At 43.6% G+C, this 288,358-nt stretch overlaps 4 protein-coding genes and 2 pseudogenes across 9 annotated transcripts; 3 read left to right on the top strand and 3 right to left on the bottom strand.

Moving 5' to 3' along the window:
- Positions 1-68,278: 68,278 nt before the first annotated feature.
- On the bottom strand, positions 68,279-77,317 carry Dynll2 (dynein light chain LC8-type 2). The gene is made up of 3 exons (XM_047546691.1): positions 77,039-77,317; positions 73,258-73,396; positions 68,279-70,326 (listed from the first exon to the last, which is right to left on the bottom strand). Exons 2-3 carry the CDS (start codon positions 73,387-73,389, stop codon positions 70,189-70,191), a joined length of 270 nt encoding a protein of 89 aa, XP_047402647.1. The 5' UTR covers positions 73,390-73,396; positions 77,039-77,317; the 3' UTR covers positions 68,279-70,188.
- Positions 77,318-134,961: 57,644 nt separating this feature from the next.
- Positions 134,962-135,698, bottom strand: LOC124980943 (60S ribosomal protein L7-like; annotated as a pseudogene).
- Positions 135,699-151,465: 15,767 nt separating this feature from the next.
- Positions 151,466-153,809, bottom strand: LOC124980430 (calcyclin-binding protein-like; annotated as a pseudogene).
- Positions 153,810-153,935: 126 nt separating this feature from the next.
- Positions 153,936-157,743, top strand: Srsf1 (serine and arginine rich splicing factor 1). 2 transcript variants are annotated; one of them, XR_007107801.1, is made up of 5 exons: positions 153,936-154,265; positions 154,681-154,865; positions 155,233-155,405; positions 155,606-156,288; positions 157,232-157,743. XR_007107801.1 is itself a non-coding variant. In XM_047545968.1 (4 exons), exons 1-4 carry the CDS (start codon positions 154,072-154,074, stop codon positions 155,798-155,800), a joined length of 747 nt encoding a protein of 248 aa, XP_047401924.1. In that variant the 5' UTR covers positions 153,936-154,071; the 3' UTR covers positions 155,801-157,743. The 2 variants fall into 2 exon arrangements, 1 of the variants encoding a protein (XP_047401924.1); XM_047545968.1 differs by having other exon boundaries at positions 155,606-157,743.
- A 16,868-nt stretch (positions 157,744-174,611) lies between these two features.
- On the top strand, positions 174,612-190,461 carry Vezf1 (vascular endothelial zinc finger 1). 3 transcript variants are annotated; one of them, XM_047544614.1, is made up of 6 exons: positions 174,612-174,975; positions 179,646-180,340; positions 181,125-181,188; positions 182,503-182,704; positions 184,059-184,214; positions 187,057-190,461. In XM_047544614.1, exons 1-6 carry the CDS (start codon positions 174,943-174,945, stop codon positions 187,482-187,484), a joined length of 1,578 nt encoding a protein of 525 aa, XP_047400570.1. In that variant the 5' UTR covers positions 174,612-174,942; the 3' UTR covers positions 187,485-190,461. The 3 variants fall into 3 exon arrangements, with proteins under 3 accessions (XP_047400570.1, XP_047400571.1, XP_047400569.1); XM_047544615.1 differs by having other exon boundaries at positions 174,616-174,975; positions 182,521-182,704; positions 187,057-190,460; XM_047544613.1 differs by lacking the exon at positions 174,612-174,975 and adding an exon at positions 175,845-176,393.
- A 12,251-nt stretch (positions 190,462-202,712) lies between these two features.
- On the top strand, positions 202,713-281,685 carry Cuedc1 (CUE domain containing 1). 3 transcript variants are annotated; one of them, XM_047545823.1, is made up of 11 exons: positions 202,713-202,835; positions 262,409-263,069; positions 267,598-267,725; positions 271,849-271,975; positions 272,618-272,804; positions 273,914-273,997; positions 275,857-275,928; positions 276,803-276,896; positions 277,752-277,810; positions 278,556-278,626; positions 279,938-281,685. In XM_047545823.1, exons 2-10 carry the CDS (start codon positions 262,725-262,727, stop codon positions 278,621-278,623), a joined length of 1,164 nt encoding a protein of 387 aa, XP_047401779.1. In that variant the 5' UTR covers positions 202,713-202,835; positions 262,409-262,724; the 3' UTR covers positions 278,624-278,626; positions 279,938-281,685. The 3 variants fall into 3 exon arrangements, with proteins under 3 accessions (XP_047401779.1, XP_047401780.1, XP_047401781.1); XM_047545824.1 differs by lacking the exon at positions 202,713-202,835 and adding an exon at positions 203,958-203,976; XM_047545825.1 differs by lacking the exon at positions 202,713-202,835 and adding an exon at positions 246,283-246,388.
- Positions 281,686-288,358: the final 6,673 nt, after the last annotated feature.

Here is a 288,358-nt window from a genome sequence, read left to right as displayed (position 1 = left end):
CTGAGCTCAGACTGCTGAAAGCAAAGGAGCAATGGGAGTTATTAAAAAGTCTGTGAACTGTTGCGTCAGATGCATATAATCATTAAGACTGTCTTGGGGCCAACACTTCAGGAGTACAGGTCACAGGACCAAGACGAAGACTAAGCCCTGAAGGGATGTGAATTGCCAGGGAGGGTTACTAGAACCAAAGCCCTTGAGGTCAGCACCACGGACAGCGCAATATGTCCACCTATTGCCCTTGTAGTAGGAAAAGTGATCTATGTCCTAGGACAGACAGTCCAGGTCACCCCATCCAGAGAAGCTCTGAAGCCTTTCTCACGTATGTTTCTCATCCCAACTTTTGAAATGCTCTCCTCACAGCCAGAGTGACCTTTTCAATATAAACTAAGTTCACTTATTCACATACCATAAAAACTATTATTTAAAGTCAGGCATGGTGTCATGTGCCTGTAATTCCATTGACTCAGGATGCTGAGGATCAGAAGTTCAAAGTCAGCCCCAGCAATGTAGTGAGACCCTAAGCAATTTAGTGAGACCCTGTCTCAAAATGAAAATATGAACTGTGATGTAACTCAGTGGCAAAGTGCCCCTGATTGCAATACCCAGTGCCAAAAAAATTCCTTAAAATGTACAATTCAATGAGTTTCAGTATTTTCACAAGTTTGCATAATCACCACTACTATTTAATTCCAGAATACTTTCATCACTCCTAAAAGAAACCTTGTATCCTTTAACAGTCACTTTACATTCTGCTCTCTCCCCAGTTCCTGGCAACCAGTAATCTGTTTTTGTGTCTCTATGAATTCACCTTTTTGGACATTTCATATAAGTGGAAATGGGTGTTTATGCATGTCTTATTTCTTTCACTTGTGTTTTCAAGTTTCATCTGTGTTGTAGCATGTGGCAATACTTCATTCCTTTTTTTCCACATTTTTATTGATGCATTATAGTTGTACATGATGGAATTCATTGTTACATATTCATACATACATACACCCAATATAACAATATAATTTGACCAATGTCATTCCCCAGAATTTCCCCTGGTCCCTTTCCTCTCCTCTACCGATTTCTCTCTCATTTTTATGGGGTTGCTCCTCCCCCTCACACATACCTTTCTTTCTTCTCTAGCTTCTATGTATGAGAGAAAACATATGACTCTGACTTTCTGAGTTTGGTTTAATTTACTTAACCTAATGGTTGGATCTTGAGACCATTATGTTAAGCAAATTAACATTTTCCTAATGTCATTCATCCTTAAGGCTGAATAAAATTCCATTGTGTATATACTTCATTTTCTTTACCCATTCATCTATTGACAGATACCTAGGCTGGTTCCGTAGTTTGACTATTATGAATCGTGCTGCTATAAACATGGATGTATGCATTTATCACTGTAATATGCTGACTTTGGATCATGTGGTGTTTCCATTCCTAGTCTTTTGAGGAACCTTCATATTTATTTCCAAAGTAGTTGGTACTAACTTAAAATCCCATCAACAGGGTAGAAGGGTTCCTTTTTCTCCACATCCTTTCCAGCATTTATTATTGTTTGTATTCTTTTAAGATTTTTTGTAGTTGTAGATGGACAGAATACCTTTATTTTGTTTGTTTATTTTTGTGTGGTGCTAAGGATCAAGTCCAGTGCCTCACACATGCTAAGCAAGCACTACCATTGATCTACAGCCCCAGGCTCATTGTTTGTGTTCTTGGCAGCTGCCATTCTTACTGGAGTGAGATGAAATCTCAGTGTAGTTTTGATTTGGATTTTCCTAATTGCTAATGATGTTGAACATTTTTTCAATATTTTTTGGTCATTTGTATTTTCTTCTTTTGATAACTGTCTGCTCAGTTTATTTTCCCACTTATTAATTGGGTTATTTGGGGAGCGGGGGTTGGTGTTATGTTTATTTTAGTTCTTTATATATTTATATATTCTATCTTTATACATTCCAGATAGTGTCTACTTGATGCAATCAGTGCACCAAAGTTTGGGGCATAAATATTTGCTATCATTATATCTTATTGGTGGATTTTTTCCTTTATCAATATAAAGTGACCATCTTTATCTCCTCTGATGAATTTTGACTTGAAGTCTGCTTTGTCATATATGAAAGTAGTACTCCTGCTTGTTTGGGGGCTCCATTTGCATGGTATATCAATTTCCATATATTCACTTTCAGCCTGTGGCTGTCTTTGCCTTACGTGTAGTCTCTTGAAAGCAACATATAGTTGGATCTTGTTTTCTAATCTATTCTGCCAGTCTATGTTTTTTAATTGGAGAGTTGAGACCTTTGCAGTGTTATTTTAGAGAGATGTTTATTAATTACTGCCATTTTAATTTACTTATAATGTCTAATTTTGTCCTTTTTATCATTTTCTTAGTTACTCTTCAAATGAGATTTGTTAATTTAGGAGTTCTGGGATTTGTTTTTAATTTCTTTTATGTGAATTATTTCTTTAAGTATTTTCAGTAGTGCTGGCTTAGTAGTCATGAATTCTTCCAGTTTCTGCTTATCTTGGAAGATTTTTTATTTCCCTCTGATTCTGAAGGATAGCTTTGATGGATATAGCAATCTTGGTTGACAGTTATTTTCTTTCAGGACTTGATACACATCATTCCAAGACCTCCTGGATATTGGAATTTAAACTGAGAAATCAGAAATAATTCTGATTGACTTGCCTCCAAATATGATCTGACATTGTTCTTTTGAGACTGTTAAATTTCTGTCCTTGTTCTGTATGTTATGTATTTTAATAACAATGTATCATGGGGAGGTTCTTTTTTGATCTTTTGTCTATTTGATGTTCTGAAGTGTCCTATATTCTCAAGTTTTAGAAATTTTTCTTTTATTATTTCCCTGAAGAGATTATCCATTCCATTAGGCTGCATCTCATAACCCTATTTAATTCCAAATGATTCTTAAATTTGGTCTCTTAATATTGTTCCAGAGTTCTTGTATATTCTGGTCATAATTACTTCTTTTTTTAAATTTAATACTGTCTTAATATTCAAGACTGGGCACTTTGTCTTCCAGCTTTGAGATTCTATCTTCAGTATGGTCTATTCTATTAGAGAGACTTTCAACTGAACAATTTATTTGATTTATTGTGTCTTTCACTTTCAAGATTTGTTTGATTCAATATTTCTAGCTTCTTATTGAATTTCTCATTCATATCCTGTACTGACTTCTTTAATTCATTCAGTAGTTTTTCTATGTTTTCTTGGAATTCATTGATAATTTTTTATAATCATTATTTTGATTCCTTATCTGATATTTCATTCACTTTAATATCTTTGGAGTCAGTTGCTGGTGAATTATGAACTTGTTACCTTATTTATTCATATCTCTTGCATCTCTGTTGGGTTTTATGCATCTGTTGGGATGGATTTCTCTTATACTCTTAGGTGTGGGCCTTTTAGGGCACAGTCTTCTCTTGCAAGGACATGCTTGCATTCTAGAGTGATCTAGACTGAGATTCCTCATAGTTGTGGTATCCACAGTCTTTTTGTTTTTCTCTCTGTTTTTGCTGTGGGAGTAGATATTCATGAGTGGGGTCTGAGGGCCCCTCCTAACCATTCCTACTTAGGGCCTGGTCATTAGTTTGGGATTTTTAAATCTTCTATTATTGGTATTAAAGCATACCTGAAGTTTTAGTGTGACTAATTTCTGTCTGGAGAGGTTGGGCTATCTTTTGGCTAAGTTTAGTTTAGCAGCACAGTCCCTCTATTCTGTGAACTTGTAGTGGTCATGTAAATTCCCAGCACCTCATAAAAAAATAGAGAAACAAATAATAGCAACAACAGAAGCAAACAATTTAACACATTAAAATCAATACATGGTTCCTTACTCTGACATCTTCAACATTAATTACCACAAAAACAGGCAGGGTGAGGTCAGCAACTGCCAATAGCAAAAACAGTAAATATTCATGAACTTGAGCTGAAATTACACAGCAGGTGTCACTATGTTATCCACAGTACTAGTCTGCAACAACTTGAATGGTGGGACCAGGAACTATATAAACCAAATATTTCTAAAATATGATAAAAATGCAATTCATTAAGTTAAAGGAAAATGTGATAAGAAGGTGGAAGAAAGTTTAGAATATTCAAAATGTGAACAGAGAGAATGCAGAAGAGATATAACTAGTAATGTTTTTAAAGAAGGAGAAGGAAAAATATTAAAAAAAAAAAACAAAGTAAAAGAAGAGAGAAAAAGAGAACAAGATATTTTTCCCTGTTAATAAGAGAAGAAAGGAGAGAAAGAGAAACAAAAATAAATAAATAAATAAATAAAAATGAAACCAAAATAAACCAAAGTCCTAACCCTCAAAAGACAATGAAAAACAACTATTGCAAAAAATTCTAAAAATGAGGAAAAAAAAGGAGCATATATATTCCCAACAGGGATGCAAGAGATATGAATAAACAAGGTAACAAGTTCATAATTCACACCAAGAGCAACAACAACAACAACAACAACAACAACAAAGAAAGAACAAAAAAGGAAAACAATTCTTAATGAAAAATGAAAGAATTTCTCCACTGAGGTGATCAAAACAGTTGAAAAGAATGGATGATCACTGCCTATGCCCAACTGTCCTCTCCATTTTTCTCTTGGGCTTGCTGCTTAAATCCCAAGTCACACTGCAACTGGAAATGCAGCCTTCTTCTAATCAGCCATCTTGAATCTCCTCTTCATTACTTCTATGACTAAATAATATTCCATTGAATGGATATACCACTTTTGTTTATCCACTAATTCTTAGGTCATTTGGGTTGTTTCCATTTTTTTAAACTATTATGGATAAATCTGTTAGAAACATCATGTACAAGATTCTGCATGGATATAAACTTTCATTTCTTTTCAGTATATGCCTACATATGGAATTACTGATTTTATGAGACCTCTGCTAACACTAAGAAGTGGCCATACTGTTTTCCAGCATAGACACAACATTTTACATTCATACCAGAATGTAAGGGTTATAATTTCTCTATATCATCACCAATTCTTCTTATTAGCTATCTTTTATTATAACCATTCCAGTGAGAATTAAGTGATAGCTAATGATTTTGATTTTCTTTTCCTTAATGATCAAATATGTTGGCTATCTTTTTTATACACTCATCAGTCATTTGTTTATCTTCTTTGGAGAAATTTCTCTTTTAATCCTTTTTCCACTTTTACATTATGTTCCTTGCCTTTTTCTTGTTGAGTTGCAAGTGTTCTTTGTATATTTTGAATATTAGGCTATTAGAAGATATATACTTTACAAATATGATCTTCCATTCTATAGATTATCATTTCACACTCTTAATAATATAATTTGATGCATTGAAGATCTTAATTTTTATAAATCCAATATATTTATTCTGTTATTCTTACGTATGCTTTTGATGTCAAATTTAAGATATTGCTATATTTGAGGTCATGAAGATTTACTTGTATGTTTTCTTCTAAGAGTTCCATAGATTTAGCTCTTGTATTTATTTTTTGATTGATTTTGAGTTACTTTTTTATATAAAGAGTGAGGTAGGAGTCAAACTTCATTGCTTTGCATGTGGTTGTCCACTTGGCCCAGAACCATTTTCAAAGAGACTATTCTTTCTCTTTGGCATGGTGGCCAAAAATCAATTTGCCATAGATGCTTTGGTTCATTTCTAGACATCAACTCAATTCTGTTGGTCCAAATATCTATCCGTATGCCTGTACCACTTTGATTTACTTACTGTAGCTTTGTAGTAAGTTTTGAAATTGGGAAATGTAAGTCCTCCTATTTCATTCTTCTTTGCCAATGTTGTTTTTGCTATTTGGCGCTCCTTGCAGGTGAACATAAATGTGAAGTTAAGCTTTTCCATTTTAAGAAAAAAAAGAAAAGGTCACCAGAATTTTAATAAAGATTCCTATTGAATCTATAGATCACTTTGGGAGTGTTGTCATCTTTACAATATTAATATTTCCAATCCACTAGCATGTTATATCTTTTAATTTATTTAGATTTTCATTAATTTCACTCAGCATGTTTTTAGTTTTGCATGTACAAATCTTTTGATTTCTTTAGCTAATTTTTTTCTAGGTATTCTTTTCAATATTATTAGTAGTACAATTGTTTATTTTCTGAATATTTTTCAAGTGTATAAAAACATAACTGACTTTTTGTGTATTAATCATGGACCCAGAAGTTTTGCTTAATTTACTTATTAGCACTAATAATTTTTGTGGATTCTACGGGGTTTTCTCTATATAAAATCATGTCATTTGCAAATAGAGATAGTTTTACTTCTTCCATTTCTAATGTGGATACTTTTTCTTTTTCTTTTTCTTTCTTTCTTTTTTTTTTTTTGGTACTGTGAATTGTTCCCAGGGCTCTGTGCATACTAGGCAAGTACTCTACTGCTGAGCTAAACTCCCAGTCATCTAAAGTGGATGCTTGTTATTTGTTTTTCTTGCTTAATTGATCTGACTAAGACTTCTAGTATAATGGTAAAAACAGTGGTTAAAGTGAGTATCCTTGTCTTGTTCCTAATCTTAGAGAGGAAGGAGAAAATTTTTAATCTTTTACCGTTGAGTATAGTGTCAGCTGTGGGTTTTTCATAAAAGCCTCTCTTCTTCTAATATATTCCAAGTGTTTTTAATCACTAAAGATTGTTGAATTTTTTATTCTTCTACTCCTGTTGAGATGATTATATGCTTTTTCCTTTATTTTATTAATGTAATATATAACACTGATTGGTTTTTGTTTGTTGAATCACTGTATAATTTCTGGGATAAATACCACTGATCATGGAGTAATAATTTTTTTAACATGCAGTTGGATTTGGTTTGCCAGTACTTTGTAGAGAACTTTTGCTTTTCTATTTGTAAGAAATATAGTCTATAGTTCTTTTCTTGTGGTATCTTTGTTTGATTTTAGTGCCAGGGTAATATTGGTCTCATAGAAATAGAAAGTATTTTCTTTAATTCTCTTTTGTAGAAGAGTTTGAGTAGTTTTGATGTTAATTTTCTTTTAAATGTTTGATAGAATTCACCAATGAAGCCTTTTGGTCCTGTCTTTTCTAGATTGAGAGGTTTTAGAAGACTGATTTAATATTTACTTTTGGTAAATCTGTTAAGATTTCTTTTTCTTCTTAATCAGTTTTGGCAGTTTATTTCTTTTATTTTTTTGATGGGAAGTAGATTTTATTTTCATTTAATATTTTATACAGGACATATTCCTACATCATTAAATGATTCTTTCACATTTTTTATTGGTACATTATAGTTGCACATAATGGTAGAATTTGTTGTTACACATTAGTACATGCACATAATGTAACAATATAATTTGGTCAATGTCCCTCTTAGCACTTTCCCCAATTCGTTTATTTCTAAGAATTTCTCCACTTAATTATCTAATCTGTTAGCATATAATTGCTCATACTTTCTTACAATCTTTTCAATTTTTCTAATGTTGATAGTATTGTCTCTGCTTTCATTTATGATTTTATTTACTGACTCTTTTCCCTTTTTCTTCTTAGTGTATCTAATGGTTTGTAAATGTTGTTGATTATTTCAAAGAATCAAAGTTTGTTTACATGATAATTTCTATTGTTTTTTTATTCTTTATTTCATTTAATTCTGCTCTAATTTTTGTTCTTTTTTTCTGGCTTTAATTTTAGTTTGTGCTTCTTTTTTCAGGCTCTTAACATACAACTGTAGATAGTTGGTTTCAGGGTTTTTGTTTGTTACTTTGTTTGTTTGTTGTGGTACTGGACTTTGAAGTCAGTGGTGCTCTACCACTGAGCTATAACCCTTTCTCCATGTTTTATTTTGAGACAGGGTCTCTCTGCATTGCCCAGGCTGGCCTTAAACTTGTGATTCTCCTGCTTTCACATTGTTGGGATTTCAGATGTGTACCACCATGCCTGGCTTCTTTCTTTTTTTTTATTTTTAATTTTTTAAAAATTTTATTTCTTAAGTCATAAGATGTATGTAGGTCACTTAATCACTGAATATCTGTGCCTACAGGCCTTTCACGAATACATTAGCCATTGGTAATCTGCCAGTCCCTATATGTGTCTCTATATGTGGCACCTGATTGAGCTCTCATGCTTTGAACACTTGCTTCTTCTCCCAGAAGACAGCATTGGAAGTACCCCATTTCACCGTTGTGTGACCTCTGCTAATAAAACTCTGAAATTGTTTAAGTCTCAGATACATAAAATGTATTATTACCATGGATCCAGTTGTGTCAGGTTTTGTTATCAATTTTGAAGAAATACATTTTGAGGAGGTATAAGAAAAGAATGCATCTTATAAAATATTATAATGAATCCTACTGTTATGGTTTGGATGTGAGGTGTCCCCTAAAAGCTCATGTGTGAGACGGTGTAAGAAGGTTCAGAGGAGAAATGATAGGGTTGTGAGAGTCTTAATCCAATCAGTCATTTAATCCCCCGATAGGGACTGACTGAGTGGTAACTGAAGTGATAGGGTAGGAGATTGGAATTGAAGCATGGCTTTGGGGTATATATTTCGTATCAGGAGAGTGGAGACATTTGCTCTCCACTTCCTACTGATGTGAGCCGCTTCCCTCTCCCACACTCTTCTGCCATGATGTTCTGCCTCACCTTGAGCCCCAAGGAAATGGAGCCAGCCTTCTATGGACTGAGACCTCTGAAACTGTGGGTCCTCAAATAAACCCTTCCTCCTCTGTGGTTGTGCTGGTCGGGTCATTTAGTCACAGCAGCAAAAAAGTTGACTAAAACATCTAGTTGACCTTTGACTATTAGGAGTTTTAAGTGTGTTAAAATCTGTAATGGACAGGTAGGGAATTAACCAGAGAGTTGTGAACTCACCAAACAGATTTTAGTATAGATTTTGTCTTCATCAGATGAACTTAAAGAACAAGTTACAGTTACAGTGTGAGTGGAAGAGCCTGCCGTTGTTGCTCCACATCTGGTCATTGCTCTTTACATTCCTTTGTTGAGCCTACGCCTTCATGTTAGCAGGTAAACGCTGAACACTTCTGCTTCACAGTCAAGACAGAATCAGAGGCTGTTGATAAGGGCAATTTGACTGTTTTCTTTTTCCTACTTATATCTACTGCTTTGTCCTGACTTATATGCAAAACCTGGAAAAATAAATGTTTTGTGGTTTATCTAGAAATAATACAGAAAATATTGCTGTTATTTTTGGTAAGTCAATTTTATATAGTTTATTTCAATCTAAATAAAATGTGAATTTTGTTTAAAAAATTTATTTCTTCTTCTTTTTAAAGTATGTTTTCACCACTATAAATTACACTCTAAGTACTGTTTTCACTGCTTCCTATAAATATTGATGTGTGGGTATGGGTGTGTGTGTGTTTGTTTGCATTCATATCAAACTATTTTCTAATTTCATTAATGAATTCTTCTTTGGTGCATTTTTTGTGGAAGAGTGTTTAATTTCTGCACATTTGTGAAATTTCCAGTTTCCCATTTTATTATTAAATTCTAGATTCATTTCATTGTGGTCAGAGGAAACACTTTCTCTGATTTCAGTTTCCTAATATTTGTTAAACTGGGTTCAGGTACTGGGGAGGCTGAGGCAGGAGGAACTCAAGTTCAAGGTCAACCTGGGCAACATAGTGAGACTGTGTCACAAATTTCAAAAAGATGGGGAGGTTCCCGCTGGGAATGAAGCTCAGTGACAGACACCTGGGTTCAACCTCCAGTACTGCAAATTTTTTTTAAAAAAGGTTTTTGGTCTACCATATGGTCTGGAGATGGTTCTACGTGCAGTTGAGAAGAACACATTTTCTACTGTTCTTACATGTTCTGTATTATCTCTTTTTTTGTCCAATTTTGTAATATTGTTCAAGTTCTCCATTTTCATATTGATTCCATTCTATCTCTCCTTTGATTACTCTTTTCATGGAATACCTTTTTCCAACCTTTCACATTAAACCTGTTTTTGAATTTAGACTTCAAGTGACTTTCTTATAAGCATCACATAGTTGCATTACAGTATTTTAATCCATTCCTCTAACCTCTTCATTGATAAGTAGAACTCACTTGTATTTAAAGTGATTATTGATAATGAAGAATTTACTTCTGCCATTGTGCTATTTTTGTTTTCTGTATCTTACCTTGTTTCTACCAATTCCTCTAACACTGCCTTCTAAGTGGTTGTGATACTTGCTTGTTTGGTTTTTTCCCCAATGTACTACTTTGATCTCCTCTTTATTTTTTTCTATATATATTTATTTCATAATGGTTACCATTGAGATTATGGTTAACATCCTAAATTTATAACTACCTAGTTTGAATTTAGTCCAAATCTACGTTGATACCAACTTAACTTCAATAACATAAATACAGCTTATAGCCCATCCTGTTCCTTATTTTTATGCAATTTCCACAAGTTACTTCTTTATACATGTGCACCTGTTGCATAGATTTATGATTATTTTATGCATTTGTCTTTTAAACCATTTAGGAAACAAAAAGAGGACTTTCAAACCAAAATACAGTAATACTAGATTTTATACTTACCTACGTATTTACCTTTATCAGTGATCATCATTTTGTGTGTATGATTTTGAGTCTCCATTGTGATGTTGTGTGTGGGTGGTCAAAAAGGAGTCAGACCATAAGAGGCTGAACAAAGCTTTATAGGGACTGGCTCTCAGCAAGGTTCATGAGGTTCACCAATCCGCTAGAGTAAAGGACCAGGAAGTCGCGCGGGGCTCCTGCTGGGCTGTGCTTTTGTAGTCTGGGACAGGCAGGGAAGGTTTGAGGGTTTAATGCCCTCCTAGGGTTGGCTGGAGACCCGGCTGAGAGCTGTGTCCCTCTGGGATTGGCTGGGGTTCTTGATGAACACAGCCGTGTGTGAGTCACCTTTGGGGTCTACCTGCCAGTGTCCCAGTGGTTATGCTTTGGTCTGGCCGGCTTCCTGATGCCCTGCATCCCGCAGCCTTGGACCACCCTAACATCCATCTATTCTTTTACAGCATCCAGAAAGACTCCATTTAGCATTTCTTATAGAGCAGGCCTAGCTCTGAGTTCCCTTAGCCTTTGTATATCTGGGAACTACTTCATTTTTTAAAAATTTTTATTTATTTATTTTTATTTTTTTCTCTTATTTTTATTGTAAACAAATGGAATACATGTTGTTTCTGTTTGTACATGGAGTAACAGCATACCATTTGCGTAATCATACATTTACATAGGGTAATGATGTTTGATTCATTCTGTTATTTTTTCCTTCCCCCCACCTCTCCCATCCCTCTTTTCCCTCTATACAGTCCCTCCTTCCTCCATTCTTGCCTCCCCTCCCACCTCCCATTAGGTGTCATCATCTGCTTATCAGTGAGATCATTTGCTTTTTGGATTTTTGAGATTGGCTTATCTCACTTAGCATGATATTCTCCAATTTCATCCATTTGCCTGCAAATGCCATAATTTTATTATTTTTTATGGCTGAGTAATATTCCATTGTATATATATACCACAGTTTCTTTATCCATTCATCAATTGAAGGACATCTAGTTTGGTTCCACAGTCTGGCTATTGTGAATAGAGCAGCTATGAACATTGATGTGACTGTATTTCTGTAGTATGCTGATTTTAAGTCCTTTGGGTATAGGCCAAGGAGTGGGATAACTGAGTCAAATGGTGGGTCCATTCCAAGTTTTCTAAGGAATCTCCACACTGCTTTCCAGAGTGGCTGCACTAATTTGCAGCCCCACCAGCAATGTATGAGTGTACCTTTTCCCCCACATCCTCTCCAACACCTGTTGTTGCTTGTATTCTTGATAATCGCCATTCTAATTGGGGTGAGATGAAATCTTAGTGTAGTTTTGATTTGCATTTCCCTTATTACTAAAGATAGTGAACATTTTTTCATATGTTTGTTGATTGCTTGTAGATCTTCTGTGAAGTGTCTGTTCATATCCTTAGCCCATTTGTTGATTGGGTTATTTGCATTCTTCATGTAGAGTTTTTTGAGTTCTTTATATATTCTGGAAATTAGTTCTCTATCTGAAGTATGAGTGGCAAAGATTTTCTCCCACTCTGTAGGCTCTTTCTTCACATTGCTGATAGTTTCCTTTGCTGAGAGAAAGCTTTTTAGTTTGAATCTATCCCAGTTATTGATTCTTGCTTTTATTTCTTTTTTTTTTTTTATTGTAAACAAATGGGATACATGTTGTTTCTCTGCCTGTACATGGCATAAAGTCATACCATTTGTGTAATCATAAATTTACATAGGGTAATGTTGTTTGATTCATTCTGCCATTTTTTCCCTTCTCCCCCACCCCTCCCACCCCTCCCCTCCCTCTATACAGTCCTTCCTTCCTCCATTCCTGCCCCCCTCCCTAAACCCAACTCCAACCCCAACACTAACCCCTCCCACCCCCCATTATGTGTCATCATCCACTTATTAGCAATATCATTCTTCCTTTGGTTTTTTGAGATTGGATTATCTCACTTAGCATGATATTCTCCAGTTTCATCCATTTGCCTGCAAATGCCATAATTTTATCATTTTTTATGGCTGAGTAATATTCCATTGTATATATATATACCACATTTTCTTTATCCATTCATCGACTGAAGGACATCTAGGTTGGTTCCACAATCTGGCTATTGTGAACTGAGCAGCTATGAACATTGATGTGGCTGTATCTCTGTAATATGCTGATTTTAAGTCCTTTGGGTATAGGCCAAGGAGTGGGATAGCTGGGTCAAATGGTGGTTCCATTCCAAGTTTTCTAAGGAGTCTCCATACTGCTTTCCAGAGTGGCTGCACTAATTTGCAGCCCCACCAGCAATGTATGAGTGTACCTTTTCCCCCACATCCTCGCCAACACCTGTTGTTGCTTGTATTCTTGATAATCGCCATTCTAATTGGGATGAGATGGAATCTTAGGGTGGTTTTGATTTGCATTTCTCTTATTACTAGAGATGTTGAACACTTTTCCATATGTTTGTTGATTGCTTGTAGATCTTCTTCTGTGAAGTGTCTATTCATTTCCTTAGCCCATTTGTCGATTGGATTATTTGCATTCTTGGTGTAGAGTTTTTTGAGTTCTTTATAGATTCTGGAGATTAGTGCTCTATCTGAAGTATGATTGGCAAAGATTTTCTCCCACTCTGTAGGCTCTTTCTTTGCATTGCTGATAGTTTCCTTTGCTGAGAGAAAACTTTTAGTTTGAATCTATCCCAGTTATTAATTCTTGCTTTTATTTCTTGTGCTATTGGAGTCCTGTTGAGGAAGTCTGGTCCTAAGCCAACATGTTGAAGATCTGGACCTACGTTTTCTTCTATAAGTTGCGAGGTCTCTGGTCTGATTCCGAGATCCTTAATCCATTTTGAGTTTAGTCTCGTGCATGGTGAGAGATATGGGTTTAGTTTCACTCTGTTGCATATGGATTTCCAATTCTCCCAGCACCATTTGTTGAAGAGGCTATCTTTTCTCCATTGCATATTTTTGACACCTTTGTCTAGTATGAGAAAATTGTATTTATTTGGGTTTGTGTCCGTGTCCTCTATTCTGTACCATTGATCCACCTTTCTATTTTGGTACCAATACCATGCCGTTTTTGTTACTATTGCTTTGTAGTAGAGTTGAAGATCTGGTATTGCGATACCCCCTGCTTCACTCTTTCTGCCAAGGATTGCTTTAGCTATTCTGGGTTTTTTATTCTTCCAGATGAATTTCATAATTTCTTGCTCTATTTCTGTAAGGTACATCATTGGGATTTTAATTGGAATTGCATTGAATCTGTATAGCACTTTTGGTAGTATGGCCATTTTGACAATATTAATTCTTCCTATCCAAGAACATGGGAGATCTTTCCATCTTCTAAGGTTTTCTTTAATTTCTTTCTTTAGTGTTCTGTAGTTCTCATTGTAGAGGTCTTTCACCTCTTTTGTGAGATTGATTCCCAAGTATTTTATTTTTTTCAAAGCTATTGTGAATGGGGTAGTTTTCCTAACTTCTCTTTCTGAAGATTCATCTCTTATGTATAAAAATGCCTTAGATTTATGTGCATTGATCTTATATCCTGCTACTTTACTGAATTCACTTATGAGATCTAAAAGTTTTCTGGTGGAATTTCCTGGTTCCTCTAAGTATACAATCATATCATCAGCAAATAGGGATAGTTTGAGTTCTTCTTTTCCTATTCGTATCCCTTTAATTTCTTTGGTCTGTCTAATTGCTCTGGCTAGAGTTTCAAGGACGATATTGAATAGAAGTGGTGAAAGAGGGCATCCCTGCCTTGTTCCAGTTTTTAGAGGGGAATGCTTTCAGTTTTTCACCATTTAGAATGATATTAGCCATGGGCTTAGCGTAGATGGCCTTTACAATGTTAAGGAATGTTCCCACTATCCCTATTTTTTCTAGTGTTTTGAGCATGAAGGGATGCTGTATTTTATCAAATGCTTTTTCTGCATCTATCGAAATAATCATGTGATTCTTGACTTTCAGTCTATTGATATGGTGAATTACATTTATTGATTTCCTGATGTTGAACCAACCTTGCATCCCTGGGATGAAACCCACTTGATCATGGTGCACTATCTTTTTAATATGTTTTTGTATGCGATTTGCTAAAATTTTGTTGAGAATTTTTGCGTCGATGTTCATTAAGGATATTGGTCTGAAATTTTCTTTCCTCGATGTGTCTCTGTCTGGTTTAGGTATCAGGGTGATATTGGCTTCATAGAATGAGTTTGGGAGGGTTCCCTCCTCTTCTATTTTATGGAATACTTTGAGAAGTATTGGAATGAGCTCTTCTTTAAAGGTTTTGTAGAACTCGGCTGAGAACCCATCTGGTCCTGGACTTTTCTTTGTTGGTAGGCTTTTGATGACTTCTTCTATTTCATTACTTGAAATTGGTCTATTTAAATTGTGTATGTCCTCCTCGTTCAGTTTAGGCAATTCATATGTCTCTAGAAACCTGTTGATGTCTTCGAAATTTTCTATTTTGTTGGAGTATAGGTTTTCAAAATAGCTTCTAATTATGTTTTGTATTTCAGTCGTGTCTGTTGTGATATTTCCTTGTTCATTCCGAATTTTAGTAATTTGGGTTTTCTCTCGTCTTCTCTTTGTTAGTGTGGCTAAAGGTTTATCAATTTTGTTTATTTTTTTGAAGAACCAACTATTTATTGTGTCAATTTTTTGTATTGTTTCTTTTGTTTCAATTTCGTTGATTTCAGCTCTCAGTTTAACTATTTCCTGTCTTCTACTACTTTTGGTGTTGGTCTGTTCTTCTTTTTCTAGGACTTTTAGCTGTAGTGTTAGGTCATTTATTTTTTGAGTTTTACTTCTTTTATTAAATGCGCTCCATGAAATAAATCTTCCTCTAAGTACTGCTTTCATAGTGTCCCATAGATTTTGATATGATGTTTCTTTGTTCTCGTTTACCTCTAAGAATTTTTTAATTTCCTTCCTAATATCTTCTATTATCCATTCATCATATAATAGCATATTGTTTAATCTCCAGGTGTTGGAGTAGTTTCTGTTTTTTACTCTTTCATTTATTTCTAACTTCAATCCATTATGATCTGATAGAATACAAGGTAGTGTCTCTATCTTCTTGTATTTGCTGACATTAGCTTTGTGGCATAATATATGGTCTATTTTAGAGAAGGATCCATGTGCTGCTGAGAAGAAAGTGTATTCGCTCTTGGTTGGATGGTATATTCTATAAATGTCTGTTAAGTCTAAATTATTGATTGTGTTATTGAGATCTATGATTTCTTTGTTCAATTTTTGTTTGGAAGATCTGTCCAGTGGTGAGAGAGGTGTGTTAAAATCACCTAGTATTATTGTGTTATGGTCTATTTGGTTTCTAAAATTGAGAAGGATTTGTTTCACATACATGGATGAGCCACTGTTTGGGGCATAGATGTTTATGATTGTTATATCTTGCTGATTTATGCTTCCCTTAAGCAGTATGAAATGTCCTTCTTTATCCCTTCTGACTAACTTTGGCTTGAAGTCCACATTATCTGAAATGAGGATGGATACTCCAGCTTTTTTGCTGAGTCCATGTGCATGGTATGTTTTTCCCCATCCTTTCACCTTTAGTCTATGGGTATCTCTTTCTATGAGGTGAGTCTCTTGCAGGCAACATATTGTTGGATCTTTCTTTTTAATCCAATCTGCCAGTCTATGTCTTTTGATTGATGAATTCAGGCCATTAACATTCAGGGTTATTATTGAGATATGATTTGTATTCCCGGTCATTTGGTTCATATTTAAAATTTTTGACACATCTTGGTTCCTCCTTATTTGACAGTTCCTTTAGGATAATTCCTCCCTTTGCTGATTTGCTTCTTTGTTTTTTATCTCTTCCTCATGAAATATTTTGCTGAGAATGTTCTGTAATGCTGGCTTTCTTTTTGTAAATTCTTTTAGCTTTTGTTTATCATGGAATGATTTTATTTCATCGTCAAATTTGAAGGTAAGTTTTGCTGGGTGTAGGATTCTTGGTTGCGTTCCATTTTCTTTCAGAGCTTGAAAAATGTTGTTCCAGGCCCTTCTAGCTTTTAGGGTCTGGATTGAAAAATCTGCTGATATCTGTATTGGTTTCCCCCTGAATGTAATTTGGTTCTTTTCTCTCACAGCCTTTAAAATTCTGTCTTTATTTTGTATGTTAGGTATTTTCATTATAATGTGCCTTGGTGTGGGTCTGTTGTAATTTTGTGTATTTGGAGTCCTATAAGCCTCTTGGACTTGATTTTCCATTTCATTCTTCAGATTTTGGAAATTTTCTGATATTATTTCATTGAATAGATTGTTCATTCCTTTGGTTTGTTTCTCTAAGCCTTCCTCAATCCCAATAATTCTCAAATTTGGCCTTTTCATGATATCCCATAGTTCTTGGAGATTCTGTTCATGATTTCTTACCATCTTCTCTGTTTGTTCAACTTTGTTTTCGAGGTTAAATATTTTGTCTTCAATATCTGAAGTTCTGTCTTCCAGGTGTTCTATCCTATTGGTTATGCTTTCTATGGAGTTCTTAATTTGGTTTATTGTTTCCTTCATTTCAAGGATTTCTGTTTGGTTTTTTTTCAATATCTCTAACTCTTTATTGAAATGATCTTTTGCTTCCTGAATTTGCTCTGTTAACTGTTGATTGGTGCTATCATTCAATGCCTGCATTTGCTCTTTCATCTCATCATTCAATGCCTGCATTTGCTCTTTCATCTCATCGTTTGCTTCCCTAATCATTTTAATTATGTACATTCTGAACTCCCTTTCTGTCATTTCTTCTGTCATGCTGTCGTTGGATTTTATTGATGTAACATCTAGATTTGTTTGGGGCATTTTCTTCCCTTGTTTTCTCATATTGTTCAGGAATCAGTGGGTCATTAAGATATTGCAGATTTCCCCTATTGACTTATAATGTCCCTGAAGATTGCTAGTATATCCCCTCTTATCCTTCAGTAGCCTGAAGTCTTGGAGGAAGTTGATAATGCGGAGCTCCACGAAGAAGTTGCCTCTCTAGGGGTGGTGACCCTCAGGTGGGGTATATTCCCTGCTAGTGGGCAGAGGTGCCTCCACTTGTTGACCAATGGTCATCCAATGGGGAACTAGGCTGCGGGCTGAGGCAAGTCCTGTTTGTGCCTGTGTCTCTGGTTTTACAGTCCCTGTGGGAAAACCTCCCCCGGCAGGGAAGATTCACTCGGTAGGGACGTCTTGATGGTCAGTTGCCCTCCTAGAGGTTCCCCTCAATCTACAACTACCGCCTGGGCTGGGCTGTCTTCCTCTGCAACGTTCCCAGGGGCCCGGACCTACCTCCTGGGCCTGGGAGCCTCACCCTTCGCAGGCGAGTCTCCTTAGGCTGCCTCTCCTCAGAGAATCTGCCCGCAGTCCTGGAAACTTCGCTCCACCCCTAGGTGTGTCTCTGTGCGGCTCTTCCAGCAAGAAGCCACCTAGCTCCTGGGACCCTGCTCTGCACCTAATTGCCTGGCTATGCGGCCCCTCCTCTGAGCCGCCACCTGGAGCCCAGTACAATAGCTCCGAGACCCAGAGACCCGCCACACACCTCCTCCTCCGGACAGCGGCCCGGTTTCTGACACAGTCACTAGGAGTCCAAGCAACTCACTTCGCGTCTCCTCCTCCCGCCAACCGCCCGTAGCCCTAGGCAGTCACTCCGAGTCCAAGTGACCCGCCCTGTTCCTCCTCCTCCTCCTCGGGGTAGCCCCCCGGGTGTTCAGGAGCGGTGGCTCTGAGACCAAGTGACCCACCGTGCTCCTCCTCCAGGCAGGCCACCGGTGTTCAGGAGCGGTCGCTTTTAGTCCAATCAACTCACCACTCGCCTCCTCCTCTGGCAACCGCCTGTGGCTCTGATGCAGTCACTCCTAGACCAAGTGACCCACCGCGCTCCTCCTCCAGGCAGGCCACCGGTGTTCAGGAGCGGTCGCTTTTAGTCCAATCAACTCACCACTCGCCTCCTCCTCTGGCAACCGCCTGTGGCTCTGATGCAGTCACTCCTAGACCAAGCGACCCACCACGCTCCTCCTCCAGGCAAGCCACCGGTGTTCAGGAGCGGTCGTTCTGAGTTCAAACAGCTCGCCACGCAGCTCTTCCTCAGGCAGCCGCCCGGAGCCCCAGTGGTTGCTCCAAGTCCAAGCGCTGTGCTGAGTCGCCTCCTCTACGATGATCCCAGTTGTCCATGTTTACCGCTCCAGCGGGGGGAGAGGCGTCTGGCCGAGCAACTCTACTTCACAAAGTTCCCTGCGTTCCGGGGCTACCGCCCCATCCGGGACACCTCCCCAATGGGAGAGACTCCCCCGGCAGCTTTGAGTTGGTCCCAAGTCTCTCACTATCTCCTCTTTTGAATCTTGCGTCCTGGAGCAACGTGAAATGCAGCCGCCCTCTAGTCCGCCATCTTGAAAACCTCCTCTCTTGCTTTTATTTCTTGTGTTATGGGAGTCCTGTTGAGGAAGTCTGGTCCTAAGCCGACATGTTGAGGATTTGGACCTACTTTTTCTTCTATAATCTGCAGGATCTCTGGTCTGATTCCAAGGTCCTTAATCCATTTTGAGTTTAGTTTCATGCATGGTGAGAGATATGGGTTTAGTTTCATTCTATTGCATATGGATTTCCAGTTTTCCCAGCACCATTTGTTGAAGAGGCTATCCTTTCTCCATTGCATATTTTTGGCCCCTTTGTCTAGTATGAGAAAATTGTATTTATTTGGGTTTGTGTCTGTGTCCTCTATTCGGTACCATTGATCTACCTGTCTATTTTGGTGCCAATACCATGCCGTTTTTGTTACTATTGCTTTGTAGTAGAGTTGAAGATCTGGTATTGCGATACCCCCCTGCTTCATTCTTCCTGCTAAGGATTGCTTTAGCTATTCTGGGCTTCTTATTCTTCCAGATGAATTTCATGATTGCTTGCTCTATTTCTATAAGGTACGTCATTGGGATTTTAATTACTACTTCATTTTTTAAAGGAAATGTAGAATTCTTCGTTGATAGGGACTTTCCACTACACTTAAAACACATCATCCTGCCACACTCCAGAATTTTATCTCCATTATTTCTAAGACACTGGGTCTTAGTTCTATTGAGAAGTCCTGGAATTCTTTCTTGCTGCCTGTAAGATTTTCTTTGGGCTGGGTATGGTGGCATATGCCTGTTATCCCAGTGGCTAGGGAGGCTGAGGTAGGAGGATCACAAGTTCCAAAGCCAGCCTTAGCAATTTAGCAAAGCCCTAAGCAACTCCGTGAGACCCCCATCTCTAAATAAAATATACAAAAAGGACTGGGGATGTGGTTCAGTGGTTAAGTGCCCCCAGGTTCAATCCCTGGTACCAAAAAATAAATAAATAAATATTCTCTTTGTCTTTTGAGAGTTTGATTATAATAAGTATCAGTATGACTCTCTTTAAATTTATCCTGTCTGGAGTTCATCAGTCTTTTGGAATGTGTAGATTCACATCTTTCATTAAATTGGGAAAAGGTTTTTTTTAAACCATTATTTCTTCAAATATTTTTTTCTTCTTCCTTTTCTCTCTTCTTCCTTATGAAACTTCCACAATGTGTATGTTAGACTTCTTAGAGGTTTTGATGGGACTCTGTTTATTTTTCTTCATTCTTTTTTTCTTCTCATCAGTCTGGGTGGTTTCATTTGCCCTATCTTTAGGTTCACTTATTTTTTTCTTCTAATCAAATTTCCTGTTGAACCCTCTAGTAAATTTTTATTTCAAATATTATACCTTTCAGCTCCAGAGTTTCTATTTGTTTTCTTTTTAATTTCTTTTTAACTGATTTTCCCTATTTGTTCATATCATTTCCCTGATTTCGTGTAATTCTCTTTCTCTCCCTTCTTTCTTTCTTTTTTCTTTCTTTCTTTCTTTCTTTCTTTCTTTCTTTCTTTCTTTCTTTCTTTCTTTCTTTCTTTCTCTTAATAAGGATTGAACCCAGGGGTGCTTTACCACTGAGCTACATTGCAGTGCTTTTTTATTTTTTATTCTGAGACACTAAGTTTCTTAGGGCCTTACTAAATTGCTGAGGTTGGCCTTGAACTTATGATCCTCCTGCCTCAGTCTCCTGAGCTGCTGGAATTACAGACACGTGCATCACACCCAATTCATATAACCTGTTGTTTATGGTTTCCTTGTTTATTTGAGCATGTTTCGGACAATTAATGTCTTTAACTAGTAAGTTCAATGTCTGGGATTCCTCAAGGATACTTTCTGTGTCAGTTTTTCTTTTCCCTATAAATGGATGACATTTTCCAGTTTCTTTGTATGCTCTCTAATGTTTTTGTTGAGAACTGGACATATTAAATATTGTATGTGGTAACTCTGTAAATTCATTTCCAGAAGTTGCCATTGTTGCTCAGTGAGGGCTATAATCATCCATTTATTTGGTGACTTTTCCCAACCATTTTTGCAGAGACTTTATTTCCTGTCATGTTGGCCACCTAAGTCTCTGTGCCATTATTTCCATAGTCAACCAGTGATCTGACAGATTCCTTAAATATCTCAAACCAATAAAATAAGAAAAGGGGAGATATGAGAAAAGAAGGTGACTGAACAGCACTAGGCAGTAACTCCCGATCTCCCCACAACACAGAAAGGAGGCAGTGAAGGAACAGCTGACCTGAGAGGTGGATGACAGAATTAATGCTCTAAGACCCAGTATTACACAGTCCAAGACTTGGAGAGACTTGAAGTTCTGTTACTGGAGTAGAAAATAAGGGCAGAGTTCCCTGACCCCAAATCCCAACCAGGGTGAGGGAAGCAGGAGGGGCAACAGAGAGGGAAAGAGGGAGAGGAAAGGCACATAAGTTCACTTTCTTTATAACCACTGGAAAGAAAAGCAGACCAATATAAAATGTGACAGGGGCAGCAGGGTCACTGAAGCAGACCAAGCAAGTTAAAACCAAGTCATGGCCAGCAATCCATGCCTGGTTGTGCAGCCATTTTGTGGACCCCACAGCTGACCATTGGCCCTTTAAATCAATGTGACATCTTCCCACCTCCAGGTAGCATCCAGTTAACCCAGAAGGAGTACCCCTGCAGTGGAATCTCTTAAGAAACCATCTAGAGGGGCTGGGGTTGTACTCCGTGGTAGAGCACTGGCCTAGCATGTGAGGCACTGGGTTTAATCCTCAGCACCACCTTTAAAAGTTAGTTAATTAATTAAAGGTATTATGTCCATCTGCAACTAAAAAAAGTTTTTTTAAAAAGAGAATCCATCTAGAAAGAACTTCTAGAAGGATCACTGTGGGAAGTCATTCTTATTTGGCAGAATTAGACTAGGTTAAACCATGTGACACAGAGACCTGGCTTCTAGGAACTGCTGGGAGGCATGTGGCGCCGTGTGGGAGTGGTTCCCTGTCTCCTTCTGGAATTTTCCCCCAAAGAGAATGGCTTTCCTAACTCCACCCTATCCTGTCCATCACAGAAGCAGCTCCTCCAAGTCCTTGTCCCTTTTACCTCTATATTATAAATAAAGGAGAGTTGGGCGACTCCATGTTGTTGTTGTAAGAGGCCAGAGTTGGTATGGCTGGACCTGTCTTGCCCCCTCTCATTAAAAGAGTATTGGCTCTTGTGTGTTCATTGAGTAAATACGTTTTTTGGGTAATAGATTAAAAAAACAACAGCAATGACAACAATCTCCTCTGGCAGTTAACCCTCTTCTCCTCCACACGGGATGTGACAGAGAGGACCCCCACATTTGGTGCCTGAACAGGAACTGTTCAAGAGGATTTAAAAAAAAAAAAGTAAGGATGCTTGGCCCCTTTCCAGTAAAAAGCATACACATGTAAATAAGTTTAGTAATAAAAAAGGAAAGGAAATTTAATCGTGTGGTATTAAGCCTGGGGAATTCGCTCTCTACAGAGAGAAAAATAAAAATAAATCTATTCAGCTATGTTTAATACTTAGAGTAAAAATCCAAAGGAAAGGACACAACTCCTACAGTCCTTAAAATGTAAATGGAGACCTGGTTGCTTTAAATACTACAGACTCAGTGAGACAGGTTTGCCTGCATCTCTGTGACTGTATGAGACTGAGGACTAACCTGGCTTAGATAGGTACAAAAGTTTAAAATCCTGGGGCGGGGGAAAGATCCTAATCGGAAATTCAGAGAAATTTCTAATTTAAAAGGGGAAATTCCTTGGGGAGTTTCCTAGTTTAAATATGTGTGTTCCCACCAGGACTTCCAGACCTCCAGAAATAGCATGGTTTCTACTCCCTGGTGGGGAGGATGGAAGCCTATAAAACATGGCTACTCCCTGCTCAGACAGAGCCCCTCAAGGCCAAGCCTCTTGTTGAGAGGAAAAATAACATGGAAATTGAAAACACAATGGCAGGCTATGAAAATTTAGTTTGGACTGTTATAGAAACTTTCTTTTATTTGGACCAAGATGTTGATTTGTGGTTTTTGGAAGATGTAAGCACAAGTCTTAAAAATGCTGTTAAGAGTTTTAAATTTAAGAGTCAGAAATATTCATCCTCCAGGACCTCTTTGTCTTCTGGGAATATATTTAAAATTTTTTTAGTAATTAGCCTTGAGCAGTTCCCCATGCACAAGGAGATGCTAAAGGTGGAGGCAAAGTTTCTATTCAATGGACTAAAGACATTCAGATGTACAGAAAATGACCTAACATGGGACTTCTGTAGTTTACATTTAAAAGGTCCAATCAATGCCCCAACTTACTCCTGGGGGAAAAAAGTCATGCTATCAAAAATTCCAATTCCAGTTAATACTAAAAAAAAACAAAAACAAAACAAAAAAAAAAAAAACAAAAAAAAAACCCTATTCGTAAATAAAATGATTCTCAAAGTTCTGAAGGACCAAAACAAACAAACAAACAAACAAAAAAAGAAAACTCATGTGTCTATTCCTTTTACATTAAGGGAGTTAAAATCTACCTGCTATATGTATAAAGTAAAGAGGTCATTCACATTAAGTTCTTACAATCCATATGTAATGAAGCTTTGCCACCCAAGGATTGGCTCTTACTAGCTAGCACCTGCCTTTCTAAAGACAAATATTTAACACAAAAATACAATTGGATAAAAACATTGTTCAAATCAGACAAAAATTAATAAATTAAATAAAGTACAATTTATGATTTGGGACAACAATTGACTTGTGACTTACAAACTTATGCTCAATTAAGTACATATACACAAAGAGCATGGAAAAAACTAAAGCCCAGCCAAATTTGGCAGGGGTCAGAGGAAAATTTTTCAGACTTTGTAACAGCTAACCTGGACAGTGCTGCCTCAAGAATTTAAAGACAGCCGTCACCTGTTTGGACAAATCCTCACTAAAAACTTAACAAAATTCAAAGATAAAACATTTGTAATTGTTTTCCAATATAAAAATGACATCCTTTATGTGCCTTCACACAAGAGAAATAGCAAAAGGCCGTTATAGAACTCCTAAACTTCTTAGCTAATAGGGATTATAAGATCTCGAAAAAGAAAGTTCAATTATACCATCAACAGGTTCAATATTTAGGATTACAACTGTCTCAAGAAAAGGTTTTTAAAATATCAAAAAGGGGCCTTACTTCAAGCTCCTGTTCTCAGCTTACCTAAAAAACAAGATATAACCTGTTTGTCACTGAGAGAAAAACAACTCTAAAAATATTCACCCAAAACTGCTGGATAGACAGCCATAGACAAATTAGGTCAATAGCCAGTGACATATCTCAGTAAGGAGCTTAATGTAGTAGCTTCATTCTCAAAAGTATTAAAAAATAAGGTCTCATAATTTTCTTTGATATCCAAACCTGTCCTAAAAATAAAAAATGGTTAAAATGTCCTCCACATCAAGTTTTTACTGGGACCGCTAATCTTTCTTTTAGTTCCTTACAGGTCTCAATAAAGGTAATTTAAAATATAAATGGAAAAGCCTACAGACTAACTAGGAAACCATTTATACCCCCCCCAAAAAGATTTTTTCCCTAAAGTTAATAAAAGATGTTCTAATTGTGCTTTTTACTGCATTAATATTTTGCCTTTTAGAGATGATTTTAAAGGTAAATAATCATCAGGACAAAGGCTGACAACCCAAATTATTCTAAAGTTTTTCTTTTTATATCTTAAATTCTTAGACAAATTAAATCAATGTTTAATACATGTTTGTTCATTGCTATGTATCTTCACTTACAATAAATTATAAAAATTTCCTTTTTTTGACTGATCTATAAATGTGTACATAATGACTATTTACATGGTTCCAAATTTACATAGTTCAATAAACACACTCACATTTTAAATTAAATTAAAATAGTCATATAATTTTAATTCATATAAATTAATGACTTTTAATATATACTGGGTAAACAACTAAAAATAAAAAAGACTTTTTTATACTTATTAACTCACATTTTTCTGGGCAAAAAGACTTCTTAATTAATTCACATTTTTCTAGGTGGTCAAATAAATAATAAAATGACTTCCATAATATTTAAGATCTGTGTCCCTTACTTCTAATGTTTTTTTAAAACAAAAGAGAAATTATTAATATTATTATTTACCTTTGTTTGATATTGTGACTTTTACAATTAAAAATAAATAAATTTAATTTGAGGTAATTAAATTCATTATCTAGACTTTTATTACAGGATATACTTAATTGATTTACAAGAATGAGATGCTAAAAGATCATCGATTGGAACATCGTCTACTAAATATAGAAACATCAGATACTCAACTAAAATATATTTAAACATCAGACATATTTGTAATTTGGTTAATATAAAAAGGTATAAAATTCATTTATTCTCTATGTTCTCATTGAGAACTAAGATACTAGCATTTTAACTATCAGGTGTGATAAGTAAGTGCCTAAAAATTTTTTTTCACCTGATAAAATAAAAGACAATAACATGTTAAATAAATTTAAACAAAATTTGTACAAAATAATTTTCAAAAGTTTTACATGCAATTAAATTGACTATATATAATTGGTTATATGTATTTAACACAATCAGCTAAGGTTATTAAAATTTTTTTATTCTCTAAATTCTAAGTTTCTATCATAAAGGGTAGTTACAGATATAAATAAGATCTTTTCACAAACCCCTATTAATTAGACCTTCTAACTAAAAAACAAACAAAAAAAAATTTAAAACATTAATTTCTCATTCTAATAAAATAATTTCTTATGCCTGTTAAATTTCTATTATTAAAAAATGGCTAATTTCAAAGACATTATGGTTTATACAATTTGGTTTCACAATAACTTATTTTAAAATAACCACCTTACATTCCAAATTTGAATTTTCTCTTTAAAAGTCAAATTTGATTAACATAAAAACATCAGTGGTAGACTCTCTGGCTGTCTAGATGTAATCTTTAAGAAAAAGACAGCATAAGGAATACCTAAGCCAGCCAATTATACTGGCCCTTGGAACTTAGGATTGTATATTCAAATGGTTATTAGAATATAATTTTAATTAACCATGGTAATTACTACTTATTGTATTAAATATCCTTGTTTTCCAGGTAAAATAGTCTTTAAAATATTAGATTTATAGGGACATGTTATTAAGCTGATACTCCCCAAACTAAAGCTTTTTCAATAATGGTCTCTTACAATAACAAATCCTTAATAAATTAATTATATCATTTAATTTTTTAAAATTAAATAAATATAAATTAAACTTTTTATATTACTCTGTACACTAAGAAGTAAACAGCTGTAATTTTAGAGGACATTCAGGAAATATTGACTTATTTAAAGTCTAATAATATGGGATATAAAAGTATTTTGACACCCTTCCCCAAGAGGGGATGGAAGCTCTTGGCTTGTCTGTTTCATGTTTCAGATGTAATATTAGATTATGATACTTAATTTATTTTAATCCAAAAAATTATATATAAACATTTTATAAAATAATATTCAAATAAAGAGGCTAAAGATGGTTTCAAGATTAAGGTACCTTCTCTAGATTTTGTCAAGAGACCCACTTAAAAAAAATTAAACATACATAAAAAATTGTTTTTAAAGTTCTGACAACTATTATTAACATTTATTAAATCTTCTAAACTGCTTTCCATACATAAGCTCAGAGATATACATACTTTGTACATACACAATTACATTGTTAATTTAAAAGCTTCTAACATTGTTTTAGATCACACATAATTAGTATTCTTTTACAACATTACTTTTAATGCCAGATTTTCGTCATATTGTTCATTTATCCAAAACCCTGTGTTGGACATTTGGATTATTTATATTACTTTAAAAACAAGGTAATTGGGGTTGGAGTTGTGGCTCAGTGGTAGAGCACTTGCCTTGCATGCATGAGGGTTCAATTCTCAGCACTGAATACAAATAAATAAGTAAAGATTCATCAACAACTAACAAATATATTTTTTAAAAACATAAGATTATTAAAGATATTCATACAACTATATCTTTATATATAGAGCTTGTCTTTCCATAGATCCCTTAAAATACAATTGTTAAATCAATGACATAAACTCTAATGTAAACTTACTTAATTTCAAAAAATATTGTCTAAAAATTATGGTATTAGGAGTTTCACCACTGCCGAGTGACACATGGAGCAATAGAATGCACCAGATTTTACAATAAGGAGATCTTAAATCTCCAGCCACAATATTTGTATGCTAGCTCTTTGAGCTCTCAGGTAAGTAAAATATATGAGAAATCTGTTGGGCCCATTTCCCAGATCCACCTTTAATATATCCAATGATGTGGACTGGAGAATCAATCCCAATATTTACTGATGATATTCATATGATGGGAGGTTTTGCAGATATTCACATTATATTCATTCATGTGACTGGATTTGACTATACTGACTGCAATGGAAATTTATCTATATGCTGGTCCCATGATAGACTCTCTGGCTGTCTAGATGTAATCTTTAAGAAAAAGCATAAGGAATACCTAGGTCAGCCAATTATACTGGTCCTTGGAATTTAGGATTGTATATTTCAAACAGTTATTGGGGCGACATCTTCAGGAAGAGGGTTCCTTTCCTTCTAACCACCCTAGCGCTCCCACGTTCCCTCCGTTCTGTGGTTTCCATGGGGCCGGTTTCCTATTTTCTTGCCATCTCCTTGGTACTGGGCGTGCTCCCTAATGTGGATTTACTAGAAGAACAGGGGTGCTGTTCGCGGTCATTCTAAAGTCCTACAGTATCCAGATGAGAGACAACAAGAGAAGCATAAACTCTGGAGTCCAAAGATCAAGATTGTAATGTCAGCATGTTGCATCTTGACTATATAATCTCAAAACAGTTTCTGAAGCTTCCACAGCATACAAAAATAAATGTAGGTCCTTTTCGTTGGACATAGCCTGTCTACTCCCGGATACTTTGCCCTAAATCCCAGTACTGCCATGGGCAATGTTGATACGCTGAAACCTTCCATCCCAAACAGTGTTCCTGGACCCTGTGATGATCCAAGCCAGATTGCAGTCTGCACAGAAACAGAGAACACCTCCCTTTTGTGGTGGTGTGGGCCATATGAGCATTGAGATAGTATCATCTTGCATTCTAAGTTCTTACAGACATTTTAGTCAGCACGATGCTTTTAGGTTTTGCTCACAATCCCTTTTTCTCCTAAGGTAGTTGTGTATTTACAGAAAACTGGAGAACAAAATCTAGATAAAAAGAACAACGCAGAACCATTGCTCTAGTTGATGACTGAAACATTGTTAAGAGCATTGCTGCTGTGTCTGACCCTTTCTCCCCTGGAGATGAGTTTATTTTCAACTGGCATTTCTATCTTGAATCCTATATTCTAATAGACACTATATAGTCCCACCAGTAGGCCAGACCTGCCTAGCCAGGTCTGATCCCACACCGATAATGGTCAACTACTGAGAAACAAGCATCCTCCCAGAAGCTTCTAGAGTTACAAGCAGTTTCACTGATGTGTAACTGATCACAATTCAATACTTGCTTTCTGAATCAAAGTTATCATTATGAATAAAATTCCATATTGTTTAATGGTTACTCTCTAAAGCTATTTAAATGTGAATAGAAAATAGAATTATAGAGTTGATTCAGAACAACTTTCTCATTGAGAAACCCTTGTAATTATCTCTGTGGAATTCCAGATTCTTGTCAAATAGTTTAACAATGGGTATCTCAATAATATATTACATTCAGCTGTCATCTCAATTTTCCAGACTTTCTAACTTTTTCCCATGGAGGACTTTGCTTCTAGATTGGTGAAATTTATTAGAATATTATATTCCTAACTTTTAACAAAGAATTTTTATATCAGAATGTTATTTTTTCTTACAACATCTTGCTTATACTACCCTTGAGTATGTTAATAAGATAGAATTCTTTGAAATATTCTTTGTGAACTTGTTATTTTTTATTGTTAGTTTCTTTAAAGTTTGCTTGTATTGTAAGGTACAGTAAGCTATATACTGTATGTTACCTTTTGGCAAAACTATACATAGTTTTAGAGGAGATTCCCCTCCGCAGTTTTTCTCCCTCTGGTTTCAGTTATCTGTGGTCATCCATGGTCTGAAAATAGCTAATGGAAATTTACAGAAATAAACAATTTGTAAATTTTAAATTGCATGCCACTGAGTGAAGTGATGAAATCATGCACCATCTGACTCCATCCCACTGGGATGTGAATCATCTCTTTTCCCAACCTATCCACGCCGTATATGCTGCCTGCCTGTTAGTCACTTAGTAGCTGTTGCAGTTATCAGATTAACTATCATAGTATTGCAGTGCTAGTGCTCTAGTAACCCATATTTTACTTAATAATGCCCCTAAAGCACAAGAATAGTAAGGAAGGCAAATTAATTTCAGTGTATTGTTATAATCATTCTATTTTATTATTAGTTTTATTAATCTGCTACGCCTAATTTGTATATTAAACTTTATCACTGGTATGTATATTAAGGAAAAAAATAGAATAAAATTTGTTACTATCCACACACACAAAAAAAAACAGTTATTGGAATGGGACTTTCTCATATAAAGCCAGTCATTTCTATGAAATATCCACCAATATCATACTGCCTTAATTGTTTTGTGATAGAGTTTGACACTTTTTCAAAATGGAAAAAAATGTCTTGCCAATGTTACATATTATTTCTAAAGGTGGTGGATATGTTTTTGGATTGACCTTAAAAAATTGATGTAAGACAGTTATATCAAAATATTTTCCTCTAGAAGACTCAAAGCCAGAAAGGCCTAACATGGCAACATTGCCACTGTTTTATTTTTACATCTTGAAAAAAATTTACAAGCAACACGTTTAATCTAAATCTTTAATACTAAGAAAGATCTAAGGAGCTAGGTAAATAATTGAGTTGTTTAAAACTATTTTCAGAATATAAAAATAAGATCAGATATAAACAGTTATTTCTTTGATGATAACTTGGTTCCTATATACTTTAGTGTATTCATCTAGGTTTCTATTTGTTCCCCCATTCATTATATCTACTTTCTGTTTCTTTCTGTTAAGATGCTATAGCCCCTGAAAGTTAAGTATTAACAGAATAATTGAGATTAAATTAAATGCTTTTACAGCTATTATTACAAATATTAGTGACGAGCCTTTGCTCTCAAATTTAAACAAAGGCTTAAATGCCATAAAGATTGTAAGCATGTATGTTGTTACAACTAAATATCATACTTCCCAATGGGACTAGGAGATAATTAAAACTAATTTAATAGACATTTGACATAGCAGTAATAATAGTATGCATTTTGTAAAATCACATCACCACATCCAGGATACTCAAAAGATAAAATTTATCTCATAAACTCTACATTCCTGGTTGATCAGATATTTCCTAAATTGAATGGTATCAAAATAATATGTTTGCTACTAATTCTTTTTGTACCATGATAATAGGTTACCATACCCTCAAAACCAAGAGCCGGAACTTTGGAGCAGCCCTCCAAACCAAGAGCTGGGACCTCAGAGCAGCTCTCGAAACCAAGATCTGGAGCCTCAACATAACTGCCCATTATTTACATTTTAAAATATTAAAAAGGGGGAGATGTGGGAAGCCATTCTTATTTAGCAGAATTAGACTAGGTTGAGCCATGTGATGCAGAGGCCTGGCTTCTAGGAACTGCCGGGAGCATGTGGTGCCGTGTGGGAGTGGTTCCCTGTCTCCTTCTGGAATTTTCCCCCAAAGAGAATGGCTCCCCTGACTCCACCCTATCCTGTCCATCTCAGAAGCAGCGCCTCCCAGTCCTTGTCCCCTTTACCTGTATATTATAAATAAAGGGGAGTTGGGCGACTCAATGTTGTTGTTGTAAGAGGCCAGAGCTGGTATGGCTGGACCTATCTTGCCCCCTTTCATTAAAAGAGTATTGGCTCTTGTGTGTTCATTGAGTAAATAAGTTTTTTGGGTAATAGATTAAAAAAAAAAAAACCCGCCAACATCCTCCTCTGGCAGTTAACCCTCTCCTCCTCCACACGGGATGTGGCAAAGAGGGTCCCCACACATCACTACTAGCTGAAAACTGCTGGAACTCCCTCCTCCTTACTGCAGACAAGGGGAGTGGGGGAAACACATCTGTCCCAGGCAGTGCTAGCTTACCCCAGTGCTCCACACAGCCTCCACCAAAGCCCAAGCAGAGACGGAGCAGATGCCCACAATTCATGGCAGTGGGGAGGGACAGCTCAGATCCAAGTGAGAAGGCAGCTTGGGTCCTTGGCAGAGGAAAGGGAAGGTTTCGGGATCACTGCTGCACCGTCAGGAAGCACACCACAGCAGGAAGCTGCCTGAGCCCAGGGTAGCCTAGAGATCACCAACACCCTCCCTGTAGCCTCCACCTGTGTGGGGCCTGTCGTGGCAGGAAGCTGCCTGGATTCCCAGCAGCATAAAGGGACAGTCCCTGGATTGTGGCAGCAGCCAGTGGAAAGTTGTTCTTGGGGGAGAGCTGCCTGAGTCCCAAAAGACTAAAGGGAAGATGCTAAGATTGTGACCACGGCTGGAAGGAGGTTGGGACTGTGGAAGCTAGACCCCAGGCAAACCCGCTGAGTCTCTACTCAGCAGTAGGGGTGTACCTGGTGAGCTGTGTACGCCATGTTGGAAAACTGCACCACAGAGCACCCACAACCACAGGACCTGAGCTTGCACCCAGGCACTACACCACTTTGAGAGGATCCTGTAGAGGGGAGAAGTTCCACAGTGACCCATGGCACTCATAGCAAACAGCCCAGAACCCTGAATCCTGAACTCCTGCACATGGTAGAAACAACCAATCAACCTCAGGGCCCTGAGCTGACCAATGAGAACCAGCTGGTGGGAGTTCCATAGCAACTGAGGGAGTGGCTCCTGTGCCCCAGCAACTCTGGAGAGATCCAACCAAAGGATGGTGGACACTATCTAAATGTCCCAAATCCTAATGAAATCCAAAGCAAGATTCAATAAGAATTCTTCACCTTGGAACAGTTTACTGTAAATAACTCTAATGTAAACTTTGATCAAATATATATCACTCTTTATCTTGATATGGTAGTTGTTACCCTAATAACCAATACTGTGCCTTCAACCCATTGGTTGTATTTCTTCTAATGATTTAAAGCAATAATGGGAGCTATTCTATCTGTTTTCCTAGCTCTGATTTATCCTTGCTCCTCTTACCCCCTCTTTTCTCTCTTACATTACCTGATACTACCTCAAATCCCTCCCTGCCCCATCTTTTTCTTCTTTTTAACTTGATGTGTATTATTCTTTTCTGTATTTTCTTCTTCTCACTCTTTTGCCCAGTTTTTCTTTCTTCCCACTTTCAGTCCCTATATAATATTATAGCAATTTTACGTTAAATAACTAATTTTTTTTTACCTCTTCCAGAACTTTTACTACAAGTTTATAACTGGATTAGAGGAACTGTGGAGAACAGTATCAATAAGCTTTTTCACTCTCTTGTTTTTTTGTTTTGTTTTGTTTTGTTTTTTGGAACTGGGGATTAAACCCAGAGGCACTTTACCCCTGAGCTACATCCCCAGATCATTGTATTTTTAAATTTTAAAACAGGGTATTATTAAGATGCTCCGGGCCTCGCTAAGTTGCTAAGGTTGGCTTTGAACTTAATATGGATCAGACAATACCTATATGCCCCACCAATTCAAAAATTGCGTCTGAAACTGAGAATAGTTCTTCCAAATTCAGTGGAGGATAAACACAAGAAGTCAGGGCTTAAACGTGAAGGGACTGGAGCAGTCTAAGTCATAGGAACTCTCAAAACTGATAAGCCAGCATCTTATTCCAGCACAAACCCTACACTGAAGAGAAACTGCTGGGAGGGAATAAAACAGATCCAAAAGGAGATAGCTGAGAGAAAGGCAATAGAAAGTACAGATAGCCAGGCATGGTGCTGCATATCTGTAATCCCAGTGCCTTGGGAGGCCAAGGCAGGAGGATCGAGAGTTCAAAGCCAGCCTCAGTAAAAGCGAGGCACTAAGTAACTCAGTGAGACCCTGTCTCTAAATAAAATATAAAATAGGGCTGGGGATGTGGCTCAGTGATTGAGTGCCCCTGAGTTCAATCTCTGGTACCCCAAAATAAAGAAAGCACAGATGAACTGGTAAGGAGGACAGAGCTAGTCAGTCTCAGAGAGCAGGCTGTCAGACTTTTGAATACTACATAAAAACAACATAAGATGGATGAACCATAGCCCCTTCTAAAAGTTCAATAAAACTACTTTCACATAAAAATGAGCCACCAATCAATATCAAGGGGAAATCCCATACAGAGTTGTTACAAGGAATAAAAGACTAAAGAGCAGAATAATATCCCAAGGTATAAAGGTCTAAATGTTTGTGCTCCCAAAATTCATATGCTGAAGACTAATCACCAAGGTCACAGAGTATTAGAATGAGGAACTTTGGAAGGCCATCGGGCCCTGAGGGGCCTGAGTGGGATAAATGCTGTGTTAGTCTATTTTGTGCTGCTATAATAGAATACCTGAGACTGGGTAATTTATGGAGAATGGAAACTTATTTTTTATAGTTTTGGAGTTTGGGAAGTCCAAGATCAAGGCACCATCAACTGTGAGGGTCTTCTTACTGTGCCCTTACATGAGAGAAGGCAGATGGGCCAGAGAGACACCAACTCCCTTCATCGAGCGTCTTTATCCCATTCTCAAGGGAGAAGACTTCACAGCCTAGTCACCTCTTAACGGTCCCAGCTTTTAATATTGTCACATTGACAAGACCTGAATTTTGGAGGAGACACATTCAAACCTCAGCAATGCCCTTATAAAAGAGGATCCTGAAAAATAATTTAAAAAAAAAAAATGAAAGAGGACTCTGAGGGCTGCTTTGTCCTGCTGCCACGTGAGGACACATAGAAGGCACCATCTGTGACACACAGAGCCCTTACCAGGCACCAAACTTTGCTGGTACCTTGATCGTGAACTTCCCAGCCTCCAGAACTATGGAAAATAGATTTAGGTTGTTTATAAATTATCCAGTCTAAGATATTTTGTCATTGTCAAATGAACTAAGACACAAAGACAATGACATAAAATATGCAGACACTGGAAAGTATACAGTGGCAGACAGTCTAGGGAGGGAAGTCAAAATTTGAAAATAACCAATATGGTTAGTTTGATTTTGAGTCTAAGCTACTGGTTTAGATTTAGGGGAGGGAAAATGGACCCTCATGATATTTATTTTTCTCTCTCTTTACTTTTACCCCTTGGTTCCAAGACAGAGCAGGTATGGTAAGTTTGCAGCAGCACAGGGAAGCTTAAGCCTCAGCTCTGTGCCTAGAGCACCAGGAAAGGGGTTACTTGGGGAAGCCAGATTACTTGGGGAAAAATTACAGAAAGGAAGGAGCTGGGGAAAGGGATTCTTGAGCCTGTGCATGGGTAGGATTGACTTGAAGCAACATAGCAAAGGCACTGAAAATAGGAAGTAAGATAGACACTGCCCAGGCCCCAATCTGGCCCCCATGTGACACTCACATGGACTTCACCTAAGGGGCACTGCAAAAGCTTTGAAAAATAGTCTGGCATTGGAACTACATCTCACACAAGGCAGGCAGGACTTAGAAGAGTTGACTGGCAGCCAAAACGAACAAAAGCAACTTTCTGCAGAAGATACTAACAGGACTCAAAGTCTCATGATATAATATTCCCAATATAATATTCCCAGGATAAAATCCAAAATTATTTAACATTTTAAAAAAATACAGGAAAACTTTGACAACTTGCAAGCAAAAAACCAACCAACAAACACTAACCCTGACATGATGCTGGTATTGAAATTATCACAGAAGTAACAGTAGTTATAACCATGCTCTCTAAGGTAAAAGCAAACACCCTTGAAATGTTTGCAAAGCTATCAATTCTCAGGAAAGAAACAAAAGTCATAAAAAAAGAACCCAATGGGAATTTAGAACTGAAAAATACAATAATGGAAATAAATTCACTGAAGGGGTTCAATATCAGAATGCAGATGATAAAGGGAAGAATCAATAAATCTGAAGGTAGATCAGTAGAAATTATCCAGTCTAAAACAAAGAGGAAGAAAGATCCCAATCAAGGCCGAGTGCACGTGGTCAGAGTTCACCTGGAAGATGTTGCACATAGACCTCCTGATGATCCTGAGGTAGGATAGAAGAAATAAGGCTAGGTAGAAAGATGAACAGGGTAGGAAAGAGGAATTGTAGCTTTAAATCTAAAATCTCTATAAACATCTTCCCCTTTACCACCCCCAGGCCTGTTTTCCTCCTGGTCTAAATTTTTTAAAGGTCCAATAAATCTTAAGAGTACTTTAAGTGCAGTTAGTTGTGCCTATATGCCTTGTTAGCTTACAGAATGTATTTTTATACTGATTAAAATAAGCCCTGAGAGAATGTTAGAAACTCATGGTACGAGAACAGTCCAAGTGCTATCTATTAATTAGACAATGTCAACCTGAGGATTCTCAGAAGAACCAGACCACTATGACCTGCTCCATGCATGCCAATTCAAAGAATTGAGCTCTGTTAAGCAGATGACACCCCCATATTTCTCATGTTCACCATTTACAAAGTTTCCTTTAAAAGAAGCCTGAGAAAGTTGCCCTAAGCATTCTTTAAAAGGAAAGAGAGAGAGAGAGAGAGAGAGAGAGAGAAAGGGAGGGAGGGAGGGAGGAAGGAAGGAAGGAAGGAAAGAAGGAAGGAAGGAAGGAAGGAAGGAAGGAAGGAAGGAAGGAAGGAAGGAAGGAAGGAAGGAAAGAAAGAAAGAAAGAAAGAAAGAAAGAAAGAAAGAAAAGAAAAAAAAAAAGAAAGAAAGAAAGAAAGAAAAGAAAGAAAGAAAAGAAAGAAAGAAAGAAAGAAAGAAAGAAAGAAAGAAAGAAAGAAAGAAAGAAAGAAAAAAATGAAAGAAAGAAAGAAAGAAAGAAGGAAAGAAAGACTAAAACGCCAACACCACATGGTCACTCAGGAGCATCCAGAATCCCTCTCCCTTTGTGGGTGTACCCTGCTCTATTGTTTGCTTTCCTGAATAAATTTTTGTTTGTGCCTCTTTTGATGCATCCTGAAATTCATTTCTGCAATGTAAGTCAAGGACCTTATATTGGCTGACTTGAGATTCCCTTTTCCCTTCTTGGGATCTTCTTGGACCTCACCTGGTGACAGCCTGAACTCACACCTGGGAAGACTCTCCAGAACCCCTTCCGTGTATGTGCTGTTTGTTTTCCTTTACCTGCCGAAGGTGTCACCTCCTTGCTGTAGGGAGTGAGAGTTCTGTGCGGTCTCTCATCTTCCCTGGCCAATTGGCCCAGATTATTTTTCCTTATCCAAATACTCATCTTGTTCCCACTTTAACCCTGAGACAGTCTGACAGATTCACAAAGCTCTCACAACATCCGACATCCGTGGTTAGGTGCCTTTCCTGCCTTGCCATACAGTACCTCCCAGAACTTGGCATTCTGTTTATGGAATCAGACTTGCTTTTTTTTTTTTTGATTCAGCAGTATGGAAATTCCTTAGAAAACTTGGAATGGAACCACCATTTGACCCAGCCATCCCACTCCTTGGCCTATACCCAAAGGACTTAAAATCAGACTTACTTTTATCTTACACTTTTAAGAGCTGCCATAGTCCAGGTTGAGGATCAAAAATCACGTTTCATTCTCTCCTTGCTAAAAATGCTCCAAAGAGTATCTTGACCATTTTCCCACTTATAACCTAAATCATTCTTCTGTATAGCCCAGAGTTAAGTGCGAAATGTTTCGCCATGTTTCTTTGTTTTCCTCCACCCTCCCATCCCACCCAGCCTCCAGTCTGTTCTTTTTCTCTGGCCAAGTCTTTCTATCCCAACATTGGACAAGGGAGAAAGAAGTAGAAGCCACATCATCCACTCGATCTGTAAGAAAGAGTTCTCTTAGAAGATCTCATGAATTATTTGTGGTGTGATGGGATAAGCTTTGGGTCAGAGACCCAAAATCCTGACTCCCTGCTGTGGTTCTGCCACAAATAAGCCATGAAACTTTGAGCAAGACATAAAATCATAGAGTTTTGAGTCTCTGTGGAGGCTTAAGAGGTCATCTAATCCATCTTTCTTCTTTTACATATCCTGGAACTGAGGCCCAAAGATAGGACATAACTTGCTCCAACTCCTGGGACTGGTTAACGGATTTTACGTGCAAGACTATGCTACCAATGCCCTCTCCATTACCTCATGCCAAGGACCTCCGTTTCCTCGTCTGCACAAGCACAGCAAGGATTATAGATAAATGTACTAATAATGGTGATGAAGGAATTTGAAAAATAGAAAATATTATTCAAATGAGAAGTTATTAACTTCACTGGCAATCCCCACCGGGAACTGACTCACTGCTGTGCCCCAGTGGAAGGTCAGAGCCTAAGGGAGTTCTAAGCTGGCTCATCCACCGCTCCTGGGGCCTGAAAACTTTTAATGGAAGTTCTGAACAGAGAGACATGGCTGTGCAAGCTAATAAGGCTCACTGGAACCACTTTAAAAGTTGTTCTGCTCCAAAATGCTGGCAGTAAATACCAGATCTGAACAACAATTGTGTTAAGGGATGTGGAGTGATAGATTGTTTCTCTTCTTTCTCTATTTCATAAATGATTACAAAGTCATATATTGTTTTGGCAATATCATATCTGGTCTATTGTGAACATTTAGCAAATTTTTGTTAAGGATGGAATTAATAATTTAAGATTACATTTCTTAAGCAGGAGAGCAGGAGAGGCAGGTCTCGGTATACCTCTATGCTTAATGCTGACTATTTTTTAAGAAATACACTCTGTTCTCAGGAGTTCAGTTTGGTTAGAGAGAGAGGCCCAGAAACGCATATGTGCACTGAACAGAGAAGGCAACTCCACCAGAGAAGTGGTCAAAGGTTAAAGGACTGGCCATTGCCCATGCCTGGGAGGGAGGAGAAGCTGGTATTAAGGAGGGAGAAGTGTGTTTCTGGCGGGAAGAACAGGAACCCAGAGTGAAATGGCATAGCATAATTCCAGAAACCCCATGTACTTCAGCAAAGCTGGAGCCCAGGGGAGATGGTGGGAGATGAGGATGGGAGAAGATTTTAAAGAGCTTTGAGGGACCAGCTTAATGAATTTAGATTTTATCCTTAGGACATAAGAAACCAATGGAGGATTTTATGCAGGCAAATGACCCACAGAGGAAGGTCACCATGGCAACAAGGAGGAGGAGATGGGAGAGTTGAGACTGGACATATGGAGAGCAGCTTGTTTGTTTATTCATAGCCCGTCTTGTTTCAAAAAAGACTTAATGAAGGCAGTGAAGGGCCTGTAACTTTACCTGTGTCCCTGATTCATCCTGTTCCACTTCAGTCTCTTTACAGAAAGAAAGGAACAAGGGGAGAAAAGTGGTGACAAAGAAAAGGAGATGGGATTTTTTTTAAAGGAGGACATAAAGTTAAGTAAGAAAAATCAGGGGATCAAAGTTAACGAGTCAGCTGTAACTCAGTGGCTCGATGCTATAAAGATACTGACTGGTTCACTGAATTTGTGATGCTCTGGGCCTCTCCTCTTGGGCCAAGGTGGTTTCCATGGCTTCCATTGTCATGTATATCCTCACACAATCCTATTCAAAGGCTGGGAGTGAGGAAAGTGGTGGGGCAGTTTCTCTCTCCTCTTGCATCTTGTGCAGAGGAAATCCCCAGATCATGCAGAAAAATCCCCCAAAACTCCCCAGTGACACCCCTCTGTCTTATTGGTCATTACTGGATTTATCACATAACTACTCCTAGCTATTACATTATCTAAGAACATGAATACCTGAATTTTCCAGGTACTTTGGTAGAAATCAGACAAAGGAGTCACTGCTGGATAGACAACTTGTTGTGTCTAGCATGTTGTCATAAAGTACCAGACAAGAGAATTGAACATTACTAGCCAAAAGCAAGAGAATCTTGAAAATGATGCAAAGCTTGCCTTTCACAGGAAAGTTCCTGTAATGTTAGGGGTCACAGACTCAAATGCAGGTAATATAAATGGTAGGAACTTCCCTGACTAAAAGAGGACTGAATGTCATTCTCCTCCTTCACCCAGTGCAATACTCTAGCAGATAACTTAAAGGGAAGAAAACAAGATTTCTTTCCTTTGGAGAAATAAGAAATAAACCCCCGAGTGAAATAGGCCTCCATATATTGGAACTTAGTCCTCTAGTGAATTAGTGATTTCCCATCTGATACCCTAAAGTAAAATCCATCAGTATAAAAGCCCTTCCTACATCTGAGGGTTCTAAGCAACCTCCTAAATGGATACAGACAACCAGGGATCACAGGCATTTGAGGAAGGCCGCCAACATGAAAAAGAAAAACAAAATGAATGCACAAATGAATGAGAAGAAAATAAAAATGATGAAAGAAACATAAGGAGCCTTTTATAAAAAATAAGTTCACATAATTAGTATCTTTAGAGGAAAGTAAGAAGATGCAATATCTATAAAATAAGTATATGATTGTATATATTTTTTAAAAACCTAGAAAATCAAAAAAAGAACTCTGTTTTCTTTTGGAAATTAAAATACATTTCTAGAAGTTTTAACTTCCACCAAACTATTGGAAGATCAAGTTGAGGAAATACCCTCTGACCATAGAATGAAAATGTCTTAAATGGTTAAGAACAGGAGATAATATGTGGGAGGCTTAGAAATTATTTCAGTAAGAATTCTCAAAGGAAAGCAACCACAATGTGAAAAAACTACCAAAGGGCTTATACAAAGAAATTTCCCAGATTGAAAGAGCAAGCAAAACACTAGCAGAAGAAATAAAACGCACACTAAACACTTTTGCATGAAATTACAAAACACCAAAGATTAAAAAAAAAAAAGGGAGTCCTAAAAACCTTCTGAGATGAGGAACAGGCCACCCCCAAAAGAACAAAAAGCAGCAGAACAACTTCAGATTTCTCAAAAGCTAATTGACTGTTAGAAGAAAAATCAAGAAATACCTTCAACATTCTGGGGAAAAAAATCGTTTTCAATATACAATTCTAATCTCAGCCAAAATACCAATTAAATGTGAGGGAATGGTGAAAAGACTTCCAATTGTCTTTCTTTCCTCATATTTCTAAACAGAAATTCATGTATAAGATTATCTGTGAGAACTGAAAGAAGCAAAGATGACCACTGTCACCATTCCTATTTAGCACTGTACCAAGATGCCCAGCCAGTGAATTAAGGCAATTAAAAAAAAGGGAGGGATTTAGCCAGTATCACTAGCCTCAGAAAATATAATTGCCTATAGCAAAATTTCTAAGGAATTTACAGAAATACTGCTAAAATGAACGTGTGTTTATCAAGATGGCAGGAGGCCAGCAATGGACAATTAAAAATAAAACTACGAAGAAAACCTTTAAATATCACTTTTTAAATGAAGAGCATAGGTATATAGCTAATAAAATGTGCACAGGGTGTATGTGCTGAAAACTACAAAATGTTGATCAAAGAAATGAAAGAAGACCTAAAGGAATGAGAAGGCATACCATGTTCTTGGACAGAAGATTCATATTGTTAAGATGTGATTTATCCCCCCGTTAATGTAGGTATAGATACAATACACTGCCAGTCAAAATCACAGCAAGGTTTTTTGGTAAATACTGACAAGGTTATTTTAAAATGTATGTGAAAAGGCAAAAGAACTAGAACAGCCAAAACAATTTTGAAAAGAGCGAAATTGGAGGAACTTGATCTGATTTTACATCTCAATGATAAAGTCAAGGTAAACAGGACAGTGGGGTACTGGTGAAGGGACAGACGCATAGAGCAATGGGATAGAGTAGAAAGTCAAGAAATAGGTCCACGTATATAACAAATTGGCTCCTTTTTTAAGTTTTAAGGAAAATAGGTTTATTTTGGTTTATGGTTCAAGTCTAAGGTTGGGAGTGCCACGTGATGATGGCCTTCTTGCGGGCAGAATCCTCAGGTGGCATAGGGAGGGCCCCAAGTGACTCTTGACAAAGGAGTGACAGCGATTTGGTGCAGAGGGGTAGGTTTTAGAACCAAAAAGGATGAAACAATTGGACAACTATATACAGATAGAAGGGTTCCAAGGGTTAGGGATGTAGCTCAAGGACTGGGGATGTAGCTCAGTTGGTAGAGTGCTTGGCTCACAAGCACAAGGCCCTGGGTTCAATCCCCAGCACCCCAAAAAAAGGGCTCCAACCTAAAACTCACAGCTTATTCAAAAGCTTGTTCAAAATTAATTACAGTTCTAAGTACAATACTTTTAGAAGAAAATTAAGGAAAAGAATCTTTGTGATCTGAGGTTATGCAAAGAGTTTTTAGATATAACACCAAACTACATAATCCATAAAAGATCAGAGTGGGAAAAATACCTGTAAATCACATCCAACACAGGATTCGTATGCAGAATATAGAAATAACTTTCAAAGCTCAACAGTATTAAGCAAAAAAGAAACCAATTTTAAATGGGCCAAAGATAGACATTTCACCAAAGAGGATATACAAATAAACACATGAACAATAAATACATAAAAAGATGCTCGCCACCATTAGGCATTAGGGAAATGTGAATTAAATCACAATGAGATACTACTACACACCCATCAAAAAGGCTAAAATTAGAATAAAACAAAGCAAAACACTGACAATACCAAGTGCTATGGAGCAACTGGAACTCTCAGACATTACAGGTGGAATACAAAATGATATTGCCACTCTGGAAAAGGGGGTAGCAGCCTTATAAAGTTAATCGTATGCTTACTATGTGTCTTAGCAATTCCTTGATATTAACCCTAGAAGAGTAAAAACACACTTTCACAAAACTACCTATACATAAATACTTATAATAACTTTATAATTTAAAAACAACTTGGGTGAATGGGTAAATGCTCTGTGGGACATCTGTTAAATACGATCCTACTCAGTGCTCTGAGTGATGAACTGTTCTCACCTGCAGCCACTTGAATGAATCTCAAAGGTATCTGTTGAACAAAAGAAGCAAGTTTCAAAAAGTTACATACTGACCTCAAAAAGACAAACCTGTAGTGATACATAACTAATTAGTGGTTGCTAGGGGTAGGGATGGGGAGGAGACTGTAGCCACAAAGGAGTAAAATGAGGGAATTTTTTTGAGGTGGTGAAACTGTTCAGTATTCTATGGAGAGTACATGAGTTGACATATGTTGAAATTCACAACACTGCAGATTGAAGGAGTCAACTTTAGGGCTGAAGACATGATTCAGTGGAAGAGCACTTGCCTAGTATGTGCAAGGCCCTGGGTTCAATCCCTAGAACTAGAAAAAGAAAAAAGAAAAAGTCAACCTTACTGTATTAAGGCCAATTTTTTACTATATTAATTTAAAATTAAAAATTTAAAAACTGGGACAATAAATATATTTTCAGTTATGCCATGTTTAGACGTTTACCTCCTACACACTGTTTCTCCAAAAGATACTGAAAGATATGTTTTCATGATGTCAGGATGAAGGGAATAAATAAGAGGAAAACATGGATTCCTAAATAAGAATCAGCACAAGAGAAAAATAGGGACATTCCAAAGACAGGATGTGACAGCAGTCAGTTAAGTGCAGGCAAGAAGGTACATTACTGCAGATGGTTTAAAAACAATAAGAAAACTTACTGGGGGCTGGGGATATAGCTCAGTTGGTAGAGTGCTTGCCTGTCAAGCACAAGGCCTTGGGTTCAATCCCCAGAACCGCAAAAAAAAAAAAAAAAAAAAAAGAAAAAAGAAAAGAAAACTTACTAAAAGTCAGCCTAGTTTTCATTATCACTATACACTAGCAATTCTAAGCAATGTCAATGATAAAATATTCCTTCCTAAAAAACAAATGTTCCTTCCTCCCCTAAATCCTTTGTCCATTTTAAAAACAACTTCTGAAGTAGCCAGGTACGGTGGCACACACCTGTAATCCCAACAATTTAGGAGGCTGAGGCAGGAGGCTCACAAGTTCAAGGCCAATCTCAGCAATTGAGCAAGGCCCTCAGCAACTTAGCAAGACCCTGTCTCAAAATAAAAAATAAAAAGGGCTGGGGATGTGGCTCAGTGGTTAAGTGCCCCTGCGTTCAATCCTGGTACCAAGAAAAAAAAAAAAAAAAAAAGATATCTTGAGACAAACAAAAATGGAATCACAGCATACCAAAACTACAACCAAAGCAGTTCTAAGAGGGAAAATTATAGGAAGAAATGCTATATCAACAAAGAAGAAAGATCTCAAATCTCAAATAAATAACTTATTGTCACTCCTCAAGGAACTAGAAAAAGAAGACCAAACTAAGCCAAAAGTTAGCTGAAGGAAGGAAATAACAAAGATAAGAGCAGAAATAAATTACATAGAAACTATAAATGCAACTGAAGAGATCCATGAAACTAAGAGTTCTTTTTTTTAGAAAGATAAACAAAAATTGCTAGAACAATAAAAAATAAGACTAAAACGTAAAATCAGAAATGAAATACATTTTAACTACTACCATAGCAATACAAAGGATCTTAAGAGACTACTATGAATAATTACATGACAACAAGAAAATAAGCTCTTGTCCGGGTCAGGCCCTTCTCCCACCTCCCTAGGCCTCTACCATGGCAGAGCAGCAGCTCCCAGGCATCTTCCATGTGGTAGTGACTCTAAATGCAGTGAGGGTGACCGTGGATGGGGTTATCCACATCAGCCTCCAACTCTCACAGTTCTGGAGGATAAAAAGTCCAGGGCTGAGGGGCTGCCTCTGTCAAGGGCCTTCTTGCTACATCATTTCGTGGTGGAAGATCAAAGAACAAGAGCATACCGCACAAGAAAGTTCTGCTTGAGATTTCAAGGATCTTGAATAGTGGGTTAGATTTGGAAAATGTCTATTTGTGTGCAGTTTTGTGAAGAAGGAATTAACCCAGAAACTTTATCATCAGTTAATAAGGAACTACTTATTGTCCTTATTAGCTTGTCATGACAAGCTAACTTTCTGGAGAAATCCTGATGAGATATGTCAAGCTCCTCAAGAGGATTTGAAGATTTCTTTATAGTCAAGAATATACAGTGAAATTACCGCATGCAGCAATGCAGAAAATTTTTGCTTTTTATTTTTAATTTTTTGGACTTCCAGATTGAATCCAGAGGAGCTTAAACACTAAGCCACATCCCCAGTCCTTTTTATTTTTTATTTTGAGACAGGATCTTGGTAAGTTGCTTAGGGACTCACAAAGTTGCCCAGGCTGGCTTTGAACTTGTGATTCTCCTGCCTCAGCCTCCTGAGCCACTGGGATTACAGGCGTGCATCACCATTCTGACCTGAAGTGGTTTTAATAAGTATTAGTGATACTTAAATGGCCACATTCAACGCTTTTTTTTTTTTTATCTCAACTTTTGACCATTTTGATTTTTTTAATGTATGGCATCTTCACCAAGTAAACTGAAAGGTCTATAATTAGCAGAACAAGTTGGGAGATAATAAGAATTTGTGATAAACCTTTGAATGATACTAAACACTGCAAATTTCATCTGTTATTTATAAGATCAAAGAGAATATTTTATCAAACTCCAAAGTTTGTGTGTACTTTTAGACCATAAGAGTTGATACTTTTATTTATGGTTTTATAGATTAAATTGTTTATATATGAAACAATGTAGGAAAGTATATTGAGAAAGGATTATGTTTATAGAGGACTTCTCAAAATGTCATATTTCTTCAATTTTTTAGCAGTATTGGGGATTGAAACCCTAGGTGCTCCTCTGAGTCTCAGCCCTATTTGTTTGTTTGTTTACTTATTTATTTTGAGACCAGGTCTGGCTAGACTGCTAGCCTTGGTTTCTTTCTTTCTTTCTTTCTTTTTTTTTTGGTATCTGGAATTGAACCCAGGAGTGCTTAACCACTGATCCTCATCCCTAGCCCTTCTTATATTTTGAGACAGCATCTCACTGAGTTGCTTAGGGCCTCACTAAGTTGCTGAGGCTGGCTTTGAATTCTCCATCCTTCTGGCTCAACCTCCCAAGCCTCTGGGATTGCTGGCGTACACCACCACGCCCAGTTGCTTAGAGTGGTTTTGAACTGGTGTTTCTCCTTCCTCAACCTCCAGGTGGCTGGGATTACAGAGATGTGCCACTGACCCTGGTTTTAAATATACATTTTTAATACATACTTAAGTAATATTTAGGAAACCAAACAAAATAATGCAATTTCAGTATTGTACATGTCCACAATTACAAAAATAAAACCATTTTGGTGATTTTAAAAAATGAAGAAAAAGTCTACTGATAATGAGTGGAGAGATAAGCATTTGCAAATCATATATCAGCTAAGGTGCTAATATCCCAAATACACTTAATAACAAGGACACAAGCAGGGCATGGTGGTGCACACCACTAATCCCAGCTACTCCAAAGTATGAGGCAGGAGGATTGCAAATTTGAGACCAGCCTGAGCAACTTAGCAAGAAGAAATAAATAGAAGGAATAAATAAATAGCAAGAACATGGACTGGGGCTGTAGCTCAGTGGTAGAGCACTTGCCTCACATGTCTGAGGTACTAAGTTAGATCCTTAGCACCACATAAAAAAATAAAAATAAAGGCATTGTGTCCATTTACAACTAAAAATGTTTTTTAAAAAATAGCAAGAACACAAACATTCCCATTACAATGGGCAAAGGACTTGAATAGTTATTTCTCACAAGAAAACATGAATGAAAAAAAAAAAGAAAACATGAATGGCCAATAGATAAATGGGAAAAAAAAGTTCAATATCTCCAATCATAGAGCAATGTGAATTAAAACCATAAGATCTCACCTTATACCTGTCAGATTGGCTATCATTTTAAAAAATGAAATGTAAGTGTTGGAGAGGATGTGGCAAAAAGGGAACCTTTATACCTTATTAGTGGTATTGCAAATTAGTAAGCCATTTTGAAAAACTACATGGACGTTCCTAAAAAACAGAAACTGAAAATAAAATTACCATATGACTCAACGATCCCACTACTGGGTATGTCTCCAAAGCAATCAAAGTCAGCATGTCAAAGAGACATCTGGACGCTCACATTCAATGCAGCATTGTCCACAATAGCCAAGACATGGAAGCAACCTCAGTGCCCATCAACAAATGAACAGATTATTTTATTTATTTATTTATCTATCTATTTATTTAGGTCCTGGGGATTGAAACTAGGGGCACTTTACCATTGAGCTTCTCAGTCATTTTTTTTTTTATTTATTTATTTTTTTTAGTTGTAGATGAACACAAGACCTTTATTTTATTTTTTATGTGGTGCTGAGGAGCGAACCCAACGCTTCACACAGGCTAGGCAAGCACTCTACCACTGCTACAACCACAGCCCCTCTTACTTTTTATTTTGAAACAGGATCTTGCCAAGTTGCTGAGGTTAGCCTCAAACTTTTTTCTTTTTTTGGTTGTCAGTGGATCTTTATTTTATTTATTTATACACAGTGTTGAGAATTGAACCCAGCGCCTCACATGCCAGGCAAGCACCCTACCACTGAGCCACAACCCCCGCCTCAAACTTTTGATTCTCCTGAGTAACTGGGGTTATAGGCACACACCATCACACCCAGCAGAATAGATTTTTTAAACATGCTATGTATATACAGTGGAATAGTAGTCAGCCTTTTTTAAAAAACAAAAAATGGGAAAGTCTGTCATTTGTGAAAACATGGATAAACCTAGAGAACATTATATTATTATTATCTCACATATGTGGACTCATAAGTCAAACTCAAGAAAGAATATAAACTTTCAGTTCAATAGGAAAAATAAATTCTGGTTCTCTATTGCACGGTATGGTGACTATAGTTAATGTATATTTCCAAATAACTAAAAAAGGGGATTTTAAATGTTCTCACCGCAATGAAATGATAAATATTTGAGGTGATGGATATGCTAATTAGCCTGATTTGATTATTACACAATGTATTCATATATTAAAACATCACATTGGGATGGAGGTATAGCTCAATAGTAGAGCATTTACCTACCATGTGCAAGGCCCTGGGTTCAATTCCCAGCTCTGTAAAAGCAACAAATAAAAATAAAATCATGTGGTATCCCATAAATACATATAATTGTTATTTGTCAATTATAACAAAATTTAAAGAAAATGTTTAAATGAGAGGCAAAGGTCTAGTGACAGAGTGAAGATTCAGTCTGTTGCCAGAAGATAAGAGGCAGGAAAACAGCCAAAGCATAAAAGAGATAGATGTTTGAGAATATTCTACATCATGATAATGGAGATGGGTACATCACTGAAAACATTTGTCAATATTCGGCAAACTGTGCGCAGATTTACATCAGTAAAACTGGTTTATAAAAATACTGTCTGAAATTAAAACCTGAGTTTTGAAAAATCAATGACTCTAACCTCTGTATGGTTTTATGGTTTTCATAATTGTTTTTCTTAACCTTGTGGGGATCTTTTGGTAATTAATGGGGTGGAAAAATTATTTCAAGTACAATAGTTCCTTCAGATCTACTTCATTCTCTTTCTTTTGAAGAATTTGATTTAAAATTAAGTTTAATTTGCATTTTCATAAAACATATAGAGTAGGAATTAATTTTTACAAAATCATTTCTGTCTAAACTTATCTAAAACTTTCTAGAAATCCTTTCTAGCAATTCTTTTTATATATAAGCACAGAGAGATATGTTTGAAATGATGTTTACCAAATTTACAGTTTTCATCCATTCTAAAACTGCAGATTTCTTTCTTTTACATGTCATTGCTGACACCTTCTGGTAAGATAAAGAAAGTGCCAACAACAAAACTCGGTTTCATTATCAGTGCCTTGGAAGATAAATCGATAAACTGAATATTCTTTTAAGAAATGCTGTATCATCAATACTCTTGATGTACAAAAAATAATATTGTATTCACACACACACACACACACACACACACACAGATGACTGAGTCAAAAACTGATTCAGAAGAGTTGAACTCTAAATGTGAAGATATTTTAGAAATATATTGACCCATTTCTTTTTTATGTTCATGTATGAGAAATAAGTTTGAAAATATATATTTAAATAAATCTAAAAGAGATATTTCAATAAAGATTCTCAGTGATAAAAAGCCTTGCAACATGGTCTAATTGGAAGTATTTTTTTCGTGATGCAAAAAATTATTTGGATTCAAGCACAGTGGCATATGCCTGTAATCCCCCATCTACTTGGGAGGCTGAAGCAGGAGGATCACAACTTTGAGGCCAGTCTCAGTAATTTAGCAAGGCCCTGCCTCCAAATAAAGGTTTTGAAAAGGTCTGGGGATGTAGCTCAGTTGTAGAGCACTTGCTTAGCATGCGCTAGGCCCTGGATTTGACTCCCAGTACTGAAAAAAAATTTAAAAAGATGTGGGGGCAGGGAGGTGTGACTCAGTGGTAGAGAACCTGCTTAGCATGCAGGAGGCCATGGGTTCAATGCCCAGCACCAAGAAAAAACAAAAGATTTGAATTATAATCCAAATCTAGAATTGATGAAATACTGTTATATATTTGTTGCTTTCTTCATTAAACTTTTCCACAAAGCTTACTTTTACAATGAATATGTTAAAAGGAATATTATATTGAATATTATATATTATAATTATATGTAATCTATTACATTATCTATTATGTATGAAATAAAATATATAATTTATATAAAATAGAAATATATTATATAGTGAATATGTAATTATATATAATAAATTATAAATATGCATATTATTTAATGAGTAAAAACTTTTCTAGATTGTTTAAGTTTATTATAAACTATTTGGTATTTTAATTGATATCTTTACTTGAATCATCTCCTTTGCTTAGCTTGGTGCATAAATTTCTCCATATTCTTCATCTTTTCAGTATTTGGGTCATGGTCCAGCTCTAGAGTGGTTTCTTTCTTTATGGAAATGAATTCTCTTGGGCTGTGTTTTTCTAAGAGCCTCTATTCCTATCTCTCCTTTCTTTCTTTCTCTCTCTTCTCCCTTGTCTCTAACTTTCCTCCACCATCTTCTTCCTTACCTATTTTGCAATTCCTGATAGACTTCAGACATAAGCCACCAGTGTTTCTGGGTTAGAATTAAGTCAAGTCCTAAAGAGGAACAACGGTGGTTCAGGACCATGGACAGTGGTCAGGGCTGTCCAAGCAAGTTCTACCCTTAGCCTTTGGATCCCTCCAGGAGAGCCAGACTGGCAGAGGGCACCATGCAGAGCAAATTCAAGGTCATCCTCCAAGTCAGGCTTAGGAAATTATCCCCGACACGGTATCATATAATAGGTACTCAATAACTTTGTTGAATGAATGAATTAAATAAACATGGCAGCAAACAAAGGGTTATACCTATGTGCTCACTAGTTGAAATATATTGTACACTGTTTTTATGCTGTGTCCCTTTCTCTCAGCATATCCCAGAAATCTTCCTAAATACTCTGTTTACATTTGTAGATGTTGTGAGGATGTCCTATAACTTGTTAAAGCAGTCTCCTGCTGGTGGACATTCATATTTTCAATCTTTTACTGTAATGACAAACCTACCACAAGCCTTTAGACATAGGACCAAAGCTGTGGAATATGATCGACAAGGACCCAGACTCTGGTGTTTACTTACAAGCTAAGTGACTTTGGGTCAAGTCTTTGGTTCTCTATGCCTGTTTCCTCTTGCAGAATGAGGTTAATAACAGCATTGTGACAACCTTTTGGGGAGGATGAAATGTGAAAATACATGTACCTGGCCTAAGAGCGTAATAACACTGACAGTGTTCGCCATGTTTTCGGTATTTGCATTTACTGGGCTCTGTGGTGAAAATTCACAAGTTATCTCATTTCAGCTGCACAACACTAAAAGGCAGAGACTATTTCCACACTTACCAAAGAGTGACTGAGAAGTTAACCAATATGTCCTCAACTCAGAAAGAAGCAGAAGGGATTCAAATCCAGGGTTTCTCAACTTCAAAGACCTGATCTGAACCATTGCATCCCCCACTGGTGCTCAGTGATTGTAATTTTCATCATCACCAACATCTTGATCGTCATCACCACCTGCTTTGGACTCATTGGTCTCTGGAATGACCTATATCCACCTATGTCTTCAGGTTTCCACTGAGTTGGTACCAGTTTTTCCAGAAACCATTTTTTTCTGACCTTAGGCCATTGTTTCCTCTGACTTCAGCTACCTGTACATGCATGTGTGTACACACGTAACCATACACACTCAGGGAGACCACACAGTTTTTGGGTAGCACACAGCATCTGTTTGGGGTGGTCCTTGTTTCATGGTTGTTTTAGCCAACAAAAACAGCAAAGGCAGCTGAGCCAGGTGTAGTGGGATCATGAGGGGCAGTGGGAGGATTGTCTGAGAGAGCTGTCCACCTGCTCTTCCACCCCAACCACTACTAGGGCTAGTAGATGGAGGAAAAGAAAAAGAACAAAACTCAGAAGCCCACTCATATATTGCTAGTGAAGTTGCAAATTAGTGCAGCCACTCTGGAAAGCAGTACAGAGATTCCTCAGAAAGCTTGGAATGGACCCACCATTTGACCCAGCTATCCCACACCTTGGTTTATACCCAAAGGACTTAAAATCAGCATACTACAGTGATGCAGCCACATCAATTGTTCATAGCAGCTCAATTCACAATAGCTAGATTGTGAAAGCAACCTAGATGTCCTTCAATTGATGATTGGATAAAGAAACTGTGGTATATATATACAATGGAATATTACTTAGCCATAAAGAACAATAAAGTTATGGCATTTGCTGGTAAATGAATGAAGTTGGAAAATATCATGCTTAGTGAGATAAGCCAAACACAAAAAACCAAAGGCCAAATGTTTTCTCTGATAAGTGCATGACAATATATAACAATGTGGGGTAGCTGGGGGAAGAGAAGAATGAAGGAACTTTGGAGGATGTTGAGGAAAAGGGAGTGGGAGGGGGTGGGGATGGAAAAACGGTAGAATGAAACAGGTAGTATTATCCTATATATAAGTATGATTACATGAATGGTGTGAATATACATTGTGTGCAACCATAGAAAAGAAAAGTTGTACCCCATTTGTGTACAATGAATCAAAATTTGTCTGTAAAAATAAAAAATATTAAAAAAAAAACCTCAGAAGCCAATTAGTGAGTGCCTACCACAGAAAAGACAATAAAATACAATAAAATAAAAGGATAGGCACTCTTAGGGTAAGGGAAATGATTTCACAGAGTGAAAGCGAGTTGCCCCAAACCAAGGCTAGAGAGTGGCTGAGCTGAGGTTCAAAGCCAGGTCTGCGGAGGTGGAGCATTTTTTTTTTATTGTAAACAAATGGGATACATGTTGTTTCTCTGTTTGTACATGGAGTAAAGGCGTACCATTTGTGTAATCATAAATTTACATAGGATAATGTTGTTTGATTCATTCTGTTATTTTTTTCCTCCCCCCCACCCTTCCCACCCCTCTTTTCCCTCTATACAGTCCCTCCTTCCTCCATTCTTGCCACCCTCCTTAACCCTAACCCTAACCCTAACCCTAACGCTAATCCCTCCCACCCCCCATTATATGTCATCATCCACTTATCAGCGAGATCATTCATCCTTTAGTTTTTTGACATTGGCTTATCTCACTTAGCATGATATTCTCCAATTTCATCCATTTGCCTGCAAATGCCATAATTTTATCATTCTTTATGGTGGAGTAATATTCCATTGTGTATATATGCCACAGTTTCTTTATCCACTCATCAATTGAAGGACATCTAGGTTGGTTCCACAATCTGGCTATGGTGAATTGAGCAGCAATGAACATTGATGTGGCTGTATCTCTGTAGCATGTTGATTTTAAGTCCTTTGGGTATAGGCCAAGGAGTGGGATAGCTGGGTCAAATGGTGGTTCCATTCCAAGTTTTCTAAGGAGTCTCCATACTGCTTTCCAGAGTGGCTGCACTAATTTGCAGCCCCACCAGCAGTGTATGAGTGTACCTTTCTCCCCACATCCTCGCCAACACCTGTTGTTGCTTGTATTCTTGATAATCGCCATTCTAATTGGGGTGAGATGGAATCTTAGGGTGGTTTTGATTTGCATTTCTCTTATTACTAGAGATGTTGAACATTTTTTCATATGTTTGTTGATTGCTTGTAGTGTAGAGTTTTTTGAGTTCTTTATATTTTTTGGATATTAGCGCTCTATCTGAAGTATGAGTGGCAAAGATTTTCTCAGGTGGAGCATTTTTATTCAGTGTGTCACCATTCCCAAATCCTGAGAACAAGGGTCAGCCAGAGAGAGGCAAAGCCCCTAAAAGTAATTTGTCGCCCTTAGCCCCTTCCTCCCTCCTGGCCTCCTCTAAGTCGGCACATGTGCCAGAAAACCAGCAAGCCTATCTTCCCACCTGCCTTAGAAATCTGATGTCCTGCCCCCGACACTGGGGGTGTCTTTAGGATAGGTTAGTTATGTGACAAAAAAGCTCCAGATCTCACGTTAAGCGTGGATGGGCTCCCCATCGTCACTCAAGAATTCAGTTGTAATCTTCACCACAGCTAGAGGGCAAGGGACATCACAACTCAGGGCTGGATCTAAAAGCTCTCACCTGGAAGTGACATGCCATGCTCACTCACATCTCATTTAGACAAAGCAAGTGGCATGTTCACCTGACTCAGTGTGTGCCTGGAGGAGAAGGGAAACGTTTGGTGACCAGCACTGGTGACACCCTATCCAGAGGCACTGCCCCCCACTGACTCCTGGCCGGACCCTCCTCACTTCCTGGCCTGCCTCCACCTCTCTGCCTCCCCTCTGGCACATTTACACTGCCATTCTTCCTTCTTTTCCCCTCCTCCAAGGTCATGAGCATCTCTGGATATAGCTGCCATGTCCATGGGATTTTATTGAACCACTGGAACACACCTGCTTTTGGGGGCATCAGTCTTGGGCTGGATTTGCAGGAGGGTTCTAGAAAAGCTTCCCGTGTCCACTCTGGGGTGAAAGCACCACAGGAAGATAGAGTGTCCTCCCAATCCCCTCCCAGGGCCTGGCTCCTCTTCTTTGGCGTCAGTTGTCATTGGCACAATGAGGCAAGACCTAGGTCCAAATTGGAAACCAAGGCTGTGGAAAAATGGCCTTAGGGGCAAGCCCCTCACGGTATAACTGAAGGAAGAACCAGAAATCTGCCAAGTCGGGAGGTGGCTGGTGGCTGCCTGAGGTCTCGGTCTCTACTCCCCTCCTCCTGGTGGTCCCTCCCTCCCCAGAACCAGCCATTCACACCATCAGGGGAGTTACCCCTGAGGACTGGGATCCAAGGAGCAGCCTAAGGACACTCTTATCCCCAGATAGCTTCTCTTCTTCTCTGCCTCAAATCCCTGAAGATTCTACCATTAAAAATTATTCTTTTGGGTGCAGTCGTGCATGCCATTCCCAGCTACTCTGAAGGCTAAGGTAGGACGATTGCAAGTTCAAGGTCAGCCTGGGCAACTTTGCAAGACCCTGTCTTGAAATTTAAAAAATAGAACTAGAAAAGACTGGGAGTGTAGCTCAGCAGAACAGCGCTTGAGAGCATGTGCAAGGCCTGGGTTCAATCCCAGTACTGGGGGTGAGCGGGGAGCTCATTCTTGTGCTAAGGGCGCAAAGATCTGTGACTCAACCACTCAAACTGCAGAGCGAAAGCACCACCCATTTCTCCTTCCAAAACAAGACACCCTAGATTTCCAGGAACGGAACTCCTTTACACCGTCTTGGGCGGGGTGTTTGCCTGGAGGCATAGGTGCTCCCCATGGTAGTCAGCAGCAGCAGGTGCCACGGGCCATAGGGGCGCGGAGTAAGGGCAGTCTCCCACATTTTCACTTTCTGGGGCACCCCCCTGAACACCAGTTGTGTAACACCATGGCAAGCTCTGTAATTGGTCAAACGCAAATGAGACGAGATCTATTCTCTCTGGAAGATCTGACCTGCGAGGAAGACAGGCATCACCCACAAACTAGAGCAGGAGGGGGAGGGCGGGAGGGGGAGGATTTCACCTGGGGAGATGGAAGAGTCCAGGGCCAGACCCAGAAAGGGCAAAGCCACGGTGCCCTTGACTAACTTACGGAGGCAGTGGGCATGGGTGGTGAGAAATAAGGTGGAAAAGGTGGTTAGGTGAAATTGTGGAGAGTTTGGGTGCCAGGAAAATGAGTTTAGCTTTTATCGGGGGTGGGGGGGAAGAAAATCAGAAGTCACTGAAGGACGGGGACTGATGACAGGAGGGTGGTGCAACTGGCTTCCAGCTGAGGGAGGCATGAGGAAGGGAGGCCGTGGAGCCAGGGAAGCTTTTGGAGCAGCCCAGGCACAGAGAGGAAGGGGCTGACTGACCAACTGAGGAACAGGCTGGGGGCAGGACCGCAGGACTTTCGAGCTCCCTACATGCAGATGACTCCCTCGGAGTGTCCACAAATCCCACAGGCCCTGAGAAGAGGGGCCCCTGGGCAGGGCCTTCTCTGTTTGGGCAAGGGGTGGTAGAAAAGTGTTGGTAAAGGTCCAGAGCACAGGCAGCTTCAGCGAGGGACCAGGGTGGAGCCAACAGTCGATGGTGTTGAGCATGTGTGTGCCACACACGCATGGGCACACCACCACTACCATTCCAAGCACACCCTGCAGTGACTAGTTCAAATCCTGATTCCGCCTCCTACAGGCTGTGAGGTCTTATGCAAGTCTCTCAACCTCTCTGAGTCTCAGTTTTTTCATCTGTAAATTATTGATAATAAGATCTACCTCCCAGCTTGTGAGGATGAAAAGAAATAACAATAGCCACGATAGACATCACAAACAAGCCCACATACTCCTGCCCTCCTATATCTATATCCTTGCAATGTGACCCTGGAGCCCCTCCCATCAAGGGGTGGAATCTAATTCTTAGGACCTAGAATCAGGGTTCAGCATTTGGTTTGGCTGAAGGGACAGTAGTGACACCATAATAGCCTCAAAAACTGCTCAACATAGTGACTTGCTGGCTTGTGTGCTTGGAACCCAGATGCCTGGTTAACAAGCTCAGGTTTGATGGGGGACACTGGGATCTTTTGATTCAATGACAATGGAAACAAACATGAGTCAGGTGACCGAACACATCGGCATTGCTTTTATTCGGGCTTCCGTCTAAGAAGGGAGGCACAGTTCTGAAAAGAAGACATTGGGACGGCTCCCTGAATGAGAGAAGGAAGCCCATTCTACTGGTGACTAGCCGGGTCGGGAGCGGTCACTGGCTCTAGGTGTACTCACTCAAGTATGTCCCCTGTGCTAAAGATTAGTAATCGCAGCTGTTCAAGAGAGCACAACAGGGCACCCTGACCTCAACCATGCAAAGCTGATGCTGGGGGACGGTGACACACACAAGGCCTTCTAGGGTCTGCTGGCAGGCCTTCAGCCAAGGCCAGGAAGTGCATTTGTCTTTTGCCTCCATGGTGGTCCCTGTCTCAGGCTGGTCTGCTTGATGACAGACATGTGGCCAAGTTGCCCCAGCAACTGGACATATGACTCCAATCAACAACCAGCAATGCACAAGAAACAGCCACCTTGCTGACCCGTGACTGACTGAAGACCTGTGTATTAGGTTGGCTATGGCCAGCAAAACTGCCCCCCACAAATTGCCGGCATGCCAAGTCATGAGAAAATAATGGTGGTTGTTTAAAACTGCTTCTTTAGAATGATTTATTAGGCTGCAAAATCTAATTGGTAGGATTAGACTCTGCCCAAGATGAAGTAACAGGAAGCAGATTTATCATCCCACCTGAAATAACAACCAAAATAACCAGGTAAGAATCTGGACATTGGTTGGGTAACAAAGCACAGCAGTTCCTAACAGAGAGGAAACCAGCCAATGTGAACTCTATGATTGCCCCAGGATAAGGTTCCAGACTGTAGTACAGATGGGGAAACCGGCATGGAACAGGGAAACTCCTGAGCTGGAACATAACAGTTTCCAGATCAAGGTGGCTGAAGCTCTCAGGACAGAGTACCGGAGAGGAGAGGACTGTACAGAAGGAACCCCAGAGATGTGTATTCAACAGAGTACTGATCAGCACATGTGTGTGAGGAAACCACCTGACGTCTAGGAAGGAACCTTCTCACAGGATGAGGGAACAGTGTCCAGCTCTTTCTTGCACAGAGACAGAAAAAATGCCTGCTGCCACCAGCCAGACTGGAAACACTCATAGTTCATTGGCATTGAGGAGGATATTCAAGAAGGTCATACCTTACTACTGGGGAATAATTCATCCTAGAGAGAACATTCCTCCAGTCCTACCTAATAAAAGCAAGGTCTGAAAAAAAAAAAATCAGACTCTTTCCAAATTACTTAACTGCATCCCAGAAAAATCTAATTGATGCAATACTAAGAAAGTGCTCACCATATTCTAGTACCTTTACATAAAGGCACATATTTTACATATATCACTATGTTCATATTACTTGATTTAAGAATACCCTTCTTTCAAAGAGCTGCTGTTAATATCTTCATCGAACACATGATGAAGTCCAAGATAATAATCTACCCGGTGCATAGTATTTTCAAGATATGCTATTTCTTCTTTGCTACATGCCTGCACCAACAGCCATGTGACTTTTCCCAAGTTGCACCTCTACTGCAAAGATATCATAGCTTTAAAAAGCCCCAAACTTCAGCATTCAGGAGGAAATCATTCTTTGGGATCAGGGAAAAGTCCTGAATGAAGAGTCAAGAGTGCTGATTCCAGCTTGGTTCTGCCACTACCTTACAGGTGACCTTGAGTCACCTTCCCCTGATGCATTCATCTGCTATGTGGTGGTGGTTGGGAGCAGGGACAGGGGACTGGCATCAGATTTCTTCAAAGTTACCCCTCACTTTGGAGTCCAGGACCTCAACCCTCATATTATTCTCATATTGTGGGACAAGGAAAAGTTGGAAAAGTGAACGCATTTAACAGTTTAAATGCACCTGTGATACGTATACAAACACACACACACACACACACACACACACACACACACACACTCACACACACCCTGTTTGAGGAGCCTCTTCAATCCCTTGACGCATTACCCATTTATGCCAGAAGATGGCGCTGTGTCTCCGTGCGCATTCAACTAGACTCCTTCAAAACTTAAATGGTTTGAGCCACCCCGGTGCCCAAAACGGGTGCCAGACCCAGAGAAAGCACAAAGTGGAACACAGTTTTTCAGAGCCTTACAGTGTAGTCTCAAGTGATACTATCAAATTAGAATGGAATTGGGACTTTGCTGGGAAGAAACTAGATATTACCGAAAGTGCCCAGCACTGGGCTCGCTGCTTTACAGCCCTACTTTTCAAAGCAGGGACTCCTTTCCACAATGTATACACATATCAGAACATCAGGCTGCACACAACAAATATGCACGATTTTTATTTGTCAAGTAAAGATAAATACATACAAAAATAAATAAACCAAGGACTCTAATACTGAGAGACAATAAAAATACAAAGTTGGCTCTATGTCGATTTCCACAACTTGAAGCCTTCCCAGCACAGGGTGCTTGGTTGATCAAAAAATTTGTATTGATATATTGATTGAATTTTAACTTTAGACCTGGTGTGGAGGCTCGTGCCTGTAATCGAAGTAACTCAGGAAGTTGAGGCAGGAGGATCTCAAGTTCAAGGCCAACCTCAGCAACTTAGTGAAACTCTGTCTCAAAATAAAAAATAAAAAGGGCTGGGACTGTGGCTCAGCGGTTAAGTGCCCCTGGATTCAATCCCTGGTACAAAAAAAAAAAAAAAAAATTGTAACTTCAGATAGAGAACTAAATGATAAGCCAGAATGGCAGGACCAAAGAGAATACTTAGTTCAAACACTGCAGTTCTTAGATGAAAAATGAGGCCAAGAGAAAAATGGGAAGAAAAACTATGTGCCTGGCACAAGGGAGGTGTGCTCCAAACATCTGCTAAAGTAATAAAGTGCTTTTGTCTAAATCCTCATTCCTTGAAGTAGTCATTTGTATCCCCACTTTACAGATGAGAAAACTGAGGCTGTCACAAAGTACCTGGCCAAGACTCCATGGTGCAAAAGCAACACACATTCATTCTGTAGCCGCATGTTCAAAGCACATCGTAACCTGCCTTCTCAGAGTAGTTGTTTGCATTTCTCTTACTCTTGATGGTTTGTCAGGTGCTTTCATAAACATTCATCCATTCCTTCAATCCTAACCACCAAGAGACACAGGAGAAAGTAAGAGCTGCAGCCTCAGAATCTCTGCTCTTCTTCTACGCCAGTTTATTTTTAACTCAGACGTTCTTGGGTGTACAAGAATTCCTAAAATAATTTTTAAAATGTTTTTAGATGTTGATAGACCTTTATTTTATTCATTTACTTATATGTGGGCTGAGAATCAAACCCAGTGCCTCACGCATGCTAGGCAAGTGCTCTACCACTGAGCCACAACCTGAGTCCCTAAAATAATTTTTTACTTTGTTTTCATTTTGTAAACTTTTTCAAATGGCTCTGAATGGTCACCTCATAACTAAGAGCTGCCTTCTGATTTCAGTGTCCCCATTTCGGTTACTGGTAGCTTTGGCTACTTTAATTATTCAGAGGTAAGGAGGGGAAAAAAAGAGATAGACCTGATACCGAAATGATGTACGAACACTGCATGTAAGCCAAACAGCCCTGTGATGCTTTATAAGAAGGGACAATTTGGAGGGGTTCAAATCACAGGCACTTGTTCCTCACAGCAGTGTGAGTTTGATACAGAAAGAACAACAACAACAAAAAAGCATTAGTTGTTTATTTGTTTGAATTTTATAGTCTTTGCAATTCTCTTTGTACTTAATTTGTAAATTTGCTTCTAGTTTGATAGTCACATAAGAGCGATATGCTTGTATTTATAACTGGTTTATGGGTATACAGAGGTAAGTAACATTATAACAAAATCAACATTGGGAGTCCCTGGGAATTTTTTCCTTCTAAAAGGATTGCACATAGTCAGATTGGAGCCACGGTGATCCTATTGCCTTTCTCCAAGGAAGGGGCAGAAACCAAGAACACTTTTTCTTCTGAATGGAAAGGGCTCTCACCCTAAAGAACACTTTAGAGAAAGGGGTCATTCCTGGGCCAGATGCAGGGCAGGAGAAAGGTGATCCCTTCTCTCTTACCCAGGCTTCCCTGCAGGCAGGGGGCTGTTTGCTTTGAGTCTAGGAGGGGGTTCCCTGAAGAAGAGGAGCAATTCTCACCTGCGTAAATCGGGAAGGCAAGAGGATGGTGGATCTCAGGACTGAGGGTAAAGGGTCCACCTTCCTTTCACCTGACTCACTGGCAACTGGAGGTGGCAACATTAGATACAAGGTTTCACCACCAGTTTCCTTTAGAATTTTACTAAACTCTTCAAAACGTGATGAAAGTAACTTATGTTCTTTGCATCCAATGAGACAATCATATGCAAAGAGGTGATTAGTCTCCCCTGCCTTCCACATAAGCAGCTTGGATGCCCTGGGCTAGCAGTATAGACACTGCTGGGTCTACACACTCTTCTGTATTTACAGGGTGATTTGGTCTTAGTTTGACAGCATGAGATCACACCACACGCAGGTCTCAGCCACTTGCTATCTCAACTAAAATCATTTTAACCTTTCAGGTCGATGGATCTAGACCCTCATGTCATTCTTTTTGTGTAATATTTCAGAGGATGGGTGTTGCTTGATTTACTCACTCCCCTATTGATAGCAGTCAGGTTGTTTTCAAGTTTTCTTTCCTGGTCATGATGTTGAAATAACCTCCTCAGACATGTGGTTTTTTTTCTCTCACTCCTCTTTTTGGATGGCTTTCTAGAAATGAGGTAGGTCAACATATGTGGCTATTTTTTTAAGTTTCATAGTTGTTTCATAGCTGTTTAAGTTTCATAGCTGTTATTATTCATCTGTTCTCTTCATAGATGTGCATTGAGCACCTGCTGTATGCAGGGCACTGTGTTAGATGTGCAGGAATAAATAAGACAAGGCTTTGCCCTCAGGGTATACATGTATTAAGAAGTATGTCTATAACTCATATTTAGTTATATAAAGTTATTAGTTTCATATTATATAAGAAGTATTTATGTAACTCTATGCTGCGCACAGAGAAACAGCACCCTAAGGGAGTTAAGTGTGGAAGAAGAGGACAAGAAAGTGTGTATTTGTGTCTGTGTCCTCTTCTTCCAGGATGGGCAGAGAGGGACTTGAGGGGGCTCTTTGTTGGGATCATGTTCTGTGTCCCCCTTCTCTTCATCTTTGGTCTCCACAGAGATAATCTCTGGACCTGGGACACATTGTTGCTGCTTATATTTGCTACCATTATTATAGGGTCCTACTATGTGCTAGACACTTAAAGTACATTCCCTTATTCACACAAATCCTTACAAACACTATGTATTATTATCTATTGCTATATAACAAAGTACTCCAAAATGTGGTGACTTAAAACACAAAAGTTTATTGCCTCACAGGTTTTATGTAGCCTTTCAAATGTCTCATTCACTTGAAGAGTCAGTGCTGACTGATGGCAGGTCTGTTTCTTTCCAATTAAAGTTGTCACAAAATATAAATAAAAATACAGAATTCCTAGTTAAACTTGCATTCCGGATAAACAACAATTTTAGTCTAAGTATATCCCAAATATTGCATGGGACATACTTATTCTAAAAAATTACTCATTGTTCTTCTGAAATGCAAATGTAGCTAGATGTGCTGACAAATCTATCCCAATCTAGACTTCTCAATGGGGCTGCTTATTATACTCACAATGTGGTAGTTGGCTTCTATCAGCAAAAGAAAGCACAGTAGTGACTGGAATTGTGGCTCAGTGGTAGAGGGCTTGCCTAGCCCATGTGAAGCACTGGGTTCAATCCTCAGCAGCACAAAATAAAATAAAATAAAATAAAGGTATTGTGTCCATCTACAATGAAAAAAAAAAAAAAAAAAAAAAAAAGCAAGCACAGTAGAAACCAAAATGTCTTTTGTGACCTAGAGTCACATGCCTTCAGGTCTGCAATGTTCTTTTGGTTACACAGGTCAGCTCTAATCAAGATGAGAGGGAACTAGCCAGGAGCAGTAGCACATGATTATAATCCCAGCTACTCAGGAGGCTAAGGCAGGATCACAAGTTTGAGGCCAGCCTCAGCAATTTAGCAAGACCCTGTCTGAAAAAGAAAGAGAGAAGACAGAGAGAGAGAGCGCGCGCGCGTGCGCGCATGCGAGAGAGAGAGAGAGAGAGAGAGAGAGAGAGAGAGAGAGAGAGCGCTGAGGATGTAATTCAGTGGTAGAGTACCCCTGGGTTTAATCCCCAGAACCACAGAGAGAGAGAGAGAGAGAGAGAGAGAGAGAGAGAAGAGAGAGAGAGAGAGAAATGGCAGATGGTTTCCAACTCATGATAGATAGTTCCACCCACAATTTTTCAACTTTACATGGTGCAAAAGGAGCACACATTCGGTATAAGTCATATTTCAAATTTTGAATTTTGATGTTTTCTTGGGCTAGGAATATGTGCTCTGATACCCTTTTTTGATGCTGGACTATAATAGCAAGTCCCAGCTCCCAGTCAGCTATATAATCACAAGGGTAAACAACTGCCCTGGAAAAATTAGGGAAAGAAACAGATGAGCTTGGGGCTTCAGATTTCCAGCCTAAATTCTGCATGAACAACCTGAAAGCTTCTAGATCTGCCCTGAAAGAAGTCCTTAGTAACATATTCCCTGGTAACTACAATATGGTTTTGATCTGGCAAATACTTTTTCTCAATAACTGCTTGTGAAGACACTAGAAGTGGTTTGCTTCCAGCTGTCAAGAGCAGCCACACACCCTCCCAGCCCTGCCCCAGGGAACATCAGCTCTCCAGTTCTATGTCATCATTTAGTTCTCAGGGCTCTTGATCACCTCTGCCTTCCACAAAACTGTACGCTGGTCCTTCCCATTGATGATGTTATGCTGATTGGACCTGGTGAGTATGAAGTAACATAGACATATTGGTAAGTCATTTGCATTTCATAGGGCAGGATTAAATTTGAAAAAACGAATTCAGATCATTCCACTTCCGTGAAAATTTTTGAGATCTAGCAGTATTGGGGCATGTCAAGATTTCCTTTCTATTTGGTACCAGGGATTGAACCCGGTGGCACTTCACCACTGAGGCACATCCCCAGTCCTTTTTATTTCAAGACAGGGTTCTCACTAAATTGCTTAGGGCCTCACCAAGTTGCTGAGGCTGACTTTGAACTTGCAATCCTGCTGCCTCAGTCTCCTGAGTCCCTGGGATTATAGGCATGTGCCACTGTGCTCAGCTGTTATGATCTTTATTAGGAGATTAGGTAGAGTTTGAGGTGTGTGGGTGCCAAGGTGACGAAACGTAGACTGTGATGGTCAGTTTTATATGTCAAGTTGGTTAGGTTCTAGTACCCAGTTATTCAAAACCTAATCTAGGTGTTTCTGTAAAGGTATTTTGTAGCTGTAGTTGACTTTATATAAGGACATAATATGGGTAGGCCTGATCTGACTAGTTGAAAGTTCTGAAGTGTCCCTGAAAAAGAAATTCCAGCTGTGGAGTGCAATGTCAGCTCCCCACCTGAGAGTTGCCACCTTCTCTTCCTCATAGCCTATCTTATGAATTTTGGACTTGCCTAGTCAGCCCCATGATTCCTTGCAATAAAACTAGATAGATGGGGCTATAGCTCAGTGGCGGAGTCCTTACCTGGCATGCATGAGGCCCTAGGTTCGATCCCCAGCACCACATTTTAAAAAAATGAAAAATTTAATAGTTGTTTAAATATGTTTTTAAAAAAACTAGATAGATATAGACAGACAAGACAAATATCCTCCTATAATCCCAGTGACTCAGGAGGCTGAGGCAGAAGGATCACAAGTTGGAGGCGAGTCTCAGCAACTTAGCAAGACTCTGTCTCAAACTTTAAAACAGAGTGTAGGGAGAGCTTGGGTTCAACACCTAGTAGCAAAAAAAGAGAGAGAGAGAGAGAGATCCTATTGAACTCTGACTGATACTCAAATCAACAAATCATCAGAGAAAACCTTGTATCCTTTAAGAGTCAGAGTGTGCTTTTGAGCCGAAAGGGATTATCAGACATTTTCATGGCCTCAGAACTATTGGGCAAATCACAGGAGTTCCAAAGATATTTCTGACAGAAGAGCAAAATGGCAAAATGGGCAGGTCAGAGTCACACACTCCTCAAATACTGTTTTATCTTTCAGATTTGGTCCTTTCATGTTAAACTATCTGTAACGCACTGGGATATTAGAGTGACTTTAAAGTATGCTCATTATCAACTGTCTAAAAGGAGACATAACATCTCCTAACATCAATTGTTTCTAAAAAGGAGAACCCAGTGGCTGAGGGATACAGGTAGGAGGGAGAATTCACTTTCCATGCATTCAAAGTATTGGACCATGTGACCGTATCAACCTAGAGTAGAGTTAGCACACTATGCTCCACAGTCAAACCTGAAAAAGTTTTATCAGAACACAGCCAGCATATTTGTTTACATATCTCTATAACTGCTTTCCTGCTATAATAGCAGAGTTCAGCCAAGAACTACATACATGGCATATGACCCACAAGGCCTAAAATATTCACTATCTGATCAAAAATTTTTGCCAACCTCAGTGTAGATTTTAAAAAAGCAAATTGATATTTAAAAGATGCCCCAGGAGGCTTAGATAGTTATTTGGATGTGAGTATTGATCAAAATCTGCACTTAAGCATGCTTTGAGAAAGTGTGGGAAAATAAAAAAGAGATGCCCCAAGAGACATGAAAACATATGTCCACACAAAAATGTGCACGTGCATGTTCATAGCAGCATTATTCATGATAGCCACAAATGTCGTTCAACTGATGAAAAAAACAAATGTAATTGTAGCCACATAATGGAATATTAGTTAGCCAGAAAAAAAGGAACAGAGTACTGATAGGTGCTACAACAAATGAATCTTGGAAATATTATGCTAAGTGGAACAAGCCAGACACCAAAGGTCACATGATTCTATTTATGTGAAATGTCAGAATAGGCAAATTCAGAGACAAAAAGTAAGTTAGTGGTTTCCAGAGGTTGAGTGGGGAGGGAAGAATAAGGAATGACTGCAAATAGGCACAGGGTTATTTGTCTGTTTGGGAGGGGGTGTAATAGAAATGTCTGGAACTAGATAGTGGGTATGTTGCACAAGTTTGTGTATATGCTAAAACTTACTCAACTGTACTACATCAGCAAGGACAGGGTCCTCCAGAGTTCAACAGGGAGTGCAGAGGCTACTGATTAGGATCAAACCTGACACGGGAGTCAGAAGACCGAGTTCTACATCCCAGTTGTTCCAAACATTCATACAAACAAAATTAAGTTCATTTCCATGTCTGGTCTTTAATTTCCTTTCCTATAACATGCACAATTAGGCAGAAAGGGAGAAGGCTGGAGTAATGGGGTTTGAGGGGAGATTTAGGGAACTTAACTTCCCATAATCCTTTACTCTTTCCCCAAACTTTATTAAAAATCCTCATAACCAATATCTTTATTTTTTTTTGGTACTGAGGATTGAACCCAGGGTTGCTTTACCACTGAGCTACATCCTGTTACGGTTTAGTTATGAGGTATCCCCTGAAAGCTCATTAATGCAAGAGGGTTTTGAGGTACAATGATAGGGTATGAGAGCTTTAACCTAATCAGTGCATTAATCCTCTGATAGGGATTAACTGAATGGTAACTGTTGGAAGGTAAGGTGTGGCTAGAGGAGGTGGGTCATTGGGGGTATGCCTTTGGGATATGTTTTTTGTCCCCAGAGAGTGGAGCTCTCTGCTTCCTGGTGCCAGCTTCCTGGCTGCTCTCTTCTGCCACACACTTCCACCATGGGATCTGCCTCAACCCAGGCCCTGAGGAATGGAACCAGCTGTCTATGGACTGAGACCTCTGAAACTATGAGCCCCCAAACAAACTCTTCCTCCTTAAAATTGTTCTTGGTCAGATCTTTAGGTCACAGCAGCAAAAAAAGCTGACTAAAACAATCCCTAGCCCATTTTATTATTTTAAGACAGGGTCTTGCTAAGGTGCTGAGGTTGGCCTCATACTTCAATTCTCCTGCTTCAGCCTCTCGAGTTGCTGGGATTACAGGCATGTGCTACCAATCCTGGCTCACTATCTTCATTTTAGTTATCCTTGTCCCTTTCCAGTTTCAAAGCACTTCATATACATGACATCATTTAATTCTCATAACCATGCCCTGGGAAAGATGTGTTATCTCCATTTTACAGATGATGGAATTGAAGCTCAGAGAAGTCAAGCTATTTGTTCATGTTCATATAACAGGGAAGTGTTGGAACTGGAACTCAACTCCAGGTGCTCAGGCCCTAGGGCCTATATTCTGCCCATAAAACTAGTTTTTTGTTAGGCCTCTCTCTAGGAAGCCCAAGATAGCAACGTCCAGCAGCCTCACCACAAATGCTACACACCTTTGAAAAAAGTAAGGGAAGAGAGGCAGCAGGAACCTAGGGTTCTCCTGGTTTTTTATATTTTCTTATGAACCTCTTTATATTGGCACAGTAGCAGAGTGGATATAAGTATTCATGCACATTGGTGTGCCCACCAAGCCCATATATATCACAAAGATCATATATTATATATATATGTGTGTGTGTGTGTATATTCTGATATTAATATCAGAATTCAGGGAGTCTGCTAAAACCACCCCTTCTCATGAAGCCTGAGGGTTTGGGATGAGATAGAGGTAGAAGGTGCCTTGCTGCATTACCCAGATTCTGAAGCCTGAGGAGGGGCAGCTCCTTGATTCTTGGTAGAGGAAAGAAGTAATGAGGGAGAGAGAGATTTTCCTCTTCAACCATGCTAAAGCAGAGCCCCAGAAGAGGGAACATCAGTGGAACCAGGATTCAGAATTCGACTCAGACCTAAGCCTAAATCTTAAGGAGTGTCAATAAGATCCTTGGCATCCAACATCAACTAATCCTCCTGAGTCACAACAGTGCTGAGCTCTGGAAACAGGCCCAGCTATATGCACTTTGGCAAGTCGCTCGCAACTCTTTGCCCATTTGCTTATCTTGAAATGTGGCTAATGACTGCAGGATCAAGTTCACAGGTGTTCTTGAGGGTTCAGTGACAAACTGAAAGGCATTTTATGAACACACTCTTTCATTCTTCCATAGCTGGCAAACAAGAGGGGTTGATGCTTGATCACTCTTGGGGAGTGAACCTCTGTTTTCCAGGCAGCAGAAAACACCCAGGGCTTCAGCAACCAGACCAAGTCGAGGGCAGAAGTCTCTTCAGAAAATGCTGAGACCCCCAGGGCAAAGGGCATGCCCTGGCTTGCTCACACTTTTCTTTTTCATTTGATCAATCAATACGTATCAAGTATTTCTTACAGGACAGGTGCTGTGGTTTAAGATAAAGCAGGTAAGAAAATTGATCTCATGGAGCTTTATTCCAGTTGTAGATGACAAAGTAAATAACATATGTGGAGAATGGTCAGCAGGTGCTATGAGGAATTTAAGTGGATAATGTTAACCAGGCACAGTGGTGCACAACTATAATCTCAAGCTACTTGGGAGGCTAAGGCAGGAGGATCAAACTTGAGGCCAGTTTAGGCAGCTTAGACCCTATTTATAAATAAAATAAAACTATTTATAAATAAATGGGAATGAAGCTCAGTGGTACAGTTTTTCTAGCATGTGCAAGGCCCTGTGTTAAATTCTCAGCGCGGTGAAATAAAACAGGTAAGATTAATGGTGATGGGGGAAAGGTGCTGTTTCATACAGGATGTCAGAAGGCACCTCAGAATAGAGCATGTTTGAGCAAAGACCTCAAGAAGTGAAGGGTTAAAGGGACAGCCACACCTCGCTTCTAGGGTAGAGGCCACTAGGGTTCAGGGGGCAGAGACTGAGAGCACCATGGCAGCATAGGTAACCCAACTCCTCCCCTCCTGCTTAGACTCCATTTGCCCTACTCTTAAGATTCATTCTCTGTCCTTTTCCCTCCTGTTCCCAGCAGCAGGGAGGCTGATCCTTAGACTTCATCTCTGCATCAGTCTTGTCACCTGCCTTTTGGCTGGGTTTAACCAAATGGAGGCCTGAAGACTGGAGAATGAGTAGAAATATTGATGCTCCCACACTCTCTCTCTCTCTCTGCAGGGCCACAATTCTGAGGCTGTGTTCTTCAAGAATTCCAATTCCCTTCTGCCTTCCACAGCCCCTTCAGTGACCGCATCCCTCCCCTGCAGGATTAGCCTTCCAGATAAGCACCATGAACCTAAACGTGCAAAAATCTGTCCACAGGTGGCACGGGTTTGCTTGCTTCTTTGATTAGGGCAGGAAGTGGATGAGTTTTGGCCCTAGAGACACCAGTTATCACAGATGAAATGTGAATTGTGTCCTCGCACTCCTCTAGAAAGTTCCAGCTGTCAAATGACTCATACCAGCAAAGGGAATAACAAAAGTTGGGGTTCTATAATCCCTTAGGACCTCACTGCCTCAGAGATAAAGCATTCTCCCCAAGATTCAGTCAAGCAACTTCCTATCTTAGGCAATCTACCTACTTCCAATGTTCAAAAGTTCATTGTCCAGTGCATTTCGTTGATAACACATCACTAACAGAAAAGCTTTATCTGCATGTATGTCTGTTCTACTCATTAGAATGCACATTGCAAAGAAGCATGGAATTTTTGGGCCTCATTTTTGTGTGTTTCTAGGCCCAAGTGTTCAAGAACTCAGTAAATGCTTTGAGTGAACAAATAACAGTACAAAACACATCAGTTTCACACTTCCACAAAGATTGTGGCCAGTAAGCTTGGACAGTGATGGCTTAGGATCAGGGGTGGGTACGTAGGCACTACCCACTTCTCCCACGTATTGAGGTGAGCTGAGGCAGGAAACCCACAGTGGAACAACTCTCAGGAGTCAGAGAATCACTTTGGTTCCATTAAAGAGACTTATCTTTTTGAAGATTCCTAGCTTTCCCATTTGAAGTGGAGAGCCTAACTTGGCTGTTTCCAGGCTCAGGGAACCTAAGATTTGGAGAAGTGAGCTTAGACCATGCTCAGGCAGACCCAGCTGCTAGGAAGACATCAACTATTTTATCAAGGATGAACAATGTGGCTTCCCTGGCCATCCCACACCAAGGCAGGTAGGACCGGGGAAGCTTTATGGGTGAGTGCTGCTGGCTTGTTCTCCCCACTCAACAAATAAGTCCTGCTTCAGGCCGATCAGTATTTCTTGCTTGGTGTTCTCTTCAATTCCCATTCCACCACTCTAAGTACTCTACTGTGCCCCACTGCATGTGGGACCACTGCCTCCAGGCCAACACTTTTCCCCTAAAGAAACCCCAAAAAGGGCTGGAGACGCAGCTCAGTGGTAGAGTGCTTCCCTAGAGTATGCAAGGTCCTGGGCTGGAAACCCAGCATAAAAAAGAAACCCAAACAGCTCAGAGGTGCATCAATCGACCTTTAATGTCCAAAAGAGGCGTGGATGCAGAGCATAGGAGATGTGGCAGGGGCTTATACCCTGCTCCAGAAATGAGGGAGAGATGAACACAAACCAGACACTTCCAACTGGCCACACAAAGTCTGGGAGGGCAGGGGGTAACACAGATTTGGACATTCATGAAAAAAAAAATAAAATAAAAACAAAAAAAAAACAAACAATTTTATACCCACTGAAGAGACTGATACAGGGAACTCAGTCACCACCCCAGTTCCCACCCTCCCTTGCCAACATTAAAGAAAGCTCGGCACACTAGGACTTAGGAAGGAAGTAGTCTGCCTCCTCGCCAGCCCCAAGAATTGACTGGAAACAAAAATAATGAGCTCGATCCCCCACCCCCCACAGTGTCAACCCTACATATGAGAGTTTTGAATGATTCACGAGAATCAGCAGCTTGATCAGCAATGACCACCCCACCCCTATGTCATTCCTATGTCATCAACACAAGATTTGCCCTACATCCTCCCTGGAATCTCTTCCCACTCACAGGACCTAGTTCACCTCCTGATATCTGGGGCTTCATGACTCAAACTGACCTCTAAGTTCCAATGAAGCCCTCTCGGCCTTTATTACTTCCATCCCCACCTCCCACAAGAAGCTGCAACCATCCACAAAGTCAATTTTCCCCTCCACTGAGACCCAGCTCCAGGACAGGTGGCAGTATAGCTCTCTTACCCTGGGTGATCCTCCCAAAGCCTTCTCAAGGAGCAGACAGCCATAAGGCAAGCAGCGTCTGGGCTAGATGACACCTGTCTTCAACCCCACAACAGATACCCCCAGAGGTTTTTAACATAAAGGCCCACTTAGAACTGTGCCTCCTACCTACCTATACATACTAGAGATTCCATCTGTCCTGCCCCCTCCCTCCCTCTACCCCAATTCCACACATATGAGACAGACAGACAGACACACACACACTCACACACCCACACAAAGGAGAATCAAGGGAGACATTGATTTGGTTTGATTGCTAAGACCTAACTAAGGAACTACAGTCACCAGAAATTCCCTTACCAGCCAACTAACAGGGGCTGCTCAGAGAGAACTCCAGAGGAATGAGTAAACTGAAGGCTAAGCAGGGAGCAGACAGGAAAGAACATAAAGAAAAAAAAATTCAAGCTAATCCTACCCACAACATCCTTCTAGTATGATCTCTGGCAGGAAGAATAAAATAAGGTAATCCACAAAGACACAGCCCTTACTTAGAAATCCTGACAAAGACAGCAAGACAAGTAAGTCTGCTCCCCACTCCCACACACCACAGACACATCACAGGGCCCCTTAAAGAACCCATCCCCACCCCACCCTCTGCCCCAAGCCGGAAAAAAAAATCACAGTTCGTGGAATATTCTCCCTGGTACTAGATCAATCCCCCCACCCTCCTTCCTATCCCTCTCCTCTCTCCTTGCCAATCTTAAAGCTGTCCCCTGCTGCCTCCCTGGTCCTCTCAAAGAAGCACCCACCACCAGGAAGAGGCAGCTGCACAGTTTTAGTTCCACCTCCAGAGACCTATTTCTTTCCTCAGCCCTCTTCATCTTTTGGGCTTTGTATTCTGTATAGGTAGAGAAAGAGAAAAAGGAGGGGTGGGAGAGATTTCCTAGTGCAATACAACCAAATTTTTTTTAAAGTCTTGAAAAATAAACATAAAGCAGCCTTCTTCCCCAGGCAACTAAACAGAAAGAAGTTTGGTTTTGTTTACTGCGACATACACATGAAATCGAGTATACAGTCCATGCAGTAGCACAGCCGTTGGAGAGGACATCCTGATGCTGGCCCCAGTGCAAAACAGTCCCAGCAACGCTGCCTGCTTGCCATCGCTGCCGCCGCCACTGACACCTTCACCACGGCCACCTAGCCTGACTTGAAGAGGAGGATTGCAACTTGACCCAAGTAAAAATAGATGAAGTGCTTTGTCTCATGTGTGACGTAGCTGCCAAAATTTCGGCCCACAATACAATGCCAGGTAGGATTATATTTCTTGTCAAATTCCTAAAAAAAGAATAAAAAGGGGAGAAGAAAGGTGATTAAGGTAGCTAGAGGATGGGAAATCAGAATGGGAGCCTCTTCCTGCAACTCTAGTACCCATATATTTAGTTATTACCACCTCCCCACCCCCAGTCCACAGCCTCAGCTCTTGAACCTCAGGAGCTCAGGTTCTAAAGTTGGCCAGGACACTTCTCCTCTCATCAATAATGGAACATCACAAAGGCTCCACTATTCCTCCCTGCAGAATCTTCTAGCACTCTAAAACCTGTTCATCTCTCCTCCTAGTAGTTATCCCACACATTCACACCACCCTGAGCCCATCCATGATTCAACGAGATGACCAGAGGCCAGTGGAATGATGGACCATTCCAGTGTTACACAGCATGGAAAATGGAGACTGGCTGCCCACTACCTCACACATTACCAAACCAGCATTTCCAAATGCATAAACTAAGATATTAGAGCAAATGGGGACTGAAGGTCAGGAGTACCAGGAAGCAGTTTAATATAAATCAACATTAAAGGCAATCCTGTGTACCAAGCAACCATGCAGACTATATACACCAAAACAAAGACCTCAGCCATGAGACCAAGGTTGATCTCCTCACTTCTGTCAAGAACAAAATGATCCAGGAAATCCCTGAGCTAATCAAAGAGGCAGCTCTCTACTCTGGCTCAGTGTGCCTAGATGTATCCTGCCATGGCTATGAAAGGAAAGTAGCCTTTTACCACCAAATAATCAATGCTGCTAACCTTGGGGATCTTTCTCCCACAGGGTGCTCAACATATAAGCTGTTTGGCTTCCTCACAGCCCCCATACCATACAGGAAGCACTCAGTGCATAGAGAACCTGCCGATATGGAGGGTTGACTGTAATTTTTTTAAATGGATGATCAGCACTGGGGTGATAGGTTTGGTACTTTCCAAGAAGTATTAATAAAAAGAGGAAATCAAACCCAGCTTCAATCCTAGACTGTAAAATATGGGAAGTCATAGTCACATCTCTGGGTCTCATTTTTATTATCAGCAAAACAAGAAAGCTGATCAGGTAACCTAAGGATTATTCTGGATCCAAAGTTCTAGGATTCTGTATTTTCTCCCTGGCAAGGCCATTACTCAGCAAGAAGCCAGCACCCCCAGCTGGTTTTGCACCCCCGAACACACACATACACATAGTCCAGAGTTTCCTCTTCTCATCCCACCCTTATCAGTAGGAAAAACCATCGATTCTGTAAAATTCAAGGAGACCCTACCAACCATACCCCTACTGCTAGGTACCAGATTGCTACCAGTCATTCTCTGGAATGCCGGAGCTGAGATTATCAAAGATTAGGACCATGCCTTCACTGGACACATGCTCTGACTGGGAATCAGGACTCAGTCACTTCTTAAATCTAATTCAGGTACCTCCGTAACAGTGTTAATCATATCCATTTGCCAATTCATTTAGGAAATTTTCAGGGACCAAACCTATGGCCCCAATACTGATCATCCATTTTAAAAAAATTTTACAGTCTTCCCTCCATATCTATGGCTTCTGCATCCATGGACTCAACCAACCACAGATGGAAAATATTCAGGGAAAAAAAATTACATCTGCACTGAACTTGTACAGGTTTTTTTTCTTGTCATTATCCCCTAAATAAAGTAAAAACAACTACTTACATAGCATTTACTTGTATTAGCTATTAAAGTAGTCTTGAGATAATTTAAAATATGTGTATACTATGCACAAATACTATGCCATTTTATATGAGGTGTGGATTTTGATATTTGAGGGGGATCCTGTATCTGAGGTCTTGAATCCAATTCCCAAAACTAAGGAATGACTACATATTCAAGCCCATTCTTTTCTTAAGAGGATAATGCAATACCTGAGTCCTTTTTTTAGAGAAATAAAACTCCCTACATTATAAGGTACTTTTTTTGTATTGGGACTGAACTCAGGGGTGTTTAACCACTGAGCCACATTCCCAGTCCTTTTTATTTTTCATTTTAAATCAGGGTTTCTGCTAAGTTGCTGAGGCTGGGCCTCAAACGTGCAATGCTCCTGCCTCAACTTCCCGAGTCACTGGGATTACAGGTGTGTGCCATCATGTCTGGCTTTATAATATCACTTTAAGTGATGCAGATCTCTGAAAATTTGAACATGATTATTCATTCTAATATCCTTGAATTTAATTTTGAATAGTTCTAAACTGAGCCAGTAATACTTAATTTTGACACTTCTCTGTATAGTTTTATCCTTCCTCAATGTCTTATAGTCACCTAATTATCTGTAAATGTAAATATACATACCCAGTGGAGCTTCTGTTAAGAACTCCTAGAGTAAGCTGGGTATGGTGGCTCCTGCCAATAATCCCTGCTACTTGGGAAGCTGAGGCAGGAGGATTTCAAGTTCAAGGCCAGGCTGGGTAATGTAGCAAGATCTGATCTCAAAAATAAACTAGAGCCAGACACAGTGGTGCATGCCTATAATCCCAGAGACTAGAGGTTAAGGCAAGAGAATCCCAAGCTCAAGGCCAGTCTGGGAAACTTAGAACTTAGTGAGACCCTGTCTCAAAATAAAAATTAAAAAAAAAAAAAAAAAGGAAGGCAGGGGTTGGCAATGTGGCTCAGCAGTAAAGAACCCCTAGGTTCACTCCTCAGTATCAAAAAATAAAATAATGAGGGTTGGGGTATAGCTCAGGGTTAGAGTACTTGCCTAGCATGTGCAAGGCCCTGGGCCCTGGGTTCAATACCTAGTATTGCACACAAAACAAAATTCCTAAGGTGAATGCTTCGGCAATTCAATTCCCTCCCTAATTTGTAAGCTTTATGAGTACCTAGGGTTTTGTTTGCATGGAATATCCTTATTTTCTTATGTGCTCAACTCTAGCCGTCTGTAGAGCCCAGCTCAGTTGCCAATCCCCACCCTTGGCTCTCCTAGCATACCTTCTTGATATAGGCAGCAATGTCCTTCTCTATGTTGTACTTCTCCATGGCCTGTGTGGCGCAGTCAACGGCATCTTGTTGCATGTCCTCAGACATGTCTGCGTTCTTGATCACTGCCTTCCGGTCAGACATTGTGACACTGTAGAAGGAGCAGAAGTGAGGTTGTCAATTCCATGCTGTGAGCAATGAACATGTGCTTCTAGTTATAGGTCCTCAGTGGGAAAGGAAGTATAGAAGGTGAGAATATAGGAAACATGAATATGAGACATCAGGACAGGGAGGTCCTGAACTCTAAGTGAATACAGTCCCCACCCCTTGGAAATAAGGGGCAAAGGGAAAAAAACCACAGCGGCCATCAATTTTCATCATGTGTAAATTGAGGTTTTTCTAACTCTAACAGCCATCTATTTCTGATATTTTGTACAGTATTGACAGCCAAATTGATTTTACAGTCTATCACTTAATTGTCTTTGGGTTAGCTAATTTGTTTTTTCTTTTCTGTAAAATGGGAACTTGTAGGATTATCCTGAGGATAAGTCAAAAGGCATAACACTGGAACAGAATAAGATCTTGATTTAATGACCATTATTACATCATTGGTATCATAGCAGAAAGAATATGGACTAGGGCTGGGGATATGAGTCAGTGGTACAGCCTTTGCCTAGCATGCATGAGGCCCTGAGTTCCATCCCTAGCACTGGAGGGACGGGGAGCACAGTAAGAAAGAAGATGGGGACAGGGGTTGTAGCTCAGTGGTAAAGTGCTTGCCTAGCACATGTGAGGCACTGGGTTTGATCCTCAGCACCATATAAAATAAATAAAAATAAAATGAAGGTATTGTGTTCATCTACAACTAAAAAAAAAAAGGAAGAAAGAAAGAAAGAAGATGAACTAGAAATCAATAGCCCTGACTTCTGGTTCTGACTTTGAACTCTTGCAGTCTTGAACAAGTTATTTAGTCTTTCTGCATCAATTACTTCTATTTCAACAATGAAGTTAGTTCTCTACTGGGAACTGTTATAATTATAAGAGCATCTGAAAACAAGTCTATACAGGGGGCTATCCATTCAGGTACCACCTGTTTTTGTACAAAAGAGTGTTACAGGAACACAAAATGGAGTCGAGTAGTTGTGACTATCTATATGGTCTACAAGACCTAAAATTTACTATCTGGCCCTTCATAGTTTACCAACCCCTGTTCTAAACAAATGGAAAGAAGTAGAGTACGTTCTGGGCCACCAATGCCCAGTGGGGCAAAGACAACAATAACCTTTTAAGTACCCAGGACTGACATGCCCCTAAGAGGTAGAGAAGTTGGGTGACAGTCTCAGACTTGGCCAGTCACATGTACCACCACATTCCATCCTTCTCTCTGCTTCTCCCCTACAATGTTCAATTTTTAAAGCTCAATTTTTGAAAGGCATAGATTTCAGAACCAGCTCCAAAATGATTCATCATTTTTACTTGCTCATGTAAAATTTACTTGTTTACTCAAAAACAAGTAAATTGTTAGGTGAAGTAAAAGGTATTTTGTTAGGGGAGACTATCTTGTCTTCCTTACAGGAATACTGAGACCTTTTCCCTAAATTAAAACAGGATTGGGAAAAACCTGCAGATAAAGAGTGTAGTGGTGGGGTGGGGGGCAGTACCCAAGAAAGGTGAAGACGTTTTATTTTAACAGCCATGTTCCATATCCCTGCTAACTGGGCCATGGCATTCATCATACAGAAACCAGAGTTCAGAGGGAGACATTGCATAGACATTTCACAGAATGACAGGAATCCCAAGAGGACTGGCCAGGACCTTTGTGGCAGTCTACAGCATGTCAGGTACTTTGCAGAAACAGGGTGGATGAGCTGCAAATTTCTGTCCTCTGTCCTTGACCACAGTCCCATCACACAAAGCAGAAAGGATTTCCCTCATTCCATGCTGAAAAGTGCCAGTTTGTGGCCCAGTCCAATGGACAAAAATGTTATCAGTCTGGGCTTCTATGATACAAGGTTACAAAGCAGCCTGCCTGCCTGCTCAATAAGAGATCCCTGGTACCATTTCAGGCCACCATGATCTGAGTCCACACTAGTCTGTGGGTTGGATGGGCTGAACGGCAAAACAGAAATCTCAACCATATTCAGCCTACACCAGATGCACAGGATGCATGCATGTATGCCAGTTGCCAGTCAGGAAGCCCTTGACCTCATCCAAGGCACATTTGTCTGGCACTGTCAAACTTAACCAGGGCTGGCTCCACCTCAGTAGACAATGGCAGAGCAAAGAGTTAGCAGATCACCACCTTCTACCCCCACACCCCAAAGAGAAAAGTCAGAGTCTTAAGAAGTCTGTGAGCACCACAGACTGAGGAAAAGGTCAGGAGAACCCTGTTCAAGTCCTGACTAGCAAAGTGACCTTGGGCAAAACAAATATTTTCAATTCAAAAGCCACTGACTGAGATAAATGTGGTAACCTCAATGGGTTTTGAGCAAAAGTATGAAAGCAGCACTGGGAGAAGCTTCTGATATTATAAGACTTTTCTCAGAGGAAATATAGTGTCACCTGGTGGCCTCTTCCAGGTTACCACTCAGAAGGGGGCACTGTTTACAAATCCAGAGGTGGGGGTGGGGCCTGCTAAAAGACGTGAAAGATCAAGTATGAAATTGGCACCATTTTGCCAACAAGCTCACCCGCTCCACTGCCTCATCCCCAAAGTCCAAAGGAACTACTCTGTCAGTAATTAAAAGCCACTTACTCTCCAGGAGAGAGCCTGCGGTTACATAATGTCAATCTTGTGACTACAATGCCACAATTCTTCGCCCCTGGCCCCTCAGGCAACTGAGAGGTAAGGCCCAACCCCAACAATCCCTGTCCAAGGTGCCAGTAAGAAAAAAGATAGCCCAGCCTACCCTCTCCCCTCCTAAGAAAAAAGAAAGGGACCTGGGCCTCCACATAAAGTGATGGCCAGAGACCACAGGCCAAGCAGCCTCAAGTCACGAGCCAAGGGCGCCTCCGAAAAGGGAGAGGGGCACTCCTGGACAGATCTCATCCTCTACCCCAAGTCTGGCGACCAAAAAAAAAAAAACAAAAACAAAAAAACACCACCAACAAAAAAAAGCCTGTCTCCGAATGACCTGGACGGCCTTCCCCTTCCCCACTCTCCAACACACACACAAAAGCTATTTCCTCCCTTCAGATCTCCAAGGGGGCTGTACCCTCCACCATCCGGCCCTCCAGAGAGCGGCGGCCCCGAGGGACAGCACCTAAGCATGAGAAGGAACCGGTCTTTTCCACCTCTGGCCCTCGCCGCCGAGCCAGGTCCGCAGGCCTCGGCGGGTCAGCCGCCCTCCCCCGCCCGGCCTGGAGCAGCGCCGGAGTGACTGGGCGTCCTCGCTGCAGGAAGGACGCCCCAGAGGGTGGCGGCGGCAGGAGGAGCCGCGTCACGCCGAAGCCCTCTCCACCCCCTCTCCCTGGCCCCAGACACCAGAGGACTCCACGCAGCACGGGGAGACTCCCCGGGGGTGCGGGAGAGGCAGCGCCGCAGCCTGGGCCCTCCAGTGGCGCCACGAGGGTCGCCAGGACACAGGGCCAATGCTGTGCAGACTGGAAAGGGCGCTGGGGGTGAGCGGAGCTGCCCGGCCGTACGCCGAAGGCGACTGGGCCACCCGGCTCCAGGCCCTGGGGCCAGGCGTGGGGCGAGGAGGCCGCAGGGCCGCGGCGGCCAAGGCTGGCGCGTTCAGAGACGCACGCGATGGGCGCCGGCGCGGAGCCCGGGGTCCCACCCACCCCTCACCTTCACCGAGGCGAGTCCGTACGGGCCCCGGGGGAGCAGCGATGGGCTGAGGCAGAGCGCGGGCAGGGGCGGTGTCCCCTGGGCTCCTCCTGCAGCAGCCGCCGCCGCCGCGGTGTCCGACTCCGCAGCCCGGGGCCGAGCGCTCGCGCCGCCGTCCGCCCTTAGAGCTTCCCCGGACGCCCGCGCTCCGCCTCGCGCCGCCGGCCCGCCCGCCTGCTCCGCGCTGGCGCCTCGCCGCTCCGCTCCGCTCTGCTCTGCCGCTGAGCGAGGCCGACGCGCGGCCCCCGCTGAAATAGCGCCCCGCCCCCGCCCCCCCGCCGCGCGCGCTGCTGTCCGCGTTCCCTATTGGCTGCGCCCGCCCGGCCCCGCACTGCGGGCTTCTCCCCGCGCCGCTCTCGCCCCACATCTTGTTTCCTCCCACAATGCCTCGGGGCGGAGGGAGGGGGTAGGGAAGGGGAGCTGGGGAGGGTGGGGGCAGGGAACTGTGGCCTTTGGAAGAGGGAAAAAAAGAATGCAGATCCCTTTGCCCAGGCTGGAGAGGCCAGACCCGAAAAGGGATGAAGAGACCAGGCACAGGAAAGGAGGGAAGGGAGGGGTGTGGAGACCCCAATCCCAAGGGAAGAAAAAGGCAGAGGGGGATGGAGATTTCAGACCCAGAGAGCAGATGGGAAGAAGCACAGATTTCAACCTTAGGGAGAGACAGGAGAGGAGATGAAGTCACCAGCCTCAAAGAAAAAGACAGGACCCCCCCCAAACCCCCCAAACCTGTGGGAAAGAGAGGAACAGCCAGCCCCGTGGAAAGTAAAGGCATAAACAGCCAGGGGGCTTCCCTCTCTTCACATTCTGAAAAGGCCTCTTCCCCCTCCAGCTCAGTCTTTGTTCTTGAGTCTGAAGGCCTTTAGACCTAACTCCCAGCTGGGGCCCCAGCCGGTATTTATCTTTGAGAGCAATGGAGGCAGACCCTAAGAAAAATTGTGAATGGGGGGCTTTGTCTTGGTACACAGGCCTCTGCTGTCCTTGAAGGTTTATGGTCTTGGGGTTCTTTGGGGAGAGAGGTAAGAGTAAGCTATGTCCTGTAAGCTTGTCCCCACCTGTCCAGTTAGACAGGACTGGAGGGGAATTGAACAGAGCCCCCTAGAGGTGTAAACCAAAGCCTGTCAGTTGAGTCTCAAAAATCAGCCTATCGATATCCCTCACTTTTTAGAGAAGGTTCAGAAAGGGTAGAGCCCTTGCCATATCCGTGCAAGTTAGGTTAAGTTTGGTTAGTAGACTGAAAAGTGGTGCGTCTAGGCAGGAGCCCCTCTGGAGGCTGGCAAACTCCTGTGTTTGTGCTGTTCATGCATATTGGGAGTGTATCTGCCCTTCACTGTACCCCTGAAAAGACTCCCAGGAAATGTCTGCTTTTTTCCTTTCCAGACCACTTCATACAGGAAAACTAAAGGGATGATAAGGGTCTTTATTGAGAGTCAGGCGTTTTGGCTAGACAGTGGAAATTAGGAAGCTCTCAAGGATAGCTCCCAAACCCATCTTTTTCTCTTTCCTGTGCCAAGCCACTGTCAGGAAGTGAGACTTGCTCTGCCCCTGGCCTGCTCTGATTGGGAGTATTAAATCAGGGGTTCATTGTGGGCCAGGGAAAACCTGCAAAATCAACCCCTCCTGCCTCTGTTTTCTACAGTTCTGTCTTCTCCTATTTCCAATCAGGGATTCCAGGAAAACAGGCCAAGTCAGTGGTCTCCCCTCACAGGGAGGGTATTCTGATGTCAGCTTCTGTGTTAATGAATGGGGGGCGGGGCATATGCGGGAATGGAGAAGAAGAAGGATGATTTATATACTTAGGGCTTTCGCAGAACAAATCTTGTGGGCTGCTTAGAGAAAGAGCTAGTACCCTCTTTCCCCAAAAGTCATTAGCCTCCAGCCCTTTCCATGTCTTGAAGGTCATAACTGCTGTGTATGGTTCTGCAGGTTGTTCACTGCACAAGGGCATCCAACCAAGGAAGCAAGTGAGGACCAAGATACAGCCTACGTTCCACATGCTAAACTCTATGCCCTGGTACAGGTCATTGTTCAACCAGAAGATGACTTTTTTCAAGTGTTCACAAAGGTGATTATGAGCCAGCAACGGCCCTTCAGAGGCCAGGCTGCCAAGGTATAAATCCTCTTCTTCCCCGCTCCCCTTCTCTGGAGTAGAGTAGGGAAAGACCTCAATCATGCCCAATAGGGCTTGTAGTGGGATAGAAGTATGGGAACAAAGAAATTCAGCTAACAGGAGTCAAAGCCAAGACTTGACTTTTCAGAAATGTGACTCTCAATGTGTGCATGTACAGAATTATACACAGAATTATCAGGGAGACTTGTTAATAGTAGTATGATTTATAGATAATAACAATTAACCCTTAAGGAGGCCTCACTGTTGTAAGGCTCTGTTCTAAGTGTTTCAAAATCAGTGCACTCTATTGAACTCCAGAAACTATTTTTTGAAGTGAAGCTAACATCAGTTAGAGACATTCAATAACTTCCCAGGATTACCCAGGGGAGGATTCATGCCCAGGATATCTGTTTCCAGTGCCAGCCACCTTAGTCATTATACTATACTGCCTCGAACAAAGAGAAAAGTGAAAACCAGGGATTTGGTTCTTTATCTAAATCATTCCTGCACTTCCTAAACTTATCTGATTCCAAAACCATGTTTTATCCAAACATTTATTAACACCTCCAGGCACTACTACCCCCAGGATACAATTTGGGAAACTCGGGCTATAGTAATTATTGCTATTCATGTCTGCAGTTAATTACCATGCAACATAGTAACTGTTATAATCGATATGTCAGTTTGCCGTGGACATTTCTATTTGACGTGGCTCTTTGTGATTGCCTAGTTTTCTGTTGCCCAGATGGCAGTCACATCTTGGTTTTAAAAACCGGAGAGGCTTGTTTTGGTCTCATCTGTGCCCTCTGTCTTCTTCAGTTTCAGAGTTCCCCATGCACTGCACTTTGGTCACTGCTCACAAGTTTCATTCACATTTCTGATTTTTACCATGATTTGAAACCCAGGGATGCTCTTGTGCCCAGACTGCTGCACTGCAGGTGCTACCAGGCTCTGCACACTCTTCCCATACACACACATATTTGGTGCTTAATGGCATTGTTTGTGGGACCAAGCTGCCTTGATTCTGAAGGTTTCCCACTACTCACCAGTTGTGTGGATTTGGCCAAGTTAATTCAACATCGCAAAGTTTTCATTTTTCCTCCTCTGTAAATTGAGAAGAATAATATCTACTTCGTAGAGTTAAGAGAAAGTGCATGAAAACTCTTGACACAGTGCCTGGGCCATGTAAGTGATTCTTAAGTGTTAGCCATTATCAACAGCGCTCTCCCTTTCCTGCATTTCTTACCTGAGTTCATGGTGCCATGAGCCACCCATGTCCAAGCCAGAAACCTGAGAGCCTCCCTGGAATTGTGTCTCTCTCTTACCCACCCAGTCTCTGTCAGCACCCACCTCTTGGCTATTTTTCCCACCCTTGTCTTTCAGTGTCATTATGAATACCTCGCCTCAGGCACCCATTACCTCTTCCAGTTTGTTCCCTGCCTCCATGCTTGGCTCCTAAACCCCAAGTTGAAACTGCAGAAATCTGTTGAAAATATGGACCTCCTTGGGAAGTTTCCTTTTTGCTCGTCAGAATCAAGGCTGCTCTTTCCCATAACTTACTCCCCTACCCCCACAGGCACCTACCTCTCTGCCTTATCTCCTTACACTTCCTATCTCACTCTTCCTACTTAGTAACACCACAGTCGCCTGTGTTTCCAACATCCAGATTCCACACCTTTGTTCAAGCGGTTCTCTTCCCTGTGAGGCCTGTGACTTTCTTTCCTGGCCTACTTCTTTGTTTGGGTGTCTATGAAATCTTCCCTGAACCCCAGGAGAATGCACATCCCTCTTCTGTACTCTCTAACTTCCAGGACTTATCGCTGCCCACTTTCTATTAAACTCATCAGTCTGATGTCTGTCTATAGTTCTTTGCAAACAGGGATCACATCTTATTTATGTGTGGGCTGTAGGACCTTGAACAGTTCCTGAAATTTGGGAAGTTCTCTAAGCAGGGACTAAACTGGTCATGCCCAGCAATAGCTGAAAAACACAATTCAAAGGATATTCCTTCTCTTCCTCAAAGAGTGGTACCCAGGCTCTTCTGCCTCTGTCTCCAGAAACAGCAAGGCATGCTATTTATGCTGGGCTCTCCCTGCCCAGAACAAATTCCCAGCTAAGATAAATCATTATCATCCCTGGGGAAAGTCCAGCCCTGATTTCTGAACTGACCTCCTCCTCACACGCTCCACTGGGATTTGACTGAAATCCTTCTAGGTAAATACAATCCAATTCCAGATGACTGGGTCATCCAGAGGAAAGAGACCATGGTGGTGACAGAAATGTTTTTACCAACCCTTTTAAGTCATTGACCTGCGTCAAGGGCTCTGAGATATTGAAGAAGGGTGGGAAATGCTTACACTAACACTGCCAATGCAAGGCAAACCCTTGAGCCAGTTCCCACACCTAGGTAGTAAGCAGCAGGACTACAGCCGCTGGAAATTGCCACAATTCTTTGCTGACTTCTTGCGAGCCTTGCAAGTTTCCATAGGCAACTATTTTCCAAATCCAAAATATTGTCTCTCTTCCTCACTAAACTCTAAAACCTGGAGGAGCCAGTAAGTTCAACCATGCGGCTACAAACATGAGAAATAAGCCCTGGGACTGGGATTCAGAGAAAACCCAAGCCTAGTTTGGGGCTAGTCATTTCACCTCCCAGAATCTGAATTCTTTTGTCTAGAAAATGTAGGACTAGATATATCTGACATCCCTCTCAGCCCCAAAGTCTTTGATTATCTGCTTTCGACACCCACCACAAATGATACTTTTCTTAGGGGTCAGAGAAATATCTCAGGCTGGGAGCTTCTGCCCCTAACCAAGTTTAAATGCCCTCTTTTTCTGATCCTTCTCTCTTATCCACTCAGTCAGAATCCACACCAAATGAATTTCCTGGGAGTCGGGATATCATTTTGTTCATCTTTGTGTTGGCCCAAGAGACAACCTTACCTTGATCCAGTTGAAAGTCAATGAATTGTCTAGAGCTTCAATTAAACATTAAACACCTGAACAGGTATTCAAATCATGACTACTAATAATTTCAGAATTCTTCTCCTTCATTGTCCAGGTACCCCTGACGAATTCTGTCCCTGCCATGGGAGAATCAAGACAACGATAGGGAATTTGTTAGCCCTTGAGTATCTGAAGTGACCAAGTTAGGGTTCTTGGATTAAAGTTGCATCTGAAGAAAAAGGAAAACAAAAATAAAAATTAAAAAAACAGAACCAGAATAGTTCTCCCAACCAGCTGGAATCCCTTAAGGAATCACTCCCAACTCAAAATCCCAGGGAAAAAGCATCCGATTGAACAAATTGGATCACATATCCACCTTGGAGCCATGGAAGGGAAGGGTAGGTAGTCCGACTGACAGATCTTCTGAGATGAGAGAGGAATGATGACAGAAGGAAAACCCACATGTGCTTAGAAGTAAGAGATGAAAGCCTTCGAGGTGGTACACACCTGTCTTCCCAGCAATTCGGGAGGCTGAGGCAGGAGGATCACAAGTTCTAGGCTGGGAAACTATAAGCAACTTAGGAAGATCCTGTCTCCAATTTTTAAAAAAAGAAGAAAAAGAGGAAGCAGAAGAAGGAGAAATACAGGCAGAAGCCACAGATATCTACTCTTTTAGAGCCTCAAAAGAGGAGGCAATATCATGTAGGAGGGAGATCCTTGGCTCCACTATCATAAAAATGTACACTATGTCCATTCTCTTAGAATATGATAGGAATGGTGGGAAGAGGAGTCCTAAAAAATGAGATCCATGAAACTTTGTCTTCCTTTTTGAGGATGTGTGTATGTGTGTGTGTGTGTGTGTGTGTGTGTGTGTGTGCAGGGATTGAACCAGGGTCGCTTTTCCACGGAACTACATCCCCAGGTTCTTTTTAATTGTTTTATTTTTTACTTTGAGACAGGGTCTCACTAAGTTGCTGAGGCTGACTTTGAACTTGCTATCTCCTCCTGCCTCAGTCTCCCAAGTTCCTGGGATTACTGGTGTGTACCACTGTACCAGCTATTTTTTGGAGAATAATTTTCAAAGAAGAAAAAAGGAAAGAAAAAAAAAAACTTTGCCTTGTAGGGCATATTGTAGTTTATTCAAGTCAAGGAAAAAAAACTTTTTTGGGGATCTCACTAGGAGAATGGAGGTTCACTTTATGATTTGATGTGGTAAGTTAATTCTATTTTTTATGTGTAACAGCTTTATTGAGATATAATTAACTCATTATAAAATTTGCCTTCTTAAATTATACAATTCAGTGATTTCTTGTATATGCATAGAACTGTGTAACCATCACCAAACTTTTAAAACATTTCATCACCTCAACAAGAAACCCCATACCCATTAGTAGTCAGCCTCCCATTTCCTACCAATCCCCACTAATCCACTTTCTCTATGAGTTTGCCTATTCTGGACATTCATATAAGTGGAATCATGCAATATGTGGTCTTTGATGACTGACTCATTTCACTAACATGTTTTCAAAGCTTATACCTGTTACAGTATGAATCAATACTTCATTTTTTATGTTCAACTCATACTCCATTGTATGGATATGCCACATTTTGTTTTTTCATCAGTTGATGGACATTTGTGTTGTTTCCACTTTTTAGCTATTACAGCTAATGTGACTGGTAACACTTTTTTGTGTGAAGGTATATATCTTTTGAGTGTATATCTAAGGTGGGTAATTGCTGGGTTTTGTGGTAACCCTGTGCTAAACCTTTTGAGAAGTGGTCACTGGTTTTCAAAGCATCTGTATCATTTTACATTCCTCCAAAAGTGTGTGAGGGTTCCAGTTTCTTCCTAATCTTATCAACACTTATGGTCTGACTTTTCGAGTATAGATATTCTAGTGACTGTGAAGTGGTATCTCTTGTGATTTTCACTTGTATTTCTTTGATAGCTAGTGACAGTGAACATCTTTCTCAAGTGCTTATTTCCCCTTTGTAGATCTTCTTTGGAAAAATGAATCATCGAATTCTTTGCCCAGCCAGGCATGATAGTGCATGCCTATAATCCCAGTGACTCCAGAGGCTGAGGCAGGAGGATGGCAAATTTGAGACCAGCCTCAGCAACTTATCAAGTCTCTGTCTCAAAACAAAAAACAAAAAACAAACAAACAAAAAAAAAAACAAAACAAAACTGGAGATGTTGCTCAATGGTAGAGTACCCCTAGGTTCAATCCCCAAGTACCACAAAACAAAAAGCAAATCCTTTGTCCATATTCAAGATACAAGACCCTCATCACAGACATGGTTTCCAAATATTTTCTCCCATTCTGTGGGTTGTATTTTCATTTTCTTCATGGTGTTCTCTGAAGCACAAAGGTTTTTAATTTTGATGAAGTTCAATTTGTCTATTTTCTCTTTTGTGACTTGTGCTTTTGGTGTCTGTGTTAGTCAGCTTTTGGGGGGAGGAAGGGAATAAACCTGTGGCACCTAGCCACTGAGCCACATTCCCAGCTCTAAGTAAGACCCAGAAACTTAGCTGGGTCTCCATAAGTTGCTGAGGGCCTTGCTAAGTTGCTGAGGCAGGCTTCGAACTTGTGGTTCTCCTACCCCAGCCTCCTGAGTCACTGAGGTCATAGGTGTGTTGATCAGCTTTTTATTACTGTGATCAAAATACCTGACAAGAACAACTGAAAGGAGGAAAGATTTGTTTTGGCTTATGGCTTCAGAGGATTTAGTCCATGGTCAGCCAGCTTCATTGCTCTGGGCCGGAAGTGGGGCAGAACATCATGGCGGAAGGGTGCAGTGAAGGAAAGCTGCTCAGCTAATGGCAACCAGGAACAGAGAGAGAGCAAGGAACCAGGGACAAAATATAGTTCAAGGTCATGCCCCCAGTAATCTACTTCCTCCAGTCATACCTCACCTACCTACACTTAACACCCAGGACAAAAGTCCATTCAAATTATTAATCCAGCAAGGCATAGGTGGTACATGCCTATAATCTCAGCAACTCAGGATGTTGATGAAAAGGTTAAGGCCAACTTCAGCAACTTCGCAAGACTCTGTCTCAAAATAAAAATTAAAAAGGACTTGAGAGTTACTCAGTGGTAGAGCACCCCTGGATTCAATTCCAAGTACTTTCCCAATGCATTCATCAAATCTAGCTGGGGTTTGAATAGGTATTGGGTTTTTGGGGGGAGGGGTACCGGGCATTGAACTCAGGGGCACTCAACCACAGAGCCATATGCCCATTTTGTATTTCATTTCGAGACAGGGTCTCACTGAGTTGCTTAGCACCTCACTTTTGCTGAGGCTGGCTTTGAACTCATCATCCTCCTGTCTCAGCCTCCTGAGCTGCTGAGAATAAAGGCAAGTGCCACCGCACCCAGCTTGAATAGGTATTGTTTGGAATCTGTAGATCAGTTTGGGGACTACTGCCACCTTAACAATATTAAATTTTCCAATCCATGAACATGGATGCCTTTCCATTTATTTAGGTGTTCTTTCTTTCAGTAATGTGTTATAATTTTCAGTGTACATGTTTTTTACATTTTTGGTAAATAGATTCCTCAGTAATTAATTCTTTTTGGTGCTATTGTAAATTGAATTTTTAAAATTTCATGATCAGGCCACATAAAAATGGAGCTGAGTTTTGCATATTGTATTATCATCTGTATCCTGCAACCTTGCTAAAATCATTCATCAGTTTCTAACAGTGTATGTGTGTGTATTTCTTGGAATTTTTATATACAAGATCATTTACAAATAAAGATAATTTTACTTCTTCCTTTTCAACCCAGGTTTCTTTTATTTCTTTTTCCTCTATAAATGTGCTGACTAGAACCTTAGGTTTAGTGTTGAATAGCACTGATGAGAAGCAGTCATCCTTGTCTTGTTTCTGATCTTAGGGGGAAAGTTTTTAGTCTTTCATCATTAATTACAATGTTAAATGGGGGAGGGGTTTGTAAGTGCTATTTTTAAGTTGAGGAAGTTCACCTCTATTCTTAGTTTGAGTGTTTTTGTCATGAAAGGGTGTTGGGTTTTGTTCTGCATCTATTGATGATCATGTAGATGTTGTCTTTTATTCCTTTAATATGGTGTATAATCTTTTTTGTGTGCTCCTGTGTTTGTTTTCTTGGATTTTGTTGAGAATTTGTGCATGTATATTCATGAGCAATATTGATGTCTAATTTTCTCATGATGTATCTAGGTAATACTGGACTCATGAAATGAATTGGAAAGCGTACCTTTCTATTCTTTTGTGTGTATCTGTGTATGTTTGTGAAGGATTAGTTCCAATTCTTTAAATATTAAGTAAAATTCAGTTGTGAAGGCAGAAAATATCAATGTAGTCTCTTTATCTGTTATAAATATATTCATATTTGTTTTTTCAGTGCTGAGGATCAAACCCATGGCCTTGCTAGGCAAGGGATCTCCCACTGAGTCACATCCCCAGTCCCAGTTCGTGTCTTCCTAAGAATTTGCCCATTTTATGTTGGTTATCTAATTTGTTGGCATAGTATTCCTTTAAAATTCCTTTAATTTCTTTAGAGTTGGTATTAATGTCCCCTTTTTTATTCCCCAATTTAGTAACTTGAGACTTTTTTCTTTGTTCTTGATCAAGACAGCTAAAGATTTGCCATGTTGAAAGGATTCTTGGCTACTGAGCACGCTAGTAGAGTGTGCCCAGTTCAAACTAGGATGTGCCCCAAGTGTGAAATGCAACCTGGATTTCAAAGACTTTGTATGAAAAAAAGAATGTGAAAGGTGTAAGTAATAATTTTTTGTATTGATCACATTTGAAATGATTACATTTTTTGGATCTAATGAGTTAAATAAACTTTATTATTAAAAATTAAAAAAAAAGATTTGTCATGTTGATTCATCTCTACAAAGAACTGACTTGTTTTCATTGATTTTTTTCTATGCTTTTCTATTAATAAGGTGACCCTTGAGTGTTCAAACGATACAGTCTGCTTGGGTCAGGAGACACTCAGACTGGGACTATTTCTTTGGGCAACTAGATTCCAGCTCAACACCTTGTCTATTTTCCTCCAAAACAGAGACCTCACTATTATTTGTTACAGAGGGACACAGTTTCCATTAAATCCACAAACATGTCTTGAACACCTGTAACAAGTCCTGTGGAAGGTAGCGAGGGAAGCAGGGAAGCCAGCTTGGACCTCTGCAAGATGATATTGTAGTTAGAAAGACACACCTGCACACAACCAACTTTAACACAGGTCAGACTGCAACAGGGTTGGAACTAAGAATGAGAAAAATGCTCTAGGATCACAAGGTGGGTGGCAATCAGTCTGCCTGGAAGTTTTGGGGAACAGAAGAGCTGACATGTAAGATAAGTCTTGAAGAGTGAATAGTATTTTGAGAAAACAAGGATAAAGGAGGGTAGAGAGAGCCAGGCATGGAGGCACACACCTGTAATCCCAGCAGCTCAGGAGGCTGAGACAGGAGGATTGCAAGTTCAAAGCCAGCCTCAGCAACTTAGTGAGGCCCTAAGCAACTCAGCAAGACCCTGTCTCTAAATAAAATATTAAAAAGGACTGGGGATGTGGCTCAGTGGTTAAGCAGTTCTGGGTTCAATCCCTGGTACCCAAAAAAGAGGGTAGAGAGGAGCACATGAGCCCAAGAAGGGAATGGTAGGAAGCCAGGTCAGGCAGAAACACAGCATGCTGTGAAAAGGAGCAGGTATGACAGAAAAGCTGTGGCCAGTCTTTAGAGGGACCCATGCTCAAAATCCACTGAAGAGCTCTGAGTGGGAAAATGACGATGGGCCTTCGCTAGGTGCTGTTTGGGATCTTGAATGTCCCTCAAAGGTCCAGGTATTAAGCTCGTGGCACTATTAGGAGGTAGCAGAAACTTTAGGAGATGGCACCACGGGGAAGGAAATGAGGTCATTGGGGATGTGCTCTTGAAGAGGATGATGGAACCCCCGCCCAACTGCTTCCTCTTTCTCTTTGCTTCCTGGTGGCCTTTGGGTGTACAGGCCTCCTGCACCAACGTGTTCCTGCTCATAATGTACTGTGTTGCCACAGGCCCAAAGCAATAGGGACAAGTGATCTAGACTGAAACCCATGAGCCAAGATAAACTTTTCCTCCTTATAAATTGATTATGGGTAGCTGGTCGTAGTGATAGAGAGCTGTTTAATGCAATGGGATTGGGGATAATAGCAGAACCCTAAATTGAATTTTTCAGGTTCCAGGGTGCCTTCCACTCCTGTAGAAGCCAGCAGAAATGGCTGCCTTCTCCATCATGATTACTGCCTGCTTGGGATTCTCCTTGCTGTATGTCTATGGCACAGCACCTCCATGACTTCCTTCCTACCTCTCTTGCTACTCCTTCCAGTCGCCTCTGCTGACTTCTCTTTCTCTGCCCATCCATTAAATGTTGGTGCTCAGTGCTCCTCAGGGTTCTGTTCTAGATCCTTTTCTCTTCTTCCTTGGTGATCTCAGGTGTTGCCAGGGCAACACCTGAACTGGTTACTCCCAAATGTACACACAGCCTGCCCTGACTACTCAAAAGATCTAACTGCCCATTGGACATCTCCATACTCATTAGAATTAGGTCTAGCTGTGAGTAAAGGAAAATCCCACATACAATTGTTCAAATAAGGAAGACATTTAATTCTTTTTCTTCTTCTCCTTCTTTTTTTTTTTTTTGGTGGGGAAGGGGGTTCAAGGGAGGATACTAGAGATTGAACCCAGTGGCACTTTACCAATGAGCTACATCCCCAGTCCTTTTTTTATTTTTTTATTCTGAGACAGGGTCTCACTAAGCCATTGAGAGTCTTGCTTAGTTGCTGAGGCTGGCCTTGAACCTGCGATCCTCCTACCTCAGCCTCCCAAGTCAATAGCATTATAGATAACCACCACCAGGCCCATCAGGAAGATGCTTGTTTCTGTTGCAGATCAAAGGAGATCAGAGAAATTTATTCCAGGCTTGGTATGATGATGCTATAGGGTCAGGGTCTCAGGATCTTTCTGTTATTCTGCCACTCTCAACCCCCAGTCTTCACCTCATGATCTAGGATGGCTGCTCAGACCTCGGCAGGAGCGAGGAGGTAGTGAGAGCAAGCCTTGCCTTCAGATACACATCCCAGAAGTCACTCCATGTGTGCCTAAATCCCACTGGCCAGAACTTAGTCAGATGGTGCACATGGCCATAAGGGGGACTGACAGTATGGTCTGTACTCTGAGTGGTCATGGGTCCAGACAAACAATTGGAGAAGAGAACAAATAGAGAACAATTCTTCCATGGATGCCCCCTGAGCAACTCAAAGGCAAGGCACACAAAACAAAACTCATCATTTCCAGCCCTTCTGCACCCACTTACCCCACCCTCTTCTTTTTGAGACGTCTCCATTTCATAATGGTCCAAGCAATTGACTAGTTGCCCAGGACAGAAACGTGGGAATCATATCTCTGAAATCTGTGCCTTTGTCTCTTTCTTCAGTCCACCGTCATCCTCCAGATCAACTAGGACAGCCTCACCTCTGGTCCCTCTACCTCCATTTTTGCTCTCTCAAATGCATTCTTTACATCCACAGTGTCCAGTATGGTAGCTCCTAGCCACTGAGCTGCTGAGCTCTCGAAAGGTAGGTTGTTCAAGTAGAAGAGTGCTATAAGTGTAAAATACATACCAGAATTCAAAGGGCTAATATGAAAAAGTAAAATAATTTCTTAATATTCCCATGCTGATTATATGCTAAAATAATATTTTGCATTGTGTTAAATAAAATAATTGTTTTAAGTCATTTTCACATTTCTTTTTTAGCCAGTTACTAGAAAATTTTAAATGCATATATGACTCCCATTTGTGGTTCTCATGTTTCTATTGAACAGTACCACTCCACACCAAAGCAAAACGTATTTTTCTTTCTTTCTTTTTTTTGGTACTGGGGATTTAACTCAGGGCCACCAGATCACCGAGCCACATCCCCAACCCTATTTTGAATTTTATTTAGAGACAGGGTCTCACTGAGTTGTTTAGTGCCTCGCTTTTGCTGAGGCTGGCTTTGAACTCACGATTCTCCTGCCTCAGTCTCCCTAGTTGCTGGGATTATAGGTGTGGGCCATAGCACCCAGCTCAACACGTGTTTTTCTATAACACAAATCTGATCATGTCACACATCTTCTTTTGTTTGTTTGTTTGTTTGTTTTGCAGTGCTGAGGATTAGAACCCAGGGTCTCGTTCTTGCAAGGCAAGCACTGTACCAACTGAGCTATATCCCCAGCCCCCACACATCTTCTTAAAACCCTTCCGTGGCTTATCGTGTCTTTAAGTTCATTCTGCTCAGTGTGGCTTCCGTGCCCTCCATGAACCAGACCAGCCTCATCTCTGACCCACTCCTCTCTCCTTCGGCACCTGCATTCTACACTAGAGCCCTGTACACTTCTTTCAGGCCCTACAATGTACCTGATGCTGTTCCCTACGCCTGGAATAGTCTTTTGCCTTTGGCCTGCTTAATGCTTCGCTCATCTTTCCAGCCTCAGCTTAGGTGTGTCTCTTCCCCAGGAGACCTTCTCAGCTACTCCACTTCTCTAAGCTCCCATTACTTCTCTCCCCTACCCCTACTCACCTCGCCCCCAACTAACTCTCCCTATTCTGGACTGATGAGGCTCTTGCCTATTGTGTTCACTGTGGTAACCCCGCACCAGTAGCAAAGCCTGGTTCATAGTCACCCATAGCTTTTGCTGAATAAATGAATAAATCAAGAATGATACAAATCAAATCAAGTTTCAGATAGAAAATAGGACCAGTTGGGGGTGATGGTGCACACCTGTAATCCCATGGCTCTGGAGGCTGAGGCAGGAGGATCACAAGTTCAAAAGCAGCCTCAGCAACTAAGTGAGTCCTAAGCAACTCAGAGAGACCCTGTCTCTAAATAAAATCTAAAATAGGGCTGGGGATGTAGTTCAGTGTTTAAGCACCCCTGGATTCAATCCCCTGTTCAAAAAAATAAATAAATAAATAAAAAAGAACAGAAAAGAAATCTGAGTCTTGAACAGAGCCTAGGAGAAAGTGAGGAGCACAGTCCTATTTTGTGCCCAGCTCCACTGCTTCTTAGTGCCATCCCACACCATACACGCACACACACACACCCTTTGTAGATGAGGTCTAACACTTTAGGTCCTCTGCCTGATACCTTGCACTTTAGAACTTGGAGCACCCACAACCCCTTCTCAACTTGAAAGGGCTCCCATTGAATGGACAGTCTTTGGCTCAGGAGGCTGAGGCAGGAGGACTGCAAGTTTGAGGCTGTAAGGAATCCCATGGAAACCATGCTGGACATGGGAAATCACATAAGACAGAGTGTCTCCCTGCAGGGTAAGAGAGAAAATGAGAGGAAAAGAAAGGGAAAGAAAAAGGGTGCACGCTAGAGAGAGTGGAAAAGCAAGGAGGAGAGAGAAAGCAAGTCAGGGGGAGAGAAAAGCAAGAGAAAAGATGGTAGGGAAGCTATCCTTAAGCAGTTGAATCCCGCAGGGCTAACAGGACCAATAACAGAGAAGGATACTTGCAAGCTGACTGATGAACCAATAGCTAGCTAGGATGTTCACAGACTGACAGTAGTTGGGAGGCAGGGAAATGGCTGAAAGGAAAGGGTGGGGAGAGCAGCTTTGTACATTACAGAGGCCAGCCTCAGGAGCTCACCAAGATCTTAAGCAACTTATCAAGACCCTGTTTCAAAATAAAAAATAATACAAAACAAAACAAAACAAAACAAAAAACCAGGGCTGAGGATGTAGCTAAGTGGTAAAGCACCCCTGAGTTTGATCTCTACTACCAAAAACAAGACACTGTCTTCAGCCCAGCCAGAGACCACCCTGACATGGGCTGCTCCATAGTGGGTTCTCTGACCTCAAAAGGGTTCAGCATAGACAAGGTAGTGAATTCCCCTGTTCTACCAAAAGTGGGTTTGTGCATGTGCACGTGTGTGTGTGCGCGCGCGCCCACGATACTAGGGATTATGCTAATCACATACTCTACCACCAAGCAAAATCTCCAGTCCCAAAAGTGGGTCTCAGGAGTGAGATGCACACTGGAGTCCCATGTTCTTGGGTCAGGCCCTGCACTGCTCAGAGTTTCATCACCCTCTTCTTTTCTCCTTTCACAGCCACCTCAGCTCAAACACAGCAATCAGTGGTCCCTGCAGTAGCCAGCCCGAGAACAGCAAACTCTGTCCTCAGGATGCTGCCAGCAGAAGAGGCTCTGCCCTTGCACACAGGCAGGCTTTGCATTCCTGTTCTCACTCATCTGTCAACTGCTTCCCTACCCTTCCCTTCCTTTCCCAGGGTGCCTTTGAAAAGGGAATATGAGACTGGGGTTCTTCAGAAAAGCCAGTTCTAACTCCCGGTTCCACTGTAGACAGACTTCAGACCTCGCTATGATTCAGATCCGTTGGGTCATGTGTTCATTCTTTCATTCAAAACATTTAAGGGACCCCTGCCTGTGCTGGCCTCAGCCTCTTGCTGGGGACATACTGAATGTGACTTCACTTCTACTTTTGAAGAAAGGAAATTAAGGATGTGATTTAAGTAGTTACAGTAAAAATCAAAATGTGACGTGCGATAAGGAAAGTACCTATCAAATCCTAGGGAAGAGACAATGTTTACAGGGCAGTTGTTTCTTGAGAGTACAATAACTAAGACTGAAACTGAGTCCAGGCCCTAGAGATCGAAGTTCAAATCCTGACTTTGCGATTCACTAGCTGTGTAACCCTAAGGAGAAATGGGGAGAATTTTGAGATTATTGTGAAATTGAAGTGTAGACTGGCACATAGTAGATGTGCAATAAATGTCAACTGCTATAATAAGGGAAGATAGCATATGACATAAATTTTTCTGTGGTATGGAGCAGGAAGTTAGGATATTGTAATAATTTGGGCATAGGAAGAAAATGCAGTGCTCATATGGAATTCCCTTTGGCTACTTCAGAACCTGTGAGAAGGGAAGAAAGAAGAGATAAGGTCAGTAAATTGGGTTAGGGTTAAACTTTGGGTCACTGAATGCCAAAATTAACTTGAGAAGAGGTACAATGATACAGACAACCTTAATAGGGCAGACTGCCCACCTAACCCATGCAATGATCCTTATCTTTAGAGCCACATTCACTAGACCAAATTTCGGAGTCTCCAAAGTAGGAGAGCTGGCCCTTGGGGCTTATGTTGTAGATTTTACCCATCTGGAAAGACCTCAGGAGACGATGAGAGTAGAGAGTGAGGCCAGGCCAGGCTGATCAGGCTTATTTTGGTTATTGTCACTACCCTCTGTTTACCTCTGGGTTTAGACAGAACCTCCTCGATCCTATTTGGGAGTGGGGCAGGCAAAGAGCAAAGACTTCATTAAACACAAAACACATTGTGGAGGGGCTCTGCAGGGAGAATGCAGAAGACACCAAGAGTCCCAGGGGAGTGATTTGTGGCTCAGGGACCTCCCGACCCTGGGGTTGAGGAAAAAGAGTGGCATTAAGGATCTGGAGGTTACTTCAAGGAAAAGGATATGAATTGGAAAGGGTCCTCACCTTGGGGAATGGAAGGCCCCAGTTCTTGCCTAGGTACACCTCTCAACTTTGTGCAACTCTGAGCAATCACTTCCCCTGGACCTTTTTCCTTCTTAGTAAGATGAAAGGGGTTTGCTGGGAGGGACTTAGAGCCTTTCTACTGCTTAGAGTCCTGACATCCAGACTCAAGCACTGCCTGGGATCAAGATTGGGGTGTTAGAATGTGCTCTAAATGTTGGAAGAAACCCATAACAGCCAGATCTGAGAGAGGGGGGATTATAGAGAAGTTATCCACAGCCCCTGGCCCCCAGGATGCACAGAAGGGCTGCAGAAGAGATCAGGAGAGGAGAGAGAATGGGGAGGCAGGGGATCTATCTGTGTCAGACACCTCCAAGGCAAGGTTGTAAACTTCCTTTCTTCTCCCAACTCAAGCTACCTCAGGATCCTGTGGAAAAGCTGCATTATAATCGATAGCCTCATAAATAAGTGAAGAGTCAATGCATCCTGTATCCAGCTTAGGACTTCTTCAGGAAAATTGAACCTCGACCCACTTCCGTCGGCCCATTCTGGCTTCTTCAGAGGCCTCCAGAGAAAAGAAACCCTTAACAGGTCATCTGGGGCATCCCCCTGCCTCTGAGTTGACCTCCATGTGCCCTATCCAAGGAGATCAAGGGCTGGGGAGTGCCCTCTTTCACCATCCCACCCAGGCTGACCCCCTCTCCTGGCAGCCTCCCTTCTCCCAGGCCCCCGGGTGCTCCCTCAGACAGGCAGTATTGGTCATTCCCTCCCTTTCTTCTCTTGCTCCTGGTATACCCTGCTCTTTTCTTTCAGCTTCCACCTTTGCTTCTCTCCTCTTCAAATTTTATGCCTTTCTTCTGACTACTGCACCAAACACTAGTATCTACAGCAGGAGGAAGGTAGTTGCTCCCCACTCCTCTGAAGTGTCCCCACGATGCCTCCCCAAGATACCTTGTCATTGATTATAAATGAGCTCCTCAAGGTCTGACAGAGAAAATGCATTTCTGGGTATAAAAGACAAAGACCCATGTGATTTACACAACAGCAAGTTGTGTGCCAACAAGTTGTCTGGAAGGCAATTTCTTCCTCTCCTGGTTTCCATTATAAAACAAGAGTGAACTTCCAACAAACCCAGTTGAATATTTTGAACCCCAATGATCAAGATGGCAGTCAATCCTGTGTGGTGATGGACAGCTGCCATCACGATGTGCCCTGAAACACCTCAGGACCTCTCTTCTTCTTTGGTGCCTCAGTAGAGATGATAGGCAAGGGAGTACTCTCTGCCTGGACCAGAGTCTCAAGTGCTGCTTTGGCAGTTAGCTTGGAGAAAGGAGTTGCTTTGCTCATAATTGTTGATTGTCATGTTTCATCTGGTCTCTGGGGACCGAACATTCCTTTAATTAAAAGTTTCTGACTAGAAGATACTATATCCCTGATTTCTCTGATCTCTAAGTAAAATATTTTGAACACTTCTTTCTGAGTTAGCCATGGCAGGGCTTCTATCCAAGTGTCCCAATTCCAGCTGACCTCCTGTCATCAGCCCCATCATCTGAAGGAAATGATCAGGAGGGTGAATTTGTTAGCCAGCACGTCTGAAATACTTCCCACTGCACATAAACACAACCATGTTGTTTTGAGATGCCTGTGCTGCAATTCCTTTCCCCCTCCCCTAATCGAGGTTTAATTATCCCAGGGAGGAGCTCAGCCTAGGAGGCAGTCAGTAATCCAGGCACCTGGCTCAGATTTGGCCAGTTCCCAGATGACAGAATGTATCTCTGGCACCCCAGAAAGTGGCATAGGATTCTCTGCCTGGTACCTGGTAAGATGCAAGAGTGGCCAGTAGCACAGTTCACTGGGCTTATAAAACTGGTTACTAATTTGCACGGACCCTTCCTTTGTCCCCCTCCCACCACCAAATATGGAAACATGGATTTCCTACCCTAGAAATTGGAGGTACACTTGGAGAAATGTGCCACAGGAATCTTCAGTTACAGCTCCAACAGCCCAAAGGGTCTTCAAGCAATTATTTAGGCCAGGCTGTTCAAAAGGGAGAGGCCCAGGCTTGAAGTACCAGCCCACGCTTTCCTGCAGGGCACTGAGGTCCAGCCCCAGGTTCCTGGCTCTGACTGCAGCACAGGCTAGGGCTGGCGCTGAGCAAATGGGTTGTGGCTGTCACCAGAGAGGAACTGGCAGCAGACATAGCAGACTATGTTTTCTTTGCAGGCTGAGGGTAACTAGAGGAAGCTGAGAATTCCTCTGTTCTGTCTAAGGGAGGAGGGGACGAGAGAAGGAACAAGCAGGGAAGGCCACTGGCTCTCCCTCCAGAGGGGGAATTTCTTGGGCTCCTAGAATGAGCAAGGTAGTACAGACCAAAGATGAAAGGGGGTCAACCTAGGGTCCCACAGAGTCCCTGGGATGAATGTCAGGAGCCTGGATCCCCTGTCTAGAACTCTTCAGGGGCCATCATGGTGGAGCTAGAATTTATTACTGTTCCTTCTGTGTCAGGCACTGTGCTCAGAGTTCAGACGATGAAGGAAGTTTAAGCAGGGACTGGGAACATTGGCCTAAACAACACCCAAATATGTTCAAGTCCCCAACTTTGCTACTCACCAACTCTGTGACCTTGAATGAGTTATTTAACCTCTCTATGTCTCCCTGACTTCATTAATGAAATGGAAATGCTAATAGTACCCGTTTGATAATTTGAAGATCAAGTGCATTCACATACATAAAGCTTTTAGCAGTGTATCCTTGCAGCAAGCAGTAGATAAGTTCTTGCTATTAATATTTTCTGGAATTCTCCACAAAGCTCCAAAGGAAGCTGAATGACTTGCCCAAGTTTCCTGGGTCCTTTGATTGTCCACCTAAATGCCCCTTAGGGTCTCTTTCTTTAGGAGGAAGCTGCTTCTGCATGGATAGCTCCCCAACCCAGGGCCACTGCAGTTTGGAAACTCCACAGCCTCTTCATCTACAGCAGAAACAAAGGTGGATCTCTATCCGGCCTCGGAGGCCTGACTTGCCCCTTGGGGCCAGGCTGGCTGGTGGCTCCAGGCCCAGCCAGAAGGTCCCTCCCACTGACTTCAGCAACACACAGAACTGGGAGCCTCCCAGGTGCCTCACCCCACAGCACGAGCTCTGGGCATCCCCCCACGCAGCAGTCATCCACCTCATGCAGCACGCTGGCTGCTGGGGCCAGAGGGACCCTGTCATTTTCAGGATAAACAATCTGACATTCTGGCCCAGCCCTCTGCCAGCTTGCTGCTCCCCACCCCCCTCAATCCGCAGTGCACAGCCGCTCCGCTCTGTTCTCCTGCCAACTTGGCAGCTCGTCGCTGCTGTTACTATCAACACCTCTGAGGGAAAAGGGAGAGGAGTCAGCTCTGATCGCCTGACGGGCTGAGCAGCAAATTCATGTCACAGCCAGCCCTGGAATGTCTCCCAGGCTCCCAAGGCTCCTGGTGGGGAGGGAAAGGTGGGACCCGCATCGCAGGGGTCTGATGGGGCTGGGGAGTGTCCCTAGGTCTGGTCAGAGCAACCCTGGTCCTGTAGCCTCCCAGCAGAGCCACTGGGTCACCCTCAAGCTCAAGCCCCCAGGAGAAGGCACACCTCTGATAGAATTACACGCTGCAGGAGGCTGCTTCTGGGGCCTTGGAGGCATGCAGGACGGGAGTGGGGGGTCTTGGTCTCACCCCAACTCTATCTACAGCCCAGAGAGGCTGGGCGGCTTCAATTTCCAGGATGGTTGATCAGGGTTCTGTGGCCAGGATAGAAAAAACAGTTTTTTCCCTATCTAGACTGTGAGCTCCAGAATGAATGAACTTTGCCTTTTCTTTCATCTTTCTTGAACTCCTTGTATGCAAAGCCTTCGTCTCCCCTACCCATGTTGGATATGGAACCCCTAAGGGATGAGTTTCCCCACCAAGTGGAAATTTCCCACAAAATCCTTATTCTTTTCTGACCCCCACCCCCAGTCGCTCAGACCCAGTTCATTGGCCCCAGTAAAGCAGCTGATGCTGGTCTCTGGCTCCCAGTAGGACTTCTGGGTTCCAGCTGGGAAAAACGGCCTATTTTACAATTTTACAATGGCCTAAGATATTACAATTTTAACCAGATATGGTGGTGCACACCTGTGTAATCTCAGCAACTTGGGAGTCTTAGGCAGAAGGATCATGAGTTTGATGCCAGCTTCAGCAACTTAGCGAGCCCTGTCTCAAAATAAAACATAAAAAGTTCTGGGGATGTGACTCAGTAGTTAAGCACCCCTGGATTTTTCAAGGACCTAGTGCTCACTGTTGAGCAAAGCCCATCCACAGCTTAGGTTCTATCATGGCTCACCTCTCCCTGGACAGGCCAGCAGCGGTCACTGTGTAGCCAACCCCTCCCAGGAGGAACGCCTTCCCAGCCTTCCCGGTGCTTGTCACTGAAATGTCTGTGTTCCCTGCCTCTGGCCCTTGGCATCAGCTTCCCAATCCTTATACCCCTGGCCACCTCATCCACCAAAGGAAGTGGTCCTAAGCCCCAGCCTGGAAGCTGCCAGCCTGTTTTCTTCTCTGCATCCTACACAGAAACTTGAGCACCTCACGGGGTTACATGATGCCTGCAAGCTCATCAGTTGTGCCTGGCACTTAGAATTTCCTTTCATCCTTCTTTAACCTCATTCTTCTCTCTGCTCCTTCCAGGAGCCTTTCTCCCAGATGTGTAACTGATACTAAGACCTCCTCTATTCCCACATCCAGAAGTCTGAAAATCCTGAACTTCCTGAGAAGACATCTCTCAGCCTCGTCTCTATCCCCAGAAAGCCTGCAGGCTATCCAGGATCCAGACTACAGGAAAGAGAACTCATTTGAGGGCTGGGATGTAAATAAGCCGCAAGAGGATGCACAATTCTAGGCTGCACCTGTGAGCATCCCTCTGATGAAGCCCTGTCAGCGTTTCCATGACAAACTCATATTTCCGGATGCCTCTCTTCCAGCTTCAAGAGCGTGCCTCGTGGTGAGGCTTGTCACTGAAAATGCTTTCATAATTCTTTCCCCTAGAAAAGGTTGCACATTCTAAAGCAGTACATGCTTATTATATATGTTTGCTTTTCATGCTGACAGTTTTGTGGATATGACATTTACTTGGTATACATGCAAGCAGGTACTACATGCATGGGATGTCCTCATCACAGTGATACACAGTCTCCGCACAATGTGGCAAGATGTTTCTCCTCTCAAAACATCTCCTGCATCCATTTGCCTGTCTCAAATCCTGAAATTCCATCTTTTTTTTTTTTTTTTTTTTTTTTTTTTTTTTTTTGGCGGTACTGGGGATCGAACTCAGGGCCTTAGTGCTTGCGAGGCAAGCACTCTACCAGCTGAGCTATCTCCCCAGCCCGAAATTCCATCATTAAAGATATTACAATCTTAGAGCTGCAGTTGTAGCTCAGTGGTAGAGTGCTTGCCTAGCATGTGTGAGGCACTGAGTTCAATTCTCAGCACCACATGAAAAATAAAGATATCCTGTGCATCCACAACTAAAAATATTTTTTAAAAAAGATATTACAATTTTAACCAGACATGGTGGTGCACACCTGTGTAATCTTAGCAACTTGGGAGTCTTAGGCAGAAGGGTCATGAGTTTGAGGCCAGCTTCAGCAACTTAGCAAGCAAGCCCTGTCTCAAAATAAAACATAAAAAAGTCTGGGGATGTGGCTCAGTAGTTAAGCACCCCTGGATTCAATCCACAGTTCAAAATATATATACATATATATGTGCATATATATATATATATATATATATATTCAAGTTCAATATGTGCATATATATATTCAAGTTCAAAAGTAGTGTATTATATAGAACATATACTATAAAATATACTATAAAATATACTATAAAATATAGTATATGTTCTATATAATACACTACTTTATATATACTACTTTTGAACTTGAATATTTTATAGTATATATTCTATAAATATATATACTACTATATATATACTACTTTTGAACTTGAATACATATATTTATAGTATATATACTATAATATATATGAGCTTGAAGAGTTCACAGTGACATACTACATGGAGGCAATGTACAAACTCCTAAAATGAGCTGACTTTTGAAGCTTGTCAGTTCCCATCTGATGAGGGGTTAGCAGAAGGAAAATAAGGCATCAGGAAGAATGGTCAAAGGGCAAAAGAGCCCTAAAATAAACAAAAGGCATCTTAGACATTTTATTTATTTTACAAGTTTGGTAGGCCTACCTACAGGAGGAAATACACACACATACACTCACACACACATGCACAGTATTCTTTTTGTTTTTTGGGTTTGTTTGTTTGTTTGTTTGGGGTACCAATGATTGAACCCAGGGGTGTTTAACCAGCAAGTCAAATCCCCAGTCCCTTTTATTTTTTATTTTGAGACAAGGACTCTAAGTTACTTAGAGTCTGCCTCAGTCTCCTGAGTCACTGGGATTACAGGCATGTGCCACCATGCCCAGCCAGGGCATTCTTCTTCTTCTTCTTCTTCTTCTTCTTCTTCTTCTTCTTCTTCTTCTTCTTCTTCTTCTTCTTCTTCTTCTTCTTCTTCACTGGGAATTGAATTCAGGTGCACTCCACCAGGGCTGTCTTCTTCTTCTTCTTCTTCTTCTTCTTCTTCTTCTTCTTCTTCTTCTTCTTCTTCTTCACTGGGAATTGAATTCAGGTGCACTCCACCACTGAACCACATCTTAGAGACAGGGTCTCACTGAGTTACTTAGCAGCCTTGCTTTTTTGCTGAGGCTGGCTTTGAACTCAGAAATCCTCCTGCCTCAGCCTCCTGAGCTGCTGAGATTACACACCTGCACCACCATGCCCGGCAAGGCATTTGTTATATAGAACAGTTGTTCCAAAACCCAGTGGTCTTCACATTCACCTGGATGCTTCCGAAGATACAGATACCCAGGCCCAGCTCTATACTTACTGAATCAGGATTTCCAGGGCTGGAGCCAGGCCTAGGACTCTGCATTTTATAGCAATATTCAGGTGATGCTGATGATTACCCAGGTTTGGAAACCACTGATACGGGAGTTAGAGCACCAGGTGAGAAAACAAAACCTAAATTGGAGTCACAGCACTACCAGTTATTGAGAGATCCTGGGCGCTTGACTCTCTGGACTTCTGAAGGGAATATGGAGCTCCCATGGTCCATATGAGGACTAAATGAGGCAATATTATAAAAATTCCTGTTGAAAACCATCAGACAGCCGGGCACGGTGGGCAAGCCTATACTCCCAGCAACTCGGGAGGCTGAGACAGGAGGATTACAAATTCAAAACCAGCCTCAGCAACTTAGCAAGGCCCTAAGCAACTTAATGAGACCCCATCACAAAATAAAAAATAAAAAGGGCTGTGGATGTGGCTCAGTGGTTAAGTACCCCTGGGTTCAATTCAAGGTACAAAAGAAAGAAACGAGAGAGAGAGAGAGAGAGAGGAGAGAGAGGAGAGAGAGAGAGAGAGAGAGAGAGAGAGAGAAGGAGAGAGAGAAAGGCAGGCAGACATACATGGGTATGCCATATACACATGAATGTGTATCCATGTATGCACTGGACCTCATACGGTCAGGGTAGGTATGATCTTCCTCATTCTCTCTTTTTTCACTTCTTTTTCTCCCCATATTTTTATTAGTGCATTCTAGTTATACACAATTGTGGGATTCAATGTTACATTGAAGCAGATGGACCCTGCTTCACTCAGGACACGCTCCCTGAAGTCCTCTCCCAATAAATAGCTCAGCACAGTCCCTAATCATTTTTTAAAAATATTTTTGTTGTAGATGGACATGGATATGTGGTGCTGAGGATCGAACCCAGTGCCTCACATGTGCTAGGCAAGCACTCTACCACTGAGCTATAATCCCAGTCCGTCCCTAATCATTTTAACAAGACTTCCCTGCCTAGTGAATTTATCTGTCATCTATGATCTTTCAGATGTTCATCCCTTCTAGGGAGTAAAAAGAAAGAGGAGTGGTCACTCCTGTTTTATGACAAGGGGAAACCGAGGAAGATGGGTTTAGAGGGCTAAATACCATTTAAACATAGGGCAGTGGTTCTTTTGTTTTGAGAGCCTAGTAAAAATGCAAACACACGGAATTATCATACATATGGTTTCAGGGTTTGGTGGACTTACTGACACCTTTCCCTGGGTCTCTGGAAGTCCAGGAACCCCAGGTAAAAAACATCTGCCCCTCCTGGATCTGGCATCCTAAGCCCTTAAACTCTCAGAGGATCACGTTCAGCACGAGGCATCCTTTCAGTCATGCTTTTACTGATCCCTTCTCCCCAGGCTTCCAGATGAACTCTCCTGACCTCCCCTAGAACGAGTGACGCATCATCTGCAACAGGAAAGCATCTTCTCAGACCAGACTATGCCTCCTGTTCATGAGCCTGCAGCACAGAGAGTCTGGGCTGTCATAAGGTATCAGGAGGATGGATGGGTTTTATTGCAATAACAGAAAGCTCAACAAACTGGCTACAACAATAAAGAGAACCCATTGGTCCATGACAATAAAAACAAATCGTTTGAGGTAAGGTGACCTTATGCAAGGTCTGATCTATCTGCTCTATCCTGTTTCTGTTTGTCTCTCCATTCTGTCTTCCATGATATCAACTTCATCTTAACTCCAGTCCTCAAGGTTACAACACGGTTGCCAGCAGCAACCAAAGCTGTCTGCACCTTTGTTCACTCATGGGAGAGACAGCAGCTGCTTTTTGAATAATTCTCGTGGAAGAAAGTAGAAGCTCCTTTCCAGAATCCCTCGGTCAATGTCTCCCCTTGTCTCACTAACCCAGAATGGAAAACATCCCCATCTGAGACCACCTCTGACCCGGGCAGCTGTGTGGCTAGGAAATTCAGAAGGAGGTGAAGTCATGCCTCCCTGCTCAGAACCCTCAAGACCTAGTCCTTGGACTTTCAGGAAAGGAATTAAGAACTCAAAGGAAGGCTTTTGTAAATGTACGGGCTCTAGTCCTCTCCCACACAGACCCTTGGTGAAAAGCTGAGCCAAGCAGGCTGGAACTGTCTCAGGATGGGTCCAGAAAGGGAAGAAAACAGAATCCACAGCCAGGCAACTGACAAGCAAGCAGGCCACACAAGTTCAGGTCTCCTTTAGACAAGTCATCAAGTGACCATGAACAACTTGGTCATCCTCTCTGGCCTCTGTACAAAAACAAGAAAGTGATCACCCATTCCAGTTAGAGTAACCCACGTGTAAGATTACTATCCCTTGGAAGGAAGCCAAGTCCTCAGAAGATCCCGAACATGTGTGCTGTGCAGAGGTTAGAGAGCATGGGGTGCGGAGTGGGTTCTGGCCAGTTTTTGATTACCAGAATCATCCAGAAAAATATTTAGTGGTAACTCCAATAAGAGTGAGGGCCTCTGAGCCAAGCATTGTGGTTCACAATGTAGTTCCCGCCACTTGGGAAGCAGAGATAGGAGAATCCCTGGAGCCCAGCATTTCAAGAGTTCAAGGCCATCCCGGGCAACATTGTGAGACCCCCTGTCTTGAAAAAAAAAAAAAAAAAGTATAGGGTCTCCATGAGTCCCAGACTCTACTGGAGGCTCACATAAAGAAACATGATGCTGGGCATGGTGGCGCATGCCTGTAATCCTAGCAACTCTGGAGGCTGAGGCAGGAGTATCACGAGTTCAAAGCCAGCCTCAGCAAAAGCAAGGCACTAAGCAACTCAGTGAGACCCTCTCTCTAAATGAAATGAAATACAAAACAGGGCTGGGGATGTGACTCAGTGGTCCAGTGCCCCTGAGTTCAATCCCCAGTAAACCCCTGCCCGCTGCCCAAAAAAAGAAACATGGTTCAGCAAGTAAGAGTAACTATGAAAAGAATTCCAATTATTTACTTTCAAAGATAGAGAAGCATTTTGCAATGTTTTCCTAAAGCCCCTTTCCTCCTCCCTAGTTCTCTTACACTCATAGCTATTCAAGGCCTGAAGCTGCAACACCCAGATATCTCCTCTTCTCTGAGCTCTTTACTATGAGGGGTGGTTTGGCCTCTGGAGTCAGGTCCTTCTCCTTCTCCTGCGGTCTCTTTCTCCACTTAGTCTCTGCATCCCAGAATAGCAGATTTATTAAGCTAGAACTCCCCTTAGAATACTCAGGCATCAATAAATCTTGATCCATTCAACAGAAGCATCTTTGGGGAACAGACTTCCAGCCTCATATGAAAGTTGTCTGAATACCTTGAAGTAGAACATGGGCTTCAGTTTTTGCTGGTGGGAGAGGGGATCAGGAACCATTTGCCTTGAGAATACTGCCTTTTAACAGCTGTGACTCCTGGTGTTGTCTTCTGGATAAGCCAAAGTTCTTTGTCAGCCCCTCCAGCTCTGCTCTCCAGCCTTCTGCACCCTGCTGGGGGATCCCAGAGGCTGACTTGTGGGGTCTCTACCAAAAGAACCCTTTGCCCTCTGGTTTATAGTTGGGATTGGCCAGTGAGAGGCATTGACAAGAGATGGAAAAGAAGAAAAGGAAGGCAGAAGGTTTATTCTCCTAGCTGCCACCTGTCCCAGGCCTTCTCCCACAGCAGTAACTGTCCCCACAGCTGTCACTGCTCCCCACCTGCCCCATCAGCCTGGAAGTGGCAATGAGTCCCTGCTGTTGGTGGTCCCTGGATACGTCCCCACCCCTTGTTGCTTCTCTCGACCTTCTACACACCCGCTTCATTCAAGTCTTCTCCTTTCCTTGAGTGACAGAACTCTGACTGATTCAGTGCCCTAGGAATCCCCAGCTTTGTCACCTCATTAGGGCTCATGTTATTGTTGAAGAGAGGGGAGGGAGGAAGGATTACACTCATGTATAGAAGTTGTGACACATGAAAGTTCTAAAACCAATTCTGTTAAAAATCAAGATCTAAGTTGGGTTGAAGTACGGTGGAGCATGTCTGGGTTCCCAGCGTACTCAGGAGGCTGAGGCAGGAGGATCACAAATCGGAGACCAGTTTCAGTAATTTAGCAAGACCCAGTATCGAAATAAAAAATAAAGAATTGGAGATGTGGCTCTGTGGTTAAGTGCCCCTGGGTTCAATCCTCAGTACAAAAAAAAAAAAAAAAAAAATCCAACAGTGTCTCTTTGTAAAAAGCTGTGTGGAAAATGAATCCACAACTTGTCCCTGTCATGACTGAACCACTGGACTGCCAAAACCAGGCAGCAACCACTAAAATTCATTCTAGTCCATTCTGACCACAAGATCATAAAAGAAAAAACACGAGGTACATCCATCACAAGGGCTGATCAGCATGATTAAAGGGATTCTGGAAAAGACTTTTACCCTCGAAATGGCACCTTCCCACACCCGATTTTTTCATCCTGGATCTGATTAGAATTATCTGCCCATATCTAAAATTTTACCAGTAGAGGGGTGTAACTTTGCCTTTAGACCAAATGTAAATATCATTCCTTGGAAAGAGTGATTCAGTAATATTTAATTAGTATTTCCATTACGTGCAGGCACTATGCTAAGCACTAGGTAAGGTTTTGTTTTGTTTTGTTTTTGTATCAGGGATTGAACTCAGGGGCTCTCAACCACTGATCACATCCCTAGCCTTTTTTATATTTTATTTAGAGACGAGATCTCGCTGAGTTGCTAGGGCCTTGCTAAATGGTTGATGCTGGCTTTGAACTTGTGATCCTCCTGCCTCAGCCTCCTGAGCTGCTGGGATTAAAATAGGTAAGTTTTTAATCCTATCACTTACCCTGGAGTATGAATAAACCGAACATCAGGGGAAGAAAGAAATGTGAAGTGAGGAGAAAAGGAGGAAGCCAAAGATGAATTTGCCTTTGTTCATGCTGAGAGACTGGAGTAAAGCACAAATAGGGGGGTCCATAGCATATGGGCGGTGTTTAGAGCCATGGGACCTGATAAGTTCACCCAGGAGGAAGAACAGAGAGAAGAGGGCAGGGTGAGGGAGAGAAGGAGAAAAGAGGATACTCTAGAACTAAGCCCAAGGGCATTCCCATCTTAGTGACTGTGAAAAAGGGAAAAGTGAATCTAAAAGAAACTGGAGAAGGAACAGTTAGTGAAATAGGAAGAAGACTCTAGAGTGCTGGGATCAACTAAAGAAAGCGTTTCAATGCCAGCAGCTCGAGAGACTGAGGCAGGAGGCTTGCAAGTTCAAAGCCAGCCTCCGAAATTTAGTGAGGAACAGTCTCAAAATAAAAAAATTGAAAAGAAAAAGGCTGGTGATGTGACTCAGTGATTAAGGACTCCTGGGTTCAATCCCTGGTACCTCTCCCCCTCCCCGCAAAAAAAAGTGTTTTGAGAAGAAAGGAGTGATCCAAAGATTTAAAATGCTACTGATAGGTTGAACAACCCTTAACCATTGAATTTGCCAACAGAGAAGTCATCGGTGACTTGCTACTTGTGGTTTCACTGTCATGATAGACAAAAAGCCTGTGTGATGGAGAATGGGACGTGAAGAAATAGAAACAGATACACGTTTTTTTTTTTTTTTTTTTTTTTTTTGTTGGGTACTGGGGATCGAACCCAGGGCCTTATAGATACACGTTTTTTTAACTTTTTCTCTGACTGGTTAACAGACAAATGGTGAAGTAAATGGATGGGAATGTAGGGTCAAGGTTTTTTTTAAAGATGAGAGTTATTATATCCCATTAGTATGCTGATGAGAATGATCCAGTCAAGAGGGAAAATGTGATCATGCAGATAAGCGGATAATTGCCAGAATGATGCCTTTAATAAGCAGGAGAAGGGCCCATGCACAAGAGAGGGGGTGGCCTCAGATAAATAGCGGATGGCCCATTCACCATGAGGAGGGGCAAGGCAGAATTCTGTGGGCCTCCAGTAGCTGGAGGTTGATATTTTTGGTGGTGGAAGGATGAGAAGTTGTTCTTTTTTTTTTTTTTTTTTTCCTGATTTCTTTTTTCTCAGTTAGAAAAAAAGTGATGTCATCAGCTAAAAGTGAGAAGCGGGGAGGGCTGTGTGGAGGACTGAGAGCAGAGGAGGTGTGAGGCCGTTATGGCAAGGAGTAGGAAAGTGGCTTGCAGCGCGTAGGATTGCTGGGTAGCAAGAAGGTCCTCCTTAGATTAGTCATTGTGGAACTAACAGGCAACCTTTCGGCATGATGCTGTGTTTTTCTCCAGTCACATTCAGCAGCCTGGATGGAGTGCATGGAATAGCTGAAAGTTAGATTTGGGGTCTTGCTAAGCCCATAGGTTGGGAGGGAAGAAGGTCAAGAAGATTGTATTAGTTATCTATTGATCTGAAAGAAATTGTCCCAATACTTAGTGGCTTAAAACAATACACACTGATTACCTCGTAGATTCTGTGAATCGGAATTTGGAATGTAGAAGCAGCTTGGCTGGGCAGTTTGGGGTCTGTCATGAGGCTGCAGTCAAGATGTTAGCTGGGGCAGGAGTTATCTGGGAGCCTGACTGGGGCTGAGGATCTGCTTCCAACATGGTGCACTCATATGACTAGCAGGTCAGTGGTGGTGGCTGGAGACAAGCTCAGTTCCTCTCCACATAGGCCTTTCCACAGGCTGCTTGAGTATTCTTACAACATGACAATGGGCTTCTCCAAGAGCTAGCAATCCAAGGAGACATAAGCAGAAGATATCCTTTTCCAACCTCAAATCACATTGCATTACTTTTATCACATTCTATCTGTTAGCAGCAAGTCACTAAATCCAGTTCACATTCAAGTGGAGGGAAATTAGACTCTACTTTTAGAAGGGACAAATATTGTTATGGACTGAGTGTTTGTGTGTCCCTTTGCCCCAAAATTTATATGTTGAGGTCTTAGTCCCTAGTGTAGCTGTATTTGGAGAACCACACCAGACACGGGAAATCACATAAGGGAGTTTATTAAGCAAACAGAGCGTCTCCCTGCAGGGTAAGAGAGAAAATGAGAGGAAATGAGAAAAGGCACACCAAGAGAGAATGGAAAAAACGAGGAGAAAGCAAGTGAGTAGGAGAGAAAAGCATGAGAAAAGATGGTGGGGGTACTATCCCTAAGCAGTTGAATTCCACTGTGCTAACAGGGGACCAATAACGGAGAAGGATACTTGCAAGCTGACTGATGAACCAATAGCTAGTTAGGATGTTCACAGATGACAAGTAGTTGGGAGGTGGGGAAAATGGCTGCAATGGAAAGGGCGGGGGAGCAGCTTTATATTACAGAAAGGGCCCCTAAGATGGCTATGATGTCACAAAGTGATAAAGTCTTATGGGGCCACCATCATATAATATGGTCTGTCATTAATCAAAACGTTCATAGCTGAACCTGGGGACATGCGCCAGTAATCCTAGCAACTCAGGAGGTCGAAGTAGGAGGATCCCAAATTCAAGACCAGCCTTAGCAATTTGGTGAGACCCTTAGCAGCTTAGTGAAACCCTGTCTCAAAATAAAAAATAAAATAGGGCTGATGATGTGGCTCAGTTGTTAAGTGCCCCTGGGTTCAATTCTCATGCTGGAAAAAAAAAAAAAAAAAAAAAGATGAGACACCAGAGAGCTCAACAGCTCTCTCCCTATGTGCATGTACCAAGAAAAGGTCAAAGGAAGACACAATATAAGATAGACATCTACAAGCCAGCAAGAGAATCTCACCAGAAATCAAATTTGCCAGAACCTTGATCTTGTACTACTAGCATCCAGAACTATGAGAAAATAAACTCTGTTGTTTAAGCAACCCAATCTATGGTATTTTGTGATGATAGCCCAAGCAGACTAATACAAGTTTCAAAGAACTTGCAGATCTATTTCAATATCACTACAAGGGCCAAGGGTATGTGTCAGTGTATTAATTTTAATGGACCAGGAACTCTAATCTGAGCAGTGAGGGAGGTGATGGTATGGAGAAATGAATGAACGTACTGGAAGATCAGTGAATAGAAGGGAGGTCTCTGCAGGTGAAGGGAAATGGAGAGTACTAGGGGAAGTGAGATCGTGAGGTTATGATCAGAGAAAGCTGCTTGGGTTGGGTATGGTGGCCCATGCTTGTAATCCCAGTGACTCAGAGGCTGAGGTAGAAGGATCACAAATTGGAGGCCAGCCTCAGCAACTTAGCAAGAGCCTGTCTCAAAATAAAAAATAAAAGAAGACTGGGGATGTAGCTCAGTGGTGAAATACCCCTGGATTCAACCCCCAGTACCAAAGAGAAAGAGAGAGAGAGAGTGCTGCTTGGGGGTTTCTATGACATACCCCCCTCAGATTAGTAATTTGCTAGAACAGTTTACCTTCACTGGCTTATTATAAAGGATGCAAATGAATATCCAAATGAAGAGATACACAGGGCAAGACCTGGAAGAGTAGAGTCTTTGTCCCAAGGAGTTTGGATGTACCACTCTTCTGGCATGTGGATGCATTCCTAATCCAGAAATTTCCTCATTGCTTGAAAGTTTTTATGACTCAACATCCAGTCAGACTATTGACGGAGCAGCCATTCCAGAAGTATTTTAGGTTAACTCTCTCTGAGGCTGAACTTTTTGTTGTTGTTGTTATTACTAGGGATTGAACCCAGGAGTACTTAACCACTGAGCCACATCCCCAGCCCTTTTTTATATTTTATTTAGAGACAGGATCTCACTGAGTTGTTTGGGACCTCACTAAATTGCTGCAGCTGGCTTTAAACTTTCAATCCTCCTTCATTAGCCTCCTGACTTGCTGGAATTACAGGTATGTGCCACCATACCGAGCTTCTGAGGCTGAACTCTTATCTCCCACATCCAGCAATATCAGCTATCATTCTTTCCTCTACTTCCTCTTGAGATAGTCTGAGTTTGTTTCTGTTCTTTACAACCCAAATTCTCTGACCAAAGATCAGAATAGCCTAAGTGAGCCCTACAAACAAAAGAATGACTGGAAAAGGTGGGTGTGGTGGGACACACCTGTAATCCCAGCTACTCAATAGGCTAGGGCAGGGAGAGCACAAGTTCAAGGTCACCCTGGGTAACCTAGTAAGATTCTATCTCAAAATAAAATCAAATAAAATGGACTGGGAGTCTCACTCAGTGGTTGAGCACCTTTGGATTCAATCTCCAGTACCAGCTAAAAACAAACCAAAAAAAGTGACTGAAAAAGATATCGTAAAAATCAATGGTAAAATTTTTCTTTGGGAAAGAACTATTGGAGTCTAAAATATGGACTGTAGGGAATAAATTGGAAGTTGAAGCAGAACAAAGGGAATTGAATTGCTTTGCTAAAAGCAAAGAGAGAATTTTGGTTTTTACATTTAGCCTCCAAAGAGGAAATTTTAGATTGCCTCTAATTTTACTTTATTGTCAAGTTGTCTTGAACAGAAGATGCATCCTTGTACAGTACCCCAAACTGATCACATGGCCACATTTCAAGATATGGAACTATTTGGTCATAGAGCATAGAGAGGGTGCGGTTGTTGTTCTTGTTGTCGTTTTTAAATCTGGAACCAAACTCCCTCCAGAAAGATTGAAACATTTTATATTTCTGCCAGTAGTAAATGAAAAGTGCTTGGTTTTCCAAGGTGTTCATATGTGGATTTTTGTTTGTTTTGAGACCAGAGATTGAACCCAGGGGCACTCAACCACTGAGTCACATCCCCAGCCCTTTTTATTTTTTTATTTTGAGACAGAGTCTTGCTGAATTGCTTAGGACCTTGGTAAATTGCTGAAGCCCTCTTTGAACTCATGATCCCCCTACCTCAAGCCTCCTGAGCCGCTGGGTTTATAGGTGTGTGCCCAGTTCACTTGTTAATTTAGGAGATAGCCATTTCTTTTCTTTTCTTTTCTTTTTTTTTAAATATTTTTAATTGTAGATGGACACAATACCTTTATTTATTTGATTTTTATGTGGTGCTGAGGATTGAACCCAGTGTCTCACATATGCGAGGCAAGTGTTTCACCACTGAGCTACAACCCCAGCCCTAGGAGATAGCCATTTCTAAAAACTCCTGGTGCCATTCCCAAAGTCTGAATTACTTATCATTCCTGTTGTGGATGTGTACTCAAGGACAGATAACTATTTTTTCCCCCAAGGATGGGAAGAAAGGTAATTCTGTTTCCCCCCAAATTAGGGAGGGGCGAGATTAGGGAGAGGAAAATGGAGAGGAAGAGAAGAAACAGTTCATTTCATAAATAAGTCTCAGCAGCAGAGCAGCAAGGACTATATTCAAAGCATGAAGTGGACCACTGTTAAATTTCACCACTGTTAATTTCTACAGAAAAATGGCAACTTCTTCCTCCATGTGTTTATTGGCCATATCTGTTTCTTCTTTTAAGAATTACCTCTTACTGGGCACAGTGGTCATACCTGTAATCCCAGTGGCTCAGGAGGCTGAAGCAGGAGGATCAAGAGTTCAAAGCCAGCCTCAGCAATTTAGCAAGGCCCTAAGCAACTCAGTGAGACTTTGTCTCTAATAAAATATGAAAAAGGGCTGGAGATGTGGCTCAGTGGTTAAGAGACTCTAGGTTCAATCCCTGGTACAAAAACAAACAAACAAACAAAAATCCCACCAAACTAACAAATGAATTACATCAGGACAGGGAACACATAGAATGTAGCCATTGAATCATCTGTTTAAAAACTGCCTGTTCCCAGTGATGGGTAGAATCACAGCCTTTGGGACAGGAGTCCCTGTGTTTCTCCTTTGCTAGCAAAGCAATAAAACTTTTTTTTTCCCTTCCTTTTTCTCAAAAAGAAGAAGAAATTACCTCTTAACTGGGAATGTAGCTCAGTGGTACAGCGCTTGCCCAGCATGTTCAATCTCAGCACTGCAAAATACAAAACAAAACAAAGGATTGCCTCTTAAGGAAAGGCCTTTGTTCTCTGTGTCTGTGCTCCCCCCGCCCTTTCTAGTGCACACAATCCTACCACTCCTCTTCTCCACCTACTCAGCCCACATGGATTTACTAATCACAACCCCTCACAAAGGGACCGCCTTGTCTGGTTTTAAAACTCAAAAGTCCTGGGCTGGGATGGAGCTCAATGGCAGATTGCTTACCCAGCAAGCCAGAAGCCCTGGGTTTATTCGACAGTACAGCAAAAAACAAAACAGAAATAAGACCAAAAGTCCCGCCTCCTAGAAATCACTCAGACCAGGGCAAACGGGGATCAGATGTCCTCTGTTACTCCCAGCCCTTCATTCATTCATCCTGTATATATGTGTCATGTCCCACTGTTCTGGGGGTGTACTCTGCTACAGAGGTGTCTGGGAGTCCTCAGTAAACAGGACCCAAGTATCCCAAGTATCCCCAACATCCATGATGGTTCTTCTGGAGGAAGGCTATTTTGTGGCAAATTCTCTTTCTTTCTTTCTTTTTTAATGTGGTGCTGAGTTTTCAACAGAAGCCTTAATGTCATTGCTTGACAACAGATAAGGACACTAATGGGAAGCAGCAAGAGTGGTCCTCTGGGGACACCTGTAAGAGAGGGATGAAGGGGTCAAAAGAAAAACCCAGATGTACTTTGAAGTCTGGCAAGGCTCAGCCTGTCCACAGTTCATCCCAGGAATGGATGACTGTCCATTTCCCCAGAGCCTGATGCAGATGTCCCGCCTTCTGAGGCTCTTACCCCTTGCGCCCTTTAGAGTCCAAAGTCCTCAAAATAGGCATTTTCAAAATGCCTCCGCTGGTTCCCCAGGCCTATAATGACTTCATGCCTCTCTTTTATTAGCCCGGGTATATGGTCTCCAAGATTTTGAAAGAGTTCCTCTCCTCGAGGCATCCCTTTGAGAGGAGTATTACCCATCACTTAGAACAAGAGCTTTTGTGCTCTGCAGTATTGAACCGCACAAAATACCTTTTCACAATGACCAAGGAAGGGCCTCAGAGATGCAGCTGAGGACTTGCCACGGACTCCGCAGATGCGGAGCTGTTGAGAGCTCTCCTGACCACCACCAGGCTAACGGGCCTGGATTTTTTTTTTTTTTTTTTTTTTTTTTTTTTTTTTTTTCTAATCAAGAGACTGCTGGGAAGATGATGAATTCACCGAAGGCAAGAACAAAGTCCTGGCTCCGATTCCCCCTGCGGCACTGAACACAGAGCCTGTACACGGTAGGAGCGAAGAGGTACTGTCCTGACGGAATTGGGAAGACTGGGCGTGGGGAGAGGGGTGTAGGACCCGGAGGAGAGAGCTAAGCTCACAGCCCCTGCCGCTGCAGCTTTCAGGCTGCCGGAAAGTTCTAATGAAAAGCCTGCCAGACCGCTAACGAGAACTCCACTGCCAGCAGGCTCTGATTGCTCATTGTGTTTGGTTATAATTAGCAGCATATTCTGCGATGGCAGAGCAGGCAGCGAGCAGGAGCAGGGCTGGGGAAGGGCTGCCACCCTCGCAGCCACCAGCCCCCCATCCCTGCACTGCAAAACCTGGGCTCCTTCCCCTCCAGGCCCTGCCTGTCCTGCCTCTGCAGCAGGGTCCTGTGACTAGTAGCCCTTGGTCATTGATACTGGACCAACCCCAAGCCCCTTTCACAAGCCAAAGAGGACTGTTTTCTGTGACTGCAGGAGAGCACAGGCTGAAAAAATGGGCACACCTGGGTTCCAGATGAAGTTTTGGTCTGCAATTTACAAGCAATATGACTTCAGGCAAGTGAGCCTCAGTTTCCTTATCTGTAATACGGGGACAGAAGTAACAGTACCTATCTTCCTTGTGGATGTGGTGATACTTGAAAGGGATAACTAATTTAAATCACAGAGTTGCTGTGCTCTGGGCCCTGGGGTGCTTGTATGGCTGGAGGTGGCTTCTGCTCTGGCCCTTTCCTCTCTTCTTTCTGCACTGACTCAGTCCCAGGTAGGCTCCTCCCCCACAGGTGTTCAGCAGCCTTTTTTCCTTCCCTGTTGACTGACTCATGGGGGAGCGTCAGTCTGAACTGTTCAATCTCAGTGTGAATATATGTAACTGTGTGATCTCTCCCAGAAGAATGGTCTCAAACTTTTTAAACCATGACTCTCAGAATAAAATACATTTTATAGAGTAGATGAGAACATGCATGTAACAGTAGATAAAACAGGAATGTAAATTTCATGAGATAATACTTATCCAAATCAAGTAGGATGCATGCTTGTTTTATTTCTTTCTTACGTTCTTTCTTTATTTGTTTGTTTCTTTCTTTATTTTGGTACTGGGGATGGAACCCAGGAGAGCTTTACTGTTACTGAAAGCTCAGTCCTTGATGCCAATCCAATAAAGAGGACATGGTTTTGAGAAAAAGGAAAAAGAAGGTTTATTGCTTTGCTAGCAAAGGAGAAGCACAGGGGGCACTGTCCCGGAGGCTGTGATTCTGCCCATCAAGGGGAGCAAGGGGCTTCTAAAGAGGTGATTCAAAATCTACATCCCACGTGTTCTCTGTCAAGTTGTAATTCACTTGTTAATTTTAGAAATAGTCATTTCTGAGATCTGGTTCCATCCCCAAAGTCTGGATTACTTCCTTCCTGTGGTGGGTATGTGCTCAAGGACAGATAACTCAGCCTAGGATGGAGAACAAAGGTAATCCTATTTCCCCTGAGATTAGGGAGTGGAAGAGATTAGGGAGGAACAGGGAGAGAGGACAAGGAAGAAACATGTCCTTTAAAAAAAAAAAGTTGCAGTGACCAAGCAACAAGGGCTATATTCAAAGCATAAAATGGATCATTGTTACAAAGCCACTGAACTACATACCCAGCTCTTTTAATTAACCAACTTATTTTTTTATTTTGAGACAGGACCTCATTAATTTGCTGAGGCTGGCCTCAAATTTGCGATCCTCCTGTCTCAGCCTCCCCAGTTGCTGGGATTACAGGCCCCGCGGTGCCTAAGTGTGATGCATTCTGTCCTCTTCCCTTTCCTCTTCTATAATATGTATTCTTCTATTTATATTATATATAATAGTTATATGTATATTTGTATAAGCTACAGAATATAATAGTTAATATGCAATATGAATTATTTATATACATGTATTATTCTACTTATTCTATATGTATATAAAATAGTTTTGATGATTTGCCAAAGATCAGGACCCATTAAACTGAATTCATGGCCCAACTGTGGTTAAGATATCCAATGTGGAAAAAACAAAAGTGTCCCAGGAGGAAAAGACCCTTATCTCTCATTATGGATTAGAAATCTCTGTTCTCTGTTAAAGGGATTTTTAATCAGGTAGTTAATGAGAAAGAGAATTCTGAAAAGTTGGAAGCTTTTCTTTAAAGCCGTAGAAAGTTAAAGGTGGAAATAAATCTGTCTCTAACCATGATAAGCGTGAGGGTTTTGTTGTTGTTTTTAGTACTGGAGATTAAACCAAGGAGCCATATCCCCAGCCTTTTTTATTTTGAGACAGGGTTTTGCTAAGTTGCTGAGGGGCTTGCTGAGACTGGCTCTGAGCTTATGATACTCCTACCTCAGCCTTCCAAGATGCTGGGATTACAGGCACTTCCCACCATGTCCATTGACAGGGAGTTTTTGCATGAGTCTTTGGGAGCTTCAGAATCAAACTATTCCCAGGAAAACAGGGAGGTCACCCATCCGTTGCTGCTACACCATCCTGCAAGCTAATTTTTCCTTAGTTTGGGTTCCAACAAATCTTAAAAATGCCATGATGCCTAGGTGCTAAGGAAGCTCAAGATTTATGTAGACTCAGCCAGACAGGAAATGCTTTGAGCTAGGCTTATACTTATGGTTTTTTTCCATAACAAAATCAGGGCATGTGACCTCACAAGTACTTATAAGGACAATAGGATAAAATATTTAAAACAGGAACTGTCCTGGAAAGTCCCCAACTTGGGATCACATGGTTACCATGAGAAGTGGTGAATTTAATGCCAAGAGAGTCAGAAGGAGGGAAAAGTCCTTCTCTCAAGAACCCAGGTCTTGCCCTCTGATTTCGGGGAAGGAACTTTGTGTTTCCAGAAACTTTTGGAATACCAGAATCTCCTCCAAATACCCTTGAGGGTGTTCAGTTATTAAATACTTTAGTGTATCTGTAGCAGGATTGGATCCTGATTGGTGAGAGGAGAAGTAGAGAATAAAGGGAAATGAGAAGTTTCCAAAGTATTTCCTAATTTTGCTTATAGCTTCTTAAGCTCCCAGCTTCTTGATCCTCAGCCCTGATTCCACCTCCCCCTCACTCTCCACCTCATTCCCACAGTCCCCTTAGCCAGTGCTGCCATTAACAACCTGACAAAGACAGAAGAACAAAGAGAGACTGCACTAGACTGAAACTACACAATTGGCTCTTTTCTTCATGGATCAGTTCCATGTAGGAGAGTGATGTAATCATCTCCTAGTCATTTGGGACCTCGAATGCTGGGGTTCCTCCCTTCTACACTGACATTCAGGTTTCCAACTCTTGAATAGGAAAATAGTTCTGTGAAAGGGTCCATGGACACTCCTCTCCAATATTGCTCTCACAACTTCTCCTTCCAGGCTGTATTAGTTAGCTTTTGTTGCTATAACAAAAAACTGGAGGCTGTGCACTTTATAAAGAGAAGAGATTTATTTAACTCATAGTTTTGGAGGTTTATAGGCATGGTGCCAGCATCAGCTTGGCTATGGTGAAGGCCTCATAGTAGTTGGCTTCATGGAAGACGGCATCACTGCAAGAGCACATGTAAGAGGGAGAGGTCGCGCAGCATAGAGAGAGAGACTGAGGTTCCACAATAACTGCTTCATTTCTTCCGAGGGAACATCCTAAATGACTTAAAGACCTCCCGCTAATGCCTTTTAAATGTCCCACCACCATTTTTTTGTTTGTTTGTTTTCTTTTTTTCACTTTTATCTCTTTATTCAAAGTATTTTTGTTAACAATGTCATAAATTATTTATATATATATTTTTTCCCTTCTAGCACTTTATTTTTTATTTTATTTTTAAAATTTTTTAAAAATTTTACAGACTGCATTTTGATTCATTGTATGCAAATGGGTTACATCTTTTCGTTTCTATGGTTGTGCATGATATAGATTCATACCATTCGTGTAATCATACGTGTACGTAGGGTAATGATGTCTGTCCCACCACCTTTTAATATCACTACACTAGACCAAACTTCCAACATGTGAACCTATGGGGAACAAAGCACATCCAAAACATAATAGAGCCCTACTAGCTACATGCACTGCCTGGGTCTACACTCCCTAATTACATACATAGCCAATGGGTATGGTCATCTCCAGGCCTGAGCCTTTGGTGAACTCCTCAGTATTGTTGACGTGGGTCTACAGAAAAGATGTTGGCTCCAACATACACTCAACAGCCTACTCTGGGCCCCAGGTGAGGAAGCCAGATGAGACCAAGAAGCACCTCCTCAGAGACCCCTCTATGAGAGCTGCTTCCCCACAGATTCCAGAAAAAGGAAGGGAGGTGCAGAGGGAGTCATCTCTCAAGAACTCTTTCAATCCGCATTGCTATCAAACAAGTACAGCCCAGCTCCAACAGCCCCCAACCTCCTCGCCAAAAAATAAAATGCAAAGTCCCCTTAATCATTTGCCTGATTGCCTTCCTCCAAGCTCAGACCCTTCCCACTCTCTTTCTTGGCCCTGCACCTTCTGGAAGCAGTGCCTTTAATTAAAACCTCTGGCTGCTGCTGCTCTCTGCCATCTGCCTCCTTTGCCCACTTGTTTCCTATGTCTGTGTTTCTGGGACTCTAATTGTCATTAAATTATAGGGTAATGCTAATAGGGGGGTGAGAACCCAGTTAATGGCTCACTGTTCCACTAAGTAACAATTGTAGTAATCACCAAGCTAAAGGCCCCCGTGCATTAGCTGGAGGTTGCTGGGGTTTCCTGGCCTACGCTTTCTCCACACCCCTGTCTCAGCAACTGAGTACAGTTCAAGGGAAAACTGATAACTCAGAGGCAAGTGACATGATTGAAAGAATATGGGGGAAAGCAAGAAAATGCTTTCAGGAATAAGAATTTGAGTCACATGAAAGTCAAGGCAAAGGAAATTAAGTTCAATGTTTCAAAAATATCTTGGAAAGTGAAGTTAAGTAATGACAAATTATTATTAAAGGATTTGGGGCTTGTTTTTCAGAGATATGATGAGGTTACAGGAGTACTGGTCCTTCACTCAGTTTTTCCAGAATCATCTGATGGAGGGCACATGTGAGCTAAATATGCAGCTATGCAGAGCAGATCATTGCCCACGAATATGCCAAACAGACACGTGCCAACAGTGCTGCAGTTCCACCCAGTACAGTGTGCTGACCGGGGATAGAAGAAAAACCATATGAGTTCCTTCCTGCAAGATGGTCACAGTCTGAGGAGGGAGACCATACAGAATTTAACTGTAAGATAGACTGACACTTTTGATCCACTTCTTAATGTAGGAAGCATTTCACAAGATCTCATCTTTGCACATGCCTGTAATCCCAGTGGTTCAGGAGGCTGAGGAAGGAGGATTGCAAGTTCAAAGCCAGCCTCAGCCACTTAGCATGGCCCTAAGCAACTCAGTGAGACCCTGACTCTAAATAAAATTTTAAAATGGACTGGGGATGTGGCTCAGTGGTTGAGCACCCCTGAGTTCAATCACCGGTACCAAAAAACAAAAAAAAATCTCATCTTTGAGGAACATAGGGATTATTATTCTCATTCTACAGATGCAGAAACCAAGGTTCAGAGGGATTAAGTGACATATTTAATGTCACATGTGGTCCAAATTTCTGAATTCCTTTGACTCTTGACTCTTCCTGCAAGAATCCCCAGTAATGTTTCAATATGCTCATCAAGAAGTCCTTCCTTGGGGCTGGGAAGGTAACTCAGTCGGTAGAGTGCTTGCCTTGTAAGCACAAGGTCCTGGGTTCGATCCCCAGCACCACCCACCAAAAAAAAAAAAAAAAAAGAAGTCCTTCCTTGCCACTGCTCCCCCATCTCACACCAGCCCCTGGACATGCGAGGAAGCAGAAAGGAAGCCCTAATGGGGTTAGAGCGCCACTTAGGGATGCCCAAGGCCTTACAGAGTTTGGTTGAAACAAGGACTCTAATTAGACCTCCCTCGCCTAGAATCCAGACTTGGATTAACGCCCTGGTCCTGTGAATAAATGTCCTGTGAATGTTCAGGATTCGGATCTAAGGAGGTCTTTAATTCAAGATGCATCATACATCAAATGTAATCAGATGTTAAAATAGATATTTTAGCTGAATCACAAATAGATACCAAAGTGAAGTGCTAGACCAGGATTTTCCAAGCGGCCAAGAATATGTATGGTACAAAAAAGTTGAGGGAACGTTTTTGATGAGAATTTCTTTGGAGAGAGTTGGGCTGTGAGTCCCACCCTATCCTTATCTCCATCGGAGGTGTCAAGCCTGAGAAACAAGTGGCAAGGGTACAGCAGAATAGAGGGTTACACAGGGGAGCTGTCCTCAGAGAGTTGTTGGGGTAAAGGTGTAAGCTGTGGGTGACTGGGAAGGTGGATGTGGAATGACCAGAGATTTTTATCCAAAAGGGCAGCCTGGAAGGACAAAGAAAACTCAGCCAAGAGAAGCTGGGGATGTGAGCAAATTCCTAGGGAGGAGGAAAAGAGTTTTGCTGGGGGAAAGTGTATCTCCTGAGCTGAGAGGTCGCAGAAATGGGGGGCACACAAAGCACCAACAAAAATGTCAGCAATAAACACCTGCCAAGTCCAGGGAACATCCTGCCAAATCCCATGGCAGGACCTAGCAAGAGGAAATTTACCTACTTCTTCCCATTCCAGCACTCTGAGGATAAGATATCACAGTTCACAAGCACCAAAGATGGGAGAAGAAGGGAACCTCCCCTAGGTGTCCAACATGAGCCAAAGGAGAGGGGAAAAGCCTCAGTTTTATGTCATTTGGAGTTTTACTGATCATAGGTAAACATCTTTTTGTGTGAGTGTGTGTGTGTGTGTGTGTGTGGTAAACATCTTTTTTTTTTTTTTTTTTTTGTGGTGCTGGGGATCGAACCCAGGGCCTTGTGCTTGCAAGGCAAGCACTCTACCGACTGAGCTATCTCCCCAGCCCATATATAAACATCTTAATCACTGAGGTGAGACTATTCAGACTTAAAGCAACCGAGAAAGACCTAGAAATTCATGGGGTTCAGTGGTATAGTTGGATAGGAGGAATAACTTCTAATGTTCCATAGCACTGTAGAATGACCACATTTGATGGAAATTAATTGAATATTTCAAAATAGTTAGTAAATTAGTAGAGAATAATTTGCATGTTGTGGGGGGTACTGGGAATTGAACCCAGGAGGGTACCACTGAGCCCTTTGCTTTTTCTTTTCTTCTTCTTCTTTTTTTTTTTTTTTTTTTTTTGACAGGGTTCCATTAAGTTGCTGAGGCTGACCTTGAATTTTTGATCCTCCTGTCTTGGTCTCCTGTGCAACATCATCCCTGGCCTTAGAGAGGTGTTTGAATGTTCCCAACACAAAGAAATGACAAAGGTCATGAGATGACAGACTGCTTTCCCTGATCATTACATGTTGTGTTCATGTATTAAAATGTCACAATGTCCCCCTTAAATAAGTACAATTACTATGTGTCAATTAAAAATAAAAATGTATTTTTTATAAAGTCATGGGGTCTGCCTGAATTTTTATGCCAGTTCCACAACATTTTTTCTTCTTCCTTTTTGGGACAGGGTCTTACTAAGTTGCCCCAGCTGGCCCAAACTTGTGACTCTCCTGCCTCAGCCTCCTGAGTAGCTGGAATTAAAGCCATGCACCACCAGGCCCAGCCCCACCAAATTTGAAAGGTTAATGAAAGAGCAAACTTAATTTTTCAAATAATTTCATTCCATGCATTATGCTTATCTAGTGTGACAGTTGTTTCAAATAATTTGTTAAATTGCTTTACTAAGAAAACTAGTAAAATGTCATTCAAAAATAGACCCCAGTCCTCAGATGGTGTTGGGCTATTGGGAGGAGATGAGCCAATGAGAGATAGGCCTCCACTCTTGACGTCATCCACTTGAGGGAAGCAGCCAGTCAGGAGTAAGCCTGAGGGAATCAGTACCCAAGGTCAGGCCTTTGTCACAGTCTGCAGCTGGTAGAACACCACCAGCCTATTCTGAGGATGCCCAGATGTCCTGAGACTCAAGATTCTGCCAGCTTGCCCTGGATGGGAGAGATGGAGAATTATGCAGCTGAGCCTTGGAGCAAAAGTAGCTATGAATTCAGAGTCCGCTTCACTTGTTCAGATGGGAGGAATTCTATCCAAGGCTGAGTGGGAGGGGGTGTGGAGCAGTGGGTACCCCTTGTCTCTTTGTTCACAATGTACCATCAATAGGCTCTTTGTACATATGACTGCCTAGGGTAAGTGGACCCACTTCAGCTGAAGTACGCAGGTGGGCAAGGGAGGATGGAAATAGACTGTGTGGAAATTACTCAAGGTAGTTTAGAGGTCATGCCTTTGAAAGTCAGCCCAATGTATTCATCAGACATGTCCCAGCAAGTCTGAATTCAAACTGGGTGTCAGGCTGAAACCTGTCTTTCCATTCTTTCCCTGCAACTCGTAAGCAAACATGCGTGTGTACACACACACACACACACACACACACACACACACAGAGCTTTAGCAAGTAAAACATAAAAGGGTCAAGAGTGGAGTCCAGCACTTCTGGTACATTTCTTCCTACTGCAATAGAGTCCCTACTGGCCTCCTTGCTTCAAAATATCCCTCCTCAAAGCCAGTCTACATTACACCACCAGATGAACATCCCTGAACCCCTGTTTTGCCCTCACTCCTTCCTCAAGTGTGAATCATCCTGGAGTCCCTGTTACCTCCAAGCTCTAGCCTCAGCACTGAAAGGGACTCAAAGCACACACATTTTTAACCTCCTCTGATGCTTCTCTTCCACACAACTCTTCTTCATCTGTTACACTGCTCTATTTGTTGGCCCTGAAGATGCTCCACATTTCCCTCTTTATCTGTTTCCCAGCTTCACCCAGCGCACAGAGTTCCAAAAGCCTCAGCTACGTAGGGCAGAGGAGCCAGCAGGACAAACTGCGAGACCTGGAGCTGCCTGGTTCTACCATTCTCCAGGGCTGTGACCTTCAGGAGGCAGCTTTGATTTTTTTTTTTTTTTTTGGGTACTGGGGATTGAACCCAGGGGTGCTTTACCTCTGAGTTACGTCCCCAGCACTCTACCAGCTGAGTTATCTCCCCAGCCCCCCAGCCCTTTTTTATATTCGATTTGAGACAAGGTCTTGCTAAGTTGCTTAGGGCCTTACTAAGTTGCTGAGGCTGATTTTGAACTCATGATCCTACTGTCTCAGACTCCCAAGCCACTGGGATTACAGGTGTGCACCACTATGCCCAGCAGTAACTTTGATCTGTAAGTCTCTTCTTTTCCCTCATAAAATTATTAGACTGGATGATTTTGAAAAAATTTTCCCCAATTCAAAAGTTTTATGATTCTCCGATTAACCCTGCTTTTAAGAAAAACTACCTCTCAGACAATTTCCAGCCCCAAATGAATTCAAGTTCTACGACGTATCACTTTGTCTCTTCTGGCAGTCCTTAAGCACATTTTCTCTCCTTTAGTCCCCCAAAGAGATGAGCATCTCGATCAATGAAGGAAACTTGATGTTTTGTTTTTTTCTTACTACCTACTGAGTTTGAGCATTTGTGTTTTTAATGACAAAAACTTGACTTGAGGTCCTACTTCAAATGGTGGACCAATTTTCAAATATTCTGCTGCCCAAAGAACTGAACACAAAAGGCCCTGGGTTCATTTGGAGCCACAAGGACAGGATCCTCAAGGAGAGAAAGGGCAAAGGATTAGTTATAATATTTTCAAAACTCATTAGACTGAAATTTCACAACTCGGGGAAGGCTGGATCGGGGCTTTCACATTTCAAGAGCCTCACCAAGTGATGTTAAGATTGCTTGCCAACCTGTTCTTGGTAACTGTTTTTGTCACCCTCTGAGCACCAAAGACCATGGTGTCTGCCCTCCTTTTCCATCATAAGTCCATTTGAGGATCCTATTCTGATGGACATGAACGTCCCTCAGAAATGCAAATATTTGTCTTAAGGACTGAGCATCCTGGGTACCCATCTTAGACAGCTGTTCTACTAGCTGAATGATCATGGGCTAGAGTAAACCTCTCTGTCTCAGCATATTACCTATAAAATGGAAAATAACAATAGGGTTATCATGAGGACTAAATAAGATAATGTACGTGAAGCCCCAGTCCTGAAGGGGCCTCAAAGCACCCACATTTTTTACCTTTTCTTGTGCTTCTCTTCCACAAAAACCCTTCCTCACAATAGTTGACACAATGTTTGGCACTGGTGATTCATATCACAATAGAGTATGAATAACTACACCAAGTGCTCACTGTCTGTGTGCACTGGAGAGAGGGGTTGGATAATGAGAGGGTACAGAGAGAGAATTCAGGGCCCCAGTTTCTAATCCTGATCTCCATACCTCCTTGCCTTCAACATGAGTTTCAAAGCACCCCTCCCCTATGCTCAGCACCAATGCTATAAAAATAGGAAATAGCATACAGGCAGCACGATGCTCAGTTACTGGAGTGGCTTAGGAAAAGCTAAGTAAGTGAAGGTAAAATGTAAGAACTGGAGGGGCCACAGCGGACCTGGACTCCATTCACCCTTGAGCCTCTCTGTATAGATAAGCAAAGGACAACATGAAACCAACAGTAGGACTGTGCAAGGAGGTCTTCACTGATTGGAGACCCAGGGAAATAGTGATGGGTTAATTTTCAGAAAGTCGTGGAGAAACAAATATTTCCTATTTCTTATTTTTGTTTTTTTGGGTACTGGGGATTACAACTAGAGGTGCTTTACCATTGACCTACATCACAGCAAACTTTTAAAAACTTTTTTTATTTTGAGAAAAACTTTTACTAAGTTGCTTAGGGCCTCCTTAAGTTGCTGAGGCTGGTCTTGAACTTGTGATCCTCCTGTCTCAGCCTCTGGAGAGGATGGGATTACATGCCTGGTTCCTGTTTTGTTTTGTTAAACTGAACTTGTACTGACCTGTAAACCTGGCACTTGGACAGAAAAAGCCTGAGCTGGGGGAGAGCTAGTCTGGCTTGATCAGAGAAAATAAGAGAGGGGAGGGTGAGGCAGGCAGGAAGGAGCACTGAAGTTTCCATTTTGAGCGTGAAGTGACCATGGAGGAGGAGGGGGAAATCCTGCAGAGCCCAGAGACAGGTGAAGTTGTCCCAAACTAGGAGTGGTACTTTGAGTGACCGGTGGGCAGTAATAGAGGAAGGAGGAAGGCCTAAAGGATATGGTACTATGTGAAGGAGAAAACCCTGATCCCTAAGACGGAGGAAGACGAAGACCTGCCTGAGATGGAAAATCTAGGAAGACCTGCCAGAGTGTCCTTAGTAGGAAAGGTTGGTAAAAAGGAAACAGAGAAATAACTTTTACTTTAACCTGAACCATAGGCTAGGTAGTGTGTTTTTAAAATAGTTTTTTTGAGATACAATCACATATCATACGATTCAACCATTCAAAATGCACCGTTTCATGGTTTTAGTGTATTCACAGAGTTGTGTAATAACCACCACTATCTAAACCCAGAACACTTTCATTACTGCTCAAAGAAGCTGTGTGTCTTTGGCAACCCCCCTCCACTACACCCCATGGCAATTCTCTCTGAACCCACACCCTAGGCAACCGCTAATACACTTTGTGGAGTTGTTGATTCTGGACATTCCCTATAAATACAAGTAGACAATTTGTGGGGTATGGGGAGCCATCCCTGTTTAGCAGAGTCAGGCTTGGCTGAGCCATGGGATACAGAGGTCTGACTCCCAGGAACCGGCAGTCATGGGAGACTGTTTCAGATAGCCAGGGAGTAGGTGGCCCTGTACAAAGTTGGCTCAGTTCTGAGGAAATGCTAATTCTCTAAGCAAATGACTTGCCTAACTCCACCCCATCCTGTTCCTCACAGAAGAAACCCCTCCCTGTCTTGCTCCCTTTACCTATGCGTCTATAAATAAAGGGAAGGTGGACTTCTCCATCTTGTTGGAGGCCAGATCTGGTATGGCCCGATCTGTCACACCCCTTCCATTTGAAAAAGAGTATTAGCTCTTGTGTTTATTGATAAGTTTATTAGTAATTAGTTTATAGCCAGCACCGTCCACTGACAGAAATCCCTTCCCTCATCCACGCTGGACATGGCTGAACCCCCCCACAGTGGGGTTTTTGTTTTTTGAGGCAAAGCTGGACTCAAACTCAGCCTCTGCCTCCCAAGTAGCTGGGATTACAGATGTGTGCTACTGTGCCCAGTTTAATATGTATTTTTTGTTTTTGTTTTTTGGGTTTTATTTATTTATTTATTTATTTTGGTGACTAATTTGTTTCATTTAGTGTAAGGTTTTGTTAAGTTTCATCCATGTTGTAGCATGTATTAGTACTTGATTTCTTTTTATTGCTAGATAATATTCCATTGCATGGATTCATTTATTCATTTATTCATTTACTTATTGGTACTGGGGATTGAAAACCCAGGGACACTTAACCACTGAGCCACATCCCCACAGTCCTTTTTTATATTTTATTTAGAGACAGGGTCTCGCCGAGTTATTTAGGGTTTCACTAAATTGCTAAGGTTGACTGAACTTGTGATCCTCCTCTGCCACCAGAGTTACTGGGATTACAGATGGGCAACACCTTGTCTAATTCAAACATTGAAAAAAAATTTTTTTTTTTTTTTTATTGGGAGGTTGAACCCAGGGACACTTAAGCACTGAGCCACGTCCCCAGGCCTTTTTTTATTTTGAGACAGGCTCTCCCTAAGTTGCTTAGAGACTTGCTAACTTGCAGAGACTGGCCTCAAATCTGTGATCCTCCTACAAATGTGTGTCACTGTGCCTGGTTCAGGGTATGAATTTTGAGAGGACAAAAATATTCCGACCATATTACATTTCTAACATCTAATCTCCATCTCGTGACCAATATGAAGAATCTATATCATGCTTAGCACAGTTATGTTACCTACATGTATGCACATCTCAGAGTAATATTGTTGCACGGCAAGTCCTGCTTTCTGGTTCTTGCAAACATGCTGGAAAGAATTAGAGTGAGACCCATAAAGTCCAAGCCAGAGTTTATCAGAAAGAGTTTATTAGACAGGGTGAGAAATGAGGGAGACATGCCATATAGAGACTGCATGCATCTCCTGCAAAAGAAATGGGCCGATCTTCACAGAATGGGGAGTGAGTTTGAAACCAGCTGAAGTCGGCAATTGGTCCCAGAAAATTTTGCTCCTCTTGATGTGATAAGGCTCTGGAGACTAGGAAGAGGTCGAAATACCCCCGGAAATACTGTCTTTCTGAGTCCTGGAATCTTTGATCTGTATTCTTCCTGTTTCCTGAGAAATGTGACATATCCTATTGACTTAAGCCAGGGCAAGGCCAGAGTCACCCAAGGTAAACTCTCTTTTTCAAAAGAAGGCACATGGGGGAGGAGCCAGCACAGCAGACCTGGTCTACAGAACCAGGTTCTTATCACTCATGTTTGCTTACTACCCATCAATATGACTTAATACTGCAAAATATTCCTCAGTCACTATCTGTAACTTTTGCAAATACCACACTAATTATTGTGAACCACAAAAAGAACATAAAGAGAAGCAAGAAAATGTATCTGTGGCACTCCTGGGAAACAATCCTTCATTATGCAAGAATCTATTGCATTCGTGTTATCTGAGAGGAAGGATTTGACAAGTTATTTTGTCTTTTCTCTTACCTAAGCCCTCTGCCACTCAAATCCAAAGCATTCTGTCTGCAACACAGGCAGCAGCACAATTCATTTTGTTTCAGACACTGGGCATGCATAGAAGCACAAAAGTGTTGCCCAGGGACTTGAAGATCATTTCTCGTGAGAATGGATGTTTAGGGTAATATCATGCTGAGTATAGAATCTGGAGAGGCAAAGTCAGCTGTTTTTAAAATAAATGTGTGTTTGTGATCTAAGATCCTAGAAAACTCCAGACTCAGAGCAGGGACCTCTATTGTCTCCCTCTAAGAGTGGTATCTCCAGGAATCTAAGAGGGAAGTGACATGAAAACTTCCAATTATCTTGGAAGTAGACCAGTGTTCCAGAACAAAATAACTTAACTGTGCTTCAAATTTATAACTATACTGTAGTCCTAAGTCTCAGACTAAATAAGTTTAGTTGGTTTGCTTCTCTTAGCTAAGAGACTTTGTCATCCCATAATGGTGTAGATGAAGTAGATGTTTGAAATATTTTAGAATATTAAACACATTGGAGTTCCCCCAGCCTGCCTCCATAGTGAGGACTAAATCCAGGGGTACTCTACCACTGAGCTACGTTCCCAGACCTCTTTTTATATTTTATTTTAATTTTGAAACAGGGTCTAGATAAGTTGCCCAGGCTGGCTTCAAACTCACGGTCCTTCTGCCTCAGCCTTCCAAGCAACTGGCATCAAAGGCATGTGCTGCTGCACCAAGCCATATTACTGAATGTAGCATATCAAATTAGTGATTTTAATTTGGAATGTTCAATGTCAGCAGACATTATGTTTTGAAATGTTTATCAAAGTTCCCTATGCTTCGTTTCATAGTTTATATTTCATATTTTAAATTTTAAAAAGAAAATATCTGAAAAAAAAATTGTATTTTAAAGAGTAGAATGAAGGGTTCTCCATCAGTTCCAACAGCTAGCACCTTCAGTTCTTATAGTTCTCCTGATAATTAACTCCATGTTTCTACAGTATACCGCTCTCATTTTATCATGGAAGAAGGCATGTCTCCAAAGAAGGGTCCAAGGGGTTCCCAGGGAGAAGGGTGAGCTTGACTCAGGAACAGACTTATTCTTGGCATTCATGAGGGTAAAGAATTTCTACATATGCCATTCGAAGACACGGACGGAGGTTCATTTAGGAAGTAAATACACATTCAAGGGAGAATGTGGGCAAGCTTAACAGTGAGAAACCTTTGGTGTAAAGCAAGGAGTTCAAACTCAAGGAAAAACGCAACCTATCTCCAGAGAGAAAGAGACAGCAACCTGTTGGTGTGGAGTGATAATATTTATAAAGGGAGGGTTGCCAGGAGCGGGACTAGAGGTGGAGGCAGGGTGGAGCTACATACTTTTCAGTTTGGCATTGCCCTCATGTAACAAGGGCATGGGTCAAGGACACAAACTCAGGGGCACGTCACTCAGGAGTAGCAATTGTTCCTAGTTGCTTTTTGCATCCATCTCCATGGTTCCATTAGGTAGTAGTTAGTAATGAGCAGTGAACCAATAACACTGGCAGGGTCATGGGGCTTATTTGAATTGCCTTTAATAAACAATCAAGTAGCTCCTAGAACAACAGGTATACTAAGCCTGGGAATAAACCCATGGAAACAAAAGGAGCCTATTAAGAAACAGATCAAGAGAGAAGGATCAACCTGGCTAACTCCTGGCCAGGTCTACTGAGGTCATTGTAAGGCTAGGAATTATGGCCATATGTTTCATTTCAGAAGGGAAATTTCATTAATAGCAGGCACACTAAGATGAAGTCTGCCTGGTCATTAACCCCAGCACCCACATTAACATAGGTGACCCCTGAATAGGATGGTCTTTACCTATAGGTAAAGACCGCAGGAAGTGAAACCCAGTTCTCCTGACAAACGTCAAACAGTAATCAATTTGCAAGTGGCACTATTTCCTTTGTTGTTCTCTCCTCCAAGAGGACCCACTTTCTCTCTTGAAAGTGTTCTTTGCATGAGCCTTACTTAACTTTGACTCAGTAAAATTCTTCTGACTTGTGTCTGACTTTACTTTTTTTTTTGCCATACAAATTTTATTTTGTATGTTAAAATGTATGCCAGAGTGTTTGCATGTTGTTTTATTTGATGTTAGAAGTTTTCCTTAGTATGGTGGGTTTCATAGAAAGAAGAAATTTCCCAAAGAAGTGGCAAGGTGTGATGGCTCTTAGACCATCTAACAGGACGATGATTTTTTTTTAACCTTTTCAACTTGTGATTTAATTAAAAATTTTCCACACTTACTGAATCATTCGCATTTTAAATAAACATTATTTGTTATTTACTAATAAGGATAAGAAATAGAAAAAATTTTCTTGTGGTGCTGGGAGTTGAACCCAGGGGTGCTCTATCACTGAGTTATATCCCTAGCACTTTTTATTTTTTTTATTTTATTTTTTAATTAAAATATTTTTTATTTTTACAGACACATTTTGATTCATTGTACACAAATGGGGTACAAATTTTCATTTCTATGGTTGTAAACAATGTAGATTCACACCATTCCTGTAATCATATATATATACAGGGTAATTCGGTCTGTTTCATTCTACTGTTTTTCCATCCCCACCCCTTCCCACCCCTTTTTCCTCTACACCATCCAAAGTTCTTTCATTCTTCTCTTCCCCCCATTACTCCCCCTCCTTATATATTGTCATGCAATTATCAGAGAAAACATTCGGCCTTTGGTTTTTTGGGCTTGGCCTATTTCACTTAGCATGATGTTTTCCAACTTCATCCATTTACCAGCAAATGCCATAATTTTATTCTTCTGTATGAATGAGTAATATTCCCTTGTGTGTATACATCACAGTTTCTTTATCCATTCATCAATTGAAGGGCATCTAGATTGGTTCCACAATTGTGAACTGAGCTGCTATGAATATTGATGTGGCTGCATCACTGTAGTATGCTGATTATAAGTCCTTTGGGTATAAACCAAGGAGTGGGATAGCTGGGTCAAGTGGTCAGTGCATTCCAAGTTTTCTGAGGAATCTCCATACTGCTTTCCAGAGTGGCTGCACCGATTTGCAACTCCACCAGCAATGTATGAGTGTGCCTTTTCCCCACATCCACACCAACACTTATTATTGCTTGTTCTTGATAATAGCCATTCTAATTGGAGTTAGATGAAATCTTAGGGTGCTTTTAATTTGCATTTCTCTAATTACTAGGGATGATGAGCACTTTTTCATATATTTGTTGATCACCTGTATATCTTCTTCTGTGAGGTGTCTGCCCATTTCCCTAGCCCATTTATTGATTGGGTTCTTTGTATTTTGGGTGTAAAGTTTTTTAAGTGCTTTATAAACTTTGGAGATGAGTGCTCTGTCTGAAGTGTGTGTGGAGAAGATTTCCTCCCACTCTGTAGGCTCTCTTTCCACATTATTTGTTTCCTGTGCTAAGAAAAAACTTTTTAGTTTGAATCTATCCCATTTATTGATTCTTGCTTTTATTTCTTGCGCTATGGGGGTCTTGTTAAGGAAGTCTGGTCCTAAGCCAACATGATGAAGATTCAGGCCTACTTTTTCTTCTATTTGGTGAAGGGTCTCAGGTCTAATTCCTAGATCCTTGATCCATTTTGAGTTGAGTTTTGTACAGGGTGAGAGAGAGGGGTTTAATTTCATTTTATTGCATATAGATTTCCAGTTTTCCCAACACCATTTGTTGAAGAGGCTATCTTTTCTCCATTGCATATTTTTGGCACCTTTGTCTATTATGAGGTTACTGTACTTATGTGGGTATGTCTCCGTGTCTTCTATCCTGTACCATTGATTTACCTGTCTATTTTGGTGCCAGTACCAAGCCGTTTTTGTTACTATTGCTCTATAGTAGAGTTTAAGGTCTGGTATAGTGATACCTTCTGCATCACTTTTCCTGCCCAGGATTGCTTGGGCTACTCTGGGTCTTTTGTTCTTCCAGGTGAATTTCATGATTGCTTTTTCTGTTTCTATGAGAAATGTCATAGGGATTTTAATTGGAATTGCATTAAATCTGTATAGCGCCTTTGGAAGTATGGCCATTTTGATAATGTTAATTCTGCCTATCCAAGAACATGGGAGATCTTTCCATCTTCTAAGGTCTTCCTCAATTTCTTTCTTCAGTGTTTTGTAGTTTTCATGGTAGAGATCTTTCACCTCTTTGGTTGGATTGATGCCCAAGCTTTTATTTTTTTTGAGGCTATTGCGAATGGAGTTGTTTTCCTCATTTCCCTTTCAGATGTTTCATTACTTATGTATAAAAATGCTTTAGATTTATGTGTGTTGATTTTATATCCTGCTATTTTGCTGAATTCATTGATGAGGTCTAGAAGTTTTCTGAAGGAGTTTTTTGGATCCTCTAAATAGAGAATCATGTCATCAGCAAATAGTGACAGCTTGAGTTCCTCTTTTCCTATTCGTATCCCTTTAATTTCTTTAGTCTATCTAATTGCTCTGGCTAGTATTTCAAGGACGATGTTGAATAGAAGTGGTGAAAGAGGGAATCCCTGTCTTGTTCCCATTTTTAAAGGGAATGCTTTCAGTTTTACTCCATTAAGAATGATGTAAAGGCTTAGCATAAATAGCCTTTACAATGTTCAGGTATGTTCCTACTATCACAATTTTTTCCAGTGGTTTGAACATGAAAGGGTGTTGTATTTTGTTGAACACTTTTTCTGCATCAATTGAAATAACCATATGATTTTTATCATTAAGTCTGTTGACATGATGGATTACATTTATTGATTTACAGATGTTGAAACAACCTTGCATTCCCGGGATGAATCCCACTTGATCGTGGTGCACTATCTTCTTAATATGTTTTTGGATATGGTTTGCCAGTGTATTGTTAAGGATCTTTGTGTTTATATTCATCAAGGATATTGGTCTAAAATTTTCTTTCCTTGATGTGTCTTTGCCTGGTTTGGGTATGAGAGTGATATTAGCTTCATAGAATGAGTTTGGTAGGGTTCCCTCCTTTTCTATTTCCTGGAATACTTTGAGAAGTATTGGAATGGGTTCTTCTTTGAAGGTCTGGTAGAACTCAGCTGAGAATCTGTCTGGTCTTGAGTTTTTCTTGGTTGGTAGGTTTTTTTTTTTTTTTTTTTATGGTGCTGGGGAATTGAACCCAGGGCCTTATACATACAAGGCAAGCACTCTACCAACTGAGCTACAGTCCCAACCCTGGTTGGTAGGCTTTTGATGGCTTTTTCTATTTCATTGCTTGCTATTGATCTGTTTAAATTGTGTATGTCCTCCTGGCTCACTTTGGGAGGAGCATATGTCTCTAGAAATTTGTGATGTCTTCGGTATTTTCTATTTTGTTGGAATATAGATTTTCAACGTAGCTTTTTCATCATGAATTTTAATAATTTGAGTTTTCTCTCTCCTCTTTGTTAGTGTGGCTAAGGTTGTGTCTATTTTGTTTACTTTCTCAAAGAACCAACTTTTTGTTTTGTCAATTTTTTGAATTGTTTCTTTTGTTTCAATTTCATTGATTTCAGCTCTGATTTTAATTATTTCCTGTCTTCTACTACTTTTGTTGTTGTTCTGTTCTTCTTTTTCTAGGACTTTGAGCTGTAATGTTAGGTCATTTAGTTGTTGACTTTTTATTCTTTTCTTGAATGCGCTCCATGCAATGAATTTTCCTTTTACTACTGCTTTCATAGTGTCCCAAAGATTTTGATATGTTGTATTGTCATTCTCATTTACCTGTATGAATTTTTTTATCTCCTCCCTGATGTTTTCTGTTATCCATGTTTCATTCAATAGCATATTATTTAGTCTCCAGGTGTTGGAGTAATTTCTGTTTTTTATTTTGTCATTGATCTCTAATTTCATTTCATTATGATCTGATAGAACACAAGGCAGTATCTCTATTTTTTTGCATTGACTAAGGGTTGCTTTGTGGCATAACATAGTCTATTTTCGAGAAGGTTCCATGTACTGCTGAGAAGTGAATTTGTTCATTGATGGGTGGAATATTCTATATATGTATGTTAAGTCTAAGTTATTGATTATGTTATTGAGTTCTATGGTTTCCTTGTTTAGTTTTTGTTTGGAAGAACTATCCAGTGGTGACAGCAGTGTGTTAAAGTCACTCAGAATTATTGCATTGTAGTCTATTTGATTCCTGGAATTGAGAAGGATTTGTTTGATGTACATGGATGCACCAGTGTTTGGGGCATAAATATTTATGATGGTTATGTCTTCCTGATATGGTTCCCTTAAGCAGTATGAAATGTCCTTCTTTATCCCTTCTGACTAACTTTGACTTGAAGTCCACTTTATCTGAATCTGAAATATGGATGGAAACCCCTGCTTTTTTACTTAGTCCATGTGTGTGGTAGGTTTTTTTCCCATCCTTTCACCTTTAGTCTGTGGATATCTTTTTCTATGAGATGAGTTTCTTGAAGGTAGCATATTGTTGGATATTTCTTTTTAATCCATTCTGCCAGTCTATGTCTTTTGTTTGATGAGTTTAGGCCATTAACATTTAGATATGATTTGTATTTCCAGTCATTTAGGCTTATTTTTGGTTTTTAACTTGGCTTGGTTTCTCCTTTGAATGGATTTTCCTTTAAGGTAGTTCCTCTTTTTGCTGACCTACATTGTTGTTTTTCATTTCCTCCTCATGGAATATTTTGTTGAGAATATTCTGTAACACAGGCTTTCTATTTGTAAATTCTTTTAACTTTTGTTTATCATGGAAGGATTTTATTTTGTCTTCAAATCTGAAGGTTAGTTTTGCTGGGTATAGGATTCTTGGTTGGCAACCACGTTCTTTCAGAACTTGAAATATGTTGTTCCAAGCCCTTCTAGCTTTTAGAGTCTGGGCTGAGAAATCTGATATCCCATACTGGTTTCCCCCTATATGTAATCGGATCCTTTTCTCTTGTAGCCTTCAAAATCCTATCTTTATTTTGTATGTTAGGCATTTTCATTATAATGTGCCTTGGTGTGGATCTGTTGTGATTTTGTGCATTTGGTGTTCTATAAGCCTCTTGTATTTGATTTTCCATTCCATTCTTCAGTCTTGGGAAATTTTCTGCTATTATTTCATTGAATAGGTTGTTCATTCCTTTGGCTTGTATCTCTGTGCCTTCCCCAATCCTGATAATTCTTAAATTTGGTGTTTTCATGATGTCCCACAGTTCTTGGAGATTCTGTTCATGATTTCTTACCATGTTCTCTGTTTGGGCAACTTTATTTTCAAGATTAAATATTTTGTCTTCATTGTTTGAGGTTCTGTCTTCCAAGTGGTTTACTCTGTTGGTGATGCTTTCCATTGAGTTTTTTATTTGGTTTATTGTTTCCTTCATTTCAAGGATTTCCATTTTTCTGTTTTTGTTTTTGTTTTTTTTTTAGAATCTCTCTGTCTTCGTTGAAGTGATCTTTTGCTTCCTGCAGTTGCTTTTTGCTCTTTCAACTGCTTATTGGTATTAGCCTTCATTGCCTGCATTTGCTCTCTTATCTCATCCTTTGCTTCACAAATCATTTTAATCATGTATAATCTGAAGTCCTTTTTTGACATTTGTTCTATTACACTGTCACTGGATTCTATTAATATAGAATCTAGATTTGTTTGGATCATTTTCTTCCCTGTTTTTTTTTTCATGTTGTTCATGTATCCTCCCCTCTAGCAGTGCAGATCTGGGGTATTGCCGTTTCCCCCCTATAGGTTTATAGTGACCCTATAGTTTCCAAAACCTTTTCTTTAAGGGGGAGATCAATATTAGCAGTGCCCAGTTCAGACAGTATGCAGCCCGAAACCAAAGAGCCCCTATGAGGATGTTAACAATATTGTCATAATAAACAGAATGAGTTCAATTATTATCTTCAGTATAACAAATAGATCTGCAATAAGTTCTGCAGTTTATAATGGAAGACAAAGAGGATGTGGAGGGGTGTAGGATGTAGCCGTTAATGGGATAAGGAAAGAATATAGAGAAGTTCTGGATCATAGAAAGAGTGAGAGTGTAATCAAAAAGAAGTTTGTTGTTAGCATGGGAAAAGGGAGAAAGAGACTCTGAGGGAACAGGTAAACAAAAGGAAAAGAGAGCAAGAAAAGTAAAGAAATAAAAACTTAAAATTTTTCAATAAGGAGAAAAAAGAAAATCTACACTATAACAGTCATATAGTATTCAAACCTCCCAGTCTTCAGTAGCCTGATGTATGAGAGGTACCTGACAATGAGCTTCAAGTCTCCAGCAGGCGTCTCAGGATGGGATTTGCCCCACTTAAAGATGGGAGATACAGCTTCCAGGATTATCCAAGATGGCCGCTCTGGCTTCCAAATGTGTTGGCAAATGGGGAGCTTCAGCTGGGGGTGTGGGCATGGTTGGCTGGAGGTCCTGGAGGCGGGGTGTGGTTGGTTGGGCAGGGGTCCTGGAGGTGGGGTGTTGTCGTTCTGGTTGCAGGATCCTAGAGGCAGGGTGCAATCAGTTGGTCTGGGAGTCCTGGTGGCGGGGAGCAGTAAGTCGATGTGAGGGCCCTGGAGATAGGGAGTGATCGGTCGGGCTGAGGGATCCTGGAGACGGGGCTCAGTCACCCAGACAGGGGTCCTACAAGTCCTGGCTGTTGTTTCAAAATCTACATTTTTTTTTTTTTACATTGAAAGCAGGTATAGTTTTATTAACTGACCAGATTACAAAAATATCATGGTAGATACTTTAGTTCATCCTTCTAATAAGCCTGTTGATCTGGTCCTCCCTGTTGCCAATATCTCCACCTTCTACAAAGTGGGTAGTCTTTTTCTTCATTCCACCTCTTGGAGAAGATAATTTGAAGGGCCACAGAAAGTTATTTACTTCTTTGAAGCACTTTCCAACGGTATAGATCTGATGAATAAGCTCCTCCATGCAGATGATGCCACATTTACCACGAAATCCAGCAATCAAAGTGTTATCTGTCAAGGCAATTCATTTCTTCTTGATTTTGCCATATCCACGCTTGTAGGTTAGTTCATTCACTGACGTCAGGTTTGGGTAGCACCATGCAATAAATGGTTCCACAATCCTCAGCACATTAATTGAAGGCTTGTTGAGCTTAATGAAGGTGCCACTGAAGATCTGATGAAGGAGAAGAAATTATAACACCTTACCAACCTTTGGGCTCACACCATTGATACCTCTGATCCTGATGACAAATGCCAATTTGGATTCTGCAGGTACATAGAAGTTGCCAGTTTTTCTTGCCATCCTAGTCATTAAGACTCTCCATTCTGTACATCTGCCTACATTCCTTGTGGTAAGACTTGGCTTTTTCATAGATGAGCTTCCTCCTTGCCTTTTGGAGCATCTTTTAGGCAAACTTCTTTAGGCGCTTTACCTTCAGCTCTGCATAATTCCTTTGCTTTTTTCTTAAGGGTTTCTGGCACAGCAGGAACCTTCTTTTTCTTCTCTTTGGTACCCTCTGTGGTTCCAGTCAGAAAAAGAGGAACTACATTTTCTTTTGTTGGAACGTAAGAACCGAGGTTTGGAGCTTCATCATCCCACTCTCCCATGATAGTTCATAGATGTTTCCTTTGAGGCTCAGTATTTCCCCCCTTACTTCCAAATTGCTATTTCAATTTGGCCCATCAGTTGCAAATGGTATTGTTAGGAACAGACAGATATGAATGGTGGCAGCACGAGTTAAGGGAATAATTCCCTCAACTGGGCCCACTTATTTCCTCAACTGGGCCCACTGTGCTGACCCCACATGTTTTCTTTTCCAAGATGCAATTTACCTGCAGCCCTTCTGGTCTCAGGGAACAGGATATGTCACATTTCTCAGCAAACTCCCAGTTCACTGCAGGAGAAATGCAGGCCCAAAATAATGTTGATAACAGGAACCCAAGTTACCCTGAAGGGGGAAACATTTGTGACCAGATCCTGAAACTTGGAGATAAGGATAGTTTCTCCTAACCATAAATTTGTAAGAATAAAGAATTCTTTATTGATTAAGAATTCAATTAGAACTGGTCAGCATGGGCCAAGGTGACCTAGAGTTGCCATGACAGTAGGGACTTGAAAGTCTGATGTCACCTTGCTGTCAGTCAAAAGTCAAGAGATAGACATGCGTGGGACTCCCTAGAAACTTCTCTGGGATCCTTAATAAAACTGGAGTGCAGGAGAGGCTCATTGTCCCTATCCTTTCTGAGAGGACCCACATCTCCCTTGAGAGTGTTCCCTTCCCCTTTCCTATCCTTTCAATAAACTCATTCCTGTTACTGTGAGTGACAGTCTGAAATCTTTCTGACTTGATTGCAAGAATCAGGGTTTGAAACGGAGGATCTTCACATTGCCCGTTTCCTGGAAGGCCCCAGCTCTGTAACAGTGTCTATGACTTCCTATTTTGGTAGATGAAAGTGTTTAACTCTCTTATAACTCCTATCCAATTGCCAACTATAATTATATCATAGATTTGTTTGAATCCATGTTTCATATTTTAAATAACATGACTATGTAAATATGGTTCAAAGATAGATCAGTTGTATACTATGATTTTTCTTTCTTTTTCTGTGTGTGTGTTGGGGGATAGGGAGCCCAGAGGTGCTCTACCACTGAGATACATACGCCCCAGCCCTTTTTATTTTTTATATTATTTATTTATTTATTTATTTATTTATTTATTTATTTTGTGGTTCTGGGGATTGAACTCAGGGCTTTGTGCATGTGAGCCAAGCACTCTACCAACTAAGCTATACCCCCAGTCCTTATTTTTTATTTTAAGATGGGTATCACTATATTGCTGAGACTGGCCTTGAATTTGCACTTCTCCTGCCTCAGCCTCCTGAGTGGTTTGGATTACAGGTGTGTACCATTGTGCCCAACTGATTTTACCTTTTTTTTTTTTTTGGTATCAGGGATTGAACCGAGGGGTGCTTAATCAGTGAGCCACATTCCCAACCCCTTTTAGTTTTTATTTTGAAACAGAGTCTCTCTAAGTCACTTAGGGCCTCTCTGAGTTGCTGAGGCTGGTTTTGAACTGGGATCCTTCTGCCTAAGCCTCCCAAGCCACTGGGACTCCAGGCATATGCCACCACACCCAGCTTGATTTTACTTCATTTTTAATAAACCTATTGTGTTTTATTGGAATCAGTAATTGCCTCATTTTAAAAAGTGAACTTTAAACATTTAAAAATAGGGCTGGGGTTGTAGCTCAGTGGTAAAGCATTTGCCTGGCATGTGTGAGGCACTGGGTTCCATCCTCAGCATCACATAAAAATAAATAAATAGGGCTGGGGAGATAGCTCAGTTGGTAAAGTACCTGCCTTGCAGGCACAGGGCCCTGGGTTTGGTCCCCAACACCGCTAAAAAAATAAAAATAAATAAATAAGTTATAATTTATAGTTATTACAAAAATAAAACAGAAAGAGCCCATGTGCTCACAGTTTCCCTTATTGCATCAGTGGGCACATCTGTCACATTTTATGAACTGATAATGATACATTATTAATTAAAGTCAATACTTTATTCGGATTTTCTTGGTTGTTAACTAATGTCCTTTTTCTATTCCAGGATACCATCCACAATATTTAGTCATTGTGTCTCCTTATACTCCTCTTGGTTATGACAGTTTACCAGATCTGCTTGTTTCCATGACTCAGTTTTGAGGATCATTAGTCAGGTATTTTGTAGACTGATCCCCAATTAAGAGTTGTCTGATGTTCTTCTGATGATTAGACTGGGGTTATATATTTGGGACTGCAGAGGTTATATATGTGAGACTGCAGAGGTTAAGTGTCATTTCTATCAAAAGTGCACATATCAATATTAATCTTGATCACCTGGCTCAAGGAATGTTTGTCAGCTTTCTGGCAAACAATTTTTTAATGAGTGAGGAGTTTTCTCTACATAAACATCTATCTATTGTCTCCCCTTGTTTATTCAGTCATTCTTTACATATGGATTCATGATTGATTATTTTATAGTTTGGGTTATAACCCAATATTACGTGTTTTGTTTTGTTTTGTTTTTCCTTCCTCATTGCTCAAGTTGTTCCAGCTTTGGCTGTTGGGAGCTCTGTCAGTGGGTTCCTATATCCCTTCGGCATATCATTATTATTGTGGTAGTTTTGTTTGTTTGGGGTTGGGTTTTTTTATTCTTTTATTGTATTTTATTTTTTTGGTATTGGGGATTGAAGCCAGGGCACTCTACCGCTGAGCTATACACCCCCAGTCCTTATTATTTTTATTTTGAGGCAGGGTCTCACTAAGTTGCTCAAGATGGCATCAAACTTGCAATCCTCCTGCTTCACCTCTCAGTCACTGAGATCATGGGCATTTACCACTGCAGCCAGCTGCTTTTATTTTTTTTTAAAGCAATTTTATACTTTGTGACTCTAACAGATGTATATTCTCCATCCCAATACTAGAATCAGACAAGTCTCCAAGGAGACTTGGATCCATTTTAATAGAGAATGGTATTAGAAATGAAGATTTGGTGCTAGGTGTACTTATTTCTGGGGTGTCTTGCTTTTAGTCCCTCTTGGCTGACAGAAGAGGAGATGTATGTGTATATTTCTATATGTAGCCATCTGTATCTATATTAAGTGTAATTTCATACTAATGTCTCTAACTGCAGTCCATCACCAATGGATTATTCTAGCCTCTTCCCATTGCTTATCTTTAACCTTCCATTCCAACAAGTAGAACCTGGCTACCACCATCAGCCATCCATTTACTTAATTATTCAATTTCTGCATATATGTATTGTGATTTCAGAATTGTTACCCTGTATCCCTGTGGAAAGTTTTATATCAACTAGTGTGCAGGTCCTTTTGTTTTCTAGTTATGAAATCAGCCCCTATTCCACCACCCACTTCAGAGAGGTTGCTTCAAATATTAACAATACATTGAGATTCTTTTGTCACATTCTATATTGCATGCTGGACTCCCCCAGCTTCCTAAATGATTTAAAGTTTGCATACCTTGTAAACTTTGTTCATTCTGCTGTAAAGTTTCTATGTATTTTTAAAATTGCTCAATATTTTGTATTCATCATTACAGTATCATACAAAGTAGTCTTACCACCCTGAAAAAATTCCATATGCCTCATCTATTCAACATTCCTCCTCCTGAGACCCGGTTGACCACTGATATGCCTACTATCTCTAGTTTTTTTGCCTTTTCCAGGATGTCATATAATTGGAATATAGTATGTAGTTTTCTGAAGAGTGACTTCTAGTAATATGCATTTAAGATTCAGCCATGTTGTCTTATGGCTTAATCCATCCTTCCTTCCTTCCTTCCTTCCTTCCTTCCTTCCTTCCTTCCTTCCTTCCTTCCTTCCTTCCTTCCTTCCTCTCTCTCTCTCTCTCTCTCTCTCTCTCTCTCTCTCTCTCTCTCTCTCTTTATTTTGTACTGAGGATTGAACTCATGGGTGCTCTACCACTGAGCTACATCCCAAGCACATTTCTATTTTTTTTTTATTTTTTATTTTGGGACAGGGTCTTGATAAGTTGCTAAGGTTGGCCTTGAACTTGGGATCCTCCTGCCTTAGCCTATGGAGTCACTGGGATTACAGGCATGTGATGCCAAACTGGTGATTGTTCATTTCTTCTCATTACTGAGGGTAGTAGTCCATTACACAGATGAACCAATCACATTTACATGCACTTAAATTTCTTTGAACTTAGTTCAATCTTGTAATGCTCCCCAAAATTGAAATGTTTCAATGCCGGTTTTACAGGGTTAATTTTGTCAGATCATCTTTTAGTTCTCGTTTCCCATCCTGGAGACACCACATCTGCAATTTTCCATTATCCTGTACTAGTCTAGGATAATTGTCCTCTAATGAAGCTGCAGGATTGTCTTCCTGGGTCTGTTCTTTGATATCGCCCTAGACATTTCCTCTCTCTCTCTCTCTGTCAACCTCTTGTTCCCTAAATCCAGTTTCTTCCTTTTTTCTTGGGTTTACTTCTTCTTTTTTTAATATTTTTTTAGTTGTCAATGGACCTTTATTTTACTTATTTATACGTGGTGCTGAGATTCAAACCCAGTGCCTCATACATGCTAGGCAAACACTCTACCATTAAGCTACAACCCCAGCACATGGTTCACTTCTTTATTTTAGTGGAACATATCTTCCAGTGGCCTCCTGAGAAATAGTGAACAGTATGCACTGAAAATTTTGGATTCACTCACAATTAAGAATTTGACTAAGTATAGAACTGAACCCTGGAGATAATATTCACTCAAAAATGTAATGAAATTGCTTCCCTATGGTTGCTTCTAACCTCAGCATTGTTATTGAGAAATCTAGTGACATTTCTGATTCCTGGATTTCAATTTTTGTGTGTGATCTATTTTTTTCCTTAAAGGCTAAATTTTTTTTTTTTTTTTTTTTTTTTTTTTTTTTTTTTTTTTTGATACTGGGGATTGAAACCAGGGTCGCTTAACCACTGAACCACATCCACAGTCTTTTTTTTTTTTTATTTACTTATTTTTTTACTTAAAATTTTTTTTTCATACATCTATACAGGGTAATAATATCTGTCTCATTCTACCATCCTTCCCATCCCCACCCATCCCACCCCTCCCCTCACTCCCCTCTGCATAATCCAAAATTCCTTCATTCTTCCCTACCCACCCTCCACTATGGATGAGCATCCGATTATCAGAGAAAACATTTGGCCTTTTGTTTGGGGGGATTGGGTTACTTCACTTAGCATTATATTCTCTAACTCCATCCATTTACCTGCAAATGACATAATTTCATTCTTCTTTAAGGCTGAGTAATATTCCATTGTGTATATATAACACATTTTCTTTATTCATTCATCTGTTGAAGGGCACCTAGGCTGGTTCCACAGTTTAGCTATTGTGAATTGAGCTGCTATAAACATTGATGTGGTTTCGTCACTGTAGTATACTGATTTTTAAGTCCTTTGTGTATAAACCGGGGAGTGGGATAGTTGGGTCAAATGGATCCATTCCAAGTTTTCTTAGAAATCTCCATACTGCTTTCCAAAGTGGTTTTACTTTTTAATTTGAGTTGCTAGGGCCCCACTAAGTTGCTCAGCCTGGCTTTGATCCTCCTGCCTCAGTCTCCCAAGCCCCTGGTAATACAGGCGTGTGCCACCACACCCAGCTCCCTAAAGGATTTAGAATATTTTCTTTATCCATGGTATTCTAAAATTTCACAATGATGTAATTTGGTGAGGGTCTTTCTTCTTTTTGTTCATGGACTTATCATTTTGAAGACTTGTGTCCTTTAATTCTAGGAAATACTTTTGTGCTCTTTGAAAATTTCTCCCCATTGTTCTGCCTTTTTGAAGCACTCACTTCTAGTTTTAAAACTTTGTGTGCATGTGTTGGGGATGGGACTGGGGACTGAACCCAGGACCTCACACATGCTAGGCAAATGCTCTACCACTGAGTTACATCCTCAGGCAGTTTTTAAACTTTTTACCGATTTTCTTATCTTTTCTCTCCTATCATGGTCTTTCCTATTCTGATTTCTCAGAGGTTTCCTTGATTTTACCTTCCACTCTTTGGTTTAGGAAAGTTTTTATTCAATATTATCATTTTGAATTTTCAAGAGAACTTCCTTCCTACTCCTTATTTCACACACACATGCATGCATGTGTATGTACACATTATCTTTTATCTCTTGGGGGCTGTTAATTGTAGATTCTTTGAAGATTACTCCTATTCCCCACATCATATCTGTTTCCTGTGTCTTTTTCCTATGTCTGCTTTAGTCTCTCGCTTATTGCACATTTTCCTTGAGAAGCAGGTTCACCCTTCCATCTTTTCCACTGAGTGAGATCATGGAGTTCATTCCCTGGGGAGGATAGAACAACAGGTGCCATCATGCAAGCAGAAAGCAGCCCTAACCAGATGTTAACCTGCTGGCACATTGATCTCAGGCTTACACTCCAAAACAATGAGAAAAGTATTTCTATTGTTTACAAATTATCCAGTCTGGAGTATTTAGTTATAGCAGCCCAAAAAACTAAGACAAATACTATGTAAAGGTTTTCATCATCATAGTTTTAATGATGAGGAAAGTGTGCTTCAGAATAGCTTATTACCAGATCAGTACCCTCTAAAATAGAGTCTATGCATCCCGGTGGCATGTGAGGTGGTACTATTTTCTTAATCGGATGTATTATATACACAACAGTGTGAAAATCCATGTATATAATATACAAAAATTACATACATGAGGGGTTTGTACTCAAAAATATTTTGCTGGTGGCATGAGTGATCAGGAATATTTGTAGGATACTATGGTAGACCAGGGGTAAGTTGTCCAGGCAGGTGTCATGGTTTTACCTTGTACTCCTAAGTCTAGCTTAGTTCTGGCATTGAGGGACTGCTTGATATGCTCTGAATGAGAGGAAATAAACCAATAAATAAAAGAACATTAATTCAGATGTCCAGGATAATACAACTAGTAAGTGGAGGCATCAGGATTCAAATTCAGATCTGCTTAACTCCAAAATCTACTTTTCCAAGAACAGGTGCTGCTCAGAACACCAAACAGATAAGGGGAACACCAAACAGACAAGTTGTTTTTCAAAATACTTGGTTGTTAAAAAACAAACAAACAGGGGGCTGGGGACATAGCTCAGTCGGTAGAGTGCTTGCCTTGTAAGTACAAGGCCCTGGTTTTGATCCCCAGCACCCAAAACAAACAAACAAACAAACAAAAAACACCTAGAGAAAGTTCTAAGCAACAGAGAAAAGCATTAACCAGGAGGTTTTAACACTTTTCTATTAGAGAAAAATTCTTTGAAAATTTAGGAAGGCGAAAGAGTTACATGTTTCCTGCAGTTGTATATTAAGGCAGCATCAGAGGCTGTGTCCTTTATGATCAGAAACATTTCTGTTTGTCTAGGTGATATATAGAGGAAATTTTGCAACTTAATTTTTCTTTCTAGGTCATATTTGCCCTCTCAAAGATCACATAAAACAAAAACCCAGATTCAGAGCCAGTGCAGTGGCGCATACCTGTAATTCCAGCAAACAAGAAGGCTGAGGCAGGAAGACTTCAAGTTCAAGGCCAGCCTCAACAGCCTAATGAGACCTTGTCTCAAAATAAAAAATAAAAAGGGCTGAAGATGTAACTCAATGGTAAAGCACTCCTGGATTCAATCCCCAGTACCCCAAAACAAACAAACAAAAAACCCCTTAATTCAGGCAAGAACGTGAAATTTCTTTTCACTAAGCTATTTATCCACAATATCAAATTAGTCATAAAACAGACTGACTAGAGTTTCACTTCTTATTCCTTCCTCCAAAGAGTAAAGTGGAACAAAGTCTAAACCACTGATGTTGGAAAACCAAGGGTAAAGGTTTTCAGATCCTGAATGAGAATCACTGCTAATTACTGAGAATTTCTATGTGCAGGGCACTCTACAACTAGTTGATTTTCACATGTTATTTAATCTTCCAACAGCCCTAGAAGTGCTATCATTATCCCCTTAATAAGAAACAGAGGCTTAAGCAGTTAAGGGAGTTGTGCAAGATCACACAGCTAGGGAATGATTTAGGGAATTTAAACCCAAATCCTTCTTGTTCAAAGTTCATCTTTCCACAACACCATTATATGCCTTTTAGTGGTCAGATACATAGAACAGTCTGGCACCATCCCATGGCTGCCAATGTGAAGCATAAGTAGGAAGTAAACCTAAGTTGTTTTGTTAAGTTACTGAGATTTGGGGGGTTGCAACTTTATCCAACAGAAGCTGACAACAGCACTTGTAGTGGTATAAATCTTGGAAAGTGCTATAATAACTTGGTATAGTGCAAACCGAGCCTGGTAAGAACCTCTATTAATTTATACCATCCCCAAACAAATATTTGCTTTTATTTTGACAAAAGTACAAAAATGATTGACGTTTTGCAGAGAAAACAGTGAGTGAATCTGTTGGGCTATGCCTTTGGCACTCAAATAGTTGAACACAAATTCTTGCACAAATATCTACAGAGATTATATTTCATAAGGGTAACTAGAGTATTTAAGACTACATTGTCAGATAAGAAATGTAACTAGAACCCCAGATATTCATATATATCTGCAAAATAATTTGGAATTTATAAGAAACTTTCTAGAATTGAGATGTGAAAAAAATATCAACAGGGAATCCAGAAAGAAATGCCAATACTCTTTAAAACCTGGATTTAGTTGAAGTAAGGAAAACACATATTAGGGTGATAAACAGTTATTTTAGCTACAGCAGTAGAGGCTGAACAATCCTTTAGAGCAGACTGTTGCCTTTGGTTAGGTAGTCTACATAAAGGAGCTCCTTGAACAAATTTAAAGCAACATCATTCATCTTGGGAAAAATTATAAAGAAAGAAAAACACTTGAGATTGGGAAGCTAAGTCTATTACTTGGGCATGAAAATTGTTTTTGGTGAAGACAAGTTTTGCCTGTGCAGTTACTGTGGGAGAATGGGAATGTAGAGGTAAATAGATATATTTCTTGTCTTTGTATGGATGTAAATATGTTTTGTGGGAATGTGTATATTCTTGTTTAAGCTGTTGCTTGCACTATACCAGAAACTGAAATCTAAAAGACCATATAAGAGATATTCAGACTTAACTAGAGGAACTGGAACTGGAAAAGGAAAAATGGTACTGGACCTTGTTTGGCTGGTAAAGTTCAACCTTGACTATGTATTGATAATTTCTAACAAATGGTGTTAACAGTGAACAGTGCAGACTTTGAAAACTATATAAATATTGGCCCATTATTCTGACAAAATTGTTCTGTTGGAAGCAGAGGGAAAGGTTTTATCCTCGCAGAAAAGAGGAAAATCTTATAAAGGCAAAAATTCTCACTCTCAGTCATCCTATGTGAAGGTAGAGCCCAAGACAGGAAATGGAGAATCAGATTCAAGGGAAAGAATTTTTCTTCCCTGTAATCTGAATTTTACAAAAAGCAGACATTTACTTGGAAGCAATTGTAGCTTATGAGGCAGAGTAGCCCTTGACTATGTGAAGGTAGATGGGAACCTAACAAAGAAGGACATGGATCTGGACTGTAGACTGCATAGGTATGCACATCTAGTAGCCCCCAGGGGCCAGGGTGGTAGTCTGAAAGCAAGTGATCCCAGAACTGCAGAAAAACAATCTTCAAATTTGGAAATTTCACCTGAAAATTCCATACTGAGTAGATGTTAATAAATATGGATTTAGAACAAAAATTATTATGGACTAAAGTGTACGATATTACTTCAATGCAAGACTGTCATAGAAACTTGTACTCTTACAAATGTTGGACAATGTTGAATCAAATGGACGACAAAAAAATGTAAGCAACTGGAGCAGAGCAATACCTTCATTTCTAGGCTGGGCCTATGGCAGGATAGTTTACTTCCAACAGTTCTCAGCATCTTATCACCTGTAGTGGTGGCTGGGGAAGCACATGTAAGGAATATATCGTTTGAAAAAGTATTACTTATGTTTACAACTAATAACAGTATATTACCCATGACAAAGTACAAGGGGAGAGGACAGGACACAAACCGATTATTTAAGTTAGGTCAAGCAAATATTACGACAACAGGTGTTTCCTTCTTGGTAGTGGGCAGCAAACATTTTCTGTAAAAGGCCAGGAAGCAAATACTTTAGGTTTGTGGACCAGGGTCTATGATGCCACTACTCAAGTCTTCCTTTGTTGCTTGAAACTAGCCCTAAACAATATAAAATAAGGGGGCATGGTTGGTTCTCAATAAAACTTATGTGTGGATACTGAAATTTTATTTTCATATAATTGTCATGTCACAAAATATTATTCTTTAGATGTTTCTCCAATGGTTTTAAAAATGTAAATAACATCCCCAACTCATGGGTATTTCAAAAACAGGCCACAGGCCAGAGTCTATGCTGACCCCTGCTCTAGGTCATATAGCTCTGGAATAGGCTTCTATCAACAAATTTAGAAAATTAATTCTGAGAATTTTTAGCTCACCTAATCTGGGATACTTTTAAAATAAAAGGGGCTGAGGCTATAGCTCAGAAGTAGAGTGATTGCCTAGAATGCATAAGGCCCCAGGTTTAATTCCAAGGATAGCAAAAATAAAGGGGGGGGGGGGGAAAGGCCCTGGGTTTGATCTCTAGTATCACAAAAAAAAAAAAACCACACACACACACACACACACACACACGAAAAGAAAGAGGAAAAAAGTCTTACCTTCAAAACTCTGAAGAATTTTATTGAAATTAATTTTCTTTTCTTTTTTTTTTTTTTTTTTTTTTTGGGTGCTGGGGATCGAACCCAGGGCTTTGTACTTACAAGGCAAGCACTCTACCGACTGAGCTATCTCCCCAGCCCCTTGAATTAATTTTCTAACACATTGGCAGCAGTATGAACATAGTACCACAATTACTACTACTACTAAAAAAGAGCTAACACTTATTTGGACTTGCACCATAATATTAAGTTGCAAGGGTGCAGTGCAATGTCACATGCCTGTAATCCCAGGGACTTAAAAGATTGAGGCAAGAGGATCACAAGTTCAAGATCAGCCTCAGCAACTTAGTGAGACCCTATCTCAAAATAAAAAATGAAGAGGGCTGGGAATGTAGCTCAGTAGTAGAGTGCTTGCTAGAGTGTATGAGGTGCTGGATTCCATCCCCAGCCCAGTGCTCTAGAAACTGAAAGGTAGGGTTTTTTTTTGGCAAATAAAACTCTCTGCCGTATTTTCTATATAATACCTTAAAAGACCCACTTATTCTAATTAGGAAGTATATGATGTGAACTGGAGTTTTTGATTTTTTTTTATGGACATAAAACCTTTATTTTATATATTCAATTTTTTTTTTTTTTTTTTTTTTTTTTTTTGCGGTGCTGGGGATCGACTCAGGGACTTGTGCTTGCAACAAGCACTCTACCGATTGAGCTATCTCCCCAGTCCCTATATATTCATTTTTATTTGGTGCTGAGGATTGAACCCAGTGCCTCACGGATGCCAGGCAAGAGCTCTATTACTGAATCACAACCCCAGTCCTGGACTTTTGATTTTTAAGAGAAAGAAGCAACCATGAAGAGGGGAGAGGGAGTTACAGTAGTAGTAGGAAGAGGAAGACCAAAAAAAAAATTTTTTTTAAAGGTGCAAAAATATCTTTTTTTTCATAATACAACATTATCTATCTATCTATCTATCTATCATCTCTATCTTTGTACTACAGACTGAACTCAGGGGCACTTTACCACTGAGCTATACCCACCAGCCCTTTAAAATTTTTTTTATTTTCAGGCAGGTTTCACTAAGTTGCTTAGTGCCCCACTAAGCTGCTGAGGTTGGTCTAAATTGTGATCCTCCTGCCTCAGACTTGGGAGTCACTGGATTATAGGCAACATGCCCAGTTTGTAATACATCATTTAAAAGAGTATTTTCTGGCAAAACCATATTCTATTGCTATCAGTAATGTGATAAAAAAAATGGGAAGAATTAGGTTAAAATAAGAAGAATCAAAGTATGAGGAAGTTCAGTCCAAAATGAAATGATCAGACTGTATTATTTGAGACTTATTTGGGTTTAAAAAGTGGCTGACTTTTATTGTATTATGAAATGAAGACATTCCATGTATTCATCGTATCTATTCCGTGATAGCTAAAGGAAGAAGTTCCCATGGAAACATCCTGCTCATTTACCTTCCCACCTTTTCAAAGATCAGTCAGTAGCCAATAAGATTCATCTTAACAGAGATATACTGGTAATAAAGGGAATTATTGGTCCATTCTCAATATACCAAGGAGATAAGACATATAAATTTTAAAAAGAAATATATTATGTCCTTCCTTTTCAGAGAATGTCACCAAAATCAGTAGAGGATAGGAACAGAGAATCACACAGGTGAATTCTTCCTGGGAGTAAACTCCCCTACACGGTGGAATCAAGTATTCCTAACCCTTTAAGTGTCTCTTAGCCAGACATGGTGGTGTAGGCATATAATCCCAGCAATTTAGGAGGCTGAGGCAGGATGTTAAGTTGAAGGCCAGCTTGGGCAATTTAGTGGGATCCTGTTTTAAAATAAGAAGGGCTGGGGATGTAGCTCAGTGGGAAAGTGTCCCTGGGTTCAATTCTCAGTACTACCACAAAACAAGCAAATAAACAAAAAGTGTGTCTTAACTACTATTAAAAATAACAGATATATTTCCAGTGAGGACAGTAAAGATGGGCACAAAAGATGTTGAGCTTGGTGCAGTGGCACACACCTGTAATCCCAGCGAGGCTGAGGCAGGAGGATCTCAAGTTCAAAGCCTGTCTCAGCAACTTAGTGAGGCCCTAAGCAACTCAGCAAGAACCTGTCTCTAATAAAATATAAAAGAAGGGCTGGGGATGGTGGCTCAGTGGTTGAGTGCCCCTGAGTTCAATCCCTGTACACTCCCCCGCCCCCGAAGAAAAAGAGGAAAACAGCAATTCCAAATTAGAAAACCAATATTCAGTGCACTCCCAGTAAGCCTTTGCAGGAAATGGTAGTGGAGAGCAATCTGGCTGATTATGGAGACACCACGGTCATTTTCAAAAAAGTTTTATTGAATTATAATTTACAATTACTTGTTTTAAGTATACAATTCAGTGGTTTTTAGTATATTCAGAGTTGTGTAACTATCACCACAGGTATAGAGTTTTCAGGGTAAGCACATTGCTGGAAAACCGGGTCTTGTGATTTCAACCCTTACAATAAATAACTCTTTGAACTCCACCAGGCCCCAAGTAATCATTTCTGGAATAAAGTCTGGTGCTGACACTAGTAAATATTGGATTGAATGGAAAGCATTTTAAATGTTTCTTTTGGGGGAAAGTAACTTTTCATAAAAGGCAACAATGTTGAAAGTAAGGTCCTTTCTGAGAAGAACCTCCTAAAATCTTATTTTAATAAGTTGATTGTGGAGCAATTCATAAAGCTGCCTGTGCATGTGTAACTGAGGAGTATAGGACCCGCTTCCTGTCCAAACTCTCTGAACGCAATTTCAGGAAGCAAAATTGGAATTGACTGCTGTTCACCTCAGTAGAAACCAAATCAATCATCTAGTATACTGTTTAGAGAAAGTGTGTAGATTAGTTTATGGAAAGAAAATTGTCAACTTTTACCCAGTATTGTCCAAGGAACCGAGACACAAAATCCAGGAAGCACAAGTTTTCCTGTCTTAGAGAACTATACTGTTTTGGGGCAGGTTTCATGTCAGGTCTCACACTATGATTCATATGAATTAGCCCTCAAAATGATTCACCTCATTTTGTCCTGATTCCCAGTTTATCTGCTTTTAACACTTTTTCCACCCTTGTCACTGGGATTTAACCCAGTGGTGCCTTATCACTGAATCACATCCCTAGCCCTTTTTATTTTGATTGGACAGGGTCTAAGTTACTTAGTCCCACTTATGTTGCTGAGGTTGACCCCAGCCCTTATTTTTATTTGAGACAGGGTCTAAGTTGCTTAGGTCCTCACTAAATTGCTGAAGTTGGCCTTGAACTCCAAATCCTCCTGCTTCAGCCTCCAAAGTTGCTGAGATTACAGGCATGTTAATCAACTCTGGGGCACTGAGAATAAAATCACATTCTTCACTGTAATAGTTATCAGGCTAATACCATCCTGGGAGACCCTGATAAACAGCCACCTAGACTGTTCCTGCCACATATATGACCTCATTATCAACACGAGGACCTATCCTTCAATTACATTCAAACACAGAGACGCACAAATAGAGAAACAAGAATATCCTATTTACTCTATATTGTTATCCCTATGAAGTGAACAAGATCATGAATGATCACATTAAATTAGACAAGAATTAATCAAAGTGAATTCATGGTTTTCTTATTTTTTTTGGAATGAAAATACCTTGAAATTAAAAGCACCTATGCTTAAAACACTTGTTATAATTGATTTAATATGAATCAACAGAAGAGGAGCCTGAAGACATTTCATCTAAATTAAAAGATAAAAGAACAGCAAGAAAATGTGCCTAGCAAGTAACCGTTGAATGAAGGAATCAATATGAGTGACTAAAAATGTTTTAAAAATCTCATCTTTTCTGCCACTAAATCAATGGGACAGTGCTAGAAAGTGAATATGATTATTGGGATAGTGGTTTTTTTTTGTTTTTTTTAGCAGCTCCTTTTTATTTTAAAAAAAAATCCTGTTTTTTTTTTTTTTAATATTTAAAGTCCAGCTTCAAAAAATATCATTTAAGGATGGTCTGAAGGGTAGACAATCTTTCCTCTAAAATTTTCAAAGGTCCTTTTCAGAGATCTACAGGTTCCCTTTAAGAAGCTGATTAAAATTTCAAATCCTCTTTCCAGAACAAAGTACATGCACATATACATATAATTTTGGAGATCAGTCCAGAGTTCAGGGACTACCAAAGGTCCTCTACAGGTCTGTTGAGGACCTACAGACGCGAGATTAAGCATCCCTACTCATTTCAAATTTGAATTTGTATTTTAGGGTCATGGCGATATAATCTTAAAATACATTTTAAACAGTTTTAGAATTAAGAAAATATTTTCTTGGAGTCCAGCACAGTGGCCCATACTGTAATCCCAGAAACTCAGGAGACTGAGGGCTGGAGGATTTAGAGTTCTAAGCCAGCCTCAGCAACTTAGAGAGGGCCTAAGCAACTTACTGAGAGTTTGTTCTCAAATAAAAAAATTTAAAAATTACAGGTTTTTTTTTTCATTAAATAAAACTCCAACTTTATTGAACCTAGAGATAAATTTTCAAATTCTTTTTTGTTTTATACCCATCTGATCCACAGTAGATCTTACTAATTGCTCCTACAAAGGTGCTTATCCTTGTTTTGATTTAGTTTCAATGTCAATTCTGTATTCATAAATAAATGTATTTAAATCTACACAGAAATGTGGCTGGATTATTAGTACAGGTTATGCATTACTTAATTCAGAAATAAGCAATCATTCTACAGCAACTTTTAAGCACAAGTACAACGAATTTTATGGAAAAATTCAGGTTTTACTCTTATTACATTGGTGGAGCTGATGTCACTAACTTACCCTGTAAGCAAATACTTCTAACAGATAAAAAACACAAATGGGCTGGGGAGATATCTCAGTTGGTGAAGTGCTTGCCTTGCAGACACAGGGCCCTGGGTTTGAACCCCAGCACGGCCAAAAAAGAAAAAAAACAAAACAAAAAACCCCACAAAATGTACCATTTTCATTAGGTAAGACTGCTTTTTACATTTCAATGAAAATGCCATATAACCATTTCTTGGGGGGAAAAATGACCAGATACCAATGAAACCATCTTTGAAGTATTTAATAAGCACATTTTATTTAAATATATCCTCCCGTAAATAGAGAATTTACTGCCTTAACTGTGTAAATAGTTGTCAAATTTATATGTGCAGCTCTCCAACATTCTCTTATTGGAAACAACCATATTTCCACATTACAGTTCCCAGAAAGACTTAAAAGTCTCAAAATTCTGTATCTCCTTTGGCTTGCTTCTTTTTTTTATTTAGTTGTCAATGGATCTTTTTATTTATTTACATGCCGTGCTAAGCATGGAACCTTGGGCCTCACACATGCCAGGCAAGCGCTCTACCATTGAGCCATAACTCCAGCCAAGGCTGGCTTCTCTCTTGACTTCAGCCAGGCTTTATTAATGGTTCCCTTCATAATATCATCTCATCTTCATAAATTTTCTTTAGAATATTCATTAATCCCTCACTAGGGTCTGTTTCAGCATCGTATATAGACTTTGCATTCTTTTTCCACTACTCCCACCGTGTGTTGTCTGCTTGCTTTCTACATAAGAACGGTATAGGTCTACTTTTTTTGAACTGCCTTCCCAGTTTCAAGAGATTGTTCACAATCATGGAATAACTCTTCCGGTTAGATTCTTTACTAAAGTTCAAATGACCTCTTTGCGAAATGAGCTTGCACATTCTCAGTAAGAACTTGATGACTCCTTAAAGTTAATGTAGATTTTCACAAACGGATCTGATTCCATGCATAATTACTGAGTTTCACGGTATATCCTGTTGTAATGGGAAGTAACCACAGTAGCTGGCTTTTCATTGTCAAGAATTCTGTTTTCTTCTGTATTCTGTTGCACTTGTCTCAATCTTTTCTGCTGTGATAGCATCTCGTACTCTTTTCCTAGTGGTCATTTCCAGCAACACCTTTACCTCTTTGAGATTCTTCTGCAACTCGTCCAGAGCCAAAGTCAGGTTCGGGCTGGGTCAGGCCGCCGGCCGGCGCTGCAGTGGTGCACCAGAGATAGGTAACACCGCGCGCGCCGTGCTCACCCGGAGCGTAGATGCAACCGGTGCAGCCTACGCACGCACCCACCCTGTGCGAGACTGCGGCCCGCCCTCCACACGCAGGGCCTCCGGAAGAGTTTTGTTTTTAATTCGAATTAATTATACCAACATTTAAACATCCCACGATTTCATGCACGAGGTTCAATCCCCAGCACTGCACAAAAGAAATTTCACATATAATTCCACTTTTCAGACGTTTCTGGAAGAAAGGCAAAGTTATCTCCCTAGGCCAGAATGCAAACGGGACTACAGTCCTGCGCAGTAGTAACGGTTCTCATACATCCATTTTGCTCATTTGAAAACTCTTATATAAGTTTCCTTCCTTACTTCCCCCCTCCCTGTCACACTGGGGTCAGGGGCACCTGGTGTACCAAGCTATGCCTTCAGCTCTTATTTTGACACAAGGTCTTGCTACGTTCCCAAGGCTGGTCTCGAACTTACGATCCTTCAGCATCCGCTTGTATATAACTTTTAGAGGAAGCCTTTGAAAAAGGAATTAACTTCAGAATTCACACACACACACACACACACACACACACACACACCCCTTTTCTTTCCGCGTTCTTTGGAAAGAGGAAGAGAACAGGCACAAGTTACTGGGAAGTATTCAGAGCTTCTCTGCGGTAGGTCCAGTGACAGGCAATTAACAAGAAAAAAATTACCGAGAGAAGCAGGATCTGGGTCCTGAACGGCGGTATAATGGTGTCTTCTTTTATGATTAGCAAGTGCCACCGGTGACTGATCAGAGTGCGACCCACTGCCACTATAAAGACCGTAGAATTGAGCCATACAAATTCTGAATTGAAGTTGGACCAGCTGTGTATTTTTCAAGAAATTTAAACTGGATTTCTCTAAACAGGACTCAGTCTAAGTAATCACCACCTATTGGCAGAAGGGGTAGGAAGGTACCGTTAAGCTCTGGCTTTTAATTGAATCACCTGCAATCCGGCTTCTGAACTACAAGCAACATCCGAAGATGCCCTGGTTTCCGGAGCAACCGCCCGATCCCTCCCCCTTTGGTCCCGCCCCCGGAGCCTTTCCCGCCAAAGGCCGTTAACGCCGCGGAGCATGGTGGGACGAGATTCTAGGCTAGGTTTCACCAAGGCCTTTCCGAGAGAAGAGTGGCTTTCAAAGAGGAACATTCCTAGGGAAACCGGCTTGCTGGAAGATCCGATGGAATTAATAACACCTTTCTCGAGGCTTCAGTATTTAACTTTTCCCAAACAGCTACTCCTTCCAATAGCCAATCTACCCGCATGCGAGGAACGCCGGGGACTTTTTCCCCTTCGTGCGGAGGGTGACGTTGCGCGTGCGTGAGCGTCCTCGCAGAGTACCCGTTACGCTCCTGCGCGTGCGTATTGAGGTCGAATAGCTGCTTCCTCCCGCTTCTCTTCCTCCCTCCCCCCATATCCGTGCGCCGAGCTGATAAAGGCGCCATTTTGGAGGGGCCGCGGGAGACGTGGTGCCGCTGCGGGCTCGTTCTGCCGTGCGCTAGGCTTGGTGGGAAGGCCTGTTCTCGAGTCCGCGCTTTTCGTCGCCGCCATGTCGGGAGGTGGTGTGATTCGTGGTCCTGCAGGGAACAACGACTGCCGCATCTACGTGGGTAACTTACCTCCAGACATCCGAACCAAGGACATTGAGGACGTGTTTTACAAATACGGCGCTATCCGCGACATCGACCTCAAGAATCGCCGCGGGGGACCTCCCTTCGCCTTCGTTGAGTTCGAGGACCCGCGGTGAGGCAGCATGGGGCTTGCACCCTTGAGGAAATAGGTCGGAGTAGTTGGGGAAGGCTCCAAGGCCTTAACATAATGGGGAAGGAGGGGCTCTTGGGCTGGAGGCGACACGCTTTCGCCCCTGCAGAAGTCGAGTAAGGAGCCGAGTCGGTGTGGTGTCCCAGGTGACTGGGCGCCTTGGACGCCCCCAGAGCCCACGCGCAGGCCCGGAGCGGGAAACTGAGGCGCCGAGGGCTGTGTAGTGGTCGGGCGCCTAGCGTGTTTCTGGGTGGGGGAGGGGCCGGTCCTATTATGCAGCGCATGTGGGCTCTTCCACAGTGGGTGCGCATGTGCCGGGGTCCTCTCGTTCCCTACTGAGTTAGTTTTTGTTCGCGGGTCTCTTTTCTCATCCCTTTTGCTTTCTGTGATCACGCAGGGACGCGGAAGACGCGGTGTATGGTCGCGACGGCTATGATTACGATGGATACCGTCTGCGGGTGGAGTTTCCTCGAAGCGGCCGTGGTACAGGCCGAGGCGGCGGCGGGGGTGGAGGTGGCGGAGCTCCCCGAGGCCGCTATGGCCCCCCATCTAGGCGGTCTGAAAACAGAGTGGTTGTCTCTGGTGAGCTTATGTCACTCTTGTGGGTTGAGAAGGGACAGGGATCCCTTAGGATATTTTCTTTGCATGACCGGTTTAACGATTGCACGTTGTTCGTTCTGGGCCTTAAATTATTTCGGTTTTGGGGTGAATTTAGTAAATAAGGATTACTGTGGTGGTGATTTGCCCAAATTAGGTTGCGGTTCTAGAATATGAAGATCCTTTACAAATAAATTTGGACTCTGGATCTCAGACTCTTACCAGCTCTTTACCTGGAATCACTTAAGTACAATCATTAAGCATTTTTAAGTAATCTTTGTTCTAATGTATGTTATAAGTTGTAATATAAAACTTAGGGTAAATGGTGTTAAGGGAAAAATCGTTTTTTCAGGACTGCCTCCAAGTGGAAGCTGGCAGGATTTAAAGGATCACATGCGTGAGGCAGGTGATGTATGTTATGCTGATGTTTACCGAGATGGCACTGGTGTCGTGGAGTTTGTACGGAAAGAAGATATGACCTATGCAGTTCGAAAACTGGATAACACTAAGTTTAGATCTCATGAGGTAGGTTATACACTTATTCTTTTATTTGACCAGAATTGGATACAGTGGTCTTAACAATGGAATTTGAAGGTAAGGATTCAGGCAAAGGTGTCCACGTAAATTACCAGATACCTGGTTTTAGTTACTTTGTATTCATTCAGCATGCCTGAAGATAGGTGAAAGCTTAGATCTTTCAATGGAAAGTTCTGTCTATCCAATAGGGAGAAACTGCCTACATCCGGGTTAAAGTTGATGGGCCCAGAAGTCCAAGTTATGGAAGATCTCGATCTCGAAGCCGTAGTCGTAGCAGAAGCCGTAGCAGAAGCAACAGCAGGAGTCGCAGTTACTCCCCAAGGAGAAGCAGAGGATCACCACGCTATTCTCCCCGTCATAGCAGATCTCGCTCTCGTACATAAGATGATTGGTGACACTTTTTGTAGCACCCATGTTGTATACAGTTTTCCTTTACTCAGTACAATCTTTTCATTTTTTAATTCAAACTGTTTTGTTCAGAATGGGCTAAAGTGTTGAATTGCATTCTTGTGTAATATCCCCTTGCTCCTAACATCTACATTCCCCTCATGTCTTTGATAAATTGTATTTTAAGTGATGTCATAGACAGGATTGTTTAAATTTAGTTAACTCTCCATGCTCTTCAGACTGTGATATTGTGTAAATGTCTATTCTGCTCTGGTTTGTGTGAACTGGGATGTTGGGGGTGTTTGTGGTTATCTCACCTGGGGAAGTTCTTATGTTTATCTTGCTTTTCATGTGTCTTTCTGTAGACATATCTGAAGAGATGGATTAAGAATGCTTTGGATTAAGGATTGTGGAGCACATTTCAATCATTTTAGGATTGTCAAAAGGAGGATTGAGGAGGATCAGATCAATAATGGAGGCAATGGTATGACTCCAAGTGCTATTGTCACAGATGAAATTGGCAGTATTGACCTTATACTAAAAGGCAAGGGTTAAAAATGATTTTTATATATATATACATATATATATATCTTAAAACACTTGCAAACATCTGATGCAGGTATTTTTAGCTACAATTGCTTTGCTCTTTAAACCTTGGCAATTGTGGCAAAATTACATTGCCCATTTTGTAACTATTTTGCTCCCTTCCCCCCCTTTTTTTTGTTTTAATAGGGACTAATGTGGGAAGAACTGGCTAATTTGTCACAGTGCTTAGTTGCAACTGTTAATGTGTGACCTGCTGTTGGTGTACATGTGGGTACAGGGTGTCTTTAATTCCAACAAGATAGAGTATAATATCAATACTGCTAAATCTGCATGTCCTCTGTGTGACTGATAAGAGCGTTGCTATTTCATTTTTTTTAAGACAAAATGAAAGCAAAATATAGAATTCCAATGTATTGGTGTAGATAATCTAGTATCTAGTTGGGAGTACTTTTAAGTCTCACCTTCCCCTTTAAACTAATATTCATAATTGACTCATGTTTAAGACACTTTAATTTACAAATTAAATTGCAGATGGGAGCATTAGATTTAGTTTAGACTTAGGTGGGTAAAAATATCAGTAAACTTTTCAGCTACATAACTTTTTGCAACCACAAAACCTGTAATACGCTGTACAGTAACAAGTGTTGGCATTATCAGTTGAACTGTAAATATAAAATGCTTCTTCCAATTAGTCTCTATGATGATTAAGTTTCTAAGATTTATCTGAACACCATTCAGAAACTTGTTTTGGGGAATTTGATAGTTATTGATGTACATCTGTTAAACTGATGACAGACATAACTCATCATTCCCCAGAAACCTTTTTTGATTACAGTATCTAACATTTTGCCTCCTCTTTTTTGGTTTTGCTGGTTATAAAGGTTTGGATTGGAGAGGGCTCACTGGATCCCAATCCTTGGAGCTGGATCATTGGATTCAAATCATAATGTGGATAGGATAGGGAGGATGAATTACAAGGATTCATGGAGCGGGATCAGATTACCAGGAACATAGGAGTGGATTCCTGCCCCAACCAAACCGCATTCGTGTGGATTTTTTTATTCAACTTAATTGGCTATTCCAAAGATTTTTTTTTTTCCTATTTTTGACGATTGGAGCCCTTAAGATGCACGATGGAATTGTGTTTTGCATTTTTTGGTAAAAGGAGCAAAGCGAGGACCTGGAGATATACGCTGGAGCAATCTCCTTGGAAGGATTCAGCACGAGTAGATGGTAAACATTTAAAGGGGAAAGGGGGGGTTTGTTTAAATAGTAAATCAGTAAGTCACTTCTAAATTTAAAGAAAACAAAATTGGAGTTGAAGAATAAGTAGGTTTCCAATTGGCTATTGCCGTTTTTCTTTGAAAAAATAAACATTTTTTAAAAAACTATGCATGGTTGTCCTTTTTCCTCTTCATGTAAGATTTTAACTGGGTAACTACTTTTATCAGTTAATTCTTTAAATTAGTAAGATTAAGATTCTGATGCTTGTGTTTATACTAGTAAATTAAAAGTTCTTGGAAGGCAATCTGAATCGTTTTAGCTTTCTTAATTTTTGTAACAGTCTAAGGGGACAATAAGGGAGAAATTTGTAATATGGTAGTTGAGGCTGTGGTCTAGTCTCTGAAAGATGCTTTGCATACTTTTTGCTAAAATGGTTAAAAACTTAGAGATACTGCTTAATTTGTTGACCATTTAGACAACACAGGTTTGTGTAAAATTGGCTGATAAATATGAGCTTGGAGATAGCCTTTGAGATTCTCAATGAGACTTATTTTAAAAATTCATAAGTAGTACCTCTTAATTTTAACACCAGGTATATTAGAACTCAACACAAATGGCTTTCTTTTTGAAATGTGAACCGTGCACTGGAGGATTTAACTGCTTATTTGAGTGAATCTTTACCTGTAAACCTTTGATCATAATAAGGTTGTTCTGTCCCCAAACTTTTGATATTCTGTAAGTTTTTTTTTTTTTTTTAAATACTTTTACTAAAGAGCCCCTTGATGTTAAATTTTCAGCTTTGGGTTGAGAAAGAGAAGTTTTACTTAAAATTGCTAATTTTTGATATCCTCAAACCACTCCTTTCTGTATCCAACAGAAATAGCTAGATCTTTAAAACTTTTCCCTCGTGTGCTAATCATAGTTGTAAGCTGCATTAAAAATGATTATTCAGGTGATAAAATTTAAAACAGGGAAAACCAGAAATAATCATGGTAGTGGAAGCAAAAGAGATTTGTCACACAACCAGTGCATTGAATTATGTGATAGAAAGTCAGGAGGTAGAGAGGGTAGGTTCAAAATAAGAATTGTACTTTAAAGTTATACTTTGGTGTAGATCCATTAGGTTAAGTAGTAATGTAGGAATTCAAAATAGCAAAAATTGTAGATTTTCTGTTTTAACAGTTCTGAAGAGTTACATGACATGCTTGAAGTTTTAAGTGCGATGTGCAGAATTTTTTTTAAGAATATCTTTAGTAAATGCAATTATTAGAGGAAACAATCAAATGACTAAGAGCTATACTTTGCAAACCAGGTTTCATTGTGTTCACTGAATGTTTGGAAACAGGACCAAAGTAGAAATAGCCTTTATTCAAGGTTGTCTATTAATTTAGATGAGATGTTATACTAAAAATTTTAGTGGTTCAACCCCAGATTGAAATGAGAAGAGGTATTTTTTGCTAAGAATGGGTTAAGAGTGAAAATTAGAGGACTTAATGCATATTATGAAAGGTAGAGAAGCAGGTTTTGTAGTTCAGTGATCAAACAGCTAAAAGCCAGACAGAAACTAGGATGGTGTTTTTAGTGTTAGGAAATGGCCCTCTACCCATATTGGCAACTACCCTGTTGGAACTACAAAGGCTACCTTGAATTTTTCCCTTCTGTGTCCCTCTATAATATTGTAGGGAATCTATAAATAGTTTATTTTTTAACCAAGAAAGCACTTTAAGAAGCAGTAACTATTCATAACATCAGATTGAGTAACCCACCTTGCCGTTCAGCCCACATCCTACTGGAAACAAAAGGTAAGACCCATTTTCTGATTCCTAATTGTCTGGGATCTGAATTATATTTTGAAAGCTAATATTTTTTAACTTGGTGTTTGAAATGTGAATATTTCCCCTCACTTAAAATGTTTTCCCTAAGTTTTATACTTTTAATAAATTTCAAGTGTTCATAAATCGACCTATTTTAGTGCTTGAGTTTAATATGATTAACTCTAGAACCTCAACTTTCTCAGTTTTGTCTATAACATGTCTTGTTCATTAGGGCTGGTGCTGTTTTCAGGTTTCTGTGGTCAAGGTGGATTTCTTATGTGTGCCTTTTTGCTTTGTATATGAAATTTGTAATGAAATTACAAATGAAACAAGTTATATGTATGTATACCATAAATAGTATTAAAAGGTCAGAAAGTATTAGACTCAAGTTCTGTTGTAACAGTTTTTTGGCTTACCTTATTTCCATCACTGTGTGAATACAAATGCAGAAAACAGATTCACAATCTCTTATCCACAATTTTGAAATCTTAACCCGAATAAAAGGTTTTTTTGTTGTTGATCCAGTAGAACGTAAAAACTGACAAGAATTGATGCCTGCCTTTTGCACTTAGTATGACTAAGCATTTTTCCTGCGGAAATAACTGGTGTACTTTGATTAATCATCACATAGTTGCCAAGACTTTACCAAGGGCATTATGTAACAGTATATATAATATACCTTTTATAGAAGTACAGCCAGCCATAACTCTCATACATCTGCTCTGGAGTTTGGATAAGGGATTGGAGAACTGTACTAAAACACACAGGTTTAATGCTGCTGTGTAGTTTTGAGTGTGAGTGAAAATCAGCCTGTTTTGTTCCTTAATTGAGATTTAAGTTCCTCATTATTTTAGGCTGGGAAGCAGATAGTAGAAGAAAAGGTATGACCACATTTCTTTATATTCTGTTGCTATAGTAGTCTCACAACAATTTTATACTGTTGAAGAAAGTATTCAGGCATCCAAAATACATAGTATAATACTGTTTTGAGGTTAATTGTTTCTATTTTAATACTTAAGGGAACATTGACATTAATCATTTTGATCTATGGGAAAGGTTAGGATTGGCATGAAGTAGAGATCATAAGGAAAATATCTGCATATTTAATCTGTTGTGATTGTTGAATAAATAGTAAGGTTGGCAAAATAACTTGCTTTAAACATAGACCTAAGAAGTTACAGTGTACTTAAACCAGAACTTAATTCTATGATTGAGAACTTTGGAGTGCTTCTTGTTAGATTTGATGGCTATACCTGACAACCCAGAGAGTTGTGTTTGTAGGAATCAAGGAAAAGATTAAGATATTTTTTCCTATTAAAAATCACTTGGCGCTTCAATAGTACACAAAATAAATAGACGTTTTTGTAGTGTAGAAGTGAATTTCAGAAATATTTCCAATTTCAGAGGTAGAAATAGCCTCATTATTTACAACTTTGTGTGTGTGTCGGGGGGTTTCTGGGAATTGAACCCAGAGCTATGCACTGTACATCTGATGGGCAAGCACTCTTAATCACTGAGCTTAGCTATACCCACAGCCCAACTTATATTTTAATAGGTGCCAAGATGGATTATCAAGGAGAGAAAAATGCTTTTTTGTAGGGTTACCATTATTTTGTTTCCTTTTTTTGGTACTGGGGATTGAGCTGTATCCCCAGGTCTTCAGTTTGAGATATGGTCTCACTGTTAATGCCATAAGGTTACCATTAATATAAGGAAAATAAATGAAATCACAATTCAGCTTTGTATTCTAGTACTTAAAAAGTACAAAGGAGATGATAAGCACTGGGCTGAGTTCTATCAGCATACTGTTGGTTATTGATTGGACCCTATAAACAGAAGAGACGTTGGAAACTGAACTTCTAGGATACTATACTTAACCCTACCACACAGACTGAATAAAAAGAGTTTGGAGGTCTGGGATTGTGGCTCGGTGGTGGATCACTTGCCTAGCCATGTGTGAGGCACTGGGTTTGATTCTCAGCACCACAAATACATAAGTAAAGGTTCTTCAACGACTAATAAAAGTTTTAAAAAACAATTTGAAGGGATACCAAAGTGTCTAGTAATTTTTCACAATGCTCTATTCCACTTGGAATAAATGATAGAAATTGTCCAGCGTGGTGGTACATGCCTGTAATCCCAGCAAACGTGTGTGTGTGGGTGGGGGGTAAGACAGGATTGCAAATTCGAGGGCAGTCAGATTACGCATAGCCCTAAGCAACCGTGCTGGGAATGTATCCCAGTGGTCAAGCGCCCCTGGGTTCAATCTCTCAAGACAAAAAAAGGAAAAAATCAACCACTAGAGGGAGCTATGGCAATGGTCAGCCAGGAAGGTTATCCCTATTTGTAAAGAAATGCAGCAAGGTGAAGGGAGACCAGCTTCCTTGATCTGGATCAACTAAAAGATGATTTGGGTAAATTTTCCTATAATTACCACTGCCTTCCCATATGTTGCAATATCCTTTCCCTTTTCAGCTTTGGATCCATTTAGGTTTTGAATAGTACTTACCATGTTAGGTATTCAACTTATGTAAGTCAGAAAAATGCCTAGATTCTGGGACTTAGGAGAAGATGCTGAAGACCTGCATGTGCTTGTTTTTCTCTCTGCCTTATCTCTAGGTAAGGAATATAAAACATGGAACATAAAGCTTGATACAGGAGTAGGTACAGTGCAAAAAAAACCCTAGGTATGTATGACGTTAGTCACATACTAGGAAAAATAAACATGTTTTCAGGGGTGTTCATAGTTTTGGTAGTATGAAGTGACTTTGTGTGTGTGTGTGGGGGGGGGGTAACCAGGGATTGAACGTAATGGCACTGAGCCACATCCCCAGCCCTATTTTGTATTTTTTTTTTAGAGACAGGGTCTCACTGAGTTGCTTTGCGCCTCACTTTTTCCGAGGCTGGCTTTGAACTCATGATCCGCCTGCCTCAGCCTCCCAAGCTGTTGGAATTGCAGGCATGCGTCACTGCACTCAAGAGTGAAGTGGTTTTAAGAGATTTTTTCCCCCTTTGCTATTAGGGGCTTTGGTGGTGTTTTTGTTGTTGTTTGTTTGTTTGTTTGTTTGTACCGGGGATTGAATTTGGGGCGCTTAACCACTGAGCCTTGTGTCCGTCCCTTTCAATTTTTTTATTTCTATAGAGACAGGGTCTTGCTAAATTGCTGAGGCTGGCTTTGAACTTGCAGTTCTGCCTCTGCTGGAATTGTAGGCATGCGTCACCATAGCCGGCTCTATTAGCGTCTTTTAAAAACCCTGCTTATTTATTTCTAGGCCTTGATTTTTGAAAAATCAGTATAAATAGATTTTTAAATATATTTTCTAGTTGTAGATAGATGGACACAATACCTTTACTTTTCATTTATTTTTATGTGGTTCTGAGCCTCGAACCCAGTGCCTCACGCATGCCAGGCAGGCGCTCCATCACTCAGCCACAGCCACAGCCCCAGTATACACAGATCTTGACAATGCCATTTTAAGAGCTGGAATTTATTGAGAATGAAACAGTTTGACATTTGTCATTCCCATCATCTCCTGCCTCCCAAGGTTATTGTATGGAAATGGAAAGGACAGACTTTCCTTCTGTTCATGAGTTATTGTCACTGAGAATACTATATATTAGTGACTTTTTTAAGCCCACTTGATGTGATTTAGTCATTAGGAGGATGGATGTGGGAACACTAGCATTAAATCAGTGTTGAGCCTCGGGATGTATAGTTCAGTGGTAGAGCGTAGCATGTATAAGGCAGTTTGATCCCAGCACCACACACACAAAAAAATTGAAGTATTAGAATGGGGCATAGAAATGCATGTCTATAATTGGAGTGATTCAGGACTCTGAGGCAGGAGAACCAGAATGGGCACTTACCTCAATGGTAAAGTGGCCCTGGGTTCAGTACCTAGTACTGCTGCTACTATCCACCCACCTCCCTGCAAAAATTTTAGTGTTAGAAATTTGCCTGTTTGAAGAATACATCTAAAAGTAGGTATATAGATTAGGTAGTTTTCTATAAGAGAAAGGAAGGAATGGTCACACTTACACAATAGGAATTTTCCTGCCTTGAGGCTAGCAAAGGTGATAACAAAAAGTAGGTGGTTAGTGGGCATGTTGCAAATTGGATTTGAGTTCATCCTCAGTCTGAAAAATGTTAGCTCTTGATGTCCCTTTACTAATTTAATATCTGAAAGGTGCTGTGAAGCCATTGATAATCTAGAATTCATAAATGAGAAGGGCTAAACAGGTTTTAATACATAGGAGTAGAATATGGCATTTATCAAATAAAAGGAAATCTACAGCTTCTAAGTGGACTTGAGAATCCCTAAACTGAATATCTTCTGTTCTTAACAATGGCATGCCTAGAAATTCTAGTTACAAAATACTGAAAGTGACATCTACATCTTAAGACTAGAAATGTAAAGTATTAACAATACATCAAATACACTTGAAGAAAACCAAAAACAACTCTTTTGCCCTCTAAAATCAGGCAGTAAACTGTAGTAAGGTAATAGTCGATAGTACCATTGCTTTTATGACAGGTGGAACTAGGTTTTGTTTTCTTGCCAGATAGTTTTTCAAAATGTGCTGTTTGGATTTGCCTCCCATTTCAGTAGAATCCTTGTCTGTATACCCAAATTTGTTACTGAAGTGCTTTAGACAGTATTAGTGATTTAAGTCTATATCCTATTGCCTGACCTTCATAAAACGTTATCACTCCCCTGTTATGAATTCTTGATGAATTATATCCCACCTTTCCAATGTATTATTTCTTAAATCACATCTTCCAGTTGGTAAATACTGTACTGACCCATCTGGTTTTGCTTTGTGATCTGGTTATATTTTCAGATCCCCACTTCCTTCCCTTAGCAGCCTGCCTCTTCAAATCCTAACCATCCTCAAAGGTTCAGCTTAAGTCACATCTAATTCCTGAATCTAAAAAAACAAGCTGCTAAAGCTCTTTAGTAGCTCTTTTTGTTAGTGTACACTTGTTCTCACAAGTATCATTGACAGTTTTGTGTCAGTTTTTCCTACCTAATGGAATTTTTGCAATACTTTTTATTTCCCAGTGAACCAAATGCAATGCTGATAATTTTAATATCAATTGAGAAAAATAATAGTACTACCTAAAAGCAAAGTGTTATTGAAGTATGCATTTCACAAAACAATTAATGTCATATTTAAGCATGATTCTTAAGAGAGGATGCCTTAAGTCACCTATGACTTAAGTGGTTTTGCCCCAGAATCCCTGCAGATTTCTCTTTGGGGTTGAATCATTTCAGTTCTTTTTAATAATCTTTAAAGGATTAATTCTTACATTGAGATTTAGAGTGAGCCTGGCTTGGTGGTGCATGCCTGTGACCTCAGGTACTTGTGGGGCTGAGGCAGGATTGCAAGTTTGAGGTATGAGCCTCAGCAATTTACAGATACCCTGTTGCAAAATATAAAGAGCTAGGGATGGAGTTCACTGGTAGAGGGGCTCTGGGTTTTAGCACCAGTACTGGGGTTGGTAGAGATTTAGAGAGAGAGAGAGAGAGTGTGTGTGTGTGGTATGGGGGGGATGGACAGTGTTATTGGGTTGGTTTTTTCAGGACCCTGACCCTGTTTTTTTAGACTGATAAAGACAGTAAGTGATTTAAAAAAAAAAAAAAATTATTGTTGATGGACCTTTATTTATTCGTATGTGGTGCTGAGAATCGAACCCAGTGCCTCACACGTTCGAAGCAAGTACTGATCCACAACCCCAGCCCTGTAAATGATTTTCTCAAAGCCAAGAGATCCTATATACATGTATTTAACTATGCCCCAAATCCCACAACCAGCCCCATTCCTTTAGCACCTTTCTTGATCAGCCAGTGACTGAGACATTTGTGAACTATTTGCACACTGTTTCACTTTTCTTCTGCTGTTCCATGTGTATGTTTTGTTTCCCCCAGCTACATAGCAGACTCTTAAGGACTGTGGGTTTTTTTTTTTTTTTTTTTTTTTTTTTTTTTTTTTTTATTGTAAACAACTGGGATACATGTTGTTTCTGTTTGTACATGGAGGAACAGCATACCATTTGTGTGATCATACATTCACATAGGGTAATGAGGTTTGATTCATTCTGTTATTTTTTTCCTTCCCCCCCACCCCTCCCACCCCTCTTTTCCCTCTATACAGTCCCTCCTTCCTCCGTTCTTGCCCCCCCACCCCCCATTATATGTTGTCATCTGCTTATCAGTGAGATCATTCGTCTTTTTGGATTTTTGAAATTGGCTTATCTCACTTAGCATGATATTCTCCAATTTCATCCATTTAAGGGCTGTGGTTTTTAACTTCCTCATAAGATGCCCACTATGACAGTACACAAACCTCAGTAAAGGTCTATGAATAAACACATTAGCAAAATGTGAACTAAGACTCCTACACACCTACAGTCTGAAAGTCCTTCCAATCCAGTTGGGCTTATTCCTAGAGTAAGTACCCTTAAGGGTTCATGCCCTTGCTACCCTTTTCTAATGGAAATATTAGAGGGAAAACCTAGTGTTAAAATAATGGCTGTTTTGCAAAGTATTTTGACTCATTTTAATCCTCAATTGCTATTAACCTAATTTTGCAGTTTGAGGAAACAACCAGAGGTGTTAAAAGTGGCAGACCCACCAGGTCTGGTAGTGTACACCTGTAATCCCAGCAATTTGAGGCTGAGGTAGGAGGATTGCTAGTTCAAAACCAGCCTCAGCAATTTATCGAGGCCCTGTCTCAAAAAAGTGCTGGGATGTTTCTCAGTAGAACACTCCTGGGCTCAATCCCTGATGTACACACACACACACACACACACAAGGCAGACCCAAAACTTGAACTTTTAAAAAGCTAGTCTGCCTTTTCCAGTTGAGAGGTTCTTCAGGGCAAGAATATGCCTGCTTCAAGTGAATACCACCTGTAATATCTACCTGATGCCACCAGGGTGTCCCATGGTACCGTCTTTGATCTCTGTACTTTTCAGACCAGTTCAGTGCCATGACCAGAGTACATCCAAAGACAATAGGAAGCTTGGCTTCCTAGCTTTGCGGTGTACAGTGTATATATAGCCAGTTCTCAGCTAAACCCCAGCTCTTTTTTGGCCCCTGCTAATCAAGCTGAACCCATGGAAGGACAGGTCACACAGTGGCCAGGACCTGACTATACACTAAATAACTAGGCAGCAGCCCTACAAAAGACTAGCATGCGAGAGAACCTATGAATGGGTAAAGTCTACAAACAGCAGCATTTGTTTTAATACCCGAGTTTACACTTAAATTTGTATTAGTAAAATAGATCCATAAAGGCAAAACAGATTGAATTGCTACCATACTAAGTAGATGAATTTTATTAATTCATTTGGTACTGGGGGATTGAACCCAGGGACACTTAACCACTGGGCCACATCTCTACCCCTTTTATTTTTTGAGATGGTCTTGCCAAGTTGCTGAGGCTGGTTTTTAACTTAATTCAGCCTTCTGGGACACTGGGATTATAGGTGCGTGCCACTGTGTCTAGCAGTAGATGAATTTTAAAAGTCAGTATGTGCTGTCCTCCCACTTTCCAATTTGCATTGAAAATGTTTGCATTGCAGTTAACCTGGATGTATTGCCTCCTGTCAGTTTTTATATTCAGAGCCCTTAGATGAGCTACAGTCTCTTTTATGTGAGAACCAATGAGATGAAGTCTCAGATTTTATATTAGGGAACAAACAGCCACTTTAAAAAATTGTCTCTTTCCCAGTACCTAAGTACTTTGTACAAATATGTATAACTGGTTTATAATATTTTTTAACAAGTGCCCAGGAAGTATTTGTTTATTGAAATAGCAACATATATAAATTTCTCAGATAGGTCTATGTATGAACCACTTTTGTAAAGAGAGGGATTTTTGTTTTAAGCTAAGATTAATTGTAAACTGGAAAAGCAGTCGCTGGGATGTCCCAGTTGACCTTTCACAAGGTTCTATGTTGGGATTCTCATCCAGGCTTGAGTTTGGGACTGTGGCTAAGCTGTTTCTCTTTAGGTGTCATCTGTGCAATAGCTCTCATCTTTTTTGTTGCAGGGGAGTGGTACTGGGGATTGAACCCAGGTGTGCTTAGCCACCAGCCCTTTTTAATTTACTTATTTTTTTTGAGTCAGGGTCTTGCTAAATTCCTAAGGCTGGCTTTGAACTAGTTGTCCTCTTGCCTTAACCTCCCCTGAGTTGCTGGGATTAGAGGCATGAGCCACTGCACCCAACTGTGTGATATCTCTTAAACTGAGGGTTTACCAGGGAGGGTCTTTAAGCCACCAGGACAGACTACATAAGAGTAAACCACTGATTTGAGATATTGTACTTGAGGTGCCCCTCTCCCACTCTGTTCCCTGCTTCCTTGCATGAATTTCTATCTTGGAACTTCAGAAATGGTTTTAGGGGTTTTTTGTTTTGTTTTTAATTGCAATGTGGAGATTGAACCCAGGCCTTCCAGCATGTTAAGCAAAGGCTCTTCCATTGAGCTACACCCCAAGCCCTAAACCTACCATATTAAAAGGTAGGTTTTAGTTCCTCTCTGGTGAGAAGGCTAATCACACCAGATTACAGATTGTAGTACTAACCTGGATTCTTTTTCCATGTGTTTTTCTTAGGTGATCAGTATAATTATCTCCACCAAATAAACTTGTGTAAAAAACAATGGACATTCACAGGCTTTCAGGAGACCATGGACAAGTTCTGATACAAACAACTCTTGTCCTTAAATATCATTAAAAGAGGGTATCATTAAAGGATTTTCCCCCCATACTATCTGGCTTAATATATTGGTCCAAAAATATCCTTTCACATGTGAGAAATGAGTGTTGTGCCTTTCTTACACAAAGTGCTAAAAGGCAGAAATACTGTGAATTCCAATCCTCATAAAGTGTTTTTCTGGACTTGCTTTGTACCTGATGCACAGGAACTGTTCTTACTGCCTTGGGTTGTCTACTTGCCATCTGTTCCCTGAGCATTCATTGCTGCATAAAGGAGAGAGAAAGTGAAAGGAGAGGTGGGGAGAGAGAGGAAGCTGGAGAAATAGAGGAAACAGCTGGAAGCTGAGGGGGTGAGACTCATGTAAGGTCAGTAAAACAAAAAGCAGAGGGAAGGGTCAGGTCTTGGGGTAGAGAGCTAATTAACTTCTGTCAGCTATTTGAGTAGAGCCTTGTATACTTTGTTAAAGGTACTTCAAAGGAAAATCTAGATTTTCCATGTACCTTAGTAAATTGTTCATTGGATCAAACTCCATCCTGCCCTCCTGAAATTCTGGTCTTATTTGTTCAATTCTAATAGCTTGCTGCCTATGCTCAGACAAGCAAAAATGAAGTATTCGTGGAAAGCAGTAGGTAAACTTGTATGTAATTTTACAACTAAAAGACTAAATGTTGAGTACAGCTTTTGTCCTTATGTAGGACTTTTAGTAACCAGCTCACCTGGATCTTTCATGTTTTTTTTTTGTGCCTGGACCAGATGACCGAATGTAGAATTTTAGGCAACTTCTAGTTCAGAGACTCAAGGTCAAGAAAAGAGCTAATTCCCTGTTCTGGAAACTTAGCCAGATTTTATGCTGTTTTAGCCTTGTGTTGCCATCTGTTGGCATTGTTTTCCAGATTGGAACAGCCTTCCCCAAACTCGGTGTGGCTAGTCGTATGATGTCATATCAGTCTTTTAGGTCACTGCTTCTCACTTTCTTCACCTACGGGAGCTGCTGAACACCTGTGTCATTATTCCCTGTTCACTTCCAAGAATGGAGGGGATATCCCCTGCAACTAAATATCACATTGATCCAGTAGAGAAGAGATTGATGAGAGATGTTTGTTGGAGTTTGGGTAAAGGGTATTCACTAGGTTTTTGCCCTGCCCCTGCATGTGAATAACACTTAGAGTTTTTCTGATAATGCAGATGGTTAACACAACACTGGTGCCATATATAGATAGATAGATAGATAGATAGATCTCACTGACCCACATCTCCAACCCTTTTCTATTTTTTTAATTTTGAGATTTTGAGAGAGGGTCTCTTTAAATTGCTTAGTCCTCGCTAAATTGAGGCTGACCTCAAACTTGGCAGTTATTCTGCCTCAGCCTTCCGAGTCACTGGGATTACAGCCATGCACCATGCCCAGCTGTATTCCTCTTTTTTAAATGTATTTGAGTTAGAGGTTATAGCCACTGAGAAGAAAGTCAACTCTTCTCACCTGTGTATCATGTACAAAGCAAGCCCATAAGACAACTATATATAAGGATTTGGCTTATGTTTTTGACTATTAGCACATTATAACTGAGACTAAACATTATAGTTTGGTTCAGGCCAACCAAGTTTATGTAACTATTAAGTATCAATTGTTTTTTAAGTTTAGCCATTGCCCCAGGGCTGGGGCATTTGAGGGCAGTGAGGAACAGGTGTCCAGAGGAGAAATGTGGGTGCCCAAGAGTGTGTTTTCCAGTTGTATTGAATTTCTTACTTGGTGTATTTTTGACCTGTCTTTTTCTTTCCTGCTTGTGGCCTATGCTATTTTGCTTGCTTTTTGTTGGATATTCTGTCAGTCATTCAAGAATTATAAAATGGAAGTTGTGTATTTTTGCACAAATGCTTTAAGGATGAAACTGGTAGGTTTAGCATTGACTTTTTTTTCTTGGTACTGGAGGTTGAACCCAGGGGCACTCACCACTGAGCCACATCCCCAGCCCTTTTTATATTTTATTTAGAGACAGGGTCTTGCTAAGTTGCTGAAGATGACTTTGAACTCACCATCCTCCTGCCTTGACCTCCTGAGTTACTGGGATTACAGGCGTGTTGCCACCGCACCTGGCTTGACATTAACTTTTGCCAGTCAAGAAGACTTAAAATTTCTGTGACTTTGGACTTGTTTCTGGAGTTTTTTATATATAACCCTTACTAGAAACAATACTGTTTTAGTTTACTTAATTCTGGGCACTGTGGCACAGGCCTGTATCCCAGCAACTCGGGGGCTAAGGCAGGAGGATTTTAAGTACAAGGCCAGCCTTAGAAACTTGGTTGAGATCCTATCTCAAAATAAAAATTTCCAAAGGGGAGGTTGGGGATATAACTCAGTGGTAAAGCACCCATAGGTTAAATTCCTAGTACCACCATAAAAAGGTAAAAAGAATCCCCAACTACCAATTGAATTCAGTATGTACTCAGAAAATGGGTAGATTTGTTCCCTTGTTCTCTGTGACTGTGTTCCAGTATTCGGTGGGTGAGGGGGAATGTTTCCCTTCTGCACTTTGCCAGTTAAATTGGACATAACTAGTGATGGTACTTAGGTGGTAGAATGGAAACACTAACCTGACTTCTGACCACATGGGCCATAGGGAAGTGGTTGGTTTTTTAGCAGAGGTAGAGAGGGTGGTGCAGTGGGAAGGAGATTCCTTATGCTTTCCTCCCAGAGAAGCCTAGGGTTTTTAAGTGTTGGGTAGAAGAGTATGGTTCTTTTTGGTCTGGTATGAGCATGCTGCTTTTTTTTCTGATTGCATGGAGGCTGATATCTAAGGGTAATATTTCTTTTCTGGCCAATGCATTTTGGTATTTCTAAATATTGCAGTCTATTAATTGTCAGTTCTGGTTTTTTGCATAAGAGTCTATTAACTTGCTAATTTGAAGTTTCTTCTAATTAGATATTCTGTACTTAAAGTTTTGGATCTGATTTGTTTTTGGTTTGTCAAGCAGTCTTACCTGGAGACAAGTAGCCGACAACAGCAAATTGCTTTCTATTCTTAGGACGCTGTCTGTAATCCAGATCTTTAATGTAGTCACAGGACTTTAAAATTCTCTCCTAACTAGGAAGGAAATATCCTGTTGCTTTCTAAACAAATCTGTGTGTTTGTGCACAAGCATGTGCTAGTAGGAATTGAACCAGAGCTTCATGAGTGTTCACTCTACAGCTGAGCTATAGCCTCAGTCCTTTTGTTTTTAGTTTGAGACAGGATCTCTTGCTAAATTGCACTTACTGGCCTCCAACTTGTGATCTGCCTGCCTCAGCCCTGAGTAACTGAAAATTACAGGCATGGGTCAAGGAGCCTGGCTTAGAAAAACAAAACTTAATGGGCATGTTCCTTTGTCAAATGTCATTAGCTCTTTGCCATTTACCTTAGGGTTCTTTGAATGAAAGGGATAGAGAACATGTCACTTTGAAAAAAAGTTATTTTATTATTATCATTATTTGTGTGTGGTGCTGGGGATTGAACCCAGGGCCTTGTGTATGCAAGGCAAAGCACTCTACCAACTGAGCTATATCCCCAACCCATGAAAAAAAGTTTAAGGAATAATTAACTGGCTCAGAGGTGTTCTGAGTTCCTAGCCCCAAAATTAATCTAGAATTATTCAACAGCACCAATAGAAATATGTGCTTAGCACCTGTTACATTTCAGGAATGTTCTAAAATGTTTATAAGAATTTTGTATACATTTTTCATTTCGTCTGTAGGCTGCCCCTGTGAGATAGGCTTTTTTTTCCCCCTGCAGTACTCAGGATTGAACCCAGTGCTCTACCACTAAGTTACAACCCCAGCCCCCTTCTTTTTTTTTTTTTTTTTTTTTTTTTTTAATTTTGAGACAGGATCTCAGATAGGCCTCTAACTTGCTGACTTCTTGCTTCAGTGAATAGATGGGATTACAGGGCATACTTGTCTCTCTTTGTTTTTGTTTGGTACTGGGGATTGACCTCAGGGTGCTTAATCACTGAACCACGTCCCCAGCCCTTTTTATTTTTTATTTTTATTTTTATTTGAGGCGGGGGTTACTGGGGATTGAACTCAGGGGCACTCAACAACTGAGCCACATCCTTAGCCCTATTTTGTATTTCGTTTAGAGACAGAGTCTCACTGAGTTGCCTAGTGCCTTGCCAGTGCTGAGAGTGGCCTTGGACTCCTGATCCTCCTGCTTCAGCCTCCCGGGCCACTGGGATTATAGGGGAATGCCACTGGGTCTGGCTTATTTTTTATTTTGAGACAGGGTCTTGCTAGGTTGCTAAGGCTGGCCTCAGGTTTGCAGTCCTCCTGCCTCAGCAGGATTACAGGCAGGTGCCACCATGCTAGGGTGGGGATGGAATCTTTGAGCTCACTGGTTTGATTATAATCCTCTAACAATTGGAGCTGATTGTTTTTGAGTACTTGTTCTAAACTTTAAGGTATTTTTCTTTGGAAAATGTTCCAATATTAAAATTTTCATCTGAATTTAAAAGTTTGTTAACTTTTCTTTTTAGGGGAGAGTGGGCAACCATCAGGAATTCTGGTTTTGTCTTAAGGAGAGATAAAATTAGCCATTTCCATTTTCCTCAAGAAAAGTGATATTTCTGAATCTCAACTCTTCAGTAAGGAGAACTGGACTGTTTTTATTTGACCTCTACTACCTGTTCGTGGGGAAACTCCTCTCCAGAGGTGCTGTGAGAAAGATTGCTAGATTGGGAAAAGGGTTTCTAGATGCCGGGATAAGAAGTTCAAGTCCACAATATTGCCATTAGAAGAATGGTATTAGTTTTCCTAATCCTGAAGCTTTTTTTCCCCCCACCATACTTGGAAAGACAGGAGTTAAGCATAACAGGTCATGCAGGGGAGGAGGAAAACCGAGGAGATGCTTTAAAGACATTGAAGTTAATGTTTGGGCAGGGAAGCAGGAAAGAAGCTGTATACTGAATGAAAATGGACATGCAGTAACCAAGATCAGAGCAAGAACATAGATTCTACCTTGTTAATTCTTTAGGTTTGCATCTTATTTCCCTCCTCAGCTTGCATGTATATACAAATCTAGGCTTTCCAAAAGATACTAATGAACATTTGCAGGAGTTATAGAGGCCATTTATAGGAGGCATAGGGACCAGTAGAACAGTTGAGCTGAAGAATGTATCAGAAACCATCGTCATTTTCTGTCCCCTCCTGTCTTAGGCTTGCCGGTTCCCTGGTGTTACCTGCTTCTGCCACTGTTCCAAACTACAGAATTTATTCATCCCCAAGGCCTCCGGGCAGTATCCAATGGGGAATCAGCTTTAAAAGGAAACCAGAACATCGTTTTCCAGCCCCTTCATTCTGCTGACTGATGGAAGGAAAGAGTGGGAGGAGGGATATACTTGCCTTTTGGATGGAAAAGAAACAGACCGTCAAATTACTATACCTCCATTACCATAGAATTCTGCAACCATACTTTTTGTATTGTATACATTTTGGGGAAAGTTAGTTGGTGACCTTCATTAGAAGTGTCTGGAAGGGATAAGAGTCAGTTGGTTTTGAAAGATGTTGAAGCCTTGACATAATGTGCTCATCTGAGGAATTTTTTAAATTTAAAAGCTGTTTATAAAAATACCACTGATACAACCTGCCCCCTCATTTCCCCACTACAGACTTCTTGGACTGAAGACACTTGTTTAATAATAGCTTGTCTCAGTAGCTACCTCTGTGAGGAAAGGATAGAAAAACGTTCAGGACATCATCATACAGGCTCCTCATCTACAAAGTTCCAGCAGCAGTGACGCCTACACAGAAGACTTGGAACTGCAGACAGGCTGGGGTCACCTCAGTGACATCCCCAGAGACGCTGTCCAACCAAAAGTTCGATTTTTGTTTTCGGGGGTGAAGAAGGAAGCAAATGTACTAAAAGACTAAAATAATTTCAAGTCTGACTTTCTCACATTTTATTTTTTGGCGGGAGAGGAGGGGATTCGGTAGAATTTCACATCATCTGGAGGGAAAGGAGGGAGGATGGGGAAGCTCAGCCCTTCACCCAAGAATAACCCAGTAATGACATCTGTATGCGTGGGAAGTGTTTCCCTCCACACTGGGAGGATCTGAGACTGCACCCCAGTGGGATTCCCTGCTTGAATTGGGAGGCCATTCAGAAGGCGATGGCATATCATACCGCGAGCGCCGACGGCTTAGCCGGCCAGGAATAAAATGACAGGGAAGAGACTGGAGTCGAAGGGGCATCCCCAATTTGTAGGTGGGGGTTATGCAGGAGTGGCTGAAGAGCCAGGTGACCGCTGTGGCTCGTGCCCTCTCCTGAGGGTCTGGCAGGGATGCGACGCTGCTGGGCACCATGTCCTAGTCACGCGAGACGGCCCAGCTGTGCCCAGCGGGCCAGCGCCAGACCCTGGCGTCCTCCATCTTCTCTCCTGAGCTCCCCCTGCTCCAGCTGCCTGAGCCACGGACCGCAGCACCACACACCCCCGCGGGGGGGGACGCCGCGCCCCATCCCCGCCCCCAGCCCCACCCCAGTCCCCCCGCGGGGGCCCTGACCCCACCGCCGGCGGGCACTGGCTGAACTCCGAGGCAGTGAGCCGGCAGCGGGGACGCTCAGAAGGGGTCCGGGCAACTGGGGGCGGCGGCGGCCGGGCCGGGGCTCCCCCCCCGCCCGCGCTCGCCGCCGCGGTGGTGCGTCCCGGAGGTTACCGGAAGTGGCCGCGCTCGGCGCTGCCATGTTGAGGAGCCGCCGCTGCCGCTGCCGCCGCCGCCGCCGCCGCTTTGTTGTCGCCTCCTCCGGCTGAGGAGGCTCCCCGAGCGGGGGGAGTGGGGAGGAGGGGGGTCGGCCACCGCAGCCATGGAGGCCAACTGGACCGCGTTCCTGTTCCAGGTACTGGGGGCCCCCCCGGGGGGGACGGGGGGGACAGGGGGGCCGGGCCCCGGGCTGGCGGGCGGGCGGGCGGGCGCTCCTCCTCCCCTCCCTCCCGGCTCCGCTCTCCGGCCCGGCCTTAATCCCCCTTTGTTTTTCCGCCCGCCCGCCCCGGCGGAGCCCGGCTGCTGAGGTGAAAGGAGGCGGCCTCACGGGGTGCGGGGGAGAGAACAGGCCTCGGGGTGAACCCCGGGCCCCCCCCCAGCACACACGCACACACACACACCCTTCCCTCCCGCTCTAAAGGGGAAGGGAGGAGACCGGTGGCTGTCACCACCCGCGGGCCACAGAAAGGAGGGCGCCGGGCCGCTGGATAGCGCGGGCCCTCGGTCACTGCGCGCCGGGCCCGGGCCGCACCGTGGGGTGAGGGGGTCCCCGGGTCCTGCTCTGAGTCTCCTCCCCCCACACACTTGATCCATCTTTCGCTCGCACTCCTTTCTCTTTCCCTCCCTTTCCTCTCTTTTTGTGCGTATGCGTGTGTGTTGACTTTCTGACCTCCTCCTGCATCCCGCGAATAGCGGGTATCCCTGGGTTCCCCGCCACTCCCCCTTCCCGCCGCCCCTCTCGTGTTTACCCACTTAGAAGGGGGTGTTGTGCGTGCGTCTCCCCTCCCCAAACTTTTTCACTAGGTTTCTTTTTTCTTTCCCAAGCCCCAGCCGAGCCGTGGCAGCTGGCACCCTCTCCCTCTGTCCATCCCTCCCGCCGTCCCATTCAGCTCGGGGAATCCCCCAGCCGGGCCGGGCGGGGGCGGGGGCGGGGGCGCGGGGGAGCGGCGGGGGCCGGGACTCCTGGAGGCCCGACCTTTCCCGGAGCGCTTTTCTCTCGCGGCCCGCTCGAAGGTTTCCTCTAGCCAAGTGGGGAGACCGAAAGCGGAGAGCGCAAACAAAGTCCTCTTACAAAGCCCCTAGATGAGTCACTCGTTGGGGTGTTGGTCTCCGCTTTTTGCAAGAAACTTAAAAGTGACTGTTGCCGATATGTTGACCATCCTCTAACCCTCCCACTTTAGGTGGGGAACCCTGTTTGGGAGACCTAGGCTGAAACTTTTTTTTCTGCTTCGTTTCTGTTTGCAAACGAAGCATTTAGTGGGCAGTGGAGATGAGCTCAACCGAGAAACTTCAGAACCGGAGGAGGTTAGGAAGCTCGTCACTTTTAAGTGCGTCCTTCCCGCCTCTATGAGTTATTTTCCTTGTTTGAATACTTCGTGAAACTCGTATCTTTGGCGCGAGACCTTTCGGAACTAACCAGGAACGGATGCAGAATTTTCATATTATCCTTCCAGCCTCCGATGCCATCCCAGTGGAGTTAATATGGGGAATGGAGAATTCAAAATCACTTTTTGTGTGAACCTAGTTTATTGTTATAAGACGTACATTTCAAATGTGAGCAATTTGATTTTTAAGTAATTGTCAAAATATATTCGGGCTTCTTAAAATTGATAAATACTCAAAAGTATGGAGCTTCTCCCTTTTCTTATTTTGATTTAATATTGTTTTATTGTGTTTTGATGAGCTTGATATTAATGTGATAAATCAACTCAAGAGTGCATTGGAAAAGAAAGGATCCATTAACTAGCCGGCATCCAGGTTGTTAAAGGTGTCAGTGCCTTCTTTAGAAAAGTTCTCAGATGGACATTTTAAAATAAAGGATTGATGGACATTTTAAAATAAAAGAAGTGATTTTCACGTGATTAAAACTCTATTAAACTTGTGACTAAATTTTCTGGAGATTGAAAAAAAAAGTTCTTTATGGAAAGGGATACATAACTCAATTTTGAAAAGCTTAGTTAAATGATATTTTGCAATACTCCTTAAATTATTATTCTTCCCCTGGATAAAGCACATGCCAAGTATTTCTTGATCAACTTTTAAATAAGATTTTATATTAATTTTTTTCAGCTTTAAAATATTTTCTCCACCTGATGGAGAAATGTGAAAGCTATTATTTGATTAAGAGTTAGGCAACTTGTGCAGTGAAAGTCGTTGGAATACAATTTAGAGCTGATAATAGTTAAAGGGGTAAAAGTATTTCAGTCTTTTCTAAAAAAAGGTATAAATAAACTTAAACCAGTTCTGATTTTAAGTAACTTTCGCTGGGGAAATGAAGAATTAGAGTCTCTGGTTTGTTTCCTGTAGCATCCTGTTGAATTTATACTTTAAAGCAATTTAATACCTGCTTGCTTTCCAGATAACTTGGTGGAAAGTGAAAGTCATAGCTGTTAAGATGTTTGATGGATGATTCTCTTAACAGGACATTCAAGATATGACTCACTGATGCTAATTTGTTTCAGTACAGAATCCTTTACCCTCTGGCACTGGAGATTTCATGGTGCCATATCCTACCACCCTGGGTGATGAAATAACATTTCTGTTTTGTTTTTTGCAAACCCCAGAAAAGGAAAGCTTGGGCAGGGCTAAAAAAGCCTTACATTTGAAAGAGGAAATAAAATTAAAACTTTGAGTCAATGATGCTAGTCAAATAAAAACCTCCCTAGAAGTTATATTTGAAAAATAAGCCACCTAACTAAAGGTAGGCCATGGTTGTTACTTTACCCTGTCTCTCCCTGAGAGAGAAAGTTGGGAAAACCCAGTTCCCTCTATGAAGACTAAATGTAGAAGTGTGAGTATCCTAGGAATCCTCAGAAAATAATTCAGTAGTGGTTCTACAGCATTTCACCCAAGAAGCAGGGACCTGATGTGACCTTTGGGTGAGAGTGAACTTCAGCAATGCTGTAAAAAATACTTTATGTTGCTACAAACATCTGAATTGGTAAAATGGTAGTAAGAGATTTTAGTACTCCATTGTACTGATGGTTTAGATTTGAAAAATGCCTCAAAATGTTATAAGTTTGAACTTTGTCCAAAAGATTTTCATTCCTTACCATCTGATCTGTTAGCCTTTGAAATTATATATCTTGAGCTGTCTTCAACTATTAACCATTTGTATACTGTATGGAAACATGGGTGTCCTACAGCCAGGGTGGAAAAGGAATAGTATTAGAGTCCAAATACTATAGTCTGTACTAATATCACCTAGTAGGTGGACCCCAACAGTTATAGGAGCTGCACATTAAAGTGAACTATAATTCAATATGAGCATTAAGTCTAGGAAGATACTTATAAGTAATCAGTTTCTGAGAGTGCCTCCAGGACCAAGGTTTATTTAAATCAGAATTGTTAAATTGAAACTGATAACTCTGGATACCACACCTCCTTATCATTTGGGGAAGAGTAATTCCATTCTAAGCCGTGGTGCTGCCATTAAGTAAACATGGAGCAATGTGTGGTAGATGTTCTTATCCATCAGGGGAGGAGCTGTGTGTATGTGTTTCCTTGTTTTTTCTTCTCTAATCAGGTTTGCTGATCAAGTGATTATAGAGTGAGAAGGGTAAATAACTGTCTAAAGTATCTAAAATGATGGAATGGGCCCTTCCTAGCACATTGTATGCTAAAAATACTTGCAGCTCTTACCTCTGAGTGTCCGTGTTCTTTTAGGATTACAAAACTCAAGCATCGGGTCTTGGGCATACTCTCAAGGGCTTCAAAATAACGTTGGTAAAGAACATACTAGAAAGAAGTAGTTCAGGAATTTTTTTTTCATTATTTCCTAAATATGTGTCTATATGGAGGTGTGGAGAAATTTGAAAGAATCAAAACCAAGAGAGTAACTTCAGATACCAAGAACTTGATCCACGATGAAATTTTGATTTCAGTGCAGCTAAAGAAAATTTCCACACAGTGGTCCAGCCCCCACTTTTGGAGTGGAGAAGCACATTGTAACAGCAAATGTCTAATACTTTATCAAAACCTACAACTGCTGGAAGAAGATGGACGTGAAAGGAACTTAAGTGTTTACAATTTGTTTTTTCTCTAACTAATATGTTTTTAAGGTAGGGTTTGAACAACTAGTGTTGCTAGAGGATATAGACTCTAGTGGAAGATTAAATGACCTGAGAAACAAGTGACAGGTGTTTTGCCATGGGCTACCTTCACAGATGCCTTCCAGGTTGATTAATAGCAGATTTCATTTCAACCAAATTTTTAATAAAGTGAAAACTTTAAAACTAACAACTAGCATATGTATTTTGAGAACTGGGTTTCTTTCATCACATAGCAATAGCTCCTTTCTCAGTCACTTAAGTTTTCTTTTGATGGAAAGGGAGGGACATGGTTCTTTTCCTTTTCTGGGTAATAGGCAAGTAGATGATTATGTCATTGTGTGTGAGTGTGCATTTGTGTGTTGTTGCAGGAAGGTACTGTTAAATACTTAAGTCTGGGGTGTAATTTTTTTTTTGACAAGTTATTTAAACTTGGTTTCAGCGCTAACAGACCAGTGCAAACTGATTTCATCAGCCGCTGTGCCCCTTATGATTCAGGGTAGTTTGTAGTTCAGTCAGCTATTTGAAAGCAAGATCACTGTCAGCAACTTAGTTGCAAAAGTTTTGTGTCTGCACAGTGATTTTTCAATGCTTTGTATTTGGAGCTCTGAGAATAACTAGGTGATTGCTGGATCTCTGCTGCAGAGAATCACAGGCTCTTCCACTGTTTCTTCTGGTCTCTATTGTCTGGAACATGTTGAATTTTGAAGGTCATTGTGAGAGGCTGAGTTTCTTAAGTGTAAATGTTTGGTTTTAGGCCCATGAAGCCTCCCATCACCAACAGCAGGCAGCACAGAACAGCTTGCTGCCCCTCCTGAGCTCTGCTGTGGAGCCCCCTGATCAGAAACCATTGCTTCCAATACCAATAACTCAGAAACCTCAGGCTGCACCAGAAACATTAAAGGATGCCATTGGGATTAAAAAAGAAAAACCCAAAACTTCATTTGTATGCACTTACTGCAGTAAAGCTTTCAGGGACAGCTATCACCTGAGGCGCCACCAATCCTGCCACACAGGGATCAAGTTGGTGTCCCGCTCAAAGAAAACCCCCACCACGGTGGTTCCCCTTATCTCCACCATCGCAGGGGACAGCAGCCGAACTTCGTTGGTCTCCACCATTGCAGGCATCTTGTCTACAGTCACTACATCTTCCTCGGGCACCAACCCCAGTAGCAGTGCCAGCACCACAGCTATGCCTGTGACCCAGTCTGTCAAGAAACCCAGTAAGCCTGTCAAGAAGAACCATGCTTGTGAGATGTGTGGAAAGGCCTTTCGAGATGTGTACCACCTCAATCGGCACAAGCTCTCCCATTCGGACGAAAAGCCCTTCGAGTGTCCTATTTGTAATCAACGCTTCAAGAGGAAGGACCGGATGACTTACCATGTGAGGTCTCATGAAGGAGGCATCACCAAACCTTATACTTGCAGTGTTTGTGGGAAAGGCTTCTCGAGGTACTGCGTTTTGCTTTGCTTTTTTTTTTTTTTTTTTTTTTTTTGTTTTTTTTTTTTTGTTTTCATTATGGTTATCCGTGAACTTCAGTTTTGTCTCTGTGTGACCTAGAAGCTGTATGTGAGAATAGATGTGGGCAGGCCTGTGTTATTAGTGGAGATTGATGATAGATAAATATTACACCTCCAGGTCTAATTCCAGTTTGGTGTGGTTGACAAGTGGTGTCATAGTGATTAGTCTTACTTTGTTTAAGAAGTCCCTTAGATTCAGGTCTTCATTTAGCATGTGGGTACTTCTTATCACTACAAAAGCACTAGTTTCCAATTTAGCTGAGAGACTAGACATGAGGTTTACTGTGCAAATCAAGGAAACTTATTTCCTGGAAGTTGTGATGACCTTGGATACTCTTAATAAAACTTTTAGAATGTTTTCCCATTTTTCTGTGGGCACTAACATTTTACTAATTGCATTTTTAAAAACTTTTAGAGTTAATATAGTAATAGCTATTCCTGGTAAGTGTTAGGACTAAAACTTTGGGTATTTTGTGATTGTAAAGAATCAAGACCTAATATGATTTGATGTTGGCTAGGAGAAAATGAACAGGTAAAGAACTTTTTTGTGGTAAGAGAGGTAAGGAGGCTTGCATTGGGGGGAGGTGGAGTTGGTAATTCTGCTACTTTCTTTAAAATGCTCCCCCCTAATCTGCCAAGCACTTAAGCATCACATAAGTAACATTTCTCTGTGTGTGTTCCATTACATCTTCTATTGAAACTCTCTTTTTCACAGGCCTGACCACTTAAGCTGTCACGTAAAACATGTCCATTCAACAGAAAGACCCTTCAAATGCCAAGTAAGAGTTAAAATGACTTATCCTTAGTGTAGCACTTAATGCACATTATCCAGAAAGTCTGAGCCAGTCAAATCTCACCATTCTTGAATAGGTGTAAAATCACTGACTTGAGTAAATGTGGTCCATTTGAATTCTGGTTTTATAAAATATAAATGACAGCTTCTGTTTCTATAAGACAAGATCATTGAAAAATGTAAGTGTTGTTTTTGTTAAATTATATTTCCCTTTCCTTGTGCAACAGCATTTTTGGTAAAAATTGTAGTTTTGTAAAAGTTGTTATATAATTAAAATGAATTTTGAAAAAGGTTTTAAATTGATTTCTGGACTGATGGTTAAGGGTGTTTTAACTGTAATAGGAGAAAATAAGAACTTTTCTTCCAAGTTTTATTATTGACTAGATTTTTATCTTCTGTTATCAAATTAGAACATTTTCTAGTTGGTTGAAAATCTATTCAGGTTAATGATTTTTTTCTTTTTCTCTTCTTTTCTTTTTTTTTTGGGGGGGGCAGGTACTGGGAATTGAACTCAGGGACACTCGACCCCTGAGCCACATCCCCAGCCCTATTTTGTATTTTATTTAAAGACAAGGTCTTACTGAGTTGTTTAGTGCCTCAATTTTGCTAAGGCTGGCTTTGAACTTGGGATCCTCCTGTATCAGCCTCCTTAACCACGGGGATTATAGGTGTGCACCACTGCACCTGGCAAGGTTAACGATTTTATTTGATATGTTATGATAATGAAAAGGTTAAGAACTTTGTTAAATTAAATGACTATTTTAAGCATCACTAATCCAAACAAATCCTAGTTTGTTGTTAGAAATCCTATAGTCCTCCTTTCAGTTATGTTTGTTAATGATTGATTTTTAAAGTAAATGATTTGAATTCTAAGAAAAATCTGGTTGGAGGAAGGAAGCTTGTGTTATTGAGTACTTGCTATGTGTGCCAGGCTTTTAATCCTCTAATAATTTTTGTAATAGGTATTATTATTCCCATCTACAGATGAAGAAACATTCAGATAGGTTAACTAATTGTTCAACATTACAGTGGTTAGTGAATGGTGAAGCTCAGTTTAAATCCAGGTTTAACTGACTCTGGTTCTCACATCTTTTCACTACTCTGTATTGATATATATTTTCTTCCCCCAAAATGGAAGACTCTAAAATTCACCAGGTGTTTTAGTATGATTATGATTCTGAGTAACACATGCAATTAAAATTCAACTAATTCAGTCAGCTTGCTGACATGGGTAGAGTAACGCATAGAATATAACGTACTTTAAAATGAGTAGAACAGGATAGTCTATATTTAAAAAAAGTTTTCCTCCCTCATGCAGACATGCACTGCTGCCTTTGCCACCAAAGACAGACTACGGACACACATGGTGCGCCATGAAGGCAAGGTATCATGTAACATCTGTGGGAAGCTCCTGAGTGCAGCATACATCACCAGCCACTTAAAGACGCATGGACAGAGCCAAAGTATCAACTGTAATACATGTAAACAGGGCATCAGTAAAAGTAGGTGTTGCTTCAGACCTTTGCATTTCAGAGTGATGAAATCTAGGTTTTTAAAAAATATATCAAAGGTATTTTCACTGTGTTCTCAGGACTATTAATGTTCATCTTACATGTTTCCTCCTATCACTAGAAGGTGCAAGCGTGCATCTTTGGAGAGAGTATGTTAGTGTGGGAACTGTGCCTTACGTGCATATATGCAAACAGCATTGATGAGCTCCCCATGCTTGTTCACATAACAACCATACCAGAAGAGCAAAATTCTCCACAACACTTTTTCAGTGTGTCCTTTTTTCTATGGAGTTTGAATAAAAAGCTCTAGTTTTTAGAATTGAAGCAGGAGAAACCACACTGGGAAGCTGTGTTGTATGCTAGGCAATTTTGTTTTTATTTATCATTAAGATTTTCGAGTATCAGCATCTCCTAATTCCAGATCATATTAATAAAATGTCCTTAATGATCACCTTAAAGGTGAAAACTATGTTAAGTTTGCTTTTCAAATCCACATTTGTAGAGAAATGGAAATACATATCCATTTGAAGGTTTAAATGCTTTGCTCATGTTAACTGCAGAATTGAAGATAGACTACTCCAGAAACATATGGATAAAATTTAATACTTGTATTTACCCAGACTTTTAAAAATGTTGTCCTAATCACTAGAAGAAAGTATTTTCCTAATTTTTCATTTTATTGTATATGTATTTTATGCAACAGAAATAGCAAATTCTCAACAACAAAAATAGGTAACCAAAGTGAATGGGAAAGAAAGCTTGTGTTTTAAATCTCATCCATCTTTGCTTATTTGTAAGTACATTGCATTTATTATCTAGCATCTTGTACTTTACAAAATTTACTTTTAGTGTATGTCAAGTAAGCAAATATATTGGATATTTTAATGAACAAATGTTGGTAAGTCTATGCTAATATTACCCAACCTCCATTTTTAAGACACTTGCTTTTTCTTAAACGACAGTTACTTTATTTACCATACTATATTTTGCTTGCTTCCTTTGTTTTTGAGGTACTGGGGATTGAACCCAGGGACCTCATGCTTGTGATGTAAGCACTCTTCCACTGAGCTACATCCCTAGCCCCCAGACACTTGCTTCTTAACATAGCAAAGAATTCTTTTCTCCTTTGTATAGGTTTTTCCTAGTTCTCTAGATGTTTTAATCAATTCGTTTATTTTGATCAATACAGAAACAAGCAGAAAAAAAGATGCACTATAGATAAATAGATGAGCTGTTAAATGATAGAGGTCACAGAGGCATAAGGAGTCAAAGTACTTTAGATTTTAGAAAAATGGTCACGTTTTTTCAAGGTAAATACAGTGTTTGGGCTTTGTCTTTGGAATAGCATGCATGAGTGAGGAGACCAGCAATCAGAAGCAGCAACAGCAGCAGCAGCAGCAGCAGCAGCAGCAGCAACAACAACAACATGTGACAAGCTGGCCAGGGAAGCAGGTAGAGACACTGAGACTGTGGGAAGAAGCTGTCAAAGCAAGGAAGAAAGGTAAGATGAGGCATCTAGTATTCTAAGTGTGGCTTGAGAAAGTAATTTAGTATGCTAAGTAATCAAAGGCGAGAAATCACAGTGTAAGAAACCTAACTTTATGGAAACACATGCTGAGAAATAGCTATAACTTCGTATTGTCAATAGAGTTTACAGACAAATGTTTATTACTAGAAAATAAAGTCTTAGTACTTCCTATCACATTCTTACTTTTGATTTGGTCCTTTGTACTCAGAGTTCTATTTTTAATGTTCATTTTGATGTCAACTTCCATGCATTATGGGCTCCTCCTCTTTTTTCTTTCTAAATATTCCCACTTTTAGAGGTGGATGAAACATCCTTTTGTGTGTATGGAAGTTCATTTTCTTGTAACTATGTTATTTTCTGCACTTTACTGTTCTTTCTCACTCGTATTCTTTGGTACATGATTCAGACTATTTAATGCTGATGTCTTTTCTCCATGTCTCACCCTTAATCTCCTTTCATCTATTACTGGGGACAGCCTTAGCTTAACTTGTTTGCATTTCCATAGAGACACTGCTGTAAATGTTAAAAAGTTGAGATTGATTCACTTTTCTCTATGTATATCTTTAACGAATCAGTCAGAGGATCCGTTTTCAATTTAATAGTTACAGCTTTGACTTCTGGACTATTGTATAGTCATTTCAAATAAATCATTTTGTCATCCCACTATGAGCTGTAGGCCATTCCTAAATTCCTTTTTCCTCCTCCACCCCTTCCATGTCTTAGTGCTTTAAGATCTAAGGAATCTTCTACATATAGGTTTGTCTGTATGTAATTCCTTTGTGGTATAGTTTTTTTTTTTTTCCCCACATTTTACTTTCATATATTTTAACTGTTCCCTTCATCAGATTCCTTCTAAACATATTGTACTTGAATAAAGATAAAAGGAATAGCATCCTTCTTCATTCATCTACTGTCATTGAAGGAGTGCATCTTGTTCCTATCTTCTAAATGAAGATTTGTCATTATTTTGAGAAAATGTTTTGTACTAGGAAAGGGGGTGGCAAATGGGGAGGAAGATAGGAACTGGCAGTGGGGAGCAAAAAAAATGTAATGCTATAATAATTATACAGTGGGTCAAAAGGATATTAGAGAAGGACTAGAAATGAGTGTTTTAAGTCTTAGTGAAAGGATAGTGTTAAGGCTGGAGGTGTAGGTCACTGGTTGAGCATTTGCAGGGCTGTGGATTTGATCCCAGCATAGATGGGGGAAGGGGAGATACTGTTAAATCAAAATGAAAGCACTGGAGGTGTGAGGGATGCCACACAAAGTGAAAATTCCTGCTTTGGAGGAAGCTATCCTTAGTAATGCTACCATTACCTCAAAAGTGAGTTAGCTTTCTCTCCCATTCTCTCTCTTTCTACACTCTTCTATTTGGTATTATATTTCAGTTTGCTTTTGCACAATAAGACTTGATTGTTTAGCTCATCTTCTGACCTCCATGAAACAAAATGCTATTGTGTTCCCATTTGTACCATGCATGTCTCTGGAAAAGACCACTGATGTTAGAAACCTCTGTATTCATGTTAGTAAATGTTGATTTTGGGGGGAGAGGAGATTCCTGAAATGAAAATATATATTTGAATCAGCAATGTCTTTTTATTAGACCTAAGTAAAATAATATAAGTTCCCAAACCTGAATGAAAATCAGATCATCACTGATGAACCTTCACAGATTTTTCAAGTTTTATCTCAATTTCACTATTGAACTTCCTGGGGATACTTTTTTTTTTTTTTTTTTTTTAAACTCTGGATAGATGACTGATCCTCAGCCAGGTTTAGGAATTGCTTGCATGGAGTGTGGAGACCCCAAAGTTATGTTGATCAAGGAAGGGCTGGAGAGGAGTTGGAGGGGGTGCACCTGAGGTGATTTGGCTTACAGGTCCACCGGGCGGATGAGGGGGGGGGGGCGTTGTCCAGGCAATAACAAGGACCAGGATCCCCCAACTCTGTATGGAAGAGCCTGGTTTTCCTTCTTGGTATGCTTGATGGTGTGTGTTATATGTGCAATTAAGATAACTGGGCATAAAGTATGTGATTTTGTCAACATCAGATAAAGAAGAGGAAGTGTGAGTGAGAAGGAGAACACAAACCTATTGAGTAGTTTTTTTTGAATTTTAATATAATTAAGAAACATCAGAAACTACAAGATTATTATTTTTTCTGTGACTCAGATAAACAGATGATAGTAAAATAGCTTGCTTCTCATTCCTCAGTTATACATTTTTAAAACTTAACAGAATGTAGCTTTACTCCTGAGAAGGCTTTATACCATCAAGTACACACACCTTTCTCTGCTAGTTACAGTGTGCCTTATGAGAAGATTTTTTGGATTATCTGTTATTGTGTAACTATTGGACCAGCTCTGTGTAAATAATCTCTTTTCATCTGGTCTGCTGGTGGTTGACTCAACCCAGGAAAGTTTTTAAAACTCAGAACTATATGAAATGGTAGTGCGAACACTTAGCCGTACTTGGTATCTTTGTCCCCCACCCCCCAGAATGCCTTACAGATTTTAAGTGATCCTCCCAACGTCACTGTGAGGTAGGTAAGTAAATCTGAACTTGAAAAACCCAAAGCTAAACAAGTTACCTAAGTCTTTACAGGAGGTTCAGCATCAGAGAAGAGATTTGTATACTGGAATCTCTAGCTCCCAGGCTTTTACTCAGAGGGAATCTCTCTTCCTGTTGAGCCTTGGCATAAAACTGTAATTTGATTTATTAAATGTTCATCCTTTTTAATTAAAAGAAGTGATTCAAACTGTGAATTTTGTTCACTTTTTTGAGAGTCTAAAGCCCCTTTTGTCTTCTCATTTTAGAAGCTGCTAACCTGTGCCAAACCTCCACGGCTGCTACGACACCTGTGACTCTTACTACTCCATTCAATATAACATCCTCTGTGTCATCTGGGACTATGTCAAACCCAGTCACAGTGGCAGCTGCAATGAGCATGAGAAGTCCAGTAAATGTTTCAAGTGCAGTTAACATAACCAGCCCAATGAACATAGGGCACCCTGTAACTATAACAAGTCCATTATCCATGACCTCTCCTTTAACACTCACTACCCCTGTAAACCTCCCCACCCCTGTCACTGCCCCAGTGAATATAGCACACCCTGTCACGATCACATCTCCAATGAACCTGCCCACACCTATGACATTAGCCGCCCCTCTCAATATAGCAATGAGGCCTGTAGAAAGCATGCCTTTCTTGCCCCAAGCTTTGCCTACTTCACCGCCTTGGTAAACAGTATTATAATATCAAAATATGGGTTAAAGTAAATATTTACCAGCAACTTACTCTTAGTTGATTAAAGCAAAAAGCAAACCATGAAATTGGGAAATTTTATTACATTAGTTAATAAGAGTGTAGTAGCATTTTCCTCCAATTTGGCTGGGATGGTTCAAAGTAGGGTGTATATGTAACTTATCACTGGACCACTTTAGTTTAATCAAAAATTCCTTTTAGCTGACATAATTGCTTAAACAGAATAGTATTTGGCAAGATAAAATGCCAGAATCAAAACCAATCATAAAAAAACAAAACCCATCAAAATTTAAAAAGCAAAATAAAAAAACAGCATTACTGTTTCTAATCCCAAGAAATCATTTTGTTCTAAACACTAGCAGAAACTTCTCCCTATACAAGGTGGATGGCTGATTTTAACCTGAAATTCTAAATCCACAGATTGAGAGCTAGTGTAGAATTGTCTGTTTATTGTTTTTATGAGTAAATACATGCATTATCATAATAAAATGCATTTCAGAGAATATGCATTTTACCTTTGGGAATATGTTAATTTCAGGCAGCATTCCCTATGGGAAAGGTGATACCAGCTCTGATATGCAAAGCATATGATAATTTATCATTCTAACTTCAACATATAATAGGGATTGTGACCTGATATTTGGAGATGTAAATATTGCTCAGCATATTAATCCTGATGGAATATAGCATTGTAGTTGACTTTTTAAAAAAAATTTTAAAAAATATATACAAATTGTGTTTTGGTAAGAAAGGCCACAATTGACAGGAGAAGTCAAGTGTATGGACCCAGGGGTCCTAACAAACAGGCCAGTGGGACTCCTGTTCAGGAGCCAAGGAGTACTTGGAACAGTTTAAATATATTGCTTTAAATTGGAAGACGCTGGAGGCACTGGGATGTAATATGCCCCTCTCTCTCCCAATCAGAGCCTGTTGATGTTACAACAGGGACAGATGTGTTAGATGCTCACTAGAGTTTATGTCTTATATTAAATTGTATACAGTTTTTATTCTAACCACTAACTAGGTAGTATGCCCCTTCAGAACAAGCAGAGTATATCTTTTTTTTCCTCCTTCCGTTTAATCAAGTATTGTGCAGATTTGTTCAACTTTGTAAATACGGACATCACTTTTTTTTTCTTTGATAAAACACTTGTATCAGCTTTTTGGTGTTTTCAGGGAGACAGTGGTCTGTACTCTCTGTAGAAACCCAGCAATGATTGTGCACGTTGAGACATGTGCTTTTTATTTTTTAGCAGGATATTTTATCTCTGTACATAAGGTAGAAACCAAAAGCTAGGGAAACAGATACTCTTTACACCATCATGCCACACATTAATGTTTGTAAAGCATTGTGTTTAAAAAAGAGTTAACTAAAACCAAGATGCTGTGATTTTTTTTTTAGTTGCAATGATTGTTTTTTTTCCATTTTTAATCTTGCAGTTAAGACAAATGGAAATTAGTTGTGTTAATCCTGCAGAATGTTTGCAGGACTGACTATCAAACTGGATGACTTCCGTTTATACCCCACTGTGTCAGTTCAAGCATAAAAATACCTTGCATCTGAGGCAGACTTCCTATATCAGGGATAGGTATCTGTGTGTCATTATACAAAACAGTTCTAGGGGGTTGAACTACATAGTAAAAAAATAAATAAATAGTACCTAGTGTAAAATAATTTTATAAATGATCTTTTGTACTTTAGGACATTAAATTGTACAACTTTTGTATATATAAGAGCTTAGAAACTTTCTGTTTAGCAGGAAGGCAACACATTCCTACACTTTTAATGTATATGTTTGTTATAATGTCCATGTAAACATGCCCTATGTTTGTGCCTTTTAATTAGTTTGTCTCAATAAACAAAATGTAGAGAAAAATATGTAGCTATGACTTTGTTACAATTGTTCTTATCCACAGTACAAAAATGGTTTGTTTTTAATATGTAGAGCATTATGTGTGGACTACTGGAAGGACTCATGTAGGGAAGGCCCAGGATTGGCCCTTCTGAGGCCTGGATTGGGAGGGCAGGGACCACATTTGGAGGAAGCCCACATTTTCCGGCATACAGACCACCCAAGACTGGGTTCTGGCTCTGCCTGCTGGGACCAGTCATTTCTTTCTGGTGGACTAGCAGTCATAATCCTCCATGATTTAGACAGCCCAGGCTTCCTCCGTAGTGGCCCAAGGATCAATTCTCAATGGGGGCAGATGTGATGGACCCTACCCCCAGGCCAGAGTGTGGTTGTCAGTCTCCTGAAAGTATTAGTTCTTAAAAAAAAAAAAAAAAAAAAAAAAAAAGATATATACTAGAAATTATTGTTTTATCAATTCATTGTATAATAAACAGGAGTGAGACTTCATTGTATGACTTCAGTTAAAATGCTATTTTGTATGCATTCTTTATTCACTTAAGAAGCTTGTCTGCAATAATAAAACCACGTCGTGTCTTCTTTTGGGAGGGAGCAAGTTGATGGCAGGATTGGGGTGAGGGTGGGCCACTGCAAAGGGGCCAAACAGGTTATATGGTGAAACTCTCCTATGTCTTGGAACTGGAATTGAGTTGCGATGCTGATGGAACTGATTCAGCCAGGTGTTGAAGGTACGACGGCCACCGCTCTTCAGAAAGGCAGAGTATGTTTTTCCCTTCTGGTTATAACCTGGTTGAGAGCTTCCCCTTTATCGGATTGGCAGCTAAATGGTTGTATTAGATAATCCTCAAATCTGACATCCAACCTGTTATGCTCTCAGGCTCACTGCTTGGCCTGCATTTGCCTTGTATTGTGTATCCATTTCCCTCCTAAGGTGTGCTCCTAAATGAAGGTTTCTATGTAAGCAGATGATGATTTTACCTGTCAATACCAGCACTGTATTACTAACATGCAAAATACTGCAGATTTATTTTGACAAATTAAAGTTAACCAGTCACAAATGTTATGATGGATTGCTTAATACCTCAGAAGCTTCATCAATTTGCGATGATAGAGAAATCTTTGAAGCACTACTTCTCCAGGTGTATACTTCTCAATATTGGACTGAAAGGGAGGGAGGGAGCATGTGGGCTGGTTGGTATCTCCATACCCCAGAAGACAAAGGGTGAAAAGGCACTAAAGTGACTGCAGAGGGGCAATACCCGTACCAAGCATCTCCATTGAAGACCAACAATGTGCTGGACGATGATGGGCAGTAAAGGACTTGTAAAAGTGATTAAGACATGGTTGCTGCTGCCAAAGAGGCTGTCAAGGGAGGTATGACATGTAAACAAATGACGATATCACTAGACAGCAAATCATGATGGATCTGACACTTCATTTATTGAAAAAGTTTTGCATACCTACATGTTTTATATAGAATTGAGGCGTTCCAAACTTACCTTGATAATTGCTTTAGTCTCTATTGACTCACTGAATATAGCTGGAGGGAAAGTGTTCTTTGTCCTGTTCTCTTGGGAATAGGAAGTTTATTTCACTGAATTGCAGTTAAACTTTCCAGTCCCAGGTGTCCAGGTGTCTGCTCTTCTCAGGGGGCCCTGTAGTTTGGTTCTCTCTGAAGAGACCTGGTTTGGAATGTAGAAAGGATAGTGGAAGTTTTCATTTCAGTATCCTCAAGAATCACTGAACAGAAAGTCCAATCTGTTTGTGGATTAGAAATCAATTTCCCCTCCTGCCTTAATACATCTAGTCCTTAATCTACTACCATCCTCTGCACTTCCTCTTTAAAGAGTCTTGTAGTCTGAAAGAGTTATCATTTGTTCTCATATGGATCTATACATCTCTTCACTGCTGGCCTATCCCTGGCAGGTAACTGAATCATCTCCCACTAAACCCATGGGGCAGGCTGGTCAGTGTACAATGATCCAGGACTGAATGCTAACTGAGTTTGTGTAGTAGTCCAGACTCTAGCTTCTCTTGGTGGCCACCTTTGGGCAATGTAAGGCCCATTTTGTTCCCAAGAAAGGGATGGAAGACCAAGGGCTTTACCTCAGATCTTTGTGTGAGCAAGTCTTCTCTCTGAACTTACCCACTAGGGGTTGGCTAGTTAAGTCTTCCTCTTCCAAAGACAAGCACTTGGCACAGATTTTGGCCTTGGACCATGAGAATTCATATATAGCACTTTATGAAAACTGTCCTCCCATGGTAAAGGAATGAATTCACATACTTCAGATCCTGTATCATCACCAACTTGCACCATAATTTCAGATATTTTCTTTGTCACTATGTTAAATTAACGTCCCGCCTCCCAAACCCTAAATATCCCTTGGAAAAGTATATAAAATAAGAACTTAAAACCACTACTTATTTTGGACTGAATCCTTTCTAGTGTATGTAACTTAGCCATGCAGGTAGAATAATGTGGGGTGTTTTGTAAATTCTTGTTTACCAAGTTTTCTCAAAGTGGGATCCACCTGCATTTTGACTGTGTCAACCCAGGTCAAAGATGGACATTTGAGGAAAACATTCTATTCTGTCAGGAAGCTATTCCTTTGGCATGACAGCTGGGGACTTTTGAAAAGACGAAAAGACGAAGGGGAATAGAAGGGATATACCCTTTCAGAAACGGGTCCTACAGTTCATGCTGGCAGTCAGTGTTCAGGTCCAAGACTGGGGCAGATTTGCCAGTTCTAGAGAATGCTCATGGAGAACAGAGCCAACCTCAAGAGACCAGGTTGGGAAGCTAGGCTTTTGTACATCTTAGAGGCAGTTAGGGCCCCCAGGGCCTTTTCTGCTCAGGGTTACTAGAGTCAACCAGATCTAAAGTTCTCACTTGGATCCCAAAGGCCCTTGCTCCAGAACCAAGAAATTCCTACCTTTGTTGGTGGTGGGAAAAGAGCCAGAGGGAAATCAGTCTTTTATACGTGGAGGAAGGGAACAAGGAAGTCTTGGACATTACAAAGAGTCTGAGGAAGAAGAGAGAGAGGGATTTTGAAGACAATGTCCTTGGGCTACCTGTGACATCACCCCTCCCCCACCTCTCTCCTTTCCCCATGCACCACCCCTGAGCTGGACCTGATTATTCAGAGGACTCAAGTCAGGCTGCTAGTCCCAACCAGCTGTGATAATTTCAGCTACTGTCAATAGGCAGAAAAGAAGATGTGCTTTCCTTGGCCGGATAAAAGATAAAACGAGTAGCTGAAGAAGCAAGCAAGATTCAAGTAATGAGGAGGGATTTCAGGAGTTGGGAACCAGTAAGGTACTTCCTGCTGGAGGAGGTGACAGACCCATTCCTTCCTGGAAACTCAGTTTCATCCCAAGAGCACAGGCCCTGATTCCAGGGGAGTCTTCTCCAACACAAGGGAGTTCTGTCCACCCCAGAGGCTTTGTCATCAGGGATCTCAAAGGGAGAAGAATGGGGTGGGGTCTTTGGGAACAGAAGGAGAAAAGAGGCAAAACAACAGCTTATACTGTCCCATGGGCCTAGAATACCTTCCCCACAATCAACCCTCCAACCTACTTTCTCCACTGTGAACCCCTTGACATCTAGAAAAGCCATTTAAATGTCACTCCCTCTGAAACTTAAGGCATTAGCTTGTTCCACCTTGTATAATAGGAGGTTGGAAGATATTAAAATAAAGGTGGGTGTAGTCCAGTACCTCAAGAAATGAAGATAGGCCCTACATTGGACTGTAGGTTCCAAAAATTGTGCCAATCTTAAATCTCCCATTCCAAATTAGTGGGGGCACAGCAGGCTGTGATTTTTGCTGATTTTGCCCTTCGTGGATGAGTCCCAATGTCTAGGAGATCTGAAATGCAACAAGGAGTCAAACACCAAGGCCAGAAACAGGAGCAATTGGCAAAGTAAATGAGGAGACCCTCCAGAAAATCCAGAGCAGAGGGTGATTTAGCGTAAGGGATGGAATGAAGGGGTGGTGGAATCACAATAAAGGGTTGCGATCAAGAGCAGAGGCTTGGAATCTGATAGGCCCACTTGGAGCTGTGTGACCTTGGCATAGTATATAACCTTTCTGGTCTCTTTCCTCAGCTGTAAAATAAGGATAGTAATAACTACAATCTAGTACAGTTTTGATCTAACTCATATAAAATTTCTAACACAGAGCCTGGTATAGAATATGAACTCTCAAATCTAATGCATCCCCTCTTCACCTGGTCTTCCTGTTTCCTATCTCAGTCATGGCAACATTGGTTCGCTCAAAAGCATCCCTTGAAGACCTGCAAATGAGCTGAATTCATCCTGCATGGCTTCCTCACCTCAGACTGGAGATTTGGGGTTTTGTCACCTGGTACGGAAACAAAAGCTTCATTACAGAAATGAGAAAATTCTATGGGAAACATCTGAGAAGCAGATAGTTGAAGGTTGGCTCTAGATGTGACAGGGAGGTTTTCTGATTAGACCCAGGGAAGAACTTCCAGGCTTGAAGATATGTGCCTATCTGGGGAGGGTGCATCCTGCTTGGAGAATTGTTCCATCTCACTTCACTTCCCCATATTAACTGCATCCAGAGAAGGCTCCTGTACAGCTGCCCTCCGTAATTTTTATCCTCCTGAAAATCAGGGAGTTAGTTCTTCTGAATAACTAGCTGCAAGCCTCCTCTTTCCCTTCCAAGAAGAAAGGGGAGGGAACCACCACCTACCCAGGTTGGTTGGAGAAAAGGCCAGACATCCTTCTAGCCCAGCTCGCTCCAGAGGCTGTCCTCACAGCTGCATCTCCTCTCACAGGGCGTCCTGGATTCAGGGTCTGAGAGAGGAGTCCCACAGAGCGCAAGACAAATGTGGGTGTTGCCATAGCCCAGGATCGGCCCAGGCCTAGCATTCGCTGTCCTCCACTTTTTGGTCTAACCTACTTTGCCAGCTTCTGGGCGTCCTCTCCGCCTCCTTCTCCCTAGGAGCTGGAGCCAGGGCTTGGGGGGCGGGGAGCCTGGGAGACAGGCGGACAAACAACTCTTGGGCGTGTTGGCCTCATGGCCCCGCCCCGACTGGAGCATCGCCGAGTTGGGATTGGTTGATATCTCCTGGGTTCTGATTGGCCGGGTGTCGGTCAGGCTGCTCATTCACAGCATTACTACGGTATCTACCGAGGCTTCGATTGCTGCACTCTGACAATAGTTGTACTCATCCTATGTAAAAAGATAAAATTCAGTTCCATTGTTTTCGCAGATGATGTGCCCTCAAATACAAAGTTGGTTCCCTCAAGGATGACTGAATCTCAGTTTATTGTATCCTATCTCCAAATCACACATGTGCAAGAGATCTGGAAGAGGCCTATGCGAAGCTGTGGAGGGCTGCGTTCTGCATACCCAGGCAGAACACGGCTTATCCTGGGAGGTCGGTGGTTTGGTGGGTTGACCCTTCTTTTGTCAACACCAGTCCTTTCTACCATCTATACTTAAGTCACCTTTTCTTGCCTTTGATCACACTGTTCCACGTGTTAGGAATGCTTTTTCTTATTCACCTATGTCTACTACCTTTTCCTTTTTTTTTAAGCTTGGAATTGAACCCAGGGCCACTTTGTCACTGAGCTACATCCCAGCCTTTTTTATTTTTTTAATTTTGAGACAGAGTCTACATAAAGTTGCTTAGGGCCTGGCTTTGCTGAGGCTGGCCTCGAACTTGGGATCCTCCTGCTTCAGGTTCCCAAATTGCTGGGGATTACAGGCGGGCAGCATCGGGTGACCTTCACTACTTTCAAAATGTGGTTAAATGCTCTTGTTCACTAGGATTTCCCTTAGAGAAAAAGCTGATGGCAGGGCTTAAGCAGAGAAAACACAAGGTGAACATTAGGGGAAAAAATGTTTTTATTTGGAAATGTTTCCAAACTTAAAAAAAGACCTGCAAAATTGAAAATACTACAGTCAACACATATGTACCCTTTTCCCAGAATCAATGTATCGACATTTTATCCCTTGCTTAATCACTTGTGGGCTCTATAGATCTAAATTTTTCAGGACTATTTCAGAGTTCCATACATATTGTCTTTACCCCTAAATACTTTCCTGTGTTTTTCCTAAAAATAGGGAAATACTCTTACATATTTTACTTATTAATTTTATATATTTAAATTTATTTCATTTAATCTACCATTCAAATTCCAATTTTATCAACATTTCTTTTCTAGTATAAGATCTAGTCTAGGGTCAGGTATATGTGTTGTTGTCACGTCTCTAGTCTTCTCAATTCTGGAACATTTATGTATCTGAAAAATTTAAGATACCCCTTAGGCTGGGGTTGTGGCTCAAGGATAGAGCTCTTGTCTAGCATGTATGAGGCACTGGGTTTGATCCTCAGCACCACATAAAAATAAATAAATAAAATAAAGGTATTGTGTCCATCTACAACTAAAAAATAATATTAAAGTTTTTTAAAAAAAATACCCCTGCCTTATTTTTTTACTAGAACATTCCTCATTTTCTGTTTGTCTGATATTCCCTCATGAAGTTATGCATTGTTAGCTGGAATACAGCATAGGCAATGTGTCCCCAGGATATCCCATTTGGTGTCCCTCTCTCCCTCATAGATGACATTAATTTGGACCATCCAAATCAAAGTGCTGTCTAATTTCCCCACCATATAAAAGCCTCCCCCTACACGTAACTAATCAGCAGTCTGAAGGGAGACTCAAGAGGCAGAGGCAGGACCAGGTTTATAACTTGCTCCATATTTATTGTGGGACCTTAGGCAACTTATATGACCTGTCTGTGGTTTAATTTCCACATCTTTAAAGCCTGGTGTTAGGGGTTTTCTGAAGATCAAATGAGAAAAGACATGCAAAAGTACTTAAAACAGGGCCAGACACATTGTAAATGTTCAAGGAAGTTTATCATCTACTATTATTATTTTTAATCTAGTGAGTGTCAAGGCAATATTCTCTTTGCCATTTTAGAGGTAAGGAAAACGAGACTCAGAGAAGTTAAGTAATGAGCCCACTGTCACCCAGCTAGGAAGTAGTGCAGCAGGGATTATTTGTACCCTGGTCTTAGTGGCTCTAAGTTCTGGGCACTTAGCTACTGCTTTATGCTTGGAGTTTCAGAGAGAGTTCAGGATGAAAGAGGCATCCGCAGCTGCCGGGGAGACCAAACCTTCTTCCTTGGACCAACAAACCTGCCTCCAGCCCCAGTGAAAGTTTTTGTAGTGAACATTTAACTCCAGACCGTCTTTCCCCACAACTACTCCAATGCTCTCATTGGGGTCCCTCACTGCTTCAGTTCTTGGTGTTGTCAGGGAAATTAAAGTATATTTGACTGTAAATTTGTGATTACTGTCCTTTAAAAGCCCTGGATGCCTCCCTCACCCACAGCAGATTCCTTCCTGCAGTGTTCCAAGCAGGTCACTGTCATGCCTCACTTACCCTTCCATACCTACCTTACTGCTGCCCACCACCCACCCTGCAATTGCCATCTACCCCTCCCCGACCACTTACTCCCTCCCCCACTCTGGCCATGGCCAATGGTCACTCACATTCCAAAGATGCTCCCAAATCCTCAACCCCTTGCCTTTGCTTAAGCTGTGCTGGGAAGGGGAATGCTCTTCCCTCCTTTGAATCACTGTTCAAGGCTCACTTCACATGCCATCTCTTTTAAGGTGCCCTCTTTGGCTCCTCCCCTACCAGAACTAACCCCTTCCTCGTTGTGGAACCCCAGGCTACACGGGTCTCATTTGAGCAAGTGTCACATTCTACCTTGTGTTATTTGCCAACCCGCCTCACATCTACTTTCCCCTTAGACGTGGTGGTAGTGTGTGTGTGGGGGTGCTGCCTATTTTTGTCTTTGGGATCTTAGTGTGAGCACAGGGAAGGTGAATAAAAATGGTCATAGAATCTGTGGCACAGCCAGTAGTCCCAGAGACTTTGGAGGCTGAGGCAGGAGGTTAGCAAGTTCCAGGCCAGCCTCAGGAATTTTGCAAGGCCCTGTATTGAAATAAAAATTAAAAGAGCTGGGGATGTAGTTTACTGGTAGAATGCTTGAGGGTTCAATCCCCAATATGAAAAAATTAAGTCATGGAACTGGATTGAAACAGCCTGTTAAACATAATTAAGGAAGAAACTTACTTATTTTTAATCTTCCTCCTTCGAATCATAATGATTTTGAAGACTGAATGTAGGTAACATACATGTGATTATAAAGAAATATGTGTCCAAGGTAGGAAATTTGTAAAATCTAGAAAAATATTAATAACAAAATAAAAGTTATATATAAAATCTTAATTCAATAATTGTTAACATTTTGGCATATCTTCTAGTCTTTTCTATGTTTATAACTAACTAAATAAAAACCAATATATAGGATCATATTTCATAGACTCTTTTGTAAGCTATCCTTTCCCATAACATTATATTGTGATTGTTTTTACAGACATTAAATATAATTTGAAACTGGTTTTTAAAATTTTTTTTAATTTTAATTTTTTATTTTTCTGTCGTACTTGGGATTGAACCCAGGGGTGCTTTACCACTGGTCACAAGCCCAGCCCTTTTTATTTTATACTTTGAGGCAGGGTCTTGCTAAGTTGCTGGAGCTGCCTTAAACTTGTGATCCTCCTGCTTCTGCCTCAGCCTCCTGAGTCACTGGGATCCCAGGTGTGCATCACAGTCATGAGACACTGTCCCCGGTCAAGTCAACTGTAATGGTTACATGGGATTCCATTTGTCTATGCAATCTCCATCCCTCCAATGCCTTGTAGAGAACAGGCTGGCAGCCTTGATGCAGGACGGCAGGAGACCCCCTCTGGTGGCCATGGACGGCCAACCCCAAGCATCCACCTAGTTATTATCCCAAAAAAGAACTGTTTACTCTCCCCCCCTACACACACACACACACACACACACACATACACACACACACACACGAACTGCTTCCATGTTTCACCAGTGTGTTCTTTCAAATCCCCTAATAATGTTACTGATTCTTTAAAAGTTTCCTCAGAAGCTCCTTAAATCAGTCGATGTAGAAAGGGACAGGATTATCTACACGCTCTGGAGTTTACACTTTGCTTTTCTACCTTGGGCCTTGTTAAGCTGACTCAGGTGGTGTTAGGAGGAGTGGCTGTCGTAGTGGTGGGGACAATGTGGTTGGTTCCAAATCTGCACCACTCATGCCCTGGCATGTGCCTGGACCTGGGGAAATCTGGAAGGAAAATGTCCTGTCTTCCCTATGGTCCTGTTGCAGCCTACCCTTTCTATTCCTGAGCCGAACAGTTCCCCATGATGCTCATCTTCACAGTGGATAATGATGTACATTTCCATCTGACCTTAGCATAGGCCCAGACTCAGCAAAAGGTTCCCTTCATCTTCCTGTTTACACTATGGAAACCCACAAGTGTTCTAGAGCCTGGGTGTGTGGGCAGGATGAGGAAGGAAAGGAAAGGAGCTGGGAGTTAGTTTAAGGGCAGACTAGGAACGACCTCTGTAAGGAGTTTGTGCTAGCTTTCTGATACTGTAACAAACAACTGAGATAATCAACTAATAAAGGTTTATTTGGACTCATGTTTCAGAGATTCCAGTTCATGATCAGTTGGCCCCATTGCTTTTGAGCCTGTGGCAAGGCAACACATATGGCAGGGAGCACGTCACAGAGCAAAACTGGATGGAAGTGAAAGACAGGAAGAAAAAGGGACTGGGGATAGTGAGATCCCAGGCCCCTTTGAGGGCATGCTCCCAGTGACCTGAAGATCTCCCACTAGACCTCACTTCCTCAAGATCTCCATCACCTCCCAATAGCACCAAACCAGGGACCAAGCTTTTAACACATAGGCCTTTGGGGGACATTCCAGATCCAAACTACACAGTAGAGTTTAAATTTTATTCTCCAAGCAATAGGGAGTATACACACACACACACACACACACACACACACACGCATGCACACACACACTGGGGATTGAACCCAGGGAGGGGTACTTAATTACTGAGCCACATCCCCAACCCTTTATAGTTTTTACTTTGAGATGGAGACAGGGCCTCACTAAATTGCTGAAGCTGGCTTTGAACTTGTTATCCTCCTGCCTCAGCCTCCCAAGTTGCTGGAATTACAGGCATGAGCCACCACACCTGGCTAGAGAAACCACTACTAATACTGAAGAGGATGAGTTGACAGACAGGACTTGGTGGCAGGATCTGAAATAGGGCAGGATGTGGGAATGAATAGGGGGAAGGTTCCAGAAAAATTCAGAAATTAGACAGCCTTGCTTTTACATGGAGTTTGCATGTGGGAGATAGGGAAGGCAGCATGTAGGCCAGGAGCTCAGGTGAATGGCAAGTGTCCTCATCCAGGATGGAGATTCTAGCAAAGGAGGGTGTGGAGATGATAAATTCCAGTCAGGGGACTCAAGAGGGGGAATGGGGTGTGGAGAGAGGTCATCATTACATTCTACCTGAGGGCAGATGTATAATTAATAACAAAACCAGCAGTTATGTAACAAGACAGGTGCTGTTTTGTGCACTTCACATGTGTGGATTGTTTCATTCTTACCACAGTCCTTTGAGGTAAGTATTAGTATTAGCCCAAATACAGAAGAGAACACTGAGGTGTAGAGAGAGTTAAGCAAATGTCCTAACGTCATGCAGCATACAGGAAAAGCTGTCAGAGCTTGGTATTTGCTTCATGCTATTAACCTCTGTGAGCACAACCTGGGAAGAGGGTTATGTGAGACAGTTAGAGGACTGAGACCTGGAGAAGGCCCTGGAGAGTCAGAGCTAAAGAAATGAAGGCGTAAGAAGGAAAACCAAGAAACAAGGAGGCTGTGGGGGCTGGAGTAACTTCATAGAGGCATTAATAGGATCCGAGAACCAGGAAGGAGCCAAGGAGTGGGGCAAGCAGGAAGCCCATGGGTTCCAACAGTGAGCCTGCTAGTGCCTCCCATGGAGAGCTGCCCCTGGAATGATGGGGAAGGAGGCCCAAATGCAGGAAGCTGAGGAAACAGGGAGCGTATCTATGGCCGCATCTTAGAGGATCTATTGATGAACAAGGAAGACAGAAATAGAGCAATGGTTTGACAGCAAGGCATCCTGAAATGTTGGTCGGTTTGAAACAGGGAGAGCAAGAACTAAGAGTCTTCTGAGGCAGGCAGGAGGTTTGGCTAGAAAGAAATAGGGATATCTTACCCTCTGAGAAGAGCACAGATGGTAAGGGCCTGAACCAGGCAGAAGCTATGGGATGGAGGGAAGGTGAGGGAAAAGAGGGACAAATGAACAGGACTTGAAAACCAACCAAATGCCTGGGAAGGGGTGGAGTCAAGGCTTCTCACTTCTGAGCCAGAGTGGCATTGAGACAAGAAGGAGTCTGTGGACAGAACAGCTGTAAATGTGCTTTTAGCTTCTTTCAGTTCCTGGTGTCCAAAGGATTCTCAGGTGGAGAACCTGTGCCAGCTGGTGTGAGGGGCTGGAGTGCAGAACAGAGATCAGGCCTGGAACCCTGGGGGCTCAGAGGCAGCTGCTGGAGTGGGAGAGGTTACACAAGTGGTAATACACTTGTGGTAATTACAAGAGGTAATGCACATACACTTACACAAGCAAGAGCTTCTATCACAATGATCGTTTTTATTGATGACTATAATGATAACATATTTGAATGTTTTATGAGCAATTCAGTGGCAGGTGCAAACGGAAATCTCCAAGCTCACAGATGCATTTTTGCAGTACTGAAATACCGAAGTGACAGAGAAGAACCACAGGGGGATCTTGTCAGTAAGTAGAAAAATGGCAGATGAACTGCACTGTGGGTAAGTATAAGGTAACACATTGAATAACATCAGCTAGACTCTACTGCTAGAAACTTGATAAATTCAAGAACTTGGATAAATTCCAAGTTCTCAGTCACAACACAGGAGAGGAGCCAGGGGTCTGCATAGAGGCCTCTAGAATAAGAGCCCTCTAGAATAAGAATCTTTAATCTGGGCTCTAGGTATCATCTCTTGGAGTTTTGAGGGCTCCCAGAAACTGAGTATACAACCAAGTAAAGGAGCACGCATGGGCAGAGGAAGACAGGAGAGATTCTCAGAGGGGTATGGGAACCCAGTCCTGGAGTCCAGCTCAACATGCTAACCTAATGTTGGGTCTTTGAGGTTTCTCCGTTTCCCTAGGTTCCCAACTTGCTGAAATTTACCCTTGACATGCAAATGATGGCAACATTGGTGTCTGTGGCACTTTGGTTTGTGGTTTTTACCATCAGATGATTCTGTGGCTGAGCATGGTGATCCTTCTCAGGAAGGCTAGCAGGTTCTAAGTCTTTAGAGGAGAGGAGAGGGGGCTATCCTGCAGGGTCCCTGCCCAGAGGGGCAGTTGGGTCTGTAAGATAGGCTTTCCCAGAAGGGTCCTAATCCTTTGCAAACTGTTTGGGAACAGAGTTGGAACTGATCTGGCCTTCACCCTCCTCAGATTCCTAGGTAGCTTCTCTTTAAAGCAGGGTACTTGATAGTCACCGGCTGCCCCATCCTACCACTCCCAAATTAGAGTCGGAAATCAAAGCGCGTGGGAAAAGAATGGTCAAAGTAGTTTTTCCGTTTATTAAACAAATCTTTCTAGGGCTCAAAAGTCCCTGAAGTGAGGAGGTGGGTGCTGGAGAGGAGATGGGGAGATGGCAAGTGCTACCCGATAGTGTGATTGCGGAATAGCTTTGATTTCCTGCCACACCCCACTGTCTCCTCTGATCTCAGCATTTCATTTTGTTTTCCTTGCCAGAGCCCTAACTCCCAGGAGCCGCCCCTCCCCCACACTCCTCCTGTCCCAAGCCCCAGGTGTGCGTCCACAAGCTGCACCCTGACCGTGGGTTCCTGGTCTATGTCTCCAACCTCACGCGTCAGCCCTGCCCTTAGGCTCTCCGCATCCAAGTTTCCGAGATTATGGGTCTTCCCTCCCCACCATCTCCATGCGCTGCTCCCTTAGCCAAGAGGGGCAGGGCGCTCCGCACCCCGCTCTGCCCGGGAGACCGTGGCTCCCCGCAAGCCAGGGAGTCACTGCAGCTGGTGCGGGGTGGACACGGAGGGGATTGTCCTAATCTTCACCTGGTACTCCCAGCCCCCCGCAACCATGCTGGTTTTGGGACCCCCGTTTCTGCTTCCCTCTTCTCTGGAGAGGGGTCTGGTACTCGGGAGGGTCTGGGGGCACCTCAGCCTGGCTCCTGCCCCGCCTGCAGCCCCGCTCCTCCCTGCGCGGCCCCACTTGTGGCCCCGCCGGCAGCCGCGCAGGGACAGCTGCATTTCTCGCCGCCCGCCGCTAGGAAGCTGGCCTCGCCTCCCATTCTCCGCCTCCCCGCGCCCAGCCGCGCCGCGGAGCCCGGCCCGCCGCCGCCGCCGCCGCCGCCGCCGCGGGATCGCCGCCCCTCCCCCGCCCGCCGGTGCGCCCGGCCCCACCGGCCCGCGGGCAGCGGAGGCGCGCGGCGGCTGCTCGGTAAGACCCTCCTTCCCTCTCGCCGGCTTCCGCCCGGGCCTGGGCGCCGACTCCGCCCGGCACCCCGCGCAATCCCGGCCCCCGGCCCGGCGGCCCCACCTTCTCGGGACCCATCGCCTAGGCGCCGCCGCGAGGGCCCGGCCGTCGCGAGTTTGATTCCCCGTGCTGTCGCCGCGGCTTCCCCGGAGCCCGCGCCGCGCCAGTCGCGTGCGGCAGGTCCCCGCCCGCTTTTCCTCCGAGCCCCCACCTCATCCCGAGCCCTGGTCGCGGGGGGCGTGCGGGCACCTGGGACTGGGAGCTCGGCGCGCTATTAGAGGGGTGGTCGCCGGCCGGCGCGGTGGGGAAGGAAACGGAGGCCTCGGGGAGCCGGCGCCGCCTGAGTCCCCTCTCCCACCGCTCCCCCTTTTGTGTGGGCGCCCCTCCCCGCTTTGCCCCGGCCTGGGGGTGCAGGCAGGGCGGCAACCGTAGGCTGGGGCACCGGCTGGGAGCAGAGCTCCTTTTAGGGGGAGGGGAGACTCGCTTCCTGCTCCCGCCGATGTCACAGGTCGGCTCAGCCGTTTCTGGTCCCACCCCGTCCCTTGGGAGCTGCATCTCCCGGAGACTGGGCTAGGGAAAGTTCAGAACGCACTGTCCCCGCCCCCGCTGCCCCCACCCCGCCCCTCCGGCTCTAAGTGCCCGGGGCGCAAAGCTCCAGGGGGTTGGCGGTTTCCTTTATTCCTTCTGTCCCCTTGATTTTTTCTTGTGCATTGTTGCCATGCACCCAGCACTGGCTATCCATTTCATTTCCTCTTTTAAAAAGTTTTAACTCCGAGAAAGGAGCTAAATTCCAGGAAGGAATTTGTTTTAACGGGAGGAAGGTTTTAGGTTTTCCTTCCTTTGGTGGCAGTGGATGTTGAGGGGCTAACTGGGAGTTTAGAAATAAGACATCCTAAAGGTGATACTGGGTAGAGAACCACCCATCCCCCTCCCCACCTGCTCCTCAAGCAGCAACAGTCTGGAAAGAGGGGGAATAGCCTTTCCCTTGGTTATCTTGAAGCCCCCTGAGCTACCTGGCCCAGGAAAAAAGACTCAGGGGGATGATCTAGACCTCACACACCATTTCTTTATAGCTTGGTGGAGTTAGCCTGGCTGCCTGAAGGAGGTGAGTGACACTGGGAATTCTCTGATGGAGGAAGTCATCTCCCTGGTTTGGCCTCTGCTGGAACAAATGTGAAGTTGGGACCTCCCTTTGAATGGAGAGTGGCATCTCTGGTATGGAGAGGTGCTGATGGGAGCATCTCTCATCCAACAGGAAGTCTGTGGAGGGGTTGGGTTTGAAATCCTCTATCTACTTTCTGCCACTGGAAGGAGCAGGAGACAGGGGAACAAACCCTGGATAGCTGGGATAACCCAGATATGGTGATATGACTAAGGGGGAAGGAAGGAATTAAAGCCAGAGGTTAGGGTCATGAGCCCTGTTGAGAATATGGTGAATGTTCTCCCCTCTGACCCCCAGAACATGCACACATGCAGGGACACATTCAATATCAGAGGGCTAATATACCCCCTTGAACTAGACCTTTGCTCTAGTGTTTGTGGTGTAGCCTAGTCCATTTGAAACAGTTCCCTCCTTTGCTGCTGGTAGTGAATAATCCTAGGGTGCAAAAGTATACCTTTTGTGAGAGCTTTTCTCATGACCTTCCTATGCAACTTTGGGCTTTGGGCTGTGGAGACCTGGAGGTTCTGGTCTGGCTTTCAGCTCCCTACAGCTAGCTAGAGGATGGGGACAGGTGACCTTTCTCCAGGGGCTGAGTTTGCTGTCTTTGTGGTGTGGAGGCCCTGAGTTGGGGCAATTGGGCAAGTGAATTATAGGAAAATGAAGGGACTAGGGTGGGGTGGGTATACTAGGGTTTTCACTGGGTGTAGGAGCAAGGCCCTTTAGGAGCCCCTTCAATCTTGGAGAAATAGTGTTGAGGGGCCTTAGTAGAGAGTGCTACGTGTGAAAGACTGCTGGCATGGTGGTGGCGGTGCATGCCTATAATCCCAGCAGCTCAGGAGGCTGAGGCAGGAGGATTTCAAGTTCAAAGCCATCCCCAGCAACTTAGTGAGGCCCTGAGCAACTTATTGGAAACCCTGTCTCTAAATAAAATATTTTTTAAAAGACCTGGGAATGTGGTTCAATGGTTAAGTGCCCCTGGTACAAGGAAAAAAAGAAAAAGAAAGAAAAAAAAGAAGGAAAGACTTTCTTGAGGAGGCCTTGGGGGAGAATTGCCCAAGAACAGGATCTGGGTATTGTAGCTTCCTTCCATCCCTCAGGATTTTATAAGGCAAGTGGAAGCCAGAAGTAGTGCAGCCCCCAGGCCTAGCTGCAGCTCATGGGGCCTTAGGCTGCTGCACAGGTGTTTGTGGAGTCTGCACTTGCCAGGGATCTAGAAGAGCTTTTAGAAGAGTCTGCTATGTGACTTTTCTGCCTTGCTATTGAGAAGTCCTCCTTAGTCTCAAGTCCCTCCCATCCCCCAGACAACTGCAGCTCATGGGGACTTGTCTTTGTTGAACTTTTGAACACAGTGTTTGGCATATGGCACCACTCACTCCTGTTTCATCCTCTTGCCTTTTCTTCAGTTACTCCCTCTGGCACTAAACAACAGAGCTGTGTGTTTTCTAGAGCCCTTGGGCAGAGGAAGCTGGGCATCAGACAGGGATCACTTCTGACTATACAAAGGAACCTGAGGAAGGTGGTGCCTCTGGTCTCCTGGCTCCCACATTTATGGGAAGTAAGAGCCTTAAAACACCCTACAGATGGCATAGTGGCACATTCCTGTAATCCCAGCAACTTGGGAGGTTGAGGCAGGAGGATCACGAGTTTGAGACCAGCCTTGGTGACTTAGCAAGGCCCTAAGCAACTTAGCAAGACCCTGTCTTAAAATAAGAACCTAAAAAGGGCTGGGGATGTAGCTCAGTGGTGAAGTAACCATGGGTTTAAAAAAAAAAAGGACACTGACTGGCAAGGGCTGTCCAGTGGTCCCTGACTTTGGATTTGGACATCATCTTGGTAGCATGTAAGATGGTCATTACTGGGGATTCACCTTCCCTATTGTCTGTCTTCTGTGACTCTTGCTTTTGTGAGTTGGTGAACTCGGTGTTGACTCACTCTCTTCCCCTATCACCCCGCTTCCAACCTCCTTTGGATGTCCCAGAGCAATAGAATGGACTCCTAATGATGCCTTTAAAGTTCTTATCTTTAAAACAGGTCATAAACGATAAATGCAATAACAATGCTTATAAAAATAACTCCATTCTCATAAAATGTGATCGCTGCATTTCTGTTATGGCAGCACCAAATGTTTTCAAGGAGTTCTTGGTGGGATATGAAAGATCTAACTCCACTGGTCTAACCTGCACCCCAGGAAGCAATCCAGCCAATTTGTGCCCATTTTCATTAGGGCTTAGTGATTTTTTTGGTTTCCACTTATGCATGTGTGTGTATTAAGGATTGAACTCAGGGCCTTGTGTGTGCTGTACTACTGAGCTAATGCCAGCCCCACAGCTCAGTGGTTTAGAGCATAGGATCTGAAGTTAGACCTCCTCTGGTAGAATCCCAGCTCTTTGTCTTACTCTAAATCTTTGCAAGTGCCTCAGTAGTCGTGCTTAGAAGGAGTTGAAAGAGATTTGAAGAGTAAATTTTCATTTGTTAGAAGCTATTATGATCATTATTTTTGCACGTGGGTGCAAAAGTTCTGATATTTGTTATTAAGGAAAATCTTTGGTCAAAACCATAGAGGTGCAGTAGCATGAGACCCAATCTCAAAATAAAATAATAAAGCCAGGTGCAGTGCCCCACACCTGTTATCCCAGTTACTCAGGAAGCTGAGGCAGGAGGATCTCAAGTTCAAGGCCAGCTTGGGTAACTTAGTGAGACTATGTCTTGAAACAAAATATACAAAAGGCTGGGAATGTAGCTTAGTGGTAAAGTGCCCCTGGGTTCCATCCCCAGTACTGAAAACAAATAAATAATGAATAAAAATAAAAAGGGCTGGGGATGTAGCTCAGTAGTAGAGTACCCCTGGTTCAATCCTCAGTAGTCCCCCCACCACAAAACCAAACCAAAAACAAGTAAAATACTGTAGAAAATACTGTAGTAGCCGAGGCTGACTTTGGAGGAGTAGGAGTAGGTGGGGTGAAACTCTTGAACTGTGGTGGTGTATGCAGGGGGGCAGGCGTTGAAATGTTGGGGTTGACAGCTAACAATAGTTAGGAGTGCAATGACTCAGCATTTGTAACCCTCATCTCCCATTTCTTGGAGAGCTTGTCCTATTAGCTGGAGGCTAGGGTGCAGTGGAATAATGCTAACATTGGTCCAGAGGGACAGAGTGCCTAGTGAGGGGGTGGGGCAGGCCCCGCATGCTGTCTAGTGGAAGTGAGTGGTGAGAGGTTTCCATGAGAGAATAGGCTTGGGAAGCCTAATTCCAGTATTCATGGAGCGTCAGATCACTGCTGTAGGTGGGAACCTGTCTTTAGTGCTTCCGCAGATTAGCTCATTTAAGCCTCACAAGACCCTGTGAGATATATCCATTTGTCAGATGAAGAAATAGAGACATAAGACACATCAAAAGGTTAAATAACTTGCCCAAGATCATGTAGCTAGAAAGTAGCACTTGGAATTCAAGTGGCCTGGCTTCAGGCTCACACCCTTGGAGACATTCTTGAAGAGGCCTTTACCAGCTGTGGTGCCGCTGGAATGAGAGACTGCTCTGTTGAAGGGCAGCCAGCGGGGCAGTGTCCAGGTCCAGGAGCAGGACTAGGGGGTTCAGCTGAATGCAGTCTGCTGAGAACCACTGGCCAAGTGCTAGGCACTCTGCTGATGTCTGACCCAGGGCACAAAGGTCACCCTGAAGAGGCCTGCAGTTCAGTAGCAAGACAAACAGTTTAGCCTAGAGTTCCAGTCATCATGGCAAGTACTGTGACAAGATGAAGCATTGGTGCTGGAGATGTGATCCAGTAGTAGAGCCCTTGCCTAGCATGTGTGACATCCTGGGTTCAATCCCCAGTGCCACAAAAAGCAGAACATATAACAAAAAACAAAAAACCCCAGATAGAGCCCTGAAGAATGGGGTACTTTGCTAGCCAGAAGAGAAACGAGCAAGGAAGGCTCCTGGAGTAGGGGGCACTTGGGCTGAGTGAGGATTGAGGTGGCCACAGGAGGACATACTGCTCCTTGAACTCTGAGTAAAGCTGAGTGACTGGTGTGTGGGCCTCAGAGGAGGTCAGGTTTTCTTGATCCTACAACACCCTTCCCAGGGTGAGGCAGGAACTGGGCAGTGTGGTCAGCTTCCTCGATGCCTTTGTGGTTTTTAATAGCTGAGCAGCACTGTGGCCTTCTGTACTAAAGAAGAAACAGAAGTCTCCTAAGGGTTGCCACTCAGAAGGCAGTGATTCACTCTTGTCTTTCTGCGCCTAGAAGAACCTGAGGCAAATGAATTTAAACTGCGGGGGAAGAACTCAAATAAGATATGAGGGGGACGTTCCAGATAGGACGTAAGATGTGAGAGAGGTGACTCATAGGAGCAGAGGGGAATGGCCTCACCCCAGAGGTCTTTGGAAATGGGGATAAGTTTCGTTTATCATTGTAGCTTAAGAGGTTTCATCTGGAAACAGGAAGATGAAGTAGAGACCCCTAGAGTTGCATGTCAGCTCAGTGGTAGGAGGATAAAAGGACATGCATTTTTGAACTTGAAGGTTGCCTACATCGGGCCCAAGTCCTCATTTGACTATGAAGTGACCAAAGAATACACAGGAACATTGGTTGGCCCATTGTCTTCTCAGAACCTGGAACTCTGGCCCTGTGTGAATCCCAGTCAGTGGGGATACTCACAGGAGTGGCCCTTGGCCTTACAGGATGAGGTCCAAACCTTGGGAGAAGTGAGGCAGGAGAACTGGAAGTAGTTGAGCATTTCTCTGGGTATTGGCTACAGAAACCCTCAATTCCCACTCAGAGGATGTTTCTGTGAATGGTGTTCCCAGTTGGAGTAGCACCTTCTAGTCCAGCACCTAGAAGAGTTGGCAGATAGAAGGCCCTCAGTAAACTTTTTGAATGAATAAATAAAAAGTGGATAATCCAAGGTATTTCTCTTTGACCATATACCTGCTAGGCCAATGCACTCCCCTTCATGTTCTGTTTTGCTTAAACTAACAGTAGAATCATTTTGTAATACCTTCAGCAACAGGGAAAGGGGCTAACAGGTATGCAGAGGGGCAAGGGTAAGATTACCAAAACACATCTGAGAATCCCTCTCAAAATTTATAATTCTTTGAACAATCATCAAAAGCCGACATGTTCATTTATAGTGACATTTTTATTGTTGTTGTTGTTCCAAGCAAAAAGTAAAAGGCTTCAAAATTTAGGGGAAAAACGTAGAACAACCATCTCAACCGCATTCAATAAAATGACTCCAGAGATCTCAGAAGAGAGCAAGCTTGCACTCAGAAGGGACTCTGATTAAGATTGAATCAAATATGAACACATGCTGGACAAGGAATTTAAAATACCAGGTGGTGAACCCTAGCTCCCAGGATGAATTTAAATTGATGTGCAAATTAAAGAGAAGTAGCAGAAACCACCATGGCAAAAGCTCTTGCTTCCTCCTCTAGCCTCATGATACCCCATTCATTAAGGAAGCATTGGTTTTAGGAGGGAGCCTGCCAAGATTTGTATTTTTCCAAAGCTGGATTGGAGCTCTGTTGAGGTGAAGATGCTCTGTGGTCATGTAGGGTGATCAGGCTCAGGAAATTTATTTCACTTTGTTCAGGTCTGAGATTAGTTTCAGTTTCAGACTGTACCAGGAGCTGAGAGTTGGTGAGAGCCGGGGGAGGGATGAGCTGGGAGAGAGTTTCGCCACTGGCTGTGTCAGCAAGTGGCAAGGTCGGTGATCAGGGAACTCCTATGCCGAGCAGAGAGAGGAAGGAGGTGAATCCCAGATGCAGGTGGGGAAGGCAGTGATTGAGTGAGCCTCTGGAGGCGAGGCTGCATGGTGGAGGGATGAAGATATCAGGTGTGCACAGGGTAAAATCCTGCGTGATTACAGGACTACTGAGCCACGGGCAGCAGGTCACAGGAAAGTCTTAATACACAGATTACCTGGGAGAGGATGGATTTTCTACCCGCAGGCATAGACCCAAAAGGAAAGCAAACTCACCTTGGCACAAGACCAAATATATTTTTTGCTGGCAAACTTAAGACTGACCACTAAAATGTGCAGCAGTTTCTTGCATTTGACTTTCCTTCAAACAAAATAAAACAAAAGCAAACTGAAGTTTGATAACTGATAGTTGCAAACTTGCAGACCTTTGCATGTTGGTGCAGCCTCTAAGAACTTCAAGCTGTCATTTTTCCTGAGATGGTTGGGGCCAGTCTGGTTACTTCACAGGGCATCATTACCCCAGAAAATCAGTGGTTTTCCTCCCCTGACTGGTTCTGGGTGAGGCATACACAGATGTTTCATTCCATCTTAGCAGAACTAGAGCATCATTGCATTTGATTTTTTGAAGTCATAAATTTATTTTACTTCTAAATAAGAGGAGCCCTGAATTTTAAAGCCCGAAAGGATTTTGAAGATTACCCAGTCTGCTCCTAGAGGAATTTGTGGTCCTGGGTCATTAAGCACCTGGAAAAGACAGATGGTATGTGGTTAAGAACACGGAATCAGACTTCCTGTGTTTGAATTCAGTCTCTGCTAGTTGGTGCTGTGTTTTGGGGGCAAGTTACTCAACCTCTCTGAGTCTTAGCTTTCTAATTCATATAATGAGAGTAATAATATTATGAATGGTTGCTAATGAGAATCAAATAGTTATTAAGCCCTTAGCACAATGCTCTGTGTATATTGTAAGTTCTCAATAAATGTTAATTGTTGGGGCTGGGGAGATAGCTCAGTCATTAGAGTGCTTGCCTTGTAAGCACAAGGCCCTGGGTTCGATCCCCAGCACCCAAAAAAATAAAAAATAAATAAATAAATAAATAAATAAATGTTAATTGTTGTTATTATTACTTAATTTTTTTTTTCCCCATGAAATTGCATAGCTACTTAGTCGCAGAGCCAGGGTTGTAGTGCTAGATTCTTTTTATTTCTAGTTCTCTCATGCATGGTCGTAAGGTGATTTTACCTAGTTTTGAAATATATGAAGAGCTTTATGAAAGTGTGCAGAATACTATGAATGTTTATAATAGAACTAGAAGAAATGCACTTAAGCCTTTTTTTTAGATATATTTAGAGGCTTGGGGCTGGGGATGTAGCTCAGTTGATAGAGTGCTTGCCTTGCAAGCACAAGGCCCTGGGTTCAATCCCCAGCACCACAAAAACAAAAAACAAAACAAAACAAGTGTACCTAGACTCTGGACATGAGAGCATGTGTTTACCAAATAATTTGCTTCCAAGTGATATATCATTCACTAGCATTAAGAGGTCTTCTAAATGTCACACTAGTTGACTCTGCTGGAGAGTCTGGGTGTTTCTAGATGTTTTTGTTGAGTTCTTCTCAACTTGGAAACATCCATTTCCATGAGTAGTGATGGCAAAGCAGACTTTTGAGTGTAATGGAAATATTCCTGTAACTTGGCTGCAATGTATCAAGGGTGAAGACAGTGCAGATGTTTAAAAAAAATATATGGGCTTGGCAAAAGTCCACGTGTCTTAGACCATTCCTACCCAAATGTGTTCCCAAATGATTTGCACTGACCTTTTGCAAAATTGCTGACAGCCCAGGAGCCTCCCAAGGGAGCTGTTTTAGGCTGAAACAGTGTTGAAGCCAGTGTAATCCCTGGCCTTGAGCAGTCTTAGACACCTTTGATGGGGTGGCACCCTTCCCTGAGGATGCTTTGGAGTGTTTTCTTGGGAATGTGAAAAAGAATGGAAATTAATTTTGTCTGGCAAATCCTGCTTAACTCCCTTGAGATTCTGCCTCTCTCAGTGGGATATAGAATTGAAAGCTGTTTTTGATGCAGATTCATGGAACTTCTTAAGTTTCCATGCCTGAAGGAGGGAGTGTATTAAAGTGTGAAATTTGTGAGTGTGCAAATTAGAATCTATGACCAGAACTGTAGTCTCAGCTCTGTCATGTGTGGATAGTGGCATTCCTAGCAGGTCACTTAACTTTTTTAATTTGTACTTTTTTTGAGGCTAGTCTCTTTTACCCCATTACTGCAAGTGACTTGAACACACCTGATAAATAGAGCTGCTGCAAATCATGATCCTAACTGCACAGGATTGTTGTAACAGTCTAGTAATGATAGCTAATATTTATCACATGTTTCCTGCATGCCAGTCAGCTGTCTAAGCATGTAGGAATGTTAATGTATTTAATCAATTGTCTAGGAGATAGTATTGTCACCACTTTACATAGGAGGATACTGAGGCAGCAGAAGGTAAAGTGAACTTGCCTAAGGTCATACCACTAGTTAGCTGAGGAAGTGGGTCTCAACTCAAAAAGGCGGGCAACCAGGTCTGTGTATGTGTTCACCAGAGCGCTGCAACACTGCAGTCTTGTGATTCTTCTTTGACTGTTGCTCTTCTTATTCCACAAGCTGAGGGAGGGATAAACTGAGCCTGCAGGCAGATTAAGTGTACAGATCAGTGTTGGAACGAGGAGACAGAGCATCTGAGAGCTTATTTTGGAGTTGTAGGGAAACAGCTGTTTCTAAGTTTGGGCTAGAGCTGAGGAGATTCATCAGGGACAGAGAAGGACATTTTGTGGGTGGGTTTTTACTATCTGCTGGGAGGGATTGCATGCCTGTGGATTTCAGAGCTGCACGTCGCCTTCCCTCCTATCCCATTTTTATTTGGAAACCTATCTTTAAACCACGACTTGGCCCCAGTGGCAGCAGTCATGGGAACTTAGAAAATGGCCAAAGATAGTGAATGCTTGAGATGGGAAAGGAAAGGTGAAGGGTGGGATTCTAGTGGGGTTGCTGTTAAGTCCATGTGGGGAGTGAGCCATGAAGTGACTGTGTTCTATGGAGAGAGGGTTGGGAACTTGGGTGACTTCCCCTTTCTAAGGAGTTGATTTAATAAGAGAATGAATCATCCTATTAGTTTTCATCCTAGGGAAAAAGAGAGAGAGAGAGAGAGAGAGAGAGAGAGAGAGAGAGAGAGAGAGCGCAAGTGACATGGCATTTGACTAAAGCCAGAGTCTTCTATGCTGGCCTCTTAGGACAGGCACCAGGTTCCTGGTGGCTCGTGCCAAGGTCAAGGTTCCCTCCAGGGGCTTTTGGAAGGGCTCCCAGCTTCCCATCACCACCCTCAGCCCTCTTCATTCTGGTGAGGTTCTGGGACCTCAGGATGTGTCATTAAAAGTAGACTACTGGTGAAATTCATACTCAGCCACGGTCATTTTGAGGACATTGGCATAAAAATGTTTTCCATAAAACTAAACAATTGAAAATAGTTTTGGACCTTCTTGGATGTAAATGAGTACTCATGCCCTGCCTGTGAAGGTGGCATGGTCCTCTCTCTGACTGACCCCTTGGGACACCTGTGGGACATCTGGTTCTGTTCCATGCTCCAGCTGTGAGCCTTCCAGCCTGGCTGGCCCTTCTCTGGTTTGCTGCGAGGATGGGTAGCACATCCTTTGCCGAGCCACTCTTCATGACCTTTTTGTGGACCAGTGGACCAATGACCTTACCTTGGATTCTGAGCGGATGCTTGGGCTCCCCAAGGGAATGTGAGTACTGCCAAGAAGGGAGTGGGTGCATGGGAAATCTCAGACCCAACTGGACCCCAAGCTCAAATAGGAACAGTGATAGGGTGGTCCTTTTTTCAGAATCTGACTTGGGGTTACACATTTCCCAAGCTGCTTACTTTTCTTGACAGCGTCCGTCTCTCTTTGCCTGTTTCCTTCCTGCCCCAGCCTTCAGCAGCAGCTACTGTTAATAGCTCCCATTTGGAAGAGGACACATTCTGTATCAAGCATTTTATTTGTGTAATTTAATTTAGCCCATGCACCAGCTCTAACAGCTAGGGATTATTATCTTTTGGGATCTGGGAACTGAGCCTGAGTAACTTGTCCAAGTAACATATCCACTTACTGGATGGGATTTCTTGTTGTTGTTGTTGTTTTTAATCTTTTGTTGTGATAAATTTCAGACACAAGAGTAGAGTGTCTAATCTAGTAAATATCTATGTACCCATCACCAAGCTTCTTCACCCTTTATGGAGAAACCCGGGCAGACAAGTTGGGGTGAATTAGATGAAGGTCTTCCTCCAGGGTCCACAGCCTGGTAAGCAGTGTGTGGACTGGATTCCCACTCTGTTGGCTCCTTTGGAGGGGCACCTTGTGCAGTCAACAGCCTGCACGACTGTCTACAGGGACCCTGCCTGCGTAACTTTTCCTCTTCTCAACTAGCTTTTGGCATAAGAAAAGGAGGCTGAGTAGCTACACACTTGACAAAGCCACGACTTCTCTGGTCAGTCCTCAGCTGTGTGGGTTGAGGGGAGGAAAGCTCAGAAGTTGAGGACTTTTTCAGTTAAAATTAATCAGGAAGATGATTTACTTCTGCTGCAGAGGAGGGAGGAGGCAGGCGCGCTGTGTCTTTTGCTGCTCTGGTTTTCCACAGCCTCCTACTCCCTCGACAACTCCTCCCTGATGTCTCTCCCGCTCTGACCTGTGCCCAGGGCCAGGGAAGCACTTTGCAGCTGCAGCCACGAGGCTGGCAGAGGTGGAGTCCAGGGTGTGAAAGCCTGGTGTGAACTCGCTCTTGGCTGCCACCTTCCTGGAGTCCTTGGGACACACTGTCTTTGCCTCCTGGTGGCTTAGAGCATACCTCAGGACTCCATTAGCCAGGGGCCCTGTGGAAGATCTGCTTTTGCACCTCTCGAACTATTTTTTAGCCCAAAGTGGGGCCTATGGGTAAACAGAAAGGGAGCTCTTCAGGGTAGCTATTGGGGTGTTTTTTTTTTTTTTTTTCCTTTCCCTATTACTGTGCCTTTGACTGTAAAAATTGTGACATCTGGCACTGATGCTCCAGAAATACTTGCTGCACAGGTGAAGATTAGTCAATTAAGTGAAGCATCCAGGGAAATATGCTGAAGGGCCCAGGTGGGGGTAAGTTTTGTGTTTCAATCAAGGAGTGCTCAAAACCCTGACTTCCCGGGGACTTGACACAATCAAAGTTTGTTTTTGGCTCATGGAAGTTTCGATAGGCTGAGGCAGTTCTTCATCTGTGGCCACTCCATCTGGAATAAGGAGTCTTCAAGGTGACGGCAGGAGGGGAGAGCAGCATCCTGGATTCGAACTGCCTTGGTAGGGAACTCCCTGCCACTGCCCTTCTCATTGCATTGGCCAGAATTAGCCACGTGGCGTGGACAGACCTCACTGCAAGGGAGGCTGGGAAATGTAGAGGAGCAGAAGGCTATCTTCACTCTTCCAAAGGAGAGGATTTGGTAGTTTTTGTCCCTGGCCTTAGTGCACTGGAGCATCCCAGGCAGGAAGGGAATATCTGCCCCTTCTTGTAGCCTGAGGAAGGAGGCAAGAGATGGCCCTAAAGGACAGGCTTTATAACCACTCCATGATAGCATGTTGTCATGTGATATTCACTTACTCCCTTCATCTCTGTAGTCTCTTTCCTCCTTTGTACAAGGGGATAGTAAGACCAGCCATCTCCGCTCAGACTTTACTGGGTGTAAGGAACGGAAACCAGCTATTTGAAGTCATGGGGGAATTGAAGAATCAAGAACAGGAAATGCAACTGGCCTCCTGGGTGCTTGGGACAAAGACAGCTGCTCTCAGTGCCTCTGCCTGGTGCACCTGCAGGATGCCACTGCTTTCGTGGATATGTGTCAGATGTCGTGGTCCCTTGGCTCCCAAGTAGACCCATCCTTTTTCTAGTAACAGAGACAAAATAAGTATCTGAACCTTGATTTGAATTCCTGGGAGAGTATCTGATTGGCTAGTTTGGGTCAGCTTCTACTGCTGGTCCAGTTAGCTATGGCTAGGAGAATGTGGTCCCGTAGGACCACCATGGTACTGGGGGCCTTCCCCGTGAATGGGTTGGAGTCAGTCCTCATAGAAGGGATGTGAGCTGGGTACCTACCTCAGAACCATGTCCATGCTTACCTGGTCCAAGGGTTGTTGGGTTGGTTGGATAACATCTGTAAGAGAGTTTTGAACACTGTTAGGAGCTGCATACACGTGAACTGGGATGGTGGTGTGGGACACCTTGTTAGGAATTTTGGAGATTGTGCTGCCCTAAAAGGGCTTAGGAGGGATTATATAATGGTGTAAGCTAGAATTTAAAAATCTTGGTGGAGGTAGGGGAGCTGTTTGTTGGTAGGTCATGAAATAGGTATGGGAGGGAGTGGTCAGGCCAGCCCAGCTGTTGCCAAGGGTTAAGCTAGGTTTATGGGCCATTAGAGCATAACATTATAAAAGAGGGAGTGTGTGTCTCTCACCTGCATGAACACAGATGCTTCTATGGTTGAATCTGTGTGACGTGGAAAGGATGTTACCCCGGATTTAGCACTTCAGTCCTTGTCCCCAAACTGACCCAACTAACTGTGTACCTATGAGTAAGTCACCTCACCTCTCTGGGGCTTAGTTCTGCGTTTGAAGACTCTGTGTGTGCAGCATATATCCAAACAAATGGGGGTGAAGGCATGGAGCCTGGAGCGAGATAGCTGGGTTTGAATCCTCGTTCTTCATTCATCAGCTGTGTGACCTGGGCAGATTTCTTAACCTCCCTGAGTCTCAGTTTCCTTTCCGGCCCCAGATGGTATTGTGAGGATTACATCAATGAGTGCCCAGTAAAATATTAACTAATATTATTAATAGAAACTAAGACCAGGCCAACTCCAGGGCATAGGCAGGTAGTCAGCGCTCAGGCCCTTGACAAGTGAGAATGTACTTGGAGGTCTGTTTGGGGTTGGGGGTGCAAGAAGAAGCTCTGTGAGAGGCTAGAAAGCTGGAGGGGGAGTAGGGAGGAGTGGACAAACTGCCAATGGAGGATTTGGGCCTCATCTACATTGCTTCTCAGGTCTTCCTATTAATCCAGTTTTTTCAGAGCTGTCCACAACTCAGGTGGAGACACAGCCTCTGAGCCAGGAGCCAGCGCTGACCACTTCTCCCACTCCCCCATCTGCTTCCCTGCCCCTTCAATGGAGCCTTTAGGGATGACTCTGCAAAATCCTGGGTGCTGGCTCCCCAACCAGTCCTCAGGTGTGGGATTAGAGTGCTTCCGGTCCTGCAACTACAGAGCCCAGAGTTAAAAAATAAATGAAGAATCCCTTCTGACCACAGAGCAGTTGAGGGCTGAATTATTCAGAGCTTCTGCTCTCTGCCTCCTCTGCGGGGAGGGCCCAGGGAGGTCTGTGAGCCAAGGAAGGCCTCTGTTCAAGGACCTTCCTGGCTCAGGAGCTCAGCGGAGCCCACTGTCAGACCTCGGCTTCCCACCTTTGTCCTTGGGCAGCAAGGGTCCAGCAGTTTCCAGCAGCAGTGGCTGGGTTGCCTGGTTCAGGCTGAGGCTGGGAGGAGAGTCCCTCCCTTTCCTTCTTCAGCGGCTGAGGTCTTGCCTGTGCCAGATCCCTCTTGGCTCCAGGACACAGTGATAATGAATTACATAAATAAGTCATTCCCATTAGCAGCTGGGCCAGTGGCTGGCCCAGGAGGCAGGGTGGTTCCTGGGGAGGCATGTGTGGACCTGGCCAGCGTCTCCTCCCCAGCTAGGCTACTCCAGTTGCCTGGTCTTTCTCTCAGGGACCCCTGAGGAGGTGGCCCTTGAATTTGTCCAGCAGGCCTCTTTTATTCACCTGGGTTATGTTTTCAACCTGGGGAGATTTCCGCAGCTATTAGGGTCCAGGACAGGGGTGTTTGGGGGTCAATAGGGTCCACTAGAAGGGTTTCGAGGTGGGGTATCTGGGTGCTAAGACTGCTGTGGCCCAGTCTGCCTAGGCTTGGCTGGCAAAGGTGGACTGTGGCCATAGCAACCCCTGGCCGCAGGCAGCTGGGGTAAACACAGGCTTTCAAAGGGGGCCTTGTTCTCTGTGGGAGCCCTTCAATTCCAGCCTATTGGGGCTTTTCAAACCTGGGGAGTACAGAGAGGACAGGGAGGGCAGTGGGGATGGGGCTGGCTTGCCTGTGAGGAAATGTCACCCCTGCTTCCCCCTTCCCCCTGGCCCCAGGCATATTTCCTGGAGGCCCCTGTTTCCAGAGCTCCTGCTTCTGGAGACTGAAAAGAAGAGTAAGCACCAGGAATGCATCCCGTCTCTAGGCAACAGGCCGTGAGTGTGTGTGTAATTGAGGGGAGGGAAGAAAGATCATTGTCAACTCTGGCCACCGGGGAGTGGAAGGCCCTCTGCTCTGCATGGTTTCAGCAAGCTAGCCAGGGCCACCTGAAGCAGATCTTTAAGGACCGCTCATCCTGTTGGCACTGAATACCAAATAAGCAACATCCCAGAGAGAACACTAAGCCATTCATTAAGTGTAAGGTGACCACATTGGCGATTTGCATTCTTCTAGTGAGTCTCAGTGAGAAAGCTGGTGGTGGGGGCTTGATAGGCGTTTCTGCTTCAGGGAAGCTTGGTCCCTGGATTTCCCTGCTCATGTTTTGACTTTAAGGTGCCCGAGTGCGGCAGTCAGTAAGGAGGGCATGTCCTTTCTTTAAGCACCTAGATCACATGCGAGGTATTCTCTCTCTTGGTGAATGTGTGACTGGTGAATGCAGTGCTACTTCTCAGGGAAGAGCAGGGTCCACGTCCAGATACCCTGCTTTGACACTCCATTTCTCTTTAGTTTTATCTGAAGGGGTGGCGGGCGTGGGCAGCCTCCCATGCAGGGTGAATATGTATCTGAATACTGGACTGCCCTCTTGCTCAGGTCCCCAGTGCACCTGGGGATCCTTGAGAGAGCTGTGGGTAAAGAGCACAGGCCACAGGCAGGACCCAGAAAGGAGCTGATCAGGGCCTATGTTCATTTATTCTCGAGTCACTATCAGCCTGAGGAGCATAGCATCTGGTCTGCTAGATTGGAGTTCACTGCTGATGACCCCAGCCTCATGCCCTCCATTCTGGCCAGAAGGGTGGCATCTCATAAACATGAACATCCAGAGGCCAAGTATCCAGAGGTGGCAACTCTAGCCATGCCCACTCCAGAGAGGGCATGGCCGGTCTGTTTCAGGAGTTGGACACTTGGACCAAAAACAAGTGGCTGGGTTCTCCTGCATCATCTCTCCTGTCTCTTCCTTCCTTTGTAATTCTTCCTTGTAATATGCTGAATTTGAATGAGTTGGTGCTATTTAAAGTGGTTTATTCGTCTGAAGTTTGGGTGGAGGGCATTTATGAACTTTCTGAACTTTTTTTTTGATGTGCATAAAATAAGAGTCAGTATATTGGGTTTTGTGCAGAGGGCGGGGGAAGCAGATACAGTTCCTACATCTGGAGAGATATGGTCTAATAGAGAAGCCAACCAGCACATTAGAAGAGCATTAGAGCATCTAAAGGGACAGGCATTTCTGTTTACTTTTAGAAGCTTGGACCAGACAGAGGTCTAAAGTCTCCAGAGAATAGTTCCCTTCAGTGGTCTCGCCCTTGCTGCACATTAGAATAGCTGATTCTGCCTGAGTGGGGCGGGGCCAGGCATGAATGAGTTTATAAGCGCCCCCAGGTGCTTCTAATGTGCACCAGGGTGGAGAATCATCCCCTCTAGTGCTGTGGGTCACAAATGGGGACAGTCTTTCCTCCAAGGAGACATTGACAGTGTCTGGAGTCGGTTTTGGTTGTCACAGCTGGGGGTGGTGATACCACTGGCATTTGTGGGTAGAGGCCAGGGATGCTGTTCAGCATCTGCCAATGTACAGGACAGCGCCCCCCACCCCAACCCCCCAGAGGACTATCCAATTCAAAATATCAGTAGTGGCCAAGATGGAGAATCTCTGCTCTGGTGTTGGGACCAGACTCTCTGGGGATGTGTTTCCAGCAGAATTTGGAGATAGAGAAGGATGTGGTTGGGTGAAGTTGGGTGGAGAGGAATGGGGTGGGGGCATGGGATAGGAGTGCATTTTAACAAGGTGGTTCATGTGCACATTAGAGTTTGAGAAGGCTTTGGAAGCCAACAGCTCATCTGAGCATCTTACATGCCTCTGGCTTTACAGAGTACTTTAAGATAGTGCTTCTCAGACTGAGTTGAAAGATACCTTTTTTCCCCCCATTTGTTGAGGGACCAATGAGCACGAGCAGTCTGTGAGTCTGACGACATCTGAATTGGTCTATACCCAACCAGGAAGGCAAGTCTACGGGTCATGCGCTTGGATGTTGTGCTACAGCCAACTTGCTCGGAAGGTTTTTAAGTCCTTCCCTACTTTCTTTTCCTATACTAATCTTGCCAAGGACCCACAACTAGCCATTTGTGGGTGGTTTACAGATGCACTTTTAGTGGCTCTGGTGGAGAATACTATCTGTGGGGTCAAATAGATCCAGATTTGAATCCTGGCACTGTCGTGTACTTGTTGTGTGTACTTGGCAGCTGTTTAGCCTCTCTCATTTTTAATTTGGTCATTTTTAAATAGGAGATAATAAAGCCTCTGCCTCCTAGGGGTTGAGGTGAGGATGAAATGAAATAAAGAGTAAAACACTGGAGCCCAGCACACAGAACTTGTGCTTGATAATACTGGGCGTCAAATGTTGGCAGCATCATCATTGTTATTGTTTACTGTCTTGCAGCATCTGAAAATGAGGAAAGTAGCCTCAGTTAAAAGACACCCTTGTGAGCTTTAAAACTATAGCAAATTAGTTTAGAACAGAAACCTGCCCCTTCCTGCTAATGTCTGATAGTTGGGAGGCTACAGAATAAATTTTTCTCTAGTTAGATCTAACAAAAACCAGGATCGGAATTGGGACAGTGTTGGAACTTGTTTTTAAGTGTTGGAAAGAAGTAATAAACACTACGCAGGAAATCTTTAATTCCACAGGACCTGGCTGTTAACCCTTCCCCTCCTGCCACCCACCATATCTCCTGGATGCCTTCTCTCCAGGAGGCTGGGGTGGGTTTTCAAAGTCTATTGCCCAAAATTCTCAACAGCTGTAGTATGCCCTTCCTTTCTAGAGGAATTCAGACTGCCCTCTCCTCAGGATAGGAAGGACGTAAAGTGAGAAAGTAGAGGACTCAAGTCAGAAGATCTGTGTTCTGGAATCAAGTTAGCAATACCTTGGGGTTACCTATAAATTGATCCTTGATTCTGAACCCTTTTTCTGGTCCCAGACCCTCTTCGATAATCTAAAGAGAACTGTGAAGCCCCGCTCACCTTAATGCACACGCACATGAACATGTTAAATTGTGCATTCAGTTTCACAGTGGTGCTGCGGACCTCCCAGAAACCTCCCAGACCCTCAGCTAAGAACCTCATACCAGGCTGCAAGCTCCACAAAGCTAGTCTCTGTTGTCTGGTGGCTGCGAGGCCCTCAGGAGAAAACAGGGGTTAAGTGCACAAGTTTTGGAATCAGGTGCTGGCCTTTGTATCCTCCTCTGCTACTTGCTGGCTTGTTGACCTTGGGTATAGTAGATCATCCTCTCTAAGCCCCAGGTTCCCCATCTGTAAAGTGGGAGTAAGAACCGTACCTACCCCATAGGTTAGTTAGGAGGTTAGATGAGGTGATGTTTGTAAAATGCTCCTGTTGCATAAATTATTGCTGGTTAGCCTACAGAGCGTCCCTGTGCCATCTGGGGGAATTCTCCCTCGGTAGTGGGAACTCATTTGTTGCTGAGCAACAGGTAGCTGAACTGTAGGTAAATATGAGACTTTCCTTCAAATGTGTAGGGGGTAGACTCCTTGCCATACCTCTGGGAAATCTGGGGGACCAGGGAGCTTCAGAGCAAGGCTCCTAGAAGCCCTCTTGACCCCACTGCTTCTGTCTAGCAAGTCCATGTGGTGGTGTTTCTTTTAGCCCCAGACGTGGAGAACCTTGCCCTGGGAGCTTCTCTGAAACTAGATGCCCAAGCCAGAGGGTGTGGGAAGGAGGGAAGTTTCAAAGAAGAGCAGAGACACTTTTTTTTCTTCCTTTAATTAACTTTGGCCTTGCTCCCCGGGCTTTCGGGCTCTCTGCATCTTCAACAATTGGGGAGAATGTTAACCAGGTCTGTGGCAGTGGCAAGGCTTAGGCTGCGGGGCAGGGGCCTTGGGGACTGTGCAGAAGAGGAGAAAGTGCCTCTCGGGCATCCTGGGATGAGGGCTTGGGCTCCTGCTGCCCTGGCCCGCCTGCCCCTTGCTGCCCTCTTTTAGCTGAGCTGCCTGGAAACCCATTGCCACCTCCTTACAGCGCGGTGCTCTGCTCTCTCCGCTGTGCTGTGAGAATGGCGGAGTTAAAAGATTCCAAACATTGGCCCCCACAGGGCCCTTAATTACATTAACGCACAAAGCTCAGTGCCAGCGCCGGGGCATCGCGGGCCAACCATCACAGGAACAATTGCGGGTCTGTTCTCACAGCCGTTCCCCAGCTGTGCCTCCCTTTCATCCCAGCCTCATTCCCAGGACGTGGGGCTCTAACCTCCTTACTTCTTCCCTGTTTCACTGGTTTTGTGTCTTCCTTTGCCCTCCTCGGCCCGGGAGGCCCAGCGTGGCAGCAGCCTTAGAGCCCATTTCTTGGGTTCCCGAAGCAGCCCCATCAATCCTGTTTCAGGGCATTTTGGAAAAATAACAAATGTGCTCATCTGGTTTTGCTTCTGATTTGCATATTGTCCTAAGAGGAAACAAAACTTCCCCAATTTATCATGATACCCAGGAATCATCCTGACACATTCCATTTATTTTTAGAATCGATCGGTTTTTCAAAATGCCATCCCATACAGAGCCATACATGGATCTATGAGCAGGTTGGTGCCGCAGTGAGTACTGAGTCGCTAACCCTGTTCCAGGGGAGAAGGGGCTTGAGCAGCATAGGACCCAGCAGTTCTGCCTCCCAGGCTGGTGCTTTACTGCGCTTGTCTCCTTAGCATTGTCAGGGTAGTCTTGTGTCTCCGCCAAAATGCCACCACAAGAGGCCATCCAGGAGGGACACCTTCGTGATGCTGTGAGGGAGGCTAGAGAACGGCCTTTCTCACCTCGCCGCTTCTCCAGCTTCCAGGGACTGGGACCTCATTTTTTCCTATTCCAGGGTTGAGCTATTCCAGATGCTTAGGTCTTTAATCTCTCCAGAGAAGGAAATTCTCCAGTTATCCCCCTGTTCCGGGAGCTCCCAGCCCTGGCCCCCAGAACAGGCCTTCTAACCCTATGATGAGGGCAGGAAGCTGGACCTGGGGCTTCCCTGCCCACGTGGGGGAGCACGGGGGCCCTGAGGCCCAGCCAGGCCTCCTGCCACCCCAGCGTCAGCTGCAGGCAGCCAAGCACAGGTGGCCTACGAGTGCCTAGAGCTCTGAGGCCCCTGCTTGCAATCCCAGGCCTCCCTCAGGCAGCACAGCCCCGGTAATTAGTGTTCTTTGGAGACAGCTGCTGCAGCTCCTGTCTTAACCCCCTTCCTTCCTCACATGTGCACGTGGCTTAGGGACCTGCCATTCTCCCTCATGCTGTTGTCCCCAGGAGGCTCCTGAGCCCCATATGGTGAAGCTGGTCTCTTTTATGGCCCTGCACTGGGGGGATGGCAATGCAGGCAGGAATCCTCACGTACTAGGGGTCTCTGAGGGACGTTGGACCCTCCAGGGCAGCTGTTTTCTGCCTCTGCCTTGGGCAGAGCACCTGACTGCACTGTTTCACTTTGGTGTCTTGCCAAACTTTTAGAGCACTTGAAAGGCAAATGGGCTTTTCCTTTTGTTCCCTGGAGAATTTGGGCCCCTTGGGAAGGTACCCCGGGGGCTAGCTTGTGACCACAACAGGCTCAAGAACCTTCTGACTGCAGCTGTGCCTGCACCAGCTCTGGGCTTCCTGTGGGTTTGTACCACCTCAACAGGTGACTTCCTCAAATCTGGGCCAGGATATGTTCTTACCCCTGGGTAGTTTACATGTTCATTAAAGAAGAACTGGAAAATGCTTCATTCCCAATAAAAATTGATCATTCTGATCATTAAAATATTGCCATTGGTAACATTTAGTTGTATTTCCCTTCATTTTTTTTTTCCTTCAAATATACATAGATTTCAAAAACTAGTTGTGAGTTGGGTGTGAGACCACACATTTGTAATCCTAGCCACTTGTGAGACTGAGACAGGAGGATCACAAATTCAAGGCCAGCCTCACTTAGCAGGACCCTGTCTAAAAATTAAAAAATTAAGGGCTCAGTGGTAGAATACCCCTGGGTTCAATCCCCAGCACTGCCAAAAAGAAAGAAAGAGAGAGAGAAGGAAAGAAACCAGTTGTGATATTACTGATTACATACTTCAAACCTAGCCTTTTTTCATGTAATAGTACATGAGCATTCAAAATCAAATAGCTTTTTAAAAATTATGCTAAATGTAAAAAGCATTTCCTCCATTGTTTACTGTTGTCTCCCCCCACACCCTTATATACACACACTTCTTCATTTTATGCCTCAGAACTTGATGGAGCATGAAAGTCAGGAGCCATTTGTTGGGTTCCTTAGGTGTAATATTAATCCAGGACTAGGGCCTCAACCAAGACCCCTTCTTGCCAAGGTGCTAGGAGGAAGGACCAGGCTATGGTACAGATCCGGGACCGTCATGGGACAGAGGTTCTGAGCATAGCCTCTTTGCCCCCAGCTCTGTAGTCCTTAGAGTGAACACTCATTTGAGTGCCCTCTGACTGCTTCAGGAAGCTTCCTGTGGCTTTTGCAGCGGTGGAGTAATGGAACACAGGCTGAGATTGGGTCTTAGGGCCCAGCAGCACATATGATTGAGTCGCATTTCTAGCCTTGCACCTAGGTGGTGGATCCGGTGCCAGGAGCATGCTGCCCTGACTCACGCCACCTCCTTCCTTAAGCTGTTGGGTTGCTTGGCTCCTGCTTACTCCCTTAGCCAGGCTTTTCTCCCAAAGGCTGGTTTTCACCCCGGAGGCTTCAGGTACTGCCTAGCTTTCCAGAGGCACTGGTCTGCTGCAAATGGCCTGGGACCAGGGTCTTTCTTAGCCACCCTAAACCCAGGATAGACACCTACCTTTTCTCTCAACATCTCTTAATTACACTAGATGATGACAATGATTGACAATAATTATGATAAGCATTATTCTTTGTTTTTGGAGACCCAAAGCCACTTCCAGTTCTGTTGATTTTTACACTTTTCCCTCTTCTTTATCCCAGTGAAAGGGTAAATCAAGTCACTGAGTGATTTAAGAATTTTGAGCAGCAAGAATTGAACAGGCTTAGAATGCAATCCTGGCTCTGACCTGTGTGTGTTCCCTTGTCATGTACATGTTGAATCTCAAGTCTCCTCAGTAGGTGTCATACAACCAGTTTCACTCAGTTCTCAGTGTGCAATGAAAACAGCAATACCTGACTTGCAAAGTTGATGTGAAGATCAAATGAATGCCTTTCTTTCTTTTCTTTTTGGTATGGGATTGAACTTAAGGCCTTGTGCATGCTAAGCAATTGCTCTACCACTGAGGTATGACCTCAGCCCTTTTTATTTTTTTAATCTTGAGATAGGGTCTTGCTAAATTGCCCAGACTGGCCTCAAAGTTGCAATTCTCTTGCCTCAGCTTTCCAAGTAGCTGGGGTTACAGGTGTGCAGCACCATGCTCAGCAGATGAAATTATTTCTTTAACTACCTGGCACACAGTAGGTGCCCAGTCAGTGTCACAAAATGCACCAACATCAAAGGCACGGCCCCTCCAGATCCCTCCCTGTTCATGTTTCCTGAGAGTTCCTTCGACTGTACCTTTACCAAGCCAGGTCCAGGCAGGAAGTGTTCCGCTTGGCTGATTAGAGGAGTCTGGCTGGCCAGAGTTGCTGTTGTTCCAACTCCTTCTGGCTGGGACATCCTGCCAAGTCAGGCCATGATCTCCTACACCCTACTCAAGAGAGTGGAAGTAACGAGGGCCCTTTCCACTGACTTCTCCCTTGGATATCTTCAGAAGGCAACTTGCATGAATGCAGGCTATGGAGTCAACATTAATTTGCTAATGTGATTTTGTGACTACATTTGTGACCGAAAAGCCAACAGGAAACTGAAGAGAGTCATCTGGGGACAGGCTTTGGTTCTGGAGTTTTGTGCCCCAGTCTGAGGTCATAGAGTTGACTGCTTGCAGGCACTGCAGTCTGGCTTGACAGAACTGGCCTTCGAGACTGTACAGGAAGAAGAATCTTGTAACCTTTCCAGCCATCCTCCCATAACCTGGAGTTTTGGGTGCCATTCTTCCTGAGGCCTAGGACCAGTGTCATAGACATCACCTGGGTGCTAGTTAGAAATGCTAACTCTCAGGGCCTCACACCAAACCTACTGAGCCAGGAACTGCATACTGGGATGTTCCCTAGAAAATTTGTGTGCATGTTAAAGGGTGAGGGGTGCTTATTTAGACCATAGTTTTCAGCTGCAGGTGTACATTAGAATTACCTGGAGAATTTCTTAAAAACATACTGTTTCTACCAGGTGTGGTGGCGCCCACCTGTACTCCCTGTGACTTGGGAGGCTGAGGTAAGAGGATTATGAGTTTGAGGCCAGCCTCAGCAACTTGGTGAGGCTCTAAACACCTTAGCAAGACTCTGTCTCAAATTAAAAAAATTTAAAAACCAGGGGATGTTGCTCAGTGGTTAAGTGCTCCTAGGTTTAAGCCCTAGTACCATAAATAAATAAATAAATACTGGTTCCTTAGGACCCACCTTCAGACCAATGAATCAGAATCAGTGGATAAGATCTGGTTTTGGCATTGAAAAGAGGGGGAAAAAAAGTTCCCTAGGTGATTCTAATGTGCAGCCTGACTGGAGAACTGATTTAGACCCTTGTATTGGGATAGACGGTTCAAATGTGGGTGATCATAATGGAAGTAATTGCTCTTTATTGAGCCCCTACTGTACACACAGAACTTTATCCTAGTCTGTCGTCTGCATTCCAAACATGGAAGTTACTGGCGCTCTCCCTGTCTTTGCATGAGAAAACTGGTCTAGGGGGTGAACTGAGTTGTCTAAGGTGACATAAGTCGTGGGGCTGGAACTGTCTACCCCAAGGCTTCATTTGGCATTACTTTACTATAACCATGCTCATGATGGTTGAGATGGGTCTGGTTCTCCTTGGAAAATCTGGCTGGGAATTCTTTCCTGAATTAGTTGCCATGATACCTCCAGACAATATAGTCTTAGATTGTTCAGTCTGAGGAAGAGTCCAGCCATATTTAGTCCTCAGCGAAGGGGTGAGATCAGTGACAGACAAGTTGCAGGTGAATGACAGCAGTCTGAAGGAAAGGAGGTATTTCCAAAGGCTATACAGAGACATGGACTTTGGAGCCAGAGAACCCGACCCAATTCTGTTTAAGTTAACTCTGCGGGTTCAAGCAAATCTCTGTCCCTCTGTACTCACCCCCAGATGAACAAATCCGTGTTCTAAGATAAAAAATAGGAATTGAGGCATTGCCAGAAGTGAACTGACCTAGAGGCAACTGGGAGGCAGTGCTGGAGATGGTGACCCATCAGTGCAGCAGGAGGTACCCAGAACCCTCAAACAGAACTCCTGAGGACCTGTGAGCCTGCAGAAAGACCAGGCGAGAAGCACAAGAAAACAGGCCAGACATTGAGAAATGGCCCTTTCTTTTCATGTTTTGAACTATTTCCAAACCGAACTTCTAAGTTGGAATAAGGATTTGGAAATCAGCCTGAGGCTCCCACGGAATCTAAATCCAGGTTACTCTGTATAGCTTCCTTATAAAGTCATGGAATATCAGTGTTTAGGGAATGGAATGAGTGAGGGTAAATGTTTCACTGCTTTTTCTCATCTCTTCTGTTCATGAAAACACTTGGCATTGTATAGCACCTTGCAGTTCACAAGGGCCTTTTATGTACTTCACTGTGTAGTTCACTCCTGTGCCCACGCTGTGGGGCCGAGGGTGGTGTGGGGTTACCCCTCTCCTACAGCAGAGGAAACACAGGCTCATGGAGAGAGCCTTGAGGTTCCACAGCAAATTAGAGGCAGAGCCTGATCTTGAATGTGGGGCTTCCAGCTCCAAGCACAGCTCTGCTTTTGTTTTACTAACACCTCCCTCCTGACTACTTTGGCCTTCTAGGGACTAAGGCTAGAAACTGGCAATAGCCTTGAGTAGACTGAACTCATAAAATACAATCAATTTCCAGTGATCTGCACTTGTGTTTAAAAACATGCTTTTGCACTTGCCTGTAATCCCAGCAGATCAGGAGGCTACAGCAGGAGGATCGCAAGTTCAAAGCCAGCTTTAGCAATTTAGCAATTCCCTAAGTAACGTAGTGAGACCCTGTCTCAAAATAAGAAAAAAAGATCTGGGGATGTGTTTCAGTGGTTGAGCACCCCTGGGTTCGATACCTGGTATCCAAAAATTAAAAAATAAAAAAAAAAAAAAAGTGAAAACACACTTTTCTTTTAAATTGTATCACCAATGTAAAACTACATCCTTTTATAAAATTTTCAAATAATATAAAGCTCCTTTTAACTCCCCTACCCCCCATTCCATATCACTCCTCAGAGAAACAGTTTAGTGTGAATCCTCCTAACCCTTTTATATATATATTATATATATATATATATATATTATATATTATATATATATATATATATATAAAACCTTAGACCTTTGTTTTTACTCATTTATTTATATGTGGTGCTGAGAATCAAACCCAGTGCCTCAACACATGCTAGGCAAGTGCTCTACCACTGAGCCACAACCTCAGCCCCACTCCTTACGCATTTTAAAAAATGCATTTGGTGTATGTTACTGATGGATTTTTATAATCCCTAACCATCTTGCTTGCCCTAATTGCCAGCTGTGTTTTTGTGCATGGAGAAAGCAAATATTCTAATGTTACCTTCAGCAAGATAAAACCAGTATGTTTAGCCAGTCAGACTGATGGCTTAGGGCAGTGAAGGTGGATGTGCATATGAATCCCTCATAGATTTTGCTAAAAGGCAGCTACTGATTCAGTATGTTTGGATGAGGTCCTGGGATCCTGCTTTGCTAATGAGTTGACGTGGGTGCTGCTGTTGAAGGCTGCACCATGAGTAGAGAGGGTTCTAGAGCTGGGGGTATGGAATCGAACAGACCCACCGGGCCCTTAGTTGCTAGCTTTCTGTGCTGGGGAATCAGGAATAAGAATGGCACCTGACTCAGGGTTGCTGGGGAAACAACCTGCTGAGGCCTGTGAGGCACTTAGTCCATGCCTGGCACATAGTGCACAATAAATATGGTTGTTAGCATCACCGAGTGACCAACAACATGAAGTGGCTCAAACCAGAGAACCCTTGCAGTGGGCTACCATTTGGGGCTGCTGTGCTGACGCACTCCTCTATCATTTGTTTAATGTCATTGACATCTTCAGGATGGGGCTTTGTTTGTTTGTTTGTTTTTCAGGACTGGGGATTGAACCCAGGGGTGCTCTACCACTGGGCTACATCCTCAGCCCTTTTTTATTTTTATTTTGAGATAAAGTCTTACTAGGTTATTCAGGCTGGCCTCAAACTTTGCAATCCTGCCTCAGCTCCAAAGTCACTGGGATCACAGGTGTGTATCACCGCACCTGACATCATCAGAATTTTAAACATGGCTTGTATTATACTCATGCGCTATGGGGAAGCTGAGGCTGAAGGAGGCTGGAGGACTCAGCCAGATCAGCACAGCTAAGAAGCAGGAGAAGCAAACTCACACCCAGGATCTAGGTCTAGTGCTTGTTATATGTTTTTTTTCTCTCTCTTTAGTTAAAAAATTTTAACCTAATTTCTATTGGTATATTATAATTATACATAAGAGTGAGATTTGTTGTGACATGTTCATACATGCATGTTACATAATTTGATCAATTTCATTCCCCCTGTACTTCCCATTCTCTCTTCCCTGCCCCTGGGTCCTCTTCCTCTCCTCTTCTGATCTTCATTCTATTTTTATGAGATTCCCCTGCTTTCTTTTCTCTTTTTCTCTCTAGCTCACATAGGACCCTTGACTTTCTGAATCTGCCTTATTTTGCCTAACATAATTCTCTCGAGTTACATCCATTTTCCTGCAAATGACATAATTTTGTTCTTCTTTATGACGGAATAAAACTCCATTTTGTGTGTGTGTCTATCACAAGTTTTTTAATCAGTTCATCTGTTGATGGACACCTAGGCTTGTTCCATAACTTGGCTACTGTGAATTTTGCTGCTATAAAAACAGGTATGCACGTATCACTGTAGTAACCTGACTTCATTTCTTTTTGATCAAGACCAAGGAGTGGTGTAACTGGGTCACATGGTTGGTTCCATTCCTAGTCTTTTGAGGAAACTCTGTGGTAGTCGTATCAATTCCCATAATGTTTCTACTAATTTACAACCCCACCAACAGTGTGAAAGTGTTCCTTTTTCCTACATCCTCACCAGCATTTATTATTATTTGTATTCTTTTTTTTTAAATATTTTTTTAGATGTTGATAGATCTTTATTTTGTTCTTTTATTTATATGTGGTGCTGAGAATCGAACCCAGGGCCTCACACATGCTAGGCAAGCACTCTACCACTGAACCACAACTCCAGCCCCTATTTGTATTCTTGATGATTACCATTCTAATTGGAGTGAGATGAAATTTTAGTGTAGTATTAATTTGCAGATCCCTGAGTACTAAAGGTGTTGAACAGTTTTTCACATATTTGTTGCCTGTTTGTATTTCTTCTTTTGAGAAATGTCTGGTGAGTTCATTTGCCCATTTATTGATTGGGGTTTTTGTTGTTGTTGTTGTTGTTTTGTTTTTTTGTGGGTTTTTTTTTTGTGTGTGTGTGTGTGCATGTGTGTGTGCTTCTGCCTTCTTTTGAGGATTTACTACAGCCATGGTTCAGTGGGTCTGTCAGTGAGGGAGTGAGGGCCTGTGAATGTGGCTCCATGGAAGTAAAACAATTGGCCTAAAAGTATTTCACTCACACAAAGAATTTTGAAAAATTGGATCTTCTCACACATTTTTAAATTGACATAGAATTTTTATCAGAATTTTAAGTAGACCATTTCCAGACTTTTTATGTGTCATATATTTGCCTCAGATATATTTTTGTTGAAGCCTTAGAGCTGCAAACTCAGCAGTGATGGAAAATGTCTGTCGTAATTCCTAATTGGCAAAACTGGATCTTGTTGTGAGACCAGGCAGCCGGTCATACTTTAGGTCAGAAAAAGTCTGACTTCATTTTTTTATTCAAGGAATTGTGTTGAACATGTGTCCTTGTTTCACTTTCTTGCTCCCTAAAATAAGCATATGACACCGTGAGTTGAAGGTAAAAATAAAGCCAGCCCCCTCTTCAGCATGCAGTTTTTTTATGTTTTTTTTTTTGGCGGGGGGCCGGGGGTAGGTAGCAGGGATTGAACTTGGGCACTCTACCCCAGCCACATCCCCAGCCCTGTTTTGTATTTTATTTAGAGACAGGGTCTCACTGAGTTGCTTAGCACCTTGCTTTTGCTGAGGCTGGCTCTGAACTGGCTTTGATCCTCCTGCCTCAGCCTCCCTAGCTGCACATGCGTGCACCACTGCCTAGCGGTATACATTTTTTTTTTTTTTTTTTTTCCAGTACTGGGAACTGAATCCAGGACCTCACACATGTTAGGAAAGTGCATAGCACCAAATTAAATTCCCAGCCTTTTTTAGTTTTTATTCGGGGACAGGGTCTTACTAAGTTTCCCAGGCTGGCCTCAAACTTGCGATCCTCCTGACTCAGCCCCAGTGCCCTACCATACCAGGCTTGTCTTCCTCAGTGTCTTAAGGAATCTCTCTGTTTCCCTGGAATTCCCCCAAGGAGGATGGCATTCTTTGGTGGCTTTTACACCTCAGGGCAGGGAACCAGTGTTAAGTGGCTGGAGTAGGCTTTTCTTTTGGGAATTGGTTAGGAGGGCTGCTGTGAAGAGAGAACTGGCAGATCCAGACAGTTCTCAGAAGATCAGTTTTACGAAGGAGTACAGGTGCAAATTGATTCCCTGGAAGCCATCCATAGTGGAACACCCTTGGAAGTCCCTGGGTTCCCCAAATGTACCCTGGTGGGAAGTCCATCAAAACAGAGGCCTGGAGAGGCTGCGCAGGGTTTTGCTCTGTAAACATTACATTGCTCATTTCAGAACCTGTGGATCTTTGGGAATATTTGCTGCAGCCAGGACTGAGCCTTCTCCTTCCACTGGCTCCCTGGTGACATCTTGGATGCGTGTTCCTCTTCTCAATGAGAAGTTGGTGGTAGGGCGCTCAACCTGCAGTGATGGCTTCTTGTGGCAGAGGGGTAAACTGACGCCCAGAACAGGGGAGAGACTTCATGACCACAGAGCTGGTCGTGTATTCTACCAAGAAAGCGAGCTGGCCTTCCTGGGGGAGGCCTTATAAGACAGAATGCCTTGGTGTAGGTTAGGAAACCTGGTTTTCAGAGTCCATCTCTGCCCCAGAGTCTCCCTGTGCCTCAGTGCATGTCACTAGTATTCTCTCATCCTCCATGTCTGTTCAATGGGACTGATGTGGCTGGTGTTCTGCCTGGTGTTCACGGGGGCTCTGCAGGGGGACAGAGCTGTATTTGAATCCAGGCTTTGCCACTCACCACTTGCATGACCTCGACTGAGTTACTTAGTTCCCTGTGCCTCTCTCTCCATCAGTAAATGGGGCACGAGTAGTTTCTCCCTCCTGGGGTGATTGAGGGGATGAAGAGGACACAATGGTCACTTAGTGCCTGGCCAACATAGCATGCTCTGTAAATATTCTGCTGTTATCCATGTTTCCCACCTCGTTCCCTGTAGGAATTATAGTGAGGGAAAGACCCAGTAGAGTGAAGTCCTGGTGAGATTCTCCAAGGGCAGGGTATGTGGGCGTGTGGCCTTGTCCCCTTTTCAAGGATGGCAACATGTGCGGAGAAGTGCTTAATACATGTCACCTGATGAACAGCGAGAGCAGGCCAAGAGGTTCTTGTGACTGCCCTTGAGCCCCTGCCATCTGCTGAGCATACTGTTGGCATCTTCTTCTGGCCTCCACCCCTGGGACATTTCAAGCCTCTCTTCTTTTTGTGGTCCCTGGGGAGATGTGGGATACTACCCACATTTCCTCTCAGCTCAATGGCTTAGAGAGTGTCCATGCACCCTGCTAAGACTGGCCACCTGAGGGCCCTTGTTGGACACCTGTTGCCGCCCAACTTCCTCTACTCTTTCTTTTTGTTCCTGGGTCCTTCCTGTCAAATGACCTGGGGCATTCTGCTCACTCTCCTCTCTGTTTCAAAGCTGCCACTCTCAGTTTCCTTGTGGGCCTCTCCCAGCAGGTGCTTTTTAAGCAGAGACCTGTCCTCACCCTTCCATCCCTTCCCCTTAGGTGTTTTGTCAACTTTTCTTACAAACTTCCCACTGGAAGTTATTTCCTCCCTCACCACCTGCAGTCTGCTCCTCAGCCTCAGCCTCAGAGAAGTAGTAATGAAACAAAACAAAGCCTTCCGTCCACCCTTTGGAGGAATCCCTTTGTCAAGCAAAGAATTCTTTTGTGAAGTGAATCTCTCCCTTTGGATTTCTGTTCAGGATTTTTTGTCCAGGGTCTTTCTCAAGAGTGGGGCCCAGGCAGGCGAGTTAGTGGGCCTGGGAGTGGGGAGGCCTCTGCCTCCCTCTCTATCAACTGAAAGGGCTCCTGGTGTGGCTTCCAAGATCTGCTGATTACCTTTCATCCTTCCTGTCAGGGCTCTGGCCCGCCAACATCGATCATGCTGGCCCGGAAGGTGGTGACGGGCTTGTGTTTCTTGCTCTGTTTTGTTCCTTTGCTTAGCCAATCGTGTCTCCATGGAAACAGGTGCAGCCTTTGTGTTGCCTTTGCTTTGGGCAAATGGATGCTAGTGGGGACTTTTTTTTTTTTTTTGCTTCCCACCCCTCCTGTCTTTGGGATCAAAGCGGGGGTGTGCATTGCAGGGACTGACAGCAGGAGGCCTTGTGGTAGCCTGGGTCTGTACTCCAGCTGGGCATCCCTGCAGCATGGCTCCTGACCTGGCCTGCCCTGCACGGTCTGTCCTCTGCATCATGAGGCCATGGAGATGGAGTGGGGTGTGCAGTGATTTATAAATTCCCTCAGCCCCTCTCAGCCCACTGTATTCTTAGAGGCAGCTGCTGGCCACCTGGGGCGGGTTGCTAGGTAGGGGGTCAGTGAGCTGGCACCAGTTCTGCTTCTTTGGCGTGACCTTGAGGGCAAGGCCTGTGACCTTTCCAGGCCCAGGCTTCTCCTAAGAGGCTTAGAAGACAGGGCTTTGGTGGTGGAAATTCTTTTGCCTTAGGGAAATCTACATCTGCAGTTTTTGTCATATGACTATCCTATGATCAATAGTAAATTCTGTGTTTAATTCAGAAAGTTGTGGGTTGGGTGAAACATTCAGGAGAGCATCTTGCTTGTAAGATGGCCCTCTCCTTACTGCTCAGGATGTTCACCCTTCCTGGGATAATGATAACCTACCAGGGAGCCTTCTGTTCCGGGCCAAACACAAGGGTTGGTCTGGGCAGTCTGGGGCAGCAGCAGATCTGCTTTGTGTCCTTGGGGCCCTCCAGCGTTTCAGGAGTGGGAAGGGCAGCCAGGCAGCAAGGGGCTTCCTAAGGTGGGGTGGCAGTTTCCTGCCTGAGCTGCTTTGCCTGCCTAGATATCTGTCACTGCTGCTCTGATGAACTACATCATCCAACAGGTGAAACTGTGGCTTTTAGCAAAAATGCATACTAACTTTATTGCATTCACATTAACCTCATTGATTAAATCAGCAACCTCCAAACTCTGCCCATTTGTTAAAAATAAAGACTTTATTTTTAATATCTGAATCCTCAGCCCACCTGCTTGTTAAATTTAGCAAAGGATGTGTGTGACCTTGGATTTTGCACTGTATCCAAAAACCTCACTTGAGACTGGAGGTGGAGCCAAGTTGCCTCAAGAGACCTCTGATGCTCCTGTGGTGGTAAAAACCAAGTTGTCCAGTCTCCTGCCCATAGAATGAGCACTTGATACAGCTGCAACTTGCCAGATCTTTCCTGGGAAGTGAACTAAAATACCTTTTTATAGTCAAGAAGTTTTTCTGGAATCTAACCTAAGTCCCATTTTATTTTGTTCTGTCTTTAAGGAAGATAGCCAATAAAGAACAAGTATCCTTAATGCTTTAGTCAAAGATATTTAAACCTCTCCCTTAGCCCTTGGCCAAACACACCCAATGTTTGAGGGCTGCCTCCTCGGCTTCTCTCCTTCCAGTAGAACAATGCCTGAGTTCCCTGTTGGTAAAACAAGGAGAATAGTAGCTGCCTCATTGGGTTGGTGTGAAAATCAAATAAAGACTGTGGGGCTGCACCTTGCCAAGTGCCTGGCATATGGTTCATTTTCAATTACTCTGGTTGAGTCTGAATACATTTTATTTCCTGCCCACTTTTATGCCATTCATCACTACTGCTTCTCTTTGCAGCCTCTCCTGAGAAAAGCACCCTGGACTGGTGGGACATCATCCTCACTAGCCTGTTCCTGGGCCCAGGTGGGCAAGTGTCCTCAAACCTGTGGCTAGGAGACTTGGACTCTTCTCCCTTCCCTGGGAGTGTTGGGCATAGGAGAGAAAGCCCTCACCTACCAAGGCCCTGCATAACATTATCCCTATTCCTGGGTTTAGATTGACTTCCCAGAGCTCCCAGTTGGGAATGCTGACTCCTGGGCCTCCCAAATGCATGCAATAGTTTCCCAGCAATCTCAGGGAGAGGGGCCTTGAGAAGAGAGAGAGATTGTTCCTGCTCTGATAGACAGCAACCTGAATCTGTGTTTCATCCAAAGGGTGAAGTTATGGGGTCACTGTGACCCCTAAGCCACAGGGAGTAAGGACTTCAGAAGCAGCTATTTTACCCCAGGTTTTACTCTTTCTCCTTTTGAACCAGAGATAGCATGTGGCACATTTACCTCCTGTGTCTCAGCCTTCTCTCTGGCACATAGGAAGTGCTAATAAAAGTATCTGTTAGAATTCCCCTAGAGTTTTGAACAATGTGCCTTGTGGAACTGCTTGACTTTAAATTTCCTCCCCTCCATTTCTTCTGATCAACATAAATACACATATTGCTTGTCTGTTCCATGCTGGGCACTGAACTGGGTGTTGGGGACAGGGAACTGAATGAGACCAAAGAAATCCCATTTTCCAGGTGGGCACTGCCTGTCCTTAGGGCAATTATAAGATCATGTGATCAGTGCTGCCATGTGGCTGGTGGAGGAGAAGAGAGGGTCTGACAGGCCAAAGCCATGTAGGAATGAGCAGGAGGTGAACAGTGTAATCCCAGCAACTTGGGAGGTTGAGGCAGAAGGAGCTCAAGTTCAAGGCCAATTTCTACAACTTAATGAGACCCTGTCTCACAATTAAAAATAAAAAGGACTGGGATGTTACTCAGTGGTAGAGTGCTCCTGGGTTCCATCCCCAGTACCTCCCCACACACATACAAAAAGGAAAACAATACATGTGGGAAGACTTCTTGGAAGAAGAAGACAATAATGTGAATCCTGAAATAGAGCTGCAGTTGGTTACCGTGAGGCTGCTGGGACCTGGGAATTAGGGCTCAGAAGCAGGGAAATGTGCTGCGATGGGGCAGTGGCCAGTGGTGGACAAAAGGAGGAGTGGTTCAGGACTCAACCATGCATTGGCCAAAGCAGCTGGTCCTTGGAGGACTGGTTTTCTTGTGTGCGAGGACGATGCTATTTCCTGTCTGGAAACATCTTTGGAATGGGAGCCAGAGATAGGCAGTATCTCAGTGTTAACATTGCTACTCTTCCCAACTGGCCTCTGCAACCCCTGCAACCCCTGCCCCTTCTTAGATGAGGATCTGCTCCTAACAGACCTGACCTCTGGGGTAGTGTCTCTGAACTAGGAGTGGCCTGCAATACCTTGGAGCCTCTGACTTGCTTGGGACTTGGGGGACAGGGATTGAGAACACCTCAGAGGATTCTGATGGAGGGAGGCTCCCAAAGATCCTGATGCACCCCTCCAGTCGAGAATCACTGTACCAGGGAGGACTATGTGTGGAGGGTTTCCCCTTGGAGATATTGATGGAACTTCTCCACCCAGTCTCTTTGTAATTTCTTTGTTTTAATTTTAAACAGTGGCATTATTGCTGTTTTGTTTTTTTTTTTTTAATCTCTCCTTTTATTCTTCCAGATTGGATCTTTATCATCTCATGTTTTCGTTTCACTACTTTTTTGGGGGGGGCGGGGGCAGGGGGAGTAGTGAGCCTTGGTAGATAGTGAGACTCTGGAATAAAAGTGAAAGCTGACCAAAGTCAAGGAGAAGCCAACATCCACCTTCCAGGATCCAGAATCTCTTTAGCCTGCTCAGAATGTCTTGTTGGGCAGAGGCCTAAGTGTCCAGACTCCCAGATGTGTGAATAAACGGGGCCCAGGTCTGCTTGTTACCATCTTGTCATTAGGAGCCAGTGTCACCTTGCCTCCTTCTGGTGGGTTCCAGGTCTGCACGGTCACAGCATCTGCCGGGACATCTGTTCTCCTAACAATGTCTGCCATAAACCCTGCCCGCCAGTCCAGAGTAGCTTAGCTGGGGGAACAATGGAGCCTACAGCCAGCAGACAAACCCTCACCATGGTTACGAGAGGGTGTGACTGCTACTGTGTGTGCTTGTTGGTGGACACAAGCACCTGCATCTCGGGCCAAGTTGTGAGTCTGTGGCAGTATGGTGGAGAGGGAGGGACCATGGCTTTCAGTAGTAGGTTTCTCTCGTAACTCATGTTCTGTAATTCTACAGCTCTGTGAAGAAAAGAGGTTTTATTTGTTTGTTCGTTTGTTTTTGTGATACTGAGGATTGAATATGGGACCTCAAGTGTGCTAGGCAAGTGCTCTATTACTGAACTATACCCTCAACCCTTTTCCTTTTATGTTGAGAGAGGGTCACAATAAGTTTCCCAGAATGGCCTTGAATTTGCCCGCTTCCTACCTCAGCCTCCCATCATACCCAGCTGAAAAGAGGTGTTTTTAATGCATTTTTAATTTTATTTATTACCATTTTAACTTCCTTCCTTTCTTTCTTTTTTTCTTTTTTTTTTTTTTTTCATGGTGTTAAGGATGGAACCTAGGGCCCTGAAAATACTAGGCAAGCACTCTACCACTGAGCTACACCCCCAGCCTGAAAAGAGAATTTTATCTTATGCATTCTGACATACAGTCAGAGCTCAGTAAGTGTAATGATTAGAACTCTGTGTGCGATGTCATGGGAGAGCCTGTGAATGAGATAGGTTTACTTCACTCGGGACATGAGCAATACCTCCTGAATAGTATGGGATACTGAAGTGTCTCCCCCAGTCTCTGCCCTTGGGAGCTATATGATGGAGGGGAGCTGACCCCATAAGACATGAGATGATAAAATGCTACATTGCACATCAATGCCACTAAGTACCTTCTCCCTCCAGCAGACCACCTTTCAGTGCTAGGGGTGGAGGAAAGGCAAAAAGAGATCAGTCAGCCCAGGTTTTCAGGGACTGCCTCATGGAGAAGGGAAACCTGAGCTAGGATAGGCAGAGCTGCTTTAGGAATACAGAGGAGAAGTGAAAATCAGGTGCACACTTCTCAGTGTGGTCCCTGGACCAGAGGCAGCAGCAGCCCCAGAAACAGATATGCACATTCTTGGACCCCACTCCAGACCTGGGGAACCAGGAGCTCTGAGGGTAGAGCCCACCAATGCATGTTTAGTAGGTACTGCAGGTGCCAGGTGACCAGATGACAGCTGGCTGAAAGGAAGGGATACTGGGAAGTGATCTGGTACAGAGAGAAGATGGGTGGAAGACGGTAGATCAGCTAGAAGGCATCAAGGGAAGTTGGCTTGGGATGCCAATGGTCTTGACTAGATTCTTGGTGGCTGTGGGAACCTAGCACAGAGCTGGTGGGAGAATGGGCAAGGCTGGAGACAGATTCCCTCTGGTGCCATGCTTTTAAGAGCACTCTTATTTTAAAAATGCTTAGAAACAACTGGGCCACTCATAATCACATTATGATATTCTAATTGTGGAAAAACATAAGAAAGGGAAACGGGGATACAGAATTCCACCATCCAGAACAAGTTTTGATATGTTGGCACATTTTCTTCTAGTCTCCTTTCCTAGTATTTTTATATAGATATATTTGTATATATACTTAAATCTGTGTATACATACACATGCACTTGTGTATATTTATGTTTATTTTTCAATTTGCATCCTGCATTCTTTGTTTAACAAAATATCATAAACATTTCCCTACGTGCTTTCAGGCTGTCTCTGTTTTCAAAGAAGTTCCATGGGCTGGCAGGGCAGGTAACAAGTTTGGAGAGAAGAGGAAGATTGGTTCATGGAGTCTGACTGGGGGACAGCTACAGTGAGCAGCCTGGGCTCTTCAACACATAGATTATGAAGGAAAAAAAGGATGGAAGGGAAATTGTAGATTTAAGAAAAAAATAGTGGGCAAGATAAAGTACAGTGTGTTCAGGGATGTACATTTGAGTGATAAAGAAACACAAGGAAGTGATTTCTGCAAAAGTCAGCTTGTGGTGTGTGGAGGGGGTTTTGGAGTGACTGGCAAAGTTTTGTTTCTTTTCTTTTCTTTTTTTTTTTTTTTTTTTTTTTTTTTTGCAGTTCTGGGAATTGAACCAGGGGCTCTTTACCATTGAGCTACATCCCCAGCCCTTCTTTCATTTTTAATTTTGAGACAGGGTTTTGCTAAGTTGTTGAAGCTGGCCTTGAACTTGAGATCCTCCTGTCTCAGCCTCTTGAGGGAATTACAGTTGTACACCAGCCATGCCTGTCAAAGTCTTGTTGCTTGACCTGGGTAGTTAGAAGGTGTTTGCCTAATAATTTATTAAGCTTATGTGTGTTTTATGCACGTAATTTTTAATTTAGAAAAATACTGACATTTAAAAGGAACCGGTCCAGGATCCTGTAGGTTCACAGGTCTCTCCTCAAAGTCTTCAAGGAAGACCTTGTGCCCAAACTTGGTGTGTTGTCTGCTTAACCAGCAACCTCCAATGTGTTTTTGTGAGAAAAATAGATTTACAGGTCATTTTGATTAACTTTTGGGGAGAGATGGTGATGCTGCTTTGATTCAAATGGAGACATTCTTTTCTTTTCTTTTTTTTTTTTTTTTTTTTTTTGGAGCTGGGGATCGAACCCAAGGCCTTGTGCTTACAAGGCAAGCACTCTACCGACTGAGCTGTCTCCCCAGCCCAAATGGAGACATTCTTAAGAAAACCTGCGAAGTTAGGGGTGATGGTATCTAAGTCTGGTGTCATGGTATGTGTTGATGGGTGGGAGGGGCTTCTGTCTATCTCTGTTTCTGGTTAGTTTAGGGAGACAGGACAAAACACCCAGTCATGGTCTGCATGGTTAGAACCTCTTCAGGTTCACTTCCTTGGCCTGACCCTGGGTTTCTTTTAACAGTGTTTTTATTTTTAGTAAAAACTTGTCCACCCCATCTCCTCTGGGCCCTGTTCGCCTGAATCCTTCCCATTCATTGCACTGAAGAAGCCCCAAGTGGGCAGTGTCAGGTGTGCCCTGGAGAGGGGACAGTGGAGGAACCTCGGGATGCTGAGAACACCCTCCCCACAAAGCAATCTGGGAGACCCTTTCTGAAATCAGGACTCCCAGCTAGACCTTGGCTCCCCTCTGCCCCGGGTGTCGAGTTTGCAAGAAACAGGCCAAAGCTTTGATCTTGGGTGAGGCTGAGGTCAGGAGTGGTGAAAGGCATGGAGCTCACTCCAGCTCTGTCTGCCAGGAGCCTGGGAGGGTCCTAACTGGGGTTTGCTGTCCACTGTCCTCGGTCTTGCCCCTTGCAGGTACAGAAAATCAAGGGCCTGTTTTACTAAGGAGAAGGGCTCTCCTCTGGGTTCTAGAACGATGCTGACAGAACTTCCTGCAATGTTGGAATGTTCTGAAGTATGCATTGTTCATCGTGATGGCCATCAGCCACTGGAACTGTTGCGCATTTAAAATGTGGTGATGTGACCAAGGAACTGCATTTTTAATCTTGTTTAATTTTAATTAAAAATTTAATTTTTATTGCTACACATAACTAGTGGCTACCTTTTTGGACAGTGAAGTTCTAGAAGTGGATCTCTAAGAAGGTAATAGTGTCATATCAAGATCTTTCAGAACTGCACGTTGTTTTCTTTCTTATGTGTGTGTGAGTGCATGCACACACGCGGGCACACACACACACACACCCACACACACAGGCACAAATAATATCTGGCATGTTTGAGGAAGTCCCTAGATACAGTGTCCTTTTATAAAAAGTCCACTGTTGAAATATTCTTATCTCGAGTGAGGCAGAGCTGCCACTGACCACAAACATGCTCCCCGCCCCACAGCTCTTCTTTGTTTTTGTATGATGGAGATAGCAGAATAAAACCCCAGGAAACTGTGCTCCGGAGGTCTGCCATGGGTAGTCCCAGGCCTCAGTCTGGCATCCCACTGGGGTGTGCCTTGGCTCCCCTGTGCTTATTCCTCCTAGAAAGGAAGGATCAGTGTTCCGTGACGCCTGGGACTGACTGATGGGCACGATCCGTGTAAGCCCAGCCACGAGGGTGCTCAACCCACACTGGCAGTTTGATCTTATTTTGGATCTAATTGTCTCTTTGTTCTTGCATAATGGAGATAAGCAGGGTAAAACCTCAGGAAGAGTTTTTCCCAAGTCACAGGGATTTTGGCCTTCTGCAAGAATGTGGGGTTGGGGGGGTGGGCCAGGCCTGGTGGCGCATGCTTGTAGCCTCAATGACTCAGGGGACTGAGGCAAGAGGATCACAAGTTTGAGGCCAGCCTCAGCAACTTAGCCAGACCCTATCTCAAAACGAAAAATAAAAAAGGCCGAGACTGTAGCTCAGTGGTAGAGTGCTGGTGGGTTCTATCCCCAGTCCTGCAGAAGAGAAAAAAAAAGTAGAAGAAGAATGTGTGTGGGGGGGGGACAGGCACCTTTTTCTTTCTTGTCTTGTATAGTTATGTACTTTTGAGCAAGGCAGGTGGCAGGACTGAAGATGCACTAAGGACAGATGGTCCCTGATTTTTCAACTTAGGATTTTTCAAGTTCGTGTTGCTGTGAAAGCATACCTGTTCTGTTTTCCCCCTTCAATACAGTGTTCAATCAGTTACATGAGATGCGCAACACTTTAGCACAAAGCATACTTTGTGTTGATGATTTTGCCCACCGTGGGCTGATGCAAGTATACTGAGCACATTTCAAGTAGATTAGGCCAAGCTCTGAGGTTTGTAGGTTACATGTATTAAATGCATTTTTGACTTATAATATTTTCAGTTTACATGGGGTTTATCAGGATGGGACCCCATGAAAAGTTGAGGACCCTTTGTATCACCTGCTGGGTACATCCCCTCATCCCCGGTCGCACCTCCCCACTGCCTGGGGCCGGGAGTGCTCTGCAGTATCTGCTGGATGAATGATTTTATCTGCCCGTGCCCTCTGGTCACACTGGGCTTATCCTCTTGCCTTGACTCCTGCCCTTTCTCCCCAGGACAGCAACCTCCTCCCCTTCCCTCTGTGCGAGCACTCAGCTGCAGGCCTCTTGTTCCAGCACACTGACCTTTCTAATGGCTGTTTCCTAATGTATCATAACCCAGTCATTCCAAGTGTCCAGAAAGTATGCCTGCATTGCCATCTTCCCCAGCCCCGTGGCGTGTGTGACTCTGCAGGCCATGTGAACAGTCCTCGTCAACAGGGGAACCATTGTGTGTCGGCCCACTCCATGCAGATGGGGACAGAGCCCCTCTGTGTGTGCCAGGATTTCCTGTGTGCCACTCTGAATTTCCCAAGCCGTGCTCCCCATGATTCAGTGTCTTCTGCAACCAGTGGCTCATCCTCCCTCAATCCCTCTCTTTCTTCCTTCCTATTCCTTCCTTTCTTTCTTATGGTAAAATTTACCTTTTTAACCATTTTTTGGGGGAGAGGATACTGGGGACTGAACTCGGGCACACTCAACCACTGAGCCACATCCCCAGCCCTATTTTATATTTTATTTTAGAGACAGGATCTCACTGAGTTGCTTAGTGCCTCGCTTTTGCTGAGACCGGCTTTGAATTCTCAATTTCCTGGCCTCAACCTCCCAAGCCACTGGGATTACAGGCGTGGGTCACTGCGCCTGACCATTTTAACCATTTTTAAGTGTATGGCTCAGTGACTCTTAGTGCATTCACATTGCAGTACAGCCATCACCACTATCTATTTCCAGAACTTGGCCATCATCCCAGAGAGAAACTCTGTGTTCCTTAAGCAATAATTCCCCATTCCCTGCCCCCTTGTCCCTGGAAACCTCTATTCCACTTTTCTTCTTTATGAATTTGCCTATTTAGGTATCTTTTATAAGTGGAATCATATAATATTTGTCCTCTTAAGTCTGACTTATTTTACTCAGCATGTTTTCAGGGTTCACCCCCATTATAGCATATATCAGAATTCTACTGCTTCTGGTGACTAAGTAATATTCCATTATTCTGACTATACATTTTACCACTCATCTGTTGATAGACACTTGGGTTGTTTCTACCTGTGGCCTATTGTGAACAATGTTGCTATGAACACCTGTGCATTTTGTTGCTGTGAATACCTGCTTTCAACTCTTTGGGTATGTATCCATGATTGGAATTACCCAACCACATGGGAATTCTGTGTTCAACTTTTTGAGGAAACACCAACCTTTTTCACTATTACTATGCCATTTTACATTCCTTTTTGGGGGGATGTTGTGGGCAATGAGAATTGAACCCAGCTAAGCAATATCCCCAATTCTTTCTTCTTCTTTTTTTTTTTTTTTTTTTTTGAAGCAGGGTCTCACTAAGTTGTTGAGGCTGGCCTTGAACTTGTGATCCATCTGCCTCAAACTTCTCAGTCGCTGGGACTACAGACTTGTGCCTCCATTCTGGGCCTATTTTATATTCCTACTAGCAATGTGCTTTTTTTTTTTTTTTTCCTTAAGTTCTTAAACTACAAAAATAAAGCAAATGTGTTGTAAAATCATTAAGGATGCAGAGGTGCAGGAAGTAAGCAGCAAGTCCTCTCCCCCTGCAACCCTCCCTCGAAGTACCTGCTGCTCAGCAGTTGGTGCATATCCACCCAGACATCCTCTGTGTCCACCCAGACCCACACATAGACACGCAGACATCTTAACAACGGTGGTGTAGTATACTCCTGGCACTGCCTCTTGGTGTTTTTGTGCGAGTCTGTGTCAGTGCCTGAAGGTCCCTGCTGCACGTGGTGATACCCTGTGTTATTTATTAGTTACTGGTATTGAGAGATAACTGGGTGATTTCCCCTTTTTTGATTTCCCAGACCACTCTGTATTTATGACTTTGCACACGTGGGGTTACCTACTGTTTTGCAGGGTCACAGTCCGCTTGGGGAATGCAGGACCCGCTTAGCCTTGCATGGGGAAGGTCAGAACCACCTTCCCACGATCTCAGCTTTGCCCGGGTCCCTTTCCACTCCCCATGCAGCCGAACTAGGCTGAGTACTGAACTCCCTTGTGAAGGAGGGCCACCCACCTGGCCTTACCAAAGTGAAAGCCACAGCCAGGCACACCCTCCCCTCTGGGAATACAGGGAGTCTTCCTCCACCCAGGAACTTAGAGCAGAGCTGAGAGCCAGCCACAGGCCAGGGTGTGAGGAGCTTTAACCCGTAGCAGACTGGGCTCCAGTAGTGTTGCAGGCAGGATGTTGCTCATGGGCCCTCAAAAGCACACAGTCCTCTCACACACTCAGGAAGACCCAGTGAAGCCTGGCAAAAGGCCACCTGTGAAGCCAGGGACAGCCGGTCTTTGGCTAGTACCTTTTTCTGCAGAGCCGCGGGCAGCTGGTGGGAGGACACAGAGGCCTGGAAAATCCACCAACTGCATAATCAGCTCCTGCATCTTGGCCGCTTGACTCTGTTTATTGCTTCCTGTCCCCGAAAGCCCTTTACAAACAGAGCGGCTTTGAAGGGGGTGAGTTAGACCTGGTGGGTGGCCTGCTCCTGCCAGGCGTCCCACACAGCACCGAGGAACAGCTTCCCTAAACAGGCCCGTTCCTTGTTCCTTGCTACCTCTTTGCTGCCACCCAGCAGAGTCCAGGGAATGGGGTGGGGGGTGCAAATCCAGAGGGGTATCTGAGAGTGTGAGAAGACTGCCCCCTCATAGGAAGGCAGTCCCCCAGAGAGCTGTTTACTCTGTATTTGGCAAAGGGCAAGGGTCCTGTTTCTCTTATTTTCTTTGAGGGCCCCAGGGTTTAAGCTCTAAAGAGACACAGGAGGGAAGCAGAGTAAAATCTTAGCCTCCTGTGTACCCCTGTGACATGGGTAGGCAGTGGAGAAAGGGTTGACCTTATCCTGGGACCTAAAGATAGTCCTGGTCCAAGCGCTTATGGGGCTTGCTCGAAGTCCATTTTCATTATTGTTTGTATTACATATTTAGAAACAGATTTTTCCTTGCAGATTGACTTTTCTGCCCTGGTAACCATATTCCTTCCCTCCCTCCCCCAGAATGAACTAATTCACTTCACAGCCTTTTGGGCCAAGATGTGACTCTTCCAGGGAACAGCTGCAGCCCTGGCAAGTTGCCCTAACTATAGGATTTCGGGGCTGCTGGGGTGCCCAGGAGGACTGTTACCAGTGTTTCTCACCTGGGACACAGGATGGGTGTGCATGACACCTGCATGGTTACAAGAGGGATGCTGTCTTTTGGGAGCAGGGTACAGGAAGGCAGTCTTTCAGAGCAGGGGGATGAGGGGATGTTGTGCATCTCTCTTAGACTCAAGAGTTTCCACAGGGTCTGCTGGCCTGGTCCCTTTCTTCTGCTGCTGCCACTTTTGACTTGGCTGACATGACCACAAAGCTCAAATTTTATACCCTTTTGGAAGCCCTCTCTGGTTTAAAAATCAGTGGAGCCAGGCATGGTGGTGCACTCCTATACCAGCAATTCAGGAGGCTGAGGCAGGAAGATCACAAGTTCAAGGCCAGTCTTAGCAATTTAGCAAAGACCCTAAGCAACTTAGTGACACCGTCTCAAAATTTTAAAATTATAAAAAAAAAAAAAAGCAGGAGGTGGGGGCTGGGTGCAGCTCAGTGATAGAGCACTCCTGGGCACCCCTCCCAAAAAAATAAATAATAAAATAAAAAGCAGTGGAGAAGGGTTGCCCATGCTCTCTCTAGACCTGCTGGGTGGGAGGGGCCATGGTTTACCTGTGCTTTTTCTGCAGGTGGCCTGAACATGGGACCGGTGTGTGTCTGAGCCTGTGCTTTGGTTGTGTAATTCTGAGCCTGCCCCACCCTCCCAGGTCCTTCCTGAAAGTGAAATGCTGTAGTCCTTGCTCAAGAACAAAGGCCCCAAGCTCAGCCCTGCATGTTAATGATTGTTGAGTATGGCCATTTCCTCTTGCCTGGCCTGACTCACCCTAGCTGTTGCCCTATGTGGCTGCGCTGGAAATACAACATGGAACGCCCAGACCAGGACAAGGAGGTCCTACTGCGGGTAGCCATGGAGACTGGCAAGGTGCCCTCGGGACCTGGGACCACTCTGGCAAAGGAGATGTAAGACATGACTGGCCTGCTTGGTTCTGAGCTGGGTGCCCTGGACTGCTCTTTCATCTCCCTGCTCAGGGCTAGAGGGCAGACTTTTGCCAGGCTCACCCCATATGCCTAACCCTTCCGAGCACATTTTCTTCTTTGCCCCTTGCAGAAGTACAGAGGTTCATTACTGTAAGTGGGGTTAAGAGTGTGGGATTGGGGTCACTTCCTGGCTGTGAGACCTTGGGCAAGTTAGTGAACTCCTCTGTTCTTTGATTTCCCCATCTGCAAACTAGCAATTCTACCTCAGAGGACTGTTGTGAGGATTCCATGTAGCTCAAGTGCCTCGCCTGGAGCCTGTCTGATAGAAAGAGCTCATGGACTCTCGCCCAGCATTGTAAACTTTTAAGTGCTGTGCAATCATGTTGAGCAGTCAGCGTGGTCAAAGTGAGAGGATGATCTGTTTTCTTTTTCTTAAACAACAAGGATCAGCAGATCCTGGCCATGATTCACAGATGGGTTTTCATTCTTGCCTTTCCTGTCTGCCCTTCCCCTTTAGTTATTTTGCACACACAGGTTCACCATAGGTGACGGCCAGCATCCGTGTTGTGTGTCTGATAATCCCTACAACTTCACCGTCAAGGATTCACAGCCCTGAAGGAACCAGTCAGTCTTACATTTGTCACCAGCAAGTGATGTTTAAGTACTAGCTGAATATATCATGCTTTAATGGTGATCGTTACAGGAACCATGGACTAAGTAGATTCCTGAAAGCAGCTGCCAGCTGCTTCTCATACTGTCTTTTCACATCCCTTCATTCTGGATAAGCACACAATCCTTTTGTAGGTTTGGGCCATTCTATCCAGCCCAGTCCCTCATGCTCATCCTGTGCTGGGAGGACAGGAACTCACCATCCACACATCCCAAACTGGCTGCTTCCCATGAGAGATGGAGCTGGTGCAAGTTTGGGCATGTGAGGTGATTTGGCAGTGCCTTTGTTTGATGACTGTTGACTAAGCCCAGGTGTGCAGACCCAATGTTTACAGAATCCTGGTTGGTTTAGGGCTGTGACTGGAATGAAGAAAATAGAAGTTCAGGGAGGAGGAAGGGAGCAAAAATAACCCCAAAGCCATTTGTTTGGGTCCTGGAGCTAAAGTATTTTTGCAGAGTTCCCTAAATCAACCCCAGACAAGAGGTTTTTTTTTTTTTTCCCCGGTTCTGGGAATTGAATCCAGGATCTTGTGCATGGTAGGTAAGTGCTTTGTCATTGAATTACATTCCCAGTCCTTTTTATTGCATTTCGAGACAAGGTCTCAATGTTGCCCAGGCTCACCTCAAAATTTCCATCCTCCTGCCTCAGCCTCCTGGGTAGCTGTGATTACAGGTATGTGCTGCTGCACCTGGTTCAGACAGGAACTCTTTGTAATGAGCGCCTACAGTGTATGTTGACCTCATTTCCTACATGTATGGACCATTTGGGGATTCAGAGCAGACACAGAGATGTCAGGGGTGGAATGAATGTTGAAGTTCATCTAGACCTCCCTGCCCTGGAAATCTGAAAGTCCAAGACGTAAATGGACTTGCCTAAGGTCATTTGGCTAGTTAGTGATGGAGCTAAAATCAGTGTCCCAGACTCCAAACTGTATTAGTGATCCCCATAATTTACTATGCACCAGAATAACCTGGCCGCACCCCCAGAAATTCTGATTTAATGGTGGGGTGGAGAGTATACATTCCTAGCAAGCCCCTCAGGGGAGTCTGATGACAGCAGTCTTTACCACCCTCTTATATGCTACTAGAGTGCAAAGAGCATTTGCTTCTTAGACCCATAGGAAAGCATATTTGCATTTCCTGAAGCCTCATATGCAGCAGTGAGGGAAACAGGCAGATATGAAGACAGTTCAGGAGATAAGAGCAGGAGGATATAAACTCAGGCTTTAAAATCTCAGCAACTCTGGAGGCTGAGGCAGGAGGATTGCAAGTCTGAGACCAACCTCAACAACTTGTCGAGGCCCTAAGCAACTTAGCAAGACCCTATCTCTAAATAAAATATAAAAAGGGCTGGGGATGTGGCTCAGTGCTTAAGCACCCCTGGATTCAATCCCTGGCACCCAAACCAAATCAAACTAAATACAAAACAACAACAACAAAAAACCCTGTTGCACATGACTCTAGTGTGTTGAGACTTAACACATTTTTCTCTGCCCTGTAAGGCTGTGCAGGTTGGATGTGGTGGGGTCCTGAACAATCTCTACATCATACATGTCTCAGTGTTCCTATCTGTAAAATGATGTGGATAATTGTACAAAGTAATAATCTACAGAATTACACTGTTATCAGGATTTAAATGACATGAGAACACTGCTTAGCCCCTGGTAAATGGCAGGTTTTCAATTATGCATAATTGCTGGGGGTGGGCAAGGGCAGCTTTCTGCTTAATGTCTTTTAATAATGGACTTCTGTGGGTTTCACTTGAGGGAATGGGTTTGGTTCTGTAGCTAAAGGAAGTATACAGGACCTTCTAGCCCTGAGGGACTGGAATGCGGTTACCTTCTGCAGAGGTGTCATTGTGGCTTGTGCCTAGTACAGTGGTATCTTTCTCTGGCCCTGATCCACTTCCCCAGCACCCCACCTCCACCCCTATATCCATGCATTCCCAGAGAATTCATTGGTCAGACTGAACAAGGACTGTTGATATCCATTTGCTAGAAGTAGAGACAGAGGCTCCTGGGAGGTGAAGGAGGCTGATTATGGGACCCCTGAAAGCTCCTGTCCCTTCCCCCTGACTGTCACATTGGAGGGCCAAGGCTTCAGTCCAGCTGGCCTGAGGCTCCCTGCACTGTCTCTCTGTGGGAGCCGGGCTTGCAGGCAGCCAGGAAGCTAGGCCTTGGCTCTGTGGGCCACTGCCTGGTTCTGGCCTGTTTTGCTGCAAGTCAGGTCAGCCTGACCTCAGTGCTGTATAAACCATTACAGGCACAGATGGGGAAGAGAAAGGGAGGAAGGGAGGGATCCTGGCCTCATCTGGCCCTGCCATCAACCTGATGAAGGGCGTGTGTGTGTGTGTGTGTGTATGTGTGTGTGTGTGTGTGGACAGTGACAGCTTTAGGGTTGGGTTGAGAGGAAGGGACTGATTGCCTGAGCTGAATGGCGGGTGCATGAAGAGTGTGTCAGGGTCAGTGGCCGTGAGGCTCTGGCGGGCATGCAGCACAGTGCCAGTAAGCTGGTGTGTGTGGCAGTGAGCAGGAGCCCGATGGGCATGTGAGCTGTGTGTAGGACCATGCTGCTGTGTGTCCCCCCCACAAGGAGGGTGCCTGGGCCTGAGTCTCCTGATCTGCGTTCAAATCACAGCATGGCAGCCACTGAGCTTTGTGACCCTTGGCCACCTGCACCCTCTGGAAGTGAGAACCTGAGGTTTCTCCCGCCTTCCTAACCGCAGGACTTCAGAGTGCATGTGTGGCATGTGGGGGTGTGAGTGAGGGAAGGCGGAGAGGTCCCCGGGTGCTGGCCTCTGGTGTCCCTGGCTGTGAGGAGCTCTGCTGCTGCTTGGACCAGCAGGAGTGGAGGGGACAGCCTGTGGCTGGGGGAGTAGCTGGCCCTAGGGAAGTGACTCTGAAAAGTCCCATCTGCTGTCTGGACTGGCCCTTCTCACTCTGGGTGGGATTTCTGATGGTGTCCCGGCTGCCTGAGGGGATGGCCCTCCCAGCCACAGCTGCTGCTTGCTCCTTTGAAGCTTAGCCATGGGCCTGCCACCCCCTCCTAGTCAGCTCCCCAGCCTTGGGCCTGCATTCCTGGGCTGCCAGAGGCCAGATTTCTGAGAGGGCCACTCTGCCTGTGCTCCTGCTGCCTGGGGCCTGGGAACCCCTCCCCAAGTGGGCAGGCCGTCTCCCCAGTAGGAGTGGGAGGAGGGCAACCCACGCCCTGGTAAGATTCCAATCACTTCTCCCCTTGGAAACTTTGCTGAGAGCAGGGTATGGGCAGAAAAGGGCAGAGGGGCTGTTGGCGCTGGTCCTTGCTCCTCCCTTACCCCCGCCCCTCTGCCTAGACTGAGGGCCTTGTGCTGTCCACTTTCCCCCTGCAGGGCTGGATTCAAGATCACAACCCCTGGTCCCACTGGACTTGTAGGTCAGGTTCTAGACTTAACTCCTGAGAACTGTGTGGCCTTAGGGCTTGAAAGGCACATGCCAGTCTAACCAACCGCTGCCCCCAATTGTGGGGAGCCATATGTATTCACCACAGTGCATCCCCTCACTGTGCCCATTGGAGAGGATTTAGGTATCCCTGTTTATTTTTTTGAGATAGCGCCTCCCTAAGTTGCTGGGGCTGACTTTGAACTTGTGATCCTCTTGCTTCAGCCTCCTGAGTTGCTGGGATTACAGGTGTATGCCACCACACCTGGCTAGGTGTCCCTGTTTTTCAGATAAGACAACTTGCTGAGAAAGACTCCAGTCACCTAGTTAGCTACAAAATCAGGATTTCTGAGCTATCAGGTTACCTGCCTGAGCTAGAGCCCTGCTCTTCGCCATTCTGCTCTGCTGCCTCTGATCCCAGGCACTCTGCACAAGTAGACACCAACTCGTGGTGATGTCTGCCTCTGGCCATGTTCCGCCTCTGAAAAGCTATGACCTGGGCCATGCCTTGTCCCCTGGGCCTTTATTCCTCCCCTGTATCCCCACAAGGAGCAAGCTGGTCCCTGGCCAGAATGGAAGATGCAGAGTGCAGGGACCAACTTGGTTCCCACTGAGGCAGGACTGGAGAAAGTCTGCCTAAAGAATCACGGCAGCAAAGCCTGGGCTGGGAGTCTAAGGGTGGCCATGGTGGTAACCCCTGCAGGCTCTGTGGCTTGCTTCCTTAAGGTTTCTTTTTTCTATCTTTATTGTTTTTCTTTTGTTGTTGTTTTGTTTTAGTTGGAGAGACAGTGTAAGGTGGATGTTAAGGAAAACATGGGCTCTGGGGCCAGACTGTTTAGATTCATCTTCTAGTTCTGCTAACTGTGTGATCTTATGTAAGTCATTTAACCTGAGTCTTAGTGTCCTTATCTGTAAATTGGGTGAAATAATTGCTTCACTGTGGGAATTTGGTGGGATAATGCATGCCAAGTGCTTAGAAAGTACATTGCACAAACAAATACTCATGGATATTTGCTATAATTATTATTAAAAAATAACTCAGGGGGCTGGAGGTATAGCTTAATGGTAGAATGCAGGTTTATTAACTGTGAGGCCCTGGAATCAATCCCCAGCACCAAAAAAGAAAAGAAAAGAAAAAAAAAAAAAGTAACTCCTATCCATTGTAGATAATAGACATACACAAATGCAAAAAGAACATAAAGATCACTGGCAGTGCTATTACTTTAATGTTCTTTAGGTTATTTGCATATTTTATTCTAAAATTATTAAATGGATATGAACCAAAATTGAAAAGTTATAAAAAATTTACAGGGAAATTTTCCCTGATCTGTTTTTATGGCTCAGTTCTCCCCAGAGGAAACTTATACTACCCATTTCTTTTGAATTCTTTTCAAATGTTCTTTCTCCCTACACACACACACACACACACACACACACACACACACAAATGCACTATAGTGTAGTAAATATACTCACTGTGCCTTGCATTGTTCCCTTAGGTCTTGACCAAAAGGAGATGTATTGAAATGCCTCATTTTTGTTCACTGTTGAATAATATTCCCTTATATATATGGGGATGATAATGTACCATAATTTCACCAGCCTCCTGTTGGTGGGCATTTAGAATGTAACTAAACTTCCGCTGTTACAGCTCACAAGGCACTTCTTTATGCACATATGAGGCACACGCGCAAATAGACCTATAGGTAAACTCCACAGAAATGGAATTCAGGAGTCAGTGGGTAGATAGGTGCAGCGTGTGTTAGTGGGGGCGGGACCGGGCTTGGGACTTCTGTTCCTAAGACCCTCCTCTGCCCATCCTGAACACCCCTCCTAAACTTAGGTTCCTTGGCCTAGATTTCCCAGGCAGGCTTAGATTCTAAATAGTGGGACATTTAGAATCTCAATGACTGCCCACCTATCCAAGTGGCCCAGAGATGTTGCCTGCTCCTGTCCAGATTTGAGAGGTCAGGTGCAGACCCTGCAGGTCCAGCCTGTGGAAGTGCCTCCGTCTGCCCGCCTGTAGGAGAGACGCAGGGAGGAGTAGCTGGCCCCTCTTTCTTCAGAAGCTGGGCCTAGGCCAGCATGAGCTCACACCTGGAGCTGGCCCAGCTTCCTGGCCCTGCACCAGAGCTGCCAGTGGCCCCTTCTTCCAGTCTGGGCCATTGCACTTGGTCCCAAGTATGTATGTGTTCCTGTTAGTCCATTGGGACTCCCCAGAGCTGCAGCACCTGAGTGGAGAGGGCGGTGGAGTAACACCCCTCCATCCGCGGAGGTTCTGTCTCCTCCCAGGCGCCTGGGTTGAAGTCTTGGCTGAGCTGCTGGTGTTTGCTGATGGAGAAAGGAATTATCATGGAAATAGTCCCCAACCGTTGGCCCAGGTTGTGGTGCTAAACAGTTTGTTGCTCAGGCAACCTGACAACTTTGGTGGGGTGGAGAAAAGGTTTCTTGTAAGGAAATTGGTTTTAGCAAGGCTTCTCTTTTTTTCTTGTAGGTAAGGTTTTACCCTCAGGCTCTTCCTTTCTTGCTTCCTGAACATGAGTGCCACATGGCCCTTAAACTCTGGAGGTACTCAGGCCTCCCCTCTCTTCCCTCCCAGTTCCCCGGCATCTCCAGGGATGATTCAGACCCTTTAGGACTCAGTGCAGCACAGTCTTGCTGTGCGCCTGGCTCTGTGCTCGGCTCCAGGGAACAGAGTGCTGCCCAAGCTTGCTGGATGGAGAGTGTCGAATCTGGAATCGGAATGCCTGGGTTCATATTTCAGCTTGCTCACTTGGCTGTGTGGCTTTGAACAAGTTGCTCCACTCTCTGTGCCTCATTTTTGTATCTATACAGTGTAAAGGGCAGGAGTGACATGTACCTCGCAGGACTATGGAGACGATGGAGACAGCAGGCATGGGGCACTTGGAACAGTGGCACCTAAGGACGCAGGCAGTGTTAACTGCTGTCATTATTCCTATCCTTGCCATATCTTTCGATGATGAAACAAACAACTGACACTGTTTTTATATCTGATGAGTTTTATCTTGGATCTTTTCAACCAGAAAGCAGAGTTGGCCTCTTCTCTTTTGGGCCTGGGGACTGAGCTACCACTTTACCACTTTACCACTGAACTACATCCCAGTCATTTTTATTATAAATTTTGAGACAGGGTCTCACTGAGTTGCCCAGGCTGGCCTCAAACTCGTGGTCCTCCCCTTCAGCCTCTGGAGTCACTGGAATTGCGGGCATGCACTACTACGGCCAGTGCAGACTTGGCTTCTTGTTTTTTTTTTTTTTTTTTTTTTTGGGGGGGGGTGCTGGGGATTGAACCCAGGTCCTTGTGCTTGACAGGCTTCTTGATGTCATCTTTTATGGCAGCCAACTGCCATATTTGGGTGTCAGGAACAGAGATGAATGATGGTGTCCTTAGGACCGAGGACCCAGATGGGCGCAGTGGTACACATCTGTCACCCAGCTACTCAGGAGGCTGGAGTTGGAAGACTACAAGTTTGAGGGCAGCCTGGGCAACTTAGTGAAGCCCTGCCTCAAAACTGGAAAAAAAAAAAAAATGCCCCTGGGTTCAATCCCTAGTAAGATGTGCACGCACACACACACACACACACACACACACACACACACACACACACAGATGAGGATCCAGGGCCAGTCTGCCCGTGCAAGAGGGGCATTAACCTCCTTTGACTCCTTTTGCTTAGTCCCTGCCCCACTTCTCTCAATAGTGACTGACCTGGCCACAAACATTGATGCAGGACAGAGAAAAATGAGCAAAATTTCCTTTTTCTCTCTCTTTTTGCTTCTTCAGATTTTGTAAAGATTTTTTTAAAAAAAGAAAAACAATTGGATGCCCTAGCCTTATAGGTCTGTCTAAATGCTGGGGTGGGCGTGTCCACATGTCCCAACACTGGTACAGGTGGCAGCCCTGGGAAGGCAGGCACTGCTCCCAGACTCTCACCCGTGCAGGTTGTGCCACTGCTGCTTGCATGGAAGCCATATGTCCTCCTTTTTTGTATCCCTCTTCTTCCTAGCCCAGAGAGGTAAGGGGCCAATCCAAGGTCACACAGCAAGGTGTGGCAGAACTGTGTCTCTCCTCCTGTTTTTCTTCCTCTTCCTTCTCTGGGGTCAGGCCCATCCTCTTTCTCCACTGGCTGTGTTGGGAGTCCTCTCTGCCCTTACTGGCCACTCCTGGGTGGGCACAGGTGTGGCTGCCCAGCAGCCCTGAGAGCCTCGGCAATGAGGCTGGCTTTGTTGCAGCCCCAGCAGCTGTGGCCATTTGGGCCGAGTTTCCATTAAGCCGTTTCCGCGCCTTGGGCAGGAGCAGGAGGCTCAGCATTTAAAGGTCACCCGGCTTTTGAAGCTGCAGCGACATTAATAGCTTGGGAAGAAAACAAGCCTGTGCAGGGGCAGGAGGACAAGGAAGCTCTGTCAGGGCTGTCCCTTTCTGCTCCCCCTGGTTGTGCATGCGCGCACACGCGTACACACACACACACACACACACGCATGCACGCACCACAGAGGCATCCTGAGAGCCCCTCTCTGTCCTTTGCTCTTCCCTCCTTCCTTTCTCCCCCTTTTGGAGCCTCTTTAGCTCAGAAGCCAAGAAACTCGGCAGACTGCCCCGCGCCCCACCCCCATCGCGTTGGAGGTGACAATTGGTGGAGGATGCAGCTGTCTGGACCCAGCAGCCTCTCCCTTCACACTGCCATTACCCACTTGAGGTTCCCCAGAACTTAACCATGGTTACACAAGCCTCCCAGGGGTCATATGACCTCATTCTGGCCCCTGCTGGCTTTTGCAGCCTGGACTCCTGATGAGACAAAGTAAGCCTGGGCCCAGGCTTCCCGGATGGGGAGCGACGGGGCTGGCAGCTGCTGCATCTCACATACCAGTTCTAGTCACCAGCCAGTGGCTCACCTAGAGTGCCCTGTGCACAGGGTCCGGAGGCTGGGGTGGGGGTGGGGTGGGAGGTCTGCAGGACACTACCTGGATGGATTAGCATGTCTGCCAAGGACAAGGGGTCAAAAGTGGTGGCAGAATGCTACATGTTCCCCACCTTAGAAGCCTCGGGTTTCTAAGATTCCTGGGGCGACTGGCTGAGTTTTTTTCTCCTTGGGGTGTCCCAGGGTGGGGGCAGGGTGCACCCCTGGGTTCTGGGAGAGAAGCTGCCGTTTGCCCTTTCCCTGGAGCAGCCAGGGCCAGCGCCCCAGACACCACCTAGTGGCCTGGCCTGGCGGTGCCACTGGGCTTGGCCCAGATCCTTGGCAAGAAAAATCCCGCTACAGGCAGGAACCTTAGCAATTAAAGACAGACCACAAGATCCAGGGGGCATTCTGGAGTGGTTTTCAGAAGGAGTCCGGGGTGCACAGAAATAGAGCTTGTCTGGGGCAATCCCACCCCTCCTTCCAGAAGGGTGATTCTGTGGGGGGCGGAAGGGGTGGAAAATGCTGGCCATTGGGACCTCTGGTTTCCCGACCCACACCTCCTCCTGAGGCCTCCTATTCTAACCCCACCTCTCAGGGTGACTCTCGTCCTCCTGGGGGCAGAATGGAAGTTGAGGTCAGCTCTGGGGTGGGGTGGCCTCCTACCCCCTGACTGACTCTGCTGTAGGCAGAGAGGGGACCAGCCTGCCATCAGCCTTGTGTGTCTGGAAGGAGGCCCTGAAGCCAGGCAGCAGAAAGCTCTGGCCTCAGTCACTTTGGGAAGTAGGATAATAACGCATGTTCCTACTTACCTTAGAGGTTTGTGGTAAGGAGCGAGAGTGTGCAGGAGAAAGGACTTCAGAAACTGAAAGGCCTGCCCGCCCACCATTGCCAGGGGAGGAAGGCAAGGGAAGAAAACCCATAGTGAGCTGCGTGTGGTGTGTACACCTGTAATCCCAGTCACTTGGGTAGCTGAGACAAGAGGATCAAAAGTTCAAGATTAGCCTGGGTAACTTAGTGAGACTTGTCTCACTAAGGTGTGTATTTGCACCTGTGCACGTTTGACGTAATTCAGTGGTAGAGTGCTTCTGGGTTCAATTCTCAGCACCAGAAAAAAAAAAAGAGAGAGAACCCATAGTCGTTGCATGCCTCCAGCTTCGCTTACCCACTTAACGCACATCTGTTGAGCATTCTGGGCACTGTTCTGGGATCTGGGGATCCCACAGTGAATACAGCACACACCCTGCCCTCGTGGAGCTTGAGACTAGTGGAGGAGGTGGTCAGAGACACACGTGCCTTCGAGATGGTCTGGTACAGAGGACAAAGGAGCGCAAAGGTTGGGGGATGGGTGGAGCTGCCTCCCTGATAATGTGACAGCAACCAAAAGGAAGGGAGGGAGGGGGCCCTGTGGATTTGTGAGAGAAGGACACGGCAGATGCTGGAAAGAGTGTAGTCAGAGAGCCTGGACGGGCGTGTGCTTGGCTTGCTGGTGATCTAGCAAGGATGCAGGGTAGCTGGACAGTCTGGAAGGTCAGTGTGTGTCTGTGCATGTGTGTCTCTGTGTGTGCCTGTCTGTATTCACACATGTACACACTTGATGGCAAGGTCAAAGAAGTGGCAGGAGCAGGACCACGCAGGGTCCAGTCGGCCACATTAAAGCTCTGGTTTGTAATCGGAGGACATGAGAAACCCTGGGGCCTTTGGAACTGGGGAATGACATGGCCACGTAGTAAACAGTCTCTAGGGAGGAGGCAGGGAGATCGGCAGGAGGTAATAGCATGGAGGCGGTAAGGAGTGGAGCGGCCAGGTTCTGAAATCATTTTGAAGTCCGAGAAGACAGAATTTGCTGTGGATTGGGTGTAGGCTGTAAGAGAATGAGAGCCCTCAGAGATGACCGCACAGCTTTGGCCTGAGCCATTAGCAAAGATGGAGAAGGCAGGGAGGAGCAGGTTGGGGTCAGAGGGCGTCAGACCCATTTGTTGGACCTGCTTTTGAACATCCACGTGAAAGTAGCAGGCAGGAGTTGAGGGAGAGAGGTCAGAAAGCGCGAGAGAACGTGGGAGCCGGTGCACAGAGTGCAGATGGCACTTGAGGCCGTGGGGCTGGACGAGATCCCTAGGGAGTGGTGTGGCCTTGCAGACGGTCCAAGGCCTGTGCCTGGGCCCCACTAGCCTTCTCATTGGGTGCCTACTGAGCTCCAGGCACCATGTAAATTCTATTACAGCTCTCCTTCCAAGTAGGTTTTATCCCTGTTCCAGCCAACAAGGAAGCTAAGGTTCAGAGCAGTGAAATAATTTCCCATCACACAGCCTCGCCAGGGTCAGTTGTGAACCCAGGACTCTGATTCTCAAATCTGCTGTGCAGACCTGACCCTGATGTAAAGGCCTTTCTCAGGCCAGAGGCTGCCTGGGTTGACCTTGGACAAGGCCGGGTGAGCCTCACTGGGGCAGTCTGCCCACCTCTCTGGGCCAGGCTGGGAGTGACTCAGGTTTGGCTGATACCCACACTGGGAGTGGAGATTGGCTCTGTGCCGCCCCCTGCTAGGCCTGGATTCCTTCACAGGGAGGTGGAGACTGGCTCCCTGGGACCTGGAGGAGGACAGGTGTGATGTTTCTGCTTCCAGGTCCTCAGATCACCCACAACCACACATCCGTGTAGAGGTCTAACGGGCTCAGCCAGTTTGATTCATTTCCTTTGTCAGAAGCCAGTCAGGGGTTATCTTCCTATTTTCCTGCCAGCACTCAGCAGCTGGGGTTCAGAGAGGTGGTATGGTTTCCCCAAGGTCACAGAGCCAGGTCTGGGGCAGAGCCAGCAGACCTCCCCTGTGCTGTCTGTCCTTTGTTGGAATGTCCTAAGCCTGGGGCACACATGGCTGCATTTCTCAGGCTCCTTGGCTCCTAGCCCTTTCAGCCTTACTTGGCATTTTTGGCTCTTGGGAAGTAGGTTGTTAATTCTGGTCTCTCTACATACTTGCTGTGTGACTTTGGGCCAGTTATCTAACTTATCTGAACCAGTTTCCACAGCTATAAAGTAGAGACAATAGCATCTATCTCATGAAGTTGTAATAAAGATTAAATGTGCCGGCTGGGGATGGGGCTCAGTGGTGGAGTGCTTGCTTAGTGTGAGTGAAGCCCTAGTTGGAGCCCTTACACTACAAAAAAAAAAAAAAAAAAAAAAAAAAGAGAGACTGAAAGTGCCTTACAAGCTTATAAACCTAGATTATCTGCATGCCTTAATTTTTCCAAGTATTCAATTTTTTTTTTTTCTTTTTTGGGTACTAGGGATTTAACTCAGGGGCAATTTACTATTGAGGCACATCGCTAGCCCTTTTTATTTTGAGACAGAGTGTCACTAAGTTATTCAGGGCCTCACTAAGTTGCTGAGGCTGGCCTCAAGCTTGTGATCCTCCTGCCTTGGCCTCCTGAGTTGCTGGGATTACAGGTGAATGCCACCGTGCCGGCTTAAACTGCTTCTTATCTGAGCAGTGCTGGTTGCAAAGGCAGTCTAACACAGATGAGGCTGACCTTAAGGATGATCCTTCTTTCCTGGCAGCTAGACACACCTTAGCCCTCGCCTCCAACTCTGGCTCATTCTTAACCAGGGGGAGAGAGAATGGTCCTCTGGGAATTGGGGAGCCTCATAGCCCCACTCAGTACTACCTGTCGGCAGCCTGCTTTTGGGAGTCCCTGAGTGCTTGTAGAATCCTGTGAGATGGTATTTCTAAGAGTCAAACCCTGTTTCTCTGTGTTTGCCGTTGCTGTTTCTGAGCTTTCTCCTCATCCACACACCTGCCCTTTGATGGAAAGCTCTAGGCTTTGCCATCGGTTGCTGTGTCTTTGGGGCAGCTGTCTTCTAGTCGGAGGTCTCAGTCTCTTTATGGAAACCTGGAGAGGGTGTGTGAGGCTGGCTTACCACTGTCCACCATCCCCATGTCATGGCCCATACACAAAGTGATGTTTCTCAGGGCTTTGCACCTGGAGTAAATGGAAGTAGCTGCCTGAGCTGTGGTCTCTGTGGTACCCAGGTCAGCCAGGACTCCCCTTCACATTTCCTTCCAGAAGGCAGAAGGAATTCTGGGGGTTCACATCTAGATGGTGGGGGGAAATCCCCAAAAACTCCTCTCGCCGGCTCCCTGCACCTGGGGAGCAGCTTGGCCAGCACACCGACTGCCCCAGGCTTTTCGCCAGCCTGCTGGGGCAGAGAACAAGAATGCCTTGCCGTCTTCCATGCTGTGTGCTGGGGATCGTGTTGCACTGGTCACCTCAGGGTGCATTCAGACTTACATGAACCCTGCTGCTGGTGGCAGACCTGCATGAACTGTAGCCTGGGTCTGAACCAGTGCATGCTGATTGTTGATGGCAGAGTTCTAGAATGCCTCTCGGGGGCCAGAGCCCAAGGGACCTATCCAGGGGGCTGTTAATGGGGAAGGTGTAGGTCCCACCATTTTCTTTCTTCCTCTTCTGGGGATGGGCCAGGTCCTGGCCTCTTCCTTTCTGCTCTTAGCAAAGTGAGAGTCGGGTCTCCCAGCTTTCTTACTGAATTACTAGGGGGCAGGGAGATGGTGGCTTCACTGCAGAGGGCATTAACACAACGCTCTGACCCCTATGTGTGATGACCAGGGCATTCGCTTCTGGGGCCTCCTGACCCACAGAGGTCTTTGTTAGGGGCCTGAGGGCAAAGACGGCTGCTAGGAGGGCATTTTGGTAAAGCCAGAGCGGCATCCCCCGACCTTCTGATGTGTTGGGGTGGGTGGGAGATGTAGAGGCTGGGGTGTCTGAAGCTGGCAGGAGAAGCCACGTCATATTGGGCTGCCTTCCTGTGTAAATTCTTATAACTAAATGCTTAGACCACTCATCTGCACTTGCTCCTGTTTTTCCTTGTGAAATGGCGATGGCTCCCTGGGCTGTGACTGGCTCATCTGGGAAGAGGTGGGGTAGAGGGAGTTGGATAATAAATCATGCTTCACCCAGTTAACAGAACACCGCTCAAGCATTAAGCATGATGAAGTAGGTCTGTATCTTCTGACATGGGAAGATGGTCACAGCACACTATTAAGTAGAAAACACTAGCGGCATGGCAGGATTTATGGTTTGATCACATTTTAGTAAAATAAATTCATACACATGGTAATACATGCAAAGACAAATACCTACACATAGATACATTATTACACTAACAAGTCTCCTCCAGGTGGGAGAGGATTTCAGTTTTCTAACCTTGGTGTCCGTGCGCCTCTAGTTTTCTGTTCTCAAATACAACCCACCTCTTGGGACTAGAAGACACCAGAACAGGAGCCCTTGACAATTTCCACAGCCCTTCATGGAGGCAGAGGCGTTAAGCTTTTAAGAACCTCAGCATGGTGCACTTGAAGCCACCAGGGAAGTATGAGGCCCCAATGAACCTACAGGGACTGATCTAAAGGGACAGGGAATCTTCTGACTCTAGGACAGAGAGCACCCCTCACACCTTCAGCCATGTGACGTCGAGATAGTGGTAAGGAAGTTCCCTTTGATCTTGCACCTGTTTCATCAAATTTAAGAATAACCTTGAGCTGGGTGGTGGCACACGCCTGTAATCCCAGCAGCTCCCGAGGCTGAGGCAGGAGGATTGCAAGTTCAAAGCCAGTCTCAGCAATTTAGCAAGGCCCTAAGCAACTCAGCAAGACCCTGTCTCTAAATAAAGTATATAAAAAAAAAGGGCTGGGGATGTGGCTCAGTGGTTAAGTACCCCTGGGTTCAATCCCTGGTACCAAAAATAGAGAATATCCTTTGATGGAACAGTCCCTTAAAAGACACCGCCACTTTTCTACAATTAACAAAATTATTGTAGATCTTGGGGTAAAAAGGAGAAAGTAAGAACACTGATGTTTTTAGACTCATTCTGCTCTCCCTTGTCCACACTAACAGGGGTGTGACATTGGCCGTCATTTACCTGCCTGGTTCTAAGTGGGCTGGGTGGTATTTTGTTGCAGACTTAGGTTCTAATTGTGCTTGACTCTCAGTCACATCCATCTGTCCTCAGGTACACTCTCCTGGCACTGGGCACCAGGGGCCAGGTTGGCTGGGTCAGGTAACTGGGTTTCTTGGGTATAAGAACAGAACGTAGGGCATACCTATTCCTTAAGACAACTTTGAGAGGGTACTTCTAGAATTTTTGTTTCTTTTTCAATATACAGGGACACAGTGTTCCATAAAAAACAAATTTGTGTCTCTGATATAAATAAAAGGTATCAGTGTAACATTGGGGTAAGAAGAACGAGTCCAGGGGTTGATGCTGGCCTCGAGTCCCTATGCTTCCCTCTGTTGGGCTGGTGCTTCTCAGAGGCAAGGAATGAGTTTTAGGACCTGATGTGGTTCCTCTAAGAGTGGGACCTGGCTTCCCCTATCAGCCCCAGGGTCTTTAAGGATGAACATGACATTTCCTCTCTCAGGTTGGAAGCTCTTGGTGATGCTGGGGAGTCCTCAGGATTCTTTGGGGCTCTGTACAAGGGACACCCTGGTGGTGGGACCATGATGGTAGGGTGGTGATGTGGGAAGGTGAGGAAAGCAGCAGCTGGTTGGGAGTAGTAACTAGAGGGGTAAGGTCACTATACAAAGCCCCTCCTGGCCTAGTTGTGTCCTCAGGGGTCCTTGGCAGCATGTGTAGTGGTTGAGACTAGTGGCTTGGTGGGGGGAGGGGGGGTCATGAGTCCTGGGTTCAAATCCTGTCTTCTCTGCTTCGATCCTTTTAGTCAATGCCTCAGTGTTCCATCTGCAAAATGGGGATATTAGCGCCTACCTCACTACCTGAGTGTTGTCATGAGTTAGCCCACATAGAGCACTTTGTACCTGGCACAAAGGAAGTCCTGGCTAACCGAAGCTCTCCTGCGTTCCCTGGCTGTTAAGAATCTCCACTGGAGAGAAAACACAAAAGCTCGTCTCCCTCAGGCAGGGGAGAGGTTGTCCCAACTTGAGCCCAGATTGGTTTGCCCCTGACCCTGACTGTCTCCCTCGTTTCAGGTGGGACCCTCCGTGGAGCCGGCGGCAGGATGCCCCGATGGTGTGGATGACCAGTGGTCCAGCGCCAGCAACACCCAGGCCCGCATGCCGCCTCCCCGCGACAACCGCTCCCCGAGGGCCGCCTGGGGCCCGGAGCCGGTAGACTCCTGACCCGGAGCCCCGGCCGCCCATCCATCCCTCCTGGACGCCCGGGGGGCGGAGGAGGCGCAGGAGTGAGCTGCCCCCGACAGGAGCCAGCCAGCGACCGACGGCGGAGGGACCAGGACGAGGGGCTTCGCGGCCGGGCGGAAACATTCTCCCCAAGAGGCTCGGCAAGATGACCAGCCTGTTCCGCCGGAGCAGCAGCAGCGGCGGGGGCGGCGGCGGCGGCGGCGGCGCGGCGGGGGCGCGCGGGGCGGGGGCCGGGGGCGGCGCGGCCCCGCAGGAGCTCAACAACAGCCGGCCCGCCCGCCAGGTGCGCCGCCTCGAGTTCAACCAGGCCATGGACGACTTCAAGACCATGTTCCCCAACATGGACTACGACATCATCGAGTGCGTGCTGCGCGCCAACAGCGGCGCCGTGGACGCCACCATCGACCAGCTGCTGCAGATGAACCTGGAGGGCGGCGGCGGCAGCGCCTATGAGGACAGCTCGGACTCCGAGGACAGCATTCCCCCCGAGGTAGGGGCGCGGCCCCGTAATTCGCCTCTAGCTCAGACCACCTGGTTGAACCTCTTAAGAGGATCCGGCTTATTCCCCTGCCTGAGTTCTAACTCGCAAGCAGCTCTCCATCCCCGGGGAAACGTCTGGTCAGGCAGAGACCTGATTTTATGGGCAGAAATCCCGCAATCATTCAGCACTGAGCACCAGCTCGGTTGTGTGCCAGGCACAGTAGTAGACGCTGGGTCCTCGTCATCAGAATCCATGTGCTCGGTTTAAAAATGCAAACACGGCCAGGTGTGGTGGCTCACGCCCGTCATCCCAGAGACTCCGTGACTGAGACCAGGAAGATTGCAAGTTCGAGGCCAGCCTCAGCAACTCAGTGAGGCCCTAAGCAACTTACCAGACCCTGTCTCAAAAATAAAATAAAATAAAATAATACCAAGGGCTGGGGATGTAGCTCAGTGGTACATCAGTGGGTTTGATTCCCCTAACTTAATTAATTAATTAATTAAATAAAATGCCAGCGTAGCTCCAGTGCCCTGGGTCCCAATTCCAGGCCTCAAGTCCTCTAGTGTGTATTTTTCAAGAAGGTCTATGGAACCTCCTGGTACCCACCTTAGCCATATCAGAAGTTTCTGTCCTCCTGGAGCTCACAGTCCAGTGTGGCCTGGAGGCAAGAGTGGGGCACTGACTGCCCTGAGTGGTGCCGTGCTACAGGGGACAGAAGCAAGCACAGGCTGAGGGAAGGGCTGACACCCCTGCCCGGTACCCAAGGAAGAGCAAAGAGCCCGGAAAGGATGTGCAGGTAAAGGGAGCAGCTTCGCAGAGACTCAGGTGAAATAGTGCAGGACTGGTTAGGGAACTGGCCCCAGGTCCATCTCAGGATCCCAGACTGAGAGAGACCACGGAGGCCGCACGTCTTTGCTGCTGAGAGAGTGGGGCTGTATCTGAAGAGCACAGGGAGCCTGGAAGGAGAATGGCCTTCAGACCTGCCAGTTCAGTCCCTCTGACTGAGGTGTGATAGAGGTGGACATGGGAAGTTCTGCTCTTGGCTCTCCAGGGAAGTGGCTGGGGAGGGAGGACCGACACATTACATCAAAGCCCACCTGCTGGGAGCGTCAGGTGCTCTCCAGCCTCATCTGGAGTTCGGTGCAGGTCTATCTCCCCAGTCTCCAAAGGATCTGTAGTGCTCAGTGCAGAAGGGGCAAGGCATGCAGTCTGTCAGTGAAAGGGTCACTGCCTGCAGGGGCAGCTGGGACATGCAAGATGGACAAGGACCCAGCAGATGGGACTTAGCTCCACTCTTCATTGAATCCGAGTCCTGTGCCAGGCACCATCCTGGGTTCTTTGGTGGCATTTTCTCTTCTAATCCACACACATTTTGTGAGGAGCATTATTATTATCCTCATTTATAGTGAGACAACTTAGACTTGCATACGGCCTCAGGGTCCTCAAGAGTCCTGCAGGCAGCCACTCCCCATCAGACATGGTCATCCTGCAGGGGGAAGCCTCCTTGCTTCCCCTTTTCTTATTGGGTACCCCTGATATTTCTCTCTCTCCAGTGGAAGAGAAATTGTGTGGACAGTGAAGTCTGGCTTATCCCTGTGTCAGCTGCAACACCTAGGACAACCTGGGCACGTAACAGGCACACAGGGCACCTTTGTTGACTGAACAAACGATGCTGCGGTCTTTGCCGGGCTTTCTGGCATCTCTTTCCCTTCCCCGGGGAGACACTTCTTCCACCTGTCTTGATTAGCTGGAAAGGAAGGGTGTGAGTGTGTGTGTGTTTTCAGTGTGTACAGATACATTTTTTTCAGAATGAGCTGGAAAGTTTCCTGCAAACTCTGACCCTTTCTACAGGGCCATTTGTCCTGACAGTGAGGCGGATAGGACATTTCCTCCTTGTTCACAGTGCACAGCCCTTGTGAGCCTCTGCGTGGCTTCTCCAGCCCCTAAATTGCCTGTGCTTTGTGTTCGCTTGTTTTCTAAGACCCTTGCCCTCGGTTGAGCCCCTGCTCAGCACCCCTGCCCTTTCCTTGGCTCTTTCCCTACTCCCTACCTCTGGAGCGCTGCCTGAGCCCATCAGCAGGCGGCTCCTGAGCCAGCAGAAAGTGCTGCAGGAAATTTATGAGCAGCAGCTGGAATGACAATAACTGCTGACTGGAAAAAATCCCCTTTCGGGGGCTGATGGATGGTGGGCTGGCCCAAGGGGTATCCTTACCACAGAGAAATATCTCCTGTCAGATGAATGGCTCAGACCCTGCTCTCCAGAACACCTGGCAGGCATCCATCACCCACAGTGACTTAAGTCAGGAGGCCACAGAGGCTGAAAACCCAGCACCTTTAGAGCCAGAAGAACAAGCACCTGTGGCTATTGGGGTTGGAAGAGAGAGGCAGGGGAGGCCAGGAAGGCATGGGGTTCTCCATGGGGCTTGGGATCTGCTTTTCTGGAGCCTGCCTGGTCCACTGTCTCTGTCCTTGACATTTCCCCGTTCCTCTCCAGAAGCCTCTGCAAGGCTGGGCTTGCTGCCCCAGGAAGCTGCACTGTGGAGCTGGAGGGGCCCCGGGAGCCTGCTCTCCCTGAGTCTTGTGGGCTGACTGCTGCAGGTCACAGCCAAAGGAAACCCCAAGTGGCTTCTTCTGGGAAGAGTTCCCCTTGAGCCCTCCTCCTGTCCTATCTCATGAGACCAGTCTCAGCTAGGATCGTCCAGGCTAAGCCCCAGCCTGGAATCCTCAGAGCAAAGGAAATGGATGTGTGAGCCGTGTGTGGCAGCAGCAAGTCCTCTGGGTGCCCCAGGTTCTTGCTAAGCCATTCCCCTGTGCCAGGCATCAGAAATTTGTCAGTGAACAGGAACAGCCCTTATATTGTTTGTCCTCTGTCTCTCTTGAGCGCTGTCTTACTTCTTGTGAAAATCTGGGGTAAGCAAAGCAGTGGCCCACAAAACGACTACATTCTTCTTTTCCTGCAAAAGCATCTGTTTAAATACTTTCTGCCTCAAAGGAAGAAACACTAGCGCATTCCAGGGTGGAGGCCGCCTTGGGTCGGTCTGGCTGTGTGTGCGCGTGCTCACATGGGCATGCTCGCTGCCAGGGTGTCCCTGTGAGGCTCCGTGCAGGACATGGCTGGTCCAGAGCAGAGATGTGCCAGCCTGTGCAGCCCAGCCCAGACTTGCAGAGGCAGAAACAGAGGCCACTTTAGGGGTGACTTCTGCAAACTCAATTGGAGTGAAACCTGAGGCCTGGGGACTCTGGGCCAACTCATAGCCTCTGAGCCCTTCCAGTTTCCTTGGTCTAGGATGGAAAAAGTGCTATGGGGAGGAAGAGAGAGAAGCAGGAGGCTAAGGAGTAGCCAGTTGGGGTGTATGCTGAAGGATTTGCGCCAAATGCCTCTGTGGACCTCTGGAGAAGGGTCTAGGTCAGTCTGTGTGGCAGGAACCCAGCCTTTGCCCAGCCCAGGCCTCTCTCTGCCCTCTCTCACTCCTGGATGAAGAGAAGAGTTTAAAGGGAGAGCAGGCATCTAGAACCTGTCCACCCTGGGAATTCAACCTGGGCATTCAGATATTGGCCGTGAAGACCATGCTCCAAGTTGAAGACTTGATTCTAAAAACATTGGGTAGCTTTTGCTGTCATTTAGTCAACCTGGACCTCAGTTTCCTCATCTGTAAAATGGGTGTAATGCTCTACATCTTACCTCACCAGGCTGTTTGAGGTTAAGCTAACAGATGTGGAAGTACTTTGAGAAGGGTGTGAATGATGTTATCAAAGAACAGCACACGTACAAGAAGAAGTTACAGGGCTGGGGATATAGCTCTGGTGGTAAAGTGCTTGCCTTGCAAGCACAAGGCCCTGGGTTCAATCCCCAGCACCACACAAAAAAACAAAAAGAAGAAGTTACAAATCTCAAGCACCCAACTTGGTGAAGTCTAGATCAAGAAACATCATCAGTGTGGGGCAATGTGGTACAAGGCTGTAATCCCAGAGGCTGAGGCAGGAGGACCTTGAGTTCAAAGCCAGCCTCAGCAACTTAACAAGCTACTCAGCAGTACCTCATCTCAAAATAAAAAAAAATTAAAAACAGGTTGGGAATGTTGCTCAGTGGTTAAGCGCCCCTGGGTTCAATCTCTGGTACCAAAACAAACAAACAATGAAAAAGAAATCATCCAGAGAACCTGGAGTCCCCTGATGCCCCTCCCCCTCCTGACCCACCCCACAGAGTTCATGCTGCTCTAACTTCTATCCCTGTGAGTGTTTTTCCTATTCTTGAACCTTACTTGGATGACTAGTGTTGCCCTGAACCTTCCCTTTGGGTACATGTACTTTCATGTCTGCTGAGAGTCCTGGAATAGTAGGGGCAGAGGTAGCCATGTGTCCAGCTTTAGCAGATAAGGCCAGTTTTCCAAAGAAGTGGTTGTATCTATTTACACTCCCACCAGCAACACACAGAGTTCCTTACTACCGATCCTCGCCCACACTTGGTTTTGTCTGAATGCCATTTAAATTCAAGGAAGGATTATTAATATTTCTTTCTCTATTGTCTCTGATTTAGATCTTGGAAAGGACTTTGGAACCTGATAGCTCCGATGAAGAGCCCCCGCCTGTGTACTCCCCGCCGGCCTACCACATGCACATGTTCGACAGGCCTTACCCTCTAGCTCCCCCGACTCCACCTCCCCGGTGAGAATCCACCTTGCCTCCGAGTGCAGGGGAGCAGGGAAAGGAACAGGGCTGGGGCTGTGTACGAACACAGTGGGAAACTCCACTGGACCTCTCAGTGTATTAGTCCACCAAGAACAAGCTTCTACTGTGGCAAGAAACATTTTAGCTAGATACCAAGGAGAACTTTCCAAGGATAAGGATTGCATAAACAAACATTTACTAAATTCCTAGTCTACAGGTAGCATGTCCCATACTATTTGGGACGCAGTTAAGTATGGTTTAACCTCTGCTTTCTGAGATCTTATTCTCAAGGGACATGCAGAATAGGAAGGGAGAGTACATGAAACACATATTGACACTTCCCTTCTGAAGCCCTTGCAAATATTACTTTTTGTTTCAATACTGGGGATTGAATTAGGGCCTCATGTATGCTAGGCAAGCACTCTATCACCGAGCCACATCCCCAGCCCTTTTTAATTTAACTTGAGGCAGAGTCTTGCTAAGTTGCCCAAGCTGGCCTCAAACTGTTGCAATCCTCCTGCCTCAGCCTCCCCAGTAACTGAGGCATGTGCCACGACACCTGGCTCACAGAATCATTACTAATTAATCACAGTGCGCTTTCCTGCTGAGGCAAGACAGCACCTCAGAGTCCCCCTCAACACAGCACTCCCACCTAGTCATCAGTCCCTGATGGAATGGCTATTGGTTTGTCACCCCTGGGCTGTGGGTATTATGGGAATTTTTAAGCAATGGGAGCATGTCTTCTTTTCTGGGACAGTTTGATAACTGGAGGCAGGAGAGTAGTAGTCTGTGAGGTCCCTGAAAACTTCTTCCAGGTTAAAGACTGTAATTTGGAAGCTTATAATGAAGCACACCACCAACAGGATCCCATGGGTCTAGGACGCTGTTTTCCTGGGCTCCGTGTTTGTGGTGGACTTGTGGAGCCCAGATCTGTCTGACCTCAAGCTGCTTTTCCTTAGAATGATGCAGGCAGGGTGGGGAGGAAAACAGGGAACTTGCCACCTGGATCTTCCCTTCTGGGGATCTTGGAAGCCTGAGACCAGTGGTGGAGAACTTGTGTTATTGTATAGGTATAGCTAGTAGGAACACTGTCATTACCCCCTTTTTACAGAGAAGGAAACTGAGCCTCAGAGAGACTTAATAAGCTTCCCCAAGACTAAGGGTTGAGATTCAAATTATTTTATTTTGAGGCAGAGTCTTGCTAAGTCTCCCAGGCTGGCCTTGAGTTTGCCTTCCGCCTGCCTCAGCCTCCCCAGTAGCTGGGATTGCCGACCTGGGCTGCTGGGCCCTGAACATTTCTTTCTAACTTCAAAGCTACTTACTCTTTACTGCTGTGTTCTCTCGCCTCCCTAATGGGAAATCTCTGACTGTAGCTTAGGGAGCTGATAGAGTGGCAGAAATTTACGGGCTGGGGAGTAGCCAGCGTTACTACCCCTGAGTTAGGGGTGGGAGCAGAGCTGTGGTCTATCTCAAGTGATACCCAGGAACTGCAGGCTCTGCTGGGGTGAGAGGTGAGGAGTCAGTGGATGGATCTGGGTGGGTCTGCCCCTTCGCCCCCAGAGGAGATCCTAAAGGAACTGCAATTCAAGCTATGACCCAAGGCCACACGCTATGGTACTAGCCTGACGAAGCAGTAAACAGCACAGGCTGAGCCAAGGAAGAGGGTCTAGGGAACTCCTGGAGCGACACATGGCTGGATGGGCCCGCAGAGGCCAGCAGATCTCAGGGGCCTCCTAACCTTCCAAGGAGCTTCCATCTTACCTGCAGCCGTGGGGAGCCCCAGAAAGGGTTTCAGCTGGAGAGTGGTGTGTGGTCCCGTTTTATGTTTTAGGAACCTCCCCCTGGCTGCTGAAGGGAGATGAGATTTTAAGGGGCAAATGGTCTGGTTCCCTTCTGCCACCTTGTTACTGGGCTCCTAAGAGCTGCAGATGGGGTGGAGTTTGGGAGCTTGAACATTGCTTTGCTGGACACAGAGAGGCAGGGTCATCCAGGGGAGCAAGCCTGGAATGCCCGAAGTCCTGCACCCTGTTTTGCCTGGATGACCTTTCTGCCCTGGCATCAGGAGGACCCTTATGCACCTCAGTGTCCAGCTTCATCCAAAATCCTGCCAGGGAGACCCATCTTGACAATCCTTCTCAGCCAGGTTTGACATTCTATGGGTAACCCAGGGGGCCTAAGTGGAGCTTGAAGTTTTAGTTTTGGGCACCAGAGATGCAGGGCCAGGAGATCCTCCCCAGCCTTCTGTCGCCTTCCCCTCCCCCAGCCTGTCCTTCCTTCCATCTGTCTAAAAGTCTCTGAAGCCCAAGGGACCCCTCCACACAGGCTGCTGCCTGTTGTTTTTCCACTGAAATTACAGCCTTGGAAATTTTTCATGTGCCTCTCAGCTCATTTCTGACATTCCTTTCTGACCACAATGGAGTTGCCTGGGCTGCCCATGCGTCCTCCCGTCCCCAACCCAGCAGTTATGGGCTGACCTCATCTCTGCCAGGGCCAGGGCCAGGAGGGGCCTGAGTCTGCCCTTCCTCCAGGACCGCCAGCAAGGAAGAAAACAGCAGGGGTCCTCCACCTTGACCCCTCCCATTTGGGTATCTTAGTAACAAAGGGCTAGGGTGTCCACATAGAACTCTGGGCTTTCCTTCTGCTTTTCCTGGGGCTTTGAGGTGGTTGAGCTGGGAGTGAGCACCTGTGTCCCAGATGAAGGTCCTGAGACCGGAGGAAGGGTAATGACCCTAGAGGAGATTTCTGTCCGCGGGGGCCGGAGGTGGTCTTCCACACCCTGAGAGATGGGGCATCCTCTCCCTGCCTCTCAGGCCTGGGGAGGGAAATGGAGCGTCTGCCAGGGGCAGAAGGTGGTAGGGTGATGTAGAAGGAATCCTGGCCCAGCAAGGGGAGTCCTGGTTATGATGCAGGTGCCTCCCTGCGGCTTCCCTCGCCGCAGAGCCAGCGAGAGGGTGGACCGTGCGCAGGGTTCCCCTGGCTCCAGGCTGAGCGCACTGAGCTCCCACCGAGCACTTAGCAGCTGGTTACCCGTCTGCTGCCGCCCCCGCCCTCCCCGCGCCCCCACCCGGCCACCCGCCCAAAATAGAAAAGGAAAGGAAGTTATTTCCACAGTCAGCTGCAGCCCGGAAAAGCTCCCCTCCAGTGAGGGGGCGGGCGGGATTCCTGGAGCTGGAGGCCAAATCAAAGCCAGGCCCCAGCACCCGCGAGTGAGCGAGAGCGGCCCCCACCGCCCCGGCCCGCTGCCTTCTCAGTGTGTCATTTCCCTGATTCAGCAGAACACGTGTCCTGCGGTTGCCACGCTGCAGGCTGCCTAGGAACTGTGGGGAGCTCCTGGACCGACTCCAGGCTGCCCTCAGGCATGGGAGTCAGAGCAGGAGGCTGGGGGTCAGGGAGGCTGCTGGCCTGGCTTCCTCTCCTGCCCGCTGCCTCTCCCTGCTGGCCTCTGCCCTGGCACAGACCTCCTGACACACACCTTGTTTAGGAATAGTGGCCCCTGAGGGTCCCTGGGAACAAGAATCTTCTGCTGGCCTCTCCGTATGCCTTCTCAGAAGGTTGTTCAAGACCCAGCTGGTGAGTCTTCAGAAGACCACCCCACTGGCTTGTGGCTGACCCAGAATAGGAGCTCAGATCTGCTTTCTTCTCTCTAGGGGTCCTGGAGTTCCTCTCCTCCCCAACAAACCAATGGGCAGGCAAGTCAGGCTGTTGGTGGCTTTTGCGTCTGTTCATTTGGACTGTACCTGTTACTCAGCAGCCACAAGTTGGGCACTGTGTTAGTGCAAGGGATATAAGCATAAAAGGACAGAACTACTACTGTCTCTAGGGGCCATTGACAAAGGCCTACTTATAAATCCACAACATCTACATTAGCACTGTGAGGACACTGAGTGATTGGAGAGCAATGACTGTCAGTCTGAGCCCAAGGCCAAGGCTGGGGAGTTGAGGCTGATTGAATGGAGTCCCTGCTGATGACAGAGAGAGTGCCAGCTTTGTTCTGGAGGCAATGGAAGCTGCTGGAACCCCTGAGTGAGATCCCACCTACTTGAGGATCTGGTATGGTGGGCCAGGGGCTCTGTCATTGGGCTCGACTGCTCCCTCCTGGTTATCGCCTCCCATTCCCCAGGATCGATGTGCTGTGCCCTGGACCCCCTGCAAGCCAGAGGCGCTATCGGAACTGGAACCCACCGTTGCTGGGCAACCTCCCTGATGACTTCCTCCGCATCTTGCCCCAGCAGCTGGACAGCATACAGGTAATGGGCTTTCCCCACCCTCCATGCCCCCTGCCTGTCCAGCATCTCTTTGCCCACACAATTTGTGCCAGCCAGTTTTGCTTCTTGGTTTTTAAGCCCAGGCTGAGCCATTTCTGTTGCCCTGGGTTTGTGGGGAAAGAATGCTGGACCAAAAGCTTCACTTCCTGTCTGGGCCAGGAGGTTTCCTGTTTAACCCAGGGAGGGAGACAGCCTGTAAGGCTTTCTGGCTATAGCCATTGGCAGTCAATGGCAGAGGGCCAGAGTACCTCCCTCCCCTTTCTTGGGAAAGGGCCAGGAGCAGCTTCTCCCCAGATGTTGGCATGTCCCAAAGTGCCCTGTGGTGTGCAGGTCTCACCCTGAGGCAGATGGTGCAGGAGAGTTTCGAGTTTGAGAGTTCCTGTGTGGGCTGTTGAGCAGATTTAGATCCTTTTCGGGACTACTCAGGTTGTGGATGAAGGAATGAAGAATGGCCCAAGGTCAGAGGGAAAAAGTTTTTAGACCCTTTCTGCTTCCTCAGCAGAGAGGGCTCTGACCTGTTCCTGTGACTTTAACTGACCATTAGGTGTGAGAAGGGGTGAGGCTGGAGGATCCTGGGAAAGGACATATGTGAGTGGGCACTCAGCGTATTCACCCCCTCCTCAGGGTAACACCGGGGGCTCCAAGCCTGTGAGTGGAGAGGGGGGCCCTCCCCCTGTGGCCGGGCCTGGGACCCAGGACAGCCGCTGGAAACAGTACCTGGAAGACGAGAGGATTGCGCTCTTCCTACAGAATGAGGAGTTCATGAAGGAACTGCAGCGCAACCGGGACTTCCTCCTCGCTCTGGAGAGAGGTGGGCACTGCCCAGGCACCGCAGACTTTAGCCTCGGGGCTCAGGGAGGGCTGTGATGGAGGCCAAGGGCCAGGTGCTTTCTGTGCTGCTGGGGCATGACCTTCATCATGTTATCCTGGGGGAGACCAGAATTCTGCCATCAGGGACCTGGGGAACCTTGGGACTCAGGGGAAAGGGGTGTGCCCACTTAGGCCTTCCCCGCCCCCTCTACCTCTGCTCTGTGCGCAGCCCTGGCCTTGGCATGGGCAGCGGGGATAAGAGCACCTCAGCACCTTCCCTCACCGATCCCTGGTCATAGGGCAGGCATGAGGTGTCTGGAGTCCCAGGAACTGAGTGACAAACTCTGTGGGTGCCAGAGAAGGCTTTCTGAGTGAAGGACATGAATTAGGACATTAGGGTATTTGGGTAGGCTTTAGGTGGGGTGCCCTGCTCCCTAGCTTGGCTGCCTCATCCCTTCAGGATAGCGTGGTGTTTAAGGTGACATTATAGAGGGCTGTGGAAGTAGTCTAGTGAGGGTCGTAGTGTAAGATTCTGCGTGTGTATGACTGACCCATGTCAGTGAAGGAGGAGCAAGTTGTGCAGTGAGAACACTGGTCCTGAGGGCTGGCCTGGCTCCTCGGCCAAGGTGTTGGAGGTCTCAGGGCCTTTTCTTTTAAATTAGGGGCATTGGACTCTACCATTTCAAGGACCTTTGAATTCTGACATTCTAACATTCCAGGTGGTTGTCTGACAGTTGCTGTTATCACTGGTCCTTCCTTCCTTCCTTCCTTCCTTCCTTCCTTCCTTCCTTCCTTCCTTCCTTCCTTCCTTCCTTCCTTCTTTTTTGTGGTACTGAGCTACACCCTCAGCCCTTTTATTTTGAGACAGGGTCTCACTGGCAACTTGCAGTCCTCCTGCTTCAGCCTCCCAGGTAGCTGGCATGACAGGCGTACCACCACACCTGGCTTATCACTGGCTCTTTAAGAGCTGGAACATGTTGTGTGCTTGCATATTTTGTGTTCTTGTGTGCACTTACGTGTGATTTGGGGGGTTCAGCCTCCAGCCACCTCCAGGATGCCTTGGGGAGCCCAGGAGTTAACTCCCCTAACAGGAGCATGGTCCTTTTCCAGATCGATTGAAATATGAGTCCCAGAAATCCAAATCCAGCAGTGTGGCTGTGGGAAACGACTTTGGCTTTCCTTCTTCAGTCCCAGGTAACCTTGGCTTCCTGAGGGAGAAACCTGGAGGGTGTGGGGGGGAGGGGGGCTCACACCCCAACTTTGCCTTGGATATTTGGAGTTTGGGGGTAGGAGGGGGAAAGAGACCCAGGGTAGGAGCCTGAGGCCCTTCAGCAGGCTAGAGGGGATAACTCTGGCTCTACCACCACATGGACCATGGAGTAAGATGTCCCCTTCACTGAGCAGCAAGGGGTCTTTGCTAACCCAGGGGCTGTGGGATTGACATGGGTTATCTGAACTCCCACCAATTCCTGGAGCATGTCTACAGAAGACATGCTACCCCACATAATGTCCCTTGATAGCAAGTGGGTGTGGCAAAGCTTCAGACTCACAAGGCTTGGTATCTGCCCTGGAGGAGCTTATGGTCTTGTAAGGAGGTGTGTCCAAGAGATAGGGAGAGCAAACCAGCGAAGCTGGGGACATGCTCGTTGATTATAGCAAATGCACAGTGAGAAGGAGGCAAGATTAACCTGGGGAGGGTTCATTCATTCATTCATTAAGTATCTGGGGAATAACTGCCACGGGCCAGGCTCTGCCTTCGGTGTAGAAGGAAGAAAAATTTGGAGCTTAGAGTTTAAGGCGGTAAGAAGTAGGAATTGCCTCAAAGAGGTTGAGGCCTACTGCTCAGGAGGCCTAATGCTGAGGGGGACCAGGGTGTGGACAGCAGTGCTGTTGGGATCCACAGACATGAGGGTTGTGCTGGAGACAGGAACGTGGGCTAAGGCCCAGCCAGAGGTCGTGCCTTCACACCCAGCAGCTAGATGCTGTGCCTGTAGACACGGTTGCACCTACTCAGTCACTACCCCCGTCCCACACACATCCACAAACTGCCTGCCTCACAGAAAGGCTCAGTAGCTTTTGCCTGAACAGACCTTCCATCGCACGGTAGAGTGGGGGTGCAGGCATGGGTGGGGGTGGGGAGCTCAGCTGATCCCAGCTTGGAGAGAGAAAATCCCACGGAACTGATTCATAAGCAACAGTCTAGGAGCTTAGGCCCCACCAGATGCGCATCTGGGAGTTTTCACGGAGCCTCTTGTCCTTGATCCCGAATTAACCAGAGACACCAGAGCTGCTGAGATGGATCAGAATGACTCAAAGGGGACTTAGCAGGCAAGGTGACTGGGGATTATCCAGGTTGCAGGATGGACGACAGTGGCTTTAGAAGGGCAGTGGGAGACCCAAGTGGTGCCCAAGTGAGTGGGCAGCTCGGGGTGGCAGCTGAGTTCCGACCTTGGCCCAGCCCTATACATGTTCTTGCTTAGTGTCGGGGAGGGAGTGATGGACAGACTGACCCTGGAAAGACAAAGGGACTCTTCCAGGCACTCTGGGCTGTGCTCTTCCTCCTTTGACTCATGCCCATGTCGGGATTCAGGCAGCCCCCCATTTAGCTGGTGAATGGGTGCACGGGAAGCCCAGTTTGCAGTGCCTGCTGACTCCCATGGTAGAAATACCCCACCAAAGCTCATTTCAAACTTCCAACATGACTTCACAGAATATGGAATTTGTCACGGAAGCGGATAGTCAGGACCCCATTTCATCTGGCTCTCCACACATTCAGCAGACGTCTATAAGAGCACCCCCATTTTCACAGGGGAGAAAAACACAGCTTACAAGGAAAAAGGAGTACCCAGAAAATCCTCCTTGCTTTAAACTCCTTCCCAGTTAAGAAAGAAGTCTGCATCCTTGCTAAAATGGAAGGATGGGGCTAAAACAGCCTCCATGGGGGACAGCCGTGACCTACCTCCCCAGGGCCTTGCTAGCCGCTTGCTCTCCCTCTCCAGCGGGACCTGAGAGAGCCAAGGGGGCCGATCCCTTAGCATGTCTCCTCCTTCCAGGAGCCAGTGATGCCAACCCCACCGTGTCTGAAGATGCCTTATTCAGGGACAAGTTGAAGCACATGGGAAAATGTGAGTCTTGCCCATGCCCCTCCCTGCCCCAGCTCTTTGGAGGCAGACCCTGTGGCCTAATGGGAGGGAAGGAACCCCCACCAGAATTTTGAGTGCTGCTAACTCTTGGTGAACTGAAGTGACATTTTAATCACAGGCTGGCTCTCTCAGGCTTCCTACCTCACTTCCCTCTACAGCTGAATCTAGAGACAAATTAAGTTTAAATCCTCTTGAGCCAGCTGTCTGCAGAAAAATAATGTGCTGCACATCCCCTCACCCCAGCGTCAGCGTTCACATTCTCTGCACCTTGCCGCCACTTGGCTGGGTCTGACTTGGGGGAAGCCCTTCCTAAGCCCACTTTCTGTGGCAGTGGGAGGCCTTCAGATTTGGGACCTTGTTCCACAAAGTCCTGCCAGTCTTGAATGCCCCCTTCCCGTCTCCCTTACCTCCCTATCGCACAGACCCACATCTAGTGTAAATCAAGATTCTTTCAGGCTGTATTTCAAGGAAAATCTCGGATTAGTCATGGAAATTCCAGTACTGACTCTGAAGATGGCTAGGGGAGGGGTGGGAAGGCAGGGGCCGAGGTCGGGAAAGAAAGCCAAGATGCATGGCTGTCTGTCACAGTCAGGGAAGGAATACCCGGATCTTGGGCTGCTGGCTGGCCTGGGCCTGGCTCTTGGTGGCCTGTGCTGCCCCTGCAGGCGGACCTGGGATGGCAGCCTTGCTCCTGAGGTGGCATTCTGGTCTGGGATTCCTGTCACCTCCCTCTCTCCAGCTCCCACCCCGGGAGTCCTGGTGCAGTCCTGGCCTCGCCTCCCCCAGGCCTATGGGGAGACCATATGGTGCTCTGGCTGCCAAGAGAATAAACAGCTCACAGGTCTCTCCGCCCCAGCCACCCGGAGGAAGCTGTTTGAACTGGCCCGGGCCTTCTCGGAGAAGACCAAAATGAGGAAGTCAAAGAGGAAGCACTTGCCGAAGCATCCATCGTATCCTTCCAGTCTGGCTCTGGGTGGGGTGGTGGATGCCAAGGGCCCTGATTAAGACCCCAGCTGGACTCCCCCAGGCTGTGCCCTCCCCAAGACTGGGCCCCGGCTTTGCAGCCTCACTTCTGTTCTGTGAGCTAGGCTGCCAGCTGGCTGCCCACCACTCAGAGCACCAGGGGCCAGACATGGAGAGTGGGGCAGTGGCTTTGGTCTTCCTTCTGTGGGAAGTTCTCCTTGGCAGAAAAATTGAAATCATTGAATTCATTTGAAATTAGCAAACCTTTTCCTAAGTTCTCTAGTTGAACTGGTCCATGGTCCTCCTGCCTCCTCATCTCAGTTTCCTTCTCACTTTTGGTTCCTTGAGTAGAAATTAAGTAATTCTAAGCCAGACACCATGGTGCATGCCTATAATCCCAATGATTTGGGAAGCTGAGTCAGGAAAGAAAAGAAGTTCAAGCCCAGCCTGGGCAACTTAGCATAGACCTTGTCTAAAAGGACTAGGGATGTAACACAGTGGTAAAGTGTCCCTGGGTTCAATCCCTTGTACCAGGAAAAAAAAAGTTTTTCCACATTTTTACCCAAACTCCCATCCTTTCTTGTTAATCAGGGCCCAGGATATTTAAAGCTAAACAACCAAAGGGGAGCAGGGAGAAAGTTGCTTTCCTGTCTCCAGCAATGGGAGCAAAGTGAGAGGGTTGGGACCCTAAGAAAGGAACTAGCAGTATTGGGGTGTTGTGGGGTAGGAGATGTAGGTAGAAGCCTCTGGAATTTGGAGGTGGGTTGGGTGGGAGTGAGTACTGGGTGGGCTGTGCCAGTACTTGACCATCTTTGGGACTGTGTTCCTGAACAGCTGGACAGGCTGGTGGCTGCTGCATCAACAGCCAATCTTCTGGAAGATGTGGAGGGTCACGCTTGTGGTGAGGCAGGGAGATCCTGTGATGGGTGATCCTGAAAGAGGAGGTCCTGGGTGTTTCCTGTCAGGGAGGGGGCACCCAACCAGGGGGACAGACACATCAAGGGTTGGTGGGCAGGTGACCCACAGAAGTGTGGTGCACAGTGCCTCCCCTCATACAGTCCCTGAAAGGGAGCCAACCCCACTTCTACCTCAATCTCTACCTGTGGCACAAAGCCCCAGGCACTGGAACATTCTGGGCAGTATTCACTGGGGTGTAAGGGAACAGAAAGGGCTGCCCACCTGACGAGCCAAACACTAGGTAGCTTCAGTCTGAGGGCCCAGAGACATTTCAACTTTTACTGAGTCCCTTCCAAACGCCACAGGGGCCAGAAGACGCTACCAGGCCACATATAGCTCAACCCCGATCCTCATGCCATTGGACCCTTCTACGGTCAGGAAAACTCCAAAAAGAAGGACTAGAGAACCTTGGAGGTTATCTGGATAGTCCAACTTCCCCATCCCATTTTATATATAAGGAAACTGAGGTCCAAGGAAGAGGGAAGAACTTGTCCAAAGTCTGAGCTCAGTGATGAGTCAGGCCAACACACAGGTGTCCTGTTGCCTCTTTCATCAGACCCAACCACTGCCCACCTGGGAATCAGCATGTGCCCCATCAGATGGAGGGGGCACTCTCTTGTGCATCCTGGGGACATGCCTGAGTGAGGACTGCAGGGTGGAGGATGAGGCAGTTCCCCTCTGCTTTTCAGATGAAGACTTCCGGGGAAAGCGGCAGGAGGTGCCCAAGGTGGAAGAAGCCCTAAGAGAAGGACAGTAAGAGGTAAGTCGTGGGCCACAGCTGCCTGGGACTGTCCAAGGGCAGAACCCACCTGACTCCACACCCCATGTCTTCCCAGGGGTCCAGAGGTGCTGGGCTCAAGCCGCTGGATAGTGCAGAGCCTGGATCTCTTCCCTTGTTGTGGCAGGAGACGTGGGCTTCTGCATGCAAACCAGTCTTTTGCATTTCTTTTATTTAGCTGTTTATTCATTTGAAAAAGATAAACACACCTGCCTTTGACAGATGCTAGAATAAGGAAAGCAAAATCAGCTTTTGACCTTGAGTAGTTTCTAGCCCAGTTGAAAAGACAGTCCAGGATACACATTGCACACTGAGAGGACAGTTGAAGAAAATTGAGGTGGCCCTGCACACACAGATCTGTGTCCAGTCCCCTGCTTGGGTTGGGTGGTCTGGGATCTGTGGTGGCTGCAGCCCCTGGTCGGCAGGAGGTGCAGACTGATTTTCCTTTCTGCCTCCCTGTGCACCCCTCTGGGAATGAACAGGGAATGCAGACCCCTCTTGCAGGACTTAAGCGCACCTGCCCTTCTTCCAGCCCCTCCCCTGCATCCATTTGCTGCCACCCCCCAAACCTTTTCCCCATCCTGTCCTGCATTCTTCTGGTGTGCCCATCCACAGGCGATGACCACAGTTCTTCCTGAAACCCTCCCTTGGCTTTGGAAACCCCGGGGAGCCCTGGCACTCTTTCCTCCCTCCTAAGCTTCTGTTGCTCCTCCCACTACCTAAATACCTATCTGTTGCTCTGCCCTTGACCCTCTTCAGCCTTCTCCCTCCCCACTCTCCAGCAGCACCACCGCCCTCTTTTACAGCATCAGCAATACTTGTGTGCAGTTGGCTTCAAAATCAGGGTCTCTTGCACGGTTTTACTCCTCCAGATCTGCTCTGTATCCCCAGCTACACCCATGATTGTCTCTCCAGCCCTGGATGTCAACTCTCTGAAAGCGGGAGTCTCCTCCTGACTTCCTCATTCCATTTCTCTTCCCTGTCTTCCCGTCACTTTCCTGCGAGACTCATCACCTCCTTAGCAGTCCTAGTCTCTCTGCTGCCCCACCTCTTTTCATCCTACCACCAAAAAACCCTAGTCCCACTTCTCCCTTGCTCTTTGAGTGGGTCTTCTAAGCAGAGTCTGTGACCTCCTCAGTTTGATGTCTAGGGCTCACCCAGAGGCCCTGGAGAAAGGAAGGAGCTGCTGTGTTTGGTTGTTTCTGCCCCCAACTCACTCTCCAGGAACCAGAGACCAAGAAAGATGAGGGGCCTTCCTTGAAAGAGACTTGACCCATCCTTTTTCCCTGCCAGATGCCAGCAGCTCCTCCTCGCCAGAGATGCTCTGACCCAGTGGGGGCAGCAAGAACAACACCGGCACCCAGCTGAAGGGCCCAGCTGCAGCCGGACAGTGGTGCTTGCATACCGAGGCCCAGTGGTTCTCCGGCCACAGTCCAGCCCAGCCACTGCCACTTTTCATGGGACTTAGAACTTCGGAGTTGCCATCTTGTTATTGGAGGAGGGACCCTCAAGCCAGCAGCTGGTCACAGCCCCTTTCGTGGCCAGGCTTTTCTATGGGCAATGGGAAATGCAGGAACCAACCCTTCCTTTAAAAAAAAAAAAAAAAAAAAAAAAAAAAAAAAAAAAAAAAATCCCAGCACGCGGCCTAGGTTGGAGTTTGGGAAAAGGCAAGATAATCCTGGCCTGCAGGTAGAGCTCCTGCCTCTCTCTTCCCCATCTCTCCTGCCAGGCCACAGGCTGCCTGGTTTATCCCCATCCCCTACTCCCTTTGGGCACCTCCTGCTCTTTCTTCCCAAGGTCTCCTGCATCCCATCCTTTTCTGGGGTTGCTGACCCCTCTGCACAGCCCCTGCACAAGAATTCAGTGTGGGAGAGCCCTGGGCACTCAATCGGGCACCCTCTGAAGAGTGCTAGGCCACCACCAGGAGCAATCTGCCACCTAGCCAGGCCTGGCTCATCAGGCTGCTTCTGTTAGGGGCTGGCAGGGTTCCCCAGCAGCCTTGTCTTCACCCAGCAGGGATGGGGAGGGTGGTTCCCCCCGGAGCTGGAGGACTCTGGGTGGGCAGGGTCTTTAGTTTGGCAGAAGACAAAAGCCAGTTCTGGAGTCACACCCTGAAGTAGTGGCTCCCAGGGGCCTTGCCTCCGCAGCTGGACTCTTAGGGTGGGCAGCAGTGGTGGGAGAGGGGTGGTTGGGAGTGAACCCCCTTAACAAAGTACAGGGCTGAAGAGCAAGGCAAAGAGGCTGTCAGCCTGGATGGGAGCTTGTAGGACAGAAGGGCTCGCGGGGTGCCCCTTGCTGAAGGCCAGAAGGTGACCTGAGAAGGAAACTCCGATTCTACGAATGCTTAACCGGCACCAACCACTGCCAAGGGGAAGGAGGCCGTGTGTCTCTTCGGCCCCTCCCTGGACATGGGAACGCGCTGACCTTTCCGGAGAGCCGGGAAGCCTGGGCAGGCACGAAGCTCCCGGAGTGCGGGACCAGCCCAGCCTCATCTAGCTCCCCGGCGCGGGTTTGGGGGTTTGGGAATGAGATCCAATCTCATCGGGTTGGGCTCTGGTGGCATCCAGGGACTGGGAGACCGTGAATGCGTGGCCAGGGCGAGAGTGAGGGCTTGATTGCACCTCATCCCTGCCTGCCCTCTACGCGACTCCTGGCGCTGAGGTTCCCTAGCTCCCGAGAGCGGCGGCGAGCGCGCTGCTGAGCTTGACCAAGTTTGGAAGCGCTCACCGTGCTGGGGGCGCTGGCAATGGGCCGCCCGCCCTCCCCTCGGTTGATCCCCGGCCACCGGCCTCAGGAGGGAGGGAGAGCAGCCCTCCTCCAGTCAGTGAGATGCCCAGACGGGTCTGACCCTGAGCGGCAGAGGAAGGGGTCTGGGCTGTGACCCTGACCCCTCCCCACGCAAGGGCCAAGTGCACGCGGGGAAGCCCCCACCCCATGTCTGTGTGTGTTGCTTTGTTGTTTTTTCCCCTCCTATGTGTGGGTTTTTTCTTGGAGCTGTTTCATAGGAATTCCTGTAATAAAGACTCGGTGTTCTCTTGGTACTCTGATGTGGCCAGTGGCGTGGGCTGGACCCTCCCTCTTACTCCCTCGGGACAGCCTCTAGAGATCTCTGTGGCATCTGTGGCCCACCTGCTTCGCGAAACCCCATTAACCTCATTATCTAGGGCCGGAAGGGCTCCAGCGCTGTCCCCACTGCACTTAGGAGGTGACACCTGCTGCCCGCTTTATCCAGCGTTTTAGCCTTCCGGTTTGCCCCAGGGAAAGTAGACCGCTTGCTGATAGGCGGAGGAAACACGGTTGGGAAAGCTAGTCTGTTGGGAAAGCTCCAGACGGTCACCTTCCTAAATAGAAAGTTTATGGATTAACAGGCCAGGTGCTGGAGTGCAGTCGCAGACTTCAAAAGGAAGGCAGGGTCCTTCCAGTTCATGTATCTCTGGCTTACCCCTTCTCCCCAGCCCTGCTGAACACCTCCCACACAGGGACAGGAAAACTGGCTGCCGAGAGGAAGCTGATGCCATTTTCAGACAGGACAGTTCTCAAGGTTAAAAATTCTTCCTTGCATTGAGCCAAAGGCTTCTTTGTAACTCCCAAGCACACATCTTGTTCCTGAGTTCTGGGTCACCTGTTCCAGGACAAACAACTTTTCCTCCTGCACTCCTGTTCCTCCTGCACTCCTACAAAGAAGTTCCTTCATGAGCATCTTTCTGTACCCCCATCAGACCCACTACAAAAGGTGGGCTTGTACAGTGGCATACCTGGGACAGCTGGTGATGCTGCCTGTGTTCTGTCCTAGGCAAATCAAGATTCTCTGCCAATCTGGTTTTGCACATTAATTTGCTGATCTCTGTGAATTAGTGTAATACCTGGAACATATCCTAGAACCACCTAGAAACTTGTTAGAAATGCCAATTCTCAGCCCTACTCCAGACCTTCTGAGTCAGAAGCCCTGGGTGTTGGAGCTCAGCAATGATCCTTCTGGACACCAAAGTAGACTAGGTGGCAGTATTAGGCCAGTTCCCAGTACTGGCCACACATAATGCTTTTTAAAAAATTCCAATGCTCCCCGGGTGCGGTGGTGCAGGCCTGTAATCCCAGCAGCTTGGGAAGCTGAGGTTGGAGGATTGAGAGTTCAAAGCTAGTCTCAGCAAAAGCGAGGTGCTGAGCAACTTAGTGAGACCCTGTCTCTAAAACACAAAATAGGACTGGGGATGTTGCTCAGTGGTCCAGTGCCCCTGAGTTCAATCCCCCGTACCACCCTGACCCCTGCAAAATTTCCAATGCTCAGTACTCCAGAGCAGTTAAATCAACAACTTGGGTTTATTTTAAAATTATTATTATTAGTAGTAGTAGTAGTAGTAGTAGTACCAGGGATTGAACTCAGGGGCACTTGACCACTGAGCCACATCCCCAGCCCTATTTTGTATTTAGAGGCAGGGGTCTCACTGGGTTGCTTAGTGCCTCACTTTTGCTGACACTGGCTTTGAACTCGAGATCCTCTTGCCTCAGCCTCCCAGGTCACTGGGATTATAGGCAGGGCCATGGCACTGGCTTAAACATATTTTTAAAAATAAATTCCACCCGGGAAATTCAAGTCTGAGGACTAAAAGACCAGCCCTTCTGTCAGGTGTTTCATATTAGCCCAATTGACCTTGCCCCAAACAGCTACAAATGGTGAAATAACAATTCAGATATCTTAAGTAACTCCTTCAAGATCACAGAGCTAGAACTGCATTAGACCAGAAAAGGAGACCCAGGGCTTGCCTGATTGATCCCAAGGCTGATGGTGTGTGTGTGTGTGTGTGTGTGTGTGTTTTGTGGTATTAGGGATTGAACCCAGTATTGCTTTACCGCTGAGTTATTCCCCCCGCCCTTTTAATTTGTAAAAATTAATTAATTAATTAATTGTTTTTGCCAGAGTGTGTGTGGCACCTTCTATTCCCCTGTTGCTCAAAGTGTAGCAATAGCACTGATTACGGTGGTGTGTGTCTGCAATCCCAATTACTCAGAAGGTTGAGGCAGAAGGATCACAAGTTCAAGGCCAGCCTCAGCTAATTTAGGGAGACCTTGTTTCAAAATGGGGTCAGGGGAAAAAAGGAAGAAAAAAGACCTGAGTGTGTAGTTCCAGTGGTAGAGCACTCCTGGGTTCAATCCCTAGCACCTCACCAAAAAAAAAAAAAAAAAAATGCTTATATCAGGCCCACTCCACATCTGCTGAACCTGCAACTTGGTGCAGTGTAACAAGCCTTCCTGATGATTCCGATACATGCTCAAATCTGAGAACTATAGTTCCACAACTTGGCTACTCATATTTGGTTTGTGGTCCAGCAGTAGCATTATTACCTGGAAGCTCATTAGAGACACAGAATCTCTGACTGTCCCAGACCTATTGAACCAGAATATGCATTTGAACAACTCTTCAGATGACTCGTATGCATTATTTTACCTAATCTCCACAATAATTATATGAAATCAGTATTACCTTTCACACATATGTCAGGCAACTAAGGCTCAGAGATGTTCAAGTCCTGTTCAAGCTCAATATTTATCCTCAGTAAGTGCTAGTACCTGGATTTGAACCCAGCAGCTGAATTCCTGTATTGATGCTCAAATACTAAGTTATATGTTGAGGGTAGGTGGGGAGCAGGTAATAAGACCCAGGAGCCCTGCATGGATTCATTTTGTGGAGCAGAAAAAGGATCTGCCTGCTTAAAAACAGCTCCACAGTGATCTGTGATCCAGCAGTGTGCCTGGAACTCCCCCATTAGCATTCTTTATCTGGTTTGAAAAACAATCTCTTAGCATTTCCATTAAATGGCAAATAAGCTTTTGAGAGAGAAGCACATGAACTCCTTATGCCCATTATCACAGCATAGATTAATTTGTTGGATTAGCCGGCTGGGCTAGCTGGGGGACGTTGGAAATTTCTGGAGCCGGTGGGGATTGAAAGTGACTGTGTAAATCTCCTGCCACCTGGTGTTCACTTTGCAGAAGTGGCAGTCACTGGCCAATGAAAGAAAATAATTTTTCCAGAAGGAAGATGTGAGCACTTGTTTGCCTTAGGCCAAACAGACAGAAGGAATTTGTTCACATGGTCATGTTTTGTGAAATTTGCAAAACAAAGATTTGTTTAAATTTAAGTAAGACTATATAAGACACAAAACAGTGTCTACCCTGGCAGGAAGTCTCAGGCCTGGAGTCAGGTATAATTTCTTGAGAGTAACGAGTCACTATTCTTTTTTAAAACTCCTTTCTATTTACCTTGTTTTCTTTAATGGTTCTGGGGACCAAACTCAGATCCTCAGGCATACCAGGCAAGTGCTGTACCATTGAGCTACACCCCAACCCTAAGAGTCACTATCATGGCAAGAGAATTATTCCAGGGAATCTGGAGTGAGCAGTTGTGAAGCTCACTATATAAACTCTGCATAAGTGACCTACCTAGTGTGGTCCAGATGCACAATTTTCTATGCTAAAGTGGAAAAAAGTTCAATAAAACTTTCATTGCAAACGTGGGTAAGTTGGTTACCCCTCCTGCAGACTACCAGCACTAGTGTCAACCTGGATGCTTGTTAGAAATGCAGAGTTGCAGGCCTCATGCTAGTCTGCTGAGTCAGGCTCTGTGTTTCTCAAGATCTCCAGGGGGCTCACATGCACTCTAAAGGTCTAACTTCTGCAGGAAGAGGAGAGTCCACAACTCTAAAATACCTGTGTTAGGGTTGGGGTTGTGGCTGGGTGGTGGAGTGCTTTCCTAGCACACATGAGGTACTGGGTTTGATCCTCAGCACCACATAAAAATAAATGAATAAAATAAAGGTATCATGTTCATCTACAGCTAAAAAATATTTTTGAAAAGAAGCATAGTAAAAACTTACTAATGCCGTTTATAAAATATATCTGTTTTAGAGGGATTTCATTCTTAGTGGGCGCAAAAGACCCCAGAGTGATTCTAATTGACTTTTAATTCTAACAGTAAAAGGCCAGATGGTTGCTCCAGGCCCAGCTGGCTCCTGTTTCCTTGGATATAGAAAGAAGCCAAGGTGATACAGACCTTACAGGACACATGTTGACCTAAAGTACTGATCTCTGTCTCAACTGGATTCTCCCTGGGGGCAAGCCCTTACGTGGTGAAGAAAAGAGTGCGCAGTCACGTGAAAATGCCTTGCAAATTGTTAGATGGGATTTAACTATAGGACACTGTTGCTCATAGTCAGAAATCGTTGTCATCACTTGTATTTATTGAACTGTTCTTAGATACCAGGCACTGTTTTAGGCACTGTGCTGGTGTTAACCCACTGACTTCTTGGAGCTATAATTCTCTCCATTTTACAGATGACAAGGCTGAGGCCCAGAGGATTATAAAAAAGATCTATTAGTGAGGCACAGAGGACAGTGAGAAGGGGAGAAGACCCAGACCCTGATATCCAATGCAAGGTGGGGTGGTGACTATTTCCACCCATCCACAGCTTTTTCCTATCAGCTTATCAGTGGAAGCCCTTAAAAGAAAGTTGGACGTAGGTGGGAGGGCCAGATGTGGGCAGGCACCAAGTCAGAGTTGGGATCATTGCATCCTCCTTGGTCCTAACTTGGCTTTATCCATCCCTGCTGTTCAAAGGGGAACTCAAGGAGCCGGCTCCAGGCCAAGCAGCAGGCTGGTAGGGCAGGCAGAGATCAAGGCCCTGGTTTCTGTTTTCAAAGAAACTCAGACAGCCTCAGACAAGAAACAGAGTGTGTGAGAGAATGAAGCGTAGGGAGGGAGGAGCAGGTTGGGGCACTCGCCCAGCTTGACTGAGTATGTAGGAGGCTGCAGAAGTGGGTGTCCCACCAAGAACGCTCAGCCAGGAGAGGGAGCAGAGCTCAACCCCTTGGAGAAAAGAGGAGGCACTTCTGCCTCCTTCACCCTCTTTGTCCTGGGACTCAGCAGACTTGCAATTCTTATGCTGTGTATTACATATATACTATTTCTTCCTCCCTTTCAAAGCAACCAGCTAATTGCTCCCAGATCCTAGCTGTCTACCATAGGTGAGTAGCAGCATCCATGGTTTCCTCAATATGCTGGAATTTTGACTTATTAAACCTGTTCCACTATTGGGGATATGCTCTTCTTTCTGTTTGACAAATTTATATGCACTACTTAAATAGGGTACCATTTACAAGGATGTGGGGAAGCCAGAAAGGATAGATGGCTGAGACCCCATGGCTAGTGATGGAGGGGCACAGTGTATGAGCTACACCTGGTGTCAGAGAGCTCTGTATAAAGAACTGCCCACAGGGGTGTGACCTTACATTCCTGGACAGTGCATGGTGGGAGCCAGGGAAATAAAGGCTGACTCCACCCTCCACCTACCTTCCAGCCCTCTGCCAGCACCTCCCACTGGCAGTACCAACTGGAATCCATCTGGAAGCAGAGAGCAAAGGGTTGGATCAGCACTTTTTCTTTTCTTTTTTTTGCAGTACTGAGGATTGAACCCAGGGCCTCATGTGTGCTAGGCAAGCACTGTTTCTGAGCTACATCCTCAGTCCAACAGCAAGGGGTTAGAGGATGCTATACATAGAAGTCAGCCTCCTGTGGTGAAAAGCAGGGCAAAGAATGGCAGAGGGTGGATGTGGATTTGAAGATGAATGTGAGGTATTCAGCACAAACACTTCCTAATTAATGTCACGGGTTAAACTATGTGCCCTCCAGTACCTCAGATTGTGACTGTATTTGGAAATATGGTCTTTAAAAAGGTAATTAAGTTGAAGAGGGATCATACTGGTGGACCTTAATCCAACATTTGGTTCCCCATGGGATAGATCTTAGCTCACAGAGGAAAGATCATGAGAAGACACAGGGAGATCTATAAGGCAAGGAGCGAGGCCTTGGTCTTGCAGACATCTTGATCTTGGATTTCTAGCCTCTGGAATTGTGAGAAAATACATGCATGTTGTGTTAGCCACCTGCTCTGTGTACTTTGTTATGGCAGCCCTAGGAAACCTAACGTAACCAACAAGCTATTCATCACATCACTTATCAATTATGTATTTGCCTATTCAACTCTATTAGTTGATACCTCTAGGACTCAGCACAACATCAGTTTAAGTGCTTAAATGCTTGTGGGAAGAATGGATCATTTCTCAAGAAAATTAAACAATCAGGCAACCTATGGAATATCAAATATCATCAGCCTGTTGCTCAGCAGCACGCATTATGTGCCCCAGCTCATTTCAGCCTTGAGAGACTAGGTCTCTACTCAAGAAGAAAGAAAGCCTCAAATGTCTTTTTTTTTTTTTTTTAAATTTTCTGTCCCCAGCTGCTTAACAGCTTCCCACTGCACTATGAATGAACACTTCTTGGGTGCACCTCCTGTTGTACGCGCAAAGGGCTTCCAATCAGTCATGTTGCCACAGCCCCCATGGTCCCCCCATTCTGCCCACCATTATTCTGCTCTCTCAGTTGCAGAAGCATTAAATGTGATGCTGGAATGGGAAACTTCAAAGACTCAAAAGAGGAAGGGACCACCCCAAGATAATTAAGAGAGGAAATTTCTGCCTTGTAATTTCTCCCTCATTGAGGGTTTGGGTCTTTGGCTCCCCTCCCCGAATTTGGAATAAACCCTTCTAATTCTTTAGCAGCAGAGACTCGCTAGCCTCCAGAGTCAGGCTCAGGTAGAGAAGGGAAGTGTGCCTGTAGTCCTGCCTGGCAGATACCTCTGACTTAGACAAAATTAGAAAGTT

This window comes from Sciurus carolinensis, chromosome 3, assembly GCF_902686445.1.
Source record: "Sciurus carolinensis chromosome 3, mSciCar1.2, whole genome shotgun sequence".
Classification (NCBI taxonomy): Eukaryota; Metazoa; Chordata; class Mammalia; order Rodentia; family Sciuridae; genus Sciurus; species Sciurus carolinensis.
This window is presented reverse-complemented; position numbering and strand designations above follow the sequence as displayed.

Excerpts from the sequence above, each read along its gene's own strand:
- Vezf1 (XM_047544613.1), top strand. The coding sequence starts at position 176,322 with ATGGGGAATGGAGAATTCAAAATCACTTTTTGTGTGAACCTAGTTTAT. Across the intron at positions 181,189-182,502 it reads AAAGACCCTTCAAATGCCAA|TTTTCCTCCCTCATGCAGAC; the intron begins GTAAGAGTTAAA and ends ATTTAAAAAAAG. Across the intron at positions 182,705-184,058 it reads TAAACAGGGCATCAGTAAAA|CATGCATGAGTGAGGAGACC; the intron begins GTAGGTGTTGCT and ends TCTTTGGAATAG.
- Dynll2 (XM_047546691.1), bottom strand. The coding sequence starts at position 73,389 with ATGTCTGACCGGAAGGCAGTGATCAAGAACGCAGACATGTCTGAGGAC. Across the intron at positions 70,327-73,257 it reads TTGCTGCCTATATCAAGAAG|GAATTTGACAAGAAATATAA; the intron begins GTATGCTAGGAG and ends TTCTTTTTTTAG.
- Cuedc1 (XM_047545823.1), top strand. The coding sequence starts at position 262,725 with ATGACCAGCCTGTTCCGCCGGAGCAGCAGCAGCGGCGGGGGCGGCGGC. Across the intron at positions 267,726-271,848 it reads CCCCCGACTCCACCTCCCCG|GATCGATGTGCTGTGCCCTG; the intron begins GTGAGAATCCAC and ends CCCATTCCCCAG. Across the intron at positions 277,811-278,555 it reads TGTGGAGGGTCACGCTTGTG|ATGAAGACTTCCGGGGAAAG; the intron begins GTGAGGCAGGGA and ends TCTGCTTTTCAG.
- Srsf1 (XM_047545968.1), top strand. The coding sequence starts at position 154,072 with ATGTCGGGAGGTGGTGTGATTCGTGGTCCTGCAGGGAACAACGACTGC. Across the intron at positions 154,266-154,680 it reads GTTGAGTTCGAGGACCCGCG|GGACGCGGAAGACGCGGTGT; the intron begins GTGAGGCAGCAT and ends GTGATCACGCAG. Across the intron at positions 154,866-155,232 it reads AAACAGAGTGGTTGTCTCTG|GACTGCCTCCAAGTGGAAGC; the intron begins GTGAGCTTATGT and ends TCGTTTTTTCAG.